Source organism: Rhamphochromis longiceps, linkage group LG8 (genome assembly GCF_057381845.1).
Source record: "Rhamphochromis longiceps isolate RC_006_pf linkage group LG8, R_longiceps_female_GT1.1, whole genome shotgun sequence".
In the NCBI taxonomy this organism is placed as follows: domain Eukaryota; kingdom Metazoa; phylum Chordata; class Actinopteri; order Cichliformes; family Cichlidae; genus Rhamphochromis; species Rhamphochromis longiceps.
In genome coordinates, this window is record NC_140564.1 from 17,221,921 (window position 1) to 17,436,099 (window position 214,179).

The 214,179-nt window shown below is 41.0% G+C and overlaps 7 protein-coding genes and 1 long non-coding RNA gene across 16 annotated transcripts; 4 read left to right on the forward strand and 4 right to left on the reverse strand.

Moving 5' to 3' along the window:
• The first annotated feature begins 16,859 nt into the window (after window positions 1–16,859).
• LOC146663402 (lysosomal dipeptide transporter MFSD1-like) lies at window positions 16,860–25,458 on the forward strand. 2 transcript variants are annotated; one of them, XM_085416153.1, is made up of 14 exons: window positions 16,860–17,407; window positions 17,862–17,890; window positions 17,971–18,042; window positions 18,138–18,247; window positions 18,331–18,386; window positions 18,489–18,632; window positions 18,730–18,888; window positions 18,970–19,082; window positions 20,274–20,374; window positions 22,944–23,055; window positions 23,142–23,279; window positions 23,376–23,515; window positions 23,608–23,719; window positions 23,808–25,458. In XM_085416153.1, the coding sequence occupies exons 1-14, from the start codon at window positions 17,386–17,388 to the stop codon at window positions 23,943–23,945; spliced, it is 1,446 nt and encodes a 481-aa protein (XP_085272279.1). In that variant the 5' UTR covers window positions 16,860–17,385; the 3' UTR covers window positions 23,946–25,458. The 2 variants fall into 2 exon arrangements, with proteins under 2 accessions (XP_085272279.1, XP_085272277.1); XM_085416151.1 differs by having other exon boundaries at window positions 16,959–17,407; window positions 18,970–19,085.
• Window positions 25,459–28,188: 2,730 nt separating this feature from the next.
• LOC146663403 (actin-binding LIM protein 1-like) lies at window positions 28,189–47,337 on the forward strand. Of its 6 annotated transcripts, XM_085416159.1 has the most exons (21): window positions 28,189–28,239; window positions 33,916–34,059; window positions 35,737–35,920; window positions 36,013–36,122; window positions 37,735–37,861; window positions 38,031–38,124; window positions 38,595–38,682; window positions 38,852–38,910; window positions 39,071–39,127; window positions 39,618–39,695; window positions 40,383–40,565; window positions 41,832–41,861; window positions 42,007–42,136; window positions 42,260–42,349; window positions 43,048–43,098; window positions 43,426–43,484; window positions 43,913–43,958; window positions 44,053–44,117; window positions 44,312–44,386; window positions 45,305–45,385; window positions 45,534–47,337. In XM_085416159.1, the coding sequence occupies exons 1-21, from the start codon at window positions 28,227–28,229 to the stop codon at window positions 45,645–45,647; spliced, it is 1,878 nt and encodes a 625-aa protein (XP_085272285.1). In that variant the 5' UTR covers window positions 28,189–28,226; the 3' UTR covers window positions 45,648–47,337. The 6 variants fall into 6 exon arrangements, with proteins under 6 accessions (XP_085272285.1, XP_085272280.1, XP_085272281.1 ...); XM_085416154.1 differs by lacking the exon at window positions 42,260–42,349; XM_085416155.1 differs by lacking the exon at window positions 42,260–42,349 and having other exon boundaries at window positions 43,051–43,098.
• Window positions 47,338–70,755: 23,418 nt separating this feature from the next.
• On the forward strand, window positions 70,756–142,499 carry mpripa (myosin phosphatase Rho interacting protein a). 3 transcript variants are annotated; one of them, XM_085416160.1, is made up of 25 exons: window positions 70,756–71,615; window positions 73,782–73,859; window positions 76,572–76,637; window positions 96,608–96,759; window positions 98,421–98,505; window positions 120,455–120,508; window positions 121,367–121,592; window positions 121,876–122,398; window positions 123,542–123,677; window positions 125,169–125,285; window positions 126,199–126,255; window positions 126,347–126,415; window positions 126,522–126,611; window positions 128,287–128,396; window positions 130,844–131,579; window positions 132,467–132,583; window positions 133,334–137,035; window positions 138,858–139,005; window positions 139,095–139,200; window positions 139,412–139,571; window positions 139,658–139,765; window positions 139,847–139,933; window positions 140,003–140,165; window positions 140,575–140,660; window positions 142,167–142,499. In XM_085416160.1, the coding sequence occupies exons 1-25, from the start codon at window positions 71,496–71,498 to the stop codon at window positions 142,236–142,238; spliced, it is 7,368 nt and encodes a 2,455-aa protein (XP_085272286.1). In that variant the 5' UTR covers window positions 70,756–71,495; the 3' UTR covers window positions 142,239–142,499. The 3 variants fall into 3 exon arrangements, with proteins under 3 accessions (XP_085272286.1, XP_085272289.1, XP_085272287.1); XM_085416163.1 differs by having other exon boundaries at window positions 121,876–122,047; XM_085416161.1 differs by lacking the exon at window positions 120,455–120,508.
• A 5,244-nt stretch (window positions 142,500–147,743) lies between these two features.
• Window positions 147,744–153,052, reverse strand: prr35 (proline rich 35). The gene is made up of 4 exons (XM_085415275.1): window positions 152,958–153,052; window positions 152,415–152,461; window positions 148,927–150,488; window positions 147,744–148,826 (listed from the first exon to the last, which is right to left on the reverse strand). The coding sequence occupies exons 3-4, from the start codon at window positions 150,318–150,320 to the stop codon at window positions 148,013–148,015; spliced, it is 2,208 nt and encodes a 735-aa protein (XP_085271401.1). The 5' UTR covers window positions 150,321–150,488; window positions 152,415–152,461; window positions 152,958–153,052; the 3' UTR covers window positions 147,744–148,012.
• An 18,621-nt stretch (window positions 153,053–171,673) lies between these two features.
• Window positions 171,674–174,297, reverse strand: LOC146663406 (C-reactive protein-like). Its single transcript, XM_085416165.1, has 3 exons — window positions 174,130–174,297; window positions 173,940–174,015; window positions 171,674–172,284 (listed from the first exon to the last, which is right to left on the reverse strand). The coding sequence occupies exons 1-3, from the start codon at window positions 174,295–174,297 to the stop codon at window positions 171,674–171,676; spliced, it is 855 nt and encodes a 284-aa protein (XP_085272291.1).
• A 1,063-nt stretch (window positions 174,298–175,360) lies between these two features.
• Window positions 175,361–182,517, reverse strand: stub1 (STIP1 homology and U-Box containing protein 1). Its single transcript, XM_085416164.1, has 8 exons — window positions 182,360–182,517; window positions 181,389–181,604; window positions 181,043–181,241; window positions 179,703–179,868; window positions 179,521–179,596; window positions 179,329–179,385; window positions 178,199–178,315; window positions 175,361–177,154 (listed from the first exon to the last, which is right to left on the reverse strand). The coding sequence occupies exons 2-8, from the start codon at window positions 181,500–181,502 to the stop codon at window positions 177,029–177,031; spliced, it is 855 nt and encodes a 284-aa protein (XP_085272290.1). The 5' UTR covers window positions 181,503–181,604; window positions 182,360–182,517; the 3' UTR covers window positions 175,361–177,028.
• Window positions 182,518–186,477: 3,960 nt separating this feature from the next.
• LOC146663408 (uncharacterized) lies at window positions 186,478–188,834 on the reverse strand. Its single transcript, XR_014912938.1, has 3 exons — window positions 188,705–188,834; window positions 188,326–188,362; window positions 186,478–186,883 (listed from the first exon to the last, which is right to left on the reverse strand). It is a non-coding gene; the product is annotated as an uncharacterized LOC146663408 (long non-coding RNA).
• Window positions 188,835–205,239: 16,405 nt separating this feature from the next.
• On the forward strand, window positions 205,240–210,183 carry metrn (meteorin, glial cell differentiation regulator). Its single transcript, XM_085416166.1, has 4 exons — window positions 205,240–205,556; window positions 206,207–206,640; window positions 207,967–208,026; window positions 208,463–210,183. Exons 1-4 carry the CDS (start codon window positions 205,450–205,452, stop codon window positions 208,774–208,776), a joined length of 915 nt encoding a protein of 304 aa, XP_085272292.1. The 5' UTR covers window positions 205,240–205,449; the 3' UTR covers window positions 208,777–210,183.
• The last annotated feature ends 3,996 nt before the right edge of the window (window positions 210,184–214,179 follow it).

Below are 214,179 nucleotides of genomic sequence, written 5' to 3' on the forward strand. Positions count from 1 at the left end.
TACATAATTATCACGTTCGTACAATATAAATATTATATTGTACGAATGTGATATTATATTGTTCAAACGTGAAAGGTATATTGCACGAACATGAAAAGTATATCGTTATGACAATAAACTTTTCACGTTATAAAGTAATATAGCTCTATTTTTCTTTTGCCTGGGTGGCAGCTCTACGCTTACGTATTCGGATGAGCTTGCCAAAGTCCTACAAGTTGTGCCTCCATCTCCTGTGTCCCGATCACACGCTGCACTGCCGTGCTGCTCCACCTTTTCTCTTTCATTTCTGTGTTTGTGTGAGAGGCTGCGTTGAGGCGCGACAGGATTTCAAACAGGTTTGATTGTCTTGCGACCATACGATTGATGATTGGGAGCTGGTCGTGAGGTGTTAACTGCTTTTCGTTACCCCATGTATACTACACGATGCACACACTATTAAGGCAAAACTTGGGCCGATCCCCAAAACGGTTGCGCAACTGAAAAATCGGCTGAAAATGGGCCAAAAACCTCACAGTATATGCTCAGCTTTTGGAGGCTAGCTCCAAACAAACATCTGCAGCTTGGCAGTGTATACAGCACTATAATGACCAGACCTAATTCTTTTGAAAACCATACATCTTTCCACAGGTCTCCACTTCATCAGACATCACCTAGACTCAGAGCTGGATGAGGCCAGCACAAACAGCGGCCTATTCGACGAAGATGATGGATCCATGGGGTCAGGAAAGCCAGAAGCAGGGGAGCTGGAGAGGTACCTTTCTTGTCCATTCACTGGAGGTGTGGATCTATTGCATGGCGTTCCTCACATCAAGAAGCTGTCGATCAAAGTCAGTACAGCTCTTCCTGCATCTGGAGCTTGTGAAGGACTTCTTAGTCATGCAGGACTCCTGTTCACTGCTAAACGGTTACAGCTTCACAGAAAGAACCTTGACAGCAAACTGCTGCTGAAGCTTAACCATCACCTTACTGAGTGAAGAAATGGCACATTTTTGCTAAATATGCAGAAATAAATGCACACCCATACAATTTGTGGTAAACTGAGCTGCCTTGTATGTACATATGTTGAAGATGCCTCGTTCTAATTAGTGATGGGATTTCCGGCTCTTTTTAGAGATCCGGCTCTTTCGGTTCGGCTCACTAAAAAGAGCCGGCTCTTTCGGCTCCGAACCGGCTCTTCAGGTTGTTTTGTTGCTTTAATTAATTTATTATTAACAATAATATAAAATTATGCACAAAAGGAATTACTAACGTAAAAACAAGTGGTTTTATTTATATATGTTTATATATAAATATATGCGGTGGCCCCTAGAGACAAAACACGTACAAACTCCAAAACACATTTCTAGCATGAACTGAACTTCCAAAGCAGAGCTACTAGATCACTTAAATTACACAATTGAAAGCATGTGTGTATTGTTTGTGTATTTATACACAGGCACTCATATATATTCAAATAATTTAAAAAAAAGTTCATTTACCTGTTATTACCACACACCAAATCCGGTCGTTGGTACTTGCTGGCTTGTGTAGCCACAAGATAGCAAAGGCTCAACACTGCGCCCAGCATCCTGGAGCACTTCTGTTGTCTTTTGTACGTGTTTTGAGTTTTTATGTGCTTCTGAGTTTTTATATGCTTCTGAGTTTTTACGTGCTTCGGAGTTTGTATGTGTTTTTACGTGTTTTGGAGTTTTTACGTGTTTTGGAATTTGTACGTGTTTTTACATGTTTTGGAGTTTGTACATGCTTCAGAGTTCGTACGTGATTTGAAGTTTGTATGTGCTTTGTCTCTAGGGGCCACCGTAAATATACTTTTATTTATTCACTCCACATAAAATGTAATAAATAAATCATATAATACAAAAATCAACTATTCACATTTCAAGTTTTAACTATTTAAATTTTCAGCTTTTTCCTTTCACAAATTTAAAGTGAAAAGAACACAAAACACTGCAAACCACAACACAATTAAATATAAATTATAATATGAAAACTAAAAGAACATGCATATTCTCTGTCATATGGACCTGCATGAATAAACTTTCTCAATCCTTTATCATCTGCAACCGAAAATAGTTGTGGATGATTACTATACCTTTCTAATGTTGTTGTCCCTGCCTCTCTTTCTCTCTCTCTGGCTCTGTTCCTGTGCTACTGAGTGTAACTACCGCCCCTCCCCCCTCTGCCCAGCGTAAAGCACAAGGCTCGCGTGCAGAGTGAAGCGGAAAAAAAGTGCGAGAGAGAGGCTGAGAGAAAGAAAAAAAAAAAAAAACCACGTGACGGCTCGCGATAAGGAGCCGGCTCGCGTCGTTCACGTCAAAGAGTCGGCTCTAAGAGCCATTTCGTTCGCGAACGACCCATCACTACTAGTAATGTTGTGGAGTTGTATTTTGTCTCGCATCAATTATATTGTCAGTTATATCGTTATCGCAAATTTCAAATATATATCGTGATAAATATTTTTGGCCATATCGCCCTGCTCTAATTACAATATACATAATTATCACGTTCGTACAATATAAATATTATATTGTACGAATGTGATATTATATTGTTCAAACGTGAAAGGTATATTGCACGAACATGAAAAGTATATCGTTATGACAATAAACTTTTCACGTTATAAAGTAATATAGCTCTATTTTTCTTTTGCCTGGGTGGCAGCTCTACGCTTACGTATTCGGATGAGCTTGCCAAAGTCCTACAAGTTGTGCCTCCATCTCCTGTGTCCCGATCACACGCTGCACTGCCGTGCTGCTCCACCTTTTCTCTTTCATTTCTGTGTTTGTGTGAGAGGCTGCGTTGAGGCGCGACAGGATTTCAAACAGGTTTGATTGTCTTGCGACCATACGATTGATGATTGGGAGCTGGTCGTGAGGTGTTAACTGCTTTTCGTTACCCCATGTATACTACACGATGCACACACTATTAAGGCAAAACTTGGGCCGATCCCCAAAACGGTTGCGCAACTGAAAAATCGGCTGAAAATGGGCCAAAAACCTCACAGTATATGCTCAGCTTTTGGAGGCTAGCTCCAAACAAACATCTGCAGCTTGGCAGTGTATACAGCACTATAATGACCAGACCTAATTCTTTTGAAAACCATACATCTTTCCACAGGTCTCCACTTCATCAGACATCACCTAGACTCAGAGCTGGATGAGGCCAGCACAAACAGCGGCCTATTCGACGAAGATGATGGATCCATGGGGTCAGGAAAGCCAGAAGCAGGGGAGCTGGAGAGGTACCTTTCTTGTCCATTCACTGGAGGTGTGGATCTATTGCATGGCGTTCCTCACATCAAGAAGCTGTCGATCAAAGTCAGTACAGCTCTTCCTGCATCTGGAGCTTGTGAAGGACTTCTTAGTCATGCAGGACTCCTGTTCACTGCTAAACGGTTACAGCTTCACAGAAAGAACCTTGACAGCAAACTGCTGCTGAAGCTTAACCATCACCTTACTGAGTGAAGAAATGGCACATTTTTGCTAAATATGCAGAAATAAATGCACACCCATACAATTTGTGGTAAACTGAGCTGCCTTGTATGTACATATGTTGAAGATGCCTCGTTCTAATTAGTGATGGGATTTCCGGCTCTTTTTAGAGATCCGGCTCTTTCGGTTCGGCTCACTAAAAAGAGCCGGCTCTTTCGGCTCCGAACCGGCTCTTCAGGTTGTTTTGTTGCTTTAATTAATTTATTATTAACAATAATATAAAATTATGCACAAAAGGAATTACTAACGTAAAAACAAGTGGTTTTATTTATATATGTTTATATATAAATATATGCGGTGGCCCCTAGAGACAAAACACGTACAAACTCCAAAACACATTTCTAGCATGAACTGAACTTCCAAAGCAGAGCTACTAGATCACTTAAATTACACAATTGAAAGCATGTGTGTATTGTTTGTGTATTTATACACAGGCACTCATATATATTCAAATAATTTAAAAAAAAGTTCATTTACCTGTTATTACCACACACCAAATCCGGTCGTTGGTACTTGCTGGCTTGTGTAGCCACAAGATAGCAAAGGCTCAACACTGCGCCCAGCATCCTGGAGCACTTCTGTTGTCTTTTGTACGTGTTTTGAGTTTTTATGTGCTTCTGAGTTTTTATATGCTTCTGAGTTTTTACGTGCTTCGGAGTTTGTACGTGTTTTTACGTGTTTTGGAGTTTTTACGTGTTTTGGAATTTGTACGTGTTTTTACATGTTTTGGAGTTTGTACATGCTTCAGAGTTCGTACGTGATTTGAAGTTTGTATGTGCTTTGTCTCTAGGGGCCACCGTAAATATACTTTTATTTATTCACTCCACATAAAATGTAATAAATAAATCATATAATACAAAAATCAACTATTCACATTTCAAGTTTTAACTATTTAAATTTTCAGCTTTTTCCTTTCACAAATTTAAAGTGAAAAGAACACAAAACACTGCAAACCACAACACAATTAAATATAAATTATAATATGAAAACTAAAAGAACATGCATATTCTCTGTCATATGGACCTGCATGAATAAACTTTCTCAATCCTTTATCATCTGCAACCGAAAATAGTTGTGGATGATTACTATACCTTTCTAATGTTGTTGTCCCTGCCTCTCTTTCTCTCTCTCTGGCTCTGTTCCTGTGCTACTGAGTGTAACTACCGCCCCTCCCCCCTCTGCCCAGCGTAAAGCACAAGGCTCGCGTGCAGAGTGAAGCGGAAAAAAAGTGCGAGAGAGAGGCTGAGAGAAAGAAAAAAAAAAAAAAACCCACGTGACGGCTCGCGATAAGGAGCCGGCTCGCGTCGTTCACGTCAAAGAGTCGGCTCTAAGAGCCATTTCGTTCGCGAACGACCCATCACTAGTTCTAATGTTTTCTCTGAGGCTGCTGCTGTTTAGATATTTATATTATTTACTGTAGATATTGGTGAAAAAAGCTTTATGTTGTGAAAAACTGAAATCTGGAAATTAGAATTGTTGTGCCTTATTTTGTTGATGTTTTCACATATAGTCCTTTTGAAAATACTAAAATTTGTATTTTTACTCTTACTTGAGTAACTTTTTTGACCACTACTTTTCACTTTTACTTGAGTAATAATATTTTAAAGTAATGCTACTCTTACTTGAGTACAGTTTTTGGATACTCGACCCACCTCTGCCTACAAGACTGCTCGAAGAAGTCCTGCCATTAATTCATGCTTCAATCTTAAATATGATCGACCTATCTCTAATAATCAGCTATGTACCACAGGTGGCAGTAGTTTAAACCATTAAACTTAAAAAAACATCTTTTGACCCAGCGGCCTTAGCTAATTACAGGCCAATCTCCAACCTTTTTTTTTTTCTCATTCCAACAGTTCTCGAAAGACTAGTTGTAAAACAGCTAACATCATCTGCAGATGAATGGCTTATTTGAAGCACAGAAACAGCTTTAGTGAAGGTTACAGATGATCTTCTTATAGCCTCTGACAGCGGACTCATCTCTGTGCTTGTCCTGCTAGACCTCAGTGCAGTGTTGAATACTGTCGACCATGAAATTTTATTACAGAGATTAGAGCATGTGGTAGCTTTTACAAATACTGTGTTACAATGTTTAAATCATATCTAATAGATTCCAATTTGTTCATGTAAATTGGGAGTCATCTTTACACACTAAGGTTAACTATAAAGAGAATGCGTTTCTTGAAGAAAATGCGAATGCTGATACGTTAATATTCTTTTAGCTGTAATTCTGTAATTGCTGAAATATTTGGGTAACTTGATAAATGTAGCACCCCTGACTCAGTACTCCACTATAGCCGGATACGCCCTGAGTTCTAGTTACCTTGAACTTACCCAGTTGCCCAGAGTGCAAGCTCCCCTGAGTTACACACGTAACACCTTTATCTTACTCTGAACTATAGATAAGAAACAGTACCAGACACAAGATCTTCTGTTTAAACCAAGCAGGTTTACTTAATGAACTGGTGAACACCCAATAAATCAATAAAGTAAGAAGTCTCTTGCAATGATAAAATATAACAATAATAACAGTTACACAGTTCTTTACCGTAATGGGCCTCACACACACACTCTCACACACCACCCAGTTTCCCAAGTCCCCCCGGTGCAGGCCTGGATCGATGGTAGGGTGCGTAGGAACCAACGGTCCTAAAAGAAAACAAAATGGTGCTCCTACCTGGAAACCTTAGTCTTTTGTCCACAATACACTCACAGCACACCGAGAGGTCCGTTCCTTAGGTCGCCGAGCTGCACGCTTACTCCTTTTAAGCAGCAGACCTGGGCGAAGACTCCTTCTGCCCCCCCCCCCCCCCCCCACACACACACACACACACAGGATTGTACATTAACATAAAACTTTTGTCGGAACCATACTGAATTTCACAAGAGAAACACACACATATGAAGAGAGAGAGAGAGAGTATGCATAGTATGCAAACAGCTACCAAACAGCCATCATAATTCGTCATACAATGAGAACAGGACAAATCAACAATTAACAATCACTAATTAATATTACAATCTGTAACATAATGTATCGTTTGGAGTTTAGTCTGTTACTGTTACCATTTTTACCATTTCTTTTTGGAGCAACTGTAATCCACATTATTTCCTTAGGGATTAATGAAGTATTCTGATTCTGATTGTTACAGGATGACCTGCCATTATCCAATGACACATCTGCTTACCTGTATCTTTTGCTCATTTCTCCTCCTCTTCTTTTCTCTTTTTTCTAAACTGAAGACCTGATGGCTTTGAACCCAGGATTCAAATCATGAATACATAATGGGCTTGGATTTACAACATTATGAATGAAATGTGCTCTATTTGGAAGCAGCAGGGCCCCCCTCCCCTTCCCACGGGTTGTGTGTAAGACATTAAATCATCAAACTGTAAATTATAAATTTTAAATTGTTAGTGATCCCTTTGCCTCGAGTTCTAAAGTCTGTATTTATTTTCTTACTCTTCTTATATTTATTGTTTGTTTACTTGCACTGCTGTAACTGGAGCCTCGCCGTCTCATCTCTCTATATACTGGACTGTATGTAGCGGAGATGACAATAAAGTTTACTTTGACTTCAGCAGCGAGCAGGCGCACCGAGGAAAAACAGTATCTTACTGACAGGAGCTTTTGAGAGAGGGCCATCAAATGAGCAGATAAATTAGTTTTCAATGAAAAGATAATTGTAAAAGTCATCGACTGCCTCCAACTGCCCAGATTTGAACCACCTGTCTGCTGAAGACAAATCCATCAATGAAAAATAAGCCTGAAATTAATGTGCCAATCAGAATGCTCTATCATTCCCATACATTTAAATTCACTATCTGAAAATAACTGCCAAAGAGCTTTGAGTTGGACTGCAGTAAATACTAAAATAGTGTTACTCTGTAGCAAATTCCTGTCAAATTTGTCTTGGTGCGCCTGCTTAAAAAACTGCTTCTAAATCCAAGATCTTGACTCCTATCAAAATAGTTTTTAAACCACGAGGGTCCAAAAGACTTGTTCTACACAACAGTGTATTTTAATGTTTCTGGTCTCAAAAATGTGGTCACAAGAGTAAAAACTTTCAGTCTTTTCTGCTCTTGAGACAAACTCCTCACTCAAAAGACAATGGATCACAATGGGTCAGTTAGATAGTACTTCCTTTACTTTCATCTATGAAGCTCAAAAAGTGTACATCTCTTAGCTTTGAGAGACACATCGTTAGGAAGTGACCCACGATTGGAATGCTTTGAGGGTAAAATGATGGCTGTAGAGCGAAAACTGTGGACACGGCAGCAGCTGAGAGATACGTTTTTAACCCTAGAACACTATCGCTGGGTGATTTACACCCGAGAAAATACATTTACATGATTTCTCTCTCCTGAAGCTGTTTGCGTGTCGAGGAGCCTGTGCCATCACCAGGGAAGTCTCAAATGTCCCAGGAATGGGTGGACCAAAGACCAGCTTTCCAGAGTCATTATTTTGTTTTAGGAGTTTTATTTTTCATTTTGTTAGACATGGCACAGTTGAAAGTAAAAGAAGACCACTCTAATTTGTCATGTGTTGTCATATTTTGATATATTTGATTACTTTTCATTGGTTATATTATACCGGGTATAAATCACCCGGCATTAGTGATCGTGTTACTATTTATAGCGATAGTGTTCTAGGGTTAAGATGAATCTTTTGGTTTCTGCCACTGTGGCAGCTGATCTTCTCAATTAAACCGCCAACATTCCGTCCCATAGAGACATCCATTATAAACTGTGAAACGGGTGAAAGGAAGCATGAAACTTAAACTGGAACTGATGGAAAAACTTTAAAAGGTATTGAAATGATAAATACAACCTGAAAAGTTCAATGTCTTGGCTTTGTTTTAAACTTTGAACAGTGTCTGTAGGTGAACGTATGTGGAAGCAGAGTTAACCCTTTTGCTCCCCTTTGGGGCAGCTCCGGACCCCGGGGGTCCCAGAGGAGTACCCCTGGGTCGCATTTCACAGGCCGCGCATCAGGGTTGGCTCCCGCGCCCTGTACACCCACGTTTCCCTCCCTGAATGCCACTCCCATTTCAATTTTTCTCCTAGTTTCAGGCAGGCTCTATCACATTCATCCATGGGAGGCCGCTGTTAACCCTTGTGCTCCCCTTCGGGGCAGCCCCAGACCCCGGGGGTCCCAGAGTACCCCACCCTCAGTAGAGACAGGTGAATGAAAATGAAAAAAAAAACCCAGAACAATCATTTGGGGTCGTCGAGTGCCCCAGAGCGATTCTAATGGGTTTCGTCAGGGGCTCGGGAAAGAAAATGTAGCACTTGGGGGCCACGCACAGAAGCTGCTGCGGCAGCGTGGGGGTCATTGATACCCCAGTACATGAAAATGAAGCATAATCACAATAATGATAATAATGATAATAAGAAGAAGAATACAACACACAGACGCTTCTGAGTTTTATTTTATTTTATTTGAAATTACACTCGCGATACAACTGAGGCAATCTGGAAGGCAAAATAAAAGTCAACAACGGGGTTGAATCAGCCTTTCAAGACAAACGAATCTCAGTAGATATGTCAAGAACAGGTTTACATGAAAAAAAAAGGTTTACATGAAAAAATATCAACAAACGGTCTGTGTTTCAGGCGCTCGGTGCTGTACAGCGCCTCCTGTGGATGAACGTCATAGAGCCTGCCCGAAACTAGGAGAAAAATTGAAACGGGAGTGGCAGCCACAGAGGGAAATGATGACCTATCCAGGGCCATACCATTTAGTGACATGCGCCCCCCCCGGGGCTGTATTTTTGATTACAATATCAACAAACTGTCCGTGTTTCAGGCGCTCGGTGCTGTACAGCTCCTCCGGTGGCTGTGAATACATGATAAAAATGTCACCGTAGGATGCGTGCATTGAAAGAATCAGCCTTTCGTGACAAACGAATCTCAGCAATCTCCTTTGTAACACTCTGTGGCCAGCCGCAGCTGGCCGATTTTCACCACATCCTCTCCCACCAGTTTGTCGTAGGCCTCGGTGATGGCGTCGAAGATTTTCCTCGCCGATTTCAGCTCATGCAACAGCGTCTCCGCCACGGTGCCGACCTTGACGTCGCCTGCTTCCATGTTGCGGGCGATCAGGAGACGATGAATGGAAGGAATGAAACGAGGCGTGAGGAGTCTTTTCCTGATGCTGTAATAATGTTCAGCGTAAAAGTCATCGTCCAAGACTCGCAGACACTCGTGTTGTCTCTGGCTGGGGTGATTGGTCTTGCACCCGTTGCACGCTTCGGTGCGGTACTCGTTGATCACTAGGTCGAGTAGGTGATAAACCGCAGTTTTCACTGTATCGACGAGTAAAGAAGACGCCCAACCGTCAAGCTCGGCGTCTTGCCGCTCGCCCACTGCCACTTCGCGTCGGACAGTATCTCCCCCTCTTCCGAGGAACTGTCAGTTGAGCCGTCCGAGGAACGGTCCTCCTCGTCGCGACTTAGGGGTGCAGAGTCCATCTTTTTCTATTTTTTTTGTTGTTTTATAGCGACTTCATAGAACAGCTACAGCATAGGCAAACATTCAGTGAGTAAGTAAGTAAGTAAGCAAGTAAGTACAAGTAAATCTACACCGCTCCTTCAATTCGATCCTCTCCTCTTCTTCCCTTTTTCTTTGTTCTTCCTCCTTTCTCCCCTTCAGCTTTTCTCCTTCGAGTTTCTTCTGGGCCGCCTTATACATCTCGTCGGTGTAGTGGTTTCCTCCACTGAAATCCACCATTTCATCTATTTCATCCAGAAGACAGCCCCGGAGTGTCGATCACAGCGATATTTCTTCCGTCTTCGCCCTCTGCCTCTTTTCTGAGACAGGCGTCGGTGACAGACTCGGGCGAAACGTCTTCTTTGAAAGCGTTCGCATCCCCCAGGATGGTGTTTCCGGACGCACTCTTTCCCGATCCTGTTTTACCGACCAGAAGGAGTCTCAGTTCTTCACGGGTCGCAGAGCCTGCGGGGTTGGGGAAATGATGGTAACATTTGAATCATTCCAGAAAAAAACCCCCATAAAACACTACGTTACACTAGGCTTTTCTTTTGTTATCTTTGTATTGATGTTGACAGCAAGCAGTTTGTCCACATAAAGCGAGTACCACAAGCAGCACACAACCCTGGGATTGCACTTTACCTTTGTATCGATGTTGACAGCGAGCAGTTTGCCCACATAACGAGCACAAGCAGCACACATCCCTGGATCCGGCCTTTGGTCGCCAACATTTTCAGTAAGCTAATGTTAGTATACACATCCAGAAATGCATATACTGTATGCATATATATATATATTGTACATATATTTATTAGTTTCAGATTTAGCCATTCTTATATTTTGCTTGTTTTACGTTATTGTATTTTGCACAACTCTGCTGCTTGTGAAGCACACAAGAATTTCACTCACGTGTACTGTACCAGTGTACCTGCACATGTGATGTGACAATAAAAGTGATTTGATTTGGATTATAATATTATTTTATGCCATGTTAGACCCCTAATTAAAGATTGTGAATTATTATGTAGTTTTAGTTTGCATTATTCTCCTGAATTAGAAGAAGGTGATAACTATTGCATTTGTTAAACTGATTTGCATTACATTAGACTGCTGATTTATTGTGAATGAATGATATTGTTTAATGATGCATTATACTGCTGAGTTAAAAGAAATACTGTTCGCAGAAAGTCATCGCCTTATTTGTCTGATTAGAAGAGAACAGAACATACTGGAGAGGTTTTCTGCCCCATCTCAGCAGGAACAGATAAACAGGGAGCCAAGGTCATAGCTTAGGCGCTGTGTGAGAGAAAGAATGTGAATGTTTAGGCTTTTATCATTAGGTGGGGGCCACTAGAGGCTATAAGAGTTTGATCAATGCTCCACCATTTTGAGATCTGATGCTGTCTGCGTACGGTGTCCATCTCCCACGCGTGTGATCATTAAAATCATCGTTTGACTCAACCCGGCCGGACCAGTGTTGTTATTGTGGTTTTTCCTCTTGTATCCATCCCCAATATTTCAATCCGTAACCCTAAGAAAAGAAGAAAGAAAAAAGAGGTGAAATTAAGGCACATTCAAGGAAAGTATTTCAGATCAGATTAGCAAGTTAAACCACACTGAAAATACACGTTGAATAAACCATGGCCCCAAACTGGTTGGTTGTCCCATGTGTTTCCCCCGTAGCTGCTCCGGGCGCACACACAATGAGCCCTGGTTTCGCGACGCAGGCGTAGCAACGACCTCCTTCTACTCCTCACTGCCTCCTGTGTGTGTGTGGTGGTGTTCGCAAAACCCGCCCTCCCTCCCGGTGTTCGCGTACTAGGCAGGCCAAACAGCTGCGCTTTCACTAGCGAGGCACTTGAGAATGATGGAGAGAGAGCAAGGAGGACACGGAGGCACGGAAAGCCCGAGGTCCTCACCGACGGGGGTGTTCGTGAAACCGGCCCTCCGGAGACCTAAGTGTACACTAGTGAGGAGCATGAGAACGATGTAGAGGGAGCAAGGATGAGGAGGAGGCAAGGAGTTTCTGAAGTCCAAACGGAGGGCGGTGTTTGCGTAATAGGCACGCCAAGCAGCTGCTCTTTCACTAGCGAGACACTTGAGAAAAATGTAGAGGGGCAAGGAAGATGGGGAGCAACGGAGATCCCAAGGTCTTCACCGAAGGGGGTGTTCGCGAAACCCACCCTCTGCAAACCTAAGCGTACTCTAGCGAGGAGCGTGACAAGGATGTAGAGGGAGCAAGGAGGACGAGGAGGCATGGAGAGCCTGAGGTCCAACTGGAGGGCGGTGTTCGCGTAATAGGCAGGCTAAGTAGCTGCTCTTTCACTAGCGAGGCGCAGGAGAACGATGGAGAAGGAGCAAGGAAGACGAGAAGCAATGGAGAGCCCGAGGTCCTCACTTAGGCCCATTTACGCGTAACCCAAGTAATCGTGAAGTAGAGAGCACCCCCGGTCCTCACGGAGGCCTTTTATCGCGTAACCTTTGGCCCCTCTGGCTAAGCGCTCGCCTGCGAGGAGCAGGAGAACGGAGCAGAACGAAGAAGGAGGACGCTGAGGCAGGGAGAGTCCGAGGTCCTCACTGAGGCCCGTTTACGCAAACACTGCCAAAAAGGAGACGATGATGATGATGATGATGTGAAGTTGAGAGTTGTTTCCTCCGGCGGTGCGGGGTCCCTCCATACCCCAGTGTTTCCCATCCTAACTTACGAATGTGCATTGGGGTTGCGAAATACCCCATCGCGATTACTAAGGGGTCACAGTGTATCCACGTAGTAGAAAGCACCCCCATTCCTCGCGAAGGCCAGTTTACGCGTAACCCGGGGACCAGCAGCTAAGCGCTAGCCTGCGAGGAGCAGGAGAACGGAACAGAAGGAGGTAGGAGGACTAGGAGGCAGGGAGAGTTTGAGGTCCCCGCTTAGGCCGGTTTACGGGTAACCCGGGGCCCATCCTGCTAAGCACTCGCCTTCGAGGAGCAGGAGAACAGAGCAGAAGGAGGTAGGAGGACAAGGATGCAGGGGGAGTCCGAGGTCCTCGCTTAGGCCGGTTTACGCGAACACTACCGAGAAGGAGAAGATGATGATGATGATGTGAAGTTGAGAGTTGTTTCCTCCGACGTTTCGGGGTCCCTCCAGACCCCAGTGTTTGCCATCGTAACTTACGAATGTGCATTGGGGTTGCGAAATACCCCATCGCGATTCCTAAGGGGTCACACAGTACCCACGGAACACAGAGTGCCCGAGGTCCCGAGTTAGCCCTGTTTACGCGTTATTTGGGGCCCACCCGGCTAAGCGCTTGCCTGCGAGGAGCAGGAGAATGGAGCAGAAGGAGGTAGGAAGGCGGCAGGGAGAGTCTGAGGCCCTCAAGGAGGGCGGTTTACGCGAACTCTGGCCTCTGTAAAGCCAAGCGTCCAACAGCGAGGCCCAGGAGAACTGAGGAGAGGGCCAGTTTACGTGAAGACTACCCTCTGTAAAGCTGAGGGTTTGCAAGCGCAGGGTAGAAGGACCAAGGAGAAGGAGGAAGGAGACGATGATGATGATGATTTGAAGTTGAGAGATGTTTGCTCTGGTGATTCGGGGTCCCTCGAGACCCCAGTATTTGCCATCGTAACTTACGTATGTGGGGTGGGGTGGCGAAATACCCCATCATGATCACTAAGGGGTCACAGAGTACCCACGGAGCACGGAGCGCCCGCGGTCCTCACTTAGGCCGGTTTATGCGTAACCCGGGGCTAAGCGCCTCTCCAGCGTCCCTCCAGACCCCAAGGTTTGCCATCGTAACTTACGCGATCGATGGAGGGTTACAACCAATTAGGTGCCTTTGTCCGACGCTGTGACGAGACCCGCTATAGCCGGAAGTCCGCCTGATCCCCATCTGCCCCCACCGCGAACCGGAGCCCTGTTTCGTAAGCGACGAGAGGGGCTTTTACCTCGTCGCAAGCATATCCTATCCACATAGGATATGCTTGTGAAGATGGAATATGGGGGAGAGCAGAAGTGCGTTAAAGTTCCACAAAGTGATGAATGAAGGACATGCATATTGTATTGAAGAAATAAGTGATGAGAATGTTGTTATTTGCATTTACCAGCTCACCTATGTCAGACTTTTTGATAAACAAAATTCTAATGAAAGTGAGAACTGTCATGATCCTGGGCCATGTTGGCCCAGTATTCTTAGTTTTCATGTATTTTTGTATTTTGTTCCTTATTTAGGCCATGCTTCCTCGGTTGCCCTGTTACGTTGTTCCTTATGTGTTTTCCCCTTGTGACTCTTACCCCCTGTGTGCCCCTCTGTGTATCTGTGAGCCCTCGTCTCTCCTTGTGTTTTATTCCATGTTTTCCCCAGCCCGTTATGTCTGTGCTCTCCCCGTGCTCTCTCTCCTCCTGTCTGAACCTCCGTGTACTTCCTGTTTTACTTTGACAGTCTCTCGTCAGTATGCGTCATGTTGTGTTCACTCCTGCCCTGTCTCGTTATCTGTGTTAGCTGTGTTCCCCATGTGTTCCCACTTCCCTCGTTAACCCTCTGTGTATTTATGTCTGCGTCTCCCTCAGTTCGGTGTCGTGTTCTCCCTCATGACTGTGTGCCCCTCCGTGTGTTTCCTCGTAAGTCAGTTCCTTAGTACTTTCCAGTTTAGTTTCATGTTATTTTGTATCGCTGTTATCTTTTGTCATCTTTTGTCAGCAATAAAGCTGTATTTTGAGTTCAGTCCTGTTTTCCCGTGAGTTTGCGTTTGGGTCCTATTTCCTGCCTGCCACACAGCCAGTTCATGACAAGAACATGTACACTGTTACATCTTTCAGAAAATGTTTTGAAATTGTAGTGCACAGTTCAGAATAAATGTTTTTCAAAAACCATTGCGTCTTTTTAGTAAATGTTTATTTCCAAAAGAAATTTCTAAAAGTTCAAAACAAGAAAATTCACGCTTTTTAGAATTAATTAGAAGATAACTCTTATGTAGTTAAACTAAAATACTCTTTGAGAGTTAATATATAAACTCTTAACACCTAGTTAGCATTAGTAAGTGTTAAATTATCAACTCCAGACAGATTTGGTGTTTAACACTAAATCAGAGTCAACGTTCCAACTCTCCAAAAAGAGTTAAATTAACACTCTCTGGTGTGGACTGTCGCGAAATCGATCAATGTAGAGCAGTGTCACAAACCACGGAGGCCCCAGGAAAGTGCAATCAAACGTTGAGTTTATTAACAGCCCGGAGAAAACATCAACATATGTCTTCTAATAGCTATAAACAGACATAGAACTTCTCATTTTGATAACACCTTCCATACAAGGTAATAATCTTAAGCCCTCAGAGTGACTGAGGGCTGGTTATCGCCTCCAGTCATCTGTTACCAAGTAGAATAAGATGCAACAGGTTTGCAACAAGAAGCTGGAAACATTTGGGCCTCTGCTCAGGCCTATTCCTAGATTATATGTATTATATGCACTGTAAGCATGCATTGCAGTTATCCTTCTATGTTCTAGTTTCCCTCAGCATGTATCACCTGGACAGTCACGCCAGTGAAGCTTAAGACCCTTAATGAACCGAACATCAACTCAAAATAAGCACAGATATGCAATGTGTATAAAATACTTCTAACCGTACTTGTAATAAAAGTTAACATAATGGAAGGATCCTCAAATGGACATCTTCAATAAACAACTGTAATGCAGTATCAATACTGTGAGAAATATTATTAGATGAAATAATGCTGTAAAGAATGTTATTAATGCAATTACAATGATGCAGATTATATAGCAGCAATAAAAGAATTTCTGTATCTTCACAGCACCCATATAGACACTTTCACAGTGTTGAAATCAAATCTGACAGTGTTAATTTGAACATGCTGGATTTGCTGTGTGCAGGACACCGGCCCTCGAGGCCTGGAGTTTGACACCTGTGGTCTAGGGGCTCACTGCTGTAAAAACTCTGTCTCGGTTTTGTATGCTGCACATGAACTCAGCTGGGGATTAATGGATGTAAAAGTTCTCTGGTGTGCAGTAATGGTTATCCACACAGAGCTCTAAAATTCAAAACCTGAATCTTAAATTGGACTGAAATTATCGGTAAGCCAGTGTAACTGAATTTTTAACATGGTCATATTTGAGTACTTAGATGTTTTGGTAAGAAAATTGCATGCAGTCCAACTTTTAATAAATTCTCACCGCCTATGAAAGGTCTGTAACTTAGAAACATCTTGGGGCTTAATAGATATATGTAACTGAATATTATCTGCACCCCAGTGATAGGAAATTTTCTTTGAAAGTGCAGAAAAAAGGTAAAAGCCCCCAAAATTCACACGACGGGTAAGAGAAGTGGACCTGAACTTCAAAGCAGCTACAAAAAAGGATCGCTCAGACACGTGTGAAGAGAACTACTCTATAGCAACATACTTTAAATTTACGAACTTATTTGATACCAAGTAAATACAGGACCGATATGGATACTTTCTAGGTTTTTGTTTATTTATTTATTTTGAGACCTGGAATCTAATTGTTCCCGTCTTTAAAGCACTTTGGGTCAACCTCTATTGTTTAAATGTACTTACAAACAATAGCCATGTAAGTCAACACAAAAGTGCATGTTTCATAGTGCATATTTGAGGTATTGTTTTAATTTCTTTTCTTTTCTTTTCATTACTATATAAAGCACCCTGAGTTGACTGTTGTGATTTTGCACTATATAGATAAATTAAAATGATTATTATTTAATGATGAAATTATGAAATTATTTATTTAAAAAAAAAACAACTATTTATCAAACACTAGATACTGAACTGGTATATATTCGCTACCAATACCAGCATTGGTATTGATACTACGGATATTTGCCGACCTCTCTTATTGAGCATAATGTGATGGTCAACAGTATCAAGAGAAGAGGTCAGGCCCAAGATCAGCAAAGCAGAACATTCTCCTGCATCACCCAGCATCAAACTGTCATCAGTCCAATAAACAGCACAGAAGCCTGATTGTAATTTATGAAGTGCTTGTCCAGGAGAGCTGTCGCGTAGCCACAATCTTGGCTAAAATCTTTGCAACAAACGGTTAAAAATAGTGTTATTCCTTAAAAAAAAAAAAAAAAAAAAACTAAATAGATTGAATAAACTATTTTTTGTAATTGTTATAGTAATTTTGCTGAAAATGTTTTTGGATGTAAACGTTTACTTGTCAATAAAGCTTCCAGAAAGAAAAAAAGCGGGGTACTTCCGGTCTCCGCTGCTTCGTAAACGTGCCGTACGTCATTACGTGTTCATATTTACGGCAGCAGCTCCATCCATGTGGTTTTAAGATCTGCGGTTTCTCGACGTCAGCTGCTGAAGAAGCGTAGCAGTCGCTAACTATGTTCATGTAAACAACAGTGAAGGATATGGTTTTTGACGCTTTGTTTTACAGCTAACACGATGGCGCAGCCGGCGGAGAAAGGTATGTGTCACTACAAAGTTATTTATTAAAAACACAGCAAGCCAGCATATTTTACTGAGCTGACCAAGACCTCTGCTTGTAACCCTGCAGACGCTTCCCTAAAAAAAGCCTCTTAGTGACCAAGTCAGCATTTTATACTTCCAGTGTCACAAAAAGAGCTCGTGACTGTAGGAGAAGTTGGCTGAACACGAAACTCAGTTCGCTCTGTGCGTAATTAGCACACATAATTCTCCACTCTGTTCTTCGTAATTCATAAGCTTAACTGAACAGAACAAGAATAATTACATATATTTTTTCCTCCTTTAAAAACAAAAAACAGTGTCAGGTCGCACAGTAGCACTTTGTTAAAAACCAAAAATATCCTCAGACATAATAAAATATTTGTTATATTGGCTGCTGCACTTTTAAATCACCTGATGTTGCCCTTTCTTTATTGTGCTTCACTGTCTTGCAGCATACTATCGCTTTGTGGTGCTCTTCTTTAACTCGTTAGCTTCATAGCATAATTGCCTAAGTCATTTGACTAAGTCAATGACTTAGGCACTTATGCTATGAAGCTAACGAACTGTCTGCTGACCTTTGGGTCCTACTTTTGCTTCGACATTCCCAGTGTGTTACAGGATCAGTTCCAAGGGGTGAGCAAGAGGCAGCGCTGCTTACAGATCGCATCAATATTGCACGACTTGATTATCAGCAGGGAAAGACTGATGTTGTTTTTAATGTTTGACAGAACCTGACGTGTCCCAATGCGACGGTGATCAATGGGACAGTGGACTGTGTGGAGGGACTGGGGATGACCCCTCAGCAGTACAATCTTCTCTATGCCATCTATGCTTGGACGTAAGCACGTTAATGCATTGATTTCACTGTGAAAATGCAGAAAAGTGGCTTATCAATGAGAAGCTTCTCTCTGTTATCAACAGGAATGCAGTAGTGGTGATCCTGGCTGGATTCCTGATTGACAAATTAGGAAATCGCTGTAAGTTTTGTTTTATGTTTTCTCTCTGCATGGTCTGCAGTTATTTTTAATCTACTGACAGTAAAATGATGGTACAACCATTTCTTTTGCTCCTCTTTGCAGTCGGTGTGTTTCTCTTCTCTTTTCTCTGTGTTTTGGGCTCATCGCTGTTTGCTCTCGGCTCCCACTTCAAGGGATCTCCCTACTTGCTGCCGCTAATGCTCACCGGCCGTCTGCTGTTTGGATCAGGCAATGGATCTCTGACTAGTAAGTTCTCTTCATGGATATGAACAAATATTCTCTGCAGCGTTGCCTTTGAGGAGCATTTCTTAACCACTCAGTTACCTTTCTCCTTCTTCATTAGTTGTTCAGAATCGCATCACAGCCTTCTGGTTCAAAGGGAAGGAGTTGGCTTTGGCTTTCGGCCTGACCCTGGCCTTCTCGCGGCTGGGCTCGGTGTTGAACTTCTTCCTCACGCAGAAGTTTGAAGAAAAATATGGCATGCAGTGGACACTCTGGGGTGGTAGGTGACGAATGCGAAGAAATCTCAAGGATTATGGTGTGGTGCCATGTGACCTGGGTTTCTCATGTTATTGTTTCTTAGGCGCACTGTTGTGTGTGCTGGGCTTCACTTCCGCTGTCATTGTCAGCACCTTGGACAAGATTGGAATGAGACAGCTGGGTCTCGATGGAGCCATCCAAGAAGAGTCTCGCAAAGTGGTACAATCAATATCCTTTAATAATAACAACATGCATACATAGGGATGGGTATCGTTTAGGTTTCATCCGATACCAGTACCAAACCGGTACTTTTGAAACAGTGCCGGTGCTTAAACGGTACTCAAACCAGTGCTTAAAGAATAAAGAACACAAAATTGGTCCAAAAACCTCATGTTCAGCTGTTATTTTGTAAAAAGATAACAATGTTAGCCTTTTCTGCAGCTATAGGGCATATATGGTATCACTCTTGGCTGGAAGCAGTGCTTAAATAATGGAAAAAACACAAACTTTGTCCAAAAACCTCTCATGTTTAACTGTTTTCCACTTTTTCTTTGGTCATTTTAGCCTTTTTGGCCAGGGTGAAGGGAGTATCTGCCATCAAACAAGAAGACAGCCGCATGTAACTACGACTTTGTTTGCTAGTTCACCTTACATGCATTAATGTAATAACGTGGTTAGCCTACTCAACGTAAATTACGCATAAACAACATTAAGCTACTCACGCAGAGAAGAACGGCTGCTGCTGCTGCCATCATCATCCGTCATCATTTCTGCTACACTGGCAGGGCTAGGGGCCAGGACTCTCCTCTTCGGGTTTTTGGGGGATGTTGCTAACTCCGGGTCGATAACAGGCACCACACCCGCAGTAGATGTGCTCGGTGTGAGGTCTCGCAGGAAGCGATCAAATACGGCGCATTTCTCGGCTTTTAAAAACACCGCTATGCGTCGCCAGGTGTTTCATCGGATTTGAGGTGTTACCTCTTTTGCACAGTATGACCTTAAAGCACTTGTTGCAGGCTGCTGAGTTTGCATCTTTTGCTGTGAAGTACAGCCAGACTTTTGACCGCTTCGCCTTGGGCATTTTTAATCTGTAGCTCTGCTCTAAAAGAACGTACGTACCTGGGCCCACCTACTATCCTCGGAAACGTAAAATGATTGGCTAGAATCTAAAGTGTATCACAGCTCAGGAAAAACAAGCACCGAAATGAAGCACCGAAATCTGCGCTGCTTTTCGGTCTGGTTACTACCGTTTATGTCAGAACCGGTGACATCATGGCACCGGATACCGGTACCCATCCCTATGCATACGTAACATTGATGATTTAAACCTTGTTTTTTCAGTATTATGGACACACTAGTGATCTGTGTGTGGAGCATCATTTATTGTTGTGTGTTTTTTATGTGTAGAGGATTCAGGATGTGAAGCTCCTGTCAGTAACATACTGGCTGCTGGTTCTCACCATCATGTTCTTCTACAACGGCATCTTCCCCTTCATTGCTGATGCAAGGTAGAGTTCTTGACATAAAGTGTGTGCATACTGATGAAATACAGTGATGTGAAAAAAATGTTTTCCTCCTGCCTGATTTCCTGTTTTTGTTTTTTTGCTTGTTTGTTTTCAAGCATTTGCGATAACTGGCAATGCGTCTTCACAACGCTGTGGAAGAATTTTGGCCCATTTGCAGAATTGTTGTAATTCAGCCACTCTGGAGAGTTTTTCAGCATGAACCAGCTTTTTAAGATCATGCCACAGCATCTCAATCGAATTCAGGTCAGGTCTTTGACTAGACCACGCCAACGTTTTTATTAGATAAGATGAATTAACTGTGGTGTGTCAAATCTTTGGAAAGCTGAGTTTAGTTTCTCTAGCCACACCCAGGCCTGATTACTTCCAGACGTTTTTATAAAAGTAACACAGCATTTTAGAAAAGGAACATTAAAATATGGTGGTGGTAGTAGAGCAGGGCGATATGGCCAAAAATATTTATCACGATATATATTTGAAAATTTGCGATAACGATATAACTGACGATATAATTGATGCGAGACAAAATACAACTCCACAACATTACTAGCGCAAAAAGACAACCTTCCATTTATTTTCACTTAAACAAGAAGCTGGTTTTTATGTACATTAAAGCTTTATAAAAATGTAACAGTGCAAATGCAAATTCCTTGCTGAAAGTTTAACCAAAAGGCATTTCCAGTAGAAATGGGCTGACATATCCTGAGCATAACCATATATAATATCCACTGAAGTTAAAAAGAGTTGCTTTGCAACATTAAACTGCAGTGTGCAGTACGCATTTTTCGGACCATAAGGTGCACGGGATTATAGCGCACATTAAGCGAAACAAAGCAGTCAGATAAATCAAACTTTATTAAACTCATTCTTCTCGCTTCCTCCACTTCTGTACCATTGATTCATTAATGTTGAATTCTCTGGCAGCTGCTCTATTCCCATGTTGTTGCAGTAATGACTAACCTCGTATTGTGGATGGATTATCTCAGTTGTTCTCCTGACTGAAGTTTGGTCCGTTTACAGCATCCTGCCATGCGATTGCATTTGTCTCTAACCATGAAGAACCTTCACGTTAACTTTTATAAGTGGAAAAGTGTTAGTGTTCGTCCTCCAGCTTCACTGTTTATGTTATGCTAACATAGCTGTGTCACTAGCGATCACGTAGCACATCATTATATACCAGCTAGCCCAACTTCAGTAACCCTACAAACGTCACTGCTGTTTAGTTTCCTGTCTTCATTTATGTTGGAAGTGATAGCAGAGCTGTACGTTTGAATTTTTTTCAGAAATCTCTCAGTCAGAACATGCTATATCACGCTTAGGTAACTAGCGAAACTAGCGAGCTAACTTCCGCTAGCTTCCTGCTAACTTCTAACTCCGTTAAATGTAATAACTTTTGTTTTCATGGATGTCTGGAAGTTAAACTTTATAGTTACACCTGGTAAAGCAGCAATGCTGATCGTTTCATTAAAGATGAAAGAATTTAGACAGTTTTTAACTCTCAGTGATGCTGCAGTGTTGTTTGACCTGAAGCATACAGAGTTTAGGACCCAGATTACTCCCAGATTTAAGAGCATCTTAGTCCGACAAATACGACAATAATGACGGCCGCTTGCATGTTCTGCAAAAAAATGTGCTTTGTTGTGTATCTGACGGACAAACACCAAACCAGTTCCACATCACGGAAGTTGCACCATTTTTACAAACCAATTCTGGTTCATCTGTTTCACTCAACAATCGACCATGTGCGTATGAAAACAAAGGCACTGCGCATGCGCGTTTTACTCCCATTCTATCGCGATATTTCATTTTCCTATCGTTGCCTAACATTATACCGGTATTACCGTGAACGGTATAATATGGCCCAGCCCTAGGTGGTAGTGTGATGGTCTGGGGCTGTTTTGCTGCCTCTGAACCTGGAAGACACGCTGTGGTAAATGGAACTGTGTGGCACGTCTATCAAAACATCCTGACGGAGAATGTCAGGCCATCTGTTCATGACCTCAAGTTGAAGGGCACCTGGGTGACCCAAACCACACCAGCAAATCCACCTCTGAATGGTTGGAAAAAACAAAACAAAATGAAGACTCTGGAGTGGCCTAGTCAAAGTCCTGACCTGAGTCTGATTGAGATGCTGTGGCATAACCTTAAAAAGGCAGTTCATGCTTGAAAGCCCTCAGATGTGGCTGAATTACAACATTTCTGCAAAGATGAATGGGCCAAAATTCCTCCACAGCGCTGTGAAGACTCATTGCCAGTTAACGCAAACGCTTAAGTGAATTTGTTACTGCTAACGGTGGCCCCGCCACTTATTAGATTTAGGGGCAATTACTTTTTCACACAGGGCCATGTAGGTTTGGATTGTAATGTAATATTTACATTTGTTTGATCTGAAACATTTAAATGCGACAAAGATACAAAAAAAAAACCACCTTTACACACCACTTTCAGAGCAACCAGTGAATTATAACCCAGCATTCCTTTGAATAGACCAGCACCAAAGTGATACTGGTGTCATAAGCATTCACATCTGCCATTTATTCTTTTCATTTGCCAGCAAGTTCATCCAGGATAAGTACAGCTACTACAGCCAGAAGGAGGCGGCTTATATTGCAGGAGCAGTCTATGACAGCTCACTGGTCCTCTCAGCCAGCGTGGGCATTCTCATCGTATGTATCTTTAGTCTACACCAAATTGTATTCCTGCATTGAGTTGAGTTGGTTTATCATGAAACACTCGCTGCCATGTGTTTCAGGATTATGTGGGTCTGCGGGGAGTCTTCGCAGTGGCGTGCGCTGTCCTCACGCTGCCCGTGTTTGGACTCCTGGCTTTCACTTTTGTCCCTCCTCTGGTTTCAACCATATGGCTGGGAGTCACCTACTCCTTTGCGGCTGTGAGTAAATAGACATCAGTAAAATGGTAAATTATTACTATGAATTAATGTATTTCCTAGTATGTTAAACTTGTTGCTGCCTGTGTGGCATTCCAGGCCAGCATGTGGCCATCTATTCCCCTTGTCGTACCTCAGGCGACCCTGGGAACTGCCATGGGCCTGGCCACCTCCGTACAGATGATTGGGATCGGGATCTCCAATCTCGTTGTTGGACAAATACTAGGCACCAAGTCCAGGTGGGGAGAACCTGACATTAGAATCTCATTGCCGTGCACTAATTGTCCTTCCAGTCTTGTTTAGCTTTGCAGTTTCTCTATTTGTGTTGCAGTGAAACTAAGATCCCGCTGTGGCGTTGGCAGAGGATGATGATCTTCATGTTGGCCAACACCATCAGCTGCATTGTGACCTCAGTGCTGCTTAATGTTGTTGATCACAGACAGGTCAGACATCTGTAGAAGTTATCTCATGAGTTTATACTCTATACACACACTCAGCAGGAAGTTAATTATTATTTTTTTGTCCCTACAGGGTGGGACCCTGAACAAGACAACCAAGAAGTCAGGGCAGGAGCAGAGAGACCCGGACCGAGAGCCGCTCACCCAGGCAGAGGAAGAGCCAAATGAGCAAGATGGTGATGCTGTTCAATCTCGTTCTATTAACTCTTAAGGTTTTCATTTGCACAGTTTTTTGTTATTTGAGCATTATTCTTGCTGTTTTTGAGTGATGCAGTCAACTCAGAAGGTATTCAAGACCTTTCCTTTTCCTTTTTCATGCCATTCATTAAGTTTTCAGCAGCTCTGACGAGTATCCCTATCATACAACCATCATGCTGCACTGTAGGGATTACAGTGAAGTTTTGAGCAGGTTATGAGTCATGTCTGGTGTTGGCTAGATTATCTTTTCCTTTCCTTTGAGAAAGTTTGCTGTTTGGAAGCTCAATGAATCTGTTATGCCTTTTAGTTAGAGTAACTTCCATGTGGCTGCACAGCCGTGAAGGCGATTAGTAAGGTGCTGTTGAGATGGATATCCTGGGCTTCTCTCATCTCACAGATAACCAAACTACCGTTAAAAGAGTCTCAGGTCCTTGGTCGCCTCTTTGACCGAGATCCTTCTTGCAAGAAAAGCATACGACGAGTCCTGCCAAATCAGGTCCTTTATATCACTTTTTTTTTTTAAAGTCAAATCGTTCCTGATTGCTTCAGAAGTTGTTTTAAAAATAAAAAATTTCTTTAAAAAATCTACAGTTATAAACCATGTTTTAAATTCCCTCTGGTGGATTTCACTCAGGTTCTAGAAACATTTCCAGGATTATTAAAGAAAAAGGGATGTATCTGATGATGGTAACACAAAAGCAAACAGTCTGAATACTTTTGTAAGTTACAGATTTCTGTTCGAGTTTTAACTTTGTGTTAAAAATTGATTACAAACACTGAAACACATTTTGTCAGTCTTGTTGTGACTATGACTTTACTGCTATAAATAATTGTGTGGAAATTCCTGCAGTTACTAAATTTTATTTGTAACAACAGTGAGATTCTTGTAATTCTGCTGCTTTCCAAACTTCTATCATTTCAGTTTAGTATTTTATCTGTGCAACTTGAAACTTAATTTGTTTTCTCTCACAGTGACCACAAACACAGCACATGACAGACACGATCAGCACCTAGCTGCTACACACGGTGGTGCTTATAACTGCTAGAAAGAGTTATTTCTCTCACACATTTGGTTTCATGAAAACAGATTTAGAAAAGAGTCATCAGAACTTGCGTTTATTGAAATATGCAACATAAATGGTGATCATGTAAGTAGTGTTCACAAAATGTTTTTCTTCACACAAACATGTTAAAGATGTTCTTGCAAAGTTGCGATTTCAGCACGTCAACTTGACCTGCAGGTGGAGCGTTCGGTTGTAGTCTCTTTTATGAGTGCATGTTAAACACACAACAGCCATTAGGTGGCGCTCCTCACACATGTACAGTTTGTATCAAGATCATGGGATTGTGAAGAGTCCACTTTTCTCTTTGCAGGATTTTCACCTCAGTTGGATGTTTCCCGTATTTTAACCTTTTGAGTTTTATTGTCAATCCCCAAATATGCAATGGGCCCTTTTTTTTTTTTTTTTTTTTTTTTTTTATAAGTGATTGTGGGAATTTTGGGGGAGGTAGGCAGAATAACAGTACTTCATATCACACCCATCAAACTGTCAACACCTGTAAGAATGTGGCCTTGGTTAAAATAGCTGCAGATAAATAGCAGCACACCCTCTTCAGTGAATACCACAGAGTCTTTAAGGCGTTCACTGATTTTCCCCATGCCGCCTAATTCTGGACATGCTACTACTTTTTATATTGTTAGTGACATCGGTGTATTTAATTCCGTTTTCCATTTGTATTGGTCCAGTGATACTCGGTCTTGTACAAGTTTTTTCCATTTCTAAAAGACAAAACATCAATGCTACTAAATAAAATCTAAATGCAAATACTTGTGCAAAATGCCTTTTGATTCTTGAGTCATAACTTACAGTATCAAGGAGTATGACAGGAGGAAGAAGTAAAGTTGGTGAATCTGACAACATTTGAAGATTTTCAATTCATTCCTCTGTGCAGCTGTAACCAGGTTAAATCAGTTATAATAACAATAAATAAAATAAGCTGCATTTTCTTCTCTTTTGATAAGAAAAACAATCCTGCAGATGATGTAACAATCGTACTGTTCTGGATCTGCTGTGTCACATTTACTGTTCAGTCACTTGTGTTGTGCTTCATTCATCTGCTGGTTAGATTATAGCAAAGCTGAGACAGCATGAGTAAGGTGGGTTAAACGGTGTTATAAGGTTAGTGAATATCATTTACATGTACATGTGTGTCTGTGTCCAGCTGTCCTTTAGTTCAGCCATAATCCGTCCAACCATCAAACAGACTGACTTGTACAGATATGGATGGCCCTTTTTTTTCAAAGCTTCAAATACGGGCATACAGCTCATAATCTTCTTAAAAAACTGCCCCAATTGAGTAGAAAAGTAAGATTCGAATGCTGACATACTTGTGTGAAGTCAGTGTTACTAAAACTGAGGTTTTAGTAACGGAGGTTACTTGAAAGAGACTTCCAAGAACTGAGATCCTCTATTACTGTGAGGATCAACCCTAAAAATACACCTCACCTAAGCTTCTTAAGGGGTGTGCGGTGGGAGTTAGTCTGCGACTGCCTGATGGACAACACACACTAACGCTGACTCACAAAGTCGATTTAATACCTGACATTCCACACAAGGGCTTGACCTCTTCAAGTTTGCTTTATGGTTTCTAACCAGCAGTCGGTCTTCAGCCTGAACTGTTTGGCTGAAAGTCTCGACAACATGAGCGTGTCAAGCCTTCTCAACCTCAGCAACCTGGGCAAGATCTGCGGCTCCAGCCACAGCAACGACATGATAGTTCTGGACCGGGTGAAGAGGAAGAACTCCGTCAGGCGCATGTCAATAATTGAAGACGGTCAACTCGCAGAGGTTCTCTACTTGATTCCAAAGCAGTCCATAATGGAGCAGCTACCGTTCCTCAACCCTAACGACTACATTCTGTGTGAAAAGCTGGCAGGTATACCTGCAGAGCTGTCAGGTAATGACTCGTTACTTCATTAGGTGTTAGCTATTGGTCGTATCTTTTGAAAAATGAGCTGCTGCTTGATATTTCCCTCAAGTTTATAAAGTGGTATAACGTTTTCTCTAATCCATACTGGGTCAAAATTATAGATACAGACATAAACCCCTAACTAATATTTAGTTAAATGTTCCTTAGCAAGTTGTACCTTGGATCAGATGCTTTTGGTATCCATCAACAAACTTCTGACACAATTCTGGCTGAATATTTGACTGATAGAATAGGTAGAGTTAAATCAATTGGTTTCTTGGCACAGACACGGCTTTTAAGCGTAGTTCACAAATTGTCCATAGGGTTGAGGTCTACATGCACTCATGATGACTGCATGCATCACAGTTTCAGTCATCATAAGTCTGCACAACCCTTGCTGTGCACATCTTGAAGCTGAAGTTTATTGAGCAACACAAGAAAGTCCTGAAACATCACAGAAGACAGCTAAAGTGTATAATGACAGAATTATTAGTTGGTTTTAGAAAAGGTTAAACATCTGAAGCCTTTGCCAGAAAACATCAAACAGACTTTGAACAGTTCTGGAAACAAAATCTGGGCAGTGGAACAAGGTGATCAGTGTTTATTGATGATGTATCTGCTGACAGAAGAAGCAGGATAACTTTTGAAGTACACAGGACGATGCTCTCTGCTCGGTTTCAGACAAATGCTGCAAAATTATTTGGACATTGCTTCACAGTGCAAATGGACAATGAGGCATGGCTTTTGCAGCGAAGCGCAAAAGCAAAATAAGAGTTTGGTGTCAAAAATGCACTTTTCTGAACACAAGAGCCAATTTAAAATAAACTATTAGCCAAACAGGCATGCAGAGATCCCCCAGGAACGTTCAGTCCCAGAATGATCTGACAGTCCCAGCTGCTGCACCAGTGTGATTGTTTTTCGAAAACAATCAAGTAATCCTGATATATGATCATCATTTATGTAATGCCGACATAGAAAAGTTTGTATGTTTTTCCCTCTAAAAGAAAACCCCAACACTAATACTTCAGAATAACACACAAGTGCAGCAGCGTTATATTTCAGAGAAACAATTACATCGTTGCAGTGAGCTCACATTCACATACTCTCCCCCTCGGAATGGATGAGGTCATAGATTAGAAGCACAAGAGAATTTAATGGCAGTCCTGCTGTCCTCTGTCATTGACACACACACACACACCACACACACACAAACACACACCCCTGGCCTTTGTGTTGTGGAACCACCCCTTTCTCTTGGACCAGCAGTCCAGTTAGTGCCTCTCCTCACTCACGCCGTGAACTTCAGCGCAGAAGAACAGAAACCATGAAACAGAAAGGTAGACATTTTCACGTGTGTTTGTGTTTGTGTATAGGTAACAAAGAAAGGAAAAATGTCTCCTTGTGTATATTTTTGGTTGTCTTTTTATATTTATGAGATGTTATTTGTGTTGAGTCAAAGTTGGATCCGGATGACACTTTTGGTTCTGGTAGTAAAAATGAGAAATGTGACGTTTTCATTTCAGATAAATTTATCACTGAACACCTACATCTATGCTAGATTGACACTGTGCATGTGTAAAAGTGTACGGTGAAAAGTGCAAGTACAACTGTTACAATAAAAGTAGAACATAGTTGGGAAAGAACAGCATGTGATTTCAGAAATACCTCTGAATTAAGCAGCGATTAGCCCACTGTGCAGCAACAAGGAGCACTCAGATGTGACTAAAATGTGGAGGTGACTCTTATCAGAGTGAGGGTATTCTGTCTTCCACAGCAGCAACAAGAAACATCTATAAATAATTTAAAGACATTCAACTAAATGAGCGGTTATTTGTATAATATTCTCACACATGGTGCTCTCTACTCTAGAAATTCCCATTGCTACTTTGCTCCTACTGAACCTGAAGTAATTTGAAGGGTTACACTGATTTTACATCTTTGTAGTGTTGGAATCACAGCCTGAGTGCTTTAATACAGCCTCTGTAGAGCGCAGGTAGGGTGCTTTTAAATCTGTCTGCCCAAGATAATGATGGCATCACAATACACTGCAAGACTTTGATTTGTAGTACATTACAATATCTGTGAATATGAAAAAACAGCCTTAAAAATCCAGATTAGAAATGTAAATATTCCCTGCATCACAGTTTTATTTAGGTTTAGTAACGTGTCACTTAAGTAGATCTCTGAGCTAAGGCAAAAACAGATTTTGTACAATTCTAATGAACTTGAAAGTCATTGCCTGGTATAATCACCTTTATTATTTAACACAGCCTGAACTCTGTTAAGCAAGTTTTCTCGTAATTTATCTAAGTAGTCTTCAGGAAAGTTTCTCCAGGCTTCTTGAAGGACTTTCAAAGCTCTTTTTTGGCTCTTTGTAGGCTTTCCTATTTTACTGCTCTTTAAAGATGATCCCACACTGCTTCAATAATGTTGAGGTCTGGGCTCTGGGGAGGCCACCGTGTGTTTTTCTATCCGAGTACTGTATGCTTTTACTGTTGGCAGTGTGTTTGGGATCGTTTCCACGCTTAAAAATGAGGCAGTTGCCACTCAGAGGCTTTCCAAATGGTATTAGAAGGTAGATCAAAATCTGATGTTACTTATCAGTATTCATAATTCCATTAATTTTCATAAGATCTCCACCACCACTGGTTTTACAGCTGTCTGGAGACACTCGCTGTTGTACACTGTTTTATTATCAGAATTCTCTAATTTGGACTCATCACTTCATCAGAGCTGTTGTCAGATACTTTTTAGATAATGTTTTAGGCCTGCAACATCTTCTTTTGTCCTCCACTTATCCAGTTTCCTCATGTTTTTTAAGGTCACATTGATATGCCAAATTTCCAGCTAACAGCTCTTTGGGAACCACCTTCCTGATATCGCCAAAAGTTAATTCTGTCCATGTGGACGTTGTGTTTTCAGTGGGAGAAACGTTTCGTAACTCATCCAAGTGACTTCTTCAGTCTCAGCTGACTGCAAGTTTCCTCAATCTTATAAACAGTACATTAATGACTGAAACTAGCACCACTGAAGGAACAGTGGGCTGGGAGGTCATTTCCTTGATCATTATTCAAGGATCAACTTTTGGGGAATTTCTTACCTGGATGATTGAGCATCAAGACACCTTACTGATACAAAAATACTACTTTATGCCTGTCAAACTGTGTTACCTTTGGCATTTTTCACAGATTCGGCTAAAGAATTTTCAATGTTTCATAGGTCAGTTTTAAATGACAAATGAACCAATGTCCAAAGGAAAACTTTGAAAGAGCTTCAAAAAGCCTGGAGAGCTATCGTTCAAGACCACCTTAAAATATGATAAGAAAGTTTGACTCCTTGTAAAGTGATGAGCGGTGATGAAATGATAGGCAATGAGACCTTTGCACATTATTTATTATTGTGCAAATTATATGTTATTAAAAAACAAATTCAAAGTCAGGCATTAAGGTTACTCGGATGAAGTCCCGAAGCTGATTTGGAAATGTATTTGTTTGACAATAGAGTTCTAAGAACCACTGAAGTTTAAATCTTCTGATGCCATTTTACTTCCCCCTACGTACATAAAAACTAAGCATACCAAAAATAGATGCTCCCATACTCCTCTCTCACACACACACACACACACACACACAGATACAGATTTTCATAGCTGGGCTGTGTGCGATTAGCTGTTCGGCTCGGGTTTCTCTCCATTTGCTGTCTTTCTAAATCTACCGTTTGCTAATACTTGACACATATCACATATCAGCTTCAGATTCTGGAAGAGATCAAGAAAGTGTGGGAGGGCATTAAAAAGCTTTCCATCTGAGGGCTTCAATCATTTTTTAGTTTTACCATTTAAAAAAAGACAATTAAAAGCACACAAAGGGTGCATATACTTCAGTGCAGGATGACACCACACAGTGCAGAATAGTACAGCTAGACCTGAATATATCCATCATCTAGTCTCCAGCAAGAACAAAACTTAAAGTATTTCTGACTTTAAGACAAGTGAATTGCATGAATTCGTGCTGGCAGAACATCTCTGTCATTAACAAATGTCTGAGGCGCTCTAGGACAAAGACCTGTTTCAATAGTTGTTACTGTCCTATGCCCTAATTGATGGGCTACATTCCAACTAGGATCATCCCATCTGCTCTAACACTCCAGATTTTTATGTTCAGTTTTGTTCCATAACATTGGGATAGATTTTTGATTGATAGGCTTTTTCATAACTGTTGTGCTAAATAATGTACATTTAACCATAGTGTCTGTACAATGAGCCTTTGAGATATGGTCCCTAAATGTCGCTTGTTGCCATAGTAAGAAATCTCTCCTGGTGCGGGGCAGATCGGAGCCACATACCAGCGGTGCTTGACTCACTTCAGTAACATTCACAAGCCCGTGCAAAAAACATTTCACCTTCAAGTCTGCACAAATCTTTCTGTTTGAATCAAATAAGTTTAGACCCAGCTCATTGAAATTAGTGTGACTAATAGTATCTGAGACAGATTTCCAGTTAGTGAATTTAATAAGAGTGTGTATGTGTGTGTATTATGGAGCACTGTTGACTTTTTGGTTGCCAGCAGTATATGAAAAATGAAATTCATGTGTCTATCTCTTTGTATGCAGAGTGTCCGATTACTGGATGACAGACTGCTCTCGACACAACACATTCTTTCCTCCCTCTCCTTAGATAATCACATTAAGGACGTTTCAAGAGGCTGTGATTAGATTGTACAGGCACGCTGGTGCTGCCATTCAGAAAGATACAGGAAGAGAAATTATCTTAAGAGTTTTAGTAAGATATAAGACAAAACTTTGCACAAGGGCCACTGCTCTTGTACATTATACCTACTAAAAGTGTTGTAACATTAAAATTTTTATGTTTCCATGGGGGAAAAAAAGTTTTGTGATGTTGTCTGACTTTTGTGGGGTAATATCCACCTGGCCAGCCTGTATTCAAAGTCTGTGGATGTGTAATTAAGCCAAAACATAGTGCACATGTACCCAGTTCTGAAAAAGCTGGGATGCTGTGTAAAAAGTAAATATTCTCTTGTAAATAAAAAGAGAATGCAATGATTCTGCAAGTCTCTTAAATCCATATTTTATCCACAATAGGACCTAGAAACATATTAAATGTTTAAACTGAAAAAATGTACTGATTTAAGAAAAATATTAGCTCATGTTGAATTTGATGGCAGCAAAATATCTACAACAAAAGTTGTGGCAGGGGGTGGGGGAGTAACGTTGCCCCATTCTTGTCCGATACAGGATTCTAGATGCTCAACAGTGCCGGGTCTTCTTTATTGTATTTTTTGTTTCATGTGGTGCCAAATGCAGTCCAGACCACGCAGTCCTAGACTGCACATAGGGTGGTATGAAGCCATGTTGTTGTAATAGATGTTTAACTTTGTCTTGCTGAAATATGCAAAGCCGTCCCTAAAAAAGACGTCGTCTGGATGGTCCCCTGCTTGGTGTTCTTCCAAGAAGAACTTTTCCAAGAACAAATTTTGATCTATCAGACCACAAAACAGTTTTCTGCTTTGCCTCAGTTCATTTTACATTAGATTTCCCTCAGAAGGCAGCTTTTTGGATCATATTCATAAATGGCTTTTGGATAATACACCCTTTAGCCTACATTTGTGGATGGCACAGTGGACTGTGTTTACAGACAGTGATTTCTGGAAGTGTTCCTGAGCCCATGCAGTGATTTCCACAACAAAATCATGACTGTTTTTAGTGCAGTGCTGCCTGAGTGTCTGAAGATCATGAGCAAACAAATACTTTCCAGCTTTGTCCCGTGCGCACAGAGATTTCTCCAAATTTTTGAAAGTCTTTGATGATGCTGTGTAACGTATATGATGAAATATTTAAAATGTGCACAATTTTATGTGAGGAATATTAGCTCTGCCACTCTAAGAAGCTCTTTTAACCCAGTCATGTTAAATACTTTGTCGAGAAATGTTCTTACAGCCTTTTCTTTTTAGTACCAACTTTTTAAAATGTTGCTACCATTGTATTCAAAATGCATATTATACCTTTCATGAAATAGTGCAATATTTTAGTTCAAACATCTGATATTTTTCTTTGTTCTAATGTGAATAAAATACAGGTTTTACATACTACACAGAGTCCGAACCTTTCAGATTTGGGTTGTATGTTTATCTCAGTTATGTAAAAGCTGAACTGACTGGCTGACAAGATTAACGTTATGAGCTGTTCAGGCAGAGCAGGATAAATTCCTCCTATGGATGAAAAACGATGATGACAGAGATGATTGCTTTACAGTGACTTGTATTAGAAAATGAAGTAATGTTGATTGTCATGTAATGGCACTGTGGGCGTGTACATTTGTGTACATATGAGGGGCACAGCGACACATTTTGTGTTTTAACCTCACTGGTTTGCATGGCTCCAGGGAATTAGGTTTAACCAACTGGTTCTAGACAAATAGAGTGGGAAAATAGAGTGAAACCTGTGAGAAAATAAGTAAGTCCTTTAATGATACTCTTTATTTCCCTAAAATTGAACTCAGTTTTATTATGTTGCTAATGGTTGATAAAAAAAAAAAAGACATGATCATAAATGGGAGCATTTAAACTAGTGTTCTGAGAACCACTGGTGTACACCGTCCTAACAAGTACTGGGCAAGTTGCCTTAAATTATCTGAGGACATTCATGGTTCCCACAGGATGAATTCTGGATCAACAGGTCAAAATTTTAGTTCGTCCAATTACTTTTTAAAACACCTGCAAAAAAAATGGCCAGTCCTCATCTCGTCTTAAGCACTTATTAGCAAATGTGAACATGCTATGTTGCTAAACATGTTCACAGACTTTTGTGTCTGTGGAAGTTTCCTCTACCAACATGATGTTGCGAATATTAGTTTGCAAATAATTATGGAAGACTCTGCAATGCACAACTCTGTTGCATACAATAGACAAAAAAGAGCAGTGTAAAGCAGCAAAACTATAGCAGTTAATCGACTGATCAATACTTAACTAATTTATTTATATCTTGTGTTCATGTAGTACTACACACCCAGGATAGCTGCCACCCCTGCCCTCCAGCAGGGAAGAACGTCATCTGCTGCTTCAGGTGTGGGGAGTCATGCAGAGGAGAGGTGCTGCGTGTTCAGAGCAGCTACTTCCACATAAACTGCTTTACATGCAAAGGTGAGTGTTGATGGAAGGACACCACTGCACTGGTATTACTGTCCTGGTAACGCAGCACTCGAGTTTTAGGCTGAAAGAGGAATCTGTTTATAACAATGTTCCTGATTGTCATTTCCATTTCAGTCTGGCTTTGTCTAACCAGACAGTGATGCAATTTTCCTGAGGACAACAGGCCAGTAATTCAGCAGTCTATTGTGAGAACCACCTGGGTTGTCAAATGGCCAATCAGTGGTGTTACTCTGCTTCGTGGAAAACATGCAGTGCTTCCTCTGCAAGCAATTGTCCCCACTAATAAGCTCTGACAAGCTTCTAGTGTTGTTGTCCTTTCATGTCATTGTGACGATGTTTACAGCGCAGGGGAAACAAAGAGACTTTCAGAGAAGAGAAGCTTGCAGTACGGAGAGAGCAGGGCGAATGAATCAATGTCTGACTGTCAGAAATGTGTCTATCAGTGTTACACTGCAACACATTGCTGTTAAAATACAGGACATTTTAAAGTAAAGTAACCACACACTGTTACTGTTATTGTTCTTCAGTCAGTCTTTTTTGAGTCTGTTGCTTGCAAAATCATACCACTACCTCATTTCGTAAACATATCTCATACAAAAATTCAAATGTCAGGAAAAAATATTGCAGTGAGCCAAAGAGGTAGTAACTCTGGTCAGCAGCTATCCCAGTAGTTTCACATGAATGTTAATATTTATGTTAAAGTAAATCTTGTGTCATATCAGATGTGTTGTGTTTAGCGTTTGATTGTATAAGATGTGTGATTTATTTTTCAGCTGTTTATGTGGCCAAGGACAGTGTTAAGCTTTCGCCAACTTGGTGCCAGTAAAATATAATATCCTTGTTAAAATGCAGTGAATTAGGGCTGTTGATATTTTGTGGAGGACTGTCATTATTTTTGTGCAAATTTAAAGAAATTTGCACAAAGTTTCTATTGATTAAAAAAAATCTCCTGCTTTGAACATGGAAGCAGGGACATGTTCAAAGATGGTTGAATTCAAAATAGCATAATTTGGAACTTGTTTACATTGTTAGAGAGTAGCAGGCGGACAGGAATAGAGCAGCACAAATCTGTCCTTGGCATTGTGTGCATTCTGTTGTGGCAGGCGCAGCAGGACAGGTTGGATGCTGCAGTATCAAATAACTAATAACAAGCAGACAGACAACTCTATATATCGCCTGTAAACTGGCACGAAGCTGATCAGTACACACGCACAATGTTTACATTGTGTGTAATGCACAAAACCACAGAAATGTTTCAGGAAGCCTTAAAAATCAGAGGGTCAGGGAGCAGAAATAGCCGATGCTTTATTAACTTCCTACTGTGACAACATCAAGAGTGAAGGTGACACTTTACGTTAGCTATGGTCTGAAAACTAAACTAAAGGGCAACAGAGTAAACAAATGCACAAAGACAAAGGGAAAAGTAAGAAATATTACTTTTTAGACCAACTTAAAGTGGCCACTTTGGGGTCAAAGGTTTGATGGGTTTTGATGAAAAAGATGTCTGCAATGACTTAAAGATAAATGGGTCAGGCAAAGTCTCTAAATAGAGCTGGTAATAATCCTCTTTGGTGTCATCACTAGCTTTTACATCACTAACTTGTAACAGTCTTGATATAAAACATTGTAATATTGATCAGATCTTTCTCTGAATGTGTCTCTGTGCAGTGTGTGGCTGTGATTTAGCTCAGAGTGGCTTCTTCATGAGGAATGGGGACTACCTCTGCCCGCTGGACTTCCAGCGACGTCATGGCACAGCTTGCAACAGCTGTGGAGAATTTGTGGAGGGAGAGGTGGTTACGGTGTTGGGGAAGACCTACCACCCAGCCTGCTTTGTTTGCGCCATTTGCAAGTAATCTTAAAAAATATGTTTGGGAGGTTTTAGTTCTACATACATGTCTTACAAATCTGTGGTATAAGTGTGTCTCTTACTTTGATTCTCAGACAGCCTTTTCCTGCTGGGAATTGTGTCACCTTCATTGGAAGAGACTGCCTCTGCCAGCGCTGTATGGAACCTGTGTCGCCGTCTCCAAACGCCACCAGCTATTCCAGCAGTAAGAGCATTCCTGCATACTCTCTAAGCAGTGTTCATATCAAAATATTTAAAAAATATATCAAAGGTTTTGATCCCTTGTAGTTTTAATAAGACAGTGGATTATACATTGAACACTGGCCAGCTGTGGGTCTTCTGCCAGCTGCTTGTGTATTTAGTCTATCCTGTCTTCAAGAGTCATTCAAGGTCAACATCTGTTAGCAAACAGGAAGTTTAAGTCTTCACTTTTTTGCAGGTAGCACATCAGACTCTCCTGTGCTTGTGTAGAACGAATTGGATAACAAAAGTATTTGGGATCATTCATGAAATCTGCATGTAAGAGGGGGAAAGAAATCAATCATCAATTGTAAGCCTTTTCTGTGTCTGGGTAATGTCACCTTTCTTATCACTATGACGGCTACACAGTGTCACTAAATCCAGTCTAATACCCGCCTGCAGCTGTTGTGGATTTCTTTACAACCCTTTAAGTTGACTTTCCTTCATGAATCCAGTCATCCTATTGTGAACCTGCCAGTATGAAGCAAGAGATACAGTAAAACGTAACTCTTTACCTCTGCTTGACCTCATCTGTGTACTGATTATAGATAAATGGGGGATAAATCGGGGATTTGGACTCACAAAGCCTCTGGACTAAGAGGATCTCTCCGCAGGAGTGTGCGGAAAGGTGCTTTTCTCATGGCAGAGATTCATCAAGCTGCTGGAAACTTCCCTCAGAGATGTTGGTCCATATTGACATGAGAGCATCACACAGTTGCTGCAGATTTATAGACTGCACAGCCATGATCTGAATTTCCAGTTCCATCCCAAAGGTGCTCTATTGGATTGAGAGCCAGCGACTGTGGTCATTTTACTACAGTGAACTTACTGTCCATGTTCAAGAAACCAGGTGAAATGATAAGAGCTCTGATGTGTTTCCTGCTGGAAGCAGCCGTCAGAAGATGGGTAGAGTCAGGTCTTGAAGGGATGGCCATGGTCAGCAACAACACTCATGTAACCTGTGGTGTTTAAACATTACTCAGCACTAAGGTGCCCAAAAATGGAAGCTCAGAGGGGACAGGACATTCTCTGTTGCCTCCCCTAGTTTATGGAATACATTTCTTTAAAGCTCATCTTAACACACATTTATAGTTTCTGGATTTTGACCCAACATTGGTTTTTTTGGTATTGTTCTTACTTTTCATCATTGTCATTGTATTTATTTTTAGCATACCAAATATAAATGAATGAGTTATTATTTTAGGTACAGTTGCCTTCCTATAAGCGCCAAGCAGTCCAGCCATTCCCCTTTGACCTCTGGCATCAACAAGGCCATTTTTCATCCAGAGAACTGCTGCTCTCTGGATGTTTTCTCTTATTCAGATCATTCTCTGTAAACCCCAGAGATGGTTGTGTGGTAAAATCCTAGCAGATCAACAGTTTCTGAAATACCCTTTCCTCACTGTGATGCTTGGTTTGAACCTCAGCAGGGTGTCTTCACCAAGGTCTACATGGCTAAATGTCATGTGATTGGCTGATTAGATATTTTCATTAATGAGCAGCTGAGCATGTCTAATAAGTTGAGCAGCTGCCTTCTAAGTGACCACTGAGTATAAACATATATGTTGTGTTTTCAGACTGCACTGGCTGTGGGAGAGACATCAAGAATGGACAGGCTCTATTAGCCCTCGGAGGCCAGTGGCACCTAGGCTGCTTCAAGTGTAAAACCTGCAGGAAAGCGTTGAGCGGAGAATATATCAGCAAGTAAATATAAATGTCTCATTCATGTACTCACTCATTCAATATGCTTTGTCTTCCGCTTCCTTAATCTTTTATTTCTAAATTGAGTATGATATGATGAATGCTGCTAAAATGATGATATAAAAGTTCCACATGTACTGCTGGGTAAGAGTATGTCATGTGCATCTTTCAGGGATGGAGTTCCCTACTGTGAGAGAGACTACCAGATTCAGTTTGGGGTAAAATGTGAAGCATGTCAGAAGTTTATAACTGGAAAACTCTTAGAGGTAAGAGAGGTCGGCTTTCAGCGAAGAGTCTTTGTTTCTTTTTCTGTTGCAGTACATTTTATTACAAACATTAGTCTCAGAAGCCCTTCAGAGATTTAAATCTGTTAAATTCCTCTTTGTAGTCCGTAGCTGCCTGTCTTTAATTTTGCTGAGTGTTCATGCAACTTCTTTCCCTGGAGCGTCGCGTGTGCCGCCACTTCTTCTGTTCCTAAAAAGGTCTAATCACCTGTTTTGAATGTTATCTGTCTATTTAATGGCTATTATCATTTCCCACTCCTAACAAGTGTCCTCCCACTCTAACGACCACACTCTAGGCTGTTAACACCTCATTTAGTCAGCGGTCCAACTACACTGCTGGGCAGACGTAACCTGGTGAACTGCAATGTGATTTCTGCAGCTGTTCATTTCATGCAGCTCCTGCACATACGCAGTCTGTGAGCCACTTTTGTCTTCCTCATTATCTGACTTAGGCTGGGGACAGACATTATCACCCCAGCTGTGCAAGATGCAGCCAATGCGACAGGATGTTCACAGAAGGAGAAGAAATGTATGTGCAAGGTCAGTTTGAGATCGTAGCCTCTCTTTAAATAAACGGCCTGTCTATTCGAGACCAAGAAGCATTTTTGGTCATTGATGAATGCATAAGAACGGTCCTGTTGGTTAAAAACGGTAAAAGTCTTCTCATTTTGGTAAAAGTTGCAAAAATCAATTGTCTCTTCTTTCACAGGATCAGTAATTTGGCACCCAGATTGCAGAGAAACCAGCAGAATGGAGGACAGCTACAGGGTAAGGTTTTTTTTTACTCATTGTTAAACATGTTAGAGGCAGTTTGAGGATTCTTACTATCATTTTCTAAAACAAATATAAGTGATTTTACAAACTCACAGAGCAAAGACTTACTGCAGCTGTAAAAGGTGATTTCTTTACGAGATGTATTCCTCCCCAGGTCGGGAGACCTAAAACGCCCTGTCTTGATTTCTTTTTCCCTCAACATGAACTGAAGGTTAATACTGCGAGCAGGTCTGCGGTTTGCAGTGAGCAGGCTGCGATCTCGTGCTTCGAGATTAACCACACGTGCTTGTTTCACAATTCAATATGACAGACACTTTGCTCACCTGGCTGGTCAAATCAGAGCTTGTTTCATCTGATTCACAGTCTACATTAGATTTGTTTACATTGCACAATGATTAGCAGGACCTTTAATAAGCTACTGCTTCTGAATGAACTTTGTTGGCAGTGTTGCATGCTCGCCTTCACACTTTTTTTTGCCATCAACCACATTGAAATTGGCTGGAAATCTCTTAAATAATCACATTACTTAGTTAAGTGCCTCTATTGTACACTGAGTGTGCCATGGATTGCATTCCTGAAAATAACGCTTGTGTGTGCGTAGATGTAAAGCCATGTGAAAGGCCACAATCAACAGCAAAAAAAGAGTACCGTTTCCAAGGTAGCTCTTTCTGTTGCTTGATTTTTTTCTCTCCCATTCTCAGCAAACTAGATCATCATCTGAAAGCTCCTGTTCCAGGCCGGGCTCATGCACTCCTGGCAGCCCAGGTCGAACCATCTGTGTAAGTTCACAGGCCAGCATTTGCGTCTATGGTGTGTGATTCACCGTGGGTTGATCTGTGTTTGACCTATCCTTTATTTATACAGGGGAGTCGCACGGACGGAGTTTCCCCCTTGCAAAAAAATTCATATTGATGTGAAATGTGGAGGAACACTTAGGGAAATAGAACATTAAAATCAGTAACATAATTCAACAAGTGGTACCTTGACTGATTGGAACTAGTTTCTTGGTGCTTGTTAGGCAAAATGTGATTTTAGTTGTGGCTGAATGATAAAGAATGTCAATGCATCCATAAATTTACTGAGAAAATCAGGGTTCGAATGCATTCAGACCGACTTTGATCACAAAAACTGGTGCTTTCGGTGTAAATCGTTTCCTCCACCCAGCTTTTTATCACCCACAGAAATGAAATAAACTTTACTCCCACCAAAACACTTCAGAATATAAGAAAACTACCTCTGCTGTGCACAAAAGCCTGGAAATCATTTTGCATGTTAAAACAAAAACATTGGATTTTATTCTAGACTAATGGAATCCGCTCACCTCATGTGCCTAAATCGCGGGATTAAAGTTTAATTCCTCCCTGAAATGATGTAATAAGACACCTTTGACCTTTCATAAGACCTAATCTGTTGTGTCTGCTCCTTGTGCATCCTCTTCTCTCCTTTCCTCCCTGTCCTGCTCCCAGGCCAAAGTAGATAATGAGATCATTGATTACAGAGACTTAGCAGCAATTCCCAGAGTCAAGGCTATATATGATATTGAGTATCCTGATATGATATCTTATAAGTCTGTGAATGACCACCCCTCCACTTTGGATGAGAAAGGAAACACACAACACAGCCAAAGAGTCCAAAAAAGTCCTGCAGAGGTAATTACATCCAACGCTCCAACTTGTGTCGAGTGACATGTTTGTGTGTTTATTTTATTTAGGAGTCTAACCAACTACTTGTTTTTCCTCATTCTTGTGTTTAGTTGTATTTGGCCAAGAAAATAAAAACATCTATTGTAAAAACAATTCTTTAGAGGGACAGATCACCCTAAAATGAAATATGCATGTCATTATTGTGGAATGTGGAGCTATTTATCTATTTAGTCTGTTTCACTGTCTTGAAGGAAGCATGCTGTGCAGGGAGGTGGATGCTCATGACAGTGGCAGCAGTAATGACGTCTCTCTGAGCTTAGCTGTAATGTGAGGTAACTGCATGCTTCCTTTAGTTTGGTAGGTGGAGTCAGAGTTCCTACATTAAACTGCTTAAAATTAGATCAGTGGAAGCACCGATGCTGAGGTTTTCCAACATGTTTTTTGGTTCTTGCCATTTAGTTCAGTTGTATTCAAAAGAAGCCAAAACTTGGCAGCTAACATCAGAACAGTCGAGATGGATAAATAGCGCCACAGACCAGAAGAAAAAGCATGTATATTTTTGTGAATTGTCCCTTAGAGTGTGCTTTGAAGCAAGAGTGCTTCAAGTTTAAATTTTTACATTAAAATGGTCCATCAATCCACTTTCATGTGTTTATCTCACATTGAAACATGAATCTCTCGAAAGCTATTAAAGATACAAGCCTCAAATTTTCACTGGTCTCACTTGCCATCACAATGAACCAGAATCTGTAGTTGGGACATATACATCGAAAAATGTCTTCATACGGACTAATTAAAATATGAAAACAATTGAAGAAGCCCTGTCAAGTCCCATATTTGAGAGTGTGCACTAGTTAAAATAAACAACCTTGACATTGCAAAAGACAATTAGTGAGTATTTCTAAACATTCAGATTTCATAGTCATGCAAAAATAAAACACAGATTACTTGTTAACATGAAATTCTTAGTCTAAAAATGAAAAAATTCGTATTTTAATAAACCAATACTCAGATATTTTGAGATGTATCTGTCCCAAATTACAGATCCTGAGTCGTTTTAAAAGGGATTCAGGATTTGATTTTTTTTATAGTTTTTTAGATTTTCATTGTCAAGCATTGCCTCTAAGACTGACAAATGAAGATAAAACACATGGAGAAAACGTATAAACTTTCTAATTTGGGATGGAATCACCCATATGCTGTGTTACCTTCGAATTAACTACGCGATTCAGTGAATGTGCTGATTTTGCTTCTTTTCTTTGTCTGATTTAGTCACCAGAAATCAAAACTGAACCCACAGAGGTAAAACACACTTTTATTAACTTTACTTACAACAGACGCACAGAAATACCATGAAATCTGGTATCATACAGTGTGAGCCAGTCTTCCCTTTAAATCGATTTATTTTCACGTGGAGTTTCAGCTGGCTTTGTTTTCCTCTTCTCAGGAGAGTTTTGAAATAAGAACACGTGTACCCAAATCTAAAAGCCAAGGGCCTTTCGGACTTCATACAATGTATCATCGCCATAGCTACACTCCAACTTCGTCCAGATCACCACAACACTTCCACCGACCAGGTGAGATAACACAAAAGAAGCATACCAACACTCTTGTTTAAAGATATGAAATGCATCCCATGTTCAGCTGTTCTCTGTTTTACCACCACAACTCCTTCTGTCTGCACTTCCCGAAATCCAAAGGGTTCCCGCTTTCTTCCTCTTTATTCTGTGGCAACACTGGCACTTCCCCTCCTTCTCTTTTATATCACACCTTTCCCTCTCAAAGCAAAGGTAAGACCCCTGCTTCTGTGCCACCCTCTTTAAGTCTTCTCCTCTATTAGTGTGTTAAATTGCATTTTGTATTCCTTATTAACCCAAATTATTTAATGGTGAACGCAGCACTGGATTTCATTTGGATGAAGTCTGAAACACAAAAATAATACCAACAAACTATTTGGAACTAGCACGCATGGTTCACTTTATTCTTTGAAACACTGTGCCACCTAGTGGTCAAAATTCAGAACTTAAATTCTGCCTGGTTTAATTATTTTAAAATGGCTTTGATTGATTCGATAAATAAATATTTCAGTCTCTTTACAACTTCACACACAACTTCCTGTGCAGCTGTGGTTATTTATAGCAGCGTTGTGCCTTTGAGTGAAGTTTATCGTGTGCGAACGAGATCTGCCGAGCTTTGATCAGTCATCACTGGTCTGTGTTTTTGTTGTGGTAGATTACAAACTAACTGCCTTAAGGAAACCATTTTTGCATTTTTCATTGCTTGAAATGCTTCCTGATTTTGAGGGTTGATGTTTTCAATTTCAAGCAAGACGCTAGTGTTAATACTAACTGTTTAAAAAACTGAGAATAAAAGTGGAATAGTTTGACAGCCACCTTCCAGAGACATACATTCATACTAATCTAATGTTTCCACTGTGCAGTAGTGAAAAAAATGAAGCATCTGCTAATACTGCATTTTTTTCTGACAGCAGACGAAAGCTTCAACGTGTACAGGAGGGCCCCGATTTATAAACAGCAAGGTACAGTATTTAAACCTGGTATAAGTTATGCTTGAATCACTCAAAATTACATTTAAGTTTCAGTTGTGTTGTTTAAAAGTATGCATTTGTATCTTTGTAAGTTAAGCTAAAGAAGCGACTTTTTATCAAGACCTTAAGATCTTGATAAAACTTTACCTCAAGTCACTACAAGATATTTTAAAGTCAGTTTTGCAGTATAGTTAGTAGTAAATGGCTGAGCTAAGAACCGGAGAAGGTAAATTTTTCTCAGTAGGTCTATTTCGGGCAAAGATCCCAGTCTAAGTGTAAATCGTCTCGTGATGAGCTTATCTGTCTGCTTTCACACAGATCCAAATTCCTTGACATCCCCAGCATCCTCTTTGCCCGGTCGGAACAGCCTCAGCCCGGTAGGACACGCGTTACTAATGCTTAAATCTCACTTTGGAAAGCTTGCATAAGCCTGGTACATGACATTCGTCTAATTGCTGAATTAATTAGATACACACTTTGATTAAGCTTTGTTTTAAAGTCAAATTAAATGAGACACATCTACAAACAAACATTTAATCTTGTACACACACACACACACACACACACACACACACGCGCACACACACACACACACACACACACACATATATATATATATATATATATATATATATATATATATATATATATATATATATATATATATATATATATATATATATATATATACAGTTTATTTATTTTTAATGCTTTTCTATTTGATATATGTAGGCGCTAAATAAACACTTTAGAAAAGGTTATTATATTAATATTGTGAAAATTTTGTTTTCATGTGTTTTCTAAGCCACGGCCAGCTGATTTCTCCCACTACCATGACGACAGATGCAGAGGTATCCATGTAGACAGATGTGGTTAATTACTATTTTAACTACCATTAAAATGAAATTAATTACACTTTGTTGGGATTTACTCTCTCTCTTTCAGACTTCAGGGTATGTGACAGTAACCGAATGGAGTTGGTATTCGAGTCAGTCCTGGTTCCCTGTTTGGTTTGTGGCATATTTTTTTGAAGAACTGGCCTAACTCATTGTGTGAATATATCTTTATTAACTCATATTTCTACATAACCCGCTTTTTAATCATGCATATATTCAGCTTTACTCGCATTTATCTGGAAATAATCAGCAAGTCTTCAATCAGGTCATGATATTTTCCAATTGCATGTGTTTGCTTCATTTTGTAGCTCATCTATGACCATCAGTACCCATTAACACAAATGGAGAGAGGAGTGTCTATGCCTAATTTGTTGGAACCAAATGCAAGTATTATATTTTATTTTATTATATAATTTGTCTTTTAACACACTTATATCACATGAGAGTTTTAGTAGATGCACCTATGGTGTGATTCCAAAAAAGTAAGTTGGTTTGTTCTCGGGTTATTGCAATCACAAACTTGGGTCACCACAGCACCCACATGGTGGTGTGATGACAATACCACATCGGCCTTTTACGGCTGAGGGATATAGCGTCTGGTTCCATAGCAGGTCCTGAAAATATGTAAATACAACCTCAGCTGAACAGCAACATGACACATTACACCATGTTTAGCAACATAACTTAAAGTAATGATAAAGTATGACTTTTTCTGTTGTGATTTGGGTTTTGCTTGGGATCACTGTCCTGCTGCATGGACCCAGTTTTGCCCAAGCTTTAGTTGTTGGACAGATGGCCTCACATTTGATTTTATATAAAGTGCTCCATAACAAATGCTCCAAACATGGCCCAGTGCATTATTGCCAGACATCTCCACTTTGGTTTCATCTGCCCAATACATTGTTCCAGGTGTCTTGTGATTTGTTCAGATGCAACTTTGCAAACCTGAGATGTTTTCTAATTGTACAGCCATGAACTTAAACATTTAACACACTTGAACGCTTCAGACCAGCAAGCTGCCAAAACATCTGCTTTTATGCAACAAGTTCTCACATTTGTTGATGATCAATTAACAAGCGAATACTTACCCACTAAATTTCTATGGAAGCAGTAAGGGTGGACTTGTTATTTTTCACACACTGCTTCTGAACTTTGGCTTAGTTTGTGTTAAACAATGAAACTGTAACTTGTTATGTATTTTTCTTCATCTTAAGTTGTATTTACCAAATTTTAAGACCTGATGAGGTTGTGTAGATTTAATTAATGAAATGTTCTCAAATGGTTTTTATTTGTTTGTCAAGATCTATCCATATGAAATGCTCACAGTTAGTAACAGAGGACGAGTGAAGCTTCCCAGGGATGTTGACAGAACAAGACTTGAGGTGTGGCTTAAATGGTTTTCTTTAAAAAAATAGTTATAAGTTTCACTTAAATGTAATGTTTGAGCTTTATATTAAGAAATAATCAGACAGAATTACTCTGCGGCTTTATGCACAGAAACATTTAGTTCATCCTGCTTTCTTTTTGCAGCGTCACCTGTCCCCAGAATCATTCCTCCAGATCTTTGGAATGGATATTCAAGAATTTGACAGACTTCCACTTTGGAAACGTAATGACATGAAGAAGAAAGCCGATCTTTTCTAATACATGCTGTGAATATGCGATGCACGAGTTCCTTTGAACCTGTATGTTTATTCCAATGTAAAAAATAGCACAAAAAGTAAGGACATTTGTGGTTGGTTGATTTTTCTTCTTTTGTCTTTTTAATTTTTTTGTAACAATTGCATTTGTAGATTCAATAGCAAAATAACTGGTAGAGAAGATTTGGCAATTTTTTTCATGGGCGCAACCCACAGACTGCTCAACCTACAAATACATTTTCTTACAAATGTAGCACCATTTAAGGGAGAACAAACCGGCTTTTCAGCCGCATAAGATTTGTTGCCAAGAAGCATTGTTCAAAGCATCAACCAAACAAATGTCCTTACTTTCTGTACTAAATTTATTTGGCACAGAAATATGAAATGTTTCCCTAAAAACCGGACAGTTCACAATTATCCTGGGACACTGTACCTTTATCACTTTTTTTAGTTGTTCATAGGTTAGAGTAAGGAATAATAGCATAATTAATATTATAATATTCAAAACTTAACCTTATTTATTTGTGTTTCCACGGGCAGCTGTGTATCCTCTAGATTCCCTGCTTATATTAAACAACTCTATATTTTTATTCTTGGAATCTGCTAGAGCAGCTGTTCATGATTCACAGTTTTAAATAATTTTCCTTTCCCTCTCCTTTATGACAACTTTCTTCTGGTTCGTAGATGTCCTCACAACAGATCTGTGCCTGAGATGACAATATTAATACATCATACAGAGCCAAGGGTAGAATAAACTGTCAGTGTTTAGCGGTTTAAAGCCTGAACTTCAGACGCATAGATATTATCGCTTGGATCATTTGAAACCATGGCCTTGTTTAACATGAGCCTCCACCATAGTAACTGTATGCAACACTATATGGACAATAGTATTGGACCATGCCTCTAGGATCACTGAATTTAAGTGTGGTACTGTAATTGGATGCCACTGTTGCAGAAAGTAATTTTGTGAAAAGCCTTCCCTTCCAGATATTGAGTGATCAGCTCTGAGACATTTTATGCTACACTCAGCAGGCACTTTGTTAGTGTCGCTCAGTTTGAACTTCAGCAGGTCATGTTCACCAGCGGTCCCCAACCAGACCGGTGTATGTTGGACAATATTTTCACGGACCGGCCTTTAAGTGGTCGCGGATAAATACAACAAAATAAAACCAGTACCAGTACCAAAAAAGAAGAAGATTTATTCATAACACACGAGAAAAGACCCAGGGAAACAGAGTTAACGATAAAAAAATAAAGATAAAAACCCCGAAAACCATAAATTTCACACCCGAGCCTCAAGTCTCATGGCCCCGTACCAAACAACTCATGGACCACTATCGGTCCACGGCCTGGGGGTTGGGGACCGCTGATCTACACCATGCCTAAATGCACTGAGTTGATGCGCTGTGATTGGCTGGTTAAACGATTGTGTTACCGAGCAGAAGAACAAATGTACCTAACAAAGTTGCTGGTGAGTATATAAGTAAAACATAAGTTTGCTGGTGAAAGAAACTGAATATGATGATGATATGTTTTCCTATTATGTTTATAGAATTTAACTCTGTTTCATACCCAGTGATATAACAGAAGTACTGGCATGCTGCAGGAATTCCTCAGACCTGAATGGATCCTTTATGTAAATCCCATTGATTTTGTTGTGGCTACTTGTTAACTGTTACAATCAAGCTCAAAATAAAGTCACTGATGCACCATGAGCAAGTAGCCTGCGATGAATATAAGTTCAGTTTTCAAACAAAATCTGAACAGTCTGCTTGCTTTTTTCCACAGCAAGTAAGCAAACAAAGAACAGAGTGCCACTCAGTTGAATTTCAATGTAATTCTATTTATGTTCTTTAGGGAAAACATACGGCATGGACGATGTTACAAAAACCAAAGGAAGACAATTTTTAAACACTAATTGGGGAGATGGGAAACATCAGGGAACACAGCTGAACAGAATCTGACTAACGAGACAACAAAACCAAAAACAGCAAAATAAAACAGGAATACACATTTGACACATTGACAACGTTGAGTCCACTGTCAGAGGCCATAAGTAATATTACTAACCCTCACTAGTTCTGTTTCTGTACTGTGACGAGTTCTGAAACCTAACTGAACTCTTCAAATATACCATTCCTCTGCAGATAATTGGTTAACTGTTTTACAACTACTTAAGAATTTTTGACATAAAATTGACATAAAAGTTTAATTACTGCCATAATAAAAGCCTGTGGTACAGAGGTCGTTAATAAAGACAGCATACACATATTCAAGACAGAAGCATTAATTAATGGTAAGACGTTTTTAAGCAGTCTTGTAGGAATGGGGTCTAAGAGACAGATTGATTATCTGCAGGAAGTAATTATACAGTTTGTGAAGGTTCTCAGTCATCCAGGTCATCGTAGTCAAAGGAGCTTGCAAAGAAGTCCAGACGCTTTTCTTTGCAAGCTCCTTTGACTAATTATACAGTTGCACATACTGTTCTTGAGAACTTTATACTTGGGCAAAACTAGCAGGTCTAATACTGAAAAGAAAACTGTAAACGCCTATTTTAAATGCAAAGAATACAGATGATTAACCATTTAATGCAACTGTCTTTTTTTTATTAGGAAACATCCACAAAGCCAAAAGAGCGATTTAAAATCTAAAGAAGAACATTTGGTGAAAATGCCCTCAATGTGTAACTGTAAGCACAAAGAGCACTGAAAATGCTGTTTTTGGCCAAATGGGAACATTTTCTTACTACCATCTTCCTGCAACTTTGAAAAGCAGCTGCACTAAAAGCATGTCGTTGTTTTTTTTTGTTTGTTTGCTTTTTATGGACAGAGTCGACTGCCGATGCAACCTGAAATTGGTTTGCAGCCTTTTAAAGTGATCCTTCAAAATCCTTTATGTTTCTATAAAAATTCCTTAACTGGAACACCTGTGCACACATGCACACCTGGGGTTGTGTATCTCTTTTTCAAAGGAGATCTGACCAAGAAGCCATGCTTTATTTGCACTTTATTATTAGACACTTTATTTATATAAAGGGTCCTTAAACATTTTTACAATTCAAGCTACACTGAGTACTCATCTAATTAAATTCTATATAAAATGCACAATACACAAAGTGTGATAGGTGCCAGCTTTTCTAACCAAACTAGGCTTTCCTTAAAACGTTTTATATGAAATTTAAATAGAAATCAAACATTGCTTTTTCCTCTGGTGGGGTTAGCAGATTTGATCATTTGTATTTGGGATGAATTTGGTAAAACAAAGATGGAGGCAGAGAAAATCAGGAAACAGCCATCTGAGTTTAAATCAAACTTCTAGACTTATTTTTTTAACAAGGATCAAGGATTTAATCAAGGGAAATGAATGTGTCGCATGGGAATTGCCTTCGTATGAAAATAAAGTACAATAGGAATAATAAGATCACGAGGGCTCTGTAATGTTCCTGAATCCTGTTGTGGTGCGATCATTATTTTTACTGTCTCTCTACTAACAGGAAGTAGCACTTTTTTTAAATTAGCTTAACTGTTGTTGATAGCGTTGCTCAGAATGGAGTGTAAATAAGAGAACATGGCTGAAGCCGGCAACTCCAGATGATGGTGTAAGCGTGCTACCAGAAACAAAAAGCTGGCGACACAACATCACACCATAAAATCTTTTTCATTAACCGAAGACGTTAAAGCTAACTCTTAATCTGTTCCATTAAAAAAAGCAACCAATGCTGGGCCCAACTAGCTTAATAAAGCTATCTTTCAATTAGAAATTAGCTAAGAAAATAACATAATCCACCACATACTTTATCTGCAAAGACCAGCATTCATACAACACTGTGAAAAGGGGTTTTGTTACATGCTCAAGATGCTGTAACCCAGGTAATGTGATGCTGTCGTGTTTTTTTCACAATTGTGCTTAAGGTATACAGCAGGGATATAAAACTAATTTTATGTTGTGTGCTGTAAGTGGACCAGTGAAACCTCCATTTCTGTCAGTGTAAAATATTTAATCCTTGAGATATTTTATAAAAAGACATCTCAGAGATTAGAATTTCAACATGGCAAACATCCTGCATCACATCATTAAGCATGTAGAACATAGTATGTTTCTTCAGTTCTCAGCACTTGGCTCCTTCTTTTTCGTAATCAGTTCTACCCATCTTTTCTTGAATTTGATTACTTGTTTTAATCTAGGTCTGGAATAAATTGGACCTGAGGCACCATTGCATTTTATTTTGGTTGTTAAATGTGTGTTTGCAAGCTAATTAGTAATTAACATCCTTAGCTAGCTAGCTAAGTCAGCTGCCAGGAAAAGCCGTGTCCGTTAGCTAATCCATAGACATAAATAAATTTAAGTTAAAAATAAACACTTAGCTAAAGTTGAGATTTTGCAAGAAACTTTGATCAGAAAAAAAATAACAACTGGAAAAAAAAATAACAACTGGAAATGATCAAAAGTGAAGTAATTATTAAGAGTGAGAAAATACTTGAATATATACAAATGACACTCTTAAGACGACGGGACGTAAGTGATATTTCAACTTGGTACTCCACAGTATTGTAGTTTACTTACCCTAGTGTAACAATAATTGAAACATTTGATTAAAACTTTTTTTTAAACTTGTATTAAGCAATAGGCTTAAACATTAAATTAAAAAAAAAAATTGTTTCTCCATGAACCCTTTCAGACTATTACATACTACAGCATATTTAAGAACAGAAATTTGGTGATTTTAATAAGCAATGTCATTCTCTGAATATTTTATTACGGACATATTTTATCCGTCAAGACTTATTTGGCTGAATTTTGAGCTGCGAAGGACTATTTACAAATTTATCTTCCCTGATCTTGAGCATGATCCAGTTTTTGGTTACTTGCTGTTGAATACCCCTTTCTGTACTTGCAAGATCTCCACCGGCAGTTTCCTCTCATGAAAATTTGTTTCTCTGCCATTGCCCAGCAATGCCAGTGGAGATGTGGTCATCCACAGAAGATGGACAAGGCTCGATGCTTTGTGTGATGGCTACCTTTTTGTGGTAGTATTGTACAGCAGAGGTGTGGACTCGAGTCACATGACTTGGACTCGAGTCAGACTCGAGTCATTAATTTTATGACTTTAGACTTGACTTGAAAAAATGTTCTAAGACTTGTGACTTGACTTGGACTTTTACACCAATGACCTGGGACTTGAATTGGACTTGAACCGGTTTACTTGAAAAGACTTGATATTTTACCCCAAATATAAAATTTAACATGCATATTATATGGAGATTGAAAATGTGACGTCATTCACGGGTAGAACCGCAAAGGATTCTGGGAACTCGTGGCAAGCGGTACTAGCGCACGCAGGCTTTCAATTAAAATCAGTCACACAGCGATAAAAAGAAACACAAAAATGTCAAGAAGCTGTTGTATTATTAACTGCAATAGCCGGTCGCATGACAGCCACGGGAAGCCGACGGGTAAAGAGATCGGTTGTTTTCGGATTACGTCGTTGAAGAGAAATTGTTCGAGCCATGTTTCCGAAGTAACAAAGAGGCGACTGGATTGCAGCCATTCAAAGATCAAATATAACGTCCCAGAACACTCCAGCTCACAGGTTAGTCTGCTCCAAGCATTTACACAAAGGTCAGTCTGCTGTTGTAGTTAATGCGTCATTTTTCTTAACATAATTGGTGATATAGGTTACAAGCAAGTCTGGCGCTGAACAGAAATTGTCGCGCTATGCTCCTTTATTTATTGTGCATAAATAGTGAATTGTCCTGACACAATATTGCGTTTCGCTTCTGTTATTATGGTACACTGACAAAAACACATACTTTTATTCACAGGATAAAACAGGTTTTTTGTATCACTAATTGCCCAGTACGATTACAGCATACAGTATTATTGTCACTGCTACATTTCTGTGATGCTACCAGAAATTATTTCCACTACTAATTAATTACCGTTGAGCTCAAAGGTTATATTAATAAACGGTTAACGAATGTGTATTTATGACGACGATTTGTGAGACTGGTAAACTTATGATACGTACGATGGTCTTTCGTTCTACACGGTGCATTTCAAGGTCCTGCACCCATCCGTCGGTAAACTGTACCTGGGCTTGTTGCAGTGACCTGAAGTTACTAAACTTCATGAGTGTATGCACTCACTCCAAGAACCGTATAATTATAAATATGCATATAAATATGCTAAGATGAGATAGCTGACTTCATCTAACTAGCAAATGTTTTCCAGGCTACGTTGGTGATACAGTTTTTTTTTTTTAATGTGTATGATATTTTTGTCATGCGATTTTAAAGCTGGTCCTACAACCGCATCCAAGAATAACATGCAGCGTATCTCAGAACTGTCGGTGAAAATTATTCTTGGAGCTAAGTTTAATTGAGCTGCATTTTAAAGAGGTGCAATTTCACAATTTGTGTATATTTTCTAAGTTCACTATTTTGTATGTGTTGAGAAAAACACAGATTTTAAAATTACATGGTCTAATATTTACATTTAGCATAACTGCAACATTATTTTTTCGTTTGTTTTTTTTAAAGACTCGAAAGGACTTGAAATTCAAAGTTTCAGACTTGTGACTTGACTCGGACTTTTACACCAGTGACTTGAGACTCGACTCTGACTTGCCTGACATTACTTGAGACTTGACTTGAGACTTGAGGATAAAGACTTGAGACTTACTTGAGACTTGCAAAACAATGACTTGGTCCCACCTCTGTTGTACAGCATCCATACGTGAAGCATAGGAATCTTGGCCACTTTTTCTGTGATGGTGTTCATTCAAACCCTTTGGGAAATTATGTTTTTAGGAAATAAATATATTAGGAAATATTGCCCTTTGTCTGTTGACTTTGGACTTTCCATTAACCTTTTGGCAGCAAAATAGAAACCTGCAATTTTATTCTTTGTATGTTTTTTTTTAATTTAAAATAATTTTAAATTTTTACTTTTTTTTTTTGCCAGGGTAGCCGTCACACTTTTCACTGATGCCACAGTTCTTTCTCCTCTTCTTTCTCTTACTCTGTCATCCTCTTCCAAGCCTCTAACCCTAGCCTTTCCATCTAGTGGGACTTTCTAATTTGTTTTTCCCCACAATAAATTTAGCTTGTATATTGCTGTAAACATTTTTCTTTTTTAAATTCACCTTAAATTCAGCATGGCTTTGATTTGATATTGCATTTTACATTCTGCAAAATGCACTGATTTGAAATCAACAGCTTTTTCGAGAGTTATTGGGTGACATCCTTTAAGGTGCAAACTTGTCGTTAATCTCCGGGGACCTGGCATATGTGGACATCACATTTTGGGTTGTCTAGGCCACAATACAAAATTTTACTCTACAAGGGCCTGATATCCACTTACGAGGACATTATACTGCCACTGTTCTATCGAAATTTAAAACTAATATCCTCTTATGTGGATCTCATTTTTCTCAGAACCAAAAATCAGGTTAAAAAAAATTTCAGGTAATTCTTTGTTTTTACATTTATCAGGTCCCAATCAGCCCAAATAGAAAAGAGAAATTAAAAGTGCATGCAATGAAAGAGTTCAGGTCTTAGGAGGTTAATCACAATCTTAGCTCTTTCCTGTACTTTTTTACCATTTCTTCTCTACCTTGATTTTTCTGCTTTAAAGGCATTTTATTAATAATTTAATAGGGAAAGTTTTTGCAATACTGTCGATTTATAGCTGACCAAGACATTAACATGCTGTAGATTTATAGTTAGAAAGTCGTGGTTATATATTTTTAAATTACATTGAAATGCAATGGATTTATAATGTTAGAGGAAATTACATTGAAATACTGTGGGGCTGTAGTTCAAAATTTTGGATTAGTTCACTCTAAAATTTTATTGAAATATCGTGAATTTATAGTTGTAAATGTATCGATTTATGATAGACTGAGAAAATATATTGATACGCTGTCGATTTACGTTTGGAAAAAATGTGAATTTATGGTTGGAAATTATATTGAAACGCTGTGGATTTATGGCAGACCAATTCCATCCTCTCAGGTAAGTGTTGTCATTTTGTCACTCCCAGTTGTGTCTATTATAATGGAGTGCAGATTAATTAAAGCTCAGTTGTTTCAAGGCTGTTCATTTGACTGTCAATTATCTCTAACAAATGTGTTTCACTCAGCTAATGCCAATGCCTTGGTTGAGGTATTCCACTGACCTCATCTGTGACACATGCAGATCAGGTTGCACATTTAATTTGCTGAACCACTGAGGTCGGTGACTGTTCATTTTTAAATCTGTTTGCAGAAACACTGGTTGTAGGAACCTCAGTTGCTTCACTTGTGGGTGAAATAAATGAGGTAAATGGTGCAAGACCGTGACAAAAACTACTCCTTGGCCCACAGAGTCACGGTCCGCGGATGCAGACTCTGTGGAGGTGAGGTGTGGATTCAAAAGTAGACTCGTGGAACAGAAATTGGTTTTAGCAGAAAGCGAGCTGTTTAATAAGGGCTGGTAGAAAAAATACAAAAAAAGGGCAATGGCTGAACTAAACAAAAACCTAAACTGGGGTAAACTAAGATTAAATATGAAAACACCCCGAACATGAATTTGATTGTGAACGAGAAACCTGGACTTAAGATACATGAACTCATGAAACATAAGACACGGAAAACAGACAATGAACAAAAGGAGACAGGACTTAAATACACAGAAGGGTAACGAGGGAAGTGGAAGACGACAATACATGACTAAGACACAAAAAGGACGAGGGAGACTTAAACACAAGGGAAACGACACACTGCAGACATGACATAGACAACATAGTGAGGGAAACAAACATGGGAGGAACCTAAACCGATAAGAACTAAACAGAGAAACCGATAAGTGAAAACAGAACTAACAGAATCCTAAACTACTTTTATAAAATTATATAACTTAGAGCATAATACAAAAAGGCACAAAACTCAAAATGCTGGGTCAAAGTGACCCAGAACCATGACACACATACACAACTGGAGCTATAACAAAAAGGAATGAAGAGCTGAAAGATTTGTGTTAACTCTGGTAGCAATAGTTTCTTCTTCGTTTCTTTGAAGACCTCCTTGGACAACATTTTGTTCACTCTCTTCAGATCCATTTAGGGTGTGAGACTGTTCAGGTTCAAAGCAGTTTACAGAAACACTGGTTGTAGGAACCTTGGCTGTTTCACTGGTGGGGAACCATTCAGTTCTCTGCTGACTTTCAGTTGTCAAATTGAATTTGTGAATACGTTCTTGTTCCCTTGTTGTGCTCGAGGTTGAGCAAGTACTCCCAGCTTGGTGTATTATACTGCTCTTGTTTCTGCAAACCTTTCTGAAGCGATACTAGCTAGAATAGGTTGTTTATTAGTTTCACTCAACCTATAGAGTTCTCTTGGTTGAGGTCTTTCACAGACCTCATCTCTGGAATCATCTGCATCAGACTTTTAGTATCCAAAAAAATTGCACTAATGAAAACCTGTCCATTCTCTCTCTTGCTTCCCCTGCTCTTCTTTCCTCCATTTCCCTCTGCAATCTGATATCCCCCCCTAATCAAATCTAACAATTCATCTCCCCTGTCCTCCTTTCTCTTTTGGCTTCTTTGCTCCAGCTGGCCCTCACCCTCATCTTCCTGCTCTTCTTGAACTTGCTCTTGGAACTGCCGAACTGGGCATTTGAGTGTCCTCCTGGATGGAGGCAATTAGGACTGGAGGCCTGGTAGAAAGCCGTCCTAACTCCTCATCCATAAGGGGCAAACCAGGGCAGTGTAGCAGCAGTGGCCTTCCCACATTCACCTGACGTCGGACACATGCAATTCTAAAGGCAGAGGAAATCAAAATTGGCAGTTTACAAAAACAGCAACAGCACAGTTTCACACAAATACACTATAGTACATTTTTTGTATGTTCAGCAAATAGTTTATATAATCACCACTATTACTTTTTTACATTTAAATTAGAAAATAAAAAATCTGAAGTACTCATTCACTTGTAATGATCCGTTGTGACACACACTAGATGATCCTCACGCAGTCCCCATGACTCGAGAGCTTCCCCAAGGCCTCTGGCTATCATTTCTCCTGTGTGGTCATCAGGAAAATAGCCTGTCTGTAAACATCAGCTGAAGAGTGTCCAGTCTCGAATGAAATGCACCGTCCTGCTCATATAGGGGTGCATTGTGTGCCTTGTCCACATATCCATTGTTGCAGCGTAGTATGCAAAGTTGTGGACTTCCTCCTCTACTTTGGCCCAACACTCGTAATATAAACGAGGCAACTCGTGTGTTTTCGGATGGGCATTGTGTACTTGGAGTCGAGTATTTTTACTAATGCACGAAACCCGTTTCTCAACAGTGTAAAAAGGGATCATATCTTTGCAGATATAAGTTGCAATGGCGGCTGTTATCTCCTTCCATTTTCGTGAGTCTTTGTTATGTGGCGTGCCACGGCACTCTTCTGCATAACAGATTACAAACTGCACACTGTTGCTGTACCTCCACGCCACAGTGGCTGAGTTTTGGGCTCCAGTGAAAAGGTTTTCGTTGTCTCGGCGGAGTTTAATAAACTCCTCCGTCTGCTCCTTGTTACCTAAAATATATAAGAGGCCATTGGAGTAAATTTTGTTTACTACCATCTAACACAACATGGTTACTCAGCAAGCATCCTGTACGTTTTCTGGTTGATGTTTGTACAGCATTTAATATTCAGCTGTGTGAAAACTAATATACAACTTTTATGTTTAAAAAGGAGCGGGACCCTGCATCTACGTAAGTTACATAAGTTTAACGAATGCTAAGAGTTTAACTTAACATTTATAATAATAATAATAATAATAATAATAATTAAATGTCACATTTTTATCGCTAAGTCAAAAATACCCTACATTTAAAAATGAATGTTTCCTCTGCCGCTGTCGCTGTCATTTTCACTTTTAGTCTTTGGAATCTGAGCGTCCATCTTTTACATTTTTAAGATAAGTTTTAGCAATTTAATTTCCCATCTTTGTTTTTCCAGCTTCCATCTTTGTAATTTCAGTTTCTGTCTTTGTCTTCTATATATCACCTTATGGAGGTAAACACAGACGACACGGAGCTCTTAGTTCTCACTCCTGCTTTATTCCTCTCTTCACATCAACTGAACACATCGCGCCACAAAACACAGCAACACGCTTCCTCAAAACTGGGTGTGAGAAGCCCTCTAGTGGTCCACCACAACCTCTTCCAATACTCTCTGGAATTCCATTAAATCTCTCCTCTCATTTTCTGTTTCAATATTTGCATTTTTCAGTATTTGCCTCCAGAATTCAGCTTGCAGGTGTGTGATTTCAGTTGCTTTTTGTTTTTCTTGTGGCTTTTCAGTCACTTTCAGTGCCAACTGCATTTTATTCTTCTCTCCCATTGCTCTCTAGACCACCGTCATTTTCATCTTTGCCTTTTTCTGCCAAGAGAACTGATTTTATACATATTTGGATGCATAATGATTAAAACTAATTAAATGAATGAACAATTGAACATATTCTTTAAAAAAATACTTAAGATTGAATGAAATTGTAACAATTCTTATTCTTTATTATTCTTTTGTCAGTGGTATTCTTAAATGTCAGTTTGCATATGTAATATTAGACTTGTTATTAGGCTATTTACATCACTCTTTATGCCTTTTTAGAGCCCGTTAGTAAGTCAGAGTCCCGTCAGCGGGGCTTCCGAATTCGGGGTTATCACTTGGGTCATGAAGACTTCAAATATTTAGTGCTTTGCTAATTTAAAAAAATACTTCTTACTTGTTTCCTATTAGAAAGGCATCTTAAACTTCTATGCTGCTATATCTCTCTGGTGAAGCTAGTCTGCCGGAGTTAACGGAGATGATGGGACTCTTTCATTCATGCCTGAGCATGGACTTTTGTCTATAGCCATAAATAGGCAAGAAGTTTCAAGGCAACAGTGTTTATTCATTTTATCACCCAGATGTTCAGCATAGACTCACAAGTCTACAACATGTCTCAGAGAAAACAGCACAAAAGAAAGAAAGTTTGCGCCAGCTCTCCTAGCTGGGGTGATCAGCCAAATAACCCAGATCATGTTTTATCAATCTGAACAAGTTGTGAAGAAATGGATTAAACAAACAGAGGAGAAGAGAATTCAACTAGAGGACACATGCAGAGAGATGGAAGCCTAAAATAAACACAAACAAACAGGACATGACAGTTAGGGAATGATCTTTAGTCAAGCATGGCAGTTATTATAAACTTGACTACAGAATAGAATAGAATAGAATAGAATAGCCTTTATTGTCATTGTACAGAGTACAACGAAATTGGAGTGCCACTCACTTGGTGCAAGTTTCAATAATAAATATAAATGTAAAATATAAAAAGTACAATAAAACAATCGCAAGTATTCAAACAATAGTAAGTAAGATATATACAGGATAGCAGCATTAATATAATGACAGTATGAATAGCAGCATAATACAATGGCAGTGACGTATGGTATAGCTAAGCAGGTTCAATTGTTTTTGTGCTTATTTACTACGGTGATAGCTCTGGGAAAGAAGCTATCCCTGAATCTGTTTGTCCTGGTTTTATGTGACCTGTACCGTCGGCCTGACGGTAATAGTTCAAACAGTTGATTGCTGGGGTGAGAGTGGTCCTTGATGATATTGCCAGCTCTGCTGAGGTACCGAGAGTTTACAATGACCTCCAGGCTGGGCAGAGAGCAGCCAGTGATCTTCTGGGCTGTGTTGATGACCCTCTGCAGTACTTTCCTGTCCGCAGCTGAGCACCCTGCATACCATGTTGTTATGCCGTACGTTAGGATGCTCTCTATGGTGGCTCTGTAAAATGTCACCAGCAGCCTCTCCTCCAGGTTGTTCCTCCTGAGCACTCTCAGAAAGTGGAGACGTTGCTGGGCCTTTTTTACCACCGCCGTGGTATTTGCAGTCCAGGAGAGGTCATCAGATATCTGCACACCTCACTTGATGCTCCCTGAGTGTTAGTGTGCCAGTGCTGGGGGCGGGTGGAAGTGGTGTGACAGCTGAGGGCCTGGTCGTCTCAAAGCGGGCGAAGAAACGGTTTAGATCCTCAGCCAGCGAGGCATCAGTCCTAGACGTCGCCTGGTTATTGCTTCTGTAGTTGGTAATGTGATTGATCCCCTGCCACATTTTTCTGGGGTCGTTGTCAGCAAAGTGATCTTCAATCCTCCTCCTATAGGCAGCCTTAGCTTTCCTGATGGTGACGGAAAATAAGAAAAACGATGCTCAGTTACAAGAAATGTACAGCTGCAAGAAATGCAATCAATAAATGAGGAGATAAACTGGAAGCTCCAAGACACAAAAAAAATCAGGTTTGCAAGTAATGCTTATGAACCACTGAAGTTCTGTGTCCAGCCGTCGACGGCTCCCATGCCGCCACTTGGAGGCTCAGGAGAGCCTTCCAAGCCGCCTGCTCCATTAGAGGTCCTCATGCCAGCTGGTCCTGCCAAGCTGCCTGAGGAACTTCGCCTGGGCTGCCGCTGTTGGACGTGCAGCCGGCCTCCAGAACGGCTTTTCCTTCGTTGCTGGACGCAGTTGTCTGCCAGGCCTGCCTGTCCGCGCTGCTGGTGCTGCAGCCATCCACCAGACCTGCTTTGCCTTCACCTGCACTACCACGGTCTTCCACATGGCCAGCCTCAGGACCTGCTTTGTCTCCGTCACTGCCACTGGACACGCAGTTATCCGCCAGACCTGCCTCGCCTGCGCTGCTGGTGTTCCAGCCGACCGCTAGACTTGCCTCGTCTGCGCCACTGGTGCAGTCTTCCACACGGTCAGCCTTCAGATCTGCTTCTCTTTCACCACTCGACTATTTTCAATTCAACTCAATTCAATTTAATTTTTATAGCACCAAATCACAACAACAGTCGCCTCAAGGCGCTTTATATTGTAAGGTAGACCCTGCAATAATACATACAGAGAAAAAACCCAACAATCATATGACCCCCTATGAGCAAGCACTTTGGCGACAGTGGGAAGGAAAAACTCCCTTTTAACAGGAGGATTCAGGGTCACTTGATCCAGCCCTAACTATATGCTTTAGCAAAAAGGAAAGTTTTAAGCCTAATCTTAAAAGTAGAGATAGTGTCTGTCTCCCAAATCCAAACTGGAAGCTTGTTCGATAGAAGAAGGGCCTGAAAACTGAAGGCTCTGCCTTCCATTCTACTTTTAAATACTCTGGGCACAACAAGTAAGCCTGCAGTGCGAGAGTGAAGTGCTCTAATGAGGTGATATGGTACTATAAGGTCATTAAGATAAGATGGGGCCTGATTATTTAAAATCTTGTTAGGGTTTTGTTTTCCTTGAAATCCATTTAACCATTATTTTAACCATTAAAGCAGGAATAATGAAATCTTCTAAAAGTTTATAGTTCAAATTCAAACATCAGTTTCAGTCAATTAAGCTCAAAATCATTGTTTGCAACTCAGATTTACAAAACGAATTAGTCTAGAATTCAAATTCTGGAGTCATACAATAAAGAACCAGTATTTCCCACACAGATTTTAAGGTTTATGATATAATTAATAACCAAACTTGACAAAGTATGGTGATGTCTGAATTTCTGAATCTCTTACACTTCACTAACACAAATGCAGTGTTTACCTGTACGGAGACTGACAACAACTTCATTTTACTCAACATTTACATTCAGCAATAACTTCCTTGTCAAATGCTTATGCTCATCAGATTAAATAGGCTTGTTAAAAGACATTATATTTAGTTCTTAATGTCAGATTTAGCTAATTAGATTCATTTAAAAAAGATATAGCAGACAAGTTCATATTTTATTGATGAAAACTTTGACAGAGGAGCAACAAATAATTAAAGAAAGGAATGTCAGGACATATCATTTCTAGTGTTTTTACAGCCGAGTCTTTTGCATGTTATGATGTTTTGGTGATTAAAACAAGAAAACTGAAGTGAAGGAAAGCAATGACTCTCTATCTGACCCTGACTATGACCTGAGCAGCACTCTCGTCTCTGCAGTTTAATGAGGTAGACGTGGAGACAGAGTTCTTGAAGAAGTCAGACGCCTCCTGTGATGTTGCTTGTCTCATGTACGACATCAGTGACCCCCATTTATTCAACTATTGTGCCAGCATATACAAGGTCAGTTACAGGACCATTTGAAGGATAAAGTGTCAATTTCTATTCATTTTTAATTTTGAGATCAGTTCTACTTTTACTGTGTGTTTTGCTGCTGTTTGCCCACAGTTACCCTATCTGATAATCCAGCACAGCTCACTTTGCAGCCTCTCCAAGTCTTTACCGTTCGTATATGTAATTACAGAAAGATAAGTTTGGAGAGCTGAAGATTGCAGAGGTTAGACGGTCCAACATATTAAATAGACTTGAGACAGACATCCTTCCAGCATCATTATCAGTTTTTTAATATTTGTTTGACTAAAGAAAGATTCAGTCACAATTACTCTGCAGTTACTAAGCAACATGTAAACATGTTCTATGCTGTTGCATGCTGGGGGAGCAGGCTGAGGGTCGCAGATGCCAACAGACTCAATAAACTAATCCATAAGGCCAGCAATGTTGTGGGGATGGAGCTGGACTCCCTCAAGGTGGTGTCGGAGAGGCGGATGCTGTCCAAGATAAAGACAATGTTGGATAACACCTCCCACCCACTCCATGACATGCTGGTCAGTCACAGGAGCTCGTTCAGTGAGAGACTGAGATTACCGAAAAGCACCACTGAACGACACAGGAAATCTTTCCTGCCTGTGGCCATCTCCCTGTACAACGCATCCACTTAACACACTGTTTGCTGCTACAACTACACATGTTTCTTTTTCAGCTATTTATTTATGAGTGACTTATGTATGTATGTATGTATATATATATGTATATATTGTACTATTCTTAGTTAGTGTATTGTCTGTCTTGTCTTAATGTTGGTTTATAATGGAGCACTGTAACAAAAAATAATTTCCCCCAGGGATCAATAAAGTATTCTGATTCTGATTCTGAAACATAAACTGTGATTTCATTTTCTTGTATTCGGACCCACTGGCTGTAATTAGTTGACAACCCCATAGTTATGTGTTATCTGAATTACATTAGAACACCCTTTTATATAAATTTACTCTCCCTCAACTCAGCTTTTCAGTGTTTGAATTTTTTCTATTTTTTTTATTTAGCAACATTACATGGAAAGCAACATCTCATGTGTGCTGGTCGCCTCCAAGGTGGACCTTCCTGAAGGTCTTCAGGCTGGGGAAGACCCCAGCAGAGTTCTGTTATAAGCACAGACTGCCTTTCTCCATGCTGTCCCTTGACTCCACCAGCAAGAACATCTACACCAGGGTTGCCTGGGCAGCCATGTACCCGTATGTTTCAGTTATTTCTACTTATATGTCACACTTTTCCCCCTCAAAGCAAAGGTAAGACCCTTGCTTCTGTGCCACCTTCTTTTAATGCTTCCCTACTCCACTGCAATTTGTATTTCTTATTAACCCATATTATTTAGTGGCTGAAATACACAATCATGACCAATGAACCTTTTGGAACTAGCACACATGGAGAGTTTGGCACTGAGATGTGGTTCACTTTATTCTTTAGACTTATTCAAATTAGTACTGAAATTCTGCCTGTTTTAATTCATTTGTGTAAAATGGCTGTGATTGATTAGATAAATAAATATTTCAGGGTCTCTTTGCAACTTCACACACAACTTCCTGTGCTGCTGTGGTTATTTATAGAACTGTTGTGCCTTTGGGTGAAGTTTATCGTGCGCGGATGAGATATGACAAACTCTGATCAATCATCATGGGCCTGTGTTTTTGATGCTGAAGATTACAAACTAACAAAAACCTGCAGAGCTTTGAATTTGGCCTGTAGAATAGCTGTGGGGAGAACGATGAAGTGCACCAGAGAGAACTAAAGAAAGCACAGTGAGCACATGCAAACTCGTGACATTGCTTCACAGTGCACATTGTGAAGTCTTTGTTAAACATAAAATCTTTTGAATGACACTCTATTATCATTTGTACTTCACAACGACATGGAATTTAACTGCATGTAGAAAATGATTTTTGCATTTTTTTTGCAAAGTGTTGTTTCTGAAATGTTACCTGAAATTGAAGATATTTTTTCCATTTCAAGCAAGAAGCTAGTGTTAGGTCGTTTAATACTAGCTGTTTAAACACTGTGAATAAAAGAGGAATAGCTTGACAGTCACCTTCCAGAGACACACATTTATACTAATCTAATGTTTCCACTGTGCAGTAGTTAAAAATGAAGTATCTGCTAACACTGCTTTCTTTTCTGAAGCAGACGAAAGCTTCAACATGTATAGAAGGGCCCCAATTTATAAACAGCCATATATAGTATTACAGCTTGATATAAATAATCCTTAAAGCATTGGAAATGGCATTTAAATCTCAGTTGTGTCGATCTAAAGAATGCATTTGTATCTCTTTATATTAAGCTAAACAAACAACTTTTTAGCAACTCCTTAAGATCTTGATAAAACCTTACTTCAGATTAAATCAAATCAGATTAACTGGTTTTCCATTACAATTAAGTACCACCTAATATAGTAATGCAACTGTGCGTCCCTTGACCTAATTAGTATGCAACACGAACGCTATCTACAACAAAGGTGGGCGCTGAGGCGACGATATACCTCCTGCTCATTCTCTGGGTTTTTGTCAGACTCGGGGACCACTGTGTTGTTTTTTTTCGCTTATTGCCAGGTTTTAAAAATGGCAGTTTTGATTTTCGTGAAGGAGACGCTCTCATGACTCACTAATGCCACTGACCAGCTAATTGGTGGCGTGACGTCACATTTTAGTACCAGCTCAGATCGCTTTGGAACACGAACAGGTACTATTTTAGTACCTGGTACCAGGTACTATGACCTAATGGTAATAACTTAACGGTAATAGTGCCCGGCCGTGCCCAAAAACCTAAGGCCTGGCCACTAGGCAATCCCCCTTGGGAACCCTTCCAAGGCCTGGCTCCAGGGCGGTGCTTCAGTAACCCTATCCCAGAGAAAGTGAATTGTTCCCTAGATTTTTCACTCATACGGGTTTTTGAATCACTCTTTGACTGGCTCCTCACCCAAGACCAGGAACCCATTATGCTTCTTTCCAACTCTATATTTTTATTCTTGGAGTCCTCTAGAGTAGCTATTCATGATTCACGCCTTAAAATAATTTTCTTTTCCCTCTCCTTTAAGATAACTCTTTTCTGATTGTCTGATGTCCTCACAAATAGATCTGTATGCCTGAGATGACCATATTAATATGCGCTCCAAGTGACATCATACAGTGCCAAGAGTTGAAAAAACTGTCAGAAACAGTGTTTTTGTCCGCTGCTGTGTTTTCAAACATTTGTGAAAGAATGAGTTCACTGAATTTGAACCTTGCACAGGATGCAACTGTTACAGAAAGCCAGTTTGTAAAAAGTCTTCCCTCCTATATATTCAGTGATCAGCTGTAAGTGGTATTATATCAAAATGGAACCTCAGCAAGTTAGTCATTAAGTCAGGCTTGTCACTTAATGACCAAGTGGCAAGACACATAAAATGACACAGCTGGGTCGCTGAATGCTGAGCCACATAATCTGTAAAAGTCATCAACACTGCTGACTCAGTAACTGCAGAGGTCCAAACCTTCTCTGGCATTACCATCACAACAAAGCAGTTTCTGTAGGTGTAATGTGTACCGGTAGGTAGCCCAGTACTTTTGTTCATATGACAGAAAATAAAGAAGTGAGGAAATAATTAAAGAAAGTTTCCTTTAATTGCAGTAGTAGCTTTGAGTACCTTTAGAGGGTTAGGAACATCAAAAGCAGGCAAAAAAATGGGACACACAAGCAAAGTGTGTCCAGATCACTAAAATAATCAGATGGGGGGCATCCTTCAGAATTTGGGTGCGTGAGGGTCACGTACTTGCTACACAAGATAAAAAGTAACATTATTGGTGGGTTGTTTTGCTTGCCTTCTTATAAATTTAGTGTTTAGAGACTGACCGCCAACCACTTGCGAGAGATAGCTTCCCCCCCCTCCCTAAGCCTGTTTCGGTGGTTTCTTCTTGTTAAAAGGGAGTTTTCCCTTCCCACTGTCACCAAAGTGCTTGCTTGTAGATTGCCATCTGGTTGTTGGGGGTTTCTGATTTTTTTTCCTGTATTATTGTAGGGTCTTTACCTTATATAAAGTGCAATGCAGTAACTGTTGTTATGACTTGGTGCTACATACACACATGAAATGGTCAAGTAGTCAGCAATGTTCATGTCAACCTTTGTGGATCAGTAACACTACTCTTTCTGGATAACAGTCCCAGGATTTCAAATTCTTCACTAAATACTGGATTCATTTTCAAAATAAAATGATGTCATGGTTTTATGACTCATGGGATGCATATTTTTTTTGTTTTCTAGTTACTCAGAAGCATGTTTCAGTTTAAAATGGAGAACATATTTAAAAAATGTATTTCAGTCATTTACTGTAATGACCTAAATGAATAATTACACATATTTTTGCTTTAAATTTCTCCCAGACTTAGCTGTTATATTACCCCACTATATGTGCTCACTTGGCGTTACAATCCCACCACCTCAAGCTGCATAATCGAAATCAAACACTTCTTACAAGCACTGGTTTGTATTAACTAACACTAATTTCTTTCTTTCTCCAAGTTACAAACAACAACAAAAAACATAAAATCGTGCCTCAAAACACAGCATGATGCAATAACTCACATATTTTGTGCCCTGAGTTCACAGTTTTTCCCAATCTGGAGCATCAGCCTGGAATCTGAAAAACATGCTGCACTTCGCTTTCAAGTGCACTTCAAAGAACCTGACGGTGATGACAGACATTCGTGCTTTGGTTTTCTCTTCTCTGCAGAAATATCTGCACAGTTACTATTCTTTCTTTTGTGTGCAGTGGCGTGTCTAGAAAATTTTTGTTGGGGGGGCCAGGTAGGGGCACAGATTTGGAGAAGGGTGGCAGATTTAATTGGCAGATAATGTTTAAAAAAAAAATTCTACCAACCCTTAACCATAATTCAATAATCCTATAAACCTAATAACCAAATGCACTTTTAACTCTTATTAGAATGAGATTTTAACCACTACGGTGCAAAGTTTTTAGATACTGCGTTGATAAAGTACAAGAGATACAATCAGTGCTTTGTCAGTGTTTACTCAGCAGTCAAGGACATCAATATTTACATAGTATTTTTACTGACATATAGTGCACATATGTTTTGGGCAAAAACATTTTTGAATATTAAAATACGAACATTTGTAACATACAATTGACAAATTAGCCAATTCCAATGTAAAACTTTATCTGCTTATTAAAAAAAGAAGATAATCTTCTCACAAACTGGTGTTTGATTTTGAAACAGGAAAAAAGTGGGGAAACAAATGAAAAGACTAACATTTGAATAAAACCTGAAAGCAAGTAAATACTTTCTATGCTGCCTTATGGTAAACTTTGGTAATATTGATAAAGAACAACACTGGCTGATGATGAAATACAGTCAGCTGGCATGGTGACACTGCCAGTATTAACCTGCAGGGCTGGACTGGGACAAAAAAATTGGGCATTTTCACTACAGACCGACCCACCAGGTATTAAAGCCATAAAGACTTTGACTGAAAACAAACCCTGTTGTGACAGTGATGTATAGTCTTGTTGGTATATGTATGATTTCTATACATTTTACGTCAGATAAAAACTTTGGTTGTAAGATTTAGATAATTATTTAATAAAAGCTAGGTATTTTAAATGAGAATAAGAAAGAAAAATATTTCTTTGTGCCTTTCCCTGTTAATGCCCTACATGCCCCCCTGGCAAAACTTTCCTAGACCCGCCCCTGCACAGTTACCAGCTGTCAGCTACATAAAAAAGGATCCTGGTGTTATTTGTCTCTCAGAAACAGTTCATAACTTCCCTTCAACTCATTCATGTGACCTAAAAGGTAAACCTGTTTCTCCATCACCTGTTCAGCTCTGATGGTTCAGTAAGGACATCTCCTGGTATCATCTTCATGTTTCCCTCTCACCACATATCCAAACCGATATCATGACCAGCAGCTTTACAGCTGTGGCTCCAGCAAACAACAGCTGATACTAGAAATTAATATTAAATAAATTCTAACAACAGCTGATCAAGCTTAAACGTGCTGCTGTTGTTTAGCGCGACATCCGCTGGTTTCCTCTTTCTGGTGCAAAGTGGGCGATAAATAAACAAGAGAGAAAAGCCGATCAGCTGATCATTGATCAGTTTCATGATTGAAGTAGCAACAGGAGAGGCAGGGGAGAGAATGAGAGAAGAAGAGGCAGCTGTGCAGCATAAAGACAGAATAAATCCAGCTTTGTGTCTTTTTTCCATTCTAGCTAAAGTTCGGGACAAACTGCGTCTCTTCTCAGCTCAATACGAAACGTGTAATATTTTCTCTGAATGAGGGACCATTCCATTTTTTTAAGGAGCCGTTGGCAACTCTACTAACTAACCTTATGAATAAAATAAAGTTCACTATCAGTAACATCATAGCACCCACCCAGCTGGCTAAAACGCAGTATGAGTTATTGCAACTGACAGTAAAAAGTCAGCAACATGAAAATAAACTCCACCTAAACTTGGTTTATATCTGACCCAGATAGACTGCAGGTCATAACTTCTTACCTGAAGTTCAGTTCACCTGACACTCGGACTGGCGGCTGCCTCGGGGCTCTCCTCCTGCCTCCCCTTCCCTCATCCACCTGCTGGCCTCTGTGGAAGCCCCACCATAGCCACCACCAAACAACGGAGTTATTTCTACACATCGACCTGCATCTACACATCGACCTGCATCTGGCCAATCCACCACCTCTCATTGTTCATGCCATTACAAAAAAAAATAAAAAATAAGTCACTGGGGATATGTCCGGTATGCCCGATGGTCAGTCCAGCTATGTTAACCTGCAACCAAATCTGCAGCTCCATACAGCAATGTTACGACTTAGATTACATCTTATAAATCATAACTCTTATGTTAGCTGCCCTCAGTAGCATACTGTCTGAAATATTCGACGGCTGCAATAATTCTTTAAGTGTTATTTTTTCCTTGGTATTCTAATTTTACCGAAGTTTACTAAACTCAACAAACTTAATATTACTTACCGGGACATTTATTCTGTCATTTTCTTTCACCGAAAAATTGTTTCCTGCAGTGCCGTCTTTCGCGCTTGGCTCTCCTACCTTTGCTAACGTGATGCACATAGCGCAGAAGCCGATGCTGCATTCACTTACACTCGGATATCTGAGCGTCACCGTGAAAACATAATCGGACATTTGATATTTGATTGAATTTTATTATTTTGCCTTTGGGGTGGCACCTGGGGTGGCCAGTCTGGTTGGGGGGGGTGGCCTGTGCCCCCCCGGGCCACCCCGCTGGACACGCCATTGTTTGTGTGCAAATAACAAACCCATGCCTGTCCTCCTGTTCAGAATGCACTAAGTCATCTTAAATAAATGGCAGCCAGGAGGAACACAAGCAGATCGCAACCCAGGTCCATCATTTTCCACACTCTCTACATATCCTTTAATATATACGTTTCTAAAAATCCCAGTCAGGCCATTTGAAATTCAAGACCAACAGATGGTGCTCTGGAGTCTTAAGATTGCCGTCTATGTTTAAAATAAGAACACCTGCCAGACTTTAACTTGCATTTGTGCTGTAGATTTTAGATTTTTTTTCCTTGATGATGATGTACGTTTTAAAACACCATAAAGTAGCATTAGCATCAGCCTGAAAGTTGCATTATTACCGCTTGCTGTGCAGCCCACTACACTATATAAGCCACACTTATTAAAAAAATGTATATAATAAAAAAAAAAATTGTAATACACATTAAGTTCAGGCTTTGCTCCTGTACACCTTTTATAGATTCTTTTCACGTGCAGTTTCCATAACTATTAGTGCATAGGGTTGCCAACTCCCTGAAAAATAAATAAGGGACACCTCGTGGCCAGGGCCGGGCGACCCAGTTGTCTTCACCCTTCCCAGTGTGGTGAATTTTCTAGCTCTTTTTTTGTGTGTGAAATTATTTTTTTAACCATTTGACTTGAAGTTGATTTAAGTAGATGCATATTCTATTCTTTGTGATATGAACACATGTGAAACAAATGATCATTTAGCCATTTATTTTTAGCTCAAAATGACAACATTAACACAGTAAAACAGGTCTCTTTCTTAAACAGAAGCCTGTCATGCTTAACTTTTGAGAATATAAGTAAATCTTTCTTTAAAAGCACTCTGTCCTGCTTAACTTAAAATAATAGAAAACAATAGAAAGAAAAATATTCTTGTAACAGTGCACATTTAGTGCATTTAGTACAATTGGCTTCAGTTGAGGTATTATTTCAGCTTTTCTAATGCTAATCAGCTGCTCCTGTTTGTAAACCCGCTTGTTCCCATGATTACGCATCATAACTCATCATCATTATTCATCTATGTATTACTTTTATGTATTAGTCATCAATTTGTTGTAATCATCTATCCTTGCAGTTGTTTATTACACAAAATAAATTATATTATCACACTTCTGGCCACATAGCGCTGATATTCACTGCACATGCCCATATTAACGTTTTCCAGCCAGGTGTTTTCCTTTTCCCATTCTTCCCTTTCTCTGAGGGGAACAAACATTGCTGCTCTAATGCTGGGCTCACACTGTGCGATTTTTGGCCCATTTTGAGCCGATTTTTGAGTGATCGGACCGATTTTGGCCTTCATTGTGCGTCGTGTAGTATACGTGGGGTAACGAGAAGTGATTAACACCTCACGACCAGCTCCCGATCATCAATCGCTCGTGAGGGTGTCACCACAGGCGCTCACACTGCTCACGCGCAAACGTAAACGTTGGTGTAAAAGATGGAGCAGCACGGCTGTGCGTGTGATCTGGACACAAGCGATGGAGGCACAACTTGTAGAACTTTGGAAAGCTCATCCGAGCCTTTTCGATGTGGCATCACAAAATTATCACGACAACAACCGTGAAAATAGTTGGATTTACACTGCTGCTCAATCACAGCTGCCTGATCATGTTTTTCATTAGCAATTTAGCAAAGTTGATGGTGGTGGTGTGTCTGTGTGAGTGAAAGACAGAGAGAGCGAGCGACAGATTTTCTGTTATAACCTTCATTTTATGGAGGCACAGTGTGAGCACTCAGGTCGCATCAGAGCATCGGGCGGTATAGTGTGAGACCTGCATCGTGACCTATGAACGTCTAACCCCTGTGAGTCAATCGTGCAGTTTGAGCAGGAGCTGAATAACGTGACTGAAAAAATCGCACAGTGTCTGCCCAGCTTTAGGTGTACTGTCATCCGAGACTTGCACCGCAGAGTCGGCGTTTGTTCCCCTGTTGACCATGCTTCTTGTTGTGGTCATCTGTTGTCTTCCGGTATTTTCTCCGCAAGCGACCTTTCCTCGACCAATGAGATGAGCGGTAATCTGAATTGTCATACTCGAATTGTCATAAGTGTGCTGTCAGCTCATTGGTCACAAAGCAGGAGAGGGGCTGGGAATTATGTTTTCAAACAAAGTGTTAATTCCATAAACATTTATAGACTACTTTTGATTCTCACTGTATTACGGGACAAAGTGCGTCCCTTATTAGCTCAATACGGGACGTGTACTTTTGTTTCTAAATACGGGACGATTCCGTATTTTAAGGGACGGTTGGCAACCCTATTAGTGCATGAGGTGTGCTGTGTCCTTTTTTGGCCTGCTGCCATTTATTTTATTAGTAATTCATTAGGAAGCCATTTCTGTGTATACCTTTAGACTTTTCTTTCATATGTAAAAACCAAACCGTATTCCACAAGCTGAATTTAAAAAAATTAATGTTTTTTCATTAGTACAATAATGGAATAATATTGACGTGGATTCACCCTACACAGCAAAATATGAGCACAGGCAATTTCAACAACATCAGAGTTTTTGTACGGAAGTTAAGTGAGCCTTTAAATACCACCTAGCATGAGGGAAAATATTAGCACTTCGGAAGATTTCCTATTGGTCCACGAAAGAAACGGCCTGGATTTTGGGCGTGTCCATCTATTCCGATTGGACGAAGGCGTTGTCTCTCAGCCCCACTCTCTCCCGTTCACCTCTCCACCGACTGAATGTCCGGCCCGAACGAGGATTTGCACGAAAACATCAACCGCAGACTGCGTGTCAGTACCACAGGGGGAGCAGCTCTACGACGAACAGGACCCGACGCTATTCATCCAGCGGCATGACAACCACGTCGATGGCTTTTCCGAAGTTTGATAACGTTCCGGTGGCCCTGAAGCGAGAAAAAGATTTAACGGCAATGACCGCGCTATCACTTGTTTGATAGAAAGACAGAGAGGGGGGCCGAAGTGGACTCCCTCCCCCTCAGTGAAGAGCCGTTCCGCCCGATGGAGACTGTGACGGGACCTCTGCAGCGAGCTCGAGGCCCGGAGCGTCACCTGTGAGACGTCGACACCTCGCCGGAGGACGTAATTAAGAGAGACACGCGAACATCTGTCCGCACTTTCGACGACTTTATTTGACAAGTTCTGCCCAAGCCTGCACGCTAAAACTAAAGTTAGCAGCTCAGCTTTAGCTGCAGGAGGCGACCCCGCGCGCAAGATGACCAATATAGATATCACTTAACGAGGGGTTACGCACTGCCTCAGGTAACCTCGGGACAGGTGAACTGCGCACTGTTAAATAGCTTTGTTCTAGAAAGCGTACATCAGCAACTCGCGTCAGTCTTTGCTGTGAGAACTGATTTTTTCCCCCCTCAAACACGGACTTTTAAAATAAGTCTTCTTCTTTTTTCTCATCGAGTGTCGCTCCCTCAATCAATCATGTCACTCAAAGACAATCCCTGTCGGAAATTTCAAGCCAACATTTTCAACAAAAGTAAATGCCAGAACTGCTTTAAGCCCAGAGAGTCGCATCTGCTCAACGACGAAGACTTAAACCAGGTAAACAAACGCTCCAGCAACTTTCCATTGCGTTTCACTCTTACTATGTGCCGTTTAATGGGAGTGCAAATCCTGTTGCTGTCTTTTCTGTTTGATGTGCTCATTTCAAACGACTTGTCGTGTGCTAATAGACCACGAAGTGCAAAGGTTGGGTTAATTGGACATAATTAGTTTCCAGCCCAAGGGCGCATATTGACCCTAATTCATGCACACGCAGGCTTCCACCCAGCTCCATGCCCTGCAGCACAGGAGCAACGCTATCAGCTGCTTTTACAGGAGCTGTAATTATTTCAGATTGTAGTTTGAACCATACTATTGCTTAAATTAAGAAACTGTAAAGTTTACTTTAACATGGACTAATATTGGGCGAGGCTGACTTATTATTATTATTATTATTATTATTATTTTTAACATTATTATTTTTTTAGTGGAGATATTTCACTGTTTACATTGTCCCCAGCAGGGAGTCTTATGTTGTGAAGGTGGTATGGTGTCATGCTGAACTTTGTTGACCCACATTGTGATCATTCCTCTTGGGATTCTTGTTTAATGGGAAAGATCAAGGCTCATTCTCAGGTCTGTGAGACACATTGTCCACTATCATTGTCCTCCACGATGTTGGTACAGAAATTGGCTTACGTTTGTTGGCCTCACATGGCTATTAAAGATTATTAGATTGTCTGTTGCTGGAGGTTTGAAGTCCTGTAGTCCATATATTAAGTCTTTACACAGACACACGCACAGAAAAAATATGGAAAAGCGGAGCATCTATTTTCAACCAGAACTGTCATTCTGACCTCCCATCTCTCCAATTTCACTTGCCTTAAAGGCCCAGGCTATTGAAGCAATATTAAAATCCTTTATGATGACATGGAATAAGAGGTTGTGAGGTGGGGGGCATTGCGAAATGAAGACACAGGAACACGCTCAGATGAGTACATTTAACCGCTGAACCATTAGAGGCTAAAAAGTGACCTAGATTCATCACGCTTATTTCTCAGTCTCAGGGGGGACTTGCCATTGCTGTCAAGTCTTATAAGGACAGATGAGATGTTTTTCTAAACTGTTTTTTTTTTTTTTCTCCCTACGGGCATTAAAACAACAATACACAACAACAGTGTCCCACTCTCTTATTCTTTCAGTTGCCTTCATCTTGCATTTTTTTCCCCCTCCATTTTTAGTGTCTGAATGTTTCTCTTGCAAGTCTGTTCAAACTCTTGACGGTCCAAGGTTATAATTTGGACTTGTGCTTGGAAATTAATGTTATGTCATTTTGTTTACACAGTCACTCAGCTGGAAAATGTGCTGTGCTGCATGTAATCAAAGCAAAAGAGGATTTTATGGTGGATTATGCTCGGCCGTACATAGGGTGAAGTTATGACTGTAATCAAAACCTCAGATTGAAAGACATGGAAGTGCCAGACAGCTGGATATGTCAAGCTCTTTTGACTCAGATTGGTTGGCTACTGTTTCATAGGCTGGGGGACGAAGCACATGTGCATTTATGTAAGACGCTTAATTTGATAAGCTCTTTAGGCACAGGTAAGATCTTAATGTAAACATCAAGTTCAGCAAGGTCTCCTGCACGCAGTATGCATGCAGTGGTTATGCAGGGCTTCTTGGCTCGGCAGACAAGTGCTGACTACTAGCGTGGCTACAGTTCAAGCATGTACCAGAACAACTTAAGAAACACTGCCAGGCCAACTTGCGTCTCTCAGTACATGTTTGAATTGCAAATCTGTAGCCACAAAAGCTCGGCACTAATTTCTTCTGCTTCTCATCCACTGCTTTTTTTTTTTTTTTTTTTTTTTTTTTCCCTCCTAACTTCTGCCTCTTGCTTCCCCCACCACCCACCAGTCCACCCACTTAGAGGATCAGAAGAAAAACTGTGTGTGTTAGCCTTTCCTTTTTCTTTTTTTTCAGGGCAGCATGGTGCTCTGGAATAAAGCCAAGTGGCGAGTGTAGCCTAAAGTCAAGGCAGCTAATGTCTATTATAACACTTTCACGGAGTTTAACACATGTTTGTGAGTGTGTGCGTGTGTTTTTAAATAGGTCATAGTATGTGGTCTCAACTTGCAGGATCAACTTCTGTGTCCCATAATTAGACAGTTATTTATTATGCTAATGATTGCTTCCAACACTGTCATTGTGTTTTCCACTCACCAGGCAAAACCTATATATGCAGGATGGCTGCTTCTGGCACCGGAGGGAACAAATTTTGACAATCCCTTACACAGATCTCGGGTAAGTGGTTTCATAAGTGTTTAGCTTTGCTGGTGGTGAGATTGCTTGTGTTTAGAAGAGAGCATTATGTTGTGACTTCACCTCTTCTTGACTTTCTTTTGGAAGTTTTGGCAGAAATTCATGGCAAGAAACTGGCGCTCTTTATAAGAGAAGAGGTCCATTTAACCCCCCTGTGTTTAGCTTCTGCTCGTCTGAATGGTTGATTGGTGTAGTGGTTTTGATTTTTTGTTAAACTGCTTTGAGGAAAAATGAGCAGCCTGTTTGGTTTTGAGCTGACAGATGACGTTATGGCATGGCGAGGCATCCGCTGTCTGCCCGTCTGTCCACTGTTGGCAAGAAATGCTGCTCCTCTTACAGTGTTGGTCACCTAATAGGTTTTCACCCGAGGTGTGAGAAGCTTAGGGGAAACTTGTCATCCTAGTGTACTGATTTTAGTGACACTTGCACACAGTGATCATCTAACAGGTCTTTGCCCAAGTTATGCTCAAGGTCAAGTCAAATTTGGATACTGATGAAAAGTTTTGTTGAGGACCAAGAAAAAAAAGTGTGAAATCTATGTCCAGTAACACGTATCTATGGATTAAAGGTTGTGCCTTTTTTCACAAACTGCTGTGAGACTGTATTGGAGCCTTTCTGGAGCTTCTTGATGTGCTTGCGTGGTTTCTGTTCAGGTACGCCGCCTTCCTCCCACAGTCCAGACATGATTGTTGGGTAATTGGTGATTCTAAATTGCCCAAAGGAGGGATTGAGAGTGCAGATGGCTGTCTAGTTACCAGGGTGTACCCCGACCATCATCCACTGGCGGAAATCCCAGCATAGCCATTATCCATTTTTCTTGTCTGTGATGATTTTTGTTTTGGTTCTAAGCTTACAGTTGTAGACCCCCCACCCCATTTAGCTAGGCAAAGCTATGTTGTTTACCACCAAAGTTCTAAGCTAAGTTTGTTTTACCAGCTCAGAGTGCTAGTGTGGCTACTCCTCCCTTTAATTTCCTTTATCCATTCTGGCACTCATTTGATAAACAAGAGCTCTTGTTGTTGTGGCTTCAGTGGCTACTTCATGAAATCAGCAGATTCTTATGGGAATCTTGGTCCTCTGTCAGTGAAGCCTCATTGTTAGGAAATAATGAGCCTAATATTGACTTCATTTAATAACTCTTACCACTGCAGTATCGTGTAATCGGAGCCGTCGTTTATCAGCTGCCAGATTATATGCTGTGGTGGTGCATCCCAAAAAGAGGACTGCGGAGAATGTGGGGGAGGAGAAGAAAGGTCTCAGTTCTCACAGCCTCGCTGATGACTTCCATATGAGTTTTGGGAAAAGCACCTCTGGATCTACTATCAACAGTCTGCCGCTGCTTTGACATCATCAGTGATGCGTTCTGCCTATTCTCCCAGTCAGCGTTTCACTGCGGGGGTATAATTGCTGGCTTGTACGTAGTGCTGACGTGAGCACATTTGTCAGGTTTACACTGAAACAAATAACAGAGAAACAGAAAACCGCTGATGTCTCAGGTGAGTCACGTTTTAGGGTCACTTTAGTTTAACAGGTTGTGGAGGGGTCTGGCTCTGTTTTGTGACAGTGAGGCTGGAATTCTATAATCAGCCTCTGTAGCCTGTAATATATCGTGTTTGGTTTGGTTTGGTTTGGTTTATTTTAAAAAGCATCTGTGGACTGCAATGTCCCTTTAACATTGCCTGTGAGGCTTCTCGGCCCCCCTATTGAGACCTTCCAGTGGCCTTTTAGGTTAGAGAGCAGCTCTCAATATTTCATGCACCAGGCCCTGTTAGAATAGGAGCCCAGGAAATTTAACACTGAGACTAAGCGGTACATTAAGATATGAGGGCAGTGGAAGAGAACTGATCAAGACAATGAGGATGAATATCAGTGGAAATTGTATTATTGTAACTGACAGGATTCCCATTCAAACCAAGACTTACCCCCCCCCCCCCCCCCCCCTCTCAGCTAACCTGGTACATAATGATACTGCGCTTCACAGTTGCATGCCTTTCCATATATATCCTACAGTTTAATCAGCAGTGTAATCTCGTCTTCTCTTATGAACGTCTGTATCCACTTAGCTCTTGTTGTGATAACACCTGCACTTTATATATGAAGGCCTTCTTTCCTCAAATTGTTTTCCTTTTCTTTACAACTATCTGAAATCTTAATGACCGAATGCAGCTGATGCATGCTGATAAAAATGTTGTCCAGCTTGTCACAGCTTGAAAGCCTTGTGATGTCCCGTAAGAGGAAAGTGTGCCAGCATTACTTGCTTACTGCTGTATAGCAACTGTTTCCAAAAACTTGATTGCACTTCCGTGTACGTGTGTGTGTGTGTGTGTGTGTGTGTGTGTGTGTGTGTGTGTGTGTGTGTGTGTGTGTGTGTGTGTGCACGCGCGCGTGCGTGCGGTCTTTATACCCCAAGGTGTGTGTTCAAGCTTTTCACTGGAGTTTCTAGATCCAGCAAAATAATCTCAGGCTTTAGAAATTTATTGGCCTTCCACAAGTCTGTGTTTGACTCTCATGCCCAGAGTTATAAAATGTGTAATGATTGATATGATAAATACTGGCACAACTTCTTGTGAGGCTTCTTTTTTTAAATTTTTTTTTATTATATATATATAAAATGACTATGGTTTGATATCTTTTGTGTGATCATGTCCGTAATGACAGATTTGTTTGTTGTTGTTTTTTTTTGTCTTGTTACAGAAATGGCAGAGGAGGTTCTTTATCCTCTACGAGCACGGCTTACTTCGCTATGCTCTGGATGAAATGGTGAGCTTCCTTCCTGTCAGCTGATGATTATTTTGTTGCCTGTTTTGTTCATATTCTGAAGCTTGTCTGTGACCGTTAATAGCTGGTGGCACAGTCTAAACAACCAAAGCATGGTTCAAACAAACAGCAGCATACTGTTCAGTGTATCTGTGTTATAATGCACCATGATCTGCTCATTTACACAGCCTTGTTCACCTCATTGCTGCTACTATGACATTGAAAATTTTCAGCATATAAATAAAAGGGAAGTTTTTTCCCCTCTCTTTGACTTCTGAAAACAAACAACTCCATCAGCAGTTTGACGCATAAGGGGAACAGACGTTAAAACTTTCACTTCTTTCTTTTTCCTGCTTCACATCAAAGGACTGCTCTCTTTTCACTTGAGTTAAACCAGAGGCTTTGGCTACTATTTAATAATTTACAGTGGCAATTGTTACTGTAATAAAGTTGTATTTATTGTAAGATGATAATAAAGTGTGATCATTTTTTTCATTGTTAGTTGCAAGTTTAGTTTATCTGACAAGAAATGCTAGTTACATGATTTCTGTGCAAAATTAGTTGTTTTAAAACCAAAGAAAAACTTTGATGCAAGTGCTGAAAATGTGAGATTGATGAGGCAGCCTACACATGGTTAGCACTAGTCCTTTGTTCCATACAACCACGTATTTAGTGAACGTGCTAAACACTAAGCCTGCTTATACAGTAGTGTGAAAAGGAATGAGCGTGTGGTGTTGACATTCAAAGTTATGTACCTAGCTTTGTGTGTTTATTTAGGTGGTTACTACACTGTGCACTTGATGTGCAGGTGTCCCGTGGTTACTTCCTGTTCTTAAAGGAAAGACTGGAAAAACCACTTATTGACTGACATATTAAATCACCGAGTTATATTTAGTCAGTAGACTAAAATCTATGTAGTAATTATAAAATTAGTATGTAGACTTTCTGTCTGAGCTTGAGTTTTGTAGTCGACTTGGTTCAGGAATCTAGTTTGTCGGTTTTATTGGCACTGTAAGATGTAGGCATGCTGAATATTGATTGACCCAAGCAGTGTTCAACAGCCTTTTTTAAGCGTAGGATGTGTTTTGAAATGAGGTGAAAGCAGAAGTAGATGAAACGGTATTTGTTTTATTGACTTTGACCCTTTCACATTGTGGTATTTTAGTAGAAAAGCTAGTGTGAGGTTTGATGTAATAAAGGGAACAGGTGCTGGGGTGCAGTGTGGCATTCTTTTTTTTTTTCTCCTCATATTAAGTCCTTTTACAGTTATTGCATTCTCACAGTTGAAGTCTTGCAGACACATGACAATTGCTAGCTTAATGCTGGGTTGTAGGTTGACTGGCATTGACGGACTGGTTTTCCTTGAAAGTAAGAGTTGCACCAATTTAAAAAAACAAAAAAACATTTGGCTAAAGCGAAGCTTCTTCTCACACTTTTTCAAGTTTAACTACCACTCAGCTAGTAGTTAGCAAGTATTTGCAGACAAACGTGAAAAACTGCAGGCAATCTGCTAGCAGCCAAAGGAATCACTAGAAGATTTGTGCACACATTTTTACCCAGCCACCAACCCTCAGGAACTACTATACTATTCCCCCCCCCCCCCCCCCCCCCTAGGTACAGCGATATATCATGTACAATATAGTTGACAACTCTTGAGATACATGCACACGACAGCACGTGAGCAACCTTAAATTATGTCTATTTCCACTGTTTTTACTGGAATAAAATAAAACCACTGGCTAACAAAATCTGTCTGAACATAGCTTTTAAATCCTGCAGTGGCCCTAAAGTGCTCTTCATATTGAGGCTCGTTTGTGAGGCACTGAATGGAGGAGGAGGATGACATGGAAAGAAACATAGATGATGAGGAAGAGACAAGTGAAGTGGCGGATGTCCTCCCTCCGTTCAGTGTTCTCTCTGGATGTCACTCTTTGTGTTTTCATCCCTCTTCTGAGTGGAGGATCAAAAGTATAGGGACAATAAGGGTCTGGAGCTTGAAATATCAAGTGCCACTAAATATAGAGCCTCGCTTGTCACACGAGGCTAATTAGAATAATTGTTTTCAGTTGAATAAAGAGCTGCACAAACTTGGCTAAATGGTGTACATATCTGACATTGTTATTAGGCTGTTTTCAATTCGATTAGTATTGAGATTAGAAAAAATTAAATATTTGGCATGGAACACATCAAGGAGCCACAATAATCATTACTTTCCAAAGATTAGATTGTATTTATAGCAGTAGTAAGGGCGTTGCATCCATCCATTTGCAAATGTGCATGTGTGATAGGAGGCGAACCTACATTTAAACATATTAATCATTTACATACTTTATGACAACAGATAACAAATTGGTATTCTGCTTTGTTTCCAGTCAGGTCTTCATTCACATGCTCAGAGCAGCTGAATGATATCAGGACTGCTTGAACAGATCAGAAAGCTAGTATGGTAACAAAACACAGGGTAAGTTGGGACTAGCTGTTTAACAGTGACTGAATTTTCAAAATACACTCAACAAAAATATAAACGCAACACCTTTGTTACTGCTCCCATTCCCCATGGGATGGACGTAGAGACCTAAAATTCATTCCAGATACACAATATAACCATCCCTCCCAAACAGTGGTCACAAATCAGCCCAAATGTGTGGTAGTGGGCACATCTGCTATATTGAGATAATCCATCCCACCTCACAGGTGTGCCACATCAGGATGCTGATCTGACATCATGAGTAGTGCACAGGTGTACCTCAGACTGCCCACAACAAAAGGCCACCCTGGAATGTGCAGTTTTGTCTCACAGCAAAATGCCCCAGATGCCACAAGCAATGAGGGAGCGTGCAATTGGCATGCTGACAGCAGGAATGTCAACCAGATCTGTCGCCCGTGCATTGAATGTTCATTTCTCAACCATAAGCCGTCTCCACAGGCGTTTCAGAGAATATGGCAGCACATCCAACCGGCCTCACAACCGCAGACCTCGTGTAACCACACCAGCCCAGGACCTCCACATCCAGCAGGTTCACCTCCAAGATCGTCTGAGACCAGCCACCCAGACAGCTGCTGGAACAATTGGTTTGCACAACCAAACAATTTCTGCACAAACTGTCAGAAACCGTCTCAGGGACGCTCAACTGCATGCCCGTCGTCCTCATCGGGGTCTTGACCTGACTCCAGCTCGTCGCCGTAACAGACTTGTGTGGGCAAATGCTCACATTCGATGGCGTCTGGCACGTTGGAGAGGTGTGCGCTTCACGGATGAATCATGGTTCACATTGTTCAGGGCAGATGGCAGCTGAGAATGTCCCAGTTCTTGCATGGCCAGCATACTCACCGGACATGTCACCCATTGAGCATGTTCGGGATGTGCTTGACCGGCGTATACGACAGCGTGTACCAGTTTCCACGAATATCCAACAACCTCGCACAGCCATTGAAGTGGAGTGGACCAACATTCCACAGGCCACAATTGACAATCTGATAGACTCCATGCGACGATGTGTTGCACTGCATGAGGCAAATGGTGGTCACACCAGATACTGACCGGTTCTGGGTCCCCAGACCCCCAATAGCGCAAAAAACTGCACATTCCAGGGTGGCCTTTTGTTGTGGGCAGTCTGAGGTACACCTGTGCACTACTCATGATGTCAGATCAGCATCCTGATGTGGCACACCTGTGAGGTGGGATGGATTATCTCAATATAGCAGATGTGCCCACTACCACACATTTGGACTGATTTGTGACCACTGTTTGGGAGGGATGGTTATATTGTGTATCTGGAATGAATTTTAGGTCTCTACGTCCATCCCATGGGGAATGGGAGCAGTAACAAAGGTGTTGCGTTTATATTTTTGTTGAGTGTAAGAGCTAGAGGATGTCCATAAATGTTAAAGAGGGGGAAAAATGGTAAAATATGTCGCAAAAAATTCTTGATTTATTGTAGTCTGTATGGCAAACATTGGTCAACATTAAGATCAGATGAACTAAATTGATTTTTAAAGTTTGCCAGCTTTCGCCAGTATAACGTTCCTCTAAACCACATCAAAACCCAATTTTGGGAGCACTCGTTATGATTGTAAATGAGGAGGTTCCCCTCTGTTTTGCTCTTAGCCTGGTTTTTTTTTTTATGGCTCTTCTGTCTTGGCTTAACCAAACCCAGATGGGTTGAGGTTCCAACCTGCAGGATGTGGCATGGCTCTGTGGGAAAGGAATGGACTAGCAAAAACCTGGGAGGGAGCACAGTACTTGAAGTCATTGATTTGGGGTTGCCCACCTACAGTGAACAGCTAACATGACACACCACTGCCACGATTTTCTGCTAAGAGCAGCAGTGGCTCTGGAGAGCTGTTATGTGCACAAGACAAGTGGTAAAGAGAGGGGTAAAATGTAGCTGCAGTAAAAACGATAAAGAGAACTGTGATAAAGAGAACTGTTTACTGTTGCTGTTTGAGTGTGAATAGCTGAAAATGTGCCACTAGTTCACAGAATACGTGTTGTTTTATTTGGTATTTGCAAATATGGAGAGAAGACATAATTATTTAGCAAGCTCACTTGCAGTTCAGTCCCCAGTATTTGCTGAATGCACCAGCTGGATTGTTCTAAAAGCAGACTAACACAGTTTTGTCCAGGCAGCGTTGCTGAGGCAACACGATTTGTCCCTTTTGTCCACCGGCAGTTTACCATGGTATTTGATGCATGGGGCAGATTCTCAGTTTTGTTGAGAGCTCTAGAGGTCTCTGACCTGACTGATATAGGACAGAACAGACTGGAAGCAAAGCACGGATTTGAGCGCTGAAGTTGTCTCTAGGCTCTGTCGAGCAAGCCTTTCTGCTGTGGCTGTGGACAAAAACATCAGATACAGCATCAGAACAAATGTGCAAGGCTGAATTGAAGAGTGTGTGTGTGTGTGTGTGTGTGTGTGTGTGTGTGTGTGTGAAAGAGGGTACTAGAGAGCAGAGGACACGTCTGGAACAGGTGTTGCAAGTTCTGAGTAAGCTCTTTATTAAAGTGTTCCTTGTTTGCAGAGAACAGATGCAGAAGGTGGGTTTTACGATAAGTTTGAGTTAAACATAAAAACAAATAAGACAAATTACATAATTGTGTGTTGAAGTTGTCCAAGTGTGGTGAGAGAAACAGCCTCTCACACCAGATCCATTATCACGTCAGAGTGAGGGCAGATATGTAGATGAGAAAAACTGTCAGGAAAGCTGCTTTAATGACAGCGAGAGTCAGAAAGATCAACACCCATACTCTAATAACCTTCACTGTGCAGTCAAATGCCCTACACATCACCTCGCACCCAGTGAACGTCCTTTGACCGATAGATAACCTATTCTAACTGAAACATGCTCTTCATTATGTGATCTAAACTTTCCTCTTTGGGAATTTATCACTCTTGTGTTGTGGTGTCTGAGGTCACACTGAATCATCAGGCTTGTGCATTGCTAATCTCTTATTAACGTTGAGGGTGGTTTGTGTGCAGTATTTCTTCATTGTATTTCGAGACCTTTGCGGGAACACAGTGCAGGTTGTGTTATCACGCTGTTCGCTTAATGTATTTTATCCCAGGCTGAACAAGCACAGTATACCTGCGAATGAAGTGAGGCTCCCTATTGAGTTGCAGTACACAAAAGACCCTTTCAGATACACTTGGATTGCGTTTGCCTTTAGACTGTATTGACTGCAGTCTGTATCGCAGCCGTATTCAACGAGAACATGATGTTCTCATGATGTTTTAGCTGTTTAAGTCATTCACATTTCATCTTGGCTCGATTAATTTGCTGTGTTTACTGGAATTCAAATAGTGGACTTCTGCCCCATAGCTTTGTCCAAGAACTGAGAGGTTTTTTTTTTTTTTTTCTTTTTTCTTTTTTCTTTTAGACAAACTTCCTTCCATTTCCCACACATTTGTGCATTCTTTTAACTTGAGATACGCACAGGTCCGGCTGCATCTCTGCTTAATCTCTGACATGAACCCATAGAGCCCCGGCCTGTATTTGCCTTCAAGCCTTGTAAAACCTTTTCACATGCTGAAACATGCGTAAATTCTCTCTTTTTTTGCACCTGAGAAACATGAATCTAAACGTTTCGCAGTGAGTGTCTGTTTGGGGTGAGAGCTCGGGGATGGATGAGTGGGCACGGCTTTTGAGCTGTGTTTCTTGCCTCCAGGCCACTCTATGTGGGGGAATAAGTAGAGTTTTACCACCCCACCCCATCAAATTAGGAATACTTAGAGGTGCTCTAGTCTTCCACTCACAGCAAGCGATGAGAAAATGAGTGGAGAAAGAAGTGTGAACCACATGAAGTACATTTGTTTGCGTTATAGCACAAAGGGACAAGAATAAACGTTCGTTGCAGCTCTGGTGGATAGAAGTGGTATAATCTCTCCATATTAGAGCACTGAATATGGTTTCTGGGTTAGGCATATGTTGGTTTTGTAGAGATATGGTGCGTGAGAGTCTTATTTAACCCCTGCCCTTCCTTCCCCATGGTTCCAGTAGGAACTGATCTGCTGGAATGTAAACAGTAATGGATTACAGTTGGGTCACTATACCCAGTGCACAAAGCCACAAAACCATGGGAAGAGCAATTCATACAGCTTGTAATAATCAGGATCTGCAGCACTGTAACTGACATTCAGCTGAATAGCAACCCCCAGTCATAAAGCTTTCACCCAGTGTGGTACATTTATAACAAGAATTCCCTTGTTTTTGTTTCTGTGTGCAGAAATGGGGACTTTGTGGGGATTTTTTCTTTTTTGTCCCTGTTGTGTCCTAGTTAAATTCCCAATTTTGCACTGAAGATCTTATCATTGCTCTGACTTGTTGGCTGATAAAGTTTCACTACAGTAAGAGGGCCAACTTCGGTAAGCATTGTTGCTCTGGCACAACCAACCAAAAATGACAACACAGGCCTGCCTGATTTGAAATTTCATAGCTTGATGATGGAATTGGATGAGTATATGCTAAAGTCATTAAAACACAAACAACAGGCTCAACAGCTAGCTTACAATAAAAACAGTCACACAGGTCTGAAGGCTGGTTGGTGGTCGCATAGCAACCACCAGTCATTAAGGTACAATTTTTGTTCTCGCGACTGGTTGGCTGTGCGTGAAACTGATTCCTAAGGCCCCAGACACACAGGTTTGGAGTCCTGTAAGTGATGCTAGGTTTCAGTACACCTGGGAAGTGGTGAGTGTTTGCAAACTTCCATGCAAATGCTGGGAGACAAAGTTTTTAGTGCAGCACTGTCTTTGTGAATGATTTCGCCTGACGATAGCCAGCATGATGAAGTAAGGTCATGCTTCAGGCCAGCTCACAAGCACAAAGTGCTATGTGAATAAGTGTGTTAATGAGAGCATGGGGTTTTTAAATAACACACCACTCCTGTGCTCTGGTTCAAAGTACTGTTTTTCCATGAAAACATTGTTCTGTAGAAGCATCATCATCCTAAGACAACAGTGATTTGTCATTTGTAGCTTTATGACCTAAGACACAACTTTTTTTTTTTCTGTTGATGTCTCTTATTGACTAAACAAGCGTGATGCATGTCAGCCTCTCTCTCTTGCTCTCGCTCTCTAAGATCCAGTTAGTTTCAGCTCATTAAAGGCAGTTAATCCAAGTGAACACACACACACACTCGAGTACCACATCTAGTTGATGTGGATAGAGTATTTCTTTCTTGAATATCTCTATGTACCTATTGGCCACTTCAGTAGGTCCACCTTGCCTCGATCAGGCTGAACCATCTTTTTTGGGCCTTCAGAAATGCCTTCATACCTCACAGCATAGATTCAGCAATATGCTGGCTTTGATATATGTTTGTAGCTCACTCGTTCTCTCCACCTTTGTCTCTCTGTCCATGGGAGATAATCGCAGAAGTGTTGTGCGTGAAAATATGTTTTTGTCATTTGAAGACAATGGGTCCTATTGTTTAAAATCTTTTTGTCACTTCTTCACTTCACAACTCTGAAATGCTTCTATGAACATCGAGTGAAAACAGTGGTGATTAAGGCATGACTCACAACAGAAGACTGTCAGTAACCACACTGGTTTCTTTAGGGAGGCTTTAATCTATGACCCAGTCTTCCAACCTCGTAGAACACCTGACTCGCTTGCTTATTCCAGCCTGTGTTGTGATTGCTCAGTGTGTTCAGTAAAGATACGAAAAGATGCATGAGCACTCTCCAACTAAGTGCTGACATGCAAGTTTGCTATTACCAAGAGAGTATGACTCAACTAAACTAAACACGGTGAAGGGTCTTAGGAAAGATGGGCTAGGCTGCATATTCAGTTAATATATTACCAGTCTTGCTCTGTGTTATGCTTTTGGCCTGAATTTCTCCATCTGTATTCTTATCTTTGCTCCTTAGTTTTTGTCTCTGTCTTAGTGACCACATTGTTCTGGATATGGCGGATATAAATACTCTGAGACATTTCCTTTTCTTCAGTCAGCAGTATCCTGTAACTGGCTCAGGACCAAGTCTGTCCTCTAAATATTAAACTCGTGGGCTTAGCCTATCTGTGAGATGCTATCAGTTACTTTTATTTGTGTTTAGTTGTTTCATTGACTAATATTAGTTGTTTTCTCTTAAATATAAAATGTAATTTAAAGTTTTATATTTTCATATCTTCTCACTAGCTTCCCTTTGTTCATAGTGATTGTGTGTTCCACAGCCAGATGGTTTAATATGCCTGCAAATAATGGCGCTGAAATTACTGTAGCGACAAAAGATGGACTTACAATTATGCCAAAATATATGTCACTCACATCCCCTTCACAATTGCTAGAGGGGTAGGTTATGTGTAAGCTATTATGTAAAGTAGCAAACACATACTTTTATCTTTGCAAATTCTGAAGTGAAACACTTTTTGTTTTTTTGGGTTTTTTTTAAAGACACTTTGCTGTTGTAGTTGTGAACACATTTTGTGCCACTGTGTCCATATTGGTACTGGTAACCTTAGTGCATCGCATGGTATTCACGGTTAAATGCCTTTGTGTGAGAATAGATTATAATAATTAAGGTTATGCAGGGTGTTGGACTACTGTTTGTTATTTCATGGACTGTGTGGGATTTTGGGCATCAACAGCAATGATGGTGTTCGAATACTGATTTAGAACCTCGCTTACCATGGCAGCGACCTGAACTTCGAGTTCAGGGCATACCATAGTGATTATATTGGCGTTCTGTGTGTGTGTGTGTGTGTGTGTGTGTGTGTGTGTGTGTGTGTGTGTGTGTGTGAGTGTGTGAGTGAGTGAGAGAGAGACTGTTGACAGGATCATTAAAAGTGTGCCAGGTCTCCATTTTGTGTTTATGTGGGACTTTAGCTGACTGTGACTTTGCACTTTCTTTCTTGTGTCATATTTCTCTTGGCGAATGTGAAGGAGGTTTAGTTGAATTCTGGTTGACTGTGGACGAGTACTGTGCCGTGGTGAAAAGTTTTCAGAATATCCTTTTACCATCCTTCGTTTCAACCCTCCCTCAGTCACTCTCTTGTACTTTTTAATGATTTCCAGCCATTCATTAACCAGAAAAAGGCTTATTCCTGGAGGATTTGGCTAAACAAGAACTTCACTTATACATTACTCAGTCCAATTTACTTTCCCGTCCTTTTACCGCTCACTTATCCTGCCACTGTCTTGTATCTCTCTCTTCCATTCCAGCTCTGTCTGGCAAATAAACTGTTTGTGCTGGGGGAGAGCAACCACCAGTATTGTGTAACTTCTTTTCCCCCCCTAAACCCCTCCCTGCTCTATAAAGCCAAACGGGGCCTGGCAGACTGCTCGCTCAGTTTGTTCTAAACACCAGACCAGGACACTGACAAAAGATTTCATTTAAAGTATCAGGGTGAGAGGTTAGCTAGCTCCAAGACGGGTGCTAATAAAACAGTGGGAAGGTCTGCATGTTCAGTGGTGGTGGCGCAGGGACACTGGCAGGCAAAGTGAAAGTAAAAAACATACATTTAAAACCAAACCAAAAAATGCTTCCCAATATATTTAGATTACTTTTTTTGGGCTAGATACATTTTGGACACACGTTTTAAAATAAACCTCCTGTAACTGTAATTTTTGATTTGGTTAGCACCTCAGTTGGAAGTTCAGTTGTAGGCTAGCCTTAGATTTGAAGCCATTGCCTTGGGATAGCCTGTAGTGGCCACAGCTGCAGTTGAATGTCTTTCAGAGACATGACAGGTGCAGCTGTATTAGGTGACCTTTGACCTTTTGCCTCAACATGGTGACCCAGCAATCCTGTCACCTGTTAATGTCAGGGCTTTGCAGCAAAGGTATCTTTAAAAAGTGCAGCCTCAGAGCTGCGTCTGGTCACTGCTTACAATTACAGGATAAGAATAGGATTCATATGTGATGGTGCACACTTTCAGCTTCAAGTATGTTTGATATACAGGTGAAAATGTCTCCCAGTAGAAGTTTTTACTTATGTGGGCCTCTTTTAATGAGTAGCTCAAGCTTATAAAACCTACATTACGTGGAGTTGAAGATTTTGGCTTGCTGCTAATTGTTGTTGGGTGAGCGACTCTCTCTTTAATAACCTGCTCCAGCTTCCTCAGGAGCTGGCCCAAAATTCCCTTTTCCAACAGCCGTGTTCTGGCTTGCTTCCAGCGATTGCACCCTCAGTGTGGTCCTCTCTCTTCTGTGCTTTCTCTCAGCTTTAAGGCAACAAGCACACACCTTCTTTGTAACTTTAGCTATCAAAAATGACTCATGGATGCAATTTTTAAAAAGTTCTTGTAATACAGTACTTATAGCTTTGTGGAAAAAACATGTTGCCTTCATCATCAGTGAGCAGTTTTTTATTTTATTTTTTTGTTTGTTTGTTTTTTTAAATTTTTTTTTTTAAAATTATGGCTGACTGTTTTGGCCTGTCACAATGACCAGATGGTGCTTTAGTTTTAATGGTGTCTGGTCCTAGAACGCATAAAGAAATCTGGAAAGTTTTGTTACCTGATGAATCCTCGCTTCGTTGCTTGAAATTGTTGTCACTGCTGTTTTGATTACGCTGCTTTTCATCCTTGTAGGGAAAAAAAGCTAGCTCCACAGTTGATGTATTAACTTAATTAAGTGAAGAAACATTTTCCTGTGCCTCCTCCATTTTCCCTTCCATTCCTTTTGGCTTGATGGGCAAATTCTGCCTCGACTGGACTGAAGAATTATTTGGTATCTCCCTGCATGTCTTCTGTAATTTCTTCATAGAGCTGACTAAGGTGCAGAAACTAGCTGTTTAATTGAGTTATTTGTATTTATGAACCTTTTCTGTGACTATAGAAGTTTTTATTATAGACTGCAACAGCATCAGAAGACCAAGCATAGAACGGGTACCTTTTCACTTTGGCCTACTTTCCAAAGTGCTGTGTCAGTGCACTGAATGGCGTGCAGCAGCATTTCAGACAGTTGTGTTTGGAGGCAACTTGTAATCTTATAACAAGTGCTGTGTTTTTGCATTGGAGCCAAAAGCTGACCACAGAACTGTGGCTTTAGGGTTTACTGTGCTAGAAGTTAGTGATTAAGATCATTAACATTTAAGACTAACAATGGATAATAGCAGTGTTGCAAAACAGTCTTAATGCGCTGGGCTTCCAGCATTCATTTGGGAGAGTAGCTGTTGGAATGAATTTAGGCTGGTGGACTGCTTGATGAATGTGTTTTAGGATCTAACTGCGGCACTGATGTGACATGCATTTGTGCATTCAGCTCCCAGCCACCCAAGATTTTACATAAGGTCAGTTTCCTGTCTCTGTGATCCACTTTGCTGACAGGAGCATGTGGCACAACAAAAAAAGCTTCTTTACAGTCTTTGCATTCTTTGTTTGTCATCCTATTACTCAGACAAACAGAGGTATCTTTTAGATGATTTTGTCTCAATGTCAGTGGGAGTATGCAAAAGGTGCAAAGTCAAATTTAATAAAATTTGGTGGAGATTTTGTTATAAAGTTGGATCACTTTCATTGAAGGTATGACATGAGACAGTGGACTTGGCAGAGAAAGCCCTTCTCGGTTAGAGATTGGTATCGTAGAAACCAATGCAGTCCCTTCACACATAGGGTAATTATTTGGCACCGTCTCTACAACCTCAAGTGAAGGGTATAAACTGAACAGATAAGCAGTGAGTAGACATAACAGGCTCCATTCATAAGTCAGGAGAAGGAGTGAAGACGGCAAGGAGCAGATGAGAAATTATTAAATAATGATTTTTGACACTGAGATGATTCAGAGAAGAAAGGGGCAGCTTTCACAAAGATTATTGGGATAAGTGCATATGAGAGCATGAGGGTGGGAATGGATGTTTGTATCTGTGTGTGCCTGTATGTCTGTGTCTATATGTCAGGTTGGGTGTCAGGCGCCACCTCTCTGGGGACATCTGAGATGTCCCCAGAGAGGTGGCGCCCTCCAAGGTTTGGAGGCCTATCTCCCCCCACCACCACTTCCCCTGCCAGTGGCGGACCCCCTCAGACATCGGTGCGTTGGTGGTTCTTTGTGTCCGGGGATGGGCGTCCAGGTACACACCGGCTCACTCCTTGGCGGCCGCTTATCGGGGCCTGGAGCCTGGGGCTCGCTCGGGCCACTTCGGAGGTGGGGTGCCCCCGGCCTCTCGGCCTGGGGCTCGGTCACTCAGGCGCAGCTGGCTGCCGGCGGAGCTCACGGGCGCGTCACTGCAACTCCCCCTGGCTTCTGCTCCGCGGCTGCTGAGTGAGCCCTCATCTGGGACTCTCCTCAGCTCTTTCCGGGACAGTGGCGCAGCTGCCCCTCTGTTGGTCTTCCTTGGTCTCTTGTGTTCTGGGGGCCTCTGGATGTCTGGAGTTTTGATCTCCTCCACACCTGCTTCACGCCCTGGAGGACGGGGCTGTGGCCCCCCCACACCCTCTAGCAGATTATTACATGAAGGAACCTTTTAAAAAACAAAAAACAAGCGCGTCCATGCTCACAGGTGTACACACGGGTGATCACACCCACAAACTACACCCTTTTTGGCTCCTACCTCAAAGCACACTGTGTTCTGTTGATCTTATGTGCTGCACAATAATGTTTAACATTTAGTATTTACTGTCATATTCCCATATATCATTGTGATGTTGTTTATTCTATTACTCTTGTTCTCTTCTGCTTGCTTTCTTTTTTCTTTCTCAGCAGGTGATCCAGGTGATTGATATATGCATTTTTTTTTTCTCTGCCCGTTCTGTTGGTTTTTGTCTTTTGCCCTTCTCCCCCGTCCCTCTTCTCAGCTGTTTCTCTTTCCCTCTTTCTTTCTCCCCTTCTTTCCCCCAGTCAAGTCTGTCCCGTATTCAGTAAGTGAAAATAAAATAAACAATAAAAGGTGAATCAAATGGACCATTACGGCAAGGCTGGGATGGTCAGTTTGGTAAAGTAAATCCGTTGGGCATCTTTCTTTGCCTTTAGACAACAATTCTGATGGCAAAAGAGCCAAACGGGACAGGCCAAAAAAAAAAAAAAAAGATTATTGGGAGAAAAAGAAAAGGTGTTATCTGTGGGTAAACACACACACACCCTAACAACAACTTTTTAGATCTTACAGCCAAGGCAACATGACACAACTCGACTGTAGCACCTGTTTCTGCTGCCAGCCCATCAACTCTGTCACCACTTCAACATAGGCTGACAGATTTCTCACACTCTACATAATAAAAAGCAGCAAAAGGCAGTCATTATTACAGGCGTCACACCAACAGCTCCTGGCTGAGTGATACTGCGTTACCGTAAATGCCTTGTTTGACTTTTGTGTGACTACATGTGTTTTTATTATTCTATTGTTGGCTTGCCACCATAACGGGCAGCCGGAGATCAGGTTCACATAGTTGTAGTTTACTGCACTTGATTGACCGATTGCAATCATAGCCTGCATTTGAAGAGAATCCTGCTGTACTAAGCAGCGGCAAAAAAAGAAAGGTCTTCATCATCACTTACTCACCCTCATCTTCCTCCGCCTCTGCATTTGTCGGCTGCTGGCCTCCTACAACAGCATTAAACCACCCACATTCTCTCACCACTCTCCATAAGAAGAGAAGCGCTGCTGCCACCCACAACCCTCTCTGAAATATCTTCTACAAATATGTGTGAAATGTGTGCTGTGGTTTTTCCTTTGCTCTTGTTCATTTTTTTTTTTCACATAATATTGTGTGTTAGCGCTGTGTTCTTCCAGCCTCCGCTGTAGCTCTGTTGCTTCATTACCGTCTGAAAGTCCAGAATGCATACCAGTGGGATGAGGTGTATCTGAGAATGCCTGACAGGACTGCACTTTATAACACATGGTTTATTTTGATTATTGTTATTGTTTTAATCCATCTATATGTTTAGCTGGAGTACAGACCTATAGTGGATATAGTAGTGTTACAGAGGGGGCTGTTACTGTGCCTGCTGAAAGCAGTCTTAATACGGAGGTAAAATGACCTAACCGAGAGGCTGTTGGACTTGATGATTGTAGTGTTGCCTGTGACACATCTCTCAACTCTATTTCCTAGCCTGATCACAATGTATATCTGTTGTTGTATGATGATTATGTGCTTGGGAAGGAGGTGGTTTGATGGTCCTCTGCAGCACAGCTAAAGGTGACTCCCATCCATATAGCACCTGAGGATATTTCCCTGCAGCTGGTTGTTGGCTCGATTACTGGTATCAAAAAATGTGTGTTTGCTCCTGTTGTTCTCAGTTGCTATGGAAAAATTTATCGCATAATTGCTGTTATTTGTAGCAAGCAGAGGATGGACCCTGAAGAGACCTGATTTCAAGCTTTTGCACGTGAATCAGGATGAAACGGCGCCAGTTCATCGGCTTTTCTTTTGGCTCCAGTGTCTGAAATGATCAAACTAGAATAGCTTTGGATGCAGAATAAAGAAGCCTGCTGGTACATGTCTAAAGACGAGTAATGTAACTCAAGAAGTGAAGTCATAGCATTTGAATTTGTCACCACACAGGATGGCAGACAGAGTGGCACCTAGTAACCAATAACAGATGTTTCTAATTAACGGACAGGTGTTCGTAGCTAACCTTGGCAGCATATTTAGTTGCAATTATGCTGATTGTGAGAACTTGACTGAATGTATTGGAAAATGTATTGCAACTTGTGACTCACACAGTATAATGCAATTTACCTCACAATCTTCGTGAGTCATTTTCAAACGGCCTCTCGCTTTCCACGAACAGAAACGAGTCAATCGAACCCAAAAATGTTGATGGCAGAGGACGAGAATTTGCTTCGCAATGGAAAAAAAGAAAGCGGACCATCAGTGAGCTGCCAAAAGAAGCAAATATTTCTCCCACTGTGTCATAAGGGAGAATGGGCTGTTTTGCTTAGCTGCAGAATTGCAGTGAGCAAAGGAAGCCCAGGCACAAAGATATGTATGGAACTCACCTGATTACCATTATATAAACAGATGTGGTTTCTAATGAATACCACCATATTGCCACACAGCATCTGAGCAGAATAGTGCATCCTGGCTGCGATATTGTCAGTGGTTTTAATGATTAGCACCCCCTGTTCTTTCCGACTGTACAACTTGAAATAGTTGCTGTTGTCTTTAATTGTTTTCCTCAATAACCTCACTTGCTGTTTTTGACTGCGTAAGCACTTTCACGCTGATGAAGTTATCTACAGTTACTTGGATGCTGTACTAGTATTGCTCACAAAGTCAGTTGTGGAAATCTGCACATATCTCACACTCCCAAATTAACTGGGCACAAAGGGAGGACCACCAACCAATTTTCAGCCATTAGTAGGAGGATGTGTCATTGGCACTTTCTTCAGTGCCAGCTAACAGACGATTATTTTGAGGTATTGATTGTGTTGTAGAATTATTTAGTGCTCCGGCATATAACGGTAGAAGTTTCATATTATCTTTGCTTGGAGGCTTGGCAAGTTTCAAATGTTCACACAAATGGTGCAGTCATTTCCAATAAGTGGACAACTTGCCATGTTTGAAGTTCACATCCTGCATAAATAAGCTTAAATGTTAGGTTATCAGAACAAATTGTTCCTTGGATACTAATCAGTACTCAACATTACTGTTGTGTTGAATATTAATTATCATCACTACTGATATGAACAGAGCTGTCTTCACACAACCCCTCCAGCCACTAGCAGCTGAACACACGAGCAGTGTTTGAACAATAAGAAAACTGAACAGAATATTTTGAGGAATTTCAAGATTTCAGTAGACCATTCTGTGAAAGTGCTAAACCGCTTTGATAACCTGGCCAACAAACATGTTAGCCTTTTAACTATTAGTGATTATCCAATAGGCACAAACCCAGCCTCAGGGGCTCCCAAGCTTATGTGCTATCTTGTGAGCTAGTGCTAGTCCAAAGCCTGCATAAATAGGAAGGTTGCATAAGGAATTACATCCTGTGTAAAGTCATCCGGCTGTGGTCACCCCTTGGGATATTAGGGAGCAGCTGAATACATATATGTAAAGTGTATATCGCCCTACAGTTACACTTTGTAGGTATTTCTTTGCCTCCTTTTTGTGCTACATCCGAAATCTTGAAATAGTATTGTCTGATATTATAGTTGTAATTTTTTGCCCCCATGGTATCTTCAATGGTATTTTCCTGGGTATCTGTATCGAGTTTGAAATTCTAGTATCCAACCTAACACATGCACATATTATACTACATGAAAATGTACTACCTGAAGTATCCAAAGTAAAAAAATGCTTCTGTCTCTTGCTTTTGCATGACATGAGCAGTTTAAGAAGGGAGTCTATTTTCATAACCTGTTAATTTTAAAAATTGAGCCAAACCTGAATTGCCTGTGAGTAAAACAAAATCCTAAAATTGGGAAATTAACTGAATTAAATGAATCATACATTTTCCAGTACAGTAGCCTTGCATGTATCTAATCCCACAGTTTACAGTGTTTATAAATGATGCGACTGCATAGTTTTCATGTAAAGATTGTTATGACAGCTTAAAATTTTTACCTGCAGCTGCTGATTCAGTATTCACATGCTAGACTGGAGAAATTGGATCTCTCCCTGATTTGTCCAGCCTCCCTTTGGGACTCTGTTCAACGACTCCCATGGAGTATTTCCACTATTGTCTAAGAAACCTCAGAGACAAGAATAAGTTTATGCTGGCTTCATAATTTTCATGCTGTGACCACAAAAGGACATTTGTTTGGGCCTCTTGTCTCCCGGTCATTTCCTTATTGAGGGTTAACGGGAGGAGTTGCTCTGTGGACTGTTGCGACTGACAATCCTACATTATGTGAACTAGTGCTGATTCACAAAGGATTCATTGTGAAGAGCGGTGGCCCTGGGAGAGTGGAATGGGTCTAGGTTAGGTGACAGAGGTGTGGGTCTAGGGGCTAGAGGCACTATGGCTGGACCAAAGTGGGGGAGTGTATGGTGCTCAGCTGACACAGTGCTGGAGCTGGGAGGGGGCACATGTGTGAGAGGAACCCCGTGCTGGTCGCCACACAGCTCCAGCAAACATTTACTGTACTCCTACTGCGCTGCCTCCTACTACAGTCAAAGCACTGAAATCCCTCTCAGAGGTGAGCTGCTCTATGAAAATAGGTTCCTAATCGAAGCTGCTGTCAGTCTGATTTATTTTCTGTGTTCATGAGAATCCAATGCAGTGCTTATTAAACCAGGGCCTTAAGCTGCTTGTACAACTGTTCCCAGAATCAGACATTTTTTGCCGTTTATCCTCTTCTGACTCCAGCTCAAGGACAAGCCCACATGTGTGGTGTACTCTAGATTTGTTTACACAGACAGATGGCCGAGCAGTCCAAAGTCAAAGTCCACAAAAGCCCTTTTTATTTTATTTTTTTTCCTGCTGCACTGCTGTTCTGCTTGACCACTAGCTCAAGACCTTAATCTCCCTCCTCTCACCCTCTACTGGTCCTCCTCTCTGTCTTTTAAATCTTCAACGTCTCTGTGAGGGTGAGACCAGGGCTTTCAGGTCAAGCTGACTCCAGCCTCTCTGGCTAGCCACTATGGACCAGGACTCAGTCCTTGCCCAGCTGTCCCAAGGGTTGTTTACATGGCTCTGTGTCAAGTCCGGCTGTTGCCCTGGCCTCTCTACTGTCAAAAGCCCTTCGGTTACAGGCCATTTTAAAGTTGTTGAACCAAAACAATGTCCAATCGCCATTTTTATTGCATGCATACACCGCATAGATGTTAGTCTTGTTAGACTAACCTACTGTCCTCCTGCTCCTATTTTTCAGTGCCAAAATTTTGACTCTTACAAAATAGAAAGTGGTAAAAAAGTGACAATTAATAGCAACAAAGTAAACGGGGCCTCTCATCTTCCCTCAGGGTGGCGTTACCACAACTGTGGATTTCTCTGTCCACATTAGAGGCCATAAATGGGCCTCAATTGCTCTCTTACTGATAGGTTACAGTTAAGCTGCACTATTTGGGTCCTTGATTCAGATCTATTGGATCACTACGTGGCCTTTTAATTTTCTCTCCCTTTCCAGCTCTCTCGTAATGAGTGCAGATTTGCTGAGGGCTGTAATTTATCATCTTTGGTCTGCTACGTTAAAGCTTGCGGATCCCTGCATGTGGGGTTGTTTTAGTGAAGCTAGAGCAGTTGATAGAATTTTAGTGTAAACTTTGTCAGTTTGCTGTATTTTGTTTTGCTAGAATGCTGTTTGTTTTATTGTATTATAAATCCCTTTACATTAGTATGCTTTGTCTGTCCTTTTTAATCCCTTATTTAAAAAAAAAAAAAGAACTTTTGCATTTGTTGTTCAGTTGACTTGAAATTAAAGTTCATGGGGCTCCACCAAGACCATTTAAGCTCAATAAATGTATGATATTTCTAAAGCCAGCGAGCAAAACGATTTAATAATCGTGATCTGTTTTTTCCAGAAAAGAAAATTGTAGATATTTTTGTCCTAAGCTAGTAGAACAGATTAGATACGCAGTGCTCACTTACTTGATTGAACAAATTTAAATCCCTCAGTCAACATAGGATAGGATTATTCTAGCTTTTTTTTTTTTTTTTTTTTTTTTTTCAGGGCTCGTGGAAGTCATTTGGAGGTCAGACTGAATTAAAGTCAGGTGTCAGAGCTTTGTAATATTTCTGGTTGCTTTTGTGCAGTTGTTTGCCTTCTTTACTGTCTTCATAAGAAAGCAACTGCACAAGTCTTTTTACTCCTTGGTGCTCTTAGAAAGCCATGATTTTTACAACACTGTAGATGAGTAATGCAGTGCCATTGACTGGTATAACTAGATTATATGATCTTAGTCTGTATTCATTGTAAATAAGCCGTGGTGCATTTAAAAAGCTGTTGTGTACTTACACAAACTTCCATTGAAACCCTAAGTCATTGTACACAAAGTGGTATTATTCAGAAAGTCCTGTGGTCATGGTATTTATTGCTGACAGATGGCATCCGTGTCAGTCTGCATAGCTGTGTTTGCAGATCGCGGCGAGGCATCAGACAGCGAACCACGTAATGAACCTATGAACTTGTACTGTAACAGGCACTTCTTTCACAGGGCCATTCATGCGGTTTTAGTGCAGTCAGTTGAGTTCATTTGAGAAATTTGTCATTCATTTTTATCTTATTTTTGGGTACATGTGCTTATTTAACTTATCCTACAAATAAAATTGCACCTTCACTAAAAATGTAATACAGGCTTGATTATTGACTTCATAACAGTTTCATGCTGATAACATCAAAGCTGCAAAGAACTGCAGTTTTTCCTCTTGTAAAATCATGTTTTTCCTAGAGCAGTGCTGCATATGTAAGGCAATTATGGAATTAACGCAATTTAAATGCTTCGACGCATATCTCAAATCACAAAATACTGAAAGTGAGCCGTGACAAGAACATTTGCGTTTGCACAGACTGTTATATCAGTGTGCGGCATGCCAAGCTTGGCATGAAATTTCATGCTGGGGCGGATTGTGTGAGAAGGCAGACCATGTGGAGGGATTTGCAAGCACGTCTGTTAACCTTACCACTTACCACTTTCTCCCTGTGCCTCTTCAGCCCAGCACGCTTCCCCAGGGTACAATCAATATGAACCAGTGTTCTGACGTCATCGACGGCGAGTCCAGGACAGGTCAGAAGAACTCGCTGTGCATCCTGACCCCTGAGAAGGAGTACTTCATACGGGCCGAGTGTAAAGAAATCATCAATGGGTAAGACGTAAAAACCTGCTATCATAGTACTCATAATCATCTACTATATTAGGATTCGCAAATGCACATCCTGCCATTATTTGGATACATATATAGAAAGAAATGACTTCAGGTGGGCAGTGTGGTTTGTGTTGCTCTGTCTTCTGGGTTGCATGGACAGTGGTGACAGAAATAAAGTGGTATGGCTGTGTGTAGCTGCTGTGGCAGCCAAACTGCTCTGCCCCCTGCTGTCTCCTTTGTGCTGTGCTCTTCAGATAGTTGTAATTTACGCTGCAGTGACAGTGCACATTCTTGAACTGTTGGCTCTGCCTGCTTTTCTAACCCTCTCCCTGTCTTAACAAAGTCTTCTACAGCAGGACCTAGATTACAGTACTAAAATGTAATCTTCATACTTCAGGCTTCATTTGAGCCTGCAGTTTAAAGCGTGTTTCTGCACTGCGCTCTCCCTGGCCGGCTGATGCACATTATAGCTATTCTTAGGGAACTGTGACTCACAGCACCCACTCCTCATCATGCTACCTGCTCTGTCGCTATTCACCTCCCACTCTCCTATCATCATCTGGCATGCATGTGTTTGTTCTAGGCCATCACAGAACCATATTAGCTTTTCAAGTTTGTCATTTCCTGACAGTGGAATTTATTTTTCACTATGTTATTCTCCTCTAAAATGTCTTTTGACTTTTATTAGAGTTTGAACACAGTGCCATGTGTTGGTGTTCTGTCCTAAAAATGTTGATCACTAGATTTGCTAACCCTGTCCGTGTCAGCACTTCATTCAGATGATGTAAGGATCTAGATTCGCTGTTACCTGTATAAATATTTCTGGTGTTAAAGCACCGTGGTTTACCATATCCAACAAAATGCATTATCCCCATCTTTTTAACTAAAGCATAACTTCAAAAGAATGAATATGCAAACAGAAATTAAGATCTGTTATGTTCTATGATTTTTGTTCTCTACCATTTTCTTATTTTCTGTCATAAATATGCTCTTAGTTTTTGGTGGATTCTCAGATTAAACATGGACACAGAATCACAAAATGAAGTAAGCATATGTATGTGCCATCCCAAAAGCTCAGACTTCAGATACTCCTAAATGCTTTGACACAGCCAGGGTTTCTTTCTAGTTTTACCTGTATTTACTGTCAGAGTAGATCTTGCTAATGTGGTCATCTCGGACACAGCTCAGGCTATGAGCTCAGACGCCCCACTCACCTGCTGTGTAAACCTTCTGTTTGTGAGAGGCAGCCAAACTGAACAAAGTAGTTCCAAAGAGAGGGAGGCCTTAAAGGGAAGCTGCTTGTTTCAGGCAGAGGATGAAATGGGAGGCTAAACAAACGCTCAGTATGATGCATATTAGAATTCAATGAGATGTACTTTGAACTGTGAATTTGTAAAAGCTACTTTACTAGAGTCCAAGACTACAAATATGGAGCTGGAATAGGCTACCTTTTAAGAAATGAAACTGTGCTGACTTTGCTGCTTTAGCCTTTAGTGTTGTAAATGTGTTATTAACATATCGCTTTGTCGGGGCATGCTTCGTAGTTTATTCTTTGCTGCAGAAAACTTTGTCCCTTTGTATATGAATCCATTAAGCATGCAGAGTTTATGCAGTCAGAATTTAAGACTAGAAGAGCACTTACACTGTTTCATTATTTGCAGGTGGCAGGAGGCTCTGACTGTGTACCCCAGGACAAACAAACAGAACCAGAAGAAAAAACGCAAAGTCGATCCACCCACTCACCAGGTAATGAACTTATTCTTTCTTTGCCCAGTGAACAACAGCCAAATTTAAATTGTTATATTATATGTCATGAAGTGTATAGTTTTCTTTTCTTTTTTCAGTTTAATATTGGTGGTTTAAAACAAATCAAAAGCTTGGGACTTGCATGTATAAATGTCAAAGAACATTTATGTTGTATTCTTTCAACGTGTTTTGTATGAGGGAGAACTATGTTTAATAACTCACAATGAAGCATCTTTATGTTTCTGTGCTTATGACAGCTCTGACAACAGGATTTATGTGCTTGAGTTCATGTGGCTGTCCACAGCCCCAGTCAACCCCACATTCATGAATGGGTTTTCTCTTAGATGTCTGGGGGGAAATATGAACTCACAAATGAGCTGATTAATTAAAGCTCAGAGGTGGTTTTTGACTGTAGCGCAATGATTATGACACAGTTTTACCCAAATATGTGCAGTAATAGGATTAAATGATGACGGGATCACAGGCTGTATTCAGGAGGTTTGTCTGTGTCGACATAGAGCTGCAGCTTGACCCTTATGTTTTAGATATTATGAACATTATAAATTATCCACATGTGGCAATTGCTTCATTCCTTGTCAACAACAAAGAGAGCATATATTTAAGGATGACCTCTGCCATGGAAATATGCAGAACGGATGCCTCTCATTCCTCTCCAACTACAACAGCTTTTTTCCCCCCTTTGAGAGGGAGACAGATGTAGTTTTTCTGCCAGTGACATGCTCAACAGTTTAAACCGCCTATATTTACATTCCTGTGTCACATGATATGTCAGTTTCGATAGACAACACGCCTCACACTTGTCTAATTTAACTCCAGCTATCAGTGAAGCACACATCGTGTTACATATTGTTTCTTGGGTGTTGTAAATCGCATGTGGTATTGTTTTCCACAATTAATACCTGCTTTATGCTTCCAGCAGTGCATAATTGCATAGATATGGAACAGTATCACAAGGTTGGCAGGCAGCAAACATTAGTCAGCTATCAAAATATTCCTGAACAAACAGTGAAGGGAAATGTTGACAACTGCATGTGTGCTGTAACAACATTCAGCAGCAACTTTGATCCTGTTGCACATGAATTTGCTGGTGCGCTCAGTTTCATTGTCATGTCCAGCAGCTGCCATCACACCTGTCAGGCTTTTTCAGTCCGTGTGGTGATTAAGCATTTGGTGCTTATCAAAGCATTCCCATTCAGGACTTATCGAGGATTTAAATCCTTAAATATTTGTGGCAACCCAATAAAGGTTTTGTCATTTCACACTGAGCTCCTGAACTCTTAACAAGATGCATGTTTAAGTCTGTGAGCCGGAAAAGGTGCACTTTGGGTTTTGAACTCCAGTAGTCCTGCCTATTAAACAATCTTTGCAGAGTACATTTAACGGTCTAAAAAGGGTCAAGGTCACTAATGTGTCTTTCAAGCCTGTCTTGCAACGCCTTTCAGAACCACCATGGGAGCAAAAAGCAGTTTTTGCGTCAGAGCAAGTTTTGTATTCCCTGGCAGGTAGGAATAAAAGAATAATGGTCCAGAGTGAAGATGAAATATAAGAGTATGATATAATAAAATTGCACAGACCACCCACCATGGCATACCAGTTTGTGCCCCCCGCCCCCCTCCTGTGTGAGGCCTGGCCAAGTTTGTGGTGCATACAAACAAACGTACAAACTGAACTTCATTGTCTGGTTCCTCTAATGACGGCGCCCCGAATCAGACTGTGACCTTGCTCGGCTTATGCAGACTGGCTCATTTACAGAGAGAGCGGCGACACAGACATGACCTTGACTGTGTCTCGCTGTGACCACCAGTTACGTCTGTTTTCATTGGTCTTGTTTCTTTTCTTTGCTGCGTACAGTAACTGTTCGTGTAGGTAACCAAACCTGAAGCTCCTCTTCTGTTCACATATAATTTCCTCTGAAAGGTTATTCTTGGATTGCTATTCATTTTTGTTCTTTACTTGTTCATTTTGTTGGTAAAATCCACAATTAATTGGTTATTTAATATTATGGTACCTATAGAGTTAAACACTATAGGGAGGCATGGAGTCAGGCCTACAGCTCTAAATCTACATTGTAAACACTTCACTGGCGAATGTGATCAAATTTATATTGTGCCAATGTGACAAATAATTGGGCTACAGCAGTTCTAGTGACTCAATGGTGAAATGCATATCAGCCTATAAAACATTCAAGGAAGAATAAGAAATATGGAGAATGGCAGAATTCAAATTTTTAAAAATGAACCGTTACTGTCGCCTAAAGCAGACCCTCAGTTGTCATGCCATATCCTGACCAGCAGTTGTATTCTATTGTGAATCATGAAGAACTTCTTGTTTTATATTTGTATTAAATATATGTGGGAAAATGAATAAAACCAATAAATATAATTAAATAAGAAAGTAAATTGGGGGATTAATGCAAAGGTAAATAAAGAAGAAAAGGCAAGAAAAGTCAATTCATGTAATATTTTAAAGCCAGTCACTCTTACAGCAATTTATAATAGTTCTGGTGTGTTTAATGGTATGTAACCAACCAATGAGCTAATGTGGTGGGGAGGTATGCATCTGTCTATCCGTCCAGTTTCCAGGAATCACTCCTCCTCGACTATTGGTCACTTTTTAGCGAAACAAAATTAATTTGTCTTTACGTATGACTGTTGTGAACTGTAGTACAGCAAAACAAACTTACCGCTCTCTTTCTGTACTTCACACATTACAATAAACTGTGAATTCTGATGGAGCCGATGAGCTACTAAGGCTACGTTCACACTGCAGGTCTTAATGCTCAATTCCGATTTTTTTTTTTTTTTTTTTTTTGTCTGCTTATTCACACTACAGATAAAATGCGACAGCAAACGCGCTCTAGTGTGAACGCTCAAAGCGGCCCGCATGCGCAAAAGAAGACGTCACACACAACGCGCTCTGTTTAGACCCAGAACAAACAGTATTGTTTGACTGATGGCCGTTAATATAAAGACTTCAGACTTTACGTTTCCCAATTTTTGCTTTAAGTTATTTTGCTATTTACATAATAATGTAAATAACCTAATAATTACCTTTTATTGCTGTTTTAGAGGAGCGGTGCTTCAAAGGATAGTTGCAGATTTCTGTCAGAATCTGCAGATTATACAGTACAAATAAAATGTTCACGTTTCTCCAACGTTGTCTTCCCAACAGTTTCACTGACATCTACACTGGATGGCCAGGAAGCGTTCACGATGTCTTCTCGGGCGCTGATAATTGGCGTCTGTCTTGTGTCAGTGACGTAAAAGATGGATTTAATGCGACATGACCGTTCAAACAGCAGTCGCTTTCTAAAACATCGGATATGTATCGCATTCAGTACCACATACGAAAGTGACCCAGATCAGATTTGAAAATATCGGATTTGTGCCGTTCACACTGTCATACCATGATCGGATATGGGTCGCATAGGGTCAAAAGAATCGGATTTGATGCGCTTTCGCCTGCAGTGTGAACGTAGCCTATGTGACTGATCTGGTTAGTTCATCCAGCCAAAGGACTGATGAGCTCTCACCATCCATTCACAAGACTCTACTCCTCTTACAATGTTGGTGAGAATTTAATTGGTCTGAATCCAAGGTCTTATTGCTCAAGGTCATGTTTGTCGTTTTAATTAGATTTTAATTCAGTAACAATACAGGGGATGTTTTGTACAGTAATTTTGGTGGGCTAATCAGCTTCTACATCATTGACCTTATGGTTATTGTGTGGATGCTTTAAGCATCCACACTATTGAGTTCCTGTTTCTCTTTATTCTTTATTATTCTTAGGACTTCCGTACACTTTTCGCCGTGGAACTACTTCCACAATTTTTGTGCTATTTTCACCGTTCAAACTTTAAACTATTTAGCTATTTTTGCTAATGCCGGCTATGACTTTTGCTATTTTTAACTATTATACTTTTTAAAATATTCCACTTTTTTCCTTTAATTTGTCCCATTGAAATGAATGGGAAACTTCTGCAATTCTGCTAAAATTTGCTTGTTTTTGAAACTTAACTACTTCCTCATATTTTCACCTAGAACAACCATTCAAACTTTAAAATGTTCATAAATTATTGGGCTATTCAGGTATGATTCAGCTTTTTGAAATCTTTTACTGTTTTACTTTTATGCCTCTTAAAGTTTTGAGTTGCAAAATTGTGATTTTTCACAAAATACATGCGTTGTTATGGTTGCTATGCTCTTGGCTTCCAGTGTGTCACTGAAGGTTTTGCAATTTTCACTTCATGTCCGAACAACTTCTTGCTACTTGCTCAATTTTCACTCAACTTCCACAAATTATACATCAAAACGTAGGTATTTTTGCTGGCTTTCAGAAAATGTCACTATCATTGTTGTGGGATTTATAGAATTTTTGCAAATCTCCTCAGACCAACACAAGGTCTCAAAACTCTCCATATAAAGTCAATGGAGAGCTTGTTCAAAATCATCGCTGGATTTCTGTAATGAGAGGCATATTCGAATCGTCATATCTCCTTAACGAAGCGACTTTAATACATGAGGCTTGTCCCCGAATATCTTCAGACACCCCTGACGCTCACAATTCAAGAATTTCTTTCTCACCTATTACCGTTCTGAAATGAGTTGGACTTGTTTGAGGGTAGGAAATTCGTCCTTCGCTCAGATTTCTTCAGATTTAAAACTCTGGAAATGAACCACTTTTTTCTCTCGTCATAACTTTTTTTTGGATTTCCACAGAGACCTGAAAATTTCCATGACTGTTCACCAAAGCCTGCTGTCTCTTACGGTGAAAGAATGATATCGATACTCCAAATAGATTTCGAGTTACAAAGCGTTGTTTGAGGGCAAGTCAAGGCAGTTTTTGCTTCGCTCTACTCAGTTATGGTGCATTAGAAGTCAAATATCTTTAATAATTCATATTTTAATGATAAATTGTAAACACTGGAAGATTCCCCCATCTCTTCTGAACAAAACGGTGTAAGAATGACCGCTCTAGCCCCTACGGTTTGGAAATTATGGTCATTTGTTTGAGGGGAGTCCTCACTATGAGAAATAGGCTGCAATAATCCTGTGCCTCTCTGTGCTGCGTGTGTAAAAAGAGGCACATGTTTTGGCGGGAAAAAGTACACAGGCTCTCTGATTGGTGGATTCAAATTCAGCAGCTCCCAGGCTGACCTAGAAACTTACTTCTCTCTCCCTGTGCATTTTTTTGCTGATTTTTTCATTTAACAAGTATATTTGAGGGACCCTCAGCATGTTCAGCATTTTTTCAGCTGTCCATTTTGCTTTTCCAATTTTTCTGTTTAACTGATTACTATTGTGCTAAATCATACTATTTCTGCTATTTTATAAGATTTGTGCCTAATATAGTATTTCTGCTAAATTACAGTATTTCTGCTTTTTATACTATTTGTGCTAAAACATAGTATTTCTACTAAATGTAGTATTTATGCTTAATCATACTATTTCTGCTTTTTATGGGATTTGTGCCTAATATAGTATTTCTGCTTTTTATAGGATTTTTGCTCAAACATAATATTTCTACTAAATGTAGTGTTTATGCTTAATCATCCTATTTCTGCTTTTTATAGGATTTGTGCTTAATATAGTATTTCTGCTAAATTATAGTATTTCTGCTTTTTATAGTACTTGTGCTAAAACATAGTATTTCTACTAAATGTAGTATTTATGCTTAATCATAGTATTTCTATATATTTCTGCCAGGTGCCCAGGCAGCCAATCCTCTGTGAGGACTTAGACATTCAAATTTTCAAATCAGGGCCTGCACGGTTTTCCAGCCAATCATATATGTGTCCTGAGGCATTCAAATTTGCATATTGGGGCCTTCAAGGCTTCTAAGCCAGCCAATCATATCTGAGGGCTGAGGAATTCAAATCCACAAATCAGGGCCTGCACGGCTTCCCAGGCAGCCAATCATATATGTGGCCTCAGGCATTCAAATTTGCATATTGGGGAATTCGTGGCTTCTAAGTCAACAAGTCATCCATGTCGTATATCTCTAAAAATTCACATTTTAATGATAAATTGTTAACACTGGAAGATTCCCCCATCTCTTCTGAACAAAACAGTGTAAGAATGACCGCTCTAGCCCCTACGGTTAGGAAATTATGGTCATTTGTTTGTGGGGAGTCCTCACTATGAGAAATAGGCTGCAATAATCCTGTGCCTCTCTGTGCTGCGTGTGTAAAAAGATGCACCTGTTTTGGCGGGAAAACGTAAACAGCCACTCTGATTGGTGGATTTAAATTCGGCAGCTCTCTCCCTCTGTGTCTGTCTGTGTGTGTGTGTGTGTGTGTGTGTGTTTAGTGGGAGAGAGAGGACCCTGCCCTTATTTGGCAGCATGTCATTGTAGGATTTAAATTGAATATAGTTAGACTGGTTGACTGAATTGGATCTTGTGTGTGTGTCTCTCTGTGCATGTGTGTTTCCTCATGTGTGCATATTTGTAATTGTGTGGCTGTCATAAATTTTTTTGCAGATTTTTGTCATTTAACTAGTATATTTGAGGGACCCTCAGCATGTTCAGCATTTTTTCAGCTGTCCATTTTGCTTTTCCAATTTTTCTGTTTAACTTATTACTATTGTGCTAAATCATACTATTTCTGCTATTTTATAAGATTTGTGTTTAATATAGTATTTCTGCTTTTAATAAGATTTGTGCTTAATATAGTATTTCTGCTAAATGTAGTATTCATGCTTAATCATACTATTTCTGCTTTTATAGGATTTGTGCTTAATATAGTATTTCTGCTTTTTATAAGATTTGTGCTTAATATAGTATTTCTGCTAAATGTAGTATTCATGCTTAATCATACTATTTCTGCTTTTCATAGGATTTGTGCTTAATATAGTATTTCTGCTAAATGTAGTATTTCTGATTAATTATAGTATTTCTGCCAAATTATAATATTTGTGCTAAAACATAGTCTTAATTTAAAATTACAATATTCATAGTTCATCACAGTGTCTCTGGTAAATCACAATATTTCTGCTCTGTTGTACTATTTTTCTAAATCATAGTGTTTCTGTAATGTTTAAGTATTTTTGGCTAAATATATTCTTTCTGTTATCTTATACTATTTCTCCTAAATTCTTGTATTTTTGAGAAGTTATCATGTTTCTGGTAAGTTACAATATTTCTGCTAAATTCTGCTATGCTATTGTATTTCTGCCAAGTATTATGTTTCCTCTAAGATATTGCAGTTCTGCTAAGTTATTCCATTTTAGCAAACTTCTTTTGCTTCTGCAAAGTTTTTACAATTTCTGCAACTTTTCAGCTTTTTCAGCTAGTTTTTGCATACAGCTTCAGCTTTAAGCATCCACACTGCATTTTCGCAGGAAATGCAAATTTTTCTAGTTGTGTGGATGCTTTAAGCATCCACACTATTGAGTTCCTGTTTCTCTTTATTCTTTATTATTCTTAGGACTTCCGTACACTTTTCGCCGTGGAACTACTTCCACAATTTTTGTGCTATTTTCACCGTTCAAACTTTAAACTATTTAGCTATTTTTGCTAATGCCGGCTATGACTTTTGCTATTTTTAACTATTATACTTTTTAAAATATTCCACTTTTTTCCTTTAATTTGTCCCATTGAAATGAATGGGAAACTTCTGCAATTCTGCTAAAATTTGCTTGTTTTTGAAACTTAACTACTTCCTCATATTTTCACCTAGAACAACCATTCAAACTTTAAAATGTTCATAAATTATTGGGCTATTCAGGTATGATTCAGCTTTTTGAAATCTTTTACTGTTTTACTTTTATGCCTCTTAAAGTTTTGAGTTGCAAAATTGTGATTTTTCACAAAATACATGCGTTGTTATGGTTGCTATGCTCTTGGCTTCCAGTGTGTCACTGAAGGTTTTGCAATTTTCACTTCATGTCCGAACAACTTCTTGCTACTTGCTCAATTTTCACTCAACTTCCACAAATTATACATCAAAACGTAGGTATTTTTGCTGGCTTTCAGAAAATGTCACTATCATTGTTGTGGGATTTATAGAATTTTTGCAAATCTCCTCAGACCAACACAAGGTCTCAAAACTCTCCATATAAAGTCAATGGAGAGCTTGTTCAAAATCATCGCTGGATTTCTGTAATGAGAGGCATATTCGAATCGTCATATCTCCTTAACGAAGCGACTTTAATACATGAGGCTTGTCCCCGAATATCTTCAGACACCCCTGACGCTCACAATTCAAGAATTTCTTTCTCACCTATTACCGTTCTGAAATGAGTTGGACTTGTTTGAGGGTAGGAAATTCGTCCTTCGCTCAGATTTCTTCAGATTTAAAACTCTGGAAATGAACCACTTTTTTCTCTCGTCATAACTTTTTTTTGGATTTCCACAGAGACCTGAAAATTTCCATGACTGTTCACCAAAGCCTGCTGTCTCTTACGGTGAAAGAATGATATCGATACTCCAAATAGATTTCGAGTTACAAAGCGTTGTTTGAGGGCAAGTCAAGGCAGTTTTTGCTTCGCTCTACTCAGTTATGGTGCATTAGAAGTCAAATATCTTTAATAATTCATATTTTAATGATAAATTGTAAACACTGGAAGATTCCCCCATCTCTTCTGAACAAAACGGTGTAAGAATGACCGCTCTAGCCCCTACGGTTTGGAAATTATGGTCATTTGTTTGAGGGGAGTCCTCACTATGAGAAATAGGCTGCAATAATCCTGTGCCTCTCTGTGCTGCGTGTGTAAAAAGAGGCACATGTTTTGGCGGGAAAAAGTACACAGGCTCTCTGATTGGTGGATTCAAATTCAGCAGCTCCCAGGCTGACCTAGAAACTTACTTCTCTCTCCCTGTGCATTTTTTTGCTGATTTTTTCATTTAACAAGTATATTTGAGGGACCCTCAGCATGTTCAGCATTTTTTCAGCTGTCCATTTTGCTTTTCCAATTTTTCTGTTTAACTGATTACTATTGTGCTAAATCATACTATTTCTGCTATTTTATAAGATTTGTGCCTAATATAGTATTTCTGCTAAATTACAGTATTTCTGCTTTTTATACTATTTGTGCTAAAACATAGTATTTCTACTAAATGTAGTATTTATGCTTAATCATACTATTTCTGCTTTTTATGGGATTTGTGCCTAATATAGTATTTCTGCTTTTTATAGGATTTTTGCTCAAACATAATATTTCTACTAAATGTAGTGTTTATGCTTAATCATCCTATTTCTGCTTTTTATAGGATTTGTGCTTAATATAGTATTTCTGCTAAATTATAGTATTTCTGCTTTTTATAGTACTTGTGCTAAAACATAGTATTTCTACTAAATGTAGTATTTATGCTTAATCATAGTATTTCTATATATTTCTGCCAGGTGCCCAGGCAGCCAATCCTCTGTGAGGACTTAGACATTCAAATTTTCAAATCAGGGCCTGCACGGTTTTCCAGCCAATCATATATGTGTCCTGAGGCATTCAAATTTGCATATTGGGGCCTTCAAGGCTTCTAAGCCAGCCAATCATATCTGAGGGCTGAGGAATTCAAATCCACAAATCAGGGCCTGCACGGCTTCCCAGGCAGCCAATCATATATGTGGCCTCAGGCATTCAAATTTGCATATTGGGGAATTCGTGGCTTCTAAGTCAACAAGTCATCCATGTCGTATATCTCTAAAAATTCACATTTTAATGATAAATTGTTAACACTGGAAGATTCCCCCATCTCTTCTGAACAAAACAGTGTAAGAATGACCGCTCTAGCCCCTACGGTTAGGAAATTATGGTCATTTGTTTGTGGGGAGTCCTCACTATGAGAAATAGGCTGCAATAATCCTGTGCCTCTCTGTGCTGCGTGTGTAAAAAGATGCACCTGTTTTGGCGGGAAAACGTAAACAGCCACTCTGATTGGTGGATTTAAATTCGGCAGCTCTCTCCCTCTGTGTCTGTCTGTGTGTGTGTGTGTGTGTGTGTGTGTGTGTGTTTAGTGGGAGAGAGAGGACCCTGCCCTTATTTGGCAGCATGTCATTGTAGGATTTAAATTGAATATAGTTAGACTGGTTGACTGAATTGGATCTTGTGTGTGTGTCTCTCTGTGCATGTGTGTTTCCTCATGTGTGCATATTTGTAATTGTGTGGCTGTCATAAATTTTTTTGCAGATTTTTGTCATTTAACTAGTATATTTGAGGGACCCTCAGCATGTTCAGCATTTTTTCAGCTGTCCATTTTGCTTTTCCAATTTTTCTGTTTAACTTATTACTATTGTGCTAAATCATACTATTTCTGCTATTTTATAAGATTTGTGTTTAATATAGTATTTCTGCTTTTAATAAGATTTGTGCTTAATATAGTATTTCTGCTAAATGTAGTATTCATGCTTAATCATACTATTTCTGCTTTTATAGGATTTGTGCTTAATATAGTATTTCTGCTTTTTATAAGATTTGTGCTTAATATAGTATTTCTGCTAAATGTAGTATTCATGCTTAATCATACTATTTCTGCTTTTCATAGGATTTGTGCTTAATATAGTATTTCTGCTAAATGTAGTATTTCTGATTAATTATAGTATTTCTGCCAAATTATAATATTTGTGCTAAAACATAGTCTTAATTTAAAATTACAATATTCATAGTTCATCACAGTGTCTCTGGTAAATCACAATATTTCTGCTCTGTTGTACTATTTTTCTAAATCATAGTGTTTCTGTAATGTTTAAGTATTTTTGGCTAAATATATTCTTTCTGTTATCTTATACTATTTCTCCTAAATTCTTGTATTTTTGAGAAGTTATCATGTTTCTGGTAAGTTACAATATTTCTGCTAAATTCTGCTATGCTATTGTATTTCTGCCAAGTATTATGTTTCCTCTAAGATATTGCAGTTCTGCTAAGTTATTCCATTTTAGCAAACTTCTTTTGCTTCTGCAAAGTTTTTACAATTTCTGCAACTTTTCAGCTTTTTCAGCTAGTTTTTGCATACAGCTTCAGCTTTAAGCATCCACACTGCATTTTCGCAGGAAATGCAAATTTTTCTAGTTGTGTGGATGCTTTAAGCATCCACACTATTGAGTTCCTGTTTCTCTTTATTGTGTGGATGCCTTAAGCATCCACACTATTGAGTTCCTGTTTCTCTTTATTCTTTATACTTTATTATTCTAGTTGCTTCCGTACACTTTTCGCCGTAGAACTACTTCCACAATTTTCAGCCGATTTTCACCGTTCAAATTTTAAACTATTCAGCTATTTTTGCTCTTTCCGGCTATATCTTTTGGTATTTTTAACTATTATACTTTTTAAAATATTCCACTTTTTTCCTTTAATTTGTCCCATTGAAATGAATGGGAAACTTCTGCAATTCTGCTAAAATTTGCTTGTTTTTGAAACTTAACTACTTCCTCATATTTTCACCTAGAACAACCATTCAAACTTTAAAATGTTCATAAATTATTGGGCTATTCAGGTATGATTCAGCTTTTTGAAATCTTTTACTGTTTTACTTTTATGCCTCTTAAAGTTTTGAGTTGCAAAATTGTGATTTTTCACAAAATACATGCGTTGTTATGGTTGCTATGCTCTTGGCTTCCAGTGTGTCACTGAAGGTTTTGCAGTTTTCACTTCATGTCCGAACAACTTCTTGCTACTTGCTCAATTTTCACTCAACTTCCACAAATTATACATCAAAACGTAGGTATTTTTGCTGGCTTTCAGAAAATGTCACTATCATTGTTGTGGGATTTATAGAATTTTTGCAAATCTCCTCAGACCAACACAAGGTCTCAAAACTCTCCATATAAAGTCAATGGAGAGCTTGTTCAAAATCATCGCTGGATTTCTGTAATGAGAGGCATATTCGAATCGTCATATCTCCTTAACGAAGCGACTTTAAGACATGAGGCTTGTCCCCGAATATCTTCAGACACCCCTGACGCTCACAATTCAAGAATTTCTTTCTCACCTATTACCGTTCTGAAATGAGTTGGACTTGTTTGAGGGTAGGAAATTTGTCCTTCGCTCAGATTTCTTCAGATTTCAAACTGTGGAAATGAACCACTTTTTTCTCTCGTCATAACTTTTTTTTGGATTTCCACAGAGACCTGAAAATTTCCATGACTGTTCACCAAAGCCTGCTGTCTCTTACGGTGAAAGAATGATATCGATACTCCAAATAGATTTCGAGTTACAAAGCGTTGTTTGAGGGCAAGTCAAGGCAGTTTTTGCTTTGCTCTACTCAGTTATGGTGCATTAGAAGTCAAATATCTTTAATAATTCATATTTTAATGATAAATTGTAAACACTGGAAGATTCCCCCATCTCTTCTGAACAAAACGGTGTAAGAATGACCGCTCTAGCCCCTACGGTTAGGAAATTATGGTCATTTGTTTGAGGGGAGTCCTCACTATGAGAAATAGGCTGCAATAATCCTGTGCCTCTCTCTGCTGCGTGTGTAAAAAGATGCACCTGTTTTGGCGGGAAAAAGTACACAGGCTCTCTGATTGGTGGATTCAAATTCAGCAGCTCCCAGGCTGACCTAGAAACTTACTTCTCTCTCCCTGTGCATTTTTTTGCTGATTTTTTCATTTAACAAGTATATTTGAGGGACCCTCAGCATGTTCAGCATTTTTTCAGCTGTCCATTTTGCTTTTCCAATTTTTCTGTTTAACTTATTACTATTGTGCTAAATCATACTGTTTCTGCTATTTCATAAGATTTGTGCTTAATATAGTATTTCTGCTTTTAATAGGATTTGTGCTTAATATAGTATTTCTGCTTTTTATAGAATTTGTGCTTAATATAGTATTTCTGCTTTTTATAGAATTTGTGCTTAATATAGTATTTCTGCTTTTTATAGGATTTGTGCTTAATATAGTATTTCTGCTAAATTATAGTATTTCTGCTTTTTATAGTATTTGTGCTAAAACATAGTATTTCTACTAAATGTAGTATTTATGCTTAATCATAGTATTTCTATATATTTCTGCCAGGTCCCCAGGCAGCCAATCCTCTGTGAGGACTTAGACATTCAAATTTTCAAATCAGGGCCTGCACGGTTTCCCAGCCAATCATATATGTGTCCTGAGGCATTCAAATTTGCATATTGGGGCCTTCATGGCTTCTAAGCCAGCCAATCATATCTGAGGGCTGAGGAATTCAAATCCACAAATCAGGGCCTGCACGGCTTCCCAGGCAGCCAATCATATATGTGGCCTCAGGCATTCAAATTTGCATATTGGGGAATTTGTGGCTTCTAAGTCAACAAGTCATCCATGTCGTATATCTCTAAAAATTCACATTTTAATGATAAATTGTTAACACTGGAAGATTCCCCCATCTCTTCTGAACAAAACGGTGTAAGAATGACCCTTCTAGCCCCTACGGTTAGGAAATTATGGTCATTTGTTTGAGGGGAGTCCTCACTATGAGAAATAGGCTGCAATAATCCTGTGCCTCTCTGTGCTGCGTGTGTAAAAAGATGCACCTGTTTTGGCGGGAAAACGTAAACAGCCACTCTGATTGGTGGATTTAAATTCGGCAGCTCTCTCCCTCTGTGTCTGTCTGTGTGTGTGTGTGTGTGTGTGTGTGTGTGTGTGTGTGTGTGTGTGTGTTTAGTGGGAGAGAGAGGACCCTGCCCTTATTTGGCAGCATGTCATTGTAGGATTTAAATTGAATATAGTTAGACTGGTTGACTGGATTAGAGCCTGTGTTTGTGTGTCCCTCTGTGCATTTCTGTTTCAATATGCCTCCATATTTGTAATTTTGTAAGTTATTACTATTCTGCTAAAACATAGTATTTCTGGTACTTTTCGGTACTTGTGCTAAATACAGTATTTCTGCTAAATCATACTATTTCTGCTTTTCATAAGATTTGTGCCCAATATAGTATTTCTGCTAAATTATAGTATTTGTTCTTTTTATAGGATTTGTGCCTAACATAGTATTTCTGCTAAATTATAGTATTTCTGCTTTTTATACTATTTGTGCCTAATATAGTATTTCTGCTTTTTATAGGATTTGTACCTAATATAGTATTTCTGCTTTTTATAGGATTTGTGCCTAATATAGTATTTCTGCTTTTTATAGGATTTGTACCTAATATAGTATTTCTGCTTTTTATACTATTTGTGCCTAATATAGTATTTCTGCTAAATTATAGTATTTCTGCTTTTTATAGTATTTGTGCGAAAACATAGTATTTCTACTAAATGTAGTATTTATGCTTAATCATAGTATTTCTATATATATTTCTGCCAGGTCCCCAGGCAGCCAATCCTCTCTGAGGACTGAGACATTCAAATTTTCAAATCAGGGCCTGCACGGCTTCCCAGCCAATCATATATGTGTCCTGAGGCATTCAAATTTGCATATTGGGGCCTTCATGGCTTCTAAGCCAGCCAATCATATCTGAGGGCTGAGGAATTCAAATCCACAAATCAGGGCCTGCACAGCTTCCCAGCCAGCCAATCATATATGTGGTCTCAGGCATTCATATTTGCATATTGGGGAATTCGTGGCTTCTAAGTCAACAAGTCATCCATGTCATATATCTCTAAAAATTCACATTTTAATGATAAATTGTTAACACTGGAAGATTCCCCCATCTCTTCTGAACAAAACAGTGTAAGAATGACCGCTCTAGCCCCTACGGTTAGGAAATTATGGTCATTTGTTTGAGGGGAGTCCTCACTATGAGAAATAGGCTGCAATAATCCTGTGCCTCTCTGTGCTGCGTGTGTAAAAAGAGGCACATGTTTTGGCGGGAAAAAGTACACAGGCTCTCTGATTGGTGGATTCAAATTCAGCAGCTCCCAGGCTGACCTAGAAACTTACTTCTCTCTCCCTGTGCATTTTTTTTCAGATTTTTTCATTTAACAAGTATATTTGAGGGACCCTCAGCATGTTCAGCATTTTTTCAGCTGTCCATTTTGCTTTTCCAATTTTTCTGTTTAACTTATTACTATTGTGCTAAATAATACTATTTCTGCTATTTTATAAGATTTGTGCCTAATATAGTATTTCTGCTAAATTACAATATTTCTGCTTTTTATACTATTTGTGCTAAAACATAGTATTTCTACTAAATGTAGTATTTATGCTTAATCATACTATTTCTGCTTTTTATGGGATTTGTGCCTAATATAGTATTTCTGCTTTTTATAGGATTTTTGCTCAAACATAGTATTTCTACTAAATGTAGTGTTTATGCTTAATCATCCTATTTCTGCTTTTTATAGGATTTGTGCTTAATATAGTATTTCTACTAAATGTAGTATTTATGCTTAATCATAGTATTTCTATATATTTCTGCCAGGTCCCCAGGCAGCCAATCCTCTGTGAGGACTGAGAAATTCAAATTTTCAAATCAGGGCCTGCACGGCTTCCCAGCCAATCATATATGTGTCCTGAGGCATTCAAATTTGCATATTGGGGCCTTCATGGCTTCTAAGCCAGCCAATCATATCTGAGGGCTGAGGAATTCAAATCCACAAATCAGGGCCTGCACAGCTTCCCAGCCAGCCAATCATGTATGTGGGCTCCAGGTATTCAAATTTGCATATTGGGGAATTCGTGGCTTCTAAGTAAACAAGTCATCCATGTCATATATCTCTAAAAATTCATATTTTAATGATAAATTGTCAACACTTGAAGATTCCCCCATCTCTTCTGAACAAAACGGTGTAAGAATGACCGCTCTAGCCCCTATGGTTAGGAAATTACGGTCATTTGTTTGAGGGGAATCCTCACTTTGTGAAATAAACTGAAAGAAGCAGGTCTCTGTGCTGCGTGTGTAAAAAGATGCACCTGTTTTGGCGGGAAAACGTAAACAGCCTCTCTGATTGGTGGATTCAAATTCAGCAGCTCCCAGGCTGACCTAGAAACTTAGTCCTCTCTCCCTGTGTGTGTGTGTGTGTGTGTGTGTGTGTGTGTGTGTGTGTGTGTGTGTGTGTGTTTAGTGGGAGAGAGAGGACCCTGCCCTTATTTGACAGCATGTCATTGTAGGATTTAAATTGAACATAGTTAGACTGGTTGACTGGATTAGAGCCTGTGTTTGTGTGTCCCTCTGTGCATTTGTGTTTCAATAAGTTATTACTATTCTGCTAAATCATAGTATTTCTGGTACTTTTCGGTACTTGTGCTAAATACAGTATTTCTGCTAAATCATACCATTTCTGCTTTTTATAGGATTTGTGCTTAATATAGTATTTCTGCTAAATTATAGTATTTCTGCCAAATTATAATATTTGTGCTAAAACATAGTCTCAATTTAAAATTACAATATTCATAGTTCATCACAGTGTCTCTGGTAAATCACAATATTTCTGCTCTGTTGTACTATTTTTCTAAATCATAGTGTTTCTGTAATGTTTAAGTATTTTTGGCTAAATATATTCTTTCTGTTATCTTATACTATTTCTCCTAAATTCTTGTATTTTTGAGAAGTTATCATGTTTCTGGTAAGTTACAATATTTCTGCTAAATTCTGCTATGCTATTGTATTTCTGCCAAGTATTATGTTTCCTCTAAGATATTGCAGTTCTGCTAAGTTATTCCATTTTAGCAAACTTCTTTTGCTTCTGCAAAGTTTTTACAATTTCTGCAACTTTTCAGCTTTTTCAGCTACTTTTTGCATACAGCTTAAGCTTTAAGCATCCACACTGCATTTTCGCAGGAAATGCAAATTTTTCTAGTTATTATTATTCTTAGGACTTCCGTACACTTTTCGCCGTAGAACTACTTCCACAATTTTCAGCCGATTTTCACCGTTCAAATTTTAAACTATTCAGCTATTTTTGCTCTTTCCGGCTATGACTTTTGCTATTTTTAACTATTATACTTTTTAAAATATTCCACTTTTTTCCTTTAATTTGTCCCATTGAAATGAATGGGAAACTTCAGCAATTCTGCTAAAATTTGCTTGTTTTTGAAACTTAACTACTTCCTCATACTTTCACCTAGAACAACCATTCAAATTTTAAAATGTTCACAAATTATTGGGCTATTCAGGTATGATTCAGCTTTTTCAAATCTTTTACTGTTTTACTTTTATGCCTCTTAAAGTTTTCAGTTGCAAAATTGTGATTTTTCACAAAATACATGCGTTGTTATGGTTGCTATGCTCTTGGCTTCCAGTGTGTCACTGAAGGTTTTGCAGTCTTCTCTTCATGTCCGAACAACTGTTTGCTACTTGCTCAATTTTCACTCAACTTCCACAAATTATACATCAAAACGTAGGTATTTTTGCTGGCTTTCAGAAAATGTCACTATCATTGTTGTGGTATTCATAGAACTTTCGCAAATCTCCTCAGACTAACACAAGGTCAGAAAACTCTCCATATAAAGACAATGGAGAGTTTGTTCAAAATCTCCGCTGCATTTCTGGAATGAGAGGCATATTCGAATCGTCATATCTCCTTAACGAAGCAAAGTTAAGACATGAGGCTTGTCCCGGCATATCTTCAGACACTCCTGACGCTCACAATTCAAGAATTTCTTTCTCAACTATTACCGTTCTGAAATGAGTTGGACTTGTTTGAGGGTAGGAAATTCGTCCTTCGCTCAGATTTCTTCAGATTTCAAACTCTGGAAATGAACCACTTTTTTCTCTCGTCATAACTTTTTGTTGGATTTCCACAGAGACCTGAAAATTTCCATGATTGTTCACCAAAGCCTGCTGTCTCTTACGGTGAAAGAATGATATCGATACTCCAAATAGATTTCAAGTCACAAAGCGTTGTTTGAGGGCAAGTCAAGGCAGTTTTTGCTTCGCTCTACTCAGTTATGGTGCATTAGAAGTCAAATATCTTTAATAATTCATATTTTAATGATAAATTGTAAACACTGGAAGATTCCCCCATCTCTTCTGAACAAAACGGTGTAAGAATGACCGCTCTAGCCCCTACGGTTTGGAAATTATGGTCATTTGTTTGAGGGGAGTCCTCACTATGAGAAATAGGCTGCAATAATCCTGTGCCTCTCTGTGCTGCGTGTGTAAAAAGAGGCACATGTTTTGGCGGGAAAAAGTACACAGGCTCTCTGATTGGTGGATTCAAATTCAGCAGCTCCCAGGCTGACCTAGAAACTTACTTCTCTCTCCCTGTGCATTTCTTTGCTGATTTTTTCATTTAACAAGTATATTTGAGGGACCCTCAGCATGTTCAGCATTTTTTCAGCTGTCCATTTTGCTTTTCCAATTTTTCTGTTTAACTTATTACTATTGTGCTAAATAATACTATTTCTGCTATTTTATAAGATTTGTGCCTAATATAGTATTTCTGCTAAATTACAGTATTTCTGCTTTTTATACTATTTGTGCTAAAACATAGTATTTCTGCTTTTAATAGGATTTGTGCTTAATATAGTATTTCTGCTTTTTATAGAATTTGTGCTTAATATAGTATTTCTGCTTTTTATAGGATTTGTGCTTAATATAGTATTTCTGCTAAATTGTAGTATTTCTGCTTTTTATAGTATTTGTGCTAAAACATAGTATTTCTACTAAATGTAGTATTTATGCTTAATCATAGTATTTCTATATATTTCTGCCAGGTCCCCAGGCAGCCAATCCTCTGTGAGGACTTAGACATTCAAATTTTCAAATCAGGGCCTGCACGGTTTCCCAGCCAATCATATATGTGTCCTGAGGCATTCAAATTTGCATATTGGGGCCTTCATGGCTTCTAAGCCAGCCAATCATATCTGAGGGCTGAGGAATTCAAATCCACAAATCAGGGCCTGCACGGCTTCCCAGCCAGCCAATCATATATGTGGCCTCAGGCATTCAAATTTGCATATTGGGGGAATTCGTGGCTTCTAAGTCAACAAGTCATCCATGTCGTATATCTCTAAAAATTCACATTTTAATGATAAATTGTTAACACTGGAAGATTCCCCCATCTCTTCTGAACAAAACGGTGTAAGAATGACCGCTCTAGCCCCTACGGTTAGGAAATTATGGTCATTTGTTTGAGGGGAGTCCTCACTATGAGAAATAGGCTGCAATAATCCTGTGCCTCTCTCTGCTGCGTGTGTAAAAAGATGCACCTGTTTTGGCGGGAAAAAGTACACAGGCTCTCTGATTGGTGGATTCAAATTCAGCAGCTCCCAGGCTGACCTAGAAACTTACTTCTCTCTCCCTGTGCATTTTTATGCTGATTTTTTCATTTAACAAGTATATTTGAGGGACCCTCAGCATGTTCAGCATTTTTTCAGCTGTCCATTTTGCTTTTCCAATTTTTCTGTTTAACTTATTACTATTGTGCTAAATCATACTGTTTCTGCTATTTCATAAGATTTGTGCTTAATATAGTATTTCTGCTTTTAATAGGATTTGTGCTTAATATAGTATTTCTGCTTTTTATAGAATTTGTGCTTAATATAGTATTTCTGCTTTTTATATGATTTGTGCTTAATATGGTATTTCTGCTAAATTATAGTATTTCTGCTTTTTATAGGATTTGTGCTAAAACATAGTATTTCTACTAAATGTAGTATTTATGCTTAATCATACTATTTCTGCTTTTTATAGGATTTGTGCTTAATATAGTATTTCTGCTAAATTATAGTATTTCTGCTTTTTATAGTATTTGTGCTAAAACATAGTATTTCTACTAAATGTAGTATTTATGCTTAATCATAGTATTTCTATATATTTCTGCCTGGTCCCCAGGCAGCCAATCCTCTGTGAGGACTTAGACATTCAAATTTTCAAATCAGGTCCTGCACGGTTTCCCAGCCAATCATATATGTGTCCTGAGGCATTCAAATTTGCATATTGGGGACTTCATGGCTTCTAAGCCAGCCAATCATATCTGAGGGCTGAGGAATTCAAATCCACAAATCAGGGCCTGCACAGCTTCCCAGCCAGCCAATCATGTATGTGGGCTCCAGGTATTCAAATTTGCATATTGGGGAATTCGTGGCTTCTAAGTCAACAAGTCATCCGTGTCATATATCTCTAAAAATTCATATTTTAATGATAAATTTTCAACACTTGAAGATTCCCCCATCTCTTCTGAACAAAACGGTGTAAGAATGACCGTTCTAGCTCCTACGGTTAGGAAATTATGGTCATTTGTTTGAGGGGAGTCGTCATTATGAGAAATAGACTGCAATGATCCTGTGTCTCTCTGTGCTGCGTGTGTAAAAAGGATGCACCTGTTTTGGAGGGAAAGAGTGCACAGGCTCTCTGATTGGTGGATTCAAATTCAGCAGCTCCCAGGCTGACCTAGAAACTCACTTTTCTCTCCGTGTGTGTGTGTGTGTGTGTGTGTGTGTGTGTGTGTGTGTGTGTGTGTGTGTGTGTGTGTGTGACAGAGAGAAAGGCTTTTAATGGGATGATCTCATTCTAAGATTCAAATTCAATATATTTAGACTGGTTGACTGAATTGGATCTTGTGTGTGTGTCTCTCTGTGCATGTGTGTTTTCTTATGTGTACATATTTGTGATTGTGTGGCTGTTATAGATTTTTTTGCTGATTTTTTTCATTTAACAAGTATAGTTGAGGGACCTTCAGCATGTTCATCATTTTTTCAGCTGTCCATTTTTGCTTTTCCAATTTTTCTGTTTAAGTTATTACTATTGTGCTAAATCATACTATTTCTGCTATTTTATAAGATTTGTGCCAAATACCGTATTTCTGCCAAATATAGTATTTCTGATTAATTATAGTTTTTTCTACCAAATCATAGTACAGTATTTCTGCTTTTTATAGGATTTGTGCTTAATATAGTATTTCTGCTAAATTATAGTATTTCTGCCAAATTATAATATTTGTGCTAAAACATAGTCTCAATTTAAAATTACAATATTCATAGTTCATCACAGTGTCTCTGGTAAATCACAATATTTCTGCTCTGTTGTACTATTTTTCTAAATCATAGTGTTTCTGTAATGTTTAAGTATTTTTGGCTAAATATATTCTTTCTGTTATCTTATACTATTTCTCCTAAATTCTTGTATTTTTGAGAAGTTATCATGTTTCTGGTAAGTTACAATATTTCTGCTAAATTCTGCTATGCTATTGTATTTCTGCCAAGTATTATGTTTCCTCTAAGATATTGCAGTTGTGCTAAGTTATTCCATTTTAGCAAACTTCTTTTGCTTCTGCAAAGTTTTTACAATTTCTGCAACTTTTCAGCTTTTTCAGCTACTTTTTGCATACAGCTTCAGCTTTAAGCATCCACACTGCATTTTCGCAGGAAATGCAAATTTTTCTAGTTGATTCAGTCTTTTATTTATTTATTTTTGGCAGTTTACCATTAACAAGGAGCAGTTTGCTTCATGGTCATTTTACAAGCACAATGTGCATGTTTATGGTTTTTAAATAGCTGTGATAACCCTTTAAGATAGCACAAACATCTGCAGTCATATTTCATTGGGTCCAAACATATCTGATGTGTGCCTGTGGGCTTCACTTTTAAATACCGCTGTAGTGGTCAAGGCCACCGCATAATTAGGCTCGGTAATATGTGAGCATGGTCATGCTTTCGCTGCTTGTTTGCTGGCAGGTCCTATCAGTATCTCTTAGGTTATTCGAGTGGATAAATACCCAGCGTTATGTCGAGGCTTGAATTTTCCACACCGCACTGTGTCAGCTCCATACTTCCACCTGAAAGCTCCCCTCCCACTTGTGCATACTTTACTGGAGACATACCTGTGCACAGTCGTATTTGTCTTGTGGGTAGCGCCCTTTAAGACAAGTACATTGAGTACAAAAAAATGATGTCATGTGACGCGTGTGTGTCATTGTAACTGAAAGTTGTCTGCATTTTTAGTTCTTCTCCAGTAAAGCCCTTGACATCTCGTAGTCATGTTTTGTTTTGTATTTATTTTTTTGTTTTGTTTTTGTTTTTTGACTTTAAATAGAAGTCGCAATAAAAAGAGCGGTCCATGAAAATGTTATGTATTGATCATAATGAGCACTAAATAGTAAGCATTAACATCAAGGGTATTCTGTGATTGGCAGGGTGGAGTAACTCCAAGACAGTGTTTTTCCACTGAGGACATGAATGGGCACCCAGTGAGTTCAGCTTGGCCAAACTTCTTATCCTGCTTCACCTTCAAAAAACCCCTAAATTTTAAAACTCGCGTCGCTCTGTCCCTCTAAATTAATTTCAGCATATTTTCAATCACTCCAGGTGAAGGGGGAATGAAACGGATATGCTTTTAGCCTACCTTTGCGATGCCTAAAGAGCAATTCTTTGCACAGCATCAGCATGTTTGTGGTGATTTGAATAGGCTGGGTGAAAGTGGGCTGTTTGAGGGTCGCTTTCTTTAAAAATCTTCCTCTTTCTTGTTATCTCAGTGATTTTGTGCATCTTCTGATCACTGATTTGGTGAAATCAGATCTTTGAACAGCTTTAATTTTGTTTGCATTTGTTAATCAAATCAAGACGTTCTCGGCACTTTTAGCCAAGGAAATCTGTTCCGACATCATCCACCTCTGCACACTGTCCTCGTGGGGTGTTTTAGTTTGCTCTCGCTATTCCTCATAAGTACGTGTGTTTGTCTAGCTGTCAGTCCCTTTCTCCCTTTTACTGTTCCAGCTTCACTCTTCCAGTAATTTACTAGAAATAAAACTTTTTTTTATTGCCTTAATGTTTGATTCATATAAAAAAACTAAGCAAAACATCTTAAAGAGGACAATGATTTATCTCTACAAATGCTTACTAATGTGATCAGAACATGGAGTACAATAATCAGGATTTGAGTAACATACATATTCCAATATTTGATTTCTCATTACATTTACATCATAAATGTTCTTTAATCTCTTTCCTCCTCATATTCCTTTGTCCTGTAGTCTTTCTGTGACCTTACCTGCCAATATATCCTTTCCTCTCCCCACCCACTCCTTCCAACCCCAACCATTACACAGGAGCCCGGCCCAGCTAAGGTAACAGTGACCAGCAGCAGCAGCAGGGGCAGCATCCCATGCCTGCCCAGCAGTATTGCCAGCGCCGAGCGGGTGCCAATGAGCCGCGCCACTCTGTGGCAGGAAGAGCCCCGCTGGAGCAGGGCCACCATCCCCTGCAGCCGCAGTGCCTCCTGTCTCAGCCAGCTGGGCCACAGTCAGCCAGACTCCAGTATCACTACTCAAGATGGTGAGAACTTTAACAAAACTCTATGAAACTCACAGCAACTGTATTTACAAGGATAGAAAAATAATCTAAATTGAATATGACACGATTGAGCATAAAAGTTTGTGCTTTTAATCACGTTCTTCAATAAACAAACTGAATTTCATGTGCAGCTGGGGAAAAAACCCCAACTTTCCCAGCAGTAAAATGACAGGAATGTTTTTTTTGTTTTTGTTTTTTTTTTTTTTTTTTTTTTTTTGGTCTCATAAAGTCTGCAGTGAGCTGGGCTTTTTTTTTTCTCCCCCAGATGGTGGCACTGTGAGCAGTGGACGTAAGGTACGAGTTGAGAGTGGGTACTTCTCCCTGGAGAAGACCAAGTCGGAGCCTTCTCCACAGTCTGCACATCACTCACAGCCACCCCAGCATCTGCCCCTCTCCTCTTCAGCATCTTCCTCCTCTTTAGGAGCTCCCAGTTCCAGGTACAACTCTGAATCAGAACCCCAGACTTCCCCTCATCAACCCTCCCAAGACCCTCTCCCCTCTCCAGGTTCACTTGTCTCCCCAAGCTACTCCACCATCAGCTCTTCTCAGAGCTCTCTGGACTCTGATCCCAGTGGAGCTACAGCCACTTGGGAGGGGCACAATGGTGGCGGGGGCGGCCGAGTCGGCTGTTCCGGCAGGGAGTACGCAGCACTGGCAGATGTGCCCCGGGCCCGCAGACTGAGCTACCGAGAAGCTTTCCGCTCAGAGAAGAAGCGCCAAGACCTGAGGGCGCGGACACGGAGCCCCGGGAGAGAGGAGGTGGCTCGGCTGTTTGGGGAGGAGCGCAGGTGAGGATGACAGTTCAGAGCCGTTTTAAGTTTCCCGCTCTTCCTCGTGATAGACCCAATCAGTGCTGAACAAACACCATAACAAATAAGGCAGATGAACTTGTAGTAATGATGGCAACATGATTAATAGTCATTAATGAGACACCGATTGTTAGCTAGAATAGAGCATGCTCAGTGTTTATGTGAAGTTCATCCATTGCTGAGGATACCCCACACAGTATTATAGCACCACCCTGTGGCTGCTCTCTCCAAGCATCTGTTGCTGTTGCTGCCTACCCTAGCTTATCAGTGGTTTGCCATTAATGATTACAGGGATTTAAATGCATGTGATGTTTTGGTTTTGTACTGCTCTCTACCTCTTTTGCTCTCGGCTACCTTGCTAGTTTTTGTTGTTTCAATCTTTTCCAGGGGCTTCTGAACAGAGCTTCTCAGAGCTAATGCTCAACCAACCCTTCCACCCTGCCCCAATGCTGTTCCCTGCTGGTCACCGCTGACTCCTGCTTTCTATCATTTCATCCCTGCACTGCCTCGGAGCACACACATGCATAATAAATACTTAATTTCCTGTACATACCATGCATACAACATACTGACAGGTTGGGTTATAGATACGGTTTTGTTTTCTCCAACTTCAATCACTACTTATTTTTCAAATACATATACATTAACAAGTGCAGTGCCTTAAGGTAATGCTGACTGTTGCTGCTTCTCTTTGCAATTTGTTTAATCCTCCATTCCATTCATTTTCCATCTCTCCTAAATTTGATCTACCGGTAATTATATAACACCATTTTTTATTTTTTATTTTTTCCTAGAAATGCCTCTGGGTGGTTCTATTTGGTAGTATTTGTTATTTTGCATATATTTATGTTGTATTTTCTGTGGAGAAGACTTTGTGTGTTTCTAAAATGATGATTTATTTGTGCTTACTGTAAACCAAAGCCTCTTCTTTCCTTTAACTCATGGATTTTGACTTTGATTTGTTCATGTTTGGTGTCTTTTTTATGCTCTCTGTGACACGACCATGATGTGCCATACCATTATTTTTTCTGTATTGTTTTAAAAAAAAAGCAAAAAATTGTTTTTGCTGTTTTTTCTTTTTTTCAAACTTGAATTTTTGAATGTGATTTTTGTGTCTCCTAGGCGATCTCAAATCATTGAGCGGTTCGAGGATGGTCAGCATGTTGAGCGCATGGAGACAAACGGCTCTGATCCTTCTAACTCCGTGCTGATCCAGAGACAGGGACGCAGCGAGAGACGTTATTTGGCTAATAAACATGTACGCTCTCCTCTGATTAATCCTGAGTAAATCAAACCAGAAAGGTCATGCAATACTTACGGCGGCCCTGAGAGGTCAAACACACTCCAGCTTTAGAAAACACCAGCAAGTAGAAAAACACTGGAAAAGCCCCCCAAAAACCCAAAACAAAAGAAATGATAAAAAAAAGACCACAAAAGCTCTCTCACTCTCTCTCTCTCACACACACACACACACACACACACACACACACACACACACACACACACACACACACACACCCTAAAAAAAAAAAATAACAGAAGTGTTTTGGGAGACAATAGCGTGACAGAATAGCTGCGGAAGTGACAAGCTAACCTTCCAGCTGACCCAATCCTTAATCTTGAGAAAAAGTGATGCATTTCGTCAAAACCTTTATTAAAAAAAAAAACATAACCCAAATTGCTAATGTTACCCAGTCATATGCAAAGGCTAATGTATGACCCACCTGGCACTGGGACACAAACCACAGTAAGAGCAGTAAATTTAGGTCTGATAAATGAGTAATATCACAAACTAACCACCTCCTATTACCAGCTTTGTCACTTGTGCATATAACTAAATAAATATGTATCAAATCAAATCACTTTTATTGTCACATCACATGTGCAGGCACACTGGCACAGCACATGCGAGTGAAATTCTTGTGTGCGAGCCCCACAAGCAACAGAGATGTGCAAACACAACAACACAAACGAGCAAAATACAAGAATGGCTAATCTGAAACTAATAAATATATGTACAATATATAATAGTGTATGCATTCCTGGATGTGTATACTAAATATTATCCTGTGTGTGTGTGTGTGTGTGTGTGTACATTTTTACAAATTAAATAGTAAAAATAAATAAATAAAATAAAATATATAAAAATATACAGAGTTGAATATGTGCAAAACAAGTGGCATTTATATACAGTGTGGAGTGCATAGTGTTGAAGTTCCAGTAGTGAAGCTGAGGTGTCTATGAAGTGTTCAGCAGTCTGATGGCCTGATGGAAGAAGCTGTCTCTCAGTCTGCTGGTACGGGACCGGATGCTGCAGAACCTCCTTCCTGATGGAAGCAGTCTGAATAGTTTATGGCTGGGGTGACTGAAGTCCTTGATGATCCTTCCTGTAGATGTCTTGGAGGGAGGGAAGCTCACCTCCAATTATCCGTTCAGAGCACCGCACTACTCGCTGGAGAGCTTTGCAGTTGTATATAGTTGTAACTATATATATGTTACAATTTCAAACTGAGTAATTTCAAACTGAATTTCTGTAACTACAGCAGCTCATCTGCAGTATCGTCATGGCTCATCTGGAGCCCCAGCCCACACTTTGGGAATCACGGATGGATTTGTGTGCTTTTGCTGTGTTTTTTCTGTTTGTTGGTGTTTTCTTAAGTTGCATTGCATTTATTCTCTCAGGGCAAGTGTACATACTCTAGAATTAAAATGAACTTCTTGTAATTTTTTATACATTTTTTATTTGTAGGAGATGTCACTAGATTCAGCAAAGGACCGTTCAGTTCCTGATGTATCCAGTTCCACTTTGGCCAACTTAAGAAGGGCCAAATCATTGGACCGCAGAGCAACTGAGTCCTCGATGACTGTGAGTGTTGAGAGTGCTGCCAAACTGTAAAGCATGATATGTGAAAAAAAAAAAATATAGAAATGTATATTTTTAGGAGATTTGTCAGAGAAAATATTTTCCCACTCCTAAAGGTGTCTCTGTTCAGCAGAGCATCAAGCTTGACTTTTTTTGTTTTCTTTATATCTTTGCACACAAGTTGCACAAATTGCCACACGTGCAGTTGTTAGACTTGATCTCTTCAGTTTTCAGCTACAAAATTAAAGCGTTCAAGTTACTTAAGCTTGCAGTGGTATCATCTTGAGCTCTGACTCCTACCAGTCTGATCTGCGGTCACTTCAGGGAGGGTAGCAGGGGTGATCCCACTCGGTGTGTGACTTGTCTTTCTAGCCAAGCTGCAGCTGCCCAAACCCACCCCCCTCCACTCACTCAAACACACACTCACGTACACAGCACTGCCGCCACTGCTACTGGCGATTATAAATAGCCTCCACAGAAGCAGTTGCGTGTGTGTCCCTGAGACAGAGGGAGAGAAAGAGATTGTCAACATATGAACTGAAGGCAGTTAGCCATCATAATGACTCTGTGCCAGACTGTGACACCACACCTGATGAAGCTCAACAAAAACAAGGTATTGTTGAGTTAGCGGTGGCCAGGTTTTGGAGGAACAACTTACTTTAGGGTCTATAAACAGCCTTGAGTTTGTGTTTCACGGGAAAGTCTTGCTCCCGCCAGTCAGTCTCTGTAGCTGGAGCCGCTTATTCTTTTTTGAGCTGAGGTGTGGATATGAATGTAAATAAACATAATTATATTGTTATTGCCATGTGATATCCAGTTAAAGGTGTCGTCATGTTTATTCATTTTTTAATTTCTTTTCATTGATTAAATGATATTCATTACTTAATGATCCATTTCTGATCTGTCTTAATTGCAGCCCGATCTGCTGAACTTTAAAAAAGGATGGATGACAAAGCTATATGAAGATGGAGTGGTAATTTGCTTTCAGTATTATCTGCTTCTCTGCAATATTGAATAAATAACTTGTACATGTACATTGTTAATGGGGTTTTTTGGCATTTCAGTGGAAGAAGCACTGGTTTGTCCTGACAGATCAGACTTTGAGGTACTATAAGGATTCAATAGCTGAGGAGGTAAGGCTTGTTATTCACTTAATAAAAAAAATAGTTTTAAACTTGATGAAAAATGACATATTTGTACTTATCGTTGGGTTTTTGTTTTTGTTTTCTTCCCCCTCAGGCTTCAGAAATGGACGGTGAGATTGACCTTTCTACGTGCTACGATGTCAAAGAGTTTCCCGTTCAAAGGAATTACGGTTTCCAAATCCTGGTGAGTGTCGAATCTTCGTGTCAGTGTTTATCCCACGTCATTAATCATCAGTAAAGAAGAAGCTTATTGTCCACGCGGTTTAGATCCGGTGTCTCCTGCCAGTCTATAAACAGCTTTAGACACCATGCGGTGCAACTTTTGGGTATCAGGTTTTGTCATTTCTCTTCCTGAAACAATTCTTTGTTTGTCATGAAGGATGTCACTTGACTTGTCATCTCTCTGTGAAAGGCTGACATCATAGCGGACTAAATCTGCCACAGGCGTTGCCAGCCCTGCCGGTGTTCTTGAACCAATGTGGCTTCCATCTGCACAATTAAAAGCCCCGTCCTTGTGAATAATGTCTCATTAGCACTGACTCAAATACGAGTCTATGTGCAGTAGCGTGGACCCTCCTTTAAATGGTGCAGTGCTTTATTCATATAATCTTTTGGGCGTTAAACATTTGTAGTGCTTGTTGTTGTTGGCGAAATGCTTAGTGGAGGTGTATAGTTGGTTGGGGTAGAGTGGTGCCAGTGGGGCTTTTGTTCCTGCTGCATGATTTAAGCTCGCCGCTCTAAAGCTGTATCTGAACAGCAGCTACAAGGTCATTTCTTTTGTTTGCATTTGCTTGAAGTAGCTTCCACAGTAAGTTTCTGGAGGAAGTCGGAAATAGATTGCTCAAGAGGATTGTGCATTCTTTGGCTGAAAACATCATTGATCTGGTGTTGTGTGCACCGCAGGTTAAGGTAGATGGAGCCTATGGTCAGTAGTGTTTTTGATTTCAAATCTCACTACTTCACATCATCAGGAGTTTTATTCATAATGTTTTGTAGACGTTCCTTAGCTTCCACTAGAGGTCTCTGTAAATGGGGTTAGTGCTTATAGAGTGCTGCTGTTTCTGTTGTTAGATGAAGGAGGCAAGTCTCATCACAGCGTGTAATTATAGAGGTTTAGATCTAGGTAGCACCTAAATGGATGTCTTGTTTGGTATAAGATTTAATATAACGAGTAATTAGTTACATTTTTATGATCAATTAAAATATGTTTTCATTATGTGGATTGTATGTCCTATGTGTATCCTACCTTCAGTTCATCTGCAGTTTTGTCTTTGCTACTTCAGAAAAAATGCGCATTGCATTTAGTGTAGCAGGTTTGTCTTTGCCTCCACCCTCTCCCAACATCCCCAGCCACCAGTTTCCATAGTTCATAAAAGTAACTCACAATGAACTCACATTTATTACAAAACAACAGCCAGAGAACAGCTTTTGCATTTGTGGCAAAAAGGGGCAGCTGTCATTACTGTAGAGTTCTAACTATACGTTAAGTCGAATGTGTTGCACATTCAGCACAAAGCACCTCTGTTACTTGTTTTATCAGTGCAGATGGTGTTAAAAGCTATGGCTAAATGACTAAAGCCAGGACAATGTCGTAGTTTGACAGCATGAGGTGTTAGTTTTGTTTGAAGTAACTTTCCTGTCAAGAAAAACAGAAGTGAGGCTGAGAATCTACTCCTGTCAAAAGTGTTTCTCTGACACTTTTGAAGTGGACATAAGCATCTGTTAAATTGAAAAAATGAGTAATGAAATAAAAAGTGGTTAACAGCAGTTAACTTTTATTAAAAGTACTTTTAGAGCATAATTCTTTGAAATGTGTGGCTCCTGAGTGAGTCAGTTAAATGCTCTGCCTCTGTTTTCAGTGTAAAGAAGGAGCGTGCACCCTGTCAGCGATGACCTCTGGAATCCGTCGTAACTGGATTCAGGCGATCATGAAGAACGTGCGACCCACTATCGCCCCCGATGTCACCCGGTAATACCCACTGAGGATTAACCCTCACCACTGGCAGATATAACAGCTGCTTTTTTTGTTTTATTTATCTGAATTCCTATTTCCTCCTCACCTTCTGTTTCCTTCTTTTTCTTCCTCTTCAACCTGTATTTTCAACCTGCTTTCCAGGAAAAACATCCCTCTGAAACTATCGGTTCTGAAGCCCAGGTTGGAGTGCTTGTGTGTAAAATATCTCCCCCACCCCCCCAATGTTGATGTTCTTGCTCAGCAATGTCAGCCCCACCGTTTTTGTCATCCAACCATGTGTCATGTGATTATTGAGTAATGTCTCCCAGTTAGTTGTGCTACTGTAGAGACCCACACTGCAATCACATCTACATACTTGAATAATCTGCCCAACACCACAGGCCAGTGTCAGTCATGCCTGTAATGTGATGGTCCACTAACTGTTGGAAATGGTGCCACAACAACACCAAAAGCTCAAAATAACTAAGCTTTGGGCTGAGTATAAATGTCCACCTCAAAACAAGAGCTCTGTAACTACGTAAGCATTTATTTTTGTACTTTTCATAGCAAAGCTGGAGATTATCTTTCACATATCAAATGCTGAAGTTGCACATATGACATGTTATATGTTCTTGAGCTCTTTCCCTCCTTGAGGACGCCACACAACACGGTTAAAAAGGATTGTTCCATCAGGTCACCCTGCCCTTTAAAGCAGTGCACATTAGTGAGCAGTTTACTGCACATATTCATATTAAGCCACTGTTAAAGAGCTAAAGGCAGGAACCCGTCATCAGGCTTACATCAGATCAAGTTGCTTTTAGCCCCACTGTGTGTCTTTATAAATGTTTTTGGTGTTTAATGCTTTGACATGCATTTTATTGTTTAAAATGGGGTATCTGCTGGTCTTTAAAGTTAAAGCAACTTCCTTTGTCACTAACAAGACCTAATAATTTTTCACAAAGAAAACCAGACTATTGTTAGTTGGCATTTCTGCTTTCATTTTTGCTAATCGGATGTCAGTAAATGTTGCAAACCAACAGACTCAGTATTTACTGCATTCCCTCTTCTGTTACTCTTTATTTTATTCACTTATCTAGCCGATGGACTGATTGGCTTATGCCATGACAAGGTGTCAGTTATCCCTCTATCCAGAATTCACAAGAATAGCTGCTACTTTTAAAATATTGGTCAGATTTTAGTCTAAATCACGCACATGATCACCTGCTGAGATTTACCCAAACTTTGCTCAAAGTCAGGATTATATTTGTCATTTTACAAACTGTAGTCAATAAACTTTGGTGCTACCACATCGCTGACTTTCTGGTTTAGTTTTTTCCTGTTAAAATTATTTATGACACAATGAATTTACAATTGAGGTTAGTTTAACAGAAACTGGATTGTTGTGGCTTTTAGTCTACGACTCATTTCAGTTGTGGTTATATAGCACCAAAACACAACAACAGTTGCCTCAAGGTGCTTTATATTTTAGGGTAAAGACACTACAATAATACAGAGAAAACCCCACAACTAGACAAACCCCTATGAGTAAGCACTTGGCAACAGCAGGAAGGAAAAACTCACTTTTAACAGGAAGAAACCTACAGCAGAAATGGGGTCAGTCAATGTAATTGGGTTTAGGGTGTTTTAACACCTGCTGTGTCCATTTAAATTGAACTCAGGTGTGAATACAGTAGTCTCGGGTGCAGACCAAAACAACTGCAAAAAGACCCAGTTGGAGGAGGTGGTCTCGGTACGATTCCAAACAAACTCCAGATCAGTTCATTTATGGTGTGAACGTGTTCCCACCCCGATCCAAGCCAACTACAAGGTGTACGTTACAAGGTTGAGCTAACAAAACAATGTCCCGTACCAACGTATGCTAATGCAGGAAGGTACTGTAGATGTGCGAAGGTCTGTACGGGCTAACGTAAATTCTCAGTTTTCTGACACAGGACCTCTTTTGTGTATTTAGTTTTGTTGTTCCTGCCCCAGATACATTTGGCCAGTGAGCAGACTGAACATTCTCACGACGTTTGTAGTGACACATTTTGGTTTGCTTAGAGTTCACTTAGATTTTTTTTTCTGCGTGAAAACAAACCCAGTGTTTCATGTGGAAAAGCTACACGTTTACAAATTCAGATCACAGTAAAAGAACCATAGGTGGGAAGACGCCCTCAGACTTGGATTTAGATCAAATTTTTAAACATGTTTTTATATTTTTGGTGGTTTGTTTGTGAATCGGGTAGTTAAATGTCACGGTTTACCTCATTGGGCCCTGCAGAAACCCTGGAATGCACAGCACAGTTAATCGAAGCTAGAAAACCTGAAATCTTATGTTGTTGTTTCGTCCAGCAAAGCTTTATGTAACAGCAGCTTGAGCAAATTCGAATGCAGAAGTTCATCCAGTTATCTTTGAATTGACTTTATATATGTTTTGTTTTTTTCTGCTTTGGTTTGTTCAGATCACTCCCTGATGAGAAGATAAAATCTCAGGTGATGTTGGACCCTGATCCAAGCCATAATCCAGAAATCCCTAAGTCTGATGGGCAGAGGCAGCCATCTGGTAACAATGCCTCTGCCCCTGCCTCTGAGCCACGCAAAAGCAGAGTTCGTGAGCGCAGACGAGAGGGCCGCTCAAAAACTTTCGACTGGACTGAGTTCAAAATGGAACGGAAGGAAAAGCCCGTAAAAGAACAAGCAGACACAGTTGACCTCAGCTCATCGTTCTCCACAACCTCCTCCTACTGTTCTGCCTCCTCTTCTCCCTCCTCCTTGGCGTCATCTCCGGTCTCTTCTTCCTCCCTCCAAACCTCATCTGCATCAGCTGCTCACCCACCTTCAATTACAGAAGAAGCAGAAAAGGAGAACGTTAATGGGGGAACTAGCAGTACAGCTCGCACACCAAATACTGTTACTGTAACGGTGATTTCAACGCTAAATGCTACATCACCAGTACAGCAACCAACACCTGGAATCCAAGAGCAAGGAAAGATGGAAGTGGATCACCCTGCTGCCATTAGTCCAGCCAGTGAAGACAAAGACAGCAGAAGCTCAGATGTTCAGGATGAGATTGAGCAGCGATGGCATCAAGTGGAGACAACACCATTAAGGGAAGAGAAGCAAGTACCGATCACCACTGCCTTAGGAAACTCTGAGAGACTGCCAGCGCATGAGCTTGCTGCTCTGCTAGACAAAGAGGTGAGCGTAACCAGCGTGGGTTATATCATTAAGATTTCTCCTCACCCTGAACCTGTTTTTTCCTTCACACTGTCAACAGCTGCTTGCTCATGTCGGGGTTGTCTCATTGTTGGGGCTTTCTCTGTATTATTGCAGGGTCAATTTAAAGTGCTTTGAGGTGACAGTTGTGATTTGATGCCATATAAATAAAATTAAATAGTTTGTTTTTGGACAATTAGGCATGTCTAGTTCTTGAGATTTTTTTCATTTTCAGATTCAATAGGAAGTTTCATACTGGACACAACATTAAAGTCTCAGCTTTAATTTGACATCAGTACTATATAGTACTATCTTACCCTACACTTGAAATGTATCCACAGTTTTAGAAGGCTTCAGAAATGACATTTTTAATATTTTTCTATCTTTTCTGAGATCTTTGCACTCGTAGACCATCAAAGATGATTAATGGATCATGCTGCAGTTGCTGTTGTGCAACATTTTATGGTTTGCTGTCACAGAAATGAGCAGCTACATCAAAACAAGAAGTTTTTTCCTGCCTCCATCCATTTGTTAAGCTGTTCCTACTGTGTGTTTTTTATCATTCATTTTTAAGCAAATTTGTTTGGTGTGATCAGGCTAATTGAAGGAATTCATTCCAGCCTTGCATGTTGTTTTACGTGTTGCACTTGGTAAGCCACCTGGTGATGAGAAATGCTATACTGTATATGATCTCCTTTATTCCATTAAAAAAGTATTATAATACTTTTATTAAAAAGAATTGTCAGCCTAAAAAGGTAAAAAATGCTGAACTGTCCAAATGTTTTCAGTTATATATATTTTTTGGTTATATTTATTTTATAACAACACCCTGTGCTATTTGTTCATTACCTCTTTGCCTCTCTTGACAGTTGGGACAGAAGCAGAAGGAGCTGGACCAACTGCAGAAGCAGAACAACCTCTTAAAGGAGCAACTAGAAAATGCGCTAGTGAGAGAGCAAAGTGCCAGGGAGGGCTATGTACTGCAGGTAGCTGCACTCTTTATATATCCCGCAACCTTATTTTTCTTTTAAATTGATACCACAACATGAATTAACTTAAAGAAATGTTGTGGTAGAGTGGTGTTAAGAATTGCAAAGTGAAAGTATGTACTGTACTAACAGGTGTGTGGGTGCTTATTCTCTGATATTGCTATGCGTGGTTGTGGTTTTCTTAGCATGAGATTTTCACTAACTGTTTTTTGATGGAGTTTCACATCTCATGGGAAAGTAACTGATTTGATCTGATGTGCTCAAGGTAAGAAAGAGGATCAATAAGCCTCACGCTGTGCTTTTTCCCTCTGCATGTGTCCTTTCGCAGCTTGATTTCTGCATGTTTTGTGTTTCTGAATAAGTGTGTGATTAATGCCTCTTTTCTTTTTTTCTTTCTTTCTTTTTTTTATTTTTTTTACATTAAACACTTTTAGGTCATACCATGAAATCACATTATGTTTGGTCATGTTGTATTCTTTTAAATCACCATATTGATCACCCATTTTTTGGTTAATTGTTTTTTTTTTTTGGGGGGGGGGAGGTGTTTGAAGGTGACTTCATCTAAACCTTTCTGTTTTCAAGTCACCTCTGAAAAAGCACAGTAGAAGCTTGAGGGAAAATTTACTTTCCTAAAAAAAAGAGAAGTTATTTTCTTCCTGGTTATCCCCGAGATGTGGCTCTCTGTATTTAGTAGAGGGGAAAGTAACGTGATGATATTAATGAAACTATCTCATCAATCTTTTCAAGAGCGCAACACCTCCTACGTCTTCACCGCACAGAGTGCCATGGCAACACTTGCACAGGCTTAATCAAGATTTACAGGGTGAACTGGAGTCCCAGAAGCACAAGCAGGACCTTGCACAGCAACAGATCCGGACATTGAAGAGAAGCTACACCGAAGCCCAGGATGCCGTAGAGCGCCACGAGTCCGATATTCAGGCTTTGCAGTCTAAACTTGCATCTGCAATGGCGGAAATTTTAGCAAGTGAACAGGCTGTGGCCCGGATGCGGAATGAGCTCAGGCTAGAGCAGGAGCGCTCAAAAGAACACGAAGAAGAATACAGTCATAGTGAGGCTACCCTACGAGCCCAGCTGAAGGACAGTGAAGACAGACTCCGTGAAGTAGAAGCTAACCTCCTGGAGAGAAACCAGGCCCTCAGGCAGCTGGAGCGCCAGCAGGCACTGCAGCGAGACCACGTGAGGGAGATACAGAGGTTGCAGGAGAAGCTGCAAGAAGTGACTGCTCGACTAACTGCTACAGAAGAGGGTCAGGCGCTGAAAGACGAGCGCCTTAAGCAGGAACAGCATAGCATGCAAGAGAGTCATGAAAGAGAGAGACAGAATCTGTGCAAAAGATTAGCTGAAGCTGAAACTGCACACAAGAAAGTAGAGGACAGGCTGTTCGAGGCTGAGCAGCAGGTAGAGGCCTTGTTAAGGGGTAGGCGGGCCTCAGGAGGTACAGAATGCAAGCAGGAAATGCTGAAGTTGCAAGAAGAGCTGGCTCAAAAGGCTGACATGGTTGAGTCACTGAAGGAAAGTGTCCGTAGACTGGAAGAAGAAAAAGGACATCTTACGTGTCGTTGTCAGGAACTCATCAACCAGATTGCTGAAGCAGACCGTGAAGTGAACAAGCTTCGCTCTCGCCTGGAAACAGAAGAAGCAGATTACTACACCTTGGAGCATTCATATGAGAGGGCTACCCAAGAGTTTCAGAAAATGAGCCAGTTCCTTAGAGAAAAAGAGGAGGAGGTCCGGCAGACTAAGGAGATGTACGAGAGACTGATGGAACGCAAGGAGGAGGACCTAAAAGAAGCACTTATTAAAATGACTGCACTTGGCAACAGCTTAGAGGAAACTGAGCTGAAGCTGCAAGCCAAGGAGGAGCTTCTCTGTCAAATGACTCAAAGCCTCTTGGACAAAGTTGAGCCTTGTAATGCTGAGAAGGATCTGCAAGCCAAGCTTGTGGTTGCAGAGGACCGCATTGCAGAGCTGGAGCAGCACCTCAATGCCCTACAGCTGGGGTATGCTAATCTACACATGGAAAGGCAGCAAATCCCAGAACAGAGTGAGGAGGAAAGAACATCACCCTCCTCGTTATCAAACGCAGAGCTTTCTTTAGACAATACATCCACAACAGAGAGCTCCCCAGACGATAAGGAGTCTCAAGCTAAGAGACCAAGGATACGTTTTTCGAGTATTCAGTGTCAAAAATATGTCAATTTCGAGGTCCTGGACACTAGTCAAAAAATGAATCAGGATGTAGCTGAAGACATTGAGTTAACTGAAGGAACAGCTACTCCTGACTTCACAGCCCCACATGCTAATGACCCAGAGAAGTTTATCTCTATCATACATGCTCTTGAAACAAAACTGCTCGCCACAGAAGATAAGCTAAGAAACCTAACACAAAATCTGGATAGGCAACGATCCACCCAAGCAGAGGACTTGTCCGATATAGATTTAAAGATCGGCGAAAAGGATTCTTGCCCAGAGAAAGAGACTAGTGATGCAAGTGGTATACAGAGTAGTGCTGGCATTAAGCATTGTACCAATGCCCTTGTATGTGTGGAAAATGGTCGAGAAAAAGTTAGGGCTATTCTCAGTGGCTCACATGAAACAGATACACAGCTGCACTCATTGTGTGAGATAGAGAAGGATTTGTTCAATGCATCGCTGTACCTTCAACGGGGACAAAAGATGTTGGAAGAGCAATCACCAGCTTTCCATCCAAATCAAACCCCAGAGACTGTAGATAAAGAGGCAATGCACCTTTTTGCCAAAACTTTGTCCTTTGAGGCGATGGTTTTGAACAAGATGGCTTTGTTAATACAAACGTCAAAGTCTGACCTCCTGCAGGCTCTTACTGAGATCTGGGAGGACATTGAGCACATTAAAAGGAGTGACAAAGATTGCTTGGCTGTAGTTTATGCCGATGTCTTGACCAGGAAGCTGATTTTAGAAAGTGGGTTCTGGAAAGAACTTGAGAAAGCAGAGACGGATGTTGCTAAATCCAAAGAGGGTGGTGTATTAGATGATGTAGATGTTGATGCCAAAGTTGCCTTCAACAACTTCATTAAAGCAGAATTGGCCTACTCAATTCAAAATCTTAAGCTTTGCTATGAGGAGAAATTCAAAATACTTAAAAGGGAGCTAGCTGTAGCTCATAAAAACCTCTATGAAAGGGAAATGGCTTTGAAAGCAATTATTGAAGCCTCTAAAAGGCCTGATTTGAAAACTGTCATAAAAGAAGTCAAAAACAACTTTGGATTCAACAAACAAAAGCTGGCGGACATTCACCCTCCCGAGCTTGCTCCGTACATGGAGCAGATCGAAATAGAAGAAGCTAGAGACTTGGCTGAGGAAATCGTAGACAGACACTTGGCTGGTGAAATGCCCTCTTGTGGCATTGACTCTGTTGAATCACTGCAAAATGCTCATGAAAGCCTGGCTAATGAACTTCAAAGACAAGCAGCGATCCTCCACAAGTATGCCCAAGAACTAGAAAGTGGCGAAAGCAATCCTGGACTGTCTAAAATGATCCGATCTCTTCTAGGACACCAAACTTCACATATTTTCACAAGTACCTCTCTTTGTATGCGTGAAGCCCTCACCCAGGCTCAAGTGGCATATGTGGCATGTAGGTTACGGGCCATGCATGAACAAGATTTAGGCTATTGTAAACAGACCAGTCAAACTATGGATGATCTCGTGCAGCAGCATGCACGCAGTGTCACAGCAATCCAAGAAAAATATGAAGAGTCTTTACAAGAGGAGCGCCGGAACTTCAAGCAAATGGTGGAATCTCTCCAGAAGGAAAATCAGACACTTAAGAGTGAGATTAGCAAACGTGTGAATCAGCTCTCGCAGCAGCAAGTGGTCTTCTTAGAGAAAGAGTTTCAGAAAGAGACGGAAGACCTGAAGCAGAAGCATCAAAGGGAGCTGAGCCGAGCAGAACAAGGCTGTGCCTCAACAGAGCTGGCCCTCATGGAAGCAGCAGCTGACAGTCAACAAAAGTTAGAGGTTCTGCTAGCAGACATGGACACAATGGAGGAGAGGCACGAGAGTCATGTGAGGAAGCTCGAGGAGCAGTTTGAAATGAGGGTTTGCGAGCTCCAGCATATCCACAAGGACAACATCGAAAAGTTACGTTCAGAGTATGTGGAGAACATTCAGAGTCTCAAAGATCACCGATCTTACGATCAAAACCCTGAGGTCTCACAGCCACCTCCTTATGAGGAGGCCGCTACGCCAATGGAAGAGGAAGAGCAGGGAAAAGGGGACGATGTACAGCACATATCAGAGGTCGACTCCATGGTGGTTCTGAAAGACCGCATTCAAGAACTGGAGACTCAGATGAATAATATGAGGGACGAACTGGAGAACAAACACCTTGAAGGAGATGTGGCCAGCCTGAGAGAGAAATACCAGAGAGACTTTGAAAGCCTCAAGGTTTTTGCTCTTTCATTTTACCATTTTAGTGAATAAACCCTTTTTAAGGGAGAGAGATCAGTAGTTATTATAGCCAAAGAAGAATTAACTTTGATTCTTTGATTTCTAATCCTCAGTAACTGGTGATTCGAGTAACTGAGGATTAGGAATTGGGAAATGGTGTGATTTGAGACGAGTGAAACATGTTTAAATTGAACAGTTACATCATCTGTGGGCTGTAGCATGATTGTAACTGGAGCTTTAAAGGATGTCCTGAACTCCTAGGTGATAAATCATAACCACCGTGGTAACTGTAGACTGTATATAAAGCATGGAAATAGGCTCTAGGCCAAACCCCTTAGATCTCTAACGAACTGGACCAATGAAACTTCCCTTTATGTCAGTGTAAAGAAGTTTAACTACACATTTAATATCCCTGAGATATCTTTATATAAGTAAAATAAGCATGTTTTCCACAATTTGTCTGTTCTTTTACATCATATAGAAAAGCTGCTGTGTTAAAAGAAAGAAATCTTTCAGCACAACTCTTTGGGCTGAAGTTGTAAGAAATAAATGTGTAAAATGACACAAAGTTCTGGTAGCTCATTACCCAGACTCCCCTGTAATTGTAAAGCAGAAAGTTTTTAATGGTACGGAAAATTGTGTCTTTATAAAATAGTTGCTTCAGTGTAAAAAAATAAAAAATACAACAAAAAACAAACATAAATGTCTATAGTAGATGGAGGAGGGAGAATTTTTTCTGTCATTTAATTCTTTGGCTATTACTTAATTACTTTGGTATGGTAGGAATGGCCAAAGGCAGGCTTTTATCACTGATGAGCTGTGACACTTATGAATATGCAGCTAAAAGTCCAAAATGTATGTACTCTTTCATATTTTCCAAAGCCATCCAGTGAGGCAGATTGCTGGGCCAATTCTGGCCTTTGGGCCTTATGTTTGACGCTGCTGCTTTAGGTTTTAAAACTGATGAAGTGTCTTAAATGTGCAATATTTCCAATGAACAGCAGGAGGCGACGACTTTGGTTTACATATAGAAGTCCTCAGGAAACACATTCGTAATGAGTTAATGGCCTCAGCATATTGAATACAACAGGACCTTATTGTATTTTTTATGTAAGTTAAAAATCTTGTTGGCCATCTGAGTCGGAGCTTCAAAAGCTTGCTCGATGAATGACATCAGTAGGTCGTCCATCTTTTATATACAGTCTCTGCTAATGAAAGTGTTGCTAATAGAACTAGTCTGTTAATTAGACTAATAGCCTATACAAGACTGTTAAATTGATAAAATTTTAGAATTATGTTTCTAAAATGTTTTTATATCTATCTCAATCTATACAGACATATAGATATAAACTATGGGTTTGTTGTCTCAGGAAGGTTCTGATCTTTCGGTATTCTTCAAATCCTGCTGATCAGCTGGGGACATCCTTTTTTGTTTCAAACAAAGAAGCAAAGCAACCAATAGCAGGTTGTCTTGAGTCCTTTCTGACACAAATTGTATTTCAGTTTACTTTAAATACTCATTTGGGCATCAGTAATCACACCATTTCCCACTTTCAGAATAAAGTAGCCTATCAGAGTAAGAGTCTATCAGTATAAACTGCAGCTTGGCTGGCCTAGAATCTCTGCTTTACTCGCTCTGTTACTAACATAGACAATTTCTACTTCTAAAAGTCTTGCATGGCCTCTATCACTGATTTTTGCATGTAGTCGAGTGAGTTATAGATAATTTACTAAATCTGTAGTCAAAAATAAAAATGTAGCTGCAGTGAATGCATAATTCTTTTCGCAACGACAGATTGTTGACTTTTTCTTCCACTAGGCCACATGTGAGCGTGGCTTTGCCGCAATGGAGGAGACACACCAGAAGGTGATCGAAGACCTCCAGAGGCAGCATCAGAGGGAGATTTCCAAGCTCATGGAAGAGCGAGAGAGGCTATTGGCTGAGGAGACGGCTGCCACGATTGCTGGTAAAGAAAGGGTCTCATCGCTCGTAGCTGCTGTGCTTTGATGACTGTCATACAGTGACTTGATATATGTGCTCTGTTTTTTAATGTAGCTATTGAAGCTATGAAGAATGCGCACAAGGAGGAACTGGAAAAAACCCAGCGCTCCCAAATAAGCGGACTGAACTCTGACATTGATGAACTACGCTTACAATACGAGTATGTTTTACAAGGGGAAACCTAAACTTTGCATCCAGTGTATTTACTATATCAGTTGGGTGTCAACATTTAATCTTGACTGGGGCCTAAAAACTGTACTGATGTCTTGCAGTTGCTTTTGGGGGAAAAACAGTTTTATTATATGATGGAAGAAGCTTCTGCGCTGTGAAAAACACAAATGCATGTTGACACTGATTATCTGACTGTGTAGGGAGGAGCTGCAGTCCATCCAGAGAGAACTGGAGGTGCTGTCAGAGCAGTACTCTCAGAAATGTCTAGAGAACGCTCACCTGGCTCAGGCGCTGGAGGCCGAGAGGCAGGCCCTCAGGCAGTGTCAGAGAGAGAACCAGGAACTAAATGCACACAACCAGGTCAGACTCCGCAATCCTGCACACGTACTGTGAATACAAACCTGTTTTTGTCCACAGGTTTGAATACGTCTCCATTTTTCTAACAGGAATTAAATAACCGGCTGACTGTAGAGATCTCTCGGATGCGCTCCTGTTTTAGTGGGGAAACCGCTCACTCATCACTTTCCCAGGGCAAAGATGTGTATGAACTGGAGGTATGTTTAAACGAACACACACACACACAGACGCTCAACTCATGTTGCTCTACACCCTAAGTGCCTCTCCCTGTCTTGTAGGTATTGTTACGAATAAAGGAGTCGGAGATCCAGTATCTCAAACAAGAAATCCACTCTCTGAAAGACGAGCTACAGTCTGCTTTAAGGGTAAGCACATCTCCCTGAGAGTGATTTAAAAATCTGAGGCCGTATATTCATCCCCGATCATTTTACCAGGACAAGAAATATGCCACAGACAAATATAAGGACATCTACACAGAACTCAGCATTGTAAAAGCAAAAGCAGACTGCGACATCAGCAAACTGAAGGAGAAGTTGCTCATTGCCACAGAAGCTTTAGGTGAGAGGACTGTCGATGGAACAGTTACATCTGGATATGGTGAGTAGAAAATGCTCAATTTGACTTTAATCTTTGTTCTTTTTAGTTCCCATTTATATCCAGATATCCGTGAAGTCTACTAACATGGCAACAACCAAAGGCTGAGCAAAGCTGTGTTTATTATAAATATGTTACAACTATCCAACCAGCCACCTTTAGTGCCACCCGGGGATTGTCTCTTTTTGGATTGCTGTTGGTTTGAACTGGGAAAAAATGCCTTCAATCCTCGAAATGTTTTTAACATTGTTTTGCTATCTTTATCCTTCCTGAGAAAGATGCGTCTTCCTCTTGGTAAAGTTAGGGAAAAATTTTTAAGATTACCACTTAAATGCGAACAGATGCTGTCGGTTATATATTTTTTGAAGAAGCATCACCACTGTTAATAATAGGGTCTTTATTGTGTTTTTAGATATCATGAAGTCCAAAAGTAACCCAGATTTCATGAAAAAAGAACAGTCGGCGAGCTCCAGGCATTCACGAGGTTTAAGGTCAAAGGTGAGTGTTTGCCGTGTCGTTTGTTGCTTCTGTGGTAGAAACGTGTTCAGAGTCGGTCAGAGGTCATGTTTTACTGGAAGTGCTTCAAGTGTTTCATCTGTCTGTTTTATCCGTCAGTCTGTCACCGAGCAGGTCTCATGGGATAGCTGACACTCCCATTGTGGGGTGATCCCCTCCCAACCCCCGCCCCAACATATGCTGTAGGTATAATGTGATAGACAAACAGCATGCCCTCCATGCCTACCTACCTAACTATGCATGATTTCATCTCCCCTCTGACCCCAAACTCTTTCTTTTGGCTCCACCGTGAGCAATCGAAATATGATATTTCAGCTGAATATCAGAGGTGTGAGGGTGTTACTCATCAAAAGATTTTTAGTTAGAGTCCTCTCCTCCTGCGACTGCAGAAACGGTTAAAAGATGAAAAGAAACTGTAGCGCTTTCACATCAATGAAGTACTGAGCTGTGCTGGGTACTCACTGTGAGGACTCCCAACTGTCTTTTGTTTTTGTTCTGTGTCGTTTTTCTTTATTTAAAAATGTTTTTTACATTAACAGTTTTTTGTTTGTGGCTGTTTGAATCCTCTGTTTTGGTGTTGTGCATACTCTTACGGTACTGTGCAAAAGTCTTGAGTCACCTCCTCATGTCTTCATTTTGCTTCCGAGGAGCCAGATGTTCAGTTGTTTAATTATATTGTGGTCTTGACCAATAATTTTTCAGGCTTTCTGGGTCCTTGTCCCCAGTTCCTGACTATTTTCAGATGAGTGTTTTCCTGTTTTTAAGCCACTCAACACTGACTTGAATCATTAAAGTACAAAAGAAGGCACCTAACTCAAGGATTTAACCAGTTTGGTTTACACATAACTTGAAAAAAATGTGTTTTTGCTATTTCTTTAGTTAAAAGCCCAACAAATGCCAAGATAACATAGTTGGACAGGCATAACAAATATTCTTACGTCAATAAGAGAAACTGTCTCAGCTTGGTGTGCAGCGAGTCCTTAAATGTGATTGAAATGGATAGAGAACAAAAAAAGGACAAAATCCAGCCGAGACCTGACACAGATGAGATATATTTGAAGGTTCATAAGAACTTTGCTTTCATGAAGCCATTGTTAACTGAGAACTTTACCTGAAGACTAGTTAAAGAAAACAGAGGAAAGCTTGGCTAAAAGTTTGAGCTGTGTTGCAGAGTAAAGGTGGTGATATCATTTTTCCAAGCAGAATATAAATAAATAAGGGCCGGCTCAAGACTTTTTCTCTGTACTGCATTTATGTGGCATGACCATATCCATTTATATTTTTCCTGTACGTCGTGTGTTTTAACCTTTTAAATTAAAGTGTGTCGAGCAGAACACATCTGGGATTAGAAGCTGTGACTGTTTTGTTGTTTCTGACTTTGTGGGGTTTTTTTCCTTTGCGTCTGTGTGTGTTTGTGTGTTCGCTCTTTTCTGCCCACATGCGCATTATTGCCTCATAACAGTAAATGACTTTGTTTGTCTTTAACAGAGCCTGAAAGAGGGACTCACCGTGCAGGAGCGCATGAAGCTTTTTGAGGCAAAAGATTCCAGAAAGATTTAACCTGAAAAGTTTTTTGCTTTTTTTTTTTTTTTTTCTTCTCTATTGTTCTTTTTTTTTTACGCTTGCCGTGCCATCATGGGCTGAAGATGTTGGGGTGGCATCTGAGATCAAGGACTTTAATCTGTTCTAAGCCTCTTTCATGTTTTAGCTCGATCTTGTCTCTTATTTTAATTCTTAAAGTACATACACTTACGATCAGGCCAAGTTGGAGTCGTGTCAAACGCGCTGTGAGAGAGATTCGATTACAGCTTTTCTGTTGATCCTCCAAAATGCCAAAACTGACAGCAATACATAATATGAATAATATATAAATATAAATATATCCCAATATTGAATTAAGTATCTGCTGTATTTTATTATTGTAATAGTGTCTATATCTAATAATTTTTAACGTGCTTAATGTTGCACCAGTTCTCCTGTACACATGTTGGGGCATCTGCTGTACTATTTGATTGATATTGGAAAACAATGTGATGCTTACCTTGGTATGATGTATGAGTGTTTTATAAAACGGTGTGTCTGTGTGTGGAAGTGGGGGGGGGGTGAGATTGCACTTACCTTTTGACTACTTGAGGAGGCTTGTTTTTATTCGTCTCAGAATCGGTGTAGTGACTTCCAGTCGATTTATTGCAGTGCAACCAAACATGCTGACTCGCGTCGCATTAGGTGACCAGCCGTGATTTGTTAGCGATACAGGAATTTATTTCAAATATCTTAAATTCTGACTTTGTGTTTGCTTCAGTGTGAGAATTATCATCTCCTTAAACCTGAACCTGTTTTTTGGATTTGCATGATCACGTTGCCTCCTTTTCCTACTCTTTGCTTTAGTGTGGCGCTCTAGACAATTATAAGCTTTGCTTTGCAAGTCCTACTGTTGAGATGCTGAGATTGAGATGTTTTACTGTAAGCGGCAGTCTTGAAGCACTTGGCCCAGTCCCTGACCTCTTACTGAAATCTAGTCGTGCCTCAAACTGAGTGAAGAATATAGACATCCATGAAACCTGTGCAGCTATGGATACACACTGTATAGTATTCAAACCACGCCTTGTGTATATAAATATATGCCACACGGAAGACTTCTGTGTTTTGTTTTAAACTTGTACCTTGCTCTCTAGCTCTATAAGAAATATATATGAATATTTTTTATTTTAATTTGAATGTATAACGTCAAATAAATGAAGTGTTTAAAAAATCTGTGGCTTGTATTTTTCTTTTTACAGACTTGGGATTCAGCAGTTTGTGCACCCATTCCTTACACAATTCTTCGTTAATTTATTATTTAGCTGTAAGGTGTGAGTCTGTTGTAAAGGCTCACCTTCTAGCACATTCACTTCACCAGATGCACCTTGTTTCTTTTCCTCACCTTTGATTGGGTGTGGTGCTTGGCCTTAATTGCACTCACCTGTCACACATTATATGTCACACAGTATATAAGGACTGCACTCACCTACCCCTCACTCTTTCTTCACTCCCACATGGGGCGGCAGCTGAGGTGAGTTTCTCTTTGAGTCTCCTGAGTTCATGTATCATTTTGAGTTACTTAAATCATACTTTATGTCCTTTTTAGAGAGAGCAGTCCATGTGTGTCTTTCTTTCCTTCCTTCTTTGCCTTATTGATTTGAGTTGAGAATAAAAGGAGAACCCTGTGAATAATTCTGAATCAGATGGCTGCTTTTTCTTATTCTAACCAGATGAGCCCATGATGCTGATTGCTTCAGCCCTGAACCTTCCTTCCTTCAAAACAGAGTCTGTGGTGGAAGGACCTACTCACTGGACACTTGAATAAGTCCACCTTTCCAGTACCAGGTTGGACTCACTGATTGCCTTCAGAGCTGCCTTTAATTCTTTTGTAGATTCAACAATGTGCTGGAAATGTTCCTCTGAGATTTTGGTCCATATTAACATGAAGGCTTCACACAGTTTCCATGGTGACATCCCAAAGGTGCTCTATTAGATTGACATCTGCTGACTGGAGGCCTTTTGAGTACAGAACACTTTGAGCTTTGTGCCATAGTGCGTTACTCAGATAGGTACACTGTGGTCATAAAGGGATGGACATGGTCAGTAACGGTACTCGGGTAAGCTGTGTTGCTTAAATGATGCTCAGTTGGTTCTAAGGAGTCCCACATTTCCTGAGAAAATATTGCTTTCCAGTCTTCAGTATTACCATTCTGATATTTGGCATCAAGAAGGTATTTTTACTCAGAGCTCACTGATAGTTTCTCGTTTTCAGTCTCTGAAGAGATGTTTGTTGGGAACCTCAGCCTGTCTGCCACCAACAGCCATGCCACATTCAGAGTCACTTAAATCACTTCTTTTCCCCACTCTGATGCTCACGAGGTTTTCTTGACCATGTCTACGTCCCTAAATGCCCAGAGTCAGTATCACAACAGTCAGGATGTTCTGTGCTACCAGTGCCTGGAGGCGGCTGCTGTACAGAACAAAGCTGGTCAGATGTCTAAACTCAGACCCACTTCAGTCTAGGTATGTAGTGGGTAAACTGATTTATTTGTTGAATGAGTAGTGAGCAAAGGTGAACAGAAAAGCAGAGAATATTGACTACCTTAGATTTTCTAGGTCCTGGAAGGAGCCTTGTTCAATAAAGTCGAGGATGTTTAATCGGAGGCTGAGCTCTGTTATCTTCAACAGTTTACTGAGAGACCTCTTGGTTGCTTGGTTCAGCAGGCTGAGCTGTGGGTGGAGCTGGGTGAGGGCACTGAATGCTTTTGACTCATCTGCAACTTGAAAAATAAACTGGCACCAGTCTCTTCAGAGGGATGAACCACTTATGGTCAGTGTTGTGGATTTTGTTCTTATCAAAGCTAAATAAAACCGGGAGGTTATGCAGGCCTTTGAATATGTCCTGATGAGCGGTGAGATTATTTCGATTCAGGGTTTTGAGAACCCTCAAACATAGTACTGGTGGGATTTAGCCTGAGTGTGTTCCCCTTACCCAGTGACAACTGAGCCACATCTCCAAGATTTGCATCCGGAATAATAACCACTTCCAGGGATTACGTTCCACGAACCTGGAGTTGGGTTCAGATAACTTGGATCCTTTTCAAGTTAACCGGTTTCAAATTAGATTCAGACAAAACTTAAAGTGCAAGAGATGCTACAAAAACAAAGAAATGCAACATTGCATGAGCTACACATACATATACTTATTATTTTACAGAGATTTCTTCATAAACAAAGAAAAAAGCCCCAGGAGAACTTCTGGATGTTATTTACTAAGAGATTGAGATACCTAAGAGTTGAAGAACCTCCAACCTCTTCACAGCTGAATGACTTGAGCATGTTGAGAGACAAATCAAGTTTCTGAACCACAGGAAGGATCAGAAGGAGGGTTCATAGGTGAGCACTTGCATCGTGGTGGATGTGTGAGATGTTGTTGGTTTAGAACATCCAGGATGTCCAGGTCTCTGAATTCTCCACCTTTTAGAGAAACTAACTGGTTCTAGCTCTGCTCCAGGTGTTTCAGCCTAAGCGATTCACCTGGGATCTCTGATCTTGTTCTTCTACAAGTTGATTGTAGTTTGTTATCAGGGAGGATGCTAACAAGATCACAGAGGTTAACAGAGTCACGGTTTGGCCACCACAGGACTTCTGTCTGGGCATTTAAAGCCAAGAGTACAGCAGGCTGAGGTGCTGAGCAGAAGCACAACAGCTCACAGCATCTTGACATCACAGCTGCTTCAAGACTGCAGTGAGGTCAGGCCTGAGAAATCTGAAGGTGCAGCAAGCTTTATTGGCTCCAACAGCTAAACACGAACGGATGTTCATCACTATGAGAGAGCTTTTCTTTGCATTCTTGTTGTCACGTACAAACTAGTCAGTGATGTAGTCAGTGGCTGATCTGTGATGATGGTAACGCACTTTTATCTTGTGGCTGATGTCTGAGGAAATATAACCCACGTCGTGCAAAAGATCACCCCGGTGAGTTTCTGCCGTTTCTGTCATTCGTGTTGTTTTCCTTTGTATTGTCAGCACTAACCCCAGGGATGCTCATCTGGCTTTGTCCACTTGAGGGCGCTATCATCTTGGCTCTTACTGTTCCCGAAACAAGAAAGAAAAAACACCCAAACAGGCCACAGACGCATGTTTTTCTAAGAAGCATCCAGATTATTTAATTTCACAGGGGTGGATTTTTTTCTGGATGCTTTTGCAGAAATTTTCTGTAAATTAAAGGGATTTTTTTTCCAGCCAAGGAGAAAATCTACAAATCAAAGATTTATATTATTCTTTCATTTTCTCCTTCTACTACTCTTAGTAATACAAACTACCTTGCACTGATAAAGACTTTCAGCACCTTCATTCGACCCTATATAATCATTGCCTCTGGTTTAATAATCTATTCATTATTATTATTATTATTATTATTATTATTATTATTATTATTATGATGTATTTATGGGGATTTCTTTAACTATTTGTTTTTTTTCTGATGTTCATAGGAGAGATATAAATCTAGTCTAAATTTCTTTATATGTATAACAACAATAAAAAACTATTCTATTCTAATTATAAGAATAAGACCTAAAATAGATAGAAGAAGAGGACTGTTGTTTTTCATCTTGTTAGTTAGTGCAATGACAAATCATACAGTTTCCATGCACCCATCGCCTTCTGCTTATCCACTTCAGCCACCTTTCCCAGCTGCCATAGGGTGAAGGCCGGGCGGGTCGGCTGTCTGTTGCAGAAAACGAAAACATAAATTCAAAGCTTATTGTTCTTTCTTTAGCAGGAAAAAAAAACGTGTGATATTGCAGGGACTAAATGTTGAATTTGCTGTTAAAATGAGCGGACAGTCATTTTTGGCCTGACCTCTTGAGGTCGAACATCCAGCGGTGGCTCTTCTGGTCGTGGCAGCTGACCTTTGCTGCTGCGTCTGGAGTGTGATGGTGGTGACGGGGCTAAAAGACGTGGGGCAGCCCTGCTCTCTGCGTCAGTCCTCGGGGGAGACAGGTCTCAAGTTTAGTTTATGTGGAGGTCGGCCCCGCAGCCAACCTTAGTAGTCGCACAGGTAACCCAGCCGATGGGCTTTGGCTTTAGGAGCTGCTTCACCTTTAGGACAACGTAGGCAAATTCAGGTCACGGTGCCTCTTTGGATCTATTTGTCTTTTTTTTTCTCCCCTGTTTTTCTTTCTATCGATAAAGACTACAATGATAGCATTTGGCTTTGTGATTGCTCACCGTGCAGCAAAATGTTCAAATTAGTACCTTTTCTTTGCAAATATTGATTAAAATCTTCCCATTTTTCATTATTTTATGTGTCTTAACCCCTATTTTGCTCTGTTTTTGAAAAGAATGGATGTGTTTGTGTGAGTAATCCATTTTATTTTCAGCCCAACACGACATCATCCATATAAAAACATTAGCCTTTAAAACATTTTACATTAATTACATTTATTTTCAGTACAATATTTACAAATCAGCTCAGAGGATTATCTCTTGTCATGATCATTAATGTGCACAATTGTTTAAATTCGCCTGTAAAAATAAATAAATAAATAAAAAAAAATGCTGATGTAACATTTTTAAAATGTCTAAACGTCCTTTAGTGTATCAGAAAAAAAATCCTCCAGATTTTTCAGTCATTCTCTGTTTACTTTATACGGTGCAAAATGTTTCTGTGAACAACTGAGAAACACAGCGACTTTTTTTTTTTCCAGCTGATGAAAGTCTGAGGCATGCCAGTAACCAAAAACAAAACTACACGTGAACCGCTGGATGGGTTCTGTTATATTACAGCCAGAGGAACAAGCAGAGTTTCAGTTGTCGGTAGCTGTTAAAGGGCTTGGAGGACAGTGGGTTTCGAGTCGCTGTATGGATGGGGGTCTCTTTGGGGGTTTGGCAGAGGAGGAGATGTCGGTGAACACTACTGATCGGCCGTCGGGGCAGAGCAGGACGCTGGAGTCGGCCTCACACTTGGTGGTTCTGCTTGCCCACAGAGCCTCAGCAGGACTGGGCCTCAGGCCAAGGCCACCAGGAGACAGGACCTCTGTGTTCACCACTGACGCCTGACTCATCTTGATCAGCATGTCCAGCGACTGTTTACGACTCTCAAGTGAAGCCCTTATCACCTTCCTCGCGCTCTCGTCCTCCTCGTCCTCTCTTCTCTCTATGAGCTCCTCGTCCTCCTCCTCTGTCTCAGTTGCGTTTTCCTTAAGACCCCCATCTTCCCTCCTGCTCTGATCGCCAATCGACTCCGTCGAGTCCCTCTTTACTGACAGGTCGAGAGGCCCATCGCTCTGCCGAGCTGTTCGCTCCAAAGCCTGGTGAATGTGAGAAAGCTCGCTGCGGATTTTGTTAAGGTGCTCCCAGAGATGTCTCTGGGCAGGAAGGTCTTCCTTCTCTAGGTGGGAGATTTTGCGCTCGGCCTCGTGGTACTCCTGCAGCGCCTTGGAGAGGTCACCGAGCAGAGCAGCGACTGACTCAGACGCCCCGATTGTCCTGGCGGCAGCTGAGTCCTGGCTGTTGGGTCTTCCACAGGTTGAGAGAGAAGATGTTTCGCTGGTGGGGCTGGTGAGAGGATCGTTGTACCACAGCTCAGTGGGCCGACCTTGAACATGAGCATCCTGCAAACTAAGAAAGAGTGAAAGAAAAGAGTTAAATAAATACTCCTAAGAGGTCTACACCACAACTACTACCAATTTTATTACAAAAACAGTTCTGAGCTGTTTACCTGTCCGAAGAGAAGAGAAGTTTGTCTGTCCCCACATTAAGAGTCGATGCAGTTTGAATATTTTTCAGAAGGTCTAAAGTCAAGCCCAAGTTTGGCTTCTTCTCCGCAGGGGCCTCTTGGTTTCTTAAAGGAGCTCCTGCCCTCTTCAGACCCCAGCTTGCTCTGCCTTCCTTGGCTGCAGCCTGCAGTTTATCCCCCAGCCTGTAGCCCTGATCAGGGGAGTCTCTCTGAGGTGACACCCAGCCAGCGGGAGTGATGGTAGATCCCGGCCTCACAGCAGGCACTTTCCACAGATTGACTTTGGGCTGGAAACTGGACAGAGGACTTGCTTCTAGAGTGTTTGTTGATGTCTTGAGAGGCTTGCTGGTGTCGGTCTGACTGGATGCCTGTCCGAATGTGTGCTCGCACAGGAAGGGGTAGTATAGTCGAGGGGGGATGAGAGTTCGATCTGCGTGTGCGCTGGAGGCTGGGTGTATCAGCTGAGCGGCCGAGGCCAGGAAGGGGAGCTGGGCGAGCTGTGCGTGGGTCTGGGCTGTGACACCGGAGGCTGCGGTGGGAATAGCTGAGTTCATGTAGGAGAAAAGGCCAGGGCTGATAGGATAACCTACCCCAAGCACTGAAAGGTTAAGCCCAGTGGGGTCCTGGTAATCCACCAGGTTTGGTGGTGGGGGGTAACAGGGGATTGAATTATTTACTCGAGGCTGAGGACCTTCAGCTTTGGCTTTAGTGTGGCTGGATGCCAGCAGCCGCCACTGCTCCGACAGTAACCCGGGAGCTGTTAGGCATGTCTTTGATAGCTTATAACGTCTCAGTTGGGCCTCTACCTCCACAGAGCGGGCTCGTAAAAACTGATCTTCGAGAGAGAGCATGTCATCGAGCTCTGAATCTGGCTGTTTTGTTTTCTTCCTAGTGCTTTCTGCTGCTTCACCTCTGTCGCTATCACCGGAGCTTTCTTTGATCAGCCCAGCGATCTCTACCCCCTCTCCTCGTCCCTCTTCATCTTCTGGTCCCTGGCTGTCTCTGCCCTCGCCATCCTCCTCTGCAGACCTCCTCTGACCCTGCCTTTCCTCAGTGCGAATCACCTGCTCTAGCTCATCCTTTCCGGGAGCGTGCAGGCCATGGGCCTGCTGAAAGGGCCGGAGCTGCTCTGGGTGCAGGATGTTGCCCTTTTTATACGGCCAATCTGACTCTATAAGCAGGGACAGAGAGTTCTTGCACAGGCTGTACTTCATATGGTTGTACAGGTGAGACTTCTCCATGCAGGTGAAGGGGCACTGGAAGCACTTGTAGTTGTAGGGTTTGCCCCACGGTCGGGGGATGTAGTGAGGCTTCTTCGGCTTGCGCTCCTTGTGTTTGCTGGCTGACGTGACTTTGCAGGTGTCATCCTTGGACATGGTTGAGTCTTGATATTTCTAAAGAGCGTGTGATTTAAATTTTGACAATTCAAGCTAGACTTTGAGATATTTCTTCAGAGTACATTTCATTTGTTGTGAGGTTTTCCTTAATTTTGCGAGTAGGTGGCGATGAAGAAGAGCATCATCTTGGTCAAATTGCAGCTGTACCTGTGAAATAAACAAGAGAGTGGATCGTGAATGAAAGCACAGACTGTATATATGATGTTTTGTTCTCTGCGAGTCAGAAGGAGGGATGCGGTTTTCATTTCTGTAAGAAAACAAACTATGAGAGGTAAAGTTCTGCGTGCACTGAAGGGTGATTTATGCCATTATGCACATATGTGTATTATGAGAGAACATTTGTTTTCTGCCCAAGCCGAGGGTTGCCACTAACCTAACTGCAGGGAGGCCCACGCTGCTCTGTTCTCACTGTACCTGCCACTACTCATTAGTTCCAGTGCAGTACCAGGCACTAGCAGGGCCCAGGGCTGGGGGCAAAGAGGGCTGTCACGGGGGACTCTGCACCTGTGCAGTGGGGTCTCACAGCATTCACAGCCCTGCTTGAGTTCTGGGGCCAGGCCCTCGAAGGCCGGCTACAGGCACCGCACGGCCATGCCTGGGATTGCACAGTGCTGGTACGCGAAGGAGAGAAGTTGGGGGTTTGAGGCCCGATTCCTAATGAGAGCCTGGCATCATGCCTATAGGGCGTCATTAGTGCCAGGACTGGGATCTGGGTCAGGACACGGTGCATAGGTTCCACTGCCTCGACTTACCAGCTCTACATTTAGACTGGGGTCATACTTGTTAGGCAATATTAGCAGGGATTATAATAGGTAGCATTTAATTGAATTGAATTTCCTTCTGATTGGAAAATATCAAAATATACATATATTTATTTACAGTTAGACATGTCTTACAAAAGAAGCCAACAAAACCTTTAAACCTGAGCACCTTTAAATATTATTACTGAGCTTTTACACTACTTTTAAACATTATGCTTTGTTTTATGAATAAACAGGCAGATTTATTGATTAATTTTATTTTTAATTTTCTTCTGCATGTGTTAAGCAGGCTTGTCTTTTGGATTTAAGAACAAATAGTCCCTGTAGAATTTTTTTCCCTTATTCCACTCTCTCTTTTTTTGCTCCTCTTCATCTTTTGTTATTTCATTAGTTCAAAATTTAGTTTAATTAACACCACTTCATTCCAATCCTTTCAGATAAATTCAAAAACATTTTTCCCATCTGTGAAATTGCAGAAACTTTGTGATCTCTTTGTACTGCGAGCGAAGCCATTGGGTGAAGCCTGCAGTGAAAAAGAAGATGCAAGCAGGCTAGTGCTCAGTTTAAAACACTCTGCTTTGGGGGCTTTTATTTTGCCGTTTTTTCCTCGGGACTCTCAAAGATGAAAGTCTACGTAAAGTTCAGGGTCCATGCTGAGGAAAAAAGAAACTTCACCAACTCTTTTTTCTTTAATGCACGGATCTCTTCCAAGACTAGAAACAAAGGAGAGCCAAGCAAACACAGGTGACGGCGTGGATCATCATCTGTGAGACCATGAGACGAAGGCTAACAAAGGATGGCTGCTGCTCACCACTTTCCCAACTGGACCCCCAGAACTGGCCCGTTAGTGGATGACCATTTGACTGGCTCACTTGTCCGCCCCGGGGGTCTGACCTGAGCTTTGGGCTCATAATGGAGTCTAACAGCTGCTGCTGCGAGCCAATCAATAAAAATCATTTTTACAGTAGTTTTTTTTTTTTCCCCCTCTTCTGATCACCGCTATCCGCTCTCCTCTCACTGACTGCGCTCTTTGCCCCCCCGCTGCCCATATCTGAACCCTGTGGTCTTGTTTTAAGCTTTTAGGGACTATGATCAAACAAGCTTAACAGCTTGAACATCTATTGTTGCAATTAAGGAGGCTCACCACACTAAAAGCTTTGACAAGTTACATGCTACAGCAACCACACCGCTGACAGCAGAAAGGGACTTGGTTATTTTTTTAATGCACAGGAAGTCGATGCACGCAAAGACTGCAGGGGAAATTATTTTTAAGCTCTCGTGTTTAATAAATTCATTAAGTTTAATACTTTACCTAAGATGATAGCCCGGGGGGGCTGTCACTCCCTCTGAGAAAAAGTTCTAAAAAAAAAAAAAAGAAGACAAGAAAATTTTTATGTTGACTTTCTTCTATGATTTAAAAAAAAACATGAATTTCTGTAAATTTACAAATCAAGTAATATTGATATATTTGCATTTAATTTTTTAACCAAATTTAATAGAAATTAAAATGATGATGAATTAAAATAAGCTGACAATAATTCATTATAACACCACAGAAATGTATCTATCCAGTAATATTAAAATACATACATATATATAAAAGATTCTCATTTTAAATCAAAATAGTAATGTAGTTTAATTAAATCTATAAATAATGACATCAAAGCTCACTTTTTTCAAAATTAAAAAAAACAAAGGCATGCAGCAGGACATAAAACAGCATCAAACATTTCTGCCCTGCAAACAAAAGCAGCATTTAAACAGGCCTCTGCTTAACTTCCCTCTAAAATATCGCTCAGCCTTCACAAACAAACCTTGCTTCTTAAAGGAAAGGAGGAAACGTATTCATTCATACCTAAAGTGAGGTCCCGGTGTGGCTGTCTGTCACTCCTCTGCAGCGACAGGGCAGCGCGTCCCGCTCAAATGGGAGCGCAGGAGCGAGTGTGGAGATATATATTGACTGGGAGCATTACCCCGAGGCGCTACAATACAGCAGCTCCCCCCCCCCCCCCCCCTCTCCACCCTGTTTGCTTCCCCCCTCTCCACCTCTCTGGATTGTCAAGTGTGGTCTCCACCTTGCAGTCAGAATGCAATATAACAATTTACACAATGCTGGCAAAGGTTAGGTTAGTGATGGCTTCTTGTTACAACATAACAGAGGACAGAGGGGGTTAAATCCTCCATAACTGATACGTAATACTAAGAAGACTGACTTCTAAGGCTGACTCTGGATATTCAGTATTTTATTATGTTGGATTATGAGAAAAAGCTCTTATGAATGAACTATTTTTAGGCTTTTTACTTAAACATTGTTTAAGCTTCCTTGATTCTAATATCTGTGGTTTTAATTATAAGCCTTTAATTTTTAATAATCAAAAGTTACCAGAAAATATTCCTCCTTTTCATCTTATCTTGTGTATACTAAGCATTAAAGTCCACAGTGGAGGTAAAGGTGTGTATTGTGGAGTGGTTAGTGGCTGTTTCCGCATCACCCGTCTTTACCTCCATCACCAGCTTCTTTTAAGGAACCTGTGCTGAGGATGATCAGTGCAGCGTGTCGGGGAACGGGTGGTGTGAGCTACAGCATCTCATCCACAAACAGTGACTTAGACATGACGCTTGCGTGCACATATTCCCAGTTTAATAAAAGCCGTGTACACAGTGTACTCCTTTTATGTATTCCAGAGTAGGATGTTTGCAGTATTTTCCAGGTGAGAGATATGCTGACATGATTTGGGTTTTCAGAGCAGCCTCTGGGCATGTATACAGTACATTTAGATTTGCCTGTTTTGGGTCAGGTTTGTCCACCAGTTTGCATTCTCACCTCAAAAGTCTCCACTTCTACAGGAGCTGGTTATCAACAGGTTTTTGGATATGCAAAAATACTGCCGGCTCAAACCTTTTCAAGAGCTTTTACAGCTTCGAATTCATGTCTGTGCATGTAAACGCGGACATTCTCACTCCTCTCCTAAATCTAATCCCAGTTTCTCAGTCTCCTCTCTTCACCCCTTTTTCATTCTCCCTCCTCCATCCATCCCTGACTCTCGTAGCCTGTGGCGGGCTTTGGGTCGACTTCAGGTTCTTCATTTCTCTCTTCGGGCTGGGTGGGAAGCATGCACGCAAGCCCCTTTGAGAAATGTCAGTGTCCGTGTGCCGGGAAAGTCGGGGGCCCTTCACGAGCCATCGGGCCTGCTGTCACACAGAGACGGCCAAATGGAGACTGACAGGCCACTCCATAGAGCCTAACCATCTGTACCAAATGTGACAGCAGGGGAAAGAGGATGTCTGGTAAATCAGGAGGAACGACAGGAGTGCACTGTGACACGAGGAGGAACTAGAGAAGGAAGAGAAGCAGGAGAAACAAAGATCCCTCACTTCTTAGTGTGGCCACGTGGGAGCAGATGTCAGGGTTTTTTCTTGTTTTTTCCCAGAGAGTAAGGAAGCATTTCACTCCAACTGCAGGAACACTTCGGACAAAGTGTCAGTTTCTCCTGTTAAGTTCAAATGTGCAGAACGAGAATTGTCTCCTTCCTCTTCATTTCACTCAGTGTCTTATTAGCATCTCACTGACTTTCTTTTTTTAAAAGAGGTTTAAATGCTTCACCTTTGCATGAGTGTATAATAAATGTTGCATGCAAAATTACTCAGAATAAAGGTAACAGGACAGAAAAGGGGATTTTTTTATTTACCAAAGGGTCTAAACTTTCAGTGTTTTACTAGTGTGATATAAGAGTAAGAATAATTAAATCGAGGCGATTGTAATACTCTATTGTTAATAAATTCATCAATACTTGTGCAGTAGAGTCATAAACACTCCTAAACTTGTGAAAATCCTTCCTAGAAGAGTTGAAGCAGTTTTTGGACATCATATTAAACCTAATGGATTAAGAATCAGATGTCACTCAAGTTTCTATGTATGTAAAAGCAGACAGATGAGCACTTTTGGGAGTGTAGTGTCTGTGTCGTCACTGCTGCTCTGTTCTCTTGTGATGTCCATGCATGCTTGTGGAAGAGAGTGAAGGCCCCATTACAGAACCACACAGCTAAATATAAATCATCACAGATGGAAAAAACAACTTTTTTTGGACTACAGTGACAAAACTGCAGTTAACATTAGACCAAATATCAAAAACAAAGACACTGTTATCCTGTTTGGCACCACAGTAAGTGCACCAGGGTTGAGTTTGCATGTTTTCCCAGAAGATCATGTTTCAAAGTGTTAGATTGGCTGCAGGTTAACAGTTCACAGAGAAGTATCACTCATCTGAAGAGATGTTACAAGTATAAATGTTCTCACGTAAAGCTGTGGATAACTCAGTTAGCAATCTAAACTTGCAGCAGCAGAATCACCAATCAATGGGAACATTTTGTCACCGCACTCTGTCGTCTGTTATTTCCAAGTATTAGACTTCCAATAATAAATTATTGTGCTGCATTTTGAACTTACTGAGCCACAGTTTGATATGAATTTAAAATGGCTCATGGCCTTGTCTTGTGCTGCTCAGAAATATAGTACTGAGTATGGCACTGCATTTGATTGTTAGTCTGAAGATTGCAAATGATTCAGAGGCTGTAACGTCTGAAATTAATTCTTTTAGTTGTTTTGTTCTTGCTTTTTGTTTTCTTAAGTGTAAGTATTTATATTCTAGACTCTGTTTTTTTAATTAAACTTGCTGCACATGCTCCTAAATTACCAGAAAAGTTGACATATGTACAGCTCATTTACAAACTTCCTTCAAGTCTGACTGTAAACTGCAGCGTTTTATCTTCAGAGAAAATAGAAACGTGCAGAAGCCGATACTCGAAGTGTGAACACGAAAGTCTCCTGGCGAGTTGAGGGTCCTTATGGAGCAGCATCTGGGGAGGCTGACAGCAGCACTCTATTACCACTCAGAGAAAGGAACCAGAGGGCTGCAACAACACCGCTACCAGCCAGATCCAGCTGTGCAGATGCCTCCAAACGTACGCACACTTAGACCCATGCAAATTAAGAGAAACACACAGAACGCACATACGCCCGCTGTCCCACATGATGGACTGTGTGCTCTAAAAAGAAATATATAAAGATGGAAAGATGAAAAAGCGACCGCTTACCCAGGATAAAGCTGAAGCTTTTTCCACTGCCTGGGTTTTTAGGCCTGAGGTGAAATCGCTAACAGCTCCTCTCTTAGCCTGCGCTGCTGGGCACATTAACTAAACTCATATCGCTCTCAGCCACTATCAATTATTCACCACCCCTCCCCTCTTTCCCCTCATTTTCAAAGGAGAAACGCTCCAAGAGCCACTTCCAGCTGCACTGACACACAGCCACAGTGACAAAACAACCCCCTGCCTTTGGTGCCTTACTTTATCCTGGATGTTTTGATTTTAAAATCCTCATTATGATTTTAACAGTATTCTTTAACATGCTAATAATGATCTTACATCATTGTTGCAATAATATACTTCTTTAAAACTGAGCTTAAGCTATCAAAGGGAGAAGTTGGAGAAGTTGTAAATATCGGGATATTTGAATTGCAGCCTGACTGTGGGATGATGTGCACCATCACCAAACCAGAAACCTGGCAAACTGAGAAAGACCACACCCATTCAGCTGGTTATATCACCAATCATAGGAGGACTTTTTCATTAAAAACCTCAAATTAAAATGATCTCTACAGTCTGAAGAAAAATTAGACAAAATTATTATTCCATATACAACACTTAACAAATTTATTAGACCACCATCCATGCAAGGTTTGTGCCACAACTGCTGTAAATTAACAGTATTTGTAATTTTCTATGTTTTTGTAATTGTTAATAATTAATGTTAAGCTCGCTCTGTTTAATCCAAATATTTGTAATGCTAAAATAAAACTAATGTCTCTAAGCATGAAATTTCAAATTTACTGTTTTACAAAAAAGCTGAAAATATTAGTGGTCGAATGTTACGCTTGATTCGTTCCTGACTTTTCAGAGAAGTTCAGTGTGCCGGCTTTAAAATTGAGTATGTGAACTCTATTTACTATTTGCCATATATATAGCAATATCAGTTTTTAGTCTAAACATGCTTTTGACAGATTTCGAGAAATGTAACAAATGAATTAAACCCTTAAAATATTTCAAGGTCAATCTAAAACTAAAACGCGCCTACCTGAGCATGTGGCTCAAATGTAGTGTGCCTAATAAGACGAGTGTTTCTTAGCAACCTATAAATAAAAAGTACATGAACAAAACAACAGGGCTGATAACTGCGAGGCATGTATGGCTAACACCAGAGCCTTGTGTTTAATGATGATGCGATTGCAGATAGAAGTATTGCAGTATCATTTTTTTTTTAAATTTAATTCTCCTTTAGATGGCTGCTGTTTATTAACCACAGTCCAGATCCAAAGTGTTGACAACATGACAGACAAGTGTCCTTTTCAGAGGTGAATCGCCCCCACAGTAGGTCAGGGATCGGTGCTGGGAGCACACAATGAGACATTTTCAGCTTGATTATACACAGGGGCGCTAGACGAACGCTGGCCACTTTCCAAATTACAAACGGAGCCTTGAATGTGAGCTGGGTTAATATCTGAAAAGTGCAGATGTCAAGGTTCAGTCATGACTCTCTGGATTTTTTCCTCTGCAGATATCTGTGCCCTTCTCTGAGCCTTAACGTCAGACGGAGACATCTCAGAATCAGCGAGCGCGACGGGCGTGTTGGGGGGCATTCATTTGGAACGAGATGCAGCTGACGCCTGATATTCTCTGTTTATCATTCATATATCTCTGAGTGTGACGAGAGGTGGAGTTCACACCGCCGGGAAGCAGCTGGTGCCTCAATCCTCACTCGTCGTCTCTGTCGCCCCCCCCCACCCCACCGAACACGCCCGCAGGAGGCCGGGTCTCGCTCGCCAAGGCACCTGTGGGTGTCACCTGACGGGGGAAAAGCAAGTGGAAATGAAAGGAAGCAGCCGATTCTGTCAGAGCACATCAGGACTGCTGTCCATCACTGCGCCGACCTCCGGGGGTGTGTGCGCGAGTGTGCGTGCGTGTCTATCAAACAGCAGTGGGTTCGAGTGTGTGCAAGAATGTGCATATTAAGTCACTGACCCACAGGGAGTGTATGTGTGTGCATATGCTCGATCATCAATGCAGGGTGTGTGAGACCATGTGTGTATATTAGCGCCTTTATCCCGGCAAGTGAGTGTGTCCGTAAACACATAGACCTCGAGGGTGTGTGTATGAGTGTGTGTGACTGTCTATATCAGTGCAGTGATCTGTATAAGAAGCTGCAGTAGCTGGTAGGTCACTGACAACCGTAGACTCCCAAAACCGAAGCTCCTGAGCACGCTCAGTCGACTCGCTCTCCTTCCACTTCAGACAAATTCCCAGGGCGTCCGTTACCTGATGCACAGTGAACATCATTATATATGCTGAGGACCCCAAAACCACCAGCGTGTCCTCATGCAAGGACCAGCACTTGTAGTCCCTCAGCAACAGGCCTCAGATCAGCACCACACTCGGGGACCAGGGACAAGAGGATGGTGTCAGGCAGTTTCTCAGCTGCAACCAGGGCCCCAAAGCCAGTGGCCCCTCACTTCCCCCACTTCACCATCTTTGACTGGGTTTGACTGAGGGTGGGTGTAGGGGTGTGAGCAGCAGCGGCAGCAGAGAGAGAGAGTGCTGCTGACTCCTGGAGGACGGCTGTTCAGCTCTGGCTGTCCAAGCGGGAGAAATTGAGGGAGACAGGGACCAAAGCCCGTCAGCTCCATCCCTTAGGGTGCCTTGGCCTCCCGACTACAAGTCCATGTTTTAGCAAACCATATGTTCACCCTCTCCCCCAAACCCCCACCCACCCAGTTAGCAAATAAACAAGTCAGGAAGCCATAGCTAGAGGGAAGTCTTGTTTCCCTCTCACTGGCTTTGGTTCCTGCATAGTCTCACTGCAGCTTCCAGGCTCAGTCCTCTCACATCCAATGGTGTCAGAGTTGCGATGCACGGTGCATGGACGATAGACTCTTCTCGTGTTTTTATGAAGTGTTTTATACATGAAGTCTCTTATTTTCTTTTCATTTTTAAATGCTTGCCTAAGTAAAATGCGAGTGAGTTTGGTATAAAAATAAAAGCACTAATGTAGTCAGCACACGTCTGCATCTCAGGGTTTACATCTGTTGCCGATAAATGAATTAGCACCCCCTTTATTTAACAAGAAGGTGCTGAGGAAAGGGTGGAGGTTCTGAGTTTTGAGTTTATTTTGAGTTATAACAGTAACACTGACTTTTAACTAACTTATCTTTCTCACACCTTAAGTGCATGTTTATTACTGCAGATTCAAACTAAACATTGGCATGAACTTCATTTGAAATTGTGCAAAATCATCCAAAGGTTGGTTCTGCAAAATTCAGTCGAGCAACACTTACAGTAGTTTGAGTTCAATATAATAATCATGACAGTATTAGCTCTTTCCGACTAGTACCAATCTCAGCCCGCACATCATTTGTATGCGGCACAAACACAACACAAGAATGGCTGACGTAGAGGCAATGGTATACCTGCTATATGATGTATGGTTTTTTGTCAAACTCAGGTACCATGGTGTTAGTTTCTGTGCAGCCATTTCCTTCCGTGACTTTAGACCAGATCCACCCTGTTGTTTATCTCAGCTGTCGATGCTAGGTGAGAAGCATCCACATCTGTTTACTCTGGAAGAGGCTGTAAAACTCTGTGAAAAGATTAGGATACATGTCGATGAGTCAGTGAAGCGCAGTTCTTTCTGATGACCGTGATACTGAGGTGACTTGTTGAGGATATTCTGAACGTTTCTGTCAGTAAGTTTTGCTGTTAGCTGCTGCTAGCTTCTGTTAGCCTCTGTTAGCTGTTGTTAGCCAGAGTGAGTGAAACTTTCTTTAAAGTGGATCTAACATGAAGAAGAACAAGAAAGCATTTCGTGTTCTTTTTGTGTCCTAGACTTGAGTTCAGGATATGAGAGTTGAGGTAAGACGGAAAGGGGGAGGTTTTATACAGATACTGGTCACGTTTTCTCTTTAAATCTTTGATACAGTTCTTCTTTATCTTGAGTCTGAAGGTGCAGCACGTGAATGCCTACGAGTTCTCGTCTCCACCGCCTTTAACATATTAATTAAAGTAATTTGCACTTATCCTCTCTGCACTGGAATATATGTACAAATAAATATAACCAATGTAATGTAATGTAACCTCTGTACATGTGACGCTATACTACATTACCCCTTTTTTAAACTTCCAGTTAAAAAAAATCTGCTGATTTAAGAAGTGTATCATTACTCTCTCCATTCAATAAATCTTCACAGGCTAAATCAGCATGTATAATTCAAAATCAACCAAAGTTGTCTGACTCTGAAAGCCCCAAACAGACGGGCAGCATGTGTATACAAGGTCCACTGAGCCAGTCGGCTGCCCCTTTGGGCAGAGAAATTGTCCAGAGATGGACAGCTGTGCCCAGGGCAGGGCATACAGGAAGTGAAATCACACACAGTATTTATGGCCCCCTCAGGGTCTGGGGACTCACTGACCTGGGTATCCAGCAGCAGACAGGCAGACAGTTGGCAGTCCAAAGTTTTTCACAAGGTCAGCCACCATCCATCACAGTTAGTTCAGTGAGGTTAAAGGATGAGTTTGTCCGAACTTTACTTCTCTTTCCTCATTTTCTATTGATTCATGTTGATACCTGTAATAGTTGAGGTTCATTATTTATTTTTATTTTTGGAGAGTTTGCTTTAAAAAGAGATTTGAGGCTCTCGGGTCAACATGTCTATTGAGATATACGTATAGCAAAATTTCATTCAAATGTAGCTCAGAGTGCTTTACAGGGTCATAAAACATTCAAACAGACGAGTGTACAGGAGTGGGAAAGATGACAGATGGGAGAAAAAAGTGACCAGAAATAAAAGCAGCAAAAAATGAGTACAGTTTAATGTTGGTCACAGCGCTGTGATCTTTCTATGTGAAGTTACACATAATCTCTGATCCCACCTGATCTAATGCAGGATTTCAAGTGTGTGATTTTGTGTTAGAAGAACCCTGAGGGATTTTCAGCACTGTGATCACGGCGTTATAGATTTCCATTTTTCTTTTTGGCCATTGATTTTGTCGAGGGCCTTGACAACCCTTGTAAACACACAAATACACATGTGTATACGCACACACACACACACACACACACACACACACACACACACACACACACACACACACACACACACACACACACACACACACACACAAATATGGATACACTGTTAGTGACATGACAGCCTGCTTCACTGACTGGTCCATTGAGTCATCACTGACCTTACGTGGGATTGGAGTTGCCAGGCCAATTGACCAAAATCACTGATCTTTAAAAGCAGCTCTGTGGGTAGGAAGGAGGGGGTCGAGTAGCACTGAATACACACACACACACACACACACACACACACACACACACACACACACACACACAAACTCACTCCATCCACCTCACTCTCTAATCAAGGAGCAGGCAGGCAGGACTCTGGGTCGGCACAGCGACACTAACGAGAGGCGACAGCTCCTCAGTGCTCGGGGCAACGACCAGCTCGGCTGTCGAGACTGCGGAGAGAGTCCGCCAGGCACGCACTGAGGCAAGGTTTGCTGTTTTGGGAGGAGGAGGAGGAGGAGGAAGAGATGGAGGAGGGGAGGGAATGAACTGGTGGTGTAGATGCGTGGAGAGTTAATGAGGATGCGTGGTCCTGTGAAGTGATACACACCGACTCGTTCTATTGATCCACCCAGTTGCTCGGCTGTCCTTAGGTCCACTTTACACATTTACCCATATTTTAAGAGGAGAGACGCACAAAGCAACACCAAATATACAAGCAGCAGCACACACAAGCACACAAGCCGAGCCCACGCGCACCCTCACCAAGCCATCCAGCCCTGGGGCTTCCTTGCAGAGTGCTGTTGCCCCCTCCTTGCTTCCCCACCTCCAACCCCCGCCCCCCCCATCACCACCCTCACCCCCATCTCCTCTGGAACACAGTTTAACTTCTGTCATTTAGATGAAGCAAGTGAGTCAGTCTAGCAGCGGCGAGAGGATGTGACAGGCCGGTAATGGACAGGACAAAGAGGGGATTTATGAAGTATTAGTAAACCTTAATAATTCACTAAACGAAAGACCCCAGGAGTCCCCCCCCAACCGACCCCATGACTCTGGCTCTCATCCCAGCCATGACATCCTCTGGATCTCTCTCTATCACAGGATGTTACCAGATAAAATCAAGGACAAGGAGAATTCAAAGAGATCTGACTGAAGTGACTGAAGAAATCATTTTATTTATTTTTTAAAAATGTCGACACCAATGACAAACCTTTAAAATATTAAACACTACACAAGTGATTCTGAAATCACATGATCAACCATATCATTCTGTTATATATGTAAAGATTATATTATCAACATGCCATACTACAAGAATTCATTCGCTCATAAGTAGATGAATACAGAGGTCCATACAGATGTGCGAAATAGACGCTACACCCTTTCTGTGTTGTAATGGTTTCCTGGCATTCGTTCCAAATGAGCCACACTGCTAACTGAGGCCTGTAGCTCTTGTTTTGTTTTTTGTTTTTTGGGTTTTTTTGCAGTTTATCTGAGCGTTGCAAGGTCTGACCTTGGGGAGAATTTGCTGGGATGTCCACTCTTGGTAAGACTGGCAACTGTCTTGAACGCGTAAATGTGAAATAACTCTTCCCAGATTGATGAGCAGTAGCGATTACTTCTGTAAGATCATTACTGATGTCTTACCTCCTCGCCTGAATGCTCCAGACCTGCAAACTGCTAAACCTTCTGCCTTTATAGAGATGCTCACACCTTCTTAATACTTCCTCTTTTAATTCCTATGAAAGCAGTAAGGATGTACTTAGTTTTTTCACACACTGCTTCTGCATTTTGGCTTAATTTTGGTTAGATAAATAGTGACATGCTGTGATATGTCATACGTTGTTGTTGATTTGATTGAGGTATTTGTACTTACCTCATTTTGAGACCTACTAAGAACTAAATTATTTTGATTATGTCCTGGTAAGCCACTGTAACTTCTTTTTTACTATAATTGTAGGTGCTTAGATGTCACATTTACTATAACAACACTCACATACTAATGTTAAACGAGCACAACGATGAAAATGATCCATGTCTTAGAGTTAGCATGGAGATATTTACTAATGAGGGCTAAACAAAGCATCAGCTTCAGGGATGAAATATGAAGCCAACATGGAAAAGCAAAACACTGCAGTTATTTTAATGTTGAATGCCACTGGCTCCAAAAGAGTTTAAAATTGGCATGGTCAGTTTGAATCGTAGGCTCACAGAACTGGATTTCTCTGTTGATATTACTTGGTAATTAATATGCTCGGCTGGTTGGCTGAACTGATAGACTGTCAAAAAGTTTCTATTCGTGTTCATGTTTCCACTTTAACAATCGAGGTGATAATTAGCTGATTACTTAGCGCTCAACCTTCTCGTCCATATCATTTCTGGCTTTAAGAATCTGAGACGGCAAAATGGGACTTAACAAAACAATGTCGCGGAGGGCATTGTGGGTAACATGTCCATCTTTTGTATACGGTCTATGGACAAAACAAGTACTGAGCCATAAAACTAGGTGTGAACATTTGAAGCTGTCACTATCAAACCAAAAGGCATTAATTATTGAGTTCATCTAAAATTTTCACTGGAGAAAAGTCAGGGAATTACCAAGTGATAGTATCATCAAGAAATTCTTCCTCTTTTTTGTGGAAACATATCTGCTGTATACAAACGTATGGCTGTATACGTAGCTGTTACATAAACAGAGCAGACTGATACAAAAACAGGCCAAAAATCTCTGTGGAATTCTCATAATTCCTCTTCGAGATTAGTTTGGCTAAAAAAAAAATCCATTTTGAGCCTAATGGGAGCAGAAAGCCTCGTGCATATCTGACGACTAAAGAGAATTAGGTCAGTATCAAGTCATACCTTCAGTGGCACCTGTATGGGAAGAGAACAAAAGACAAACAATAGCCACGGTCTCAAATTTAGGGTACTACCTCTCAGCACTACTGGCCACCAATTAACTGTGATCAGAGTTCAGCGGGTTACAATCAGTCAGACAGGTGGCCTAAAGGGAAACACACACAAACATCTCTGTCGCAGCTGCTCCTCAGTGGGTCCATCACTAAAACAAGCAGAGCAACCATCTCTGTGACGACTGCAGCCATGGCTGTGAGTGGCAGGTGCAATCATTAGATCCCTGGATACCCCCATTGGCTGCTCTTTTTACCCTCTTATGTGTGTGCACGGTGGTGGGGGCTACAGAGGAGCAGTGATGGGTGTCAGTACTCGTGCCTAGACCAGTCTGCTGTGGACTTGTGTGACAGCACCGCTGCTTGACCATCCCAGCCATGACCCCCTCGTCCCCTTCCTCCCTCCTGCCTGGATCGCCCCGAGAGACATAGAGGGTGATGGGGACTGGCACCGCAGGGGCCGCCCTGGCTGGTGCCTTTGCTGGTGGTCTCTGTGGCCTATTAGTGTCTTGCTATGGGCCTGTCAGACTGACAAAACAGGGGCCTGTCAAATTAAGTAGGGGCTGAGTATCGGAGATATGTATTCAAACGCACCAAGGGGAGATGGTGGCGGGGAGGGGTGAAGGATGAGGAAAGCACCGGTGCTAATGTCGACGCTAAGTGAGAGTGACAGGTTGCGAGCCGATCGGAGGGAAAGGATGGAGAGAGAGAAGAAGAGGGAGAGAAGCAGTAGCGGTAGTTGATAATGGCGGTTTGGTTGTCCTGAGGAGACTTGTTAAGGGTCAGTCCAGACTGAACCAGACAGCCACCGCTCCTGTGTGAACGCAGGTAAACCGCTCCAAGTTTGACCTAAACAGCTGGGAGTTACAGTACTCCCACTTAATGAGATCAGACTGATGAGCCCCGTGTTCAGGTGTGCGCAGGTGTGTGCGCGCCTGTATGCAACAATCCCAAAGCACAAGAGTACTTACTGCAACAATAGATATTTCCTCTGTTTTCTAACTCGTGTACCCAAGGCTCTGCTGACTTTTCCCGCTGGTATGCACATGAAAAAAAAAACCCAAGCATTTATCTGGGTACCAAAGGCACGTTGCACCATCGTTTCATATCGCTTAAACTTTTTCGTCTCTCCACTGTGTGTGACTTCACCTCTAGAGACACGTCGATTCCTCCTGCTTCAGGCCAGGCCATTACAGTGTACCTGCACTAAATCCTCAAAATGTCAGAGTGTTACAAAACAACTCGGTCCAGCCACTAAACGTGGAGGTATCCCTCTCGGATATCCAACTTGACTGTGTTATATAGGATGGCTTCAGAAGAGGACAGCAAGAGTAGGGAGCAGGCGGAAGATCAGCAGCTCGATCAGGTCTTTGTGGCAGTTTGACAAAGCCCCGTGTGAGCATGCATGCACATATGTTACCAGAGGAGCTGTGGCAGTGTGTTTGGAAGAGGGCTGCGACTCTTCCTCTCATGTCGCTGTGCGTTGCTGAGACTGAGAGGCTGATGCACAGTGGCAGCTCCCCCCTCGCAGCCACAGGCCTGCCCAGAGCCACTGCAGATGATAGTTTTAATTGCTTTCAATCTTTCAGGCTAGTCCCTGCCCAGTGGCGCAGGGTGCTCGCGCATGTGTGTGTGGGTTTGTGCGCGTGTGACATGGTGTTTCTGTGTGCGTGTGCACATGTGGAGTGTTTACATCCAACAGTCATTGTCTGTGGATGCTGTACACATATGTGGAGTCTGATGAATGTGTTTGCCCAATACGAGAGGAAAATTAAGAGAGAATTAAGGCCTTGGAGTGATACATCTGATGCACACTTCTGCAGAAGAAAACTGGGAAGAACATATGTTTATCTGACAGTGTTTGTGAGAGCACGCACAATAAAGGCGACAAGACCGGGCTGACGGCTTTTTCCATAAAGCATACATGCGCGTTTATAAATAATACAATTCCGGGTTTACATGCAAAGACCTCAAAACATGTACTCACATCCTTAAAAGCACTTTGAACACGGTGAACTACAAAACCAAGTGATCAATAATTCACAGCGAATGTTGAGATGGCATAACAGATCACAGAGAACAGACCGCAATTAAGATGACAGTAATTTATTCCATACGTGTGAATAAATTGCTCTGACTGATATCTGCACTCAAACAGAGTGACTGTGGATGCCGGGGTGTGAACTCTTTTGTGGAGGGAGGACACGACTGCCAAAACCCTGAGCCCGTGTTGGCTATTCTGTTAGAAATGGACTATGGTATAACTGAAAGCGTGTTTTTTACACTACATGTCCTAATGTGAAGCCAGGCTGCAAAATGCGTCAGTACATGGAATAAATAAGTAAAAACATGCAGGGTAGAAGACTCGTCATAAAAGGCCCTCTAAGGCCAGATTAGGGGTGTCATATCTTTAGTATCGGCTGCATTTGTTGTGAAAACCAGAAAGAATCAGACAAACATATGATGGTTTTTTTCTTTCTTTCATCTATGTGTGTTTCTCACCAAGTTTCATACATTTCGGACATAAAGCTATTGGAATCTTATTCAAATTACATCAGCTAAACAAATTAGAGTAACAAACATAATATTTTTCTTAATGTATGTTTTTTGCCCAGGTTTATTATCTTGTTTTATAGTTGTGCAGCCTCAGCCTCATGAGACAAAATTTATCTATTTATTTTTTAATTAATTAAAAAAAACAAACCAATAATTTCTGCCTTTGGCGGATGTGTGGTTGTGGCTCAGGAAGTTGTCGAGCACGTTGTCTACTAATAGTTTGGTGGTTTGGTCCCTGGCTGCTCAAGTCTCAGGGAAGATACTGAACCCCAAATTTCTTCAAGGGCTTGGCTGTAGAAAAAAGTGCTTGTGTGAATGAGACGTGCTGTATGTGGCACTTTAAGTGGATGAGTATAACACTATATGAGAACTGTCCCATTTAACCAGATCCTGTGTGGTGGTACGCTTCTCTCATGACTAGAAGGGAGGAAAAAATATATATTTTCATAGCTTAAAAAGCAGAACTGCAAATTACATAAAACCTTAAAGTTGATTAAACTTGTTTATCCTGTTAAGCTGCTCACTGTGAAACCACAGAACATCCTCCAGTGACCTACCGACACGTTACACTGGGGCACACGAACAACAGCCCGTATCCTCTCTGCCTTTTACATCTACAAAGGCACACACACACAACTGGCCCGGGGGTAAATTAAGCCCTAACATTCCCACAGAGGCTAATCTCCATCCATTTAGACGGCTGTAATATTTAATCAGGAGGCTCTGGACCATCTCCCAGCACCACACGCTGTGGCATGGCTCATATGTTCACAGCAGAGGCCAGCCCAGAGGCGACGGAGGGGAATTCACAGCTAAAAGCCGCAACGCATTCAACCGCAGAGCCTCTCGCGCTCCTCTCGACCTCCTCTCCTCCTCTGATGCTGCTTTCCTTTGGGGTGGAGCAGACAGGAACAGTTAAATATGTTGTGGTGGACGGATTCAGAGGAATGCTTTAAATGTCTGGCCGAATATTGCTTGTTTTGTTAAATATATTAATAAAGTGGGCTATTTAGTGGCATTGAGAACAGTAACATCCCTGTCATATGACTGATAACTGTGCTGCTCTCTTATGAATTTAACACAGGTAGACAAATTCTCACATTTCAGAAACTGAAATCAGTGAATATTTGGCTATTTTTGCAATAAATCCAATAAATAGTTTAAGGGTTGTTTTTTTTTGTTTTTTTTTTTAAAAGGACAAAATTTAAGGGGGACTTCACTGAATTGGCTTCTAATAAAAGCATATTTAACAACCGGCTTATGTTCAAATACATAAGCTGTGGCTATGAGTGACCCTCCAAAGATTCCCAAATGCGTCACATAATACAGATAACACAAAGGTAAGCTGAGCCCAGAGGAGCAGCTGATCTGAGCCTCTTTCAGATCAAAACTGTGTATTTATTGAAACTATAATGAGCATGAATGTTCGTCTTTTTCTGCATTTGACAGTTAATTTTTGTTTATAGAAGAAAGACTTAAAAAACCCCTCCAGAATATATCACATACTCTAGTCCCCATTAGTGTGTAAAACAGACTTTACATTTAAATTTAGTGCAATTTCCCTTTAATTCTAAAAGGTTTACCCCTAAATGTAACACAGTGACACTGATACTTATGGCCTTTGCAGGGGACCGACCCCTCTGAAACAGTGTCGGAACATATTATATATTATATATATTAAAGGGCTATTGTCAGGTACGCCCCCACCCCTATTCACCCCCACCTCCACCTTAAACACAGCGACATAGGACACGAGCTGCACTCAGAGGTAGACGGTACGGTGTTAGGTGTCCCGCCTGGAGGTATCACAGCGGACACCAACTGCTCTCACACACTCACTCCTGGAAAAGGTCAGGTCTTGCACCATCAGTGTGAAAATCCTGCACCGGGACTCTAACGCATCACTCCACCGCTGATCACACAGAAGACGCTCGGCTCAACTGAAGAAACGACCTCTGCTGTGGTTTTGTGTTTTTATAAACGTAACATCTGCGTCGCTAAATGCCGAGTGATAAAAGTGTCATGCGAGTGGCCGCTGTAACGCCTGCTCCCTGATTCAGACTGACTCTAATGGGAAGGCCTGGTGAATTTTTCATACAGCCCAGAGGGTGAGGACTTAACGCCCATTCTGGCAGATCACAACCTCTAAGAGAGAGAGGGAGAGAGAAAGAAAGAGCGACCTGACAATCAGGTCACATCTTCAGCCCCCACATCAGGATTTTGGTCATAGATTTGAAAATCATACGATTGTATAAAAACCCGGTTGTGCACATGCTTATTTGGTTTATTGTGGCCAAGTGCACTTTTTTCCCCCAAGCTTTTTTTTTGTAAAGTTTGTAGTGACAGACGTCTTTGCAGAAGTGACAGTTTTCTCCGCCCTCTGCTAGACTTTCATATATGTCATATGCTTTTGTCAGTGAATGAATTCCCAAGCTTATGTTGAGAATCTGTAGATTTCATGTCATATTTTTGATTCATACGTCATGCACTAAATCTGTCAAACAAAGCGGGATAATTCTTTCTGCGCCTTATGAAAAGGAAGAGAAAAAAAAGCAGGCTGAATAATGCCCAAGATCCTCAATTTAATGGGCTGAAATTTCTGCAAGAAAGCTCTAAAAAAATTACCCATCTGTTCAGTGCACACATGCCACAGCTCACTCGGATAGCTCGTAGCACTGTCTTGCGTATGCAGATATGTTTTGCCTGGAAATCTATTTGGAGTTGCTTGAAGGAAGCCAGAACGGCCCTCCTTCTGTCTCCCCCTCGCCGGCTCGCACGGGGCTCCCTCTTGCCGTCTATCTCCTCTCGCGTGGAAAACATCTTCACCAGCTCCGTGCACACAAACATGCGCTCAGTGGCATCGCCTCGCCTCCGACAGCTTCCCCAGCACCGTGGGCCAATATGCAGATCTCGTGGGCCCGAGCTGGCAGCGCTGTCCGCAAGCGGGACGAGGGGCCCCTCAACTGTTTGTACAGTTGGATTGTACATGCAACGCACGGGGACACAGGGAATAATTATCCTCTCTGTGGGGAGGCCACTGATTTTGTCCTCATGTCAAGTCCTCCTTTGCTGCAGAAATGCGAGGGTGCGGTCCCTACGTGTCATCTCATCTGCAAAGCAAACAAATGTGCTGAATTGGAGATAAATTAGGAGAAATGAACACTTACTAACTGAAGACCTGTTTGTCTGTCTTTGTTAGGGGTCATATCACTGCCACTATGTAACCTCTTGTAAGTTTTGAAACTGGAATTTCTATCAATATAAACTATATTAGTAGAAATTTATAAGTATCTATAAAAGAAGAAGTATCCCTCTTGGGTAGAGATGCAAAAAGAAGGAAAAATCAGGCTCTTTTTATGTGTGTGTGTGTGTGTGTGTGTGTGTGTGTGTGTGTGTGTGTGTGTGTGTGTGTGTGTGTGTGTGTGTGTGTGTGTGTACACACGTACCAGAGGGCTAAGAAGCCAGGCATGGGCAGATGGTCTACAAAGGTGTTACCACACAGTGAGTGGGCACTGCGATTGATGCATTGCAACATCCAAGAAGGTGGAACATTTGGCTGCTGACCCGCAGTCAGAACTCATTGGCCCTGCCTTCTCCTTATTTAGCTGCTGCGAGAGAGCCGACGGCTGGTTTGGTCAAAATAAACACACACACACACACACACACACACACACACACACAAGAACGCAGCACTTTCCCACCCTCAAGGAAGCCTGCATGGGCTTGAGTGCTGGAAACTTCTCCGCCGTCTCTGCAAGGAGGTCAGGGCGGTGGTGTAGGCAGGCAGGGCCAGCACGCGCTGGAACTCAGGGTTACTGTGTTACACTTGGATGGAGGAGATCTGACCCCGAGCTCATTCTGAGGCGTCTTTGTGAGTGAAGCAACTCCATACGACTCGATTTTTGCAAGTAACACTTAGGTTTGTTCGCCGTGCTGTAAATTTCCATTGTTAAAAATGTCAACTTTAAACGCCACGTGAGAAGCTGTCACTTAAGCTTAAAAGTGAGATTTTACTCCTGGGGTACAGGAGAATGGTAACACACTGATTTGAGAGGCACATATGTCATTTCTATAAAAATGTGATTCTTTTTGCCCTACTATCAGGAGCTGAACCATATCGTCATATATGAGCTGAGCAAAAACTCTTTGTGTGGAAAAAGAAGCAGACGATTATGAAGAGGAAGCTGCCAGAGTTCAAAGATGGAGCACTCTCTTTAATAACAAACATTATTAGTTATGCACACGGCACGCCTTTTATTTCAGACCCAAAAGCGCTCTTACATCAGCTGAAACATGGAAAATTCATGAGTGAGTGCGCTAACCAAAGGCAACGTAACGGATTTCAAACACAGTGATTGCTGTTTGTCTCTCGGTGTGCTTTAAATCATTTGGTCTCCTGCAGAAATAATACCTGCCTCTGCTCGCTGTTCCAGTATCTCCTCCTCCACGGTTTTAACCTCAACGTTACAGACTGACAAATGTGTTTTTCTTACGGCGTGTTTAATTCTGCAGATACATATCTTTATTTGTAAATAATTGTCTTAACTTGAAGTTGCATTGCAGCTTTGAGTTTAAATTCTATATTATTAACGGCTGCTGAAAGCATTATGGTGTAAGGCGTTGTCTTGGTCATTTGGCACTTCTCTTTGAAATATGCAAACAAAACTAAGATTGACACATTTAAATAAATCTGGATTTTATTAATTAAAAAAAATGATGATATATAGCTGATGCTTAATTTTAGACAGCTTGCTGTAATGGTGTGAACTGGCATAGAGTGCCCCCTTATGGACATATCTGGCAACATCAACTCTTGAGTTTGAGATTTACCTTGTTTTTAATGTAATGTTAATGTGAAGAACTTCACGTCAGAATAGTTAAATGGTCACAAAATAAAACACTAAATCTAAGAAGGAAAAGAAGACACGCAAGTCCCACACCGACCTCCAAAGCCTCATCCGTCTCTGCTCTGGACTTCAAATTGAGTCAGTCATCATCCACCACCATCACGTTCCCGGTCACCTCGTACTCCATGGTGGCCCAGTCGAAGATATTCCCTTTGGGGACTTTGTGTCCGTAGTGCCAGCCCTGGATCATGCTCCTGGAGAGCACATAGTCCCACATATTCAGGTCCGTCATTTCCCCCACAAAGCTCTGCGTGGCCTCCAAGCCTCCCAGGTGTTTGTCTGGATCTTGCCCCAGGAGGACGGTGCCCTTCGGACGGATGGTGTGGCCGGGTTTGTAGACCTGGTAGGTGCTACGCTTCCCGTCCACCCAAAAGGCGGCGAGGCCGGTGCGCGACTCCCAGGTGAGGCAGAGGCTGGTGCGGAAGGTGGTGAGTGGGGGCAGGTGAAAGAAGACGCCGTCGCCGCTCAGGTAAAAGGAGATGCGGCCGTCCTTCTCGCGCCACACGTTGAGTTCATCGTAGTCGGCTGTGCGGTAGGCGAACAGGATGATCTGGCGCTCCTCCGGCAGCTCGGTGGCCACACGCATGCAGAGGGTGAAGGCCTTCAGCCCCATCTCCTTCTGCGGGATCAAGGCCACGTAGCTGAAGTCCGTCTCATAGGGGAAGACCAGGACTTTGTCGCTCAGACCCACTGCGGTTAACAAGACGATAAATCTGTGAGTTTATTATGACATACAGGTACGATTATGCAAAGCTTTTCTAATTGTTCCAATGAAGGTGAGATAATAAAAGTAATTTTTTAAGCTGTTTTTAATCTATTGCTGTTTTTAAATTGCCTATCAGTACACAAGGCTACCAGATTCTCAAGCTTTAAAACAACCGCGAATTAGTTCAAATAAATGCAACATATACACTCATCGGCCACTTCATTAGGTTCACCTGTTACCTGCTACTTGATGCAAATACATCAACCAACCACAAAGTTGCAACTCATTTCATTTAGGTATGTGCACATGGTCATGGTGAATTTCAAACTGAGCATTGGAAAGGATAAGAAAGGTGACTTTGAACGTGTTTGTTGGTCTAAGTGTTTATACAAACTGCTGAGCTGCTGGGATTTTCCCACAAAACCATCTCCAGGGTTTATAGAGAGTGGTCTGATTTTATGCCCGAGAGTGAGAGAGAATATGCAGCAAGCGGCGATTCTCTGGGTGACAATGCCTTGTTGTTGTCAGGCATCAGATCAGAATGTCCAAACAGCTTAGAGCTGATAAGAAGAGAGTCAAATAACCACTTGTCATAACTAAAGTATGCAGAAGAGCATCTTAATGACCAACATGTTGAATCTTAAAGCAGAGGGCGCATTTTCTTGGCACATTTTGGGCCTCTTAGTATTGACTGAGCATCATTTAAACACCACAGCCTACCTAAGTATTGTTCCTGACTAAATCCATCCCTTTATGTCCACAGTGTACGCGTCTTCTGATGGCTGCTTCCAGCAAGAATACGCTCTATGTCACAAAGCACAAATCATCTGCAACTGGTTTTTTGAACATGACCACAAGTTGACTAAATACAGTCAGATCTCAGTCCAAAACTGTGCCTTTGGGATGTGGTGGAACTGAAGATTAGCATCATGGATCTGCAGCATGATGCTGTCATGTCTGTAAGGACCAAAACGTTTTCAGCTTAAGGCAGTAAGGATGAAAGTGAGTCCGACCTGGAACTAACAGGATGTACCTAATAAAGTGGCAAGTGAGTTCATCAAAAAACTTTTTTTTTGTAAACCTGGACTAAATGAGCAATAGTTTTTAAAAGATAGCAGGTGTACCCGATTCAAACAAATTTGATCATTAAAGGCTGAAAACGACTGAAACAAAATGTTCTACTGTTGGAGATTTGAAGGAAGAAAAAACTCACTTTAATTTTAGAGCACAGACATTAATTTAAAGATGCAACGTGAAACGAGATATGTCTGTGGACATCTGGCAGTCAGTTGTATGGAAAGACAAAACCAGTCTGTGACTGTCTGGACTCACAGCATTTCTTATGTTAAGGCCTGCACACCAAAGCTCGGTCATCGCTACGCTTTCCAGCAAATCAGTAATCCTGTTCTTATTCCTTCAGTTTGAAGTATAAGAAACGAGCTGGGAATATTGGAAGCTTATGAGAAACTACCAAAAACCTTTGTTTATTTTATTCAAAACTGACTTTGTTTATGGAAAATTTAGGTATGATTAAAAGGAATAAATAGCTTGATCAATCTCTAGCGATGGGTTTTGTTCACAAACTTTGGTAAAATGACTTTTTTTTTTTGCCTATAAAACGTCGTTTTTAAATCCATACCTTGTGTGGATGAGGAGAAAGTCACAAGCAATAAAACACCCAGCAGAGCCTCACCAAACTTCACAGCGTTGTCGCTCTGCAACACACGAACAAGCATCTGACAGCAGCTCCGGACTGATATCAATTACTGAACTATATTAAAAAAAATGTAAGTATGTGCAAAATTACCGAGAAAAACTGATTTTCTTACCATTTTAATGTTGTGTTGTTGATGTTCTCTGCTGCCAACTCTTTCCCACTCAACAGTGACCCGTGCCTGGTCCTCTTCCCTCCTTGCACAGCCCCTGACGTCAGCTCTTTCAACGATGCTCTGACAATAGGCCTGGTGTGTGAGGGCTGAGTGACACCGTCTGTACATGTGACTGAGCCACGCTCACATCGTTTCATCTATTTCTGTCTGCATCACCATCAACCAGCATAAAGTGTTTACATCAGAGCCTCTAGCATGAACGCATGAAAATTACAGCAGCTCTTGCATCAGACAAACCTTAAAGGTTTTCAGCTGGTGGTCCATTCGTTGTTACACGGGCTTTAGACTGTGAAATACTTGGTTATTTGTTGATTTTTCATAACAATTTGTAACTCCTTCCTTTCCTCCCTCACCAGGTCGGGGTTGCAGTTGGGCACCCCTGGATAGGTTGCCGGTGTGTTGCAACACTGCAATTTAGTTTCTTCCAGGATGCACCCCACCTCTCCTCTTACGACAGCTGGAATAGTTTTCCCTTTGACTGGAAGAAAAAAGATGGATAAACAGGTTTTTCAAGAACTGTGACAGAGCAGTGGATGTTAGTTGCTGCCCCTCAGCCTCCTGGCAGTACACTCGTTGCGTGGCACAAACCTGCTGGAAGTACAAGTCAACAGCACATAGATAGATGTTAATGCGCATGACACTTTGTATGAGTAGACTTGAGTTAAAAATGGCACAAAAAAAGTTTTCAGTAGCACACACAAGTTTCCAAAAGTAACTAACAAAGTACTTTAAATAAATACTTTACCCATGTGATCTGGACCAAGATAAGCAGTAGAAAATGGATAAATTATCAGCCTCAGCTTTAAAACTATGAAGGTTTTAAGGCAGATTTCACAATTTTAAAGAGACACTGAAAGCTGCTATCTGAAATTCAAAAACAGGGAAATTGCGCAATGCAGCAGGAAGAAAATCTAAACATCTTTCATTCTCATGTAAAAAAAAACCAAAAAAAAAAAAACCCCCCAAAAAACCACCACTATCGAATCAAACTACAGCCTACTACAGACGCAAACGCACAGTGATGCCTTAAAGAATAAAAACCAAATATAAGATTCACCAAATCAGCATTTATTGCAGGATTAAAATCACGAGCTGTAAAGCTGAAGTTTGTGTGGTGTTGTTTAATGAATTTTGTTTGTTTAAATAAACAGAAACACCAGAACAAACGACCTCGTAGTTCACGGTTTAATGGGGACAAACAAAAACTGAATCAGGTGTTTATGTTATCAACATATCTACATTTAATACAGTTTCTCAAGCTCTAAGAGTTCAAGAAAAAAAAAAAGAACATGACAAAAAAAATGAATATCAAGAAACAAAACCTGAAATACACCAACAAATTATGTACACCACCTGCAGCCCAATACAATCCACTAGCAGGCCTAATTCAACACAGACACATTCAGCTGAAAAAGCCTGTAAACTAACAGCACTCGACTAAAAATGCAGTTTACAGAGAGAGACTGAGGTACAGATGAGATACGGTTTTGTAACTCTTCCAGCATTTCTGTGAAACGGGTCGGGGGGGCCACGATGCTGGGGAACTTTAACTTTCTTAAACTTTAAAGTTAGGTTCACACAGGCGATTGGTTTCCGCAAGCTTCTGCGGCCGATTTCTTCGAAACTGTGAGGAGAAGGTGCATAAAAATCAACAGCGAGAAGGTGGAAAAACAAAAAAACCCCAGAAACACAGCTTATCTTTGTATTTTGATACAAAGGAGAACAAAATTCACTTCATGCTTGATGCGAGCGTCCACTGTCATACCAGGTAAACAGCACGAGACACAGACAGCACGGACCAGTCCTCAAAGCAGCTGATGTAATCGGTCCAATCCAAACATTTAACGGTTTTAAATTATTATCCAGCAAAAAGAACACATTTATTGGGTTTTTTTTGTAATACAGCATTTTGTTTTCTGCTTCCAGTTTAAAGGCCTTTCAGTTCAAGGCTCGTCATGAAAACCTTAACATTGTCCTGATACTTAAAAAAAGCATCTTGAATTACTGAAGGTTAAGTCCAAACCTAAGGAATATATAATGAATACATTCAGTTCATCTCAATTGTCTGTAATGGGGTGTGATTGATATGTGAATAAAACTAAACAAACTAATAAAAACGTACACTGTGGTGAGGTGGCCGTATGAGAAAGGGACTCGTTTCCCTTTCCGATTATCGATTATTTTAAAACTTGCATACAAACAACCCTCGTTCGCGACAGGTTTTTGGCATTTTAGTTACCACTTCGATAAATGTACATTAAGAAGTGGATGAATGCTAAATTACTTAATGGAAAAAGATGACTAGAAAATACTAGAGTAAACATCAAATAAGCCAATGTTTTCATCAATTCTGCCACCAAAAGTGTGGATTTTTATTTCTTCTTCTTTTTTTAAAATAATTGATGGTTTGTGTGAAACACTGGAGTGCAATGGTGATGCTTTCCGACGACTGTGGCACTCAGAGAAAGAGAGAAGAAGAGGGAGGACCTGAGAGAGAGGCCCATATTTGAGTAAAGAAAGGAGTCGGGCTTGAAAAGACCAGAAACATCGTGACAGAGAGGAAGTCAGAGAGAAAGACTAGAAGGAGCAGAATGAAAGGAGGTTTTAAAGGGAGCGGCAGGCCATGGATGCCTCAGACGGTGAAGATAAGGGAGGAGAAAATGGGAGAGAGAGGAGGCAGACCAAGATACGTGGCTCCCGTTTGGTAGTCCTTAGTGTGGCTTTTCCTGCTTGTGTAAAGCACATATCCAGGCAAGGGGTGATCTGTTCTCTATAGTCTTGTGTTATCCAGGCTTTGAGTTGGGTTTGGGGGCATGAAGGAGAAATGGGAGCTCTCTCCTCAGTAGTCCTCCACCCAGCCGTTCTCCTGGATAAAGGCGTCTATCACTTCCTTCATAGCCAGGTTGGGGATCAGCTGATCCTGGGTCAGGGGACTCCTGGTGACTGGGTCAAAATGACCAACTCGCTGCACAGGGAACACGTTAAGACACAGTGTTAGCGTCAATGGATGATTTTATGAAAATAAGAAAAAAAGAAGCACACCTGCGCTATGAAATGCTACTCTGGCAGAATGAAAACGTGCTGCTGGACATTATACATTAATTATAAATGTGCAGCATACGTTGAAATACAGGACAGAAGGCCAAAGAGAGTTTGTACAATTCTAGGGAGCTCGAACTTCAATATTTGGCATGACCATCTTTATTTTTCAGCACAGTCTGAACACAGTCTCAGCTTTTGTCGTTTCTTTAAGTAGCCGTCAAGACGCACTGATGACAATCTGAACCAGAAAAATTTGGAAATTTGGATTAACTTGTGGGGATAGGTTAATTGGATAATCCAAATTGCCACTAGGTATGAATGTGAGTGTGAATGGTTGTCTGTCCCTGTGTGTTAGCCCTGCGACAGACTGGCGACCTGTCCAGGGTGTACCCCGCCTTTCGCCCTATGACAGCTGGGATAGGCTCCAGCGCCCCCCGCGACCCTGAAAAGGATAAGCGGAAGCGAATGGATGGGATGGATGGATGGATTAATTCACCATGTTTCATAGGTTCAACCACAGGAATTTGAACAAATGATGTGTTTATGAGACAGGCTGCTAGTGAAAAAGAGCTTAAAGATACAATTTAAATAGTGTTTTTTCCCAGGGTGGGGCGCACTGTGTGTGTGAATGGGTGGATGACTGGTTGTGTAAAGCGCTTTGGGGTCCTTAGGGACTAGTAAAGCGCTATACAAATACAGGCCATTTACCATTTAGACACAGCACTGGTTCGTCCTTTGAGTTAGGTGCTTTTTCTATGCTTTATGTTGCTTAAACAAAAAAAGAAAACAAAACAAAAAAGGCATTCATATGAATACTGAGTGAAGAAGCAGCAGGTCCCCATAGACAAAAGTTGAAAGAGCTTCAGGAAGCCTAAAGAACTATTGCTTAAGACGGCTTAAAAAATAAAAAAGTCAAGAAGCGGGGCTCAAGACTTTTGCACAGCACTGTAAGCAACAATCATTTCACCTGTAGGTGCTCTTCAATGTCCTTGCGATCATAGGTGATCCCACTGGGTGTGATGCAGGGCTCCCTCATCAGCTCAAAACTGATCTTCCCACAAAGATAATCAGGAATCTCTCGCTTCTGACGGGAACAAACAAAATACAAAGAAGCATCACTCTGACCTAATACTGAGAGATCCTGTTCATGGCTCCATCCCCTAAAATCAGGGGTGTCAAACACAAGCCCCGGAGGCCAGAATTGGCCCGGCAAAGACTCTGAGCCGTCCAATGGATGGCATCAGAAAATGTAAATATTGGACTTTTAACTGTATTATCACAAGTTTTATAACATTTATAACATTTCCTAAACATGGCCATTCATATTACACTAAAGTAACTGAGTAAGAAATAAGCAATTAGATGAGAAAAAAGTTCCAGTTTTTTCACTTTCTACAATAGAAATTTCTGGGATTTTTTTGTAATTTTCAGTTTAACTTCTTAGACTGATGGAGAGAGAGTTCGTATGGTTGGGCCCACTTAATATGAAAGTGGGTTTATGTGGCCCACGGTGTAAACTCTCATAGAGCCTAGAGTCACAGCTTAAACTGTTAATTTTTTCTTGCTATAAAATGGTAACAAATTATAGCCACAGTAATCCGTTTTCCTTTCTCACCCTTTTCAGCTTTTTTCTATACCAATTATATATTAAAGACTGTCGACAGAAGTGCCACAAACCCGAAGCTACTGAAGTTGAAACTCTTTGAGTCAACTTTTCTCTAAGCAGAACACCTTCTGAGCCAGACGGGAGAGAAACACTCGGCAGACGCGACGGTGTCGTTTCAATTACATGACAATTGCCACAGCCGACAACTATCTATAGCGAGAGCCTTGGCACACAAGCAGTGACCGTTACCATAGGAACAGCAGCAGTCGAAAACAAAAAGTAGCTGTTTATCTGAAGTCCAAGTGGATTTTTAAAGAGATCACAAGCCTTATGTCAACATGTAGCCTGACTGCAGACAGAAACAAATGTGTGTATTTACAGTAGGTATGCGTGTACTGTTAGCATCTGTCTGTGTTAGCCAAGCTGTAGGCTAATCACGGATTTGTCAGCGTTGCACGAGTACGAAGCATTAGTTAAAAAATCGTACTCACTTTTCTTTTCTCGTCCACTTGAGAGAAGAGCTCATCCATATCCATTAGATACTTGTCCTTTCCACGTCAGGGTTTCAGAACAACCGGACATATGAATGAATATTCAATTTCATTTTAAAAAACACACCAGTTTAATATTTGTTCATTAGAGTGACACTAATTACAAAGAGTAAACAAAATGCAAAAACATACATGTTTTGAGGAGATCTTGGCAGCGTCGCCTCCATTTTGATTGTCATCTTGTTTTTCTTTGTATTCTTCTAGTTCTCTGCAAAAATAAGGAGCTAATTTAAATTTATCCATGCAAGACAAAATGACACCTACATGCCAAATTATCAAAATAAAAATGAGATTGTGGTGCTTCAAAGCCTCACCTTTCCTTCTCAGCCAGTATAAGTTTGGTCAGATAGGCGTGTAACTCGTTCTCCTGGTTGATGCGCTTCTCCTCAATACTGTTCCAGCGTTTTTTCTTGGCAATGCGCAAAGCACTGGGGATGTCATCTCCGAAATTCAGCCTTTGTTCTTTTGCCAAGTTATAAGCTGTAAAAGAAAAACACAGCTACAGCAACGTGGCTTTACAGTTAAAATGCTGCCTTCAAAATATCTAAACAAGGTAGATTCAAAGATGTTAATTAGGAGTGCGACAGTTCTGAATCCACAATACAAACATCCAGCAGTGTTCCCACTAACCCTCTGACTTGCAGCTCTATTACTAATCAGCGTACTGATGTTACAGACAGGCCAGACGTATCATGTTATTGTAAAGAGCAGGTATGTAAATACATATGGGAAATAGCACTGGCAATAGCCATGTGTAATAATAATGTAATTAGCCATGTGTAACCATTAAAGAATGCCAGTTTGCTAAAAGCTGATATTAAAAAAAAAAAGTCCCTCCAAAGAACAAACTGAGTTTCTCTTTTGTTCATGATTAAACTGTAGCCACCTAAGATTCACTATCAGTGTTTGCATTAACAGTGAGTAACCATGACCTGCACTTATCTAACATATTTTGTGTACTTTTCTTCTTAATCGATCAGCTGCAGCCCACAACAAAGCCATGGGCTGACTTGGAAGTCAGCAGCTGCACGAAGCACTGCGATAAAGCGCTCAGGGAGTCTGCAGAGAGTTCGACCTGTAGAAATATCTGCAAGCCAAACTTGCCAAAGATACAGGCTCTCCATGCAGGGAGGAGCATCCCAAAACAAGTTTGCTAAACTGGTGAAAGGCTCTCCTATACTGTGAGTTATTCCACTTTTGAAAAGTGATTTATTTCTCATTAAGTTGTGGAATTACTTTGGTCCATTTTTCACGACTGAGTAATAGGCGGGCTTCCAGTTTTTTATAAACTAAGCGAAACTAGTAGTCACAAATCATGGTTAGCGTTAGATTGGCGTTTCAATTATCACTGAATTACTTTCTGTAAAGTCTCATAACCATACATTCATACATCATTTCATATAGTGAAGCTTCATCCAAGAGAAGCAACCATAACACTGAGTGGAGACAAAATTCCAGCTTTCCTTCCTTCTAACATATCATTACACTGACAACAGCTCATGCAAACATATGCTGTGCCTCAGAGAAGAGCTCCCAACCCTGTGAGGCCTCACTGATCTTAACAATTAACTTTCACATGAATGAGGAACTGCACGAGTAAATTTGTGCAATGCACCAGCAGCATTTTCACCATCATTCTGGAGTTTTTTCTGACCTTTCTGTAGGTTCCCGATGGCCTCATCGTAGTTCTCCAGCTCCAGGTGACACTGACCCAAGAAGAAGTGTGCCTTAACTGATTGACTGTCCAGCTCCAGCGCATGCTTACAATCTGCCAGGGCTTTGTCATGCTGCTGCAGCTTCACATAGCAGAGAGCTCGGTTGGTGTAGTATACTGCCACGGATGGATTACGGTTCTGTAGAGAATCAGAGGACAATAAACGCGCATTGTAACCTCATTTTTCATCCAGAGGGAATCTGCATCCACTTCGTTTCACTTAGCTTTAATAAAAGAAGAAGAAAACAAAGACATCACTGCAGCATTTGTGTCAGAAATTACTCACAATAGCTTTACTGTAACACGTAGCAGCCTCCTGGTACTTGCGGCAGAGGAACAGCCGGTTTCCCTGCTCCTTCAGCTCCTGCGCGGTGGAACTCTTCTCCGGGCTGCCGGCCATCTTCTCCACCGGCTCCGCGGGGCCCGCCTCGCCCTGCTTCCCTATCCTGTTCCCCGTCTCTTCGGCTGGCTAAACGACAGGTTTAAGAATGCCCCGTCCTTCCTGAGGTCACACACACACAACAACAACAAGAACAGAGACACCGTTTCAGTGAACATTCACTGCAATGCACCTGCAATGCGCGTCTTGAGCGAATTAGGTGCAGTGGGTTGATGCCACCCAAAAGGCATCCGTTTAATTTGCTGACTGCGCTCACAGCTGAAAACTACAGCGAGGTGGCTGCACCGCCGGCGAGTTAACTATTCATGTGACGGATATCAGAGGCGAGTCAATGAGCAGCACAGCTGGCTATCACCAAACATCACATAGCCGCGGTCCTTAGCATTGCATTTAAGCGCAGTGTTACACTGAAAGCTGTAGACGAACAGTATTAACAAACTATTGTTTGTTAATACTGTTAACCTCGCTATTGTTTTACTCACTAAAACTGAAATACAGCCGTTACACAAGCACACACACGGACAATGCTGCCAACTCTGGTCACCAGCAGACAAGAGATCGCTGCTATGCTAGCATGGCTAAGCTAGCTCAGTAAGCGATGTTGTCGCTTAATGCCGGGTGGCTGGCTAGTTTGAAGACAGTAAAGCTCACTCACTCGATATAACCAGCAGCTAGTTAGTAGGTTAGTTCTGTAACAATTGTGGGACTGAAAGAGTCGTCTCGACATTTGTTAACCACAGAAAAGAAAAACCAGCTAACGCTACGTTAGCTTATTTTCCACACAGCTCACTGAGGTTTAGTTTACCTTCTGTCCCGTACAGGGTTTGTTTCGCGGTTATACGGTTTTCAACTCTTACCTTTCAGCAGGAATCCCACATCCAAGAGAAACCAGTTTTATGTAACTCAAGATCAAATCTTTAATCGATTAATTTTTCCCCCATACGAGCTGTCATGACAGGTTGTTGTTATGCTGACGTCAAGCGCTTTGACGCGAACTCGACGGAAGCCGGGAGTATGACCAGTCCAGCTTCATGTCTATACAGCGCATACCCTTAAGTTCACCCAGTTCACACCACATCAATATGAACTTCCGATTAAATAGACAATTAAATACGACCATCTAACTGTATAAACAGTTTCTATAAGCATAATTACGAGCTGCATACATGCAATCGGTCTTCTAAGGTGTGCATTCTTCTTCTTCTTCCGCTTGCTCCCTTTAGGCTCCTAATGGAAATCTGACCATCTCTTGTGCTATTCTAGTTCCTATTGTTGGTTCCTGTCTCTTTCACTTCTTAACTAGCCTACTTCAGAGGAGACACGCTTAATTTTAACAATCTACATTCATTTGAATACATTTCCTTTTAAAAAATATTATATGTGAAAATTAATCATCAAAATCTACAGTTAACAAAAAGGGACCAAACCTTTGAGCATCTCAAAATTGCATCTGTGATGATATGAAAGAGGTAATATATCCACCCATTCTGTCTCCAGTGTGCTCTTAAATGACTGCTACAGCCTTCTGAACTTCCACTGTGGGAAAAATAAAGAAAGCTAATAACTGAGAAGAGAAGAATGACTGCTTTTGCGCAGAGCAAATTAAAGATTAAAAAGTAGAAATTTCACACTGATTATCTTGGATGACTTATATTAATTCATAAAGTTCATACATAAAAATCAACGCTGTCACAGTGATAAGGTCACAAGTTCTTTTCCAGAAAACAAAACCATGAAACATTTTGCACTTAAATGCCAAAGAAATTGGCTTACTTCAACTTCAAATACAAGAATAAAAGCGCTTCTCCGAGTCAGCTGACACTGAGAGGAGGGCTGATGAAGACTAACCCATCCTTGATAAAATATGTATTATATTAAATCTGCAGTGTAGAGGCTTTGCAGACCTGAAAGCTGGAGGTTCAACCGGCTGCACAGTTTCTGTCTCCCTATAGAGTCAAACTGTGTGCATGCACCTCAGCAGGCAAATACATAAGACCTGTGTGTGCTTATGAAAGAAACAGAAAAGATGAAAGACTTATGGAGCTGGCACAGGAATAAGAAGTGCTCCGGGGACTGGAGGGTGGAGAAGGATGCTGTTTGTGTGGCCCAGCATGGACATCAGCAGCTTCCTCTGTGTCCAGCCTTTTCCAGATCCTTCCTCCACCTCCTCTCTACTCTCGCTCCATTACCTTGTCACTTTCTATCTGTTTTTATTGCCGGTCCACCTTTTCTCTTTCTATCACTCCCTCGCCCTATCTTCCTACCCACTTCTTTCACATTATGTTATTCGTCTTTCTTTCTCTTTCCTCCTTCTTTCACGCTTTTACCCCCTCTGTTTTTCTGTATTTCACCACTCTATCTTTCTCCTGTTATTCCTGTGCTGTTTCTTTACCTCTCTCTCAAAAAATCTCCTCCCCGCACCTCCACCTGTGAGTGTTTGTACTTGGAGTTGAGTTCTCCTCATCTTTATGTGTGTTCTCCCTGGGATGCACATACAGATACAGTGTACAGTTTGGTTCATATAAACTGAACATGTTGTGAATCAGTGAGCCAGCAAGAAACAGACACAGAAAAAGGAAGTCTATTATTTCCTAGTCAGCTGCTCCAGCCTCTGTAAGAGTTAGATCATTATCCTGAAGAAATCCTGCAAGCATATCATATCAATTCAACAGAGAACTGTTAAGATTATGTTTTTCCATAAACTTCAGGAAGGCACCTACACTCACTGACCCCTATTTTGCCTTCAGAACTGCCTTAATTCTTCATGGCACAGATTCAACAAGGTGCTGGAAACATTCCTGGAAACATTAGTGCATACTGAGATGAACGCATCGCACATTTCATGCAGATTTGTCAGCTGCATATCCATGATGGCAATCTCCTGTTCCACAACATCCCAAAGGTGCTGTGTGGGTTTGAGATCTGGAACCATGTTTCCATCTGTGACCCTACCATCTGGATGTTGCCACAGAACCCGAGACTCATCAGACCAGGCAACATTTCTCCAATCTTCTGTTGACCTGGTGTGGTCTTCTGCTGCTGTAGATCATCTGCTTAGAGGTTTGACATGTTATACATTCAGAGATGCTCTTCTGCATTCATCTGCTGTAACAACTAGTTAAATTAGACTCAAAGCAGTCTGTCCATTCTCCTCTGACATCACCCAGAGAACTGCAGCTGATTGGATAGTCTCTCTTTTTCAGACCATTCTCTGTAAAATGTAGAAATGGTTGTGTGGCAAAATCCCTTTTCCTCCCCATTCAGACGCTCAGTTTAAACTTCAGCAGGGCGTCTTGACCACGTCTACATCCCTAAATGCATTGAGATGCTGTCATGTGATTGGCTAATGAGATATCAGTGCATCAAAATATCATCTCAATCTCAGACGTACTTTCCACTCATTCTTTTCTGGTTATTATTAAAATATATATAATTTAATTCCTCAATGATCCCTCAGTTTTTTCCCCCTATTATTTTTGCACTCTTTACTGCACTACTCTTCTCTGCCTACTGTACAGCCTACATGCATCATGTGGCTGAAGAAGAGAAGCACAACCTCAAATCACCAGCAGGAGGCGCTGGATGATAAAACTTCTTCCAAACATCTTTTCTTTTTAATGGTTAAAAAAGTTTCTTTGGTATTGGAGAAAATTAAAATAAAAGTGAACGAAGTAAAATTGTACTAACATTAAAGTAATACGTGATGTGCAAAAATATTCAAAACCTTTCATCACAGTTGTGGTTTAATATGCTCAAGGAGGGGTCCGATTAGGGAAATAAATTCGGCATATATGCGAGTTGACATCCCACCCACAGAGAGGGCTATAGATGACCTTTATGGGCCTTTATCATATGCACAACATTCAAGTTTAGCAGTGGAGGAATTAGCAAGATGCGATTGAGGACAGGGTCACTTTCATCCTAGCCTGCTGGGCCTCTGTAAAGACTCCACACAGAGATCAGTGTGTGAAGATTAAGCCACATCTCCTGAGCAAACACACTGATAAATGTGTGAAGGGGGCCTCTACAACACAGGACCACCAAGCCCTGTGTGTCCCCCAGCTGTGTTTACCTATCTCCACCGGCCTGGTCCCCCGATCCTTCAGAACACCCACCTATCTAACTAATCTGTAGGTCACAAGAACACAAAAGTCTTCCCTCCTGATTTTAATTGAAATGGACACAATATCAGAAAAACTTTCACAGTTTACTGCGGGAAAAAAACTTTAATAAACTCAACGTAATAGTTTTTTTGTTTGTTTTTTTAACAAGTGAGAGTCTATTTAAAATGTTAATGAATTGCACTTACATCTTAACTGTGTGATTTTTCCACAATAAAATAGGTGTTACATGTCAGCAATAATTTTATGTAAGAAAATCTGTTGTATGCACTGTTACAGGTTTGTGAGGAATCAGTATTACCTTCTTTCACATGTATTTTCTTATTTACTTAGATTCCTTCTTTATTTGCACCCAGTCCAGTTTTCTCAATGCACATCAGAATTCTGTCTTTTAAGAAAAGATGATAATTATACTCTTATAATATATCTGTAGTGTTTGTCTGTACAGCAGGGATGGCTCGTTACTTTACCCTGGAGCAAAATGATGAGGGACAGTAACACTTTCTAATACGGCCCATATTAGAGCCCAATATGGCACAGGCCATAATCTTCCCTTTTTACATCTCTATTTTTATATTCATTGTGTTGATGTGCATGATGGATGTTTTATTGTTCGGTTGTCTTTTTATTAATTGTCCTTACCAGCATACTTATCAAATAAGCAAAAATAAACATTGGAAAATTAGGCCTACACTGCAAATAAATCATATCTGGGACTGCATTCCCAGAAATGTAAGTGCATTTGATTTGCAAATGCTTTGGTCATTGTTGAGTTTTTGCAAGAATAAACATAAACACACCCTCTTCAGACAATTTTATTAAGGAAATTTGAAAGGGATTGGCCGTAAGAAAGTACTCGATCAGTTTTCTGTGCATTTCCCAGGTGTAAAAATCTATGTAAACAAAGTTGCATGCTAAAAAGGTGGGAGAAAGTGAATAGATTTGGTGCTTATCAATTAAAATGGTCCGCTGTGTTTAAAGTATTCATTGCTTACATTTAAACTCCCTCCATCACAGCTTTTCACCAACTCCTCCCATCCAATATACCAACCGTCGTCAACCCCCCCATCAAACCCAACGGCTGCCCACTGCACCAGCTGGCCGCGCTTCCAGTCACCTTGGCAACGAGACCAGGAAGTTGCCCGGCTCCTCTGGCACAGCTGAAAAGCTGCCACTTCCTGATTGAGTCTGGTCTTTCTTTCTCTGTGTGTAGTCGTTTTCCCATTTGGCAGTGGTCTCCACTATTTAGCGCCAAAAAGCCTGAAAAGACAAAAAGAAGAAAAAAAAGGGGGGTGAACACAATCTCCTTAGGACTGAGCGAAACCCCAGGTTCAAAACGGGAGACACAAAAGCAGCATTTATCCACAGTGGTGGCTCTTAGGTGGATTTGCTCATTTTGAACAGACAAACGTTTTATAGACTTATGGCAGTTTCTTCAAGTGGGTCTGAATGCAACGTGTACAAAACAGTAGAGAAATAAATGCACAAAAAGTAGTTCTACTTTGTTTTCTATAAGAAGATCAACACAGGAAAAGAGTAAATTATTCATGTTCTCAGATATATGTCTAAAAATGTTTGCAAACACGCTGCAATCTGACTGCTTATTCATGCATAAATGAACACACATCAAGCTCTCTGTTAGAATTTTCCTCTTCATGTCCATTGAATTAGCCTGCTCCTTTGGTCAAATGCATAAACTTGAAGATCCATCAGGTATTTAACGTCACTTCCTGTTTCACCCAGCTGGATCTTTCTGACCTGAGACACATTTGATCAATTTGTAAGAAGTTTATATTCCCACAATAACACAGATGATTTTTATTTTTTGCCTTTTTTCACAAATTTGGTATGAGTGGCCCTCTGTGTGCAGGACGTATCTTCATTTGACAAATAATTAAATGAAGTGGTTAAGATCAGATTCTTCCTTAGACTGGGACAAAAAAAGAGAGATCACATTACTCCACTGTTAGCAAGCTTGCACCGGCTCCCTGTGGATTACAGAATCCAAGTGCACTGTTTGTGTTTAAAGCCTTAAATGGTCTTCCACCTGCATGTGTTGGATATACAGCATGCATATACTCCCATATGGTCTATGGCCTTCAGCTCAGTTAATCCTGATCATCATAATTCTTGCATAGTCCCACACGTATTTTAGTGAAAAGTAATTTAGGCGTTACTGATACTGTAACAACCAAAAAATATAGATTAGTTATATGTGCCAATAACTTATAAAATAGGGTCATTGTTGAGTGTGATCCTAATAACAAAATACAAAATAAAATGAGCTGCATTAGCGCTTGCCACCAAAATTATTTTTGATACCAGTGAAGCACCATATTTTTTTATGTTATTTGAATAGGATTAAATGTGGGTTGCATTGGGTTTCCTCTGGTATTTTCCTCTGGCCTTGTCAATAGTTTTGTAATCATTAAAAAAAAAAAAAAAAGACCAGCTGGCTTTGTAAACGTGCCTTTAATGCATCTTAACTCTAAACATGCTAAAGTTGCTAAATTTGCCTCCTCAGGTTAAGAGTTAAATGAGGGATATCCTACTGCTGCCCCACAGGCAAGTAAGAGAAAAGCCAGAGATACCAGAGGAGTCAAAGGTCATCCACACACCTCTGCAGCCCTGATTAAACTTTCTGACAAAGGGAGGGGGGGGGGGGGGGGGGGGGGGGGGGTGAAACAGCTCATCAACTTTACCTCCTAAAAAGATGGATCCTGTGTCTGGATCCGGGTCCTGCACAAACACAAACAGGGAACAGAATGTGCGTTATTAACGAGCATTGAATCAATCATTGCAAAGTTTAAAAAAATAACCAAAAAACTCTTTTAAACTCTTAATAAACCAAATACTAAAACTCTAAATAGCACATGTTTTTCATGTTGTCAGACTAGTTGCAACTATCTCCATATATTCAACGTTTTTCTCATCATTTTACTCAACTACGCTGAAATCAAAGAGTTTGTTTTGGAAATCTGCAGTGTTAGTCCAACAATCTTTCACACCCTGGGGGGTTAACAGCTGACTAGCTGAAATACCCTCACTTAAAAAAACAACAAAAAAACACACACACACTACCGTGGATTGATGTGTGATGGCTGGGGATGGAGGCAGCTGCTCAGTGGTCTGTATAATAGGACCGAGATTTTGGAGGGAAATCAAACCTGCTGTCTCAGACTACTGCGGGGATGCACTGGGAAATTCATCCACTCTTAATTTAGCACCGCGTTAACTATCAGCATTGCTGGCATCTAATTAGGAATAACATTTTATTTTCTCTTTTCTGATTACAGGCTGTACAGGGACAGACTGACTTTGTTTTAATTATAATTAACTTTTCACAGTTGTAGGCTAATTCATTACATTATCAACTGAAAAGCAGTTGTTCTGGTAAAGCTTGTGCAGGTTACCAGTGATGACTAATCACTGTATTTTCTAACTTTGAAAACCAATGGGGATCTCCACAGGAGAGAAGGACCCAGCAGGGGTACCCAAAAAGTGACTTTCCCTCCCTGTGTGGTGGTTGTCTCTGCCTTTGTGCAGCTTCTCCCTTAACTCTTCAAATATCCCCTCAGGTCAGGCACTCCGGGGTCACTGGTCTCCACCCTGTCCCCACCCCCACAGCCCTATCCAAAACAATCCAAAGGAGCTAAAGCAGCCATAATGAGCCAGGGGCTACGCATGTGCTGCATGTGTGTGTGTTCGGGCTTGTTTTAGTATATGAGTGGGGTCCCAAACTGGGCACTCACTGGGGTTAGAATTGTGTTAAAATCAGGGTTATACATTTAGTTATGATAGTCTTATAGTAGGGGGCTGGAAAACGCATTGTATATACGTAAAGTGACAATAAAGATAGAAATGGAGATGCCTTTCAGAGGAGTCAGACACAGAAATTCAGACACAGAAATGGAAACCATTGCTTTCCATTTGTTTATTCTGGAACTATATACAAAGACAAGTACATGCACGGAGAATCATATTTGTTTATTTATACATAGCTCTTAAGCAGCTTTTAAAAAGCTCCAGTTTCATTTTTTCTTTTCTGTGGATTTGATTAAGAAATTTCACAAACTAGATTTAACCCACTGACCTCTGCAAAGCTACAGTGAATGTGAGAGAATAGTTAGGAGCTAACAGCTAACGTTGTTAGCTAAGATTACTCTTCAATAACTTTTACTAGATTAAATAAAATAAAGAAAGGACAAAATTAGACTGAATATTTCTTTCTCGTGTAATGAAACTGTTCCTGAAATTAAATGATATAAACAGCCATAAACAGCCAGAGCCAAGAACAAGAACTTGACTGACTAGTGTTTATTTTTAGCTAGCATGTTAGTTATTAGCTTGTTAGCAACATAATATTAGCTCACCCTGAAAGTATACACGATTGCTTTTATGCTGTTGTAGGCATTAAGATGGATAAATTAGTTTCTCCTATGGAAAACTGATATATACATGTTGAAAAAATTTGGAAAGTATATAAGTATATTTTAATGTTTTTGATTTAAATCATATGAACACACTGAAGTCACACACTATAACTAAAAATGGTAAAAGGGAGCATTACTCGCATTACTTACTGGTTTGCATTGCTGCCCATTTGAACCTCAGAAATGCAGCTTATGATCATGCTGTGTTTTTCATTGTGCATTTTCACCACTACAGAAAAAAACACCTCATCTTTAGACTGAAGCCTATCAGCTTATTAGTGGCAAGCTACATAATGCTTACTGGGTACAAAAATGAAACTATTTAGTGTTGGTATCCTGTGAGAGACTTGCACATTAGAATAAGAGGCCTGAAAAAAAAATCTGTTTCTTTAAATGGACATCTGAGACAAAGTGGTTGAGGAGCCAAACAATGCAGCAACCCAAGCCAACATATCTGATTGTTAGAGAAATGATGTCCAAAATGAACACCAACACACTTGGGAGGAAGCTCAGAGTTTAGGATTGTAACCACAATGAGTCACAGAGAAAAATTTTGAAGCCAAAGTATGGTTTACAGTGATTGGCTTTAGCCTCAGTGACACACCTTAAAAACACACGTTTAATGATGTATTCTTTCAGCCATTACACATTGTCCCCAGGCTTTCATTACTGTTTTTTTCATGCACCTGATGATTTGTTTTCCTGCCCTGAAACGTACCACAGTCGTACCAAGTCTCCCTTGCAAAATAACCAACCACCATGAGAGTTACATACTTAAATAAAGATTGAGTAAAAAAGAATTCAACAATAATTAGCCAGCTTTTAACCGAAAGTGGATATCACAAAGAAAGGAATGTTGCTGTGATAGAGGAAAGTTTGGATGACACCATAAAATAAATACATTTCAGACACTCAGGAAATGCTGGGAGTCATTTCAGAACTGCTCGAGTGTAAAATTAACTGTGCTGGTGTGGACTAATATAAACACCAGCATAGCTGAATGATGAACACACAACATGTTCCTGTGTCAGCTGTTAATTATTAGATTTGGATGGAATCAGTGTGAGAAACTCTGGATTATTCTTTAAGTGGCTGATTTGTTTTCCCCCTCTATCTTTTACATAATCCATCTTTTCTCTGTTAACCTGTGGTAACAATACTTTCCATTCTTAACCAGGTTAATACAAACTGCCTATCAGTTCTTCATTAGATGAAGAATGCATGGCCATTAGCAGACACCGAGTTTGGCCTCTATCTAAAGTTTTCTGTGTGAATAGAACAAATACTCGTCTCTTTAGTCTTCCCATAACAATCCAGCTATTTGTTGTCATGTAAAGTTGCTGAAAAGCAGCTTGTCTTGATCCTAGAAGTGTGTAGTCGGCAGATCCTAAATTGGACGGTAATCAGATCAGTGTGAGGAGTTTGACAAATGACCGATGACAAGCACTGGACCCTGGAGGATGGGCGGAGATGCTGGGGGTTAAGGCTGGGTAGGGTCAGAGGTTACCTTTTCAGAACTGCTCAATCGAAGGGCCATTAAATCCCATCTTTGTGAAATTTCTCAGCCTTGGACTGGTCGTCCCCAATCAATGCACCATCTATACCGAGCGAAGGCGAGACGTGGCCTGTATGTGAAGGAATGAGCAGGCCAACATCGTAGCTTCGGCACAGATCCTGGAGTCAGCAAAGTTTGTGGCAATTACTGTGGCAACCTGGGGAGCAACTAACCTGGTTTCATAGTCATATATTGAGCCGTGGAGGCCACACCAAAATTGTCCGTGTGGATTCCAATGTAAGATATTTATAACCCGATGAGATGCTTTGCAGTCAATGATTGACTGATAAGCGCCACTGCAGCGATGCTTATCAGTAGAATGAATGAAAAAGCCTTTGTGATCGTATTTTAAGGGAAGATTTGGGGTTTTTTTGTAACTTCTCACTGTGTGTTATCTCATGTGTAAAGTATGTCGTCTCTGGGGCGTCTTGTCTCTAGCTTTGTTTTCCTACGCCTGCCGTCCAAATTTCCATCACAAACACCTCACCCCGAGTGACCCTTTGCTTTCTGTCTGTTAAGAGCCCCTGATTAACCCGCATACATGTGCAGATAGGGCCCAAATCCTTCAGTTGGGACCAAGTATGAATGTGTGTTTTAGTGCGTATATAAGTGTGCGTGTTTGTGTGTGTGGGTGCGTTCGTGGCATAAAGAGGAATAGTATGAGTGAGTGTGTGAGCTCATGCATATGCGTGCACGCATGAATGTGTCAGGCAGTTCAGGACCATACTTCACGCTTCTAATTATTCAGCAAGTTCCCGCTTCCTCTTCTCGATCCCTTCTTTGCTTTCTCACTTATCTGCCCTGCACAGTTGACTGCAGAAAGAAACCATGTCTATTGAGGAGTCACTCAGTGAGAGGACAGACTCAGTTTTGTCTTCGGTCGTTCCCCTCCCCTCCATCAGCTTCCACTGTTCATCAGTGGCGGGTCAGGCAAATAACCACTTGGAGCTGTGAGATAAATATTTATCGCCTTAGCTATGCTTTGTGGAATTCATAATATCCTGCAAAGATCCCATCTTCTTGTATGAAGTGTAAACATATTGTTCATTATGTCCAATATTTGACATAAAAATAGACTTTTTAAAAAAATAAAACCAAGAAAAAACTGTGTTAAAGCTAAAAAACTGAACCCTTCTGCCACCTGTTGTATACATTCAAATACACCTGTTACCACGAGAACATCCGAGGCCTGCGCACAGCTATACCCCGAGGGGCTGGTGATATGATACCCCTGAAGTAAGAGGTGTGCGTGTATGTGAGAGAGACGTGGAGGGGGGATGTCGGGGTTTACTGGAGCCGGGGAGACACCAAACTTTGTTTTTGGCGGTTCCCTCAAGGGCTTCCTCCCCTCAACAAAGGCAAGCTCATTTGCAACAGATGTATACATCGTTGAAAGGCAGGTTCATTGATGAGTTGGAGGACACTGTAGCGCAGGTGCTGAGAGAGCAAAGGGGAGGGCAGGGCCATGTGCAATGGCATTTTTAAAAAATTAGATCAAAAGGGACTCGGGGGACGAGCTGCAGGTCACCGAGGAGTCTGAATGGAGTTGATGAAAGATGGTGAGAGATAAAGGAAACTCTGGATGCTGATTCGGTGCACAGTTATGCCCCTACTGAGGCTCTTTTCAGAGATTTTAATTGTCACCTGGGGGCTGAAATGCGAAGATTCTCAAGTTACTTCTAAGACTGGACGACTGATCCGTAAATCACTTAATTTCATTCTTTTAGAATTACGGTTACTTGATGCGGTCACTTTTACTGTCACCTGCCATCCTCTGATGTTTTTCTCAGAGTGAATAATCACATTTTAATGCACAATAAAACCACAGCATGTCACAGTGCGTGCAGCGGGATTTCGATAACACTGGGGAAAAGCAGACAGCAGCGACCTCAGATCATTATAATCAGTGCTGATTGAACGTAAAGCTCAATAAACAATCTTTGGGTGCAAACTTCACAGCATCCCAGCTTTGAAACCGTGACACCTAATCAACTTTATCACTTGAAACTTAAGACATCGAGGTGATGGCAACATTTCACAGCTGAGATTTAGCACCTGTTAAATTCTTCATTATTTTTAGTGCTACAAGGTCAAATGTGATAGACGAAAATGTAATCTTGTCACATCTCTTTGCCTTTTTCTGCCGAGCACTGATGGTGGAGGGTTTTTTAGGGTAACCGTGGCATTTTTGTGCACGGAGAGATAGCCGAGGGGGTTGTGGTACTGGCATGTGTCTATTGTCTGAGAGGGCCATTGTAAGAGGGGGTTTAAAGTTTAAAGTCTGTATGTGTCTCTGTATGCGTGCAGGCAGACTAATTATAATCTGCCCAGCCAAGGATGACCCGGGCTGACCGAACTCAATTCAGAAGTGGACGGAGTGCAGGGGAGGAGGAAGAGGAGGAGGAGGTGCTGAAGTACAGCCAAGCAGCAGAAAGAAAAAAAACCTGACCATTCAGTTCTTTTGTTTGGACGTTTTCAGCCTTTTACACGTGTTTCTGATCTGCTCAAATATCCTGAGACCTTGTGATTGTGTAAAAGTGAGCTGAGAGTGATACAGCGGGGACTTTTGATGCGTAATATCGCATAAAACTGAAGCAGAGTGAGATATTCTGGGGTGTAAAGACAATATTTGTTGCCATTTCTTTGTTGGTGACGCACATATAGTCTGTGAGTTCCATTAAAGGAACAGTTCGACTATGCTTAATTGCTTCAGAGGCAAGAGTTTGAAAAGAAGAATGACCCTCCCCTAATTATACTGGAGCCAGCAGCCAATTAGCTTAGCTTAGCCTACAGTCTAGAAACTCCTGCTGAATTAATCATTTTTTATACTTTGATCTTTATACAGATTATGGTAGGTTTAAAAAGATTCAGAGGTACTGAGTGTTAGTTTCATGTCTTTAAAAAGAGTAGACTTTCCTTTTTTTTCTGGAATTTATGCTAGGCTAACTAAGGTAAGCTAACTAACTACTTAACTACTGAGCTAACTACTTATAGAAACTTTAAAACATATTATTTCCTTAATATTAAATATTAATATTAATATTAAAGTAGTTTATAAAGTGTATTTCCATGACTTTCCTTAATGTAAGGACACAAAAATACATGTCTTATGTTGGAATATAGCCCATTTTCAAAATTAGGAACTTGTCCTGCGATCTACTGACAACGTTGTATCTATGTAATACCTGGTGGTGCAAAAAATCTGAAAATCTAAAAGTGCATATTTCCTGTGAAAGCAATCCCCACCACTCGGAGCGTGGACTCTTCTCGACTGCTATGCATCTGCCTTGACCGCCAAAACATAGCCCCTTTGTATATTCCCCCCATTGTATCCAAATAAAGGTATTCAAATGTGGATGTGGCCAAGTGGGACAACATCTGTCTTTCCCGTGGACATATGTAAAACACTACACGTATTGTGAATTTTGGAGGGATCCTGCTTCTTCCTAAGTTTTCCCTCCAAACTTATTCGGCCAATTAGAAGAAGTGTGGGGGGTAGAGAATCGGCACGCTAACACCGACAGCGGGGTTGCCCTGTCTGACCCCCAGCTGGGCTCCAGCAAACACACTGCCCATCAAACACATCCTGGCCTGATGCGCTATTATAGCGCCACTGGGCCGCTGATAACAATACTGTCATCTGGACTACAAAGAATGGGATTGGGAGATGCACTGGTAATTGCAGCTAATGAGAGTCATAAACGTAAAGTGAAAGAGGCTGAAGATGCTGTGCTCTAAAAGCTAACAACTAACGTGGGTTTCCCTCCAAAAAACAGGCAAAGCAAACCATTTGCAGACCTGATTTGGCCAATAAATGCCAAACAATCAAGACGAGCTCACCCACCCACACACTGTGATCTAATGAAGGAATGTAGTATTTGTAAAGGAGTTCGCTTTAATCTGGCTACAATCAAAAGCTGTGGCGCTGTCTCCAAAAGCTTTGTAGTCTAAAATTACCACCAAACCTCACGTACCACAGGAAACTTCCTGTTGGATTCCTCGGTGGCTACGATGTGTTTTTATTTGGCCCTTTTTCTTCCCTCCCTGCTGCTTACAATCAAAAGAGTAAAAAGAAAGAAGAAAAGACTTAACAGCGGCGACGTTGTGTTAAAAACCACTTTAAAGAGGAATCTGTTTACCCCCAAGCTCAGCTATTCCCTCGTGTTCGTTTGAGCACTAAAGAATGTGAGAATCTACACAAAGGCCATCGAGGCTGGCCGCAGCAGTGACGCTCTGCCTGTTTAAATCACTCTCAGTCCAATGACACTATCGTCATGTATTTACACTAAGATAAGCAGCTGGATCTGACCTGCTTGGAAGGATAGAGGTGGAATCTTTATCAGGCTTTAAGGATAATCACTCTTTATCACCCTGACACTTTTACAGGTTAACACTTTGAAGGAGCTGGGAGGGACAAGACACTAAAAACCACTTTCAGCTATTCCCTCATTCACAATAACTCACCACAGCAGGTCCACATATTTATAGCTGGCATATGTTGTTTCCATCCCCTTGAAATGAAACCAGGCAAATCTGCAAACTGCTACACCATGGAGCCACTACACGTGTCATTTCATTTAAATGAATAAAATAAATTAATGATAGGCTGGTGGTTTTGTCCCAGCGGTGCACAAAGGCTATCTAATAGCAGTGAAACCGAATGTCTGGAAACATTTATGATGGTTATGGAAAACAAAGTTATTATTAGATAACACCGGATGGTACTGGTATCATTATGAAGCCTTTACTGCTTTAATCAGCACTCTAGACCAGTATCTGGATCCATTTGAGAACATGGAAATACAGGTGGAGGCGGAAAAATTCCCATAATGACCATCTCACACAATTTAAAGCCCACAGGTCGCAACAGTAGTAACTTTAGATGTCCAGTGTAGCACAAAGAAGAATATTTCCTCTAGAAATGTAAGAGATGAGAAGGATTAAGTAGCAAAAAATGGTAACATGTAATTCAAGTACTATAAAATTATAGCAAAGAACCCATTTATTTTTTTATGACTCAAACTTTATTAGATTTTAATATACACAAAAAAAACCCCAGACCCCCCCCCCCCCCCCAAAAAAAAAACACCCAAAAAATAGCAGAATGGACATTCCCAGTAACAACAACAGAACAAATTGAGCATCAATGCATATTTCCATCCCCCCCCCCCCCCCAAAAAAAAAAAGCTATATAAATTCAAATTCAAATTCAAATTTTATTTGTCACGTACACAGTCATACACAGTACGATATGTAGTGAAATGCTTGGACAACTGCTCGTGACCTAAAGAAAACAAAAAAGGAAAAGGCTATGAATAAGATAGGAAATAGATATGAAAAATTAAAAAGGGTAAATTTAACTAAGAAGGAATAAAATATAAATTAAGGTTAAAAATGAAATAACTGTACAACACAAATTAGAATGAAGGGTAAATTTAACTGGGAAGAATAAGATAAAATATATAAATTAAAGTTGAAAATAAAATAACTGTACAACAAAATACACAATATAGAACTATATAAGAATGTATGAAGAAATCTAAATATAAATAAATATATACACAATAACAGCAGCTGTACAAGTATTAACCGGAAATGAAGAATATAGTGACCAGTGTTGTGCAAAAAAACAATGTGTGCAAAAACAATGTCCAGAAAGTAATATAATGGTGTAAATGGCGAGGAAGCAGTACTTTCAATGGAAAACCAAGGAGGCGCTTTCTCAGGGGGTAAGAACCAATGTGCCAAATGCCGAAGAGAAAAAGCATAATGATATAAAAGTAGATTAGGCATCCCTAACCCACCTCTGTCCACTGGTTTCTGCAGTTTTCTCAGATTCAATCTAGGCTTTTTATTATTCCATATAAATGACTTACAGAGCTGGTCAAACTGTTTGGTGTATTTCAAAGGAACATGGATTGGTAGAGCCTGCAACAAATAATTGAACTTAGGTGTACATACCATTTTGATTACGTTTACCTTTCCCCACATTGAGAGATACATCTGAGACCAACGATCAATATTAATTTTCATATCGCTGAGTAAAGGTTCAAAATTTATCTTTATCAGGTCTGACAAATGAGGCGGGAAGGTGATGCCTAAATACTTAATGCCCTTCTGTGGCCAGGAAAACATACCGGTTTGAAAAAGTGACCTAGGACAATAACTAGTTAACGGAAGGGCCTTTGATTTGGTCCAATTCACCTTATAACCAGAAATAGCTGAAAACGTATTTATTATTGCCTGCAAGGAGTTTAAAGACTTTTCTGGGTCTGATATAAAAAGCAAAATGTCATCGGCGTACAACATCAGTTTATGACAGTCTCTCCCTATACTGACACCTGGAAAATTGGGCTCTCTACGAATAGCCACTGCCAACGGCTCAAGGGCCAGAGCAAAAAGAAGTGGAGAGAGGGGATCCCCCTGCCTGGTTCCTCTATCTAGTTCAAAAGAAGGCCCTATTATTCCATTTGTGAGTACTGATGCCTTGGGGTGTACATATATAAGCTGAATCCAATTAATAAAGCTTTTGGTGAAACCGAAACACTCTAAAGTAGCGAATAAATATCTCCATTCGACTCTGTCGAATGCCTTTTCGGCATCCAGCGAAATCGCAGCTATGGGAGAATGGCTGTCCTGAACCGCCCACATAATATCAATTAACCTCCTAATATTATCAGCTGAAGAGCGTGAGCTTATGAAACCAACTTGATCTACATGTACGAGAGAGGTTATTACCCAGTTTAATCGATTAGCCAGAATTTTAGATAAAATCTTACTATCATAGGAGGTCAGACTTATCGGTCTGTAGCTTTTACAGTCAGTGGGGTCCTTATCCTTCTTTAGGATAAGTGTAATGATGGCTTCAGATAGTGAAGGTGGGAGCCTACCCTCTTGAAAAGATTCGTTATAAGTGTTTAAAAGCAGTGGCGCAAGATCTTCTGGAAAGGATTTATAAAATTCAGCCGTATATCCATCCAGGCCTGGTGCTTTATCAAGAGGGCAAGTGTTTAATAACTCCCACTATTTCTTCAACGGTAATAGGAGCGTCCAAATATTTCAGTTGATCCATTGTCACCCTAGGAAGATTTAAAGATAACAAAAATTTCTTTATATCACTCTCTGAAATGCTTGATTCCGAGCTATAAAGATCTTTATAAAAGTTACTAAATATTGTATTAATTTCTTTAGGTTTAAAGAAAAGACGTCCATTATCTTTAACAGCTGAGATCATAGCCATAGTCTCTCTCTGTTTAATATATCTCGCTAAGAGCCTTCCGGCCTTATCCCCTTCCTCGAAGTGTTTTTGTCTAGCACGAAATAGAGAAAATTCAGCTTTTTGTGACAGTATTGCATTAAATTCATATTTTAACTTGGTCAATTCATTCAAATTCAATGAAGAACGATCATTTTTAAATTTTAAATCAGCAAGTTTAATTTGACGTTCTAGATTTTGAAGTTTAGTAATATTTTCCCTCTTTTTAAATGAGGCATGCTGTATTATATAGCCTCTCAGGAAAGCTTTTAGTGCTTCCCATGCTACTCCTGCTGAAGGGGCAGTAGGGACATTCGTCTCTATATACAGATTGATTTGTAATCGAAGAGACTCTCTGAATGCTGCATCTAATAGAAGGGTCGAATTAAGTCTCCATCTAGGCGTCCTAGCTGTATCATTAGATAGTAGCATGAGGAGATAAACAGGGCTATGATCTGAGAGGATTATGGTACCAATATTACTCGATACAACAGCAGGCATTAGTGATTGGGATACCAAAAAAAAATCTATCCTTGAGAAGGAGTGGTGAGGGGGGGAGAAAAAAGTATAGTCCCTTCCAGAGGGGTTTTGTAACCTCCACACATCTATGAGGCCACACGCTTCAGTCAGCCCTTTTAGGGCCCTATGAGCCCTAGAAGCATAGACTGATCTGGAACTCCGATCCAGTACTGGGTCCATAACCTCATTAAAATCCCCTCCCATAATAATAGGGTAATCCCCCATGTCAGATATTTTTTTCTCTAATTGTCCAAAAAAGGATGGATCATCTACATTAGGAGCATATACATTAGCTAAGATGACCGCCTTCCCTTGAACTTCACACAACATTAACATCCTTCTCCCAGCGTCATCCTTACTCTTTTGGATACATTTAAACTGTAAATGTTTACCAATCAAAGTGGCCACTCCTCTGCTTTTACTAGTACCACTGGCTGCCCCTACATATCCCACCCAACCCACGCATAGCGTCTGAGAATCTTGAGGCAACAGGTGGGTCTCTTGAACAAATGCAATGTCACACTTCTTAGATTTTATAAAGGACAATATTTTGTTTTTCTTAATGGGATTATTGAGGCCCTTGACGTTCCAGCTCATGATACTCAGATTATTTCTACTTATAGATAATTTTAAGGTACATATAAAGCGGGATGTTCAGAAACCTGTAATAATGACTAGCAAATTTGGCATCAAAAATTAATAAAAGAAAAAAAAAGAAAAAAAAAAAAAAGAACCCATTTAAATGCATTTATTTGTAAGTGTTTACTCATTGCTTAAAAAAATACTCATTTGAAAAAAAGGAAACAAAAGCTAAAATTCAAATTTCGGCACAATAGAGGGAGACGTCCCTTTTAGACAGCAGCAGCTTCTTCCCTCCATTTTGCTAATGAAATGTCCCCCAGGGGCCCCAGCTGTGACCTTTGACCTCAGACACTATAATTAGGTTATATTTGGAGTTGCTGAAAAAAAGGAAACATCTTAAAAGCACTTAAAAAATGAATTTGCAGAAAGTGCCTTAAAGAGACACAAACATGGATGACAGTGATACATCTGATTTTTTAAAAAGCGTATTTAAGCTAAAATAAAAGCATGGGGGTCGGGTGCGTTGGTCACAAAAGAAAGAGGGAATCAAAAGGAGTTCTTAGGTGAGAGCTTTCTGCGGAGAGGGAAAATCATATTTCTGAAACATTACGTGTTTCAGTATTAAATGATATCAATACTTATCTTAATGTAAACGTTATGTGAGATCCCAACAGAGAACGTTAAAGCACACAGAGTACGAGAGGATTGTGACAGTGGAGCTAAGTGATCTATTACATGTTTAGGGAAGCATTAGAGAGCGTTCTCAGGGCGCCTCTGTGCGTTTCCAGCTGCGTTTGCTATCAGCCCTGCCTGACTTTGTTTATGTGGTGTAGGATCCTCTTGTATTCTGTTTCCCACTGGGCTTTACACTAACACACAAGCACGCACACACACTATGCAACCAACATGAGAGGCACAATGAGAAATTTACTGTCATACAAACAAACACACACACAATCAGGACCCTGAGAAAGTGCAATGAGAGAGCAGGTGTCAGTTTTCACATGCGGCTCTCATGAGGGCCCGGACGGTTAAAAAATCAGCACGAGTTTTTTCTGAGCTCCGAGCGACGGCTTTTCTCACAGCCTCGGGCTGCAATTCGACTCCGACTCCAGAACAGGAGCCCGTCACCTGCATAGAGAAGTGGGGAAACGCCACTATAATGAGTCCTCTCACTGAGTCATGTCACGTCCTGATGGAAACATCATTGCAGAAACGTTCGGTCAGATTTTGTGTTTGATTAGTAACAGCTTCATTTTTCAGCATGACAGTGATGGATAGAAAAACACACAGTGGAGCACTATCAGTCATGGATTGGCATCCCCAGATTCCAGAACTGTGTGGGATCATCTTGACAGAAAGCAGATCAAAAGGCAGCAAACATCCTAAGAAGAGCTTTAAATGTCCTTCAAAAAGACTGTAGAACTACAAGAAAAGAAGCAAATTGAGGCTGTAAAGAAAAGTAAAGGTGTTCATACTAAATATTGACATTCAAGCTCCATAGATTTGGTTTTTTGGGGGTTTTTTGGCTTCCTACCCACACCTTAATCAAAGAAAATCTCCACACCTGCTCACACTGCATAAAGACGGGAGGTGTGGGCAGTCATGGAAGAGGAGTCACAGAACATGTACACAAGTGTTGCAAGCACCAGGATGGAGAAGATAGACAGATACCAAAGAGATTGGCCCTGGACTTGTCCGTGGGACTGGTGTCAAATATGGTGGAGGAGTTCCTCAGCGAGACACAACCAGTGAAAAGAGTGATTTCTGTGATGGTTGGTGCTAGAGCATCTATTTTAATACTGTGCTTATAATATATCAGTGGGACTAGCTTGGGACTAGCTCGGGACAAGCTCGCTTTATTATAAATTGATTCTTGTACTCTTTGGCTACCATGACCCCACTTTTTTTTAGCTGCTCTTCACCTCTTCCTTCTCCTTTTCCCTCATTACAATGTAACCTTGACGTTTCCATCCACCATCCATTTGGACATTTGGCGTCTCAAGGTTTTTCTCAGAGTGTGTCCCAGACTATAAGTTATGTTAAAACCGTTTCCCATGACTAACCTAACAAATTTTCCAGGCAAAACACAGCACACAGCACAATCCTGTGGAGAGAGGGGCATATTTGTACTGCCTCCCTTAGCGTAGGCTTATTATCAGAGCATCCTGACAAGGTCTTAGATCTCATTACCAGCAGGCGCTGTGCAGGAAAACAAACAGCAATGATTTCAGATCAACCAGATTAGAACCAAGGTGCCATGGGAAGCTGCAGAATAGTCTGGGAACAAGGACGCTTTAACTTTTCGACTCATATCAAGTCTTTTTCAGAGACTACTGCCGCTACGCCAAACTTGAACAACGTTATTGTGATCACTCTCTTTTACCACCAACGTCCAAAGCTCAGGGTTCTTGTGGTGCTCCAATATGATCAAAGTCATCAAAACGAGTTGAAAGTGGTGATAAAGCTGTATAAATTTGTAAGATGTCGATTAAGCTGTGTGTCTTTCTGCTTTTATACAGGCTTTATCCATACTTTACACTCACTTTCCTCCTATTGTAAATCTGTAGGCCCCTTTTTTCACACTAGAATCCCAATATGACATCATCTACGTGGTTCTTGCTCACTTCTTCTTTTTTAAACCCCTGTCATTATGTCCGTAGCAGCGAGAAGAGACAGTGAGAGAAAGTTACAGAATGTCAAGGCCCCGTAAATACCACTAACACCACACTGCCACTACATCCTCTCTGTGTTTGGGAAGTCCCCCCTTACAGAGGAGTACAGGATTACCAAGCAAACAGACACAGGACTAACACATGCACGCAAAGTCTCGTATCTATACAACAGCACTGTTTGAAGACATTCACATTGGCATGCTGGTGAGAACGCAGCAGCAGAAGCACAGAGAGAGGGAGAGAAGGGAGAGGAACCATTGCGGGAATCTGGTTCAGTGATTAAAGTATGAGGACAAACAGGCAGTGTTTCATTACAGTCAAAGATGGCATTGTTCTGGATGCAGGACGGAAGCAACCAGGTCGGTCGGTTCACGTACACAACGTGACCTTTAATCGTAACTCGCTCACACGGTTTGATTGCAGCTTATGTAATTTGTTGTTCTTTCGCTGTGTGCGTCAAACACAAGGGTCCTGTGAAATCGGCGTGCCGAGTAATGCCACATCTTTGCCGCACAGGTTAAGTGCTTACTTTAAAAATATGTGATGGAGACAGAATGAAAATCAAAAGGCCAAAATCTTAGCTTTGGACACAGCTCGAGTTATTTCACGCTGTTGGTTTTATTTTAGTGCTGCACATCAAAAAAGAAAAAAAGAAAACCACATATAGCCACATCACATAAAAGCGCTGAATGTGATCCAGGCTGGATGTAACTCCAGCTGAGGTCATAACAAGGTCACGAGGCGTGTGTGTAGCTTTTGTTTTAACAGACATGTACATGTGGAAGTGTGCAAACCTGACTGTGCACACGTGGATGCAGTGGCACGTCTTTGAAGTTTGAAGTTTAGGTACTAAATATATTCATGTGTCTTTCACCAGCTCACCACCACCACCATCGCTTTGTGCTTTAAACTCTGCTCCTTTGAAATGCCCGACAGACAGCAAAGCTCCGTCCTGCCACAGACAATAAAGCAGCTGGATTTCTGCACATGTGCCTTTGTGTTGCTCTGAGGCCTTGTCATAACTCCATCGGAGGGGTCTAGACATTTATCACACGCGCACACACGCACACAGACACACACAGGGGCGCAAGAATGCATGCACTTCCACAGAAAGCTACTCGCTCAGGGAGATGGATGGCAGCACTGGCACAAAAGAATATTTGATTTGGTTATAAGTACCGCGACATGAAAGAGAAGCACGGCGGGGGGGGCGGTGAGGGCAGAGGGCACAACCAGCAGAGGTGGCTAGATCTTCATCACCATCATATATGTGTGAAAATGGGGGCAGCGTTATTGAACTACTCTGCACGTCTGCCCTTTTGCCCTGTTTGAACTGATATTTACTTCTATAATAGTAGGTGTTACATATTGGCTGCACATTTAGAGGGCCAGGGCAGGGTTGAACTACAATATAAATCAGAGCACTGAAAAGCTTTTAGTAGACAAATATACTTAATTATAACTTTGAATAAACATGTTCTGTGTTTGCTTAAATCTTACAACCATGGCTTCACCACAAAGTGGGATTTTTCTTTCTTTTTTTTTGCACAAAACCAAGCTTTTCAACTCGTTCACAAAGTAGTCGTTATTTCTATGTTTCTTTTAGCCAAGTTTTTATCCCGCCTCGTTTAAATATTTGACCTTAAAGTCAGTGCTGTGCCAAGTAAAAACAGGGCCAGTATACCGATACTTCTAATCTATAAATCATCATTAATTTTCAAATTCAAACACATTTTAATGACCCCTGTGATTTTTTTAAATTTACAATAATTAGTTAACACAACAAAACACACCTTTCAGCTTTCCGTGCAGTTTGAAACTGGGTTTTGTGTAAATACGCATGTCGCTAAAGATTTGGGGTCACTTCTTCTGCTGTTTAAATGTGCTATAAGCTATAAATAAAATAGGCACTGCAGTCAACACAAAAGGTTAATGGTGCATGTTTGAGGTATAGTTTTTCTTTTCCAAAAAAGAAAATTTAACACAAAACCAGCTTTGGTATGATCGATATTTGTATCCATCCGCCGACTTTTACTTCGCATGAGTTGTGTCTGTTCTTCGGCCGAGAAATAAAACTGCAGAGCTTTCTTTAAAAGTAAGAGCATTGTTCTGAGCTACACATACACTAAAAACTTACTTTATTCATATATATATATATATATATATATATATATATATATATATATATATATATATATATATATATATATATATATATATATATATATATATATATATATATTTAGAATATTAAATATTAAATGAAGTACAAGCAGAAGTGACGATGTAGGATGAAGTGAAACTAATGGAGGTCATAAAACTTCTCAGTCGTGTGTGGAGGAGGAGGGGTGGGGTGTTTTTAAACTGCAGTACTTTCTGTACACTCACTCCTCACTCAGGCCAGTTCGTTTGTATCTTGTATGCAGACACAATAGTGAATTGTTACTCGGTTCCATCCTTGCATACAGTTACTCACTCTCAGGGTCAGACCTCCCTCCCTGCCCCCTCTGCTGGGCGAGTGGTTTAAAGTTTCTGTCGCTGCATTCTGATTGGTCCGTGAAGTTTTCCTGAGGGGGGATAAGTTCAGAGCTCCGCACCTCCACGCTCACATCGGCCCCGGAGAGTGCAGAAGCTGTATTCTCTTATCATACGCATCAGGATAAGAGGGTACAAAGTTATGGAGGTTATCAGAGGTAGATTATTATTTGTTTTATAGACTTTTTTTTTACTCACTGAGATTTAGGACATCGGCAGTTTGGAATAATCCTTTTTTCCCCCTCCACCTTACTTTGCATCATCCATCCAACATGCCCGGCTTTGGGGTTTGGATTTACGCAGTGTGGATTTTACTTTTTTGCCTTTTCCACGTGAGCCTTTCAAACTATTCCGAAGACCAATGCAGCTGGAGAGGCAGGCAAGTATTTCACATTTGATCTGTGGTGTGTGTGAGTGTGTGTTCACTGGGCATGATGGAAAAGAGGATTTAAAAATGACCGCTCAGAGACGCTTACAGGTGCCTCCTGTTCGTGTGGTCGGTGTTTGAGTGAATGCGACAAGTCGAGACTTGTCACTGCGGTGCAGTTTAAATGTTTGCGGGGCTCTGCTGCGATTGCGCCTCTGGGGTGTCTGCGGGAGGCACGCAGGGTCAGACGGGCAGGAGACTGAAAGATTAAATCACATGTATGGAGAAAATATACACATGTGCAGCTGTTGGAGGCTGCTCTTTACTACAGACATGTTTTCAGTATTCAATATATATATATAATTTTTTTACATATATTTATAAATTCTAAACACTACAGTTGAGTGTAGATGCCACTCAGGGTCATCATCTCTGCAGATCTGCCAGTAGGCAGCGCCTTGTCTGAAACTAAAGTTGACTTTTAATGACATTTATTCACCAGACATCAAACTTTTATTGCTGATGTGCAGTGATCACATTTAATCCCCTCTCCCTCCATCCTGCAGCTGTGTGCAGATGTTTCAGGAAAGTTTGGCCTGAACAAACTTCATAAAAAAACTTTATTTAACCTTGTCTCCTCTCCCTTTTCCTCCTGCTCACAGCGGTTTGTCCCAGCAGCAGGGCAGCGTGGAGCAGATCTCTCTCCACTGCTCCGAGGGCACACTGGACTGGCTTTATCCCAAAGGAGCCCTGCGCCTCACCCTGTCTCCGCGCCTGCCCTCCATGGTGGTGGGCCCCAGCGGCAGCAGCTCTGGGCTCATCACTGCCTGCGTCAAGCCCTCTGAGGAGTTCCACGGAGCCCAGCTCTACCTGGAGAGAGATGGGGTCCTCGAGCTCCTGGTAGGAGACCGCCTGGAATCCTCCCCCCCGCCGAGGGTGCGCTGCTTCAGCCGCCTGCCTGGGGAGAGGGTGGCCCTCTTCCTGCAGGCTACACCGCATCAGGACATCAGCAGGAGGATCGCCTCATTTCGCTACGAGCTGAGAGGGGACTGGACAGCTCGCCTGTCCCTGGACTCCCACCCTATTAGCACTGAAGGTGAGTAGGTGAGAGCAGGTTGCACGAGGTCTGCCGTGTTGGTGCTGAAGAGGGTCTTGCTTAAGCTTGAACCTTTCTTCATATTATTTGTGTTTATGAATCAACATTTCCTCCATGAGTGGCTGCGTAACACCTTAAAGTTCACAGGTTTGTCCAAAATAGTACTTTAGCTGCATGCAGTTCTTAAATCTGTAAAAGGTCTTTTGTTTCCTTTCTGTAAAATTGGCAGATGCGAGTTTGTGATTCACCACTGACGATATTATTACCCCATAAAATCCTCTTTGAGGATGATTCATAACTGGGAACAGGCCTCTGCGGTCTGCATGGACTTTCCACGGCCGTGCAGAGAGAAGGAAGTGGCCAAACTTTTCCCCCAAAGGGTTTGAAGTAGGAGAAGGGGAGCGGTGAAGTGGGGAGGAGGGGTACAAAAGCCCAGTATGTGGGGCTTTCTCCAGAGTCCAGAGCCCTTTGAATGGCTGGCGCATGAGTATTCTGGGATTACTGCCGTTGTCTAGGCAACAGGGAGGCCTCTGCCCAGCTGAGATGCTCCCCTCTTTTGTTGAGTTGCCTCTTGTCTGTAGGAGTTTACCCCCCCCCCCCCCCTCCACACACACACTCACACGGGCACACACTGATTAGGTTTGGAAGTGGGGGGTGCTGTGGACTGGAGAGGAAGGAATCTCATTTATCAAGAGGTTTTCCAAAGAACCACAAGGAGAACTTTTAAAAAAAATGCCAGAACTTTTTTTTTTTCCACAGTTGAATCAGTGCAAACAGTTTTGGTCTGAAGCTTTTCTGGGCCTGATCAGTAAATCCCGCTATGAATCTTAGTGTCTTAGTAAGGCGCCAAACTATTTTTTAAAGTATTTTTTAGTTCTCAATAAAAGCTGTCAAGCCTCCACAGAAAAGTACAGGATTTTCTAAGAAGTTGGATCGGGCTTCTTTGAAGTCCTCCCCCCTCTCCCTGGCCTCTGTCTAGGCTTTGATGAGATGTGACTGCAGACACCCTGAAAGGCTTTACGGGGGGAAGTTTCATTTGGCCTGGGGTAGGAGAGCCTCACACCTTACAGCTCCTCTGGACCTCCGCTGCCAACTGGAAAAGTAGCAGCTGTTTGTTACAGGTTTTTCTCCCCTTTGTTGCTGGGGTTTTTTTGGGTTTTTTTTTTTGCACAGTTAATGGTTTGGATCACATTCCTCTGCATGTGATCTGCAAATGCACTGCCTGATTTCAAGCACATTAGCCTACAGGTTTCTTTCAGGAGTTGAGAGTCTTGTCTAAGGTCACCAAATGACTCCAGCTTTCTTTTCTTTATTTTGTCCCTCCAGACGCCTGCAGACCCTGCAACAACACTGAGATTCTGATGGCTGTTTGCACCAGTGATTTTGGTAAGTCACTACATATACATCAAACCAGACCTCTGCATCTTAATGACGTGAGATTGGCTCAAAGACGTTGCCTCCAAATGTTCCCTTAAAAAAAGGAAAGGTTAAAGGTGAAATAGCAAATCCCCCCCCCCCCCCCCCCCCCCACCCCCCCACCCCACCCCACCCCACAGGCACCATAGTGGACTAACCCCAGCATCACCCCCCTAGAGAAGGAGTAGTGGACTAATCTGCAGGCCTCTGATTGAGCTGTAAAGGGCTGAGGAGAAGTAGAGCTGACTGAACAAAAGTTCATTGATTAGTACGCAGGTCAGGGACTTCTTAAGGATTTTTATCTGTTGGTAGCTCGCAGACTCTGAACCAAGGCTTAAAACATGCATTGGATAATTATTCTGGAAATGAGCTTTAATGTTAACCTGAATATCCTCCTAATTTGCAGTGGTGCGAGGCAACATCAAGTCAGTGGAGGAGGACGAGAACTTAAGAGCGGCCGTGATCAAGGTCAGCGCCACCCGCGTGTTTCGCCAGAAGTACACACTGTTCACCGGGAACAGCCGCCTGAGCAGCCGGGGCGAGATCAGGACTCTGCTCCAGTGTGGCGTCAAACCCGGACCCGGGAGCTTCCTTTTCACCGGCCGAGTCCACTTCGGCGAGGCCTGGCTGGGCTGCGCTCCGCGCTACAAGGACTTCCAGAGGGCTTACACCATAGCCAAAGCAGCCCAGCAGATACCATGCGAGCTGCCCGTAGACTGAGACAAAAACTCAGCTCGTCTGCTACGCAAAATTGGAAGCTGTGCTGAGCGCCAGGCCAAACTCAGCCCTGTTCCACGTTCGGGAAGAAGCCGAGACGGGCGACTGTCGGCTCGCGTAGCCTTCCCAAAGGCCTGAGGAGTGAAATGGACTTTTCAGACACCATTTCAGTGCAATACGCGGTCACTTGTTGCAAAGAGCCCAGTGGTTTTCGTGACACTGAGGGGGGACACGGCTGAAACGAAGCTTAAGCAGTGATGCCATAAAGATGGTCAAAGTAAAATGATGTAATGATGAAAAAGCTTTCCATTAATTCAGGCCTACTGAGAGTCATCGCATTGAAACTTAGGGAAAAAAAGAAAAGCTCTATAAAAAGCTCAAGGCTATCAGCTGACATCCTGTGGAGCGTACGCCACACAGGTGTTGCTGCGGTCTATTCATAATGTCTTTTATCAGATAATAACAGGACAATGTGATACTTGTCTTCAGTGTTAGTTTTATGAAGGAGATTATATAAGTCCACGCTAAGAGAAACATTAAAAACAACTTGCACTGAATGAAAGGGAATGATCTAGAAAGTGTGATGCTGCAAGCACTGAAAACCAAATAAATGTTTAAAAAAAAAGCAACTATATGTAGCATAGTGAAACAACTGAGAATTTAATATATGTTCAGATAAATGCGAGCACGTACAACAGTAACAAAGCTATGGCTACCCAAGCAGGTTTCACAGCTCGATATAGTGCTGAGAGCACCTTCCTATTGTAGCCTGTCTGAGATTCGTTTCTGCTTCCGTGAGGAGACGCAAACTTTATAAGTCATGTAAGATAAGACGTGTTTAATTTGCATGCAATATTTCTGCAAAACTACAGCTGACTGGACTGCCTTTGATTTTGAAGAGTATTTAAACGTAAAGAGCAAAGCTGCTTGAGTCTTGCCAAAGCAGATGTAAATCTGACTGTTGTCCTATCGCGTTCTGCTTTCTGCTCTCACATACTGATGGAAAGTAAATGCTACTCGACTCTTTATAATCAGCAAACTTCATACACTGATGATAAAAGTAAAAAACCTCTCATTGGAAGGACATTACTCTGGTTGGACGAGGTTAGCTCAAGAAAACAATAAAATATGCATTTAATGTGTGAAATGAGTTCTGTAAAGAATGATCTGATGTGCACTATATCACCAAGGAGGAGGGGTTCGTACCAAATGACCATAATCTGCTGACACGGTATGCCTTTAATGCGTACACTGCCATTTTTGTGTGTAAATGTGAATATAATGTGATTGTAAATATGTTCATAAGAAAGTCTAGAAACAAAAGCATGAAAAAAGTATTGTCTCAGTATTGTGGATTATTTTTATGTTTGTCTGTGTTATTAAAATATTCTGTTAAAAAAACAGATTTCAGATGTGTGTGTTTGAGTGTTTTTCTTTAACTTTTTAAGGTTTTCTTACTCTACTGAGCTTTTCGTGCTCCCTAATCCTCTTAGAACCAAATCATTAAAACTGGTCAGCCTCCATTAGAGCATGTAAGGCTTCTTCCGTGGCTACCTTTTCTCAGAACATAAGTCACTCCAAGTGCTCATGAATCAGATTCCTGAAAGCGCAGAACAAATGGCGTGGCCGAAGAGAGCGAGAGGGCCTGAAAGGGTGGAGAGATTTAGGGACTGTTTGGGACCCTGAGGGTATTTGGACAGGGAAGGGAAGGGAAGGTCGAAAAACAGCGAGAAGAATTCTGTTGTCTTCGGCCTCCCGTTTTTAGGACAGGAAGCAATAAATTGCCATTAAGGGAGTGGCACGGCAGGCCCGGCTGAGCTGAGGTGCCACACAGTCGCCTGCTTTATCCTGACCGCGTGTGCACGAGGAGACAGTCGAATCAATGTGTTTTCCACTCTGCTCAGAGGTCGAGTTGCTTGGAACATGGATAGATGAGGAATCACTGTGATCACTGCTGCATAAACACCTCCAGAAAACTCTCAGATTTACTGTGAGCCATTTACTGCCTCAGTGCCCCTTTATAACATCCTTTGGCTGGGTGGCCTCGAGCTGCCAGGCTCTTCACACACACACACACATAAAAATACTCAGCCCCCTCCCCTTCAGTCCATCTGAGCTTACTGCTGCAGAGCTGATAAGCCAAAACAAAGAGCACTCAAATTATATTCCCTACCTATACATCATGTGACATTTTGACAAAGCTCAATTTCCTGCATTGTTGTCACTTGTCTGTGACCCCAGGTTGAACCCCTTAAAAGGACACAGTTACACAACACAGTTACACTGCTCAGTTTAAATGCACACAAACAGAAAAAAAATCCCAATAAGACTTTGGGGATTGTCGTCAAATATCCTCTTTTGATGGCAGCGACTCCTTCAATGCTCAGCTTAGCAAAGCAGGAAGCACTCAAGAAAGGAGAATCCAAAGCAGTGGGAGAGTGTTCCAGGGTGCGGACTTTAGAGGGAAGTGGCCGGAGACAAAGCTCCAGAGATGAGAGTGCAGACGGGGGGAAAGGTGCGCCCAAACACGGCACAGCAGAACACCCCACCCACTGCTGAGGCTCAGCACAAGCTCTTCCTGTTATCCAGCTTTAAAAAAAAAATCTGAGGATGAATCAAACTTAATAATAAACCCGGAGGTAGTTTTGCAGTTTTCCTAATGTGAAATGATTCTGGGGATTTTTGACACAATCGCAACATAAGGCCTAAATATATGCAACAGCACTGCTTTCGGCGTTATAACGTATTTTTTTCTTGTTTCTTTGTTTTGTTTTTGGCTATTTATTAGAGCTGAAACCAGCTTTGCTTCTCTCTCTGTGGTTGTGTAACTGCCAGATCATCAGCTGCGTTTCTTACACAAACTTTCGGTACGCTCGCTGCCAGATCTCTAAGTGCGGCTTCTCACACTAATCCTTCATCTGGATCCTTTTTCCCTCGCTGGAGCTGTCTTTTCACGGGTTCGTCATCTAATCTTTTCCATAACTTGGGTCCACAGCTGCTGGTTGTTGTGCTGTCGTAGATCTAAAACAGTGGTTGCGATGCTCTGACACACACTTGACAGCGATCTCAAACCTCAGTCTCTTTGTGCCAAATGGCGCTGAAGGCTCTTAAATGACCTCTGAAGCTCTTCGGCCTCTATCCCAAAGGCTGTTACATTTTTTATCTGGTGTATAAGCTGAGGTGATGAGTTACACTGTTGCACACGTTAGGTGGTCAAAGAAGTGATGAAGACACAGCCAGGGATTTCAATGTGCTTTATTTTCCCACAGATGCAAATGGTTGTTCCATAGTTCACGGTAACTGAACATTAGCTCGTACAAAACTTGGTCCATCCACCTCTTTGTTTGACTCGGTGGTTGTGATTCCTGCTGCCTCTCCATCAGCTCGGCACCAGCTGAGGATGAGTCCTTGTAGACTTCTATGACCACATTTTGGCTTCCCAGATTCCCAGCTGACAATTTCTTGTTCCCATAACACCCCGTAACAGCTGGAAGAGGTGATTTCCAAAAGGAAACTTCACTTCATGCCATGCTGATATACGCATGGAAAAACCTCTACAGCAACATGCAACAGTGTTTTTTAAATCACGATCTTTCTGCACTGAGCACTTTGGAAAAACTGGTAAGTCCACAGAGCGGAGCGACATTTGGGAGACAAAACGTAGAGTAGGCAGTTTGGGTGGGTTGAGAGGTCAAAGCAAAATAGAGAACAAGTGTATAGCAGTGCAAGAGCATGTTTTTCTGCCCATGTTATCCCTCTGAAGTGCTAAAGGGTGGAGAGCGAGTAGCACCCTTTGTTCCTCGAGAGGCTGCAGATGGCTTTAATCCCTTCCAAAATGTGCACTGAAAATCAATCAAGACAGGGTGGACATGGTGTATGAGGTTGGAGGCGGGCCCTGCCGCAAAGAAACACAAGTTGGGTCAAAGAAGCGTCTTTGGTGCTTTCCCGCCAAAAAAGAAAGTATTGTAAGAAAAGACAGAGGGAATGAATTGCAACCCCCTCCAGCGAAAGCTCGCTAGCACCGCGTCGAGCTGAACACAGCTGGGGCTGACATCGCCGGCAGGGGGTACAACCACAAAAACCTCCACACACTGACATCACACCTTAATAATGCCACTTAGGGTCACTCAGTGCTCAAGGAAGACGAGAAACATGGCAGATGGACTGATTAGGATTCATCCTCTGCTGCACTTGAACAAAATTCACATCTGAATTCAAATCACTATAGCGCCGGAGCTAATAGCTGCAGTTCCTCAAATGGCCACTTGAGGCTTATTCTGAGACTGGTGTCCTATGGCACGAAGTCTATACAGGAAGACAGCCTTACAGCTTCAAACCAAGAGCGCGCCAAGCAGCAGATGACATCACAGTGTCCTTTTTTGAAATATTCTCACTATGATGCGATCATGCTTGAGGTGTGACTTGCATTTCTGCACAGTTGTTTCCTGGAATAACCTCACATAGCAGCAGAATTCGGTGTTAGGCGAGGACGACTGATGTCTTTGTCTCTCCTCCTCATGCAGCTGACGTCAGCCTTCTTCATAACAAACTCCAGACAGAGGGTCGACCCACCAAAGACAAATACACCTGTTTTCAGCCGGGCCTTTAAACGCTCCCAATTAACCAACAGGATTATGGTTTTCTGACAAAAACCTCTCTGATTGTCAACACAAAAGGGAGAAACTTCCCCAGAAGATTAGCTGAATTCTTCTCTCACAAAGTGCCCACCCACTCTATCTTTCTCCCATCTAATCTTGCAGCGCAGCACTGCCTGCCTCTCCTTTTGCTCTTTATTTTGTTTTGGGCTTTTTTCGCCTGTTATCTTGCTCTGTGGAGTAGCTGTCTTGGGTTACCTCCTCAGAGACGTATTGCACTATACCTATTGTTCGAACTGTTTATTAAGGAAAGAGGTAGGCAGGAGCGAAACTGCAGTTTTGTTGTGTTACTAGTATCTCCTTGCAATGTTCTCTTGCCCAACACAGCTTCGAGGCAGGATTTGTCAGCAGATACATTTGGTGCACAGGGCTGTAAAACCTGTCTATTTTCACTGAGGAAAAACAAGTAGCTTGACACAGAAATTTAGTCGATATCAGTCAAAAAATAATGAAAAATTGTCGTTTTGTCTTGCTTCTCGAGGTTCTCTAGCTTTGGTGTAAGGTTTTGATTTCCAACCTCTGTCCTGCATGTCACAGAAAATAGCCAGCTTTTAACATAAGGGCATATTAATACATAATGTTACATCTTCTATGTTTTAGTATTTGGAAAGCTAAAAGTCAGAAGGTCGTCTCTTTAAGTTGAATGGTGTTTATAGTTGTTCAGAACAGCCTTCCTCGAGGGAAGGGTGAAGCCGGCCATCACGTGAGAGGCAGTAGACAAAATAATCCAAAAAATGAGAATAGTGGTGCA

Bases quoted from the DNA above. Each gene is read 5' to 3' on its own strand.
- metrn (XM_085416166.1), top strand. From the start codon at position 205,450: ATGCCCGGCTTTGGGGTTTGGATTTACGCAGTGTGGATTTTACTTTTT. The intron at 206,641-207,966 runs GTGAGTAGGTGA...TTGTCCCTCCAG, and splicing joins CCACCCTATTAGCACTGAAG to ACGCCTGCAGACCCTGCAAC. The intron at 208,027-208,462 runs GTAAGTCACTAC...CCTAATTTGCAG, and splicing joins TGTTTGCACCAGTGATTTTG to TGGTGCGAGGCAACATCAAG.
- mpripa (XM_085416160.1), top strand. From the start codon at position 71,496: ATGTCACTCAAAGACAATCCCTGTCGGAAATTTCAAGCCAACATTTTC. The intron at 128,397-130,843 runs GTAATACCCACT...TGGTTTGTTCAG, and splicing joins ATCGCCCCCGATGTCACCCG to ATCACTCCCTGATGAGAAGA. The intron at 139,006-139,094 runs GTAAAGAAAGGG...TTTTTAATGTAG, and splicing joins GACGGCTGCCACGATTGCTG to CTATTGAAGCTATGAAGAAT.
- LOC146663402 (XM_085416151.1), top strand. From the start codon at position 17,386: ATGGCGCAGCCGGCGGAGAAAG. The intron at 19,086-20,273 runs GTACAATCAATA...TTTTATGTGTAG, and splicing joins AAGAAGAGTCTCGCAAAGTG to AGGATTCAGGATGTGAAGCT. The intron at 23,720-23,807 runs GTCAGACATCTG...TTGTCCCTACAG, and splicing joins ATGTTGTTGATCACAGACAG to GGTGGGACCCTGAACAAGAC.
- LOC146663406 (XM_085416165.1), bottom strand. From the start codon at position 174,297: ATGTACAGACGGTGTCACTCAGCCCTCACACACCAGGCCTATTGTCAG. The intron at 174,016-174,129 runs GTAAGAAAATCA...CGTGTGTTGCAG, and splicing joins AACAACACAACATTAAAATG to AGCGACAACGCTGTGAAGTT. The intron at 172,285-173,939 runs GTATGGATTTAA...TGTTAACCGCAG, and splicing joins TTTCTCCTCATCCACACAAG to TGGGTCTGAGCGACAAAGTC.
- prr35 (XM_085415275.1), bottom strand. From the start codon at position 150,320: ATGTCCAAGGATGACACCTGCAAAGTCACGTCAGCCAGCAAACACAAG. The intron at 148,827-148,926 runs GTAAACAGCTCA...ACTCTTTCTTAG, and splicing joins CTTCTCTTCTCTTCGGACAG to TTTGCAGGATGCTCATGTTC.
- LOC146663403 (XM_085416159.1), top strand. The intron at 40,566-41,831 runs GTAATTACATCC...TGTCTGATTTAG, and splicing joins TCCAAAAAAGTCCTGCAGAG to TCACCAGAAATCAAAACTGA. The intron at 43,485-43,912 runs GTAGGACACGCG...GTGTTTTCTAAG, and splicing joins GTCGGAACAGCCTCAGCCCG to CCACGGCCAGCTGATTTCTC.
- stub1 (XM_085416164.1), bottom strand. From the start codon at position 181,502: ATGGCCGGCAGCCCGGAGAAGAGTTCCACCGCGCAGGAGCTGAAGGAG. The intron at 181,242-181,388 runs GTGAGTAATTTC...GATTCTCTACAG, and splicing joins CGTGTTACAGTAAAGCTATT to AACCGTAATCCATCCGTGGC. The intron at 179,869-181,042 runs GTCAGAAAAAAC...TTTCTTTTACAG, and splicing joins CATCGGGAACCTACAGAAAG to CTTATAACTTGGCAAAAGAA.